We start from the raw sequence: 288,358 nt of genomic DNA, 5'->3' as shown, positions 1-288,358 counted from the left end.
GAGAACTTGCCAAAATCCTATTCAGAAACCTGGAAGCTGTCAATAAGTCTAGTGGGGTTTGAAGTGACATATGGTTCTGAGTAAAATCAGTAGGACACGAAGCTTTTGAGCCCAGAAATAATAAGGAGTAAATTTACACTCCACTCTTTCTCTCCTCGCTTGGAAGTGTCTCAGAGGACATTAATTACACTCTCCAAAGGTTCACAAGCTTGGAGAGTTTGCTGGCAAAGCGTATTTTCCCAGCACCTCACTGCTATAGATTAAAGCAAAGCATGAAGAGGAGTACAAATATGGGATACTGAATGTCTGATGCTTTAAAGTTGATAATGTATGAGGTAACCTTCTTACCCTGCCCAACACATTTAACACTGCAAATGCTTAGAAATGGTACCATGCAGCTGTCACTGTTTCATACACACACACACAGAGAAATTAAACATTTGCCATGACATAACATACAGTTACCATGGATATTTCTCTGTTCTTAGCATGTTGGGAAGAAAAAAAGGAAACGAAAAAGAGCAAAAAAATCTCCATTATCAAATGCACAGCAAGCCTGACTAAGTGTGGACTCTGCAGTGACAGCCACCATACTGGCTACCAGAAAAACAAACCACCCAATCACAGATCTACTTATAGGACAGTCATTTCTCCAGAGAAACTTAAAAGTCTTTTGCATTTATAGACAAATATACACCATTGTATACAAACCAGTGACAGTTACTACACTCCAACGTGTCACCCTGTCTTCTGCAGCAATTTCCCTGGGTGTCACTCTTCTGCATTAACCATGCAATGCACTGCTCTGCCCTGCCAAGCTGAGATCCTTTGCCACAGCAGAGGATTCTCCAAGAGACAGATAACTCCTGTGGTCTACCAGAGTGTCAAAGTGGGGCTAAAAATATATTTTGTTACAGTGGAAACCTGAAATCAGAAGACAATATTAAACAAAAATCTAAATTTAACCAAAAGCAAATCTGGAAGAGATTCTCAGTAGCGTTTTTCTTCCACATCATTAAACAAAACAGACAAAAATGTTGTTGAAAGAAAGGTTGTTGCTTTGGAAACCCAAACTGTATATTGGTGACTTGAGGAGGTGGGAGAAGATGCTTGTCTTTTAAAATCACTTTTTCACGGTCTGTTCCATAAAAGGTACGGTCTGATTATGGTAGCAGTCCATTTCTTGGAGCACAGAAATTTTTCCAAGGCTGCTTTCCACCCTTAGTCAAATCAGACTCTCTGAAATTAAATACCAGCTTTTTGGACAAAGACTCCCATAGATGATGGAATTTGCCTTTGTGATATCAAAGCTGCTAATAGCTTTAGAATGAAAATCCCCTAGCAGCAAGTTCTGGACTCATTCTAAAATATATACAATGTATCCATCCACACAGTATCCTGCTGTAATTATTCCTAGCCTATCAATTGAGATAAAACAATACCAAGTAAACTGTAGCATAGAAAAATAATGGTACCTGCTCTGTTTCACAGAACTCAACAGTAGAAGAGGAAATCATCGCTTGCCTTCCAAGCTATCTGTCTGGCACTGTACCATCCTGCTTCTCCTTGACAGTTTTCAAAAGATTTCTATATGAAAAAATAAAAAACGAACTTTAAGGGCATTCATGCATATCTTTCACACCTAGCAGCAGTAGCTAAAGTAACTTTAAATGTGAATTCAAGCAATTGTCTTGACAGTGCTTTCAATAACAGAAAGCACAATTAATCAATCCATAACTCTGAGGTGGTGGCATGGTAGGACCAGGACTCCATAAAGAGAAGGACACTCTGTCTTCCTAATTTTCTCTCTAGGTTCATCCAGATCTCCAGGGAGTACTGTCTGCTACTCATAAACATACTGCACATTCCACAAGCATAATGACTCCCACTAGACCCAACCTGTTCCTCAAACAATGACTTAGAGGCAAATTTCTGTAAGGAACTTGTGTGTTAGTGTTCCCTTTTTACTCTTGCAAGACATACTACTGCAGTATCTGTACTAGTTGATCACTATGAAGTGTTGTCATAAATTATTTAAGGAACAATTGTCCAAATAATTATTTGTGAATGCACATTTGCCTGCTAATTTGTAGTAAGTAGTCTCCTACAGAAAGCTTCAAGGCCATTACTGTAACAGTGTAGTCCTGCAATATCTTATACTGTTTTGTTTCACCATAGCCCTGACAAATACAATAAAACTAGATTTTTTTTTTTTAATGTTTCATACTTTCAAGCAAATCGTGGATAGATATCCAGCTGCATAAGAAACATCAGAGTATTTCCAGGCACACAAACTACCTTAAAAAGAACCATTTTGGACAGCAGCCTCTCCTATTATAGAAGAAAAATAACCAATTCACTGAAGCTGTGAACAACCAGTCAAAGTAGGGGTTTCAGCAGACTAATTAGAGAGATGCATTAAAAGCTCTAATGGTCAGAGTCACTTGAAGTTAATGAAAGATTTTCCTAGAACAAAATATGTAATATTGTACTATATTATTCAGTTCCAAATATTTGATGAGCCTCCACTCACTTCCTCCACTCTATACCATCTAGAAGTTGCCAGCTGCTGTGGCATTACTGAGAGCTCTCATGGAACAAAAAAAAATAAATGTCTCAGAGAACATGAGTGTTACACTCATGATGACAGCAGTGTTGGTATGACCCAACTGTTCCCTCATTTTCTATTTATTAATTGGAGTAAATTGTAAGTATAAACAGTGATGTAAATTCAGTCTTTCCATATCTCTGGAGAGTTTATCATCCTTAAATGATATACCTCTAGGCATAAAAAGATGTGATAGAATGCTCTGATTATTTCCAAAATTGTGTGTCCTGGTTTAGGCCCATCAGGGAACAAAGGCCACGATTAGCCTCGAGTACCGAAGAGACTGAGGATTGCTCGAGGGCAGGGAGAGCTTAATTGCCGCTTAAGGTTCAGGACAAAACAGACCAGGCTACTCGGTTTGGGGAAGAAAATAGAAAATAATTTAATGCAAAATCAACCAAAACATAACCAAAATGAAACAACCCAGAGTAATACATCAATGGAGAGTCCAACCAGCCTTTTTAAGAACACCTTCTTGCCACCCCTACCCTCTTCCCGGGTTCAGAGCCCTGATCCCGGTGTTTTTACCTTGCCCCCCCCTGAACGGTTCGGGGGGGCAGGCAGTGGGGGGTTCAGTCAGTCGGTTTCCGAGAGCTTCTGCCGTTTGTCCCTCCTCAGGACGGGTGAACTCCACACCAGTCCTCCCTGCAAGTCCGTGGGGTAACTCACAAGCATGGCAGACTTGCACGGGCTGCTCCGATGCCCACTTATGCCAAAGGCTGCAGCTCCTCTCTGCCTCTCGTGTGGGGCTGCTCTGCGGCGCACAGGCTCTCCAACACGGCCTGGGCCATGGCCATCTCCCCACACAGTCCCCCGCCCGTCCGGGCTCACCCACACGGAGCTGTTGGTGGCTCTCAGTCTTGCCACGAATCTCCATAGGTTTCAGGGGCACAGCTTGTATTCTCGCCACGGCTTGCAGAAGGGTCTCCGGTCTACTGCTTCTCGTTCCTTCCTCCCTCTCTGGCTGAAGGGTCCGCGTGGTGGCCTCCATCTTGTATCACTCTCCACCTCCCGACTCACATTTCAAATTCCCGTCCCCTAAATAGTGATCGCAGAGGCGCCAGATTGGCCCAGCCGGGCCGGAGGTGGGTCTGAACCTAGGAGCCGGGGGAGGGTCTTCACTGCAACCCGCTCCCCCTGTTACCAAGCCAAAAGCTGCTCCTGGCCAAACCAGGACATTGTGCTATTTCATATGGCATGATATGCACCCCATTACTAACGAAAACAAAAAGCATACTTGCATTTCTTGAACCAATTTGTTGAGCAGAGGGGTCACTGCATCCCAGACTCTATTCTCAAAGAACCCTCAAATAGGAAAAAATATGTCCATGCAGCACAGATAAGATACTAGGTTTCACTAAGATACTAGTGTCTTAGGTGGCACTCTGAAAGGTAGCCCTGCCCTTACTTGGACTCCACTGAATACTTGGCTCATTCACAAGTGGAGGAGCTTCAAGAAAAGCCAGTAAGAACATCCTAGAGTATCCTATGGAGTGAAGAGTTGCAAGGCTTGGAAAATAGTTGTTTTCAAAATCTCTCAGACAAATGAGTGATTTAAATGTGTCCCACATGCTGGATAAACAAAAAGAAAAAAAAGATGCAAACCACTGAGCTAGCAAATGAACACAGAGTTAGCCACATCATACAGCAATCCTAACTACCTAACAGTCAAAATTAGCCAATTTAGCACTCGATATCGTAACATACAAACCTTCTGTCTATATTCAAGCTGATAAGTCTAAAAAACCTTCTTGTTTTTAAAGAAAAATAAAAGTACAGTTCTCCAGGTAAATCTTTATAGAAGCTTGTAGATAAGTAAGTTCTATTTTTAAGAAGCATCTTAGACAAATGATGCTGTGTTTGAAACATAAGTTTAATACTGAATTCTTTGGGTTTTCCAAAGATAACTAAAGTAGCTTTTGTAACCACACTCTACCTGCTTTGAAGTACCTGCTCCTACTCTGCAGCCAACTGACTCTTGTCTATTTACACTTTTAAGTCAGGCAGGGACTGCTGCTGACTGGAAAGATGTATGTCTCAGGACTCAGCTGGGCCTAAAGGCATTCCTTTGATGCAGACCATAATATGTTTATAGAAAGGAAAAAGGCTGTGTTTTTTAGCAGCTAGACCAAGTTTGAATAAACAGACACTATTTCTGGCAATAAATACACAAGAGAACATGCAATACTCTCTTTCATCTACGTCACCTAACAAAATAGGACTGTTTTGACAGGTAATTTCTAATCAAGAGGATAATCTGGGCAGTGTATTGCAGCTAACACTGGTGAACAACATTTTATTAAATTCATATACTGGTGAATTGTCAGCAGTTATTTTAGCCTGCCTGTAGTGCAGCTTTCAGAATTATTGATTATAAAATTTTAATATAATGCTTGGAAACATTCACTGGCATTTCAAGAATACCATATGATTGATTTAGAACTTATCTGTCCCCCAGATACAAGTCCTTACTGTTTGATATTCTCCTCTCCCTTTTCAGCTCAGCTGGTTACTGCATAAAAAATTGCTTGGAATTTAACCTTACTCAGAATCCATAGGTTTTGCTAGCCTCTATGATATTGCCCATTACTGAAACTCTGCACTTCTCAACAGCTTCATATTACTCTCTAGGTTTACCTCACTTTTACCTCATTTGATGCTGTTATGCTGGCTCCCTTTCCCTGAGCTCCATGTAACATGAAAACTCAAATGTAATCAAGTTTTCTCACAAGTAAATACAACCAAACCTGAAATTATGATACCTTGTCACCCCACTGTCCTCATAAATAGTCCATGTCCATTTGCTTTCAACAGATATAACTTTTGGATAAAATCTCACCTTCCAAAAAAAAAAAATTGGTCTGTGCAAATTAGATGCAAAACTCAAAGGCTTTTAAAAAACCCAAACCAAGCAAACCAACAAAACCAAAGAAAGCAATGATAAAACAAAAAAAGCACACTAAAACCCCTCAAACAATAAAAGTAAAACATATTCACCCCTTCCACCCCCCGCCACAGTGCATTATCCATCTCTTGAATACTGCCTGACTTTGTTGACATTTTTTTCCCAAGACTGAAATTCTGCCTTGGACATTGATTTCCTCCACCCATAGCAACTTGATTCTTGTGATTCTTTGTACTTTGTCTCACTCCAGCTACTACATCGAACCACAGTATGGACAGAGTCAGCTTGTGCATCCTTGCAGGAGACATATGGCTGCATCATGTATCACTTGGTGGTGTGTAAATAGACATCCTGAAATCACCCCCAAATAAACAGAAGCTTGATCTCACTCATGTGAAATAACACCTGGCTCTGGACCAGGCTCTGGGCATCAGTTTCATCCCAACAAGTTTCAGGCACTTAACTCATACACTTTAGGAAACCTGGAGAGAGCAAGAAAGTTTGGGACATTCTCAGGGTAGTCCATCCCTGTCAAAACCATAGTCCTCCTAGAAGCACCAGAGCTTCTAAGTGTCTAAGTACCACCGTTATTTAATAATGATGTAAAACCTTCTTGACATGGTTTAACTTAAAAAACACAAACATAAACCAAACACCACACACACCTCTACACTCCCCCATCCTAAACACACAAAAAGCCCCCAACAAACTAAAAGCATAAGCAGTTGTACTACTGGCATGTTTAAAGTCCAAAGAGAGATTCAGGACAAATTTAAGGTAGAAGAAACAGCTCTCTGCTGTCTCACACATCCCTAAAACTGCTGATAAACCACAGGAGGAAGAAAAGTAACCCTCATTTTGCAACAGGAGCTGCAGCCAGACAGCTCCCCTGTGTTGGCTCTACCCAGCAACATGTTTCTGAGAGACCTCCAATAAGTTCATTCTTTATTTCTACTTTACCTTCAAAAACATAACAATGCTCAAACTTTGAAACTCAGCTTAACTCTAGCCACCACAAAGGTCCTGGTGCAATTCCCATCTTGCAAAAAATAAACAAAAGGTCAAGTTTCATAAAGGAAATTTTACAAGAGCAGTTTTAAAAGTAAGAGAAAATGCAAACTGGGAATTCGAAAAAAAAAAAAAAGGTCAATAGAAAAAATTCTCAGCCCAGTCTCTGCTCACTCTGTTTCAGAGAGTTATTTGCTTCAGGTTTGTTGCTAGTGCAGACTCTCCTCATACAGTGTGATGGTGTTGGAGGCCAAGCTGTTAGTGGAAGAGTGAATCATTGCATCTAGCTCAACCACACTATGTTAATAGTGGACAGGGCCAAAGTCTGGGGATGGGAGGGATCCAGGCACCACCTACTAGAGGTTTGGCTTGATGTCTAAGGAGGGAGAGCTCCTAAGAGGGAGCTCCTATTCACTAGCTCCAAGAAAACTTGCTCCTGTGTGGCCTGTATACCTAGGGAGAGCTTACAGTACATCTCGCTAAACCAGAAACAAGTGAGCCCCTAGGCCAAGGAAAGCAACCTCTGCAATTCAGGAGAGATGTCTGTACCCTTTTGTGTCTATCAGCTGTGAAGAAGCCCTGTACAATGCCCAGGCCTGGAATATGCTCTTATAAGGGCCTTTTACCTAACACTTGCCCTGGAGGATTGAAAGGCAAAGCCACAAGGCAAGTACATGATATTTTCCCAGTAGAACAAAGCTGTACAGAGACAGCCACGATTTGCAGAAGATTAAATCTCGTTTGTTGCCTCTCAGTCTCCTTCAGAAACAACATATTGTCCAGCAATGATTTCTTAACTGTGATAATTATCAGCAATGACAGGCTATTAAGGGCTTAAAACTGACTAGGAGAAGCAATACAAATAAGATCTAAGCACAAGATAGACTATATTCAGCATTCATGGGTATTCTCCTGGCCCTGCCATTACCTTGATTTCCTGCTGTCCATATCATAGGTATTCTAGTACCATGTCAACAGCTGGAGCCAGAGCAAAAATGTAGTCTCAGTGGGGCTATAGAGAGGTGGAGCAAGAGACATGAAAATGACTAGACTTCTGGCCTTTCAAAACAGAGCAGGGGCTACTCTCAGCAATCCCTTTGGCCATAAGGATTTCCAGGACTGAAAGCATCTGCAGTGCTAACTCCCAGCAGCGAGATCACCTTTCATCTGGTCACTCTGGCTAAAGAAACATGTTCCTACATTATTGATAGTTGCAGTCTGGGCTGCTGTGAAATCCCTTGGAGGAAATTCAGATATACATATTTATTCCCTTCTCATCATGTCATGTTTTACAGGCCTTAAAAGTAGTTTTGGATTCCACATTCCTCATCTTTCAGTCACAAAGTTGGAAAGCACTCTAGCAAATAAACTCAATGAAAAAGAATCACTCTTGCTTCCAGTCAACAAGTCACAGAATGCAATTACTTTGTACATGAGTTTCCTATTTCCCGCTACAAAAAGGAGAGACAAAGGGTTGGGCTCAAATGTAGACTACACGACAACAAATTCTCTTCTCCTCTACATCATCCAAGACAAGGAGAAGAACTGTTCTACAAGAAAAGATGGCAATCGGAGCTCTGTGTACTTTGGTGGAGTCAAGTCAATAGCAGCTGGGTTATGAGGCTCAATAATAAGATATACTGCCTGTAAGCCAGAATTGACACTAGACCACTCACCAAGACAGTGAAACATCTGGTCCCAAAGCCCACTTCTTCCTGAAGACAGTGCAAATATCCCCTCCTGGGAAGACAGACTGCCAAGTGACAATATCAGCCAGCTAGGATTAGCTTTCACTCTGTCCCAAAAGTTACGCTGTTTTCCAAAAGTGCTTAGAGAGATACAATACACAGCCTTATAAAGCTAGAAGATATAAAACTATTAGACAAATGAAAAGCTTGCTAGACCCATAACGAGACCTCTGCAGAAGCTGCCAGCACTACCTCTGCAGACTTAGTACAGGCTGAAACATAAGCCACAATGACTAGATCTGACACAGGGCCTGCCCTTTAAATGTGTGTTTGGATCAGGAGCTTGTCTCAGAGCTGCTAGGAGCACTTTGCCATCTTCCCTGTACAGAAGTCCTCCACAAGAATTAATTCTGTTGTCTCTCCACACAATCATTAAGAACATGGAACTGAGGTGCCATTCCCAAAGATTCTCAGGTGACTAAGCTAGCATGGCTAATGACTTTTTAATATCTTTTTATGCCTTCAGGAAAAGCAGAATAAGTAATGTAGTATTTTGTTTTCCAGTTCCATAATCCCATTCGTTTTTTTCTCATTTCAGATTCCCTCTGGAGTAGCTCTCCAATTGGGCTTATTTTGTATTTGTTGAAATTTATATCCATCTATTGCCCTAGTAACAGAATTGAAAGTCAGGAAGCATAATATCTTTCTGTTTCTGAGAAGTCATTTCTTTCTGGCTAACCTGGTCTCTCTGACCCAGAAGAAACTGTAACATCATCGAATTAATTTTCCTCAAAAAAAAAAAAAAAAAAAAAGCAAGCCTAAAATGAAATAAGCCACGGGGAACTATGTGGAATAGGAATAATAGCAGACTGGTATGTTCATTTTATGTAACTACTTCTGCTTTTTTATGGGCCAAATAAATTATTCTATTCTTTCAGTTCTCGTGGCTTGTTAAACATTAGAGGCGTTATTATAGTTGCAGGTAGAAGAATCTTACTCTGGTACTATTTGAACTTTCTCTTTTTTTTCTTTTTTTTTTTTTTGAAGAGAATGTATCTGTGCTTAGATAGACTTACTATTAAGTATAAAACAAAATCAGCCAAATATAAACTGCAAAAGAATTACAGTCAGATGAATTGCAGGAGGTAAACGTGTTTTATAGAAAGTAATACACGCGCTATCATTCAGACCAGAGACTACATTAGAGGAATTAGAGACAGATTATTGTTCATTAGGATTCTGTACTGAGACTCTTATGAACTTTTAAGCAGGCCTGATCACAGCATTAAAACCTCCTCCTTAGATCAGCTTAAAAAGTAAGTACTAGGACACAGTTACCTAACATGCTTTGTGTTCAGGCCTATGTTTCAGGTGTCTTGCAACTTACTACTGAAAGAATCAAGGTGAAAATTGGCATCTGACTATTTTACCACCTAATTAGAATGCTGAATTTACCACAACAGGAAATGATATGTTTTTCTTACTCCTGTGGTAGAGCAGACACATCTTAATCAGGTACAGTAGTAAAGCAACCCATGCTGTCCCAGGGGCAGGCTGGTGGGAAAAAATATAAAGCTGCACATGCATGTGGAAGACGGTGGAATTTCTAATTTCTCTTTGAAATGGCACTCTACACTAAAGCAAGCCAACAAGAGAAGATGTCCACTGGGCAATTACGCTCTTATAAAGTTGAAAAGATTCATTATATTCCTTTCCTTACATTTTTTCCATCCTTCCAGGACATACATGCTGAACCTACTTATGGAACAGGTGTTTATTTCTCAGCACTTAACAATCCATTCTTGTGAGGCTGATCTCCTTGATTAGCCTAATAACCTTCTATGACAAGATGATGCACTTAGTGAATGAGGGAAAGGCTGTGGATGTGGTCTTCCTGGACTTTAGTAAAGCTTTTGACACACTCTCCCACAACATCTTCCTGGAGAAAATGGCTGCCCATGACTTGGATGGCTGTACTCTGGATTCAGTGGAAAACTGTCTGGATGGCCAGACCCAGAAAGTCATAGTGAACAGAACTAAAATCAGTTAGTGTTCAGTCACCTCCCCAGGGCCCGGTATTGAGGCCTGTTCCGTTTAATATCTTTATCAACATGAGTTCACCCTCAGTAAGTTTGCAGCTGACTCCAAGGTGGGCAGGAGTGCTGATCTGCTTGAGGGCAGGAGGGCTCTTCAGAGGAATCTGCATGGGCTGAGGTGATGGGCCAAGGCAAATTGCATGAGGTTCCACAAGGCCAAGTGCCAGATCCTGCACTTGGGCCATAACAACCGCATGCAACGGGTGCTGAGGAGATGCTGAGGGAAATGGTTTAGTGGTGGGCTTGGCAGTATGAGGTTAGTGGTTGGATTCGATCTTAAAGGTCTTTTTCCAACCAAAATGATTCTATGGTTCTATGATTCTACAATAGGACATTTTGTTCCTTCCATAGTGTCCCATAGCTAGCTTCAGAAGGAAGCACTATTGGGCACATCAGCCTAGAGACTATACAGCTCATATGTCTATTATTAGGACTTGCAAGCACAGCTGTAATAGACAAGTAAGATCTTTACCAGCAGAAGAGAAATTACCTCAGGAGTAGCAACTTACACAGAGCTAAATCATAAATTTGTAGTGTATTGCTACAAATCAGCACCAGTGCATCCCTCTCCAGCATAGCCACAGGAGTAATCTGTTAGTGTGCTGGCATTCTCCATGCCAGGAGTTTCCAACATTATCTCCTGTAACTAGAAAAGTGTGTTAGACTCATCCTCCGTCCACTTCAAACTTTATGCTGCAACATGCCAAATCACCTGTCCCTGTCTTTCCAAATACATGATACTTTTTTCTTCTTTTTTTCCTCTCAATGAATGACTTTCCCTTTAGACACCAGCTGCTGATCTTCTGTCCTGTCTGAGAGCCAGAGACTAGCCTGGCTCTGGGATGCTCCAAACTAGGTGTTGCCACCTTGCACATGGGTCCAGACAAAGGCAAGGTTGTGCTAGATGAAGGAAAATAGCTCCTGTCTCCTGATATGTTTTTCGTATGTCTTCATGTCTCCTGATATCTCCTGATATGTTTTTCAAGCAGCTTGTTCCTTTCTCTGTGCAAACACAGGCTGATAGCCTGTCTTTCTGTCTCATCTTCAGCATTTCAGGCAGAGGTTTTGGATTGCAAGCAGTAACTGTCTACTGATAGCTCAGGCTTCTAGAGGTGATGTGTAAGAGGTGGTATTACTGATACTCCAGATAAAGGTAGTTCACACAACATTTCCTAGTACTCGGTTCCATTCTTCTTTCAAAAAATTATCTTCCATGTTGTGGACATCCCCCCTCCCCCGAAATCCATCTGACTGCTACTTAAGCTCTCTATAAGCAGACACAGAATACATATTTCAAAGTTCACCCTCAAAAAGTAAATGCTTATAGGTCTCCTAACACCTGATTTCTCAATGGTCATTCCCACAGAGAGAAAATTATGGCCTTCTACTCTTCCTACTGTGTTAATATTCTCTCAAGCTGAAAATGTCTGCTAAATGCCCTTCAAGAACCAGCCAAAAATTCAGAAATATGATTCTCCTTCTGGTTGTGGTATCAGCACTTCTGCTGGTGTATTGGGGGTTTAAAGATGGGATTGCAGGGGATTTCTACATGACCTGAAAGAAAGTCCCCTTCAGCCCCTTGCCCCTGTCTGATACACTTCTATAAGAAAAAGAACATATCCTATTTTGGAAGCTAAATTCTTCTCTCCTAGCTTTCACAAGGACCAGATCTGGCTTGCTCCACCCTTGAAAAAGCTAAGCTTGTATAATGCTGCTTGCCAGCCATCCTACCAAAATAGCTTAATGTTCCACTTCAGGCTTCCTGTACAGCCAAAGCAGTATCTCCAAGAATTCCTGGTCAACAGATTTTTTTTTTTTAATCTTATGGTGACAAGTCAGAAAGCTTTATACCAGAGGATTTATAAAGCAAGCTAGCCTTAATTGGCCTTAACACAAATGCTAAATGGGTGTAAAAGCTGTTGTATCAGCAGTTCTTTATTATACTCCTTTTGTAAACTATCACACAAGAGATAAATTAAGGCCATGTCAGATTCACATTCCAGAAACTTCTACTTCCCATCGTAAAGTTGGAAGACAACAGCATCCCTGATCATTGTAGAAAATAATGTCACTTGTAAGTACAATATTAAATTGTTCCATATTTAAAATATTTCACTTCAAGTGCACTGAAGATAGTTATCTGTTCTGTTTGCTTAGATTAATTTTCTGAGCAAGTACTTACAATGTGGTTGTGCCACAGCTCTCCTCTATTTGACTCCAGACCTTGTTTTTATGATGTGGTTGGCTTTCAAGTACACTTACCCTTAAACATGTTATAGAAAGATCGATACCAATTAGATGATTCTGTACTAAGAACCACTCCCTAAACAATCCTGTATATTCTAATCTTGTGATTCAGTGTAATTATGTAATGCATGTTCAGTGATGAATACACTGATAGGCTGACATTAAAGCCAAGTTGGAGCTATTCTAGTCTATAGCATAATGATCACATGTCCAGTAATAAAATTAATGCAGCTTTTTGGAGTTGTACCCTCAAACTCTGAAAGTACTCCACAGATCACCTCTACCATACAGAAGAAATGCTGCAAGGGGAGGAAGAGATGCTGTAGTATTCCTCACGAAAACTGTGGTTTGCTGCTTTTTTCCATTTTCCTCTTTTTTCTTTCAAAAAACTTCCATCTGCCTCCTGCAGAGCTTGCTACAGCATCCCTGTGTGTAAATAGCATGCTCCTCTATAATTAGCTTCCTCCTCTGTGACTTAATCAGTGATATTGTAAACCAGACACTGAGATAATTTGATCAGCTCAGTGGCAGTGAATTGTAGCATGACTAAAAAGTCCAGGCTGTAACTATAAGAGAAGCATCTGCTTGAGGGGAAGGGTGATCTAGCCGTTAGGTTCAGAGAATGTGACTTCATTTAAATTCAATAGCTAATCCTAGTACCTATTCCTCACAGACAATTCTACTCACTAGAGTGAAGAGGCACACAAGCTTTCTCTGCCTCTATGATATTCAGTTATTCTTAGCTACTCCATGCATTGCTTATGTAGAAGATAGCTATGTCTGTCCCAGCAGAGATCATAGTCCCATGATCAAACATTTTCCAATGAGGTAAATATGGATGTCAGAGATCTTAATGCAGGAAAAAACAAAATGGTGTATTTCTCCTAGCAGTACCAGTGGATTGGAAGAGACGGGAAGGTATCAAGAGAAGCCAGATAAACCCACTAAAGAAAAACAAAATATTACAGTAGCACCACTGGATTTTGTACAGCACATGAACTGCAGGAGACCCCTTTGTAGGACATCTAGGTCAAGGTAGGCAAAGGCATGCCTTTGCTGTGCATAAGTGTCACAGTCTTCAAAGAACTCTCCTCTCAACTGTTTTTTGGTGGTGCAAAGCCAGGAATCCAGCAGATGACCAGGCGTGGAAAAAAAAAATACTGTGTTTCTTCTGTTTTAGAGTAGATTCATGCTCCAGGACTCAGAGAAGGTCTCTGGTTGCTTTGGCCTTATCAGCACCTTGATAATCCCAAGACTGCTTGGGTAACTGTTGGCTGTGTTGGTACAGACGAATTGCACTCTGTGATCTGCTAATGAGTCCTCCAGTTGGATTGTGTACTTAAATATTTGAGAGTTGCTTACATGATTTATCTTTCCCCCTACCCAAGTAAACCTGGTTTCAGAAGATCGAACACGCCATTAGGAGCAACTTGCCAGTGCATCAACATCATGTCATTGCTTCTGTGTGTGCTAACTCTGGATTTGCAGGTATACGCCTGCAGGTGGTAACATGAACAAGCTTGCTTGCCCCATGCTGCCAACTACTTCATAGCATTTAATGACAAAGTTCTTATTCAGTTCTCTCACTCAATAACAAAATTCCTGCTTTCCTGTAGGTCACCTGGGTGTGAATTTCAAACCGAAGAAGGAAGATCTGTGTGTTTCTTTCCAAGGAATTTTCCAGTGAAATACCAAGATACTTCCAGGAGTAGCAAAGGATGAGCTGGATGAGAAGAAATTAATATGTACTCTGTAGACAATACAAGAACAGATAGGAAGCCAAGTCATGAAGAGAAAGTAGATTTGTGTCACCACTTTAGGAAGTCAGTGGAGAGATTCTCTGGCTGCAGTCAGAAAAAAAAAATATGCATAGGCATCTGATGTGACAGAGTGCTGTCCCAGCATAAGGGTGAAACACTCTCGGGCAGCATAGAAGATGATGGGTAAATTCAATACTTCCTCTTCAGAGATTTAATTGTGCCTCCATGGATCCATACAATACAGCTCTCTCTTCTTACCTTACCAACAAGCTGAACTGAAAACATATCATGCCCTTAAAGGGGGCTGTTTTGTTCAAAGATTTGTTCTTTCCTCCTGGCAGCAAAACAAAGAGTGTAGGTTGGATTCAGACTGTTGGAATTGCTGTTGACTTAATGTAATGACACAAACAGGCTGCTCCCAGTGCACTGGGATTGGGGGAGGTGCTCACAGCCTGCTTTAAAGGCCAGAAAGAACTGTGGGGTGATAAATATTGTTTGCCCATGTATGTGTGCATAGGTAGGGATGTATGTGTGCAGAAGACACACATAGACCTCATCATTTATCTAAGAAATGCTGCTGCAAGGATGTAGGGCTGGACTCTGTTTCTCCCTGAAAATGTTCTTCCCAAGGACTCCAAGCTACTGTTAAGCAGAGAGGAGCAGAAGAGAATGAGGGAGCCTCAGCAAGCAGAATTGCAGCATGATATGCAGTCCCCCGTGGCTTGCAAAACAAACTAGATAAATCTAGTATTTCAATACCCACAGTATCTCCAGGAACAGGCATCTTGCCCAGTGTGACAGGATTTTTCTTTAGTTTAGGTTCTTGTCCTGAAAAATCTCTTCTTCTCTGTACTTGTTTTGTACAAAGGCAAGACAGTAGATTCTGTGCACTGCTCCTTTACCACAATATGAGTATGTTGTTGCAGAGCTCTGAAAAAGCATGAAGGAAGTTCAAAGCAGAAGGGCTACTGAGAAATAGTGAGCCTGCCACTCCTAAATCACTTGGAAGCCACTGGGAAGACTGCCCAGCCTTAATACAGACCCTAAATGCTCAGAGGAGTTTGTCACTGAAAGAAGTACGTCTGCAATGGGATACTGTGCTGGTGCATCTCCACTGTATAAAATACCAGTCAAAATGACAACCCAGCCCACTGTCCTGATGGAAAAGGAAAAAAGGAAAACTGAACCTGGCCTCTTCCTTGCCTATTACTTGTCAAACAAATTAGAGCCTGTGCAGCATACTTATGCATTGGGATTTCTGGAGATGGTAAAGCTTACCCTTGTCGTAAGTCAATTTCAACAGCAGCACCCCACCAGTGAGCTTGCATATAAGCTAAGTACTGTCCCAAGGAAGTACTTTTACTTATGGATGTTATGAGGAAGCATTTAGGAGCTGTCACCAGCAGAAGGATCTAATTTTGAGTCTTTAAAGGACTCTTGAAATGTGTTATACATATGCTACACCTTAAACTATTTGCCATAAAGCTGTTTCATAGCTCTGAATCTCGCAGTTAGAAGTATTTGCTTGGACACATCTGACACCATTGCTAGAATACTGCATGCAGCCATTTTTGCATTTCTGAAAAGTTACTGGAAAGTTGGAAAAGAAGCAGAATTCTGTGATTTGAGAGTGAAAAAAAATCCCAACCTTGCATCAAGAGGTTTAATTAGTGTATTCTGCTTAAATTACCAAAATAAGAACAAAAAGGTGACTTAAGAATAAAACAGCTTAACATGGATAACGTTCTGAGTACTGAAGACACATTTAACTAGTAGAGAAAGATATAAAAGGGCAACAGCTGAGAGCAGAAGGGGGATAGATTTAAATGGAAGAGAACAGCTTTTAACAGTGAAATAACTTAATTATTGCAATAAAATATTGAGGCAGGTGTGGAGTCACATCATTAAATGAATTTAGATCAAAGCGACATCTCTTTCTGAGGAAAGGGAATATTATTTCCAGTACAAGAGTACTACATATTGTTTTAAGGTCTTGTGATACATTGGAGTCCAGACGAGAGGACCTACCAACATGTTCTGAAGTCAAAATGTCTGCACTGAGGATCCTTGCTAATCTCAGCATGGTACAATCACATATCTACAAGGCAGAAGGCTGAGTTTCAGCTGAAACAATTTCTTCATTTCTCTTGGGACAATAACTTATATCATTACTTTGCCAAAGGCATCAAGTACCACAAATGAAACCCTTCTTCAATTTAGAATTGCGTGTTTTGGAGTCTAACTGCCTCAGGTTCTTTCAGAAAACACTAGCCTGAGTGATTGGAGTCCGTTGACAGGGCAAGTCCCACAGTAAGGCCTTACCCTGAAGCTGAGCTCCTTGTCTGGCAAGTCACTCCTCATAGTCACATCATTCTGTAGTGCCACAACTTCTGCTTCATGGCAGGGGATCTGTTTCCTTTAAGTGCACAAAGATAGTTAATTTTGGCAGGTAACCATCTTCTCTGCCTAAATTCCAATGTGTCATGGCTCCAGTGTGAGGTGAACTTAAACAACAGATTCATGTGCTGTTCAACAGCTATTGCACCATATTCGTTTCAACAAGAAATTCACATGCAGTGTGGGATGCAAGTGCTTTATGTACCACACTACATTTTTATCACATACCACTCAGCCTAATCCAGTATCAGCAAAACAAATTTTGCAATATTTTCCCCTATATCCAGTGTTTGGATATTGAATTTGGATCATCCCTAAAGACGATCTCTAAATGATTGCAGCAGAAAACATAATTAGGTTCATATTTTAGAGTAGCATTAAATCATCTGTATGTACTTAAAACTTCAGCTAGGCTTAAATACTTTTCTGAATAAATACTGATGGATAAATCAGATCTGCAATGAATCTGTCTTTTGGATTGCTACGCCCTTGGCACATGAGCACTCTGGTCTCAATCTGTAAGCACTACTGGCTGTGTTCAAGTGCTAGATCTTTTTTCCACTGCCTGTGCAAGGAAGGGTAAGTCCCGCTGGCTGTCTTTAGTGTAATAGAAAATATTGAGTAGAGTTTCACCACAAATTGAAATCCTTGACAGGAGTTTGGCACCCAAGCATTAAAAAAAATTCTCCTGGAGGCTGATTTGTAGCATCCTGATAGGCATCCAAGATGCTTCCAAATAATGAACAACACAGGACAAATACTTCCACATCAGTCCAATTAATGACATATGCAGATGAGACTGAAGTTTAACTTTGTATTAGATTCATCAAGCAAGAGCTGTCCAGCCATTCCATAGCTAAGTCATTTTAAAGACAGTATCCTTCTCCAGTGCTGCTTGCTGCAGAAAATGCTGCAAATGTGTTCTGCTTTACTTTTTCCCTAAAGGCTTGCAACAAATAAAGCAAGATAAACCTTACCCTATAATCATAGGAAAATTCAGTTTGGAAGATACCTCAAGAGACCATTTATTGCTCATATGATTCCCCTGTAACTAAGATTTCACTGTAGTAGCAAACAAAGATATGTGTTCTATTTGTCTGAGCAAACCTGGGTCAAATCGTGGTTTTACTATGATCTAGTAGAACGGCCTTGAGTCAGGTACCAGGAGACTGTTGTTTCAGGACTCAATAGTGCTGCTGTGCAGCTTTGTGTAACCCTATCTTCTCTTTATCTTTTTTGTTGCCTAATTGCACAGCAAGGTCCTGGAGAAAGAAGCTCTTAGTTTCAGGGTATTTGTGCTGTGTACAGCCTGATGTGGCTCTGATTTCAGCCAGGGTTTGTGGATGTAAATGTAATGAAAACTTAGCATGATAGTGAAGTGATAGCAGCATTACATGGAGTCTGCAGCAGATACAGGAACTGAAAGCTGATTCCCTGATGCTTAGCTTACACTTAATCAATGTTATCACCTGTGAAATTTGCCTATTTCCATCAATAAAATATCAAGATCCCCACAACAGTTCACTCATTACTCAATCTCTCTTTTTACACAACTCATATCAGGTGTCTGAGGTGACAATTCTTTAAAGATCCTGGTTATTGTTTTTTTCTAATTCTTGATTTTCTAAAAAAAATTTTATTTTTTTCTTCATTGTGAAGTTGAAAGGCATCAGCTTACATCTCTGGAAAGAACTACTCCAAATTATTTCTTTGAAACACTTTCTCACAATGGGACTTATCTTACTATTGAAGTTTATTTAAAATGCAGCAGGTTAATGATTCACTGAGTTATTACACAAAAACCCCACTGACTTCACACAGCAGTGAGATCTCCAGCTAATGCTTATGCTATACCTCCTACCTTTCCGTGTATCAGGATGTTAAGCCAGAAAATGAACAGAAAGCTGCAAGCTAGATTCAGAAGCCGTGAATTGGTGTCTTACCTGACATCCCAGGACCGATATTCCTCTGCTTTACATCATGATAAGGTCATTCAGACACACAGAAGATATTCCCATCCAGAGAATACTTTTTAGTGGAGTTAGATTATGTATTTTTCAAAAAGAGCTTTTTTATTATGCTAATAATCAGCATGTCTCATCCTAGGGAGAGTGGGGGTTACGTAGCCAGAGAGAAAAAAAAAAAAAAAAAAGTTCAATTAAATGACCATTATTGTGCCTTCTGGCCTTAGTTAATTTTTAAAATTTCCTGGCACATACAATATCACTTTGAGATTTTAAAAAGTATGGTTTGGCATGCAGACACAAGCCAGGTCTCTCAAACAGAAAGAAGGAACTTTAGACTAATATATTGTGATATAATTTAGTAACTTAAATTGCTACATATTTTTCCACTTATTCAATTAGAAGTAGCACTCTGGAGACATGGGGAAAAGACAGCTAAAACCAATAATTGTGCTTTTACTTCTAAGGATGCTGCATTTTTTCCCAACGCATTTAGATGTTCAATTTAAAAAAAATTGTTTCAGCTGCCAATAGGAAAATCTATGGGACCAACTTGTCATGGTATGTTAGTATACTGTATATTTCTGCTAACCATCTGGCTGCTTTCAGTGTTTTTGCCACTCAGGGAGAATGTCACAATAAATTTCAACAAATACTATGCACGTTCGATTGGGAAAATAAATGATATTTCAATATTATCCACTGTAGAAGAGTTTCAAGTTCACCAGACCCTTCAAGTTGTTGCTTTTAGACTGGATTTTTTTTGGTGGTGGTGGTGTTTTTTTCTTGCAGCCTATTTGGAGACTGAGGGTCCAGTTAGTAATCCTGCAGACACTTGTTCAGCTGCATAGGGCAAGATACACAGAGACTAAATCATCCCTTCTGGAGTCAGGACTGGTTAGGCAAGCTCACAAGCATCAACGCCAGAGCACAAGCCATAGCCTAGGACTGCAGTCTCATTTCCCACTCAGAGCTTAAACAAGGGTAAGGACATACAAGATTTATATCAATCAACACTAGGGCTTCTAATCCTATATTTGAGAGCTGGTTTGCACTTACTGAAGATTTAGTGTAAAAAACACAGGACCTCTTAACACTTAACTCCCCAAAGTTCCTCCCACAAGAACTCATATATTCAGTCATGAAGGGTGTTTCTTTATAGCTATTTGGACTTTTAAGGGATAGATATTGAGGTTTTGGTAAGTGCTGTTTCAGTTTTTTTATTTTTGAGTTAGCAAGACAGAGGTTTTTCTCAACAAAAAGAACTCTGAAAAAAATCAGTAGAATCTCAATAATCTTTTAATGGGTTTTAAAGTTCAAGTAATAAGTATTTTAACAGTACTTCTAATTAGTTAACGCAGTCATCTAGTCTTACAAATAGAATGTATGGAAAATTTCTACTCAAGTTGAATGTTAACAGATGGGACTTTACAAGCACTCAGAATTTATCTAATCCTCCTATTTGACTAAACTGGAGTATTATCACTTGCTTCAGGAAGAACAGGTTTGGGCCAATTTTAAAATTCCTTTGCTATTACTACTAAGTAATAACTACCAGATTTGAACAAAGTCGCACAGTCTTATTTCCAAGACAGCATGATAAGCACTGATTTTTTAAATAACAATTATACTCAGTCCATCCTAACATTTTATAACAGCCACATTAAGCTGGACTGAATTGCTATTCAAGCCAGTAAAAGATCTTACAATACAATCTTTTGAACCTTGGCTCAAGAGCCATGTGGATGACATTGAAGCAATACAGAGAATGTGTTTAGAAGCACTTAAAATCTGACTGCTTGTCCTTTAGATTACAAATGCAGGTTCATTTGTGGAGGTATACTAACTTTACAAGTGTAACAGCAAATATTATCAGCCTGACTTCAGGTATGTTAGCAACTCCATTCCTTCTGCATGTTTGGAGTCTTATACAATACAAAATGTCTCTTAGCAACTGAAAAGACATTTTCTGATAAGACGTACAAATCACTTCCACTATCAAAAGACCTTGTGCACAAAGATTCACATAACCTGATAATCCTCAGTATTCAGAAAAAGTTGTATAATAATTTGTACTAACTAGGGAATTGATTCTCCTGTATTACTCATGAGTAATGTGCTTGGCAAGTTACAAACTGCACTTTATCTGTAAATTTAATTTTTCATGGAAGGCTGTAATCAGTAGTCCTCTTAAAGTGCTGTTATTTCAATGGAAAGTGCTCCAAGCACACACAGTTAGGCATTTCATCTTCAGATAGCACTATAGGAGAGGTATGATCGTTATTGTACCTGCAATGTCCTCCACAGATTAACTATTAGCTGCATCCCACATGTGCTACAAAATAGAAATATTAACTCATTACAAAAATAAAGGAATCTGAAAGAGCTATGCATTTGTTCTGCCAGTCTATTGTGTGTTGTATGATGGACAGGGCTGGTTGGACTTGCTGTAATTCTTTTTGGCGAAAAGATGGAAGGTGTCAGAAGTTATTTTTATACAATAGCCTCTGTAGAAGCCTGCCCTGGAGAAGTTAGCAGCAGCCTGAAATAGCTCTGCTCTTGATGTTAACATGGCATAAACATTTGGGTTTCAAGTTTTAGAGATAAGCAAAATCTGGACAACAGGCTCTTTTCAAGACCTTTCTAAAGTGTGTCCTTTCTATTGCTTCTTTTGAAAGCCAAGCCCAATATTCCATGACTTGTGGCTGTTGCCACAAGCTCACTGGGCTAGCAAAGGTCTTTCCTGGAAGCTTCAGCTTACTGCTCAGCCTCCTGAGGACACATGGCCAGCACTCCACAGAACTGACTTTCAGACTTTCAAGAACTGCTCAGTGCTTTGAATAACAACAGAAATGTACAGTTACAGCTAAGATATGCCTAGATCTGAACATGTCTCTCTCCATATTCACAGATTTCAGACATTCAGTCAGGCCTTCCAAGAGCTTAGGTCTCTCCACCCTATGTACCTTCTGCTCCTCATGCAGAAATGTGAGTATTTCTCTCCGTAAGCCACATTCAATCTCCCTAATTTGAATTCTGTAGGATGCAAGTTTATTTTGCTGGCCTCTGGGAATGCAGACATTATCTGATCTGTTTTATCTTGTTGAATCAGTTAGCAAATGCAAACCGGTGATCCCATCATGGGTCTCCTATTCATGTCTCCACACTAAGATCCAAAGATCTCTCATTGAGGAATACTTTTTGGCTTCAACATGCATTTTTTTCCCTTTTGTTGCTGCCATGCAGATCCATCCATCCTCCTAAACATGTCTATTAAGCAACAGGCACCTATTACAAGAATATCCTTTGCCTGCATACACACAAGTTTGTGGTCCATAGACAGGACTAAGGATGGAGAACATTGCCTAGAAGTCTTGACAGCTGCCAGCTTTGTACAAGCAAAACACCTCAGTTCACATTATTTCCATTATCATAGTTTCTTACTGCACAAAACAAACAAGTCTTGGTTGCTTGTCCATTTAGCAATGTTACATCAAAAAGAATGGACCAGTGAAAAGAATAGAATAATACCCCAATGAAACAAAGCATTTATTCTACTGTGGAGCAATATGGTATCAAGATTTTAGCAGCACTGATTTAGTGATGCAAATTATTAGTAGCTCTGCACAACTGCTTATTCAAGGAAATGACATTATCTGTATGCATTTAATTTTGCTGGTATTTAGAACAGACTTAGTTCTTTCTGAAAATTTCAGCCAAAATTTAAGATGTGATGCTGCTCCAGAACATATAAGTTCTATATGTGCAGGAAGTTATACATCCCTCGTGAGTTTAGATCATCCTTAGACAGGAGAACTGGATCTGTAATTTGAAGTTTGTGCTTCCTATGTATAGCTAAATATATTAAACTCATCTTCCATTACTTCTGGTGTATTTTCTGGGCTTTCCAGTCTGTCATTTATCAGTGTTTCAGCCACACCTGAAACAAATACTGACATTTAACAATTAAGATGTCTGAACAATCCTGTAATCCTGCAAAGTCCATCAATTACCATTTTACTTACAAATAAGTTTCAGAAAAGCACTGGTATGAAGAAGATGCAATTTCCAAGTTTGCTGCACTTTGGTATCTTTCAAACTGATTTCTATTCCCTGAGCATTACATATATGTGTATAAATGTGTATATATAAAAAAACAATGTTTGGCAGTTGCAAGGAGTACAAGGCTCTTGTACTAACCAATGAGCATACCAATGTGCGTTATAAAAGATGAAATTCATAATAGGTACAGCAGTGCAGAGTTATTTTCTTTTTCAAGGAAATTTTCCATAAAGTAAGAATTGTTTCCTTTTATTATGCAGACACATTACTTATCATACTGGAAAAAATTGAAAAAGAATAGATTTGACCTTAGAAAGGAACACGATAAATTAGAGTTGCTTTTAAGAATTCAAATTAGATTTGAAAACTGGTTAGTTTGAGCCAGGCAGGGTGATCTTCTAAAGAACAGGTAAGATGATGCTAGCAAGCTAGATATTTGGCTGTTAAATTCTACAGAAGGTTCTTTTTGCTTTCTCCTGTTTTTTTCTCCTGGTTTCGTCTACTCATAAGGAAACTGGTAAGTTATATCTTGTCACTGTTTAAACTAGAGGGAGGTAGTGCAGTCACCATCCCTAGATATATTTACAAGATGCATAGCTGAGGGACACGGTTTAGTTTAGTGATGGGCCTGGCAGTGTGAAGTTAATGGTTGGACTGGATGATCTTAAAAGTCTATTCCAACCATAATGATTCTATGATTCTAGAGAAAGCTTTTTTTTTTTTTTTTGAAAGGACTTCCTCTTAGAGGTTTTGTCTTTGCTCACTGAAACTCTCACAGACACTGAACTGAGGATCTCTGAGGTTTTCTAAAGGCCATAGAAGCTAAAGGTTTATTTTCTGACAAACTAGTAAGGCAGAGCAAAGAATGCAGCTAAATTTGTAGGAGTGACAGAGAAACACCAAGGAGAAAAGCTTGTCATTCATTGTGAGCACCTAGTGTGAGACAGTAATGTCTCTTACATAGTGGGCAGTGTTGTGGAGTGAACACCTCCTGTGAAAAGGCATCCTCCATAGGCCAGCCCTCACCTAAATCCTTCCCAGCTGGACAAGAAGAACTGAGTGAGCTGGGTTCTCACAGACCAATCTTTCACCTAGCATCAGAGGAAAAATCCTGCAGTGCACAAAAAGAAATGGCAAATGCAAGCTGTTGCTTAAACTGCCTGTTTTGCTCACAAGTGTCTGAATCTGTCTCTGATTCTGACTTCTTGATTTGTTTTTCATCCCCCCACATTTAGCAGAGTAGAAGCATTCAAATGGGGTGAAAAGAAGGAATGAGAGTTAAAGATGAGGGGTGTTAATGGATCTGAAAATGAATAAAAGTATAACACAAAGAACTACAGCTGTAGCAGTTTCTCCTTCAAGAGGAATTTTCTGTCTGAAGTTCAGCTTGGTACTCTGAGCCTGTTTGGCAGCTGAGAGAAGAGACCTCACCTTGCAACTTTCTATTTTAAAGAGGCTGAAGTGTGGTAGGAGGAGCAGCTCTCTCTGAATCACCAATACAAATCAGTTCAACAAAATTATTTGGCTCGTTACAACTGGTACATTTTCAAGAGTGGCTCTTAGTTCTTTCTGTTGCTTGAGGAGGAGTGGATTAGCAGATGAGCAGCAGATTAGATCAGAAGTGCACGTGCAAACCTCAGACAATTTATTCTAAATGACTAAAGACAGATTCTTTGATTTGCTGTTACAAACAAAGTATTTAATGAAGTTTGACAACTTTGTTAAATGCAATAGCTGGATGTGACTTCAGGAGTGTCAACTTTGAGCTAGATCAAATCCACATCCCAGCTAAGCCTTTGCTATCTGCAGCGGTAGTCAGCACTGGATGCTTCAGGGGGAGATGTAAGCATCCTGCAAGCAAGTTGTCTATAAAGAAAGTTTTCTTCCATGTCTAAGTAGTTGTTGATTTAAATCTTAAAGTAACTTTATTTACTTAATCTTTTCCTTAACACTGATAACATCTGAATATCGAAACAAATGGTGCTTTTTCAAATGCTTCTACAGTATCTTCCATTGGCATCTTATGGTAGAGCTCTGCAGACTGGTAATGGGGAAAGTGTTTTATCAGTTCTGCATCTAGCATTTTTCATTTTCACATAGGCCCGTAGCCTTATTCAGAATGTGAACAATAAATCTCAGAGGAGGTGGTTTAGAATTATTCTCTATATAGCTGGGGTTTTTTATATAGTTGAAATTCTCACAATAAATATTGCTGCTTCTTTGGCATATTTTCTTAAATTAGTATTTACCAGATCTCTGGAGCTTTGTTGTTGGGGTTTTGTATCAATACTTATTTGAGAACCACACTTTTATGTTTAAAAACTATATAACTAGAACTTTGGAACATTCAAAGACAGAAGATAATCTCCTGTTTTAGAAGGCACACACTGTGGTAGCTGCTCCATACTGGCCTCATTATTTTTCAGTTACTTGGAATGTAAAGCACATATGGTTCCAGTTTAGCACTTGCCATTGATATCACTGTTATTGTGATTCAGTTCATGATTCAGACCACCAAAACCTTCCACAAAACTGTTCTAAACTGAAGATATTGAAAAACCATGGATACGTCTTTTAAGCACTTCATTATAAAGTAAAAAATGTTTTCCATTCCTCTTCAGGGACACAAAGAAAAGCTGAATGTCACAGGTGGTAAGGACCCCACATCCCAGGGTTGAAATTAAGTTATGGGAGTTACAATAAGTTCTGAACTTAGATTTACTAGGTGTCTCAGATATAATGCTGGTAGCAACCCATTAAAAGCTCCACTGTAATCCGACACTGTTAAGCACTCATAGCAACAATGCATGTCAATAGCACTGCTCTGTCTCAGCTAACCTGTGGCAGTGTGGTAGTATTTCCTCTTGCTTGGTATTCATCTATTCAGAAATATCTGCTTCTGAGGTGTCTAATACTCAAGAACACTCTCTGAAAGTGCATTGCCGATAAGTGATATGGGTCATATGGTTCTGTGTTAGTGGTAATTTCCATGCTTCCCATATTTTAGTGTGTGCTGTATATTTACAAGAAGTGCTTAATTATTATTGTGTTTTCACTAAATTAATCCTTATTTCTGTTTCAGAAAACTCTAAAGGACCACGAATCTAGCCTTACAAAGTCTCAAAAAGGAGAAAAAGAAGACAAATTTCTATAGAGTAGTGTACTGTAGCAGCACTGCGGGATGTTGCAGGAATAAAGGCAGCATTTTTTTCTAATGGGACATGACAGTGGTTGCTTCCCAATGTCATAGAGAGTCCACTGCTGTTTCTAAGCACATGGAATATTATTATACTCATCTCCACACTAGGATACTGTATTGCCCACCCAAGGTCTTAGACTAGAGCTATTTTGAAATAAAGTTAGATTTGAGCTTGGTGACTGGATCTAAGCAGCACAGCAAGACATTCCTTTGTCAGGCAAGGCGATAATCTTCAAATCGCTTTTATCTCACAGTATTTAAAGCTGTTTCCACTGTTAGTCTGAATCCTGCAGTAGGCAGGCAAACAGGGAAAATATAGGCTAGATGTTTAAAAACACACAACAGTGGAACTCACAGCCTGAAATGGATCTCTGCTGTATTCCATACAGGACTAGCACTGCCAGAGCTGGATGCATGGCAAATGCTCATTTCAGAATGAGTGTAAACATGCTTTTGTAGGTAGGATGTTTGCCACCTGTCTTAAGAAATAGGGTGTGACCATCTGTCTCCAATATGCACATGTTCATAAGTCTGTATGAGTTTCAGTCAAGTATCTGACCACTGAGTCCCAAAATGAAGGGCTAACTACTGATTTGGAAAATTCCATTTTTAGAGGCTTTGGAAAATCTGAAGCTGATTTATGCTCTGAGGTGTTGGGTGACTACAGAGCAGGCAAGCAGAAAGGTCTTTGTGTTTAAGGCATAAGACTTTTGCTTTTAGTGGTGGCCGGTGGCAAACTCAGTCCAGAGGTTAATGGATGAAGCACAACTAATGAAGCCTTGCACTAGTTTTTATCCTAGCTCTCAGGCTTTTAAATTCAGTCAGCCTTTGCTGTTATGCTTTTTCCCACCTCTTTTAAAAGTTGAGAGCACTTCAAAATTCTTCAGCAGTGAAATGTGGTGCTCAAGGAAAGAAATCCTGATGCAGTTCTCACTCTAATAGCATGTAAGGGACACATTGAAAGCCCCCTAGGCACGGTAACCACACTAAGTCCCAGAATTCAACTGTCAAAATTCAGCCTAGCTCAGACAGATAGGCTTCCCTGATGGCAAACAAAATGTCAAGGAAAGAGGGATGGTTTCCTAGCCAACACTGTTCACTAAGCCAATGTTTACCTGGAGCCTTTCTGACTCTTTAGAAGAGCGCCTTACCCAGATCCAAATGCAGTCAAGCTCTATTCTCCAAGATTTTCCCCAGCTTGTTCATTATACCCAAAGCAACATCCTCTAACACGGTGAAAACAGTCCAACCTCCCCAAAACTCACACACACACACTCCCCACCAGAGAAAATGCCAGAGAAGCCTTGAGTTAAAATGTTTCTGTTAGTGCTCACTGCTCAAAGGGAGGACCTACATAGGTATTCACACACTTTCCTGAGCAGGGATGGTTTCTCTTAATCAGTTGTCTCATCGTGCTGCTTCTTTCAGCAGTGCCTTTGATTTTTGTCTTTTGGTTTTGACTAACCCAAACTAAACCAAACCAAACCAAACCAAACCAAACTGGCAGTTTTTCTACATTGAACAAAAGCAGGATCTTCCATAACAGGGCTCCAACCTTGCTGTAAAAAAACACCCAAAAACCAAAAAAACCATAAACCAGAAGTGACTGAAATGGAAAGTAAAGACTTAAGACCATTTTCAAGATGACATCTTTGAGCACGAGAATCTTGTTCCCACCTCCTGATAGCGAGACTGATGATTTATCTAAGCAAATTATGAATCGCTGATATCTTTTTGTTGTACCAGTGTGTAATTATTTCTTAGTCAAAGCAGCTTCCTGTATCTGTTCATGGACTTTTGGACACATTTCTATACCTCTGAAGGCAAATAGACACCAAGAAATGACATAAGTGTGTCCAATAACATACTGCTTTTCACAATAGTCATGACAAGGGAATTATACGTTGTTACTCCGCTTTTTTTTGGCCACAATGTCTTTTAACTACTTACTGTTTATTTAAAAAAACAATAATCCTCAATTTTAAAGATTCACAGAGCAAATAAGATGACTTGTTTTTCTGAAGAGAAAATTGCCCTGCAGATGTAGATGGTCATGCAACCAGTCTGGGGTGACAGCTGGTATTTAAATGGAAAATTAATTCTTCTCAGTCTGTCAAAGCAGGGACTTCATCTTCCAAAGGAAGTGTGAGATTGCTTAAGACCCTGTAGATCATGAAGTCACTGACAGGAAGATGAAATCAGTGAGGTGAAACTGGAACTCATCTTTCCCCATGAAAGCTACAGCTCGCTTGCCATGCTCCCACATGTCTAGGAGGTGCTCGGTGAAATAGCAGAGACTAATGCTTATATAACAATGGTGACAGTCCAACAAATGCAAAGAAGGCTGTCTAACTGTACAATACACGTAGCTCCTCCTCAATCTCACCCTGGAATGGGGCTGTTCAGAGCCCCAACTGCTCCTTGCTGTGTGATGTCACCAGTAACTTATTTCACTCCAGAGCACAGTTTATGTTCTGCTAGTGTGCTATCAGGGGGGCTACTCAGTGAGTGCTCCCCATTGGGTGCCTAGGAAAATCAAAAACATTATGTGCACTTTGTTGTGCATCCCATTTTCAACTGTACTGCCTTTCCTGGCCTGCTCCTGCCCAGTGAGGACAACTTCATATATAGCTACTGCACAGCATAGCAGAAGCACCCCGGAATAAATCCTCAGCAGTAGTCAGGGAGGGCCATTATGCTGTATGTACCAAAAAAAAAGATTTAAAAAAAAAAATCTTGGCCCATGTATATTTGTGATACTATGCTCAGGTTCCCTATTTGAGGAGTGTTTTGATAACTGAGGCAAAACAAAGAGAAATAGCAACATAGGTATTACTTACACAGTTTGTTTTGTTTCAGAAAGAATTAAAAGCAGAAATATTCCAAAAGATGTGTTGTGACAGCCTTTAGCTGAAGTATATCAATTTTGTTCCATGTATTTCAAGAGCTGCCTAAATACATATATGATCATCCTCAAATCATTAGCCTTTACATTTCTACTGTACAGATAAACCTCCACTGATGTTGTCTCCATCCACTCACAGACCCAAAACATAGAAAACCACTAAATCAACCAAAGCAGAGATGACCATAAGGTTCAGAGCAAATCTGGGCAAGCCCTTAAGACTAATCTGCAGCTAAATTGACAGGATTCAGACAAGAAGAACCTAGCAGAGCTGGGAACCAAGCACTAGGCACACATATATTGAGGCATGTATGCTAACACTAGTTTACACCGGGCTTCCCCTTTGGTATATTTCCCAGTTTAGTTTGTTTTCAGGCTCTGTGCTTTGCCGCAGTGAGATTTTAACCAGGAGAAGAGGCTAGGAGCATATACGCGCACACACATATACAGGAGCACACAGGTGAACACATATGATTTGGAAACACAATAGCACATAGCTTTCACTTGTCAAAGGCATATCATAGACTATGCCACAAGCTACTGCCAAACTGATGATCTGGATGCAGATCATGAGCCCTGACTGCAGATGTTAGCAGTACACCATTTCTAAAAGATGCATAATCTGATTAAATATGAAATGCAGTGATATTGTCAAAACCCATTAATCAGTCTTTCAAGACACATTAACGTAGGCTTTGCTGACAGCTGTGATGATTATACTGTCTCTGCAGGTCCTGTTGCTCAAAGTTACCCATTGGATCTCAAAGAATAAAAGATACTCAGTGAGCAGAATATACTTAAGTGCACCATACAGATATTTCTATCATGAAAAGTGTTTGTATTACTTGTATTCCTGCAGCTTTCTCTGGGTTTTTATCTGATTTCTTTGTAACTCTCCAGATCTGTGCGCTGTGCAAAGAGAGTGATAATTTGTCCAAAGAAAAAAAAAAGACTCAGAATCAAACTGCAAGTTTGGCCGGTCCATGTATTAAAATACAGCTCCATAGAGCATAGTCTACAATCTCCTTATGTAATGGTACAGGCACTTGAAGCAGACAGAATAATGGCCCAAACACTTTGCAGCTGCAGAGTGCATTGCATAGAAAGGAGTCCCCATGATTAGGGCCTAAATATGATAGGTAGAGCTTCAGACCCTGTGATTAGGCTAACAAGCCTTGAACTTTAAGATTCTTCAAGTATCTGTTGACATTCACGGCAAATGTTGGTGACTGGATCCTCTCAATAATTAACCAGTAAAAACCCCAGCTTTGGTTCTTACCACTGCAGAGCACTTGCTGTGCCCTCCTGTACTTCAGTCTGACGATACTCCTCCAGAAGAAAGAGCTTTCCAGAGTTTCTACAGGTTGTACCTTGTTCCTCTCCAGATACTACTGCTTTTCAGAACCACTCTTTTGGCTATACATATATATATATATATATATATATATATATATATATATATGTATATAGCTACACAAGTCTTGCACAGAAATACTAGGGTAGTTACTATGTCGATTCATCAAGTTTTAGTAAACACCATCTGCTTGCATCCTTTTCCTGCTGTTCCACCATGTTGGGATTGACCCTGCTGCCTCTGGTAGTGAGGCAGGACACTCCAAGCTCCTGCTTCACAACAAGGACCATTAAAGAGAGAAGCATAGCAAGTAGAGGACTTCACAGGGCTGCTACATGAACCAAGACGGCCTCTCCATTAACAGAGGCATCCAAATATCTGGCTTCTTGGCCTGTGAAATAAACTGCATGCATTCCTTTACTTTATCTAAGTGGATCCAAAAGCAACAAGCTGTGAATCAGTCTTACATCCATGGAAGTTTCCTTTATTCTAGCCTCCTATGTCCTTAATGCATCTACTACTATAGACGATCCATTGTTAAAGTTTTCTGTCCATTTATGCACAACCAGAATTGATTTCTACATCTCATTTTAGCTTTTTCTCAGCTTCATTTATTTGATTCCAGCCTTGTTATAGGGCTTCCTAGAACTCTGTACTTTGGCTTCAGTGTATGAGAAACAGCAGTTATCAGGGCCAGCAGACATGAAACAAACAGTAGACAGCTTTTGATAAAAGTTGAAGGAACAGATCCAACTGCTTGGCACAATAGGCACATATCCATTTACCATTCAAGAATTTGGCCATGAAAAGCTGCCCAAGGAAGAGTAATGACTCGTTTACAGAAATGACCAACTGTGGTGCTGAGGAAAGGGTAATAAAGGTCAGCATCTTCTCACAAGGTAAAAAAAGTTTCAGTATATTTAACCGTAACAAAGTCTATTGGCTACCAGTAAGTTACCATACCAGACTTCCCCAGAAAGATGATGCCAAATGAAAAAGCACAGAAGGATAAGGCTAGCTTGTACCAGGTCACAGCAAGGACTAATGTGTCATGTCAGGCAGTGGTCAAACATGGATATCTGCAAACAGAAGAGGTTAAATCTGGAGAGGAAAGCTTTTACTTCCTGGCTCACTTGGTTATCATTTACCCCATGCCAGAGGCAATGGCTCTTTAAGAGCCTACAATGCCTTTTTATTACATTAATTTTGTCCAGTCACACTTTGAGCTCCTATAAGCTTTCAGCACGTGCAGCATCCTGCGGCATGAACATCAACAGCTTATCTACCTGTTGTGTGACAGATTATCTCTTTTAACTCATCCTGCACACCTATTAGCCACCTACTAGGTTACCACAATGCCATGTAGCTCTTTTGCTAGAAGTAGCAACATGCTAGCCCTATTTCTATTCAACGTACTATTCATGACTGTGGACCTGTCATATCTTCCATCATTTTTATCATCATTATTGAGACATTGCTCAGTTTTGGAAAACACTCCATCTGTTTTGGCACTGTTACTTCTACTGTACTTTTCTCCTTCCTCACACCTCAGCCATCTCGTCAATTTAGGCCTCCATTCTGCAATTTACAGGATTAAATAGAGGATAAATTAGAAGTCTGACAGCTTCAGAAGGGATCCAGATTGGTACAGCAGTCCATTGTGTATTGTTGATCAAAGGAATACAGTTTATACTGAAACGCTTCAAAGCAGGGATTTTTACTATGTATTTGCACAGTACTTGTCTCAGTGGGGCCTTGCCTTATCTAGGACTCATGGGTGTTATTTAAACAAATAATGAATAAATAGCTCAAACAGGTAAAATGGTACTTAGGCATTTAAGGAGAATAAACATTTGTAGTTGCAGACCTTCAAGTATGCTAAAACTAGCATTAGGATGGTGATTAGTGAAGGAAAAGAAACAAGTATATTTTGAAAAATGACATGGAAGTGGCTTTTGGTATTGAGAGATGTCAGCAAAACCAGAGTAATACCTGCATATAAATACAGATATGCACATAACTGGCACACACGCATATCAGCAAATAGCAGCATATGAGGACAGTGGTATTTTGCACCATCTTTCTACACTGTGTGTTGATGCAAGACTGTGAAGAGTTGAGGGAGGCAGCGCTATGCAGCAGTGTCAGAAGCAGGCTGGAGAGGCTTTTCTTAGGTAGACACTGATGCATTGAGAAGTTACTGAGGACCAACAACAGTCCCATTAGTCCTATGGATTTAGGAGGGGTCACTGAAGTGAAAAATCACAGAATCTTAAGGGACCTTGAAGGGACCTTGAAGGATCATCTAGTCCAACTCCTCTGGCAGAGCAGGACCATCTAGAGTAGGTCACACAGGAACTTGTCTACGTGGGTTTGGAATGTTCAGAGAGAAGGAGACTCCACAACCCATCTGGGCAGCCTGTTCCAGTGCTCTGTTACCCTCACGGTTAATAAGTTTTTCCTTATATTTTTTCAGAACTTCTTATGTTCCACCTTTTACTCATTGCCCCTTGTCCTATCATTGGCCATCATTGAGAAGAGCCTGGCTCCATCTTCCTAACCTCCACCCTTTATGTATTTGTAAACATTAATGAGGTCACCCCTGTCTCCTCCAAGCTAAAGAGCCCCAGCTCCCTCAGCCTTTCCTTATAAGGGAGATGCTTGACTCCATCATCTTTGTGTCCCTGTGCTGAACTCTCTCCAGCATCTCCCTGTCCTTCTGAGGGGCCCAGAACTGGACAGAACATTCCAGACACGGTCTCACGAGGGCAGAGTAGAGGGTGAGGAGAACCTCTCTTGACCTACTAACCACACATAACAAACTTTGCTGTATAAAAGCCTAGCAATATTCACTTTATACCAAACTCATTGTTATCTAAGCTTCTTTTTGCCTATGTGATCAGAAGCAGCATTCTGGACTGTGGCATAAAATTATTATAGAAACTGTTTCTTGACACACTACAGCCCGAAGAATTCATAACATCACCTCCTTGGTAGACATCCCTAATGGTATTCCACAAAAATCAGGCTGAAATCCATGTGACCGAGCAACTAGAAGCATAATAAAGTCACTGAATATGAAAAAAAAATGGAACAGAAATATAACGATTTACAAAAATGAGGGTTTAGAGGTTTTTTTCCACTCAGAAGTGTTGAGTTTTTCTGTTGTATGGCCATGTTTCATGGGAATTGTTCTCAGAGGTTTTTTTTAAAAAAAATCCCTTCTCATCTTACGTCCTTGCCAGTCGTCTCTGCCAGCAGGTTTTCTGCTACATCCCCTATACGCTCTGGTATTGGTAAATGCAGATATAGCAGTTTCTACACCTAATGTTATGTCTGATACAGAACATCCCACATCACTGGTAAAGCAAGCTTTTCATCTCCTCAAAGCAATGGGCTCTACAGTCTAGATTTCTGGTCAGAAATACATGTTACAAATAATTTTGTAAAGGTAAAGCCAGTACAAAAAAACCAAAGTTAATGAAATAACAAAAGACAATCAGTCTTAAGTAGAAAGCAAGGCCTCAAAATCAGTACAAGTGCATTCTAAAAGCTCAAATAAACAATTCAGTGGGTAGTCTCTAGAATATTACTTAACAATACTACATGGGTGGAGATTTAAGCAGAAGTGTCAACCTATTATGACAAAGTAGTAACGGTACAATTCTTTGTAGATAGAATTGGCCTTTCAGTGAATGACTGGACCAGAAACAGAGGGCTAGTGCAGAAGATATCTCCTTTTAGCTATCCACTCAGAAAGACCAAGAATACTGGGAAGAAAAACATTTATTCCACTTTAAACTACTAGGTAAAATAAATCCACTATTTTTTGTTACCATTACATTCTGTAGCAAGTAAGCACTTGAAAATGGTGACCTGTATGACAATAATCTGAAACAAGCCTAACAAATCACAACTATAGTCACTCCCACATACTACAAATGTTTAGATGCTCTTTTCATTTACACTGACTGACATTTCTCACTGTTGAAGCATAAAGCAACTGCTCTCTCTGTCACAGGACCTAGGAGTAACTGTCACATGAGGAGTCACGCTTGTGTTTCCAAACACATTCATATCTTCTAATAAAAACACAGATTCCTAAAGTCCTTATTACACTTACATAAAAATATAATCTTCTAACAGTTATCACTCACCTAGAGTTATTGCCTCAAGTCTGCCTCCCAGTCTCCTGAACTGGGCTACAGAGTTTGGTCTCTCTTTCTTGAGGAGCTACTGGCTATTAGGAAAAACACGCAGGGCTGGTTAAGCAAGCAGTGAGCTCTACCCTGTCCCTCCAGAAGAGAGTATTTGAGTATTGCAGACTCAAATTCAATCCCAGAGTCTGCACAATTGAAAATCAAGACTGATTCATGATGAACCACACAAACCCATAATGCTCAGAGAAGTGTAAGGACTTCTTATCATCACTCCACAAGTTTCTGCTTGGCTTTCTGCCTTCAGAGCTTCAACTTATTTTCACCATCAACAGCAGCAGCTGCTAAATACCTCGCCTTGGAGGGCTGGAAGCAGCAGCCTCTAAACATGGGAGATAAGTTCCCTGTTGTGCTCTACCAGTGTCATCTGGACAGAGGAGGACCCAACAGGGGCAGTGGGAGTCAGATTTAGGCCTTGCACAGAGCCTGTTTGGGTTAATGGAGCTGAACATGCTACTACAGAGCAAAACACTACACACGTGCCAGTACAAAATGCTGGCAAATATATTAGAAACCATCTTCCCAACCTGGGAAGGATGGAGAATTGTTGGGTTTGGCTAGGGGAGATAAAGCATTGTGATCTGTGTGTGCACATACTGTTTCATTGGAAACTCTAAGTTTATTAAAGGAAACAAGCAACACACTGTGGCAAGCAGTTAACAGCACTGATACCTGTCACCCTACAGAGGCCTGAAGATTCCCTTTTCAATGCATTGCTATTTAACAGTACACTTTACCTTTTCTAGAAAAGGAAAAGCAATGTCCTGGAGTTGGTTTTGTACAGGCCCATATATAATCCAGTCTAAGCCCCTCAACATGCTGTCACACAGCTCTTATGTACAGCTACAGCAACTAATACTTAACACAGGGATATTTTCTCTTGAGCTTTTGCAGGAGTTGCATAGAGACTTAAGGCTGCTACCTCATCTGCAGCAGTATAAGGGGATGGAATGAGAATATCATAGATAGATACAAACACCTTCTTCTAGAGAGTATTTCTTGACTGCCTTGACTTGTATGATACTTGCAACATATTTCATGAGAGTATTTCAAGTTGTTGAACACATAAACATTCATACGTTACATTTAAAGCTACTGGTACAACACAAGATTGCTTATGGTTAAGTCTAAGTTATATGCTTGGCTAAAATCAGAGTGAGAGCACTCATCTGGAGACTGGAACTCTCCTGAACAAGAGTTTGCAGAAGCTCATGGTACTGTTTTACTTCTAAGTAGAGCCTGACACCATGAAAACCACTGTGCATGAAGTTTTAGTGAGAAACACTGATGATCAGTGAAACTGAGAATACTGAGCTGTCTATGCATAGAGAGCTTCATATAGAAACGTTCTACATGTAAGCAATTACCAGGCATTTGTTACAATCTGTAAAGTTAGTTCAGGAATTTTGAGCTTTCTGATCTCCATCCCAAGTCAAAAGTCAGTAAGAATTACTGCAAGACTAGCACTCTTTCAGACTGAATCGTGTTCTAACAATGCCTTTATGATTAACCAATGCGTGGTTATTCAAAGGAATTTTTGACGATGGTTCAATATCAAGGAATCCTCAAATATCTTCACTGTTCTATGAGCACAAAACCCTCCCACTGAATAAGGTAGGGACACCTTATGGTGTTGGAACGCTGACTTTGTCCTGACATTATTGGCATGCCATTGTGGTCTTGTAAAGGAATGGAAGAAACATCTATTTGTGAGCCCTCTTGCCTTGCTCCTACCTCTGTGCAGAGATCACCAAAAGTACTACTTTCTTGAAAAGAGAGGCATAACTGCAGCAAGGCTTAGGATAACAGCACTGTGAATAGCACAGCTTGAGAGCGAGCCAAGACAGACTCAGAGCCTGACAGCCTGTTCTCAAGCATTCTTGACAGCCCAGATGTCTGAAGGAGAAGATCATGGTAAAGAGAATATAGGCAAAACAGTGGTAACACCATCTCCTGACTCTTCCTGTCATGGAAGAGTCATCTCATTATGCTAACAGCTTCTGAGGCATCCTGAAAAAGTGAGGTGGTTTTGTCTTCTTTTTCAATAGCAGACATTTAATGTACTTATATACACAGTTCCAAGAGCTGAATGTAACCATCCTTTTATAATATGGACAAATATCCAGGCTCGCAATGTCTTTTGCAAAACACATCGAAAAAGTTCAGCCTGCAAGCCGGAATGCTGGCACCATGGGCAGGGATCATCTCGTCAATACAATAACCCATACCCAACTGAAGGATGACTCAAGCACTCGTTACTTTGGGGGCAGCTTACCCAGTTGCAAGGTGACTCATTCAAGGAGGGCAGAGCGAAATAACCCCCTCATGGGCCTCAGGCTCTAAAGCAAGCCTTTAGCAGCTGCATCCAGTCTGATACAGCTCACAAGCCAAAAAAGAAGTCACTGGCTTTGGTCATTTGATTTTCATTCATCCTCCCGGAAGCTCAATAGTCTCTGCTCAAACAGCAAGGATCAAAGAAGCCAAGGTACATGCCAGGTAGCTTCATCTTTTCTTATAGAGACAGTAAGTTCCCAAATAGAAGCCAGAAACTTCATGGAGGTGAGAACTTTTATTCACTTGCTAACATTCATTATGCTCTAACACAGGAAGGATTGGCAGAGGTGCAGGAAGCCATGTTACACTTAACAGATCTGTTCTGGCTTGCACCTCAACAAAAAACCTTTTCCACAGCAGAAGGGTGCTGAAAGCTTCAGCAACTTCAAGACAGAGCAATGCGACCAAGGCAATAGTTTCTTCCCATACAAAGAAATACTGACAGGATTAAAGCATTCTGCAAATCCCTGCATCTCAGAGAGGAGAACAAGAAAACCCTGGAATAGTTAAGTTGGCCTGTTTATATAGCAAAACCCACTGGAAACATTATTCTGACTATTTTAAACAAAAATCCTGCTCTGGGATCAATTTGCAACAAGCTGAAGAGGAGGAAAGGTGCTGCCATAGTCACATGAGTACAAAATAGCACAGAGCTGCTATTTCTCCACGTGTCTTACTGAACTGTGTATGAGATCTGACAGTGGCTGCCCATCAAATCCCAGGATTTAGGCTCATTTTTATGAAAGCATTTTATTGGCTGGATTGGAACATACTTAAACAAAACATTTCAGGAAATCAGAGCAAACCATACTGATGCACAGCATGAGAAAAATGATTCTATTATTATTCATACCATACCAAGTTGAATGCAAGTAAGGTTTATAACAGGAATTATCTTTCAAATATCAAATTCAATGCATAATTGTCACAGAAAAACAAATACCCCACACACCATAATTCCCCCATGTGTGACGGTTAAAATCTGCTTAAAGGAAGGGCAAGATTTGGAGAAAAGTATGTGCCAGGTGTTGGCATTGGGAGAGTACGGTTCCTGGAATAACATTACATAAGCAGAAGAATTATTCATAGCAGTAAACACAGTCAGAATTTTTATTACTCTGGAATTTGCTGAAACACAGAGCTTGTGGAGGAGAAGGCAGGCTATTGATGTGTGTGATAATAGTTGGGAACATTGTCTGTGTTTCAGAGACAACATGCTGTCCCTTTCAATAGCATCAGCTCGGTAGCTCCATGTAATCACTCTAGTTTAAAATTAGAACAGGAGGCTGTGGCCAGAGAGTTTTAACACTTCTGCAGCACTTAAACAGTCAACATTTTGGGGAAAAAATGATCAGGTGATCCATAGTGCATACACTTTGCTAGCTGTCAGGAGGTTAATGGTGTGCCTCAAGCACAAGGCTAAATTAGGATGTGAACACCTTAATCTACAGTTGCAAATAGTGACAGCAATGGCACTTCATCAACTATTTTTGCAGTCTTTTTTGGTGCATATCTCCCTGATTTCTCAAGCCAATGCCACCAGCCCTCCCTCATCTCCACATAAATTAGCTAAATGACCTCTTGTAGCGTGCTTGAAATGAAAATCGTAATCCGAAGGAGAAAATAGCTGTTCTAAATGTTTGCAGAGAATAGAGAGAGTGTTGAAGATTGCAAGATTTCCTGTAATACAAAGCCTTCAGAAAATCATGTGTAAAAAATTAGTCTTATCTGATATTCAGAGCCAAGAAAGGAATAATCTTCTCTCTAAAATGCGGATCCCTTCTTTCTGTTTGCATTTACCATTTTTAGGTCCATAATGCATTAACAACCTATGGATCTTGTTTAAGAAAAAATATTTTTTGAGCAGAGATGTAATTTATCAGTATTTGTTACATGCATCTTATAGCACAGATTCTGTGCCATGCTGCTAAAGAAAACTGATGGACTCTGTTTTCGGGACTCAGAAGTGGCCACCATAGATATATTGACATTGTGTTCTTAAAAGCTTTGCAGCAGGAACACACTAAACAAAGCTGAATGGTAGAAACAGTTTCAATATGCCACTGGCACTGTTTGGTGGGGAGGAGAGGTACTAAAATCAGAAAATGGGAATGAAAATATTGGCCAAAAATATAATAATAGCAATTGTCTGATTTGTTACACATACCCTTAAAAAGATTGAAGACAGCAAGAGAAACAAGAAACAGTGAGCTGACTTGGGAGTGAGTTATTTCCTCCAGAGTAACTGCCTCTGAAGACATACTCTGAAGATATGAAGATGTTTTAGCTAAACAGGGAAGTTCATCATAACCTTGTCACAGGTCCCATCAGGCATGGAGGAGAGGGGAATATCACAACCCAAGATGCCACTGGCCTCTTCCACTGCCAGGGCAGAGGACCAGTTCATGTTGGCCCATTTGTCCATGTTGAATTACCTTAAAGTCCGTGGCAGCTCAGTCCAGCCTGCTTAGGTCCCCCCAACACGGCAGCCTTGCCCTCAAATCAGAGGTCATCTGCAAACTTGACACCGCTGTGCTTCATTCCCTCTTCCTGGTGATGGGCTGAGGAGTATAACAGCACACATCCCTGAGCAGACCACACAGTACTCCCCTGTCACCAGCCTCTGGGTAGCTTATAAGGCATGAACCACAATCCATCTCAGATTTATAAGTTTGAAAGCAATGTTGAAGGAGCAACACTAGACTTCAAGCCTTTGATAGATACACCATTAGGAAACTTTAATGAAAATGTCACTTCACTCACACATGTTGACAACTGAGAAGATATGCCAGTGCTGACAAGAGCCCTGTTACTCATAGCAGGAGCAAGCTGCCATCTCAACTTCACCCATGAGGCCAAAGCTAAAAAAAAATCTTTGGTGATCTTACTAAGGTCAATCCTAAGTGTCTGTATTTGTAGAAAGGTAAAGAATAAAGGAGAGAAACAAAGGGGAAAGTAGTCCTTCTATCCTACTACACTTCCATCTTCACAGTTAAGATATGCATCATCTGCACACCAAACCTGTCAACGTGTTATCAGGAAGTCTCACAATAATGTTATCCCAGCTGTGATGGAAACTTAGAAAACTCAAGATTCATTAGTCACCAGATCTTTTACGAGAGCAGAAAGACATCTTCAGGCAATAGCATGATGTGGGGGGATTGTTATTAAGAAGAAAAAAATAATGAAGGAAGGTTGGGGAATACATGTCCACTGTTTCAGGGCAAATTATTTCATTGTTCTCCAGCCAAAGATCTGACTCTTAAAGAGTCAATGACAGAGTTGAGGCAGAAAAGCAAGAATGCAGTTTATTCACTAATAAGAAAGCAAGATATTTGCACATCATCTGATTACTTAGTATGAAAGGACACTTCAAGCAGACACCCTGCACCACCTGAAGAGCAAGACTGAGGTCCCAGCTGCTCTGCCTCTTATACTCAATTAGTTCACTTACAGACAAGATTATTGCACACCTTATTGCAGCAGCTGAAACATCTGAGAAACACTCTGGGTACCTCTCCAAGTTAAACACACAAGCAGAAGAATTACTTATAGAAGATTACAGAGTCTGAATTAAAAATGAGCATCCACTCCAATTCCTCAATAACTACAAAATATTTAGAAGTCTAGTAAATTGAAAAAAACAACACAAACAAAAAAAAAGACATTTGCTTCAGCAAGTAGCAGCTTTGCCTTTGTATTTATTTCTGCTTCCTCAAGAGCAAGGGAGGCTACAGAGCAGGCTGCATGGACACTGGGTTTCTCTCCAGCCAAAAGATGGAAATCTTCTTTAGAGGGATGTAATGGACCCTGATTTCTCTTAAAATTCATGAAAAAGACACTCTACACACTGGCAAAGCCATACAAGTTGTCCAAACTGAGCCTAGAATCTGTTCTTCCTCTTTGGCAGAAACACTTTTGCAGCTGTTAACACAGTTAAACACACAACTTCAGTGTTGTCACAGAGAACTAAATCCTGAAGATTTAGGCTGCATTATTTTTGAGGCTTGAGAAATTTATGCTGTAAAACACATAGTATAACCATTCGCATATTTATGTACTGTGAAGTGCCCCTGTAATCCTCTTATGTAATTTTATTCAAACTGTGTTAAGCTTAATCCTTAGCCAAGTGATAAGACCAGAGACAATGAAGAAAGGAAAACACGCATGTACTCAGGCTCACCTTTGTTCAGAAAGGCTGTTAGTACAAGGTGGTTAAGCATGTACTTACAATTATGCCTGAAGTTTCCCTTCAAATAATGCTTTTTTTAGATTGGAATGAAATCAAACAAGAAAAAAAACCCCTTAAACAGTATTCTTCTCCTGAGATCCTAAGAGTAGTATGACCCAGGAAAGATTAAAGTCTTCTACAAAGTAAAACTTTCTATTGTAAATTCAGAGTATATCCTCCAAAAAAAAAAAAAAATCATTGCTAAGATACTCTCCCTTTTTACACACTTGCCACAGGGCTATTTGCTAACAGCTTTTGCACTGAGGTCCTCTGACTCATAGCAGCTCAACTTAGATGACCCTGACCTCAGCCTTCCCTTATTTTCAGTAAGCATTCAGTCAGTGTACCCAGATCCCCAGATTCCACACAGGCTTCTGAATGTACTGTTCTGTACAGCCATCAATGCTGCCCTCTAATTTCAACACAAGCCTCAGAAGGACCCTCAGAAAGACCCATGTCATCACTGCCCTAGAGCCTGCTGAGATGCCTCAAGACTCATCAGAACCTTACTAGCTTCACACAGATGCAGCAAAAGGGTGATATTCCAGAGAGATTGAAGTTCCAAGTCAGCCTAAGCAGCAAGGAGTGCTATATCCAATGTTTCCCAGTGTAACAGTGAGGGACTTATTTACATCAGTTATTCAGAGCGCAAACCACTGGCAAACATTCCATAGAAGGCTTGATGAGTGTTTTAGCTGCAGGAAAAATTCTCTTTGGTGATTCCAGACCAGCAAGCAGACGATGTAAAGAGATAACTTTCATTATTACAACAGAATGTTTTTTCATAGCAGTTGTTACCCCATTTGGAAAATACTGCTTGATATCCTGTAATCCCTCTGCATCTGTCATTTCAGTTTATTAGTTCCCCGAGTATATTCAAAGCTGTAAATGGAGACACTGAGCTGTCTGGGTTTCAAATTGAAGATAGAACCCAACTGACAAAATACCATGTAGCTGTTTCAGTTTAATAATCCCACATGGACAGATGATGCATCTACTATTCTTTCAGAAGCTTATTTCCCAATGCAGATGGTAAAGTCTATTCTTTGAGGGTCAGAATTAAAGACAATGGAAAGTACCATGTAATTCATCAAGGAAAAATAGCTATTACTGGTACCTGGAAGGTAATATCAATTGTCAATACAAACCACCCTACATTTTATGACAGCAAGCATTTTCCAAAATCTTCCTAAGCACCTAAACTTTAAAAGTAATCTCATTTCAGACACTGCACAAAGGAAGCAAACAAGTACAGTTAAATATAACCACAAATGCTTTCCAGACTATGTAAACCAAACAAGCAAATGCTCCACATGAAAAGCATTATCTCTCCTTCAAATCTCAAGTGTCCCAGTACCCAAAGTGAGACTTGTGCACCGTGTCTGCCAAAACCCAGAAGAAAAATGAAGAACTGAACATGCCGAAGCTTTCCCAGCCCAGGAAAACAAACACTTTCCTGATCCAGCCTTCACGAGGACCCAGTATGGGTGAAGTGGTACCTATGTCCTCCTGTGAAGGGTCCTGACATCCGTACTGAAGCCTGAGAAGAGGACATATTGCCCGGGGCTCGCTGATACAAGGTATAAATCAAGCAATGCCACTGATCTAATAGCTGCAGCAGGAAAGAACACAGGTACCTCTATGGTATCTCTACAGCATGCCAAACAGAGCATATGTAAAAATTGGCTAATGGTCTAAACCCAGAAAAAGATTATCCCAGTGTGTCTTAGAATAAGTTCACAATATTTATTACTTTGGAAATTATTAATTCATACAGCTGGTGTACTTTGTTTTTACTGGGAAGAAAATGTGTTTAAATTTAACCCTCACGTTAAAATATACTTGCTAAATGTAGCACTAGTGCATTGTTGAAGACAAATTAATTTAAACGTGAGTCTGATTCTATAAAACATCAGGATCACCCTTCCAAAACAAAAAAATACTTTGAAGACATTTAGGTCTTTAAAAATAAAATTAGTTAGTGACTTAAAACATCTCCTCTTGGTCACAATGAAACGCAATTCCCTGGTTCAGCTGCACTTCCATTATTAATGCACCTGGAAAACATGCACAATCCAAATGAAGTTCCACTTTTTGGTATTCACCTCATCTACAGAGCTGGCTCAGTTTTACCTGGAGGCATTTGCAGTCTTAAGAAGGGACATAGTGAGCTAAAAAGAGGTATGACCTACTCATGGAAGCAAACTGTGATTATCAAAGGGAAAGCCACGGGGCATTCATCATTAAAAACTGAATTAACAAGACATTCTGTGAATTTTATTTGAGAGAGGATTTAAAAGGGATGCTCTGGGTACAGGAGCTCAATAAATACATTGAAGTGTCACGGTAAACCTTCTAAAGCACATCCTGACATTGCTTTAGTAGTACACATTGGCACAGTAGCACACCAAGGCAGGCATGTAGCACTTGACAGTAAAGAACAGTCAGTATGACACAAGATGAGGTTTTAAAATCTTCCAAAAAGCCTGGACCTTGGCCAGTTGACCCAGGTAAACCAAACACTGCTTTGAGCAGCAGGCCAGTGAGATCCCCCTTACAGGTTACCATCAGGCATACCTGCCTTTAACTGTGTCCCAGGGAGCTCAGTTTAGACAATAGGCCAAGACTTTGTGAAGTCTCAACAGGGCAAGGTTGAGGCATCAACACGAGTTTTCCCTTAAATTACAGCATTCATCTGAATACTCATTTCCACATTTTCCCACAGCAGGTGTAGTTTAGAGTCTGTCAGCTTGTTTGCAGATTCCTTGTACAATCGGTTTTCATTTTTTTTCCCCCCAAAGTCAATACACTCCACACAGACCTTTATTACTAGAAGGCATGATGTTTATTCTAAATCCTCTGTAGAGGGACATATGCTATCAGTATCATTGAGCAACTCCCCACTGCAGTCATTAAGAAATTCTGCTCAGAAAAATCAGTGCCAAAACCAATCCTATGATTATTGAGACTTTGTTTTATGTGTCGTGTTATCACTTTTAAATGAATCCTGGCAGTCATCCTTAGAAAAATTAATGAAATATTAAATAAAGGAGAAAAAGATGACAAAATACTCAGTCAAAAGGCTGGTAAGGACAAATATTGTACTACAATATTAGATGTAGAATCTTGATAATTTCGCAAAATAACTTTGCTGTAAGCCTGGCTTACAGCCTTGTGGGATTTGTCTGCATAATTTGATTATTTATTGTAGAAGCAGCCAAAAAAAGCAAAGGGATACCACTATCAGAAAAGAAAGACTGCATAAATCTGGCCAGAGGGAGGACATTCAACATCATGCAAAAGCCCTCAAGCATATCTTTACCACTAAAAGGAAACAGACTAACTCTCCTAAATCCTTTAAGCACTTGAGCAACCTTACCTATTAGGTGTAAAAAAGCCTATCAAAGAGCAGAAGCTTTGCCAACATGTCCAACCCCACTAACTATAAAAAAAAAAAAAAAAGAAAATCCATTTTTACTAGCTAAGAAGCCCCCCTCACCTCTCCAAGCTCTAATGGACTTGTGATTAATTGCACCAAAGTGGATCTGGACTAGTCCTTTCAATGCAACACTATTGATTTACTTTTGCAGCACAAGTAGCCCACCATATTTTGACATTGAAATATGATCTCTTTTAATGACACTCTCTCTTAGTAATATCTTCCAGCTTTCTCTGTTGTTTGTTCTGGGATTTAGATTTAATTTGGGTGCTGTTATGTTGCATATACTTTTACAGAGCACAATGATTCTTGCAATTAATTACAATAATGAGATTATGGCTAAAAGACTCACAGAACGCTGATTACATAGTTAATTATTGGTTGTTGTTTGTAGCATTTTATTGAATATACACTCCAGGTTGGTCTCTCCCCTTTCCTTTTTTTGGTCTTTCTTGCCTGAGTTCTAATAGGTAATTGAATAAATGATTAGTGGGAAAGTAGATTACATGAATCATATTTAACCCCTTGGCATTTAGACAGGAATCCAGAGTACTATAATGTGAGGAATATAAGAAACCAATTTCTTTGGGATTTTCATTGTAGCAATTACAGGCTGAAAATAGTTTTAAATCAGACATTAGTTCAAAATTGGCAAATAGGCTGGACCTGACATAAGGAGCCTCTCTACAGGAGCAAAAGATGTTAGAATAGCTGCCTGCCAGCAAGGACAGGACTGATCAACCTGCAAAGGGGCTAGCCAGGAGGGCTTGACCAGCAGGGCTTGACCAGGTAGCCTAGTATGGCCAAGCCTAGAGTCAAACGGCTGACCATGGAAAGAAACATTTCCCTTTAGGGCCTAGGATGGAAGCAAAAGATCAGGTCATCCTTCCCCTGCCCTCAATAAGCTCCTGTGAAACCATTCAGTCAAGCCAAAGCCCCATCTGTCTTCAGGGCCAAATCACACCACAGACAACAACACACCACCACCACGAGCTGGAGAACCAACTGCTACAGTCAAATTCCAGGTTGACCAAAAGTCACACATCAAAATACCATTGACTCAAACTGGTTTGCTTTCAACAGACTACAAACAGAGGCACAAAGCCATGAAGATGAGCACTTTGTGTGTGCATGTTAGGATACAGTCTAATTAAGAGAGCTCCTACTGACTTCAACTTCAGTACTGTAGAGAGTCGGACATGCAGATCCCCAGTAGGCATACAGAAAATGAGGAATCTCTATTCAGACCAGTGAAGCAAAAGTCCTTTCACCTGTCTGAGCCCCAGAGAAAGTCCATTCTGTATCTCAACACAAGTAGGGATCTCTTGGCAAAACCCAGTCAGTATTTACATAATTGATCAAATTTCATATGCAAAAATTGGCAAATTGAAGTTTCTGGGCAGTCTGAACTACTGCCTTCTTGGAAAAGCAGAGCACTCTTCCCCAGTTATTTGGTTTGTTTCTTTCCTCAAGTCTGATGACCTTTTTCAACTGTTTCAGTTTTAACTAGCAGAAAAGAATGATCAAGGAAAGCTAGCACAGTATATTTTCAGCTTCTAATATTGCCAACCAGATGAAACCAGATCATGAGGGACTGATAGGTTACATTTTTCCTGGGGACTAAGGTAACTAAAATAAAAGCTCTATTATCAGAAAAAAAAAGTTATTTTAGTTTCCAACTATTCTGTAAAAGAAACATCAGGCCATGACAAACTTCTAATTCTCACACAATGACTGTCATATAATTTTTTTCCTCCAATAATGTAATCTAGCATTCCCAGTAAAACAAGATGCACAAGACCAGATACAACATTTGAGTTTACTCCTGTAGTTGCAGGTAGTTTCAACATTGCTATGTCATGTAGAAGCAGCATCTTTCCCTGTAAAAAGATACCTTTTTCCTGTCCCTAATCCCAGAATAGGCCCATCTCAGGTCTGAAGATGCAGAATTTTCTCCCAAGACTTTACCCTGAGAAAAAAAACCCAAACATGTCACTATCCTGGAAGCAACAAGATCATCTCAAGACATCACTTTATCACTCTTGTTTCTACCTCATGTAGTCCTAGAACCACAACTTACCATGCAAAACCAGATGTAAGCATTTAAATAATTATTTCCCTGCCTCAGGAAGTACATGGGTGCAGACATTTCTAAAACTCTCCTGAAAAGTGCACAACCTGCTTGTGCTCAGCTTGCTGGGAGAAATCAGGCTTTTACATATTTGCTTCACTGGTGAAATCTTTTTAAAGTCACATTTCAGCCCCAAGTGCTGGGATGTAGACTATCTTGCTGAAACGTCAGCCTCCATAGGTGAGATGGAAATAAGCATAGCTTCGAAAGGATGTAGACCCAAAGAATTCAGTGGCATGCCTTTGACACAAGCTGCTATTTTACTGTCATATGACAGATTGCCAAATTCACTCAGATAAGTTATGTGCATTAACATCCATCAGAACCTGGCTATCCTGTAATCTGCATTATTCTGACATTGCATCAAGCCACCCAGATTACAGTAGATGTCATACCAGCCTATTCTGAATACATTCTCACATTGATTTAATGAACGATGATGAATTATCTTGCCTCCACCTACTACCAAAGACACAATCCTCCATAGATAATTCTTGCAAGACAGACCTATTCACTCATGGAAGAATAGATTAAGCTATCATATGCCCAAGGCACATAACTTTCTCACTCTCCTCCTGCATTTCTTCAGCTGTCAGCTCACTAGTTTTCCAATGGAACACAGATATCTTACAATTTATTTTCAGAAGGAAAAGAAATCTAGTAGGGAGAAAAGTAGGCAAGATTTCTCCACCCACCATCAAAATGAAACATTGCCAACTGACTACAATAGCCATACATTTGAGGAAAGTTACATGTTGGACAAAATTTTCTTCTACACAGCATGACCATAAATAATTAACATATATAGTGGCTAAGAACAAAATTATGAGTCCTTGGTTAGAAACCGACTTTGCAAGAATCCCATTCAAATCATGGGGTAGGGAGGTCACAATCTGTTCTGACTATATCATATGTTATAGATGCTTCCAATATGCTTAAGACAAGAAGTTGCTACTAACACAAGCTTTTTTGTAAGCTTCATAAGCTGGTTGTCTTGGAGTAAAATCAAAGTCTAATGCTGTTGGCTTGTGTGAGCAGGCTCAGCAGCAAAGCTACTTAAGATGCTCTTTGTTAACTCATGTACAGCATCTAACATTTCCTTAAGATTTCAAGGGATTGGGATCTATATTGCAGGAGAAAAAAACTAGGAAGATTTTTATTTTATTAACAAGTTATGTCCTGCAATTACACTTATAGTCCACCCTGTGGCAGCCCTCAGTCTGCTGACAGCTCCTCTAAACTCTAACAGCCATTTATCTTGCACTCCTGAAAAGCAGTTTTTTGCATACAAGGCTTAAATGCCTTTGTCACTGTTTAAGCCCAGCTGGCAACAAAGTACTGCTCAGTCACTCCTGCCACACACCACCACCTTCCATAGGATGGCTGAGGCCTCAGTGAGACAGAAAGAGAAAAGATAACCAAGGGCCTTGTGGATCCAGGCAAGGGCAGGGAAGGCTCACTGTCAATACAGTTCTGCGCAAAACAGACTCAACAACTCGATTTAGAGAAGAAAACAAAATCAGTGTAATGTACTACCAACTAGAAACAGAAAAACAAAGCAAAATCAGAGCAGGACAATGGGAAAAATACAACCAGCCCTTTAAGATCTCCTTCACCCACCTCTCCCTTCTGCCCCATCCCAGCTCCCTGCTCCAGATATCTCTACCTCGTCCCCTTCAGCAGTGCAGGGGACAGGGAATGAGGGATGTGGTCAGTCCCTCACAGATGGTCTTTGCCACTCCTCCCTCCTCTTCCTAAGAGAAGGACTCCTCTTTACATTCTTCCCCTGCTCTAACACAGGATCCCTCTCATGGGATACAGCCTTTTATGAAACTCTCTGCTGTGAGTAATTTCCTGGGTCTACTCTGCAGCAGCACAATCCCATGCACATTCTGCTCCAACGCCGCCTCCCCACAGAGCCACGGTCCCCCTGGGCACACGTGGGGTCCTCCACTAGCTGCCGGCAGAGCTCAGCTCCACTGCTGCCCTCTGTGGGTTGCAGGGGAGGAGCACAGCTCGTCCTCTCTTCCCTCACTGACCTTGAGGTCCACATCCAACTCTTCCCACTACCTCCCAGAAAGAATAACCCTCCTCTTTGGGCTGCTTCTTGAAAAATGATCACAGAAGTGCCGAGTTGGCTGAGCTCCAGAGGTTGGTCTGACTTACAGCTGGGGGAAGTTTTCAGCAACTTCTTACAGGAGCCACTATTACAGCACCTACTCTGTTACTAGAAATGGTTCTGTACAAACCCATCACAGTCTTTTAGAGTTCCCACCTGACAGCTAGACCGCTGCAGTTTAACTTACTTATATGACCAAGATCTGAATGAACTGCACAGCAAGATGGAATTCAGTTTAAGTAGTATTGTTCTGAAGTTTCTAACAGTTCCTTATTTCATGCAAAACCTTCTTGCCAACTGCAAGGGAAACTACTGCTGCTTTGCAGAAGGGAGAAGCAAGATTAAGTATTGGAGTAACCCATCTCTGGCCTTCCATTCATACAACAGATTTCAAGAGGGTAATTTTTAAAAAACTCAATATCTTCCTGAAATTTCACAGCACAAACACAAAATTCATAAATATACTGGTGCCACAAAACAAAGCCTGAACTCCAGGTAGCATAAGTGCTCTTGCATTCTCACAATAGAACCAAGGAGCTCAATATCAGTCTGCACACCTTCCCAAAAGTCATCTCAGCCAGGCACCACAAGTTATTTCTCAACATGTCATTAATTCACAAAATAGAGCTCACAGTGACCCACTCAGTGAGGGAAAGGTTGTTGTCTATCTAGATATAGTCTTTGACAATGCTTCCCACAGCATTCTCCTGGAGAAACTGGCTGCTCATGGCTTAGACAGGCATGCTCAAGAGAAGAGTAAAAATCTGTCTGGATAGCCAAGACCGAAGAGCACTGGTGAATGGAGTTAAATCCAGTTGGTGGGCAGTTCCAGTTGTGTTCCCCAGGGATCAGTGTTGGAGCCTGTTCTTTTTAACATATTTATCAATGATCTGGATGAGCCCCAGTAAAGCTGCAGATGACCTTAAGGTGAGCAGGAGCATTGTTTTGCTTGAGTGTAGGAAGACACTTCAGAGAGACCTGGACAGGCTGGAGTGATGGGCCGAAGCCAATTGTCTGAAGTTCAACAAGGCCAAGTGCTGGCCTTGCCACAACAATCCCAAGCATCGCTACAGGCTTGGGGCAGAGTGGCTGAAAAGCTGCCCAGCAAAAAAGGACCTGGGGGTGTTAATCAACAGTCAACTGAACATGAACCAACAGTATGCCTAGGTGGCCAAGAAGTGCAATGGCACCCTGGCTTATATCACAAATAGTGTGGTCAGCAGGACCAAGGAAGTGTCCCCCTGTACTCTGCTGGTGAGGCCATACCTCAAGTACTGTGTTCAGTTTTCAGCCCATCACTACAAGAGACACATTGATGTGCTAGAGCATATCCAAAGAAGGGCAATGAAGCTGGTGAAGTGTCAAAAGCACAAGTCTTATGAGGAGCAGGTGAGGGAACTGAGGTTGTTTAGCTTGGAAAAGAGGAGGCATGAAGGGAGACATGATAGCTCCCTTCATAGCCTGAAAGGTGCAGGACAAGAGAAAGTGGCCTTAGGTTGTGCCAGGGGAGTTTTAGATTGGATATTAGGAAAAAATTCTTCTGTAAAAGGGTTATCAAAACATGGGCACAGGCTACCAGGGAATTGAGTCATCATCCCTGGAGGTATTTAAAAGACATGTAAATGTTATGCCCAAGGACAGGGTTTGGTGGTAGACACGGTAGTACTGGATTAACAGTTGAACTTGATTTTAAAGGCTTTTCCTAATATAAGCAATTCCACAGTTCCTGATGCAAGTGCTGATATGATAGTTTGAGACAACCATTAGAACTTATTACCTTAATAATGGACAGACGTTAAGTTGTATATTTTAAACATGATTTAATACTTCATTATCATGAGGAAACAAGTTTTGTCATAACTTCACTCTTCTTCATATTGACCACTGTCATAGCTTTGCAAGGAGCCACTTTTCCTTGATAACAGGGGAACAGGCCCTGTAAAGAGTTCCGGAGTTTACCTCAGCTCTTGGGTTCAGACCCACCTCTAGCCCAGCTGGGCCAATCTGATGCCTCTGCCATCACTATTTAATGACAGGAATTTGAAATGCTTGGGAGGAGGTGTAGGAGTGGTACAAGACGGAGGCAACCATGCGGATCCTGCAGTCAAGAGTGGGGGTCTAGTACATCAGGTTGTTCCTTCCTAGATGCAGGACTCTGCACTTGCTCTTGTTGAATGTTAATGTTCATTAAATATTTGCCTTTGAGTCACATTTGCCATGTTAATTTGTAGCACAGTCCATTATAAATGATAGTATCTAACTTTACTCCAACTAAGCTGCAGCTTTTTTTCTTTAAATCACAGGAAGCAAGCAATTTAAATCACAGGAAGCAAGCAATTCTGGAATTGGATCAAGAGCTGTCAGCTCTGTAGCGGGCATTTAAGCAAGTGGTGCCTTCAGGGTGCATGCTATCACTAGTGCCAAAGATACCTTATTTAAGCAGTAATCGCTGATCAAAAGTTGCCTCTTGAACAAATAGCTCAGAGAAACTAAGACAATATTCACATTCCAGTCTCTTCTGCAAGAGATTAGAAATGCAAGAATTTCCACAGAAAGGACTGTCAGCCTCCCACTTCTGAAACAGCTTTTGAGTAAACCAAAGGCCAGTCATTTGCTATCGTTATGAGCTTAGTTCCTGCATGCTCTCCATACCTATCAACTGCTAAACACAGCATATTAGGGGCTAGGCTTACTGTTGCCAGTGAGGTTCAAAATAACTTTTAACCCACCATATCTAGAAATCTCTCCAGACAAAACAAATTGCATTTAACTTCATCAGGAAAAAGACATCTTGACTTCTGCTTAAGATGTTTCACGGCAAGCATATGGGTTTCCATGTGGAAAACTGCATAGGTATTTGTGTCAATCATTAGAATGTCAATTCACTGGACTGAGAAACCAATGTTTACCTCGGGCAAGTCGCTTAAGCCAAGGCCAACCTTGTCTCACTTCACCAAGAAGTATTGTACAGTTATCACTAGCTCTGCTATTTTCCCTAAGCTGGAATATATAGTTTTGGGAAAATCCAAGAGCACTCTTGTCATCCAAGATGAAAGTAACAGAATATTTTGCCCTGAAGACAGACTGCAAAGTGCTACAGAAGCAAGAGAAAAATCAGAAGCTTGACAGGAGGAAATATTTGCAACTATTTCTTTTTATGAAGAACCCTATACATCACAGACACGATGACAGCAACTTCTGTTTCTCTTGGCCACAAAGCAAGGAACCTAATACTACCCAAAATGAGCCAGCAATGTGCCCTCGTGGCCAAGAAGGCCAATGGCATTCTGGGATGCATCAAGAAGAGTCTGGACAGCAAGTTGAGGGAGGTTCTTCTCCCCCTCTACTCTGCCCTGGTGAGGCCTCATCTGGAGTATTGTGTCCAGTTCTGGGCTCCCCAGCTCAAGAGAGACAGGGAACTGCTGGAGAGAGTCCAGCAGAATCATAGAATGGTCGGGGTTGGAAGGGTCCTTTAGAGATCTAGTCCAACTCCCCTGCAGAAGCAGGTTCACCTAGATCAGGTCACATAGGAACATGTCCAGGAGGGTCTTGAAGACCTCCAAGGAAGGAAACTCCACAACCCCTCTGGGCAGCCTGTGCCAGTGCTCCTCATCCTCAGTGAAATAGTTTTTCTTATATTTCAGTGGAACTTTTTGTGTTCCAGCTTCATCCCATTACCCCTTGTCCTGTTGCTAGCTACTATAGAAAAAAGGGTTGTCCCAATCTCCTGACACCCACTCCTTAGATATTTATAAATGTTAATAAGATCTCCCCTCAATCTCCTCTTCTCCAGACTAAACAGCCCCAGTTCCCGCAGCCTTTCCTCATATGAAAGATGTTCCAATCCCCTGATCATCTTGGTGACCCTGTGCTGGACTCTCTCCAGCACTTCCCTGTCCCTCTTGAGCTCAGGAGTAGCTCAGGAAGAAAGAGCTACAATACTACTTTTTTCAGGGATAAACCAGGAAGAGAGAAGAGTCTTCCTAGAAAAAGGATAAAGTCTCTTCAGCTCTCAACTGAGAATCCTTATTCTCTACATGATGTTTTAAACATGCTCTAGTAACAGAAGAACAGAGCTCACTCACACAACTGAGAAGCCCCAAGCTGCTCACAAACATGAGCTGCTCATGGAAAAAGCACAGATATTTAGTTCACAGAAAATAAACTAAAAGACTTAATAAGATGACTGTCACCAAGCAGAGACCTCTTGTAAAGGTCTCCCCATTGCCTAAAACCAACAACATATATGAGCCACAGCTCATAAGTATCTGTAGGCTTTCAAACATCTAGCTCACTACCAGTTTGTTTTTAATAAAGCAAACAAACCATTTTCACCACAAATCAAAGCTACAGCATGTCTCTCATAACTCCTTACCACACAGTTCAACTACTACTCACAAGCAAAATCCTTGTGACATGCAACCTCTATAACCAATTGTGTCTAATTGCTGCTTGGTCACAGCTGGGGAAGGTCTCAGACACTATTCCTTGGATGCTTAATGGAGACTCTTGTTTAATCCTTGTGAAAGAGTTGTGGAGTAGAAGAGAGTTTGTTGCTATTTTTGTATTTAGTGTTGGGTTAGATAATGTTTATTAGTTTCTTCAATGTGTTGAAGAAAGTGCTGGTTCAATTTGAAGTCTTTCAATTTTGTTTTAATTTATTAGTAATAGGATTTTAATTTATTGATTGATTTTTTCTTTTTGTTTATCTTGTGTTAGTTTGTAATGTGGAAGATTGAAGCTGTTTGGTGTTTCTCGTAGAAAAGGTGTTACAGGCATATGGTTCATCTAGCATTGTGGTTTCATGGACACATTCCAGAGGTATATTATGTTATTAATGGTTATCCATCTTCCTTTATAGAGGATAAAGGACTACTTTTAATTATGGCTTATAATACCTCTAATATTTTGAGCTGTTTTACTTCCCCTTTTTAACTTTTTACTCATTCCTGCAAGAAGCTTACAGCAGATATTGATAACTTATTAACCATTTACATGGGTAAGCTCTAGACAACAATTTGGTATAAAATCAGGGGTTTTAAATTACATTTGTGGTTACAAAAAGTACTGAAGGGAGTTCATGTTCAGGTAATAGCTTCCTGCTCTATAACATACTTGATGTATACATGTCCTTCAATTTCTATTTTGACTAGTGTAGTAGGATGAAAAAAGCTTTCAGTAGCTACTGGTACATGTGGTTCCTTAGTTACGATGTTTCTGGTTCTTTTATATTTTAACAGTAAATAGGATTCTTTTGGAGTGCAGAAGTGAGGAGGACTGAGACTGTCAGACAGCTCTTGGTTGACTCCTTTATTCAGGAATCCCTCATCTGGTAGAGTAAAAATGATGATGCTCAGCCAAATGCTGTATCTCTAACCTGACGTGTCAGTGCAATGTGACTTCCAGTTTGCTGGCAGCCTATCTTGCTCAGAGTTGCTGTAAACAGTGATGCTGGTATTTTTATTGGCTAATTTTACAAGCTGGCATCTGCTGTCAGCAGCTTCGTGTAAACACACTGCTGCCCCAGCATCTGTTCTGCTGTATATTGCCCTTACCCTAGCATTTGCATGGAGCTGGGGAGGGAGTGATAAAGCTCTCTTATGAAAGGAGGTATGTGTTGAAAAACAGGAGCTGAATAAGGGGCTCAAACCTTCTCCTGGGATTGAATTCCTAGAAATGGACTACTTGAATCAATTCAAGGACATTGTTTTCTAAATGGCTTTGCCTCCACTTAGAGTCCAACCCTGCTTGGTGTGTGAAGTCTGAAAATGTGACAGTGATCAGAACAGCGGACTTCTGTATACAACGGATTTTTTTTTGTGAATAAAACTGGACTGAGGTGACAGGACTGAGTTGCAGGCCAAATGTAATTAAGCTAAGATAGATCTTGTGGAAGCTGGATGTAAAGTAGAGGGGTACAAGTATCAGGAGAGAACAGATTCCAGTCAAAGCAGGGACTGTTGTGCAAGGAGCTAGATATATGCATGGAGAGAAACCTTTCATGTCAATGGCAGAGCTAAAGGATAACTATGATCTGCAGTTTGCCAATGGATTATCAAGCTATCTACATACAGCTAAATACCAGAGCAAATCAGTGGCAAACCTACATGAAATCTGGCTTGGTTTACTGTGAGGACAAAGAATAGAATCAGGCAAAAAAACCCAAATTGTTGCATTCAATGCAGTATGTTATGAGGTATTACCATCTTTATGTGACCTCATGGTCTCCTACTACTTCTAGTGTAAACATAATTGACACTACAGAAAGAAGTGGTGAGTGCTTGTTGTGGGTGACTCGCTGCTAAGGGGCACTGAGAGACCCATCTGTGGGAAGGTAGGGAGTCACTAGAGGCTTGCTGCCTGCCAGGAGCCAAGGTCAGGGATGCAGGCTACTACCCCTTACTTGCGTTCCATGTAGGTATGAATATGATGACATGAGGCATGACATCTCCAGGATCCAGAAGGATTTTAAAACCTTGGGTAAGCAGGTTAAAGGTAGAGGGGCTCAGGTTATTTTCTCCTCTATCCTGTTCCCTAGAGATAAAGGAGTCTGCAATGGAAAAATCAGCCAAGTGAACTCCTGGCTGAGAGGCTGGTGCCGGCAGGAAGGCTTTGGGTTCTTTGACAATGGATCCTTCCTTGGAGACTAGAACTTGATAGGATAGGATGGGATTCATCTTTCCCATAAGTGAACTGGAATATTTGGGAGTAGGCTAGCAAATTTAATAAAGAGGTCTTTAAACTAAGGGACTTGGGGGGTGGGGGGAGAAGCAACATAGAACAAGCTGTCCCCTCTAGCTGGGAAACAGGGCAGGACAGGGAATGCAATGATAAATGCCCCTCATCTGCACACTGTGCTGAGATGCAGAAGGCTGACCACCCTGAGGAAGAGCCAAACTGGGAAGGATCCTCCTGCATCTGTCCAGGGAAACCTGTGTGTTTGAGTAAGCCCCTGCGCTGCCTCTACACCAATGCACTCAGCCTGGGGAATAAGCAGGAGGAACTGGAGATGTGGGTGTGGATGCGGAGTTACGACCTCATTGCAGTCACAGAGACGTGGTGGGACAGCTGCCATGACTGGAGCACAGCCATGGAGGGCTATGTATTGTTCAGGGAAGACAGACTGACAAGGCGTGGAGGTGGAGTTGTTCTCTATGTGAGGGAGCAATTAATGTGTACTGAACTGTGCCTGGGTGGGGATGAGGAGCGGGTAGAGTGCTTATGGGTAAAAATTAATGGCCAGGGCAAAGCAGGTGATATTGTTGTAGGAGTTTGATCCCACCTGATCAGGAGGAGGATGTGGATGAGGCCTTCTACAAACAGCTGAGAGCTGCCTCATGATCATAGTCCCTGGTCCTCATGGGGGACTTCAACCACCCTGATATTTGCTGGGATAGCCACACAGCCACGCACACGCAGTCCAGGAGGTTCCTACAGATTGTTGACGACAATTTCCTGTTGTAGGTGATCAAGGAACCAACAAGGAGGGGTGCGCTGCTGGATTTGGTACTGACAAATAAGGAGGGCCTGGCTGGGGATTTGAAGGTTGGAGGCAACCTCAGCTGCAGCAACCACGAGATGGTAGAGTTCAAGATCCTATGTGGAAGAGGCAGAACACAAAGCAGGACCGTGACCCTGGATTTCAGGTGAGCCAACTTTGGCCTCTTCAAAGATCTACTTGGACGAATCTCTTGGGATATGATTCTAGAAGACAGAAGTGCCCATGAGAGCTGGTCAATCTTCAAGCACCACTTCCTCCAAGCCCAGGATCAGTGTGTCCCAAAGTGCAAGAAAGGAGGAAAAGGAGGCAGGAGGCCTCCATAGATGAGCAAGGATCTGCTGGGACAACTCAGGCAGAAAGCAGCCATCTATGAGAGGTGGAAACAGAGGCTGGCTTCTTGGGAAGAGTATAGGAACATTGCCAGGGCATGCAGGGGTGCAACTAGGAAGGCTAGAGCCCTTCTAGAATTAAATGTATCCAGGGATGTTAAGGACAGTAATAAGGCATTTTTCAAGTACATCAGCAGCAGAAGGATGATGTGTGCCTGCTTTCTTTGCTTCAGTCTTTACAGTCAAGGCTGGCCCTTGGGAAGCCCTGTCCAGCAAGGATAATAGTAGGGCCAGGACAGCAGAGGACTTGCCCTGGGTGTAAGAGGAAGAGGTTAAAGACTTGTTGGCCAAGCTTAAGGCTCAAAAGTCTCTAGGTCCTGATGGGATGCATCCTAGAGTCCTGAGGGAGCTGGCTGATGTGATTGCTAGGCCTCTCTACATCATTTTTGAACAATCATGGAGGACAGGTGAGGTGCCTGAGGACTGGAGAAAGACCAATGTCACGACAGTCTTCAAAAAGGGCAGGAAGGACGACCCAGGAAACTACAGGCCGGTCAGCCTCACCTCCATCCCTGGAAAGGTGATGGAACAACTAATCCTGAATGTTATGACTGAACATATAAAGGAAAAGATGGTTATCAGGGGGAGTCAACATGGCTTCACCAAGGGGGAATTCTGTTTGATCAACCTGATATCCTTCTATGAGTGCATAACTGGGTGGCTAGATGAGGGGAGAACAGCAGATGTCATCTACCTTGACTTCAGCAAGGCTTTTGACATTGTATCCCATAACATGTCATCAGACAGCTCAAGCAGGGTGGCTTGGATGAGTGGACAGTAAGGTGAATAGAGAGCTGGCTGAATGACAGAGGCCAGAGAGTGGTGATCAATGGCACAGACTTGAGTTGGAGGCCTGTGGCCAGTGGAGTTCCACAGAGATCGGTTCTGGGGCCAGTCTTGTTCAACATCTTCATCCTATATAAGGGGACAGTGTACCCTCAGCAAGTTGGCTGATGACACCAAACTGGGAGGACTGGCTGATTCCCCAGAAGGCTGTGCTGTCATTCAGCGGGATCTCGACCGGCTTGCAAGTTGAACCTCATGAGGTTCAACAAGGACAAGTGCAGAGTCCTGCATCTGGGAAGGAACAACCCCATGCACCAGTACAGGCTGGGGGTCAAACTGCTGAAGAGCAGCTCTGCAGAGAGAGACCTGGGAGTCCTGATTGATAATAAGTTAAATATGAGCCAGCAATGTGCCCTTGTGGCCAAGAAGGCCAATGGCATCCTGGGATGCATCAAGAAGAGTGTGGCCAGCAGGTGGAAGGAGGTTCTTCTTCCCCTCTACTCTGCCCTGGTGAGGCCTCATCTGGAGTACTGTGTCCAGTTCAGAGCTCCTCAGCTCAAGAGAGACAGGGAACTTCTAGAGAGAGTCCAGCGCAGGGCCACCAAGATGATCAGGGGACTGCAACATCTTTCATATGAGGAAAGGCTGCGGGAACTGGGGCTGTTTAGTCTAGAGAAGAGGAGATTGAGGGGAGATCTTATTAACATTTATAAATATCTAAAGGGTGGGTATCTGGAGGTTGTGACATCTCTGTTTTTTTATAATAGCTAGCAACAGGACAAGGGGATGAAGCTGGAACACAAAAAGTTCCACTTAAATATAAGAAAAAACTATTTTACTGTGAGGGTGAGGGATCAGTTTAACAGGCTGCCCAGAGGGGTTGTGGAGTCTCCTTTCTTGGAGATCTTCAGGACCCACTTGAACATGTGCAACCTGATCTAGGTGACCCTGCTTCTGCAGAGGAGTTGGACTAGATGATCTCTAAAGGACCCTTCCAACCCCTACCATTCTAGGATTTTTCCTGTGCTTGTCACAAACATCTTTCCTTCCAGTAGAGGATTGATGGTTGTTTCAGATAGGGATGACAGAGAAAGAAATTACAGAAGTTGTCCTTGTATTTGTACTGTGAGATGTTGAAGATTTTTGGTTTTAGTTCGTGTACGGTCTTGGATCAGTTCTAAGAAAAAGGTCAATTGCAGATCGGGGAGATGTATTACTTCACAAACATGGCCTAGGAAGTAGCAGTCTCTTCTCCCATGTTCAACTGTGCCCAAGCGAGATCTTACAGCTTGTAAATTTTTTTCACTCTGTATGTTTTTTGTCCTCCAGTGTCAGTGGAGTATGACACCCAAACACTGAGAAAGTAGCCACTAATATAAAACTAATCTAAAAATAAACTAAGCCTGTTCTTTTCTCCTGGAGGTGTAGGCATACCTGCAGTAGCCTCATCTCCATGGATGCTGACATGATGTAAATATGCTCCCACTTTCCAGCTTAGAGGCTAATTGGAGCCAGAACAGGTACCCTAATATGTAGGTGCCCAATTCCTGGAGTGGTGGCTTTGAAAAGGGTTAATAGGATGGGGTTTGCTGTTAACAAAATGAAGAGAGTTTGGTATACAGGAAATTAATTCACAAGACCCACCAGCAACAAACCAGTAGAGAACAGAAGTGTCAACCAGTCCCCTATGCAATGATTAGCCCTTTGTACAGCATTTTAGTAAACATTCATATTTATTGTAATGTTTGTGCTGGCCAGTGGGTAATAGTTGGTGCAAATCCCTGTATCTCTCCTGGGTGCCTGTCTGTAGCTCTGGTGTACTCATATTTTCTGTCTAATTGCCTTTTGATTAGGGTACTTGTCCAGAAAGGAAGGAACGTTGAATTGATGCTTCACTCAAAACACAGAAGAAGCTTATTTAGTGTTGAAATGTTTATTTGGAATGGAAGAATTATGAATGAATCAGTCCAAAAAGATGAAGCAGGTAAATGACTAGTCAACTAGTTAGAGCAAGGTAGAGGTAGATATGGATACTGTGTTGTCAAAGAGCCATACTAAGGGCGAATTTTCAGTAAATCTTTATGTAAATAGCCTGATAATGACTTCTGTTCAACTTGCTTATTTTATTATTCCCTTCCCTATGTAGCTTCACTGACTAAAGGAGCTATGCAATCAGTGCAACTGTAATGGTTTTATTAAAGTTTAAATGTTTATCCCAGGCTCAGTATTTCCTGAACTAAATGTCTTTGGGTGACTATTGCACTCTGGGTAAAATGTCTGTTATATGCCCTAGACCAGAGATCCATTATAAGTTCACATTATGAAGTATTCTGCTCTAGGCTATAGCTGTAATCTGATTGCCACTCCTTTCTTGACTTGCTGTGCATTGGCCCCCATCTCCTTCACCTTCTGATTGAATGAAATTGTAATCACCTACTCTTCTGTTTAGCTGGAGGCAGAATTAAAGGCAGAAAACAGAGGCAGCCAGAAGTGTCTGGGAGTGCATACGCGGGAAGGCAGAGCCTACCAAAGGGTGAATTGTGTGGAGATTAAGCAAATGTGCCAGAGCCCAGAAAACCTTGTAAGAGACAGAAGGGGGAATAAAGTTTAGAGAGTAAGGAGGAAAAGCTATAAAAGGAGAAATAACCTGTAATGAGCAGCCAGTTCTCATTTATAGCCATGTCATGATGCATGGTGTGTTTACACCCCCGTACTGTCTAGTACACTAGTAATACTTCAGTGAAATCTGTGAGGAATACAAGCATGGTCTCTGAGCAAGCGGAGATGAGGCTAGAAAAGCCAATGTCCAAGTGCAACTGCATCTGACAAAATGTGTTAAAGGTAAAGAGAATGGCTTCTATGAGGAGATGGATGCAAGTAATCATGGCCAATGGCATGATTAAAAGGCAGTCCTGCTTGAAAGAGAAGGAAAAGGGTGTCTTGCAAGGGAAGAGGAGGACTCAGAAGTAGAGTGAGGTGAAGAAAGGCACAGCAGCAGTTGCAAGTGTTGGACTGGGCTTGTCTGGTTCCTAGGATACTGCTTGGGTTGTTAAACAACACTGATAATGTACAGTAGTGCAAAAATACTATTGGGATAGTCATGGTGCAAGAGCCAAGCTGGATGGTGATCCCCTTTGGCCACATCTCAGGTTATGCTGACCATTTAAAGCACACGTCTTTGTTAACAGGACCTTCACTTCATTTGGGACCCTGTCATTCAGCATTGAGTAACGGGATACTCTCAGCTGAGGAATAGCTTCCTCAGCATCAGCTGGGGCATCTGTGCTGGAAGCAAAAAATATCAGCATACCTGAGTCTTGGAGCTTGATTTCAGTATCACCTAATTGCTCCAGCTCTTCTGGTATGGGAAGAACAGTTTTCCCTAGTAATGAGCCTAGAAGGCTTATCCCTTTATCATAGCTACCCCTTCAATTTGGGAAGTTTGTGTATAAAAGGTGAGTGAAGGACTTTTTGCCTTTTCTCTCCTTTTTTTTTTTCTTCACTCTTTTGAGTAGTATTTTGGAACTCTTAAATGTGATAGGGGAAGCAACACTGAAAGCTGAGTGGCAGTGGGAAACACATGGATTGTATGTCACCAGGTAATGTTTGTGCTAGAATTTGTCACGTGAGGTTGTCTGTCCCAGAAAGCTGTCCCAGGCCCTTGTAATTCTGTTTGAAAATCACTTAACAAAGCATATGCGAAAAAAAAAAAATATACTTGCTGAAGCACTTCTCTGAGTAGACACTGAAGTTTTGCAAGCTAAGTATTTCTGAGTTTGCAACAGACCTATCTAAAGGCACAACTCAAACATTGCAAAGGAAGGAGGGAAATAAATATGTTCCTGCATTTCAAAACCAGTTGCAATTAGCTGATGGAAAAGACTCAAAGACTATAGCTGTGATCCAGATGTCATCTACCAAGAACATAAATGAATGTGTTGGCAGCTGAAATTGATAAGCATTTGCAAGTATTTGAGATATGAAATGACTGACAATGATGTGATTTATTTAGGAAATCATTAGCAGTAGGTTGAGTCCGTATCAAACAGCTCTGCTTGGAGGAGTGAGGCAAAATGAAATGGATTTGCTTTCATCAAACAAGAGGATAACAGACACAGTTGGCCTCAGTGTTGAACAGAGGGCAATAGCTCGAGTTAACGAAACTAGTCAGCCTATAATCAAAGAAATACGGGATGACCATACAGACTGCCCTTAGAAATTAAAGAAGGCATTCTTGACCTTATGAAACATAATTCAGACAGGAACTGAGTTCTGGACAGTACAGTATGCAGGAGATTAAGGTACTTCACTATTAAATTATGTATTAATATGGTGATTTTCATAATTATATCCATTATTGTTTTTACCTTAAAAGAATGTGCATTTAATGAGTGAAGTGCTGAATGTGAACCCCTGAACTACAGCACTGTCCACATTTGCTAGAGTAGATCCTGATCCAAAATGACATGTTGGAAAAGGAAAAGTGAGAATGAAAAGTAAATACATGCTCTAATAGCTTTTGAGCTTGATTCAGGTCTGCCACACACCTTCTGTGTGACCTTGAGCAAGTTACTCAAGGGCTAGGTTTTTACAAAGCACTCTGGTACTTGTAAATGTACCCAAGTCACTTGCCAAAGCTTGTGCGGTGTCTACTTAAACTCACGACCAAATGTCTTGAGGAGATAAGCCAGTTCCTCTTAATATCTGCTGATTCTTACTCTGATGCAAGAATAAGATAATTTCATTAATATTTTAAGAACATTGTCCCTGATCTAGAGGAGGCATAATCAATTCAGTAATTTTTATCTCGATCCTCAACATCTCCTTTGCTCCTGTCTGTCTGTAGGGGAGCAGTAATGCTCCTCTTCCTCACAGAGGTGAGTTATTGGGAAGACTGATTCACGAGGGTGAGGTGCTGAGCTACTGCAGTTACTAGACGTTTGTAAATAGCTTACAATGAGAAATGTTGAAGTGAGTCCATTATTAAATTTATACAGGGCTAACAATGTAATCAAATTAGCCTTTGCACTTTCTCCCATGCTCCACTTTCTGTGTTACTAAAAATCTCCATAAATCTCTGCAAAGCTATTTCTTTAATGTTCTCCTCTGCTGTGATGCAAAGAAATGCCTCAATACTTGCTAAGTAGTGGGTGCATGACAAGTACTGCCAGCTGTAACTGCTGCTGTGTTTGGTGTTCACAAATGTGTGCTTCCATGTCTGACCCGGATTATTTTGCTGATCAGTCTAAACCAGACTGACATGTGAAGTTATGTACATTGAGCCCTCTGGACCACAGATCATACCTCTGCTTGCAGATGGACAGTGGGCTTTTAACATCTGGGATCTGGCCAGTGCAGGGCTGTGAGAGGGGGGAGTAGTGACACAGCATTTGCAAACAGGAGTGTGAGCTGCCAGGTCATGGGCCTTGGGGAGAACTGCTATCAGGACCAAGGGCTGGTGATGAAGTGCTCCAAAATAAAATGCCAGGCTGAAATGTCATGCTTTCTCTAAGCCTTTTCTGAGTGAAACAAATATTCACATGTTTTTCTCCCATGGATTTTCATGGCTTTGGATCTAATTTCAGTCTGTAAATGAACTGAGCAGATTTTCCTAAGCGCACAGTTGCCAGTGGCTCCTCTGTTTTGTGGGGGTGGCAAAAGACAAATCGGTGCCGAGACCGTACAAGTGGCTGGCTTCTGAACTTGCACAGACAATACTTTATTTACCACTTGCTCATTTTTCTCCATGCAAATACTGGTTCATTGGTTAATGTCTTTCTCTGTATGAAGATTTCAGCTGTGACAGAGGGGCACAATCATTGATATACCTCGTTCAGCCAAGGGATGGCCCACCTGCACTTGATGTTTAACTTTCTTGTCCCCACTGGCTTTTGGTACAGATTTTGCTGTTGTCTGCTGTGGCTCTGAGTTTTGATTTCCATAGTCCTGCTACACAGGCTGCTGTGGTGGCTTGTTGAGCACAGTCATTTTGTGTTAAAATTGTGGTTGCATCCATCATACAAATCCAAATATATCTACTATGCAAAGCTGCTTAGCTGCTCCTAGATTGCTTTTGCTTTTAATATGCATTTAGTTTTTGAGTAGAAGGTAATTCTTCTCTTTCAAAGGGCTTGTGGGGAAAAAACAAAACCTGATTACCAAAGTTCATGACGATGTTCCTTAAAGGTCACATCTTCCTTGACTCTTTTGAAAGAAAAAGACTTTTCAAAGGAAAATGGAAATGCTTATATGCCTAACTAATTAAAGTTTGTTACATTACAGTAGGGCGTCTATTCCATTAATGCAATGAAGACATGGCTTTAGAGGGACTGTTTACAGTTAAAGTATGAAATAAAATATTTTCTCAGATGGTGAGCCTGTTGAACACGGAGATGCAATAAGTATTATGCCCTTACACTTCAGTAGAACAATAATGACACAGTGAATGGATGTAGTGGGCAGTTTTTGGTTCCTGAAATAATCTGAAAGATAGATTCGCTTCAAGTGTTCAAGTGTATTCCGTTGATGACAGGATAAACAGCACACTAACAAAATGAATTGGCAATGCAAAATTAAAAGCCAGTCCGAACACAGCAATTATATGAAGAGAACTATGTCAACGGCAGAGGAATTAAATTTGGAAAAATTAGGTTTTGCATATCTAAGTGAAATAATCTGAAATATGCTAACTCAAAATCTGTCTGGTGTAATAAATACCTTAAAATATGTGTAATAGTTGGCAGCAAATTAGATATGAAGTGGCAAGTTATACAGAGAAAAGTTGTCATTTCAGTTTCAGACACTATATGCAATAGCATTCTAGAGAGAGTTGCTTATTATGGCTTTAGTATGATTACACTTCTGGGACAAACTGTTATGAGGGAGATGTTGGGAAAACTGGAGGGAGCTTGGACTGTAACAGTATTACTAACACTCTATAGGAATGACTCATAAGAACAAGATGTAAAGGATGAAATACAGACCTTAGCTGAGTGATGATTAAAAGGGAATACTGTTTGCATAGGTGAAAAGGCAAAATGAATTAATGAGATACAGGAAGAAAAATCTGAAACTAACACAAAATATAAGCTGAGTATGAGGAGAAATGGCATGAACCTGAGACAGTTTAGGTTCCTGAATAGTTTGTGACCCAGACCTTGTGATTTTTACAGTGAATTTGCTCAAAGCAATAAAAGATATACTCTTTAGTGAGAGATGGGAAGGGATCCCATCAGACTGCCCAGCTTCTCTCTGATTATCTATCAAGGCTACCAGGGATACTGCAGCACTCTGTTAAAATTTGTCCTCTCCTTAAAAGCCCACTGGGTGCGCTGATGAGGCAAAAGGGAAGAGAGAATTGCCTGCTGCAGATTACTAAGAGCACTGGTGGCAAAACCAGGAGGACAGTTGTAGAAGACTGAGCCCCTACCAAATCAGACCCACTGGACGATGCATAAAGTTGCAATACCCTTCCATTTGGGGATAAGGCTTTTATAAAGTTGCATTTTATTTTAATTTTTTTTTTTTTTATCAGAGCTCAATAGTGTCCTGGGATATGAGGTTGGGACACTCCTGTGCCACAACCAGAGTGGAGGACCAATCAAATGCCTTGGAATGAAAGGTAGTTTCCTGCAGGGGGAAGAAAAAAAAAGGCAGTTAGGATGAAACCTAGAGCATGGTGGTTACTCTTAAATAGCTTATGAATCACATGAAGCTCATCACAGTGTTTCCTAGAAAATTAAGATGTCACTAACATATCATCTGAAATGCCTCTAAATTACAAGCCTGGCAGTCCCAACAGCAGTCAATGATTGTCAAACACCAGCCGAAAACAGGAGCAAACAGTTTCATATGAGATTGTCTAGCTACAGCAGTCTTGCCCCCTGGCTAGTGGAGGCTCCCATTCAAGCTTGGCATTTTATTTGTCCTTTCCCATCTGATCCTTTTTACTATGCTAATAACAAGTTGCTGTTTCTGATGATGTTTTCCTGCATTGCCTTGATTTCTGGGTGGCAAAACGAATCACTGCTGCCACAGATGGCAAATTCCTAGAAATGAGTGTTGCATGTGGCGGGGCTGGGGTTGCATGTTCTCAGCTGTGATTTATGTCAGCTGAAGATCTGTCCATGGAGTTTCATGCATTGGTGCTAGTAACGCCTTTTGAATTATGGACTAGCAGGATATTTGAATATTGAAGGTCTGGTGTACTGCTGTAAACAGATGCATGCCATGCTTTTTGTTTGGCTGGCAATTGTATTAATGTACCACCGTTGTAAAGCAAAGCCCCTTCCCTGTCCTCCTGGTGGCAGTAAAAATGTTGAATAGCTAGAGGTAGAAAATCCTCTTGCAAAAGGAGCTAACGTTTTTGAAAATAACATGCATGTACAACTCAGGACTATATTGATACTTTGTCAGTAGCTGAGGCTTGTGCAAGGGCACAGAGAAACACCCTGTCTAGCTACTTATGGATAGAACATGAGCAATGGTGGTGTAGAGAGCTGTGTTATAACTGTTATTGGCAGTTCCCTGGTTAAAACCCCCAAGAATTAAATTTCTCATACTCACGGGATTTATTTTTTTCCTAAAAAGATGAAGCAGGTGAAAAACAGGGCTTTGAGGGGTAAAAATTCTCAGTCAAAACTTCTCTGAATCTAATTGCCAGTACTGGATACAAAGCTGGGTTCTGCTGGTGATCTGGGTAAAATACACCGGAAAATCATCTTTCCATTGGCTCCATTAGAGAGTTTCTGGAATTTTTGCTTTCCTGGCTGCGGTGAGTGTTCCCCTCAAGCTTGCCCGCCCTCTGAAATCGCCGCTTTCCGGGCTCTGGGGACTGGAGGGTGACACGACACGACACGACACATATGCGTTTTTGAGTGACGTGTGGCTGTTGCGAGGGGCAGCGGGGCTCCCTGGGGCCAGAGAGATACCTTGCAGTAAGCGGGCTGCTCCTTGCTCTACCCTTCGGGCGGTGTGGCCCGGGGGGCGGCAGGGCCTCCTGCAGCGCGGCTATTGTAGGCGCGGTCCCACTGCGCCCCAGGACGCCCTGACGCGTCCTGAAGCGCAGCGGGTACCCTTCTTTCCGCGGGATGGCGACGGCGGCGGCGGGTCCGCCCCGTCGGGGGCGTCTCCGCGGCGGCGCGGGGCCGCCTCCCCCATCCCCGCCTCCCGGCTTCCCAGTCGCGTTGGCGGCTGGACGGGAACGGAGCCGCGCCGCGCTGCCAGCCCGCCCCGTCCCGAGTCGACCCGAGCGGGCAGCGCCGGGGGCAGCCGCCGCCCCATGCGCTGAGGGGCGGCGGGATGGGGCCGCGGGGCGCCGGCAGCTGGGCTGGGCGCGCCGGGGCGCCGGCTCCCGGTCGGACGTGCCTCCTGCCGTTGCTGCTGTGCGTCGCGCTCCAGAGCCTGCTGGCCAGCTCCGGCAGCGAGGGTGAGCGGGGACGGGGCGGCCGAGCTGTCGGGACAGCGTCCGCCGAGGAGAGCGGCTTCCCGGCCGCGCGCTGCCTCAGGCTCACCTGACTCGGTTTTGGGGGAGGCTCTGCCCCGCGGGGAGGCGGGTGCCGCGCGAGGGAAGCGGGCGACGCTGGTACTGGGGCTGGGGGAGAGTCCCGGGGAAGGGGTCGGTAGCCCTGCCTCGGGGCTCGGGCGGGCTCGCACGGGTGGGTTTGGCCATTTTGGGTTTTGGTGGGTTTTTTTTAATTTTTTTTTCGAGGAAGGGGGGTGGTGGTGGTGTTACATAGGTGCTTCTGTACAGGGGCATTTTCACGAGTGCGTTCGCACGGCTGTGTTTCCTGGCGGTTCGCAGCGGGGTAGAGTTGCAAGCAAGGTGCATTAGCGCGGGTGGGCTTGCTGGGCTTTGCCGGGGGCGGGTCGCACGGCGGTAGCTGCGAGGCTTTGCACCGAGTAGTGTGGGTGGGGCGGGGGTAGTACGGGGGGTGGGCGCGGAGCTCGGCGGGGCCGGGGTCTCCCGCGGGGAGCCCTGCGAGCACTGGCCGCAGTGCGCTTACTTCGCGGCTGAAAAACGGGTAAAAACGGAGGGGAAGCCGCGGAGGTGCCGGTGTTTAACCCGCAGCGGAGCGCGGCCGCAGGGAACGGATTTTTCTACACGTTTAATCTCTGTGAGGCCAGTAGCCAAAAACATCTGCTCAGGCTTCTTGTCTAGCAGGGTGCTTTCAAACCGGGATGTTGTGGTGGTGTGTTCCCCCCCCCCCCCCCCCCCCCCGTATACGTGATGTGGGCACTGCTTGTGGCTCTTTTATTATTATTTTTGTGTCCGCGGGCAGGCTGTAATGTGAAGGTGATGGGTGGAGAAGTTCAGCGCCTGAAGGGGATGCCGGCAGCTCGTAGCAGACTGCCGGCGTGATGCACCGTAATTATTTGTGAAACTCCTTTAGAGGGAGGAGGAGGAGGTGTGCAGGGATTGGTGAAAGAAAACCGTTCCAGAATTTTAAAGATGTGGCCTAAGGTAAACAGCTAACTGTAATTTATTTTGGAGAGCAAGAATAATGTTCAATTGTAGTTGGTTTGGGGGTTTTTGTTGTTGTTTTGTGTTTGTGATGTGTTTTGGTTTTTTTTTAAACAAAAAAAATACAGAGGAAGGAGAAAATACTGTTTCTCTGTGTGAAGGTATCAAATGTTCAGGCAATGCATTGGTTTGGAGGATGATGGAAATGGCTTTGCCTTGGTTAGATAATGGTGGGCCCAATCCTTCTGTCCCCACACGATTTCAGATGACTTCATTCGTGGGAGTGATGCTGGTGAGGCTCTGTGGCTGCTTTTGAAGTTCTTTCGCTGTTCCTCGCCTGCCTCCTGAGAGGCACGCTGTCCTGCCAGCTCTGGTCTGCGCTGACACGGTGCCCAGAGACGGGCAGATACCCTGAGTTCTGTCTCGCTCATCCTTGCTGGTTCCTGGAAAATTTGTGTAGCACTGACGGAGTCAGCTGGACCATTCGCGATAGAGGCGTCTATGCAGGAACGGACAGCTGTAGAATAGGACTTTTACGTGATAGGAAACAGTGCTGGAAAGGAACGAAGCTGCCCCGCAAATAGGTTTAGTGGCATCGTTACAGGGAGGTTGCAGGGGAGTATTACAGTAATGACGAGCAGTGTGAGCGCTGTCTTCAGGGTGTCTGTTCCCCCTTGCTTCTCTGATTGCTGCTCTCTAATTTCTGTCTCTTCAGTAAATGCAAAACTAAAAGACTGCTGGTAGGAGGGGTTTTACTCTGGACCTGAGCTTATTCAATAACTGCTGTCCTTTGCACTAGGAGATTTATTTGTAAACAAGCGTTATTTGACAAGTGCCTCTCACAGCATGTCTCCTTTGCCAATTACTGCTGAACAGCTCTGCTTCTGGGAACAGCTCACTGCAGTACGTGAAGCCTAATGCATGAGAAACCTCAGAAACCTGAAGTCCGCCTGCCTAACCCTGTGCTGCTGACACTTGTCACTGGTTTGGGTTTGAGGAGTTCAGTTTGGCTACTTCTGGGCTCTGATGAGAGAGATCCTCCCCTGGCGTTAGTTGGCATATTCAGCTGGTTGGGAACTTTACTTTTGCTTGGATGGAGGTAGCCATCTTAGAACTATGAATAATATTCTCAAAAGTTGGTGGCATTGGATTTTCTGGGTTTTGTTTTTTATTAATTCTCATCCTACTCAACATAATTAAACAATTGGCCAGTACCCTGTACTGTGTAGGTATATAACGTGTGTAGTTGCATAGAGGATAGCAAATTCTCATTGTTGCTCTTTAACCCCACATTACACATTTTTTGTTTCTCTAAATCTTACTGTAATACACAGTGACTTTGTAGGATAAGATATATGCAGTTAACAATTCACAGTGCATGACTTTCTGTTTTACCCTATAGTGGAAGGACACTTAGGGGAAAATGCTTTAAAAGTGTAGGTTAAGATTTGGAGAGGGAGGGAAAAAAAGTAAATTCAGTGCTTGGGTTCTTTAGTGTGGAAATAGAATCATAGCTTTATGCAAGGGCAACTGAGTTTCAGAAGCTTCCCTTATTTTGATAGGGAAATATTGAATGCCCAGCCTGTATTGTAAAACCTTCTCACTTTAATAGATATCTTCAGTTACAGATCAAAGATATACATTGGGAAAAGTGATTTGATTTCCCCCCTACTCCAGATCTTCCTGCAATAGGGAAATAAACCAGATTTTTACTTCACTCACATTTTCACAGTTTATACATTAAAACAAAACATGTAGTGAGGGACGAAGGATCAATGCTATTTCATATGTTTTGAAGTATTGCTTAGCCTTTTTATTATCTCTTTAGCAGAGATAATAGTTCAATGATTAGAACCAGAGATTTCCTTCTTTCCTTTGACTACTTTTATAAATTAAAAAATTATTCACAAGGAAATATTCCAAAAAGTACAACAAAAGTGGTGTTATGCAATTTTGAAGTACTTGTCCTTCAGAAGTGCATTGGTACTTTAGGATTCTTTCCCTGTGATACTGGGATGTGAGGGGTAACCTTGTAGTATGTGACTGATGCTTTTTTAAACTAAAGGAGGTTTAGAAAGCCGTTTTACGTATTTCTCTTTTAAGTACTTGGGTTTGGGAAGTGGCTTATAAAAATTATTTATATAAAACACAGAATGAAGGAATTCCTTCATCCTTAAAGATCCATGTCCACCTGAAACTTCATGATTTGTTATACATCACCTGTGGATTTGGATTGGTTTACAGATGTCATTTGGATGTCACCCAGATGACCTTAAAAAGTGTAATGTGCACAAATTAATAAAAGAATTGAGTGTGTTACATCTGATGGCTCATAATGAAGCAACTCCTCAATGTACTCATATAATTGTTATTAAATTATATTAAAGTATATTTCATTTTAGGGCTTTTCAGCAGAATAAGTGCTGATGAGGCACTGCTCTAACAACAAAGCATTTTGTTAAGCAAATCAAAACAAACACAGTTTGAAGTAATGCCGTTGACTTAGAAAATTTTGTAATGTTTGGTATTTGTTTTAAGACCAGAAGGATGTTCTTTAGTTACAAACTTCTGCGTTTGGTCCTTTAATTTTTCCAGTTTTTTTTAAGCTCTCTTTATCTTGATGTATCATTTTTAATTTGAATGAATGAATAAAAGAGTACAATTAAATGGGTGGGTCTGGTTGCAGGCAAAAATAAAGGGAGGTTGCAATCTGGAGACTATTCATGTCAGAGCTTGGAATGAACCTACCTGTTCTTAGTGTGTTGACTTGCATGTGTGTCTTTTCATACTGCCCTATAATTTTTGCATGTGTGTCTTTTCATACTGCCCTATAATTTCTGTGTCATGGCACAGTGGATAAATGCATATTTAGATGTAACATCACAATGTTTATCTTTAATCAGTGAATGAAGTCTTTTTCAAGGAGGTTTTTTGTGTATTTACTACAAGCAGGTATGAAACTAGTCACAATTTTCATATCAACGTATTTCAATTAGTGTAATGCTTTGTGTAAAAATACACCCAGTCAGAACATTTTTCTTATTAAAAGGTTGATGTCAGTAGCTTGACTTTGTGTGTCTTCCATTGACATAGCTATTGCATTTTGTGTAATTCTGTAGGTATTCAGTACTTGCTAGCATGCATATACCTTGTACATGCAGAGCAGTTAAGTTTGGACACATTTTGGTCTGCTCACAGTGCTTTATAGGTAGGCTTTGAGGAGTTAACGGCTTGTTATTTTGTGCATCGAAATGGTTCCCTGTGGAACCAAAATGGTGGAAACTGAAACCGTGGAACTGTGGTTTCCATGATAGCAGAGCATAGCCTCAGTGCCATGTGTTTGTTTTACTCGCAGGAGTAATCCCATTGACTTTTAAATTTACTGGAGTGGAATTACTAGTATGAGGAAGGACAGTTCATGTCTAATGATAATTTTGGGATCAGTCTAATGTGTGATATATGGTTTTTCAAGAGATTTAGAATGACTCAATCATAGCTTTAAAATGGAAACTACTATCCTTTTGACAATAAACAACATTTGAAGTGCAGCACTTTTAAGTATATGACTAAAAGCATTGCTGCCTAATGACGACATATTTTAAAGAGGGAAATAAACAATAACAAAGATTGACTCCAAGATAGCACCTGTTTCCTTTTGAAGTTTTCTTAAAAATTATAATAAATAATGGGAAACAGGCAAACTGTCTTAAACAGAACGACTGACAGACCATCTGCTTATAGTATTGTAAATGTTGACACCATAATTTGATGTATATAGCAGCTATTTGCACATCACTTTACAGCTGGGTAAACTGGCAAGTATTGTATAGTTAGTGGGCTCCTCTGACAGCTTCCCTGTCCATCATTGACCTTTCCACCATTACCTCACATTTTAGCTCCAGTGTATGGACCATCTCCATGTCTGCACTTCTCTTCCTGTTAAATAAGTAAACAAAGTCTCTCCCATAAAGAAATATTTATTCTTTGCACCAAAATGCAATGTGTTTTGCAGCAGGCTTTGTCAGGGAATGTGTGAGCAGGATTTTGTAAAATCTGGCAGAATTTGGAGAATCAGGACAATTTATTATGTAGTGCTGTACTCTCTGATATTACCTGTTTCACGCTTTATTGTTCCAAGGATTTCAATGCTACTTCTGTAAGTGTGCTTAGTGCAAGGCCCTTGACTCAGGAAAGTCCAGCCTCAGCTGAGCAGTGGTGTTGGACCCTGTTGGCTTTAGGGTCTTGAGCATAAGTAGAGTTGTTAGTTCCATCCCCAGTCTTTCTGACTTGAAGCTGTGTTTTTAGTGGTCTGTTCCTCTTAAGTTTGCGGGTATGTATATTCTTGAATTGAGACAAGCTTGAAGCATTGCTCAGGGATGCCAGGGAAGTAAGACCCTGCACCAAAACAAAACCAAACCAAACTTTTTCGGCAATTTAAAAAAATATTCTCACTCTTTAGGAAATGGATCTAAATCTATCTGTGGATCAAGGGCAAAATGAGATATTAAAAAAAAACCCTTTAAGCACACATGATCACTTTTTAGAAGCACTGAATTTCTTAGCTGCTCACTTCTGTGGAGGAAAGAGTGCAACTTTTCAGCAGATGCTTGGCCTACTGTCCATTAAAAAGGTTTTTTAAAGAAAAGAATTGTGTACTTATAGTAAAACATGTAAACACAGAACTGAAATATCTTTCTTGCTGACTGTAAGTGCTGGTGAGAGATGGGGCCTCATTTCAACCCAGATGGACTTGAGCTAGGCATTTTTCTGTGCTCAGAGAATGTTGCAGAAATACTGTGATAATGATAGCATTGAAATGAACATTTTTTAAATATATAACTTACTCTTTACTAAACTCATTTCTTTGATCTCTGCTGTAAAATTGCAATGTATTTGAAAAGCTAGCAAAGAGTTCTTTTTTCCCTTTGAAAATACATTTTATTTTTCAGATGTTTGTGGCACAGGCAGAACAGAGAGATGGGTTGTTCTCTGTTCAGATTTTGCCTGTCCCTTGGTCTTCTCTGTGACTGGTTGGACCTACAGGTTTTCCCGAGGTAAAAGTGTTTGTTGCCCCAGTTACTTTCAGACAGCTGTACTGGCAAATTTGAGCACTGGCTTTCAGTAGCTTAAGTCTCTCTAGGGATTTGTTACCCTTTCAGTTGTCTCTTTGACCTATTATATCTCTTACAGTCTTGGTTTTGGTATTTGCTGTGGCTTTGGTCAGTGCAGGAACTAAGCCTCTCCAAAGGTTTAATGCGCTTATCCTCTTGGAGAGAGAAAGCAATTATCCCTGTCTTCTGCCAGGAAGCTAGTCAAAAGGGGACAGGTGGGAGGAGATGTGAACATTACCATTCACAGCAATACTGAGTTTAGGAGGTGATGAGTGGCCCTTTGCAAAGGTCCAGTGCCCTGTTTCCTCCTGTGGACAAAGGTGCTGGGACCTGCAGGCTGCCCTGGGCTGTGGTATGAGCACAGCCTTTCTGCTGTGCAAAGAAGACTTAAAGATGCTTTGGGCCAGAATAATTGCATTGGGAACATTCAGTCTGTGCTGTGGCAGTGTCACCGGGGGTTGTAGTGGTTAGGAGAACTTTGACCAGGTAGAACTGCTCAGATGACTGCTAGCTGGAAGGATAAGGTAACGTAGAATGTAGCAGATCAGGGAATACCTATGTGAGCTGGCTTGTCAGCTCTGAGGCAGAAGGTGACTGCTGCCATTTGTCCTCTTCCTGGGTAACTCCTGAGCATCTGTGAGGTTTTAGCTGGTGTGCTTCTGAGCAAACTGCCTTGGGAGTGTTCATGGAGAGGAAAGAGTCACCTGCAGAAGTTGAGATTTTGTAGTTTTAGGTAGCTGTATAGCAGGTATTGAGTCCCCCTCTGAGAGAGGATAGGACCCTGGTCTTGCAGGCTTTTATGCCAGCTACTTCATTTTGGTGCACAGGGACTGTGCTGAAGTGTCTTGCCAAGGTATTAACTCCTGAGTTCTCTGACCTGGATCGCTTAATGTTGGAAAGAGATCAGAAGAACTAGTTTTGACTTTTTCATTCTCTGAGGGAAAAGAGAAACATCTGGGAGGAAGTTAATTATTCAGCATCAGTTATGTGCATTTCATGATGTTTTGGGGTGGACTTGTATCACTCCTTTGACTGTTTTTGAATGTCCCAAACCGATGAAGCCACTTAGGAAAATTATCTGGCTTTTTAAGTTAATTTCTTAAAAAAACCCACCCATTTTGGTTTATCAATCTTTGCATTACTAATGTTCATATGCAGGTTCTTAAAATGTGTTGGCAATATGCTGTTCCCATTAGCAACCTCCATCTTCTCTCAACAGAAATAAAAGGGATAAACTGTCAGCTCTCCTGAAAAGCCGATAGATCATCTTAAACATTTTTTTTGGCTCCTGAATACCATCTAAGCACTGTGTCAACTACTTCCCCCCCCCACTTGAGTGAACACAGTAGCAGCAGAGTAGTCATTATTGTCGACAGGAAGGTTTTATTGGTGCTGGACACTGGGGTCTTGCAAGTCCGCTGATGGTGAAAGCTGACAGCCTTGACAGCTCTGGATGAGTCTGTGCCAAGTTTCTTCCCCTTTGTTGGCTTTAGTTATATGCTTAACAGAACTTGATCTCCATGTCTTTTAGCAATGGAGACCATATTACTTTTTGTCAGTATTGCTCTGATTTAGGGAAGAAGGTGAGATTTCACCTCAGCACTGCCAGCAGGTATTTTGATTGCACTAGGAAGCGGTTGGGCTTTTAGGGCTTGACTTTATGTGTGTGCTTATTAAGGTGCTTCCTTTAAGTGAGGTCTTGAAGAAACTGTCTGTCTCCTTCAGTGGCTTGCAGATGCCTTGGCAGTGGTCAGAAACCCTGGGTCTACAGGCAGCACTGGGATTTTATTTCTGTACACAGGTTGATTGTCAGGTTTCTGGTTGCAGGTGCTGATTGTATCTTGCCTTCAGTGGAAGGTTCTTTTTCATTCTTAGTGGCAGAGTGATACTTGCCCAGATGGTTTCCCCAAAAGATTTTTGCAGCAGCCGGTTCAGAGATCTGTGTCAGTACAGTGTTGATTCCAGTGGTTCTTATGAGTGGGGCTGGAAGAGGTTTGCTGACTTTTGTTGCAGTGAACAAATTCTTTTCAATTGAATGGTGATTTTGGTGGGAATGGGAGTGTTCGCCATTAAAAAAAAATCAAAAGCAAACCCTACTGGAGTTAAGTTTCTAAGTACACTGATGTTGAGCTAATAATCTCCTGACCACTTCTGCTTTTAAGTTATGTATGGTGAGAAGAACAAGTGACCGCCTCTTGTCTTGAGTACAAGTCCTTGTAAGGAAAGAACCTACAGTTTCCTGTTTGTTCTAGTGGGTCCAGTTATTGAACTGAGTTTTGTGTCCCATTCCCTGGTGCTATGGCTAGTGCTGTGCCTGCTGGGAAAAGGTGCAGCCAACCCAAAGAGCTTTGTCAAAAGGCAATATCACACCCCTCATAAACAGTGTGTTCAAACAAATTACAGACCTAATGCAGAAATTACTGGGTAAAATTCTCTGGCTGATGTTAGGATTGCAGTTGTCCATCTGGCCTTAAAAACCTGTGAATTTGTGATGCAGATCCTAGCATTTTGGCTCTTGCTTTAAAAGGGAATCATGAGAAAACTTGGAGCAAAATGAAGCCAATGTAATAAAATATAAATCTGCACTTAATATTAGTTTGTGAGTTCATTAAGTAGTGTATATTTTCTTCCTCCAGTGAGCTATAAATAATAGGTACTGCTACAGCTTGCAGCTCGTTTCCACTGATGGAATTGTTTCAGAGGTTCTTGCCTGTGTTTATTTTGTCCCAACTCAATGTGGCTAATTAATTCAAAACATCTGCTCCCTGATGACTTTGATTTCTTTCAAGAGTTTTGTTTGTTTGTTTTTTTCCTTTCTTGGATTGTTTTTTACTATCACTTATTGGAGCACTTTGGATTTATACTTTTTGAAGAAATACTTGGCACAATAAGGAAAACAGTTGGAAAATGAATGGCAACAATACTGCAATAAAACAAGTGAAGATTTATGAAGAAAACTCTGACTCATGATGATGAAGAGTCTTTTGTAGTCAGTGTGTCTTGGTAGTGCTATGAACTCCAGGAGTGCAGGAGGAGGGATGAGGAGGTATACTGTGTAAGGAGAAGTCAGCTTTGTTAATGACAATGTATGTAGTGTCTATACCCCCTGCCTTGGGCATGTGGAAAGAGGAGGAAGGCAGAGGCAAAACTTGGTGCAAAGCCTGTGATGCTGTTTAGGAGACCTCCTTGTGAGAGTTTGGTGCAAAGTGCTGCCGTCCCATCTTCTTGTGCACCTTGACCCCCATCCAGCAGAGCCTTTCATCTCACGATTAACAGTGTGTGGATATTCCCATGAGAAGTTTCTCACAAGTATTTTAAATGTTGCTGTTGCCACAAGCTGCGAGTCAGAGCTGGGGCTACCTTGATGTAGCTCTGACCATTCCATGGGTGTATGCTGTAATGCAGAATACTGTGCAGAATGGGCCAGGAACTGCAGGAGAAACCTGGAGGGGGATGTAGGAGCACTTGTTTCACATCTTTTTTAATACAGGAGTTCATATTCAGGCTACCCAAAACAATGCTCAAATTAATGTATTAAAGCAGAGTTTTACTTCACTTGTTTAAAACAAAGCATTTCTTTTCAAGTGTTATTGTTTAGAAATGTGTTACTTTAGAAATTATGCAATATTTTGAAATATTTAGGCAGGCTTTAGTGAAGGTTTCTTGACTCCTGTTTTCTTTGTGATGAGAACTGTTTTTACAGGGTTTTGATTTGACCAAAGAGAATGTTCTTTTCCTCATGTTTAGGTGTATTTCAGTGAAGGGAAAAAAACCCTGAAACATATGTCTTTACAGTTTCATGTCATAAGCTCCATCACCTTTTGCTTTCCTGGCTATTTTGCCTGTTCTACAGTGATTTGTCAGAATAAGCTTTGGTAGACCATGTCCTGTGCTAAACCTGAGCTTGCAAATGGTGCTGGTGAAGAGCAGGACTACTCTGGTGTATAAGGATTTGTTGGAAATCATCTCAAAGACCATGGTAACCCAGAAGAGTTCAAACTTTCTTGTATGCTTGCAGAGACTTTGCCCTGGTGTGAACAAAGAAGGATTTTCTGGAAGATCCTTAGATACTGAAATAACAGGAGGACCTATGTCTGGTAGGATCAGAAGTACTAATTGTTATAGTCTGTTGGTGAGGGTTTTTTGGCTTTTTTTTTTCTTTTTTCTTTTTTTTTTTTTATGTGAAATTGGAGTGAAGAAAATGAAACTGTTCCTTCTCCAGACCAGTGCCAGAGTAGCCATCCTGCCTCAGTGGTGTGACCAAAAAAGATCCATTGGTGGCTTCTACTTCAGACATTGTACCATCGTGACACACCTGCCCTGCTTTCACTTGGGCAAGCTAATACTGCCACATGTCACTGATTTAGGTGGCTGTGTCAGATGGGGTGCTCAGCTGTGAGGGCAGCAATGTTTGTTTAGGTTAATGCTGAATGCCATCAGCCCTGGCATTTTGTGTGTATCCTTCCAGCCACAATCGCTATGTAGCCACAGTGAAGCTGCTAATGCTGGCTATATGAATGTGACTGGGACATTTGGGTAAAAAACCCCACATATTCAGGCTCCCTGTCAGAGATTTCTGAGTGAAGAAAACACTGTTAATTCACTAGTTAGAGTTCAGGGCAAAGGTTTAGATCACTTCTGATTTTATTCTAATGTGATTGCTCACCTGTAGTAACCAGCTTGTCTGAGAGCAAGAGTGTATGCAAATTCCCCAGGCTATTATTCTGTATTAAAATAAAAAAAAGGCTGTGGTATGACTTTAGACTTAATCATCATTTATCCTACCCCGAAGGCATGGAAGTTAATGATGATATAGATCTGTGTGGTTTTGTGTTCCCCTTGACTGAGCATTAGAAATAATTAGGGCTTGTGGGATGGATGCACTGATGGTGGAGATGAGCAGAAAACGTTTTTGAATGTCTGTATGTGCCTCTTCAAAGTTTGCTGGCAAAAGTACAGGTGCTAAGTGTGTGCTTATAGTCTCTGAGGTTTCTTGCTTATTCCTTGAGACATAGCTGGGGAGGAAGGAAGTGGGAACAAATGAATTCTGTTATTTTGGAGGCTTTTAAGATTGTGGGCCAAGCAGAGTTTTTAGAGAATTCTTCAGTGAGGCAAGCCCTTTTGCATCCCAAGTGCTGCTGAGTACAGCTCTGGGTTATGCCTGTGGAGTATGTACAGTGTTGGTGCTAGTCTAGGAGTCGCAAGCTCTAGACCTTTTGAAGTATGGCACTAGCCTTTTGAAGCTGGCACTGGACCTTTTGAAGTATGGAAGCCTCAGTCACATAGTCAGAGGTTTTCCTGAGTTGGGTCCTTCAGTTACCTAAGTGTTTGAGTAAATTGGTTTAGAAATCTATGACCAAATGCATACTGAAGGTCAACAGAGGTTGAATGTGGTGACTGGGTGTGCTGCTCTGGAGAAGACCTCTGGTCTCTTTCTCTGTCTTACTGTGGATTGAACCAAAAACTATTTCCAAGGTTTCTTATTGCGGTGTAAAAAGTGCATCATGTCTTCCCAAGTAGTGATCTGGTGAGTTAGAGAGGCATCTGTTCGAGATAGTGGCAGCCCTTCTATAATGTGTCTCCTAAAATGGTGTCCACTTTGTTGAAGGTACTCATCAAACCTGCTGTTTGCCTGCTGTTTTGCCCCCTGCTATTTCCCCAATCTGGCCAATCAGCATTTTTTTTATTAAAGCCATTTCAGCAAAATTAATGTCCCTGCGAGGCTGGAGAGTGGTGGGAAGAGTGGTGATGCCAAGCTTCTGTGGGCTTATGTGGCAGGTCTGTGTGCTGGTGGCCTCTCCAGCACTATGGGATGGAACAGCTGCTTGCAAAAATGTCTCAGAGGGGTTGGTAGCGCTGTCACCCTGCTTGAGCTGCTCCTGCAGCTGGGCCATTGGAGAGGCCACCCCTTCAGAGAGCAGAAACTGGAGCTGTGGTCTGGTTCAAGGCTGAATCAGGTTGGAACCTGGCAATCATGCCTATAAAGGACAGATGTTCTGGGAAGGGTGCTGATGGGGAAGATGCAGATGCCTTATATCTAGATGGAGCAATGGTAATTTGGGTTTATACCAGAATTTGGGAGATTCTCAAAGCAAAAAATTTTGTTTCTTTCAAGCAGTTTAGAATATCCACCTGATGAATGGAGCAGGTTGCTTAGAGCAGACTGATGTAGTGCAGTGTTTCAGAGGATACATCGTGATACACTTCCTCAGCAGAAGCTCATGGGAGAGTCCACTGTGCCTTGTTAGCCATTCAGAGCTCTCTGAGCTGTGCTAGAAGCCCCTCCAGTCTCCAGACCACCACAACACAGGGGCAGCTTCAAGTCACTTACTGCTTTTTATCTTCCCAGCATATGAATTTTGGGTTATTGTGTGGTACTTGTTAAAAAGCGTATCCTGTCCTCTCCTATTTGTTTTTCTTTATGCAGAATTCTACTAAAATAAGGGAGGAATTGAGTCTTTTCTGACTGGGGATTTAGTATTCAGCTCTGCTGGCTGACTCACTGGTAGGCAAATTCCCACTGACTTGAGTTAGAGTTGAATAGATTGTATTATCTTTTCATATGCGGAAAATTATTTTTAAATTGAAGTTAATAACAGCAATTTAAAAATTGTCATTGATAGAAAGATAATACAATATTTAGTTGTATCATGTTCTTTTTATGATCTGATGTTCAAATAAAAGTAATTTTTCTGCCTTTTCCTTAATTAGCATGTTATGAAGAAGTTTGTGGCATCAAACATGCCATCTAATTATATTCATTATTAGCATCTCCAGGACAAGTTTTAATTATGTTGTACAGTGTAGATCAATACTTGTTTTGCATCCATTGCAACTTAAGAGAGGAATATACTGTTCTGCACAGTTTAATTACAGTGATTGTAATTGAAGGAATTTGAGTAAACCTGCCATTTTGACAACTGTACTCTCTGGCTTTTTGAAATGGTACCGAGTTATAATATGGGACCTGTTACTTATGTCAGTCCTATTTTGAAGAATATTTTAAGATCACTCCTTCTATCCCATTAAAAAATGCAATTTGATTCAGGAGTACTTGGATAGTAGTGCTTCACTTCAGCCAAAGCAGGAGAAATTAATGAGCAGTTTCCCTGAAGACTTCAGGAGGGGAAATGCTGCCATCACTGAGTGACATATCTAGTGGTAGATGGTAGCAATGCAACTGTGGAGTGGAACCTAATTGTATGTTTACTTACTGTGAATATAGTTCACTGTAGTCTCCAAGTATTGCTTCCACCAAATGTCTCATAGTTCAGTAGCATTGCCAGCTCCCAACTGTTTTCTCTTTTGGCAGAGGAAGGCAATCCAAGCATGAAAACGCTGAGCTACCAAATGTTTTTGCACAACATCATGAAAATATACTTGAGCAGACGGAACATCTATATGCCTTATGATAGTGTTCTGCATTAATAGTTCCATACATTGTGAAAATATGCTAAGGTAGTCTACTCGTATTTTTGTATTTTGGGTTGTTTTGCTTACAAGGGACTACTACAGTCAGCCTTCAGTACAGTAAAATGATTAAGGCAAAATTGACTCAGAGAACTTTTTTCAAACTAAATCTATTGTTTTCATTTGTTTTTTAAATGTTTTTTAAGATTTTGAAGGAGCGTGCCTTTTAGTGTATAGGGTACATCTGGGTTTTCCCACTATGTATCTGACCATAGTGTAATCTTGATAGCTGAGATAGTAGGTTGACAGCATTTTTAATTTTGTCTGCAATGCCCTGCAGCAGGGTCACCTGGGCTGTTGTAACAGAGGGTCTGTATGCCTCATAGGTATTTGCACTGGTATATTTGTCTGTGCAGAGACCACAAATCAGCCTGATATGGGTACTAGGGGTAAGGGTTATGGTACTTGCATCCTTTATACTTATGCATGCAACCTGTTTCTTTCTCTTCTCTAGCAACCCTCATGGTTGCACTTCTAAAAGAATGAGTACAACTCAAGCTTGTTCTTGGGCTAGACCATCATGGCCTGCAAAATCTTGAGAGTCCAATTGTGAAAACTTAAAGTGGGATTTTTAAAGACAACGGAGGGTGGAGATCCAGGAAAATCTCTTCCTTTTCAGGAAGTACATTACTTTTTGTAAGTACAAAACCTGAGGTATTGTGCAGAAAGATATAATGAAGGAAGCAAGTGTAATAGAAAGAGAAGGAACTGTGCTTTTAAAGAGAGTTCTTCCTAGGCTGAGAATTTGAATGACAGCTGTTGACTCAGAGACTACTTTTTAACTGCAAGTTTTAGAGCCCTGGGTAAAAGACGTGAAAGCTCAGCACTAGAATCTGCTTTAATTTTTCTTAGCTGAGTTAAATGTGTGTGTGCATTTAATTACTTCACACTTTTAATGCAAGATTTCTGGTAATATGAGAGGAAGAATGTTATAAGCTTAGGAACGACTGTTTTACTGTTTAATGTAAATTGTTGATTGCTTATGTGGCTTAAGCTACTCTGAATTTTTGTGGAAAAAATAAGATCCCTTGGATATCTTTTAATGAAATTCTCAAAGACTTGGAGAAAATGTGGGAAAAGGAGAAAAGCATAAACTCCTGAAAACAGTAATATTTATATAAAATACTTCAAAAAATGAATTCATGGTAACTAGGAAACACTGCATGTTGTTTCTTGTTTCATTTTTGTCTTAAAGGCCTGATTTTGCTAAAAACATCTGCCACCTTAGAAGAAATGTTTATATAGATGTGTATGGATGTTTGTGAGTGTATGTGTAAACCTATATACTGTGTGTCTTATATACACATATAAACACTATGTGCTTTATGTGTTTATTCCCTGCAAAAGATCAGATCCTAAGAACATAAAGGATCAGTTGTTTTTCTGCTTTACTAAAATCCAACTTATTTGGTAAATTATAAACAGCCTTTTAACCATAGCTTGAGATTTTTACTAAAGTTTTTAATCCATCAGTTTTCCTGAACAGTTTTTTTCTCTTACTTTCAGTGAATTTACTGGACTCACGCACAGTAATGGGAGATCTAGGATGGATAGCCTACCCAAAAAACGGGGTAAGTATCTGTTGTTGTTTGCTTTCTGTCTCTCTAATTATACTAATCATTTCCATTTGGAAAGTAGACCACTGGGTTTAAAAACTCCCTGGAGTGATTTGTTGGCAATGGAGGGGAAAAAAAAAAAACCCCAACCAAACAAGCTGTAGATGGAAAAATGGAGCAGTGTGGCTAAGGGATTGATTTATTTATACAGTAGAGCCAGCCACAAGTATTAAAAAAAAAAAAATGAGTCACCCCCCTCACTCCTCCCCTCACCAAGAAAATCCATGAAGTTATTTAATTTTTTAAAAAAAATCTAGTTTCCTGCTCTTCTTCAGCTTTTGGAGTAAATGTACAGCACAATTTTCTGGAAGCTTTTTTTTCTGAAACACAGGACATTACTGTTAGCTTTAAATGGTATGGGCTGTTCAGAAATACTTCTCAGGCTCACAATAAAATTATGGGAACCGATAACACTAGAACAGGAGCTGAGTTTTAAGCACCTTGAAGAATCCCCTACCATTACCTAAACTGAGAACTGAAAGAATTTGGCCTCTGGATTTGATACCCAAAATAAGTGCTGGAATTGAGATGCATTAATACCTTACAGTGTGTCCTCTTGTCCTGACTGCATCATATGTGCAGTCACTGCTGTGACTTTTGGTCTTTGGTTTGACTGGGGTTATACTGTAATAGAACTTTGGTACTGACTGGAAAGGGAGTGTTTCTGTCAGATTCGGGGAGCCATGTGCACCATGTAAGGTGAGAAAGTATCTATTCTGGTTTAGGCCCATGTAGGAACAAAGGACTACAAGTAACCTTAATGACCAAGGGCCTTTAGAACCCCATAAGTACAGGGAGGGCTCACTGGCCACTTAAGGTTCCAGGCAAAGCAGACAAGATTATTCAACTTGGGGAACAAAACAAAGGTTAATTTAATCCACCACCAATCAAAACCATAACAAACAGAAAACATCAAAGTGATGATGAAGAGAAAAAACAGCCCTTTAAGACCACCTTCCCCCCTCCCCTGTTCCTGGGCTCAGGGCCCAGGTCCCAGTGTCTTTACCTCCTCCCCGCAGTTGCACAGTGGGGCAGGGAATGGGGGTTTCAGTCCTTTCCTGATGGCTCCTGCATCTTGTCTCTCTTTAGGGCAGATGGGCTCCTCGCCAGACCTCCCTGCTCCAGAGCAGGGTCACCTGGGCTGCCCTGCACAGGCCACTCCATCCTGTGTTCATTCTGAGGGCTGCAGCTCCTTTCTGCCTCCTGTGTGGACGTCTGTGGCCCACAGGCTCTCCAGCATGGCCTGCGCCATGGTCGCTTCCTCACACAGTCTCCTGCCTGTCCGGATGCACTTGCCTGGAGCTGCTGGTGGCTCTCAGTCCTGTCATTGCCCTCCATGGGTTGCAGGAGCACAGCCTGTGTTCTCACCACGGGTTACAGAGGGGTTTCCAGTCTGTCACTCCTCCTTCCTTTTTCTCTGACTGTGGGATCTGCATGGTTGCCTCCATCTTGCCACACTCTTCTAGGTCCTCTTCTGCTGCAGGTTTCCCTCCTTAAATAATGGTGGCAGAGGCATCAGATTGGCTCAGGCAGTTTGGAAGTGAGTCCACCTCAGAGCTGGGGAATGTTTTGACAACTGCTTACTGGGACCAACTCTGCAGCCCTCTCCCCAAGCAAAAAGTGGCTCCACGCAAACCCATGGCAGCATCTAAAGACACAAATGCTGCATGACTGAGCCCTCCAACAGAGCAGCTCTCTCTTGGAATGTGTTATTCCAGAGTTTAGTCACCAGCTGAAACGAGCTGCTGAATTTTCTTGGACTCCAGTTGGATTGTCATAAAAATGGGGGCAATGTTTATGTAAAATGAAGCCAGCCCTGCATATACATATATATTACACACTGAATTAAAATCTTGCTTTCTGTATATTTTGCATGGATGGAAGGTTGTAGAAGTGTTAGCCTCACTCAGAGAAGCTGCATGTTTGTAGGCACTGGTTATGGCAAGGATGCAAAAGCTACATTGGGAGCTGAATTTATCTTTAACTCAGTTCAGGATTTAATCCTGTTGCAGTCAGAGTCAATCACAATATTTTTTAATCTATTGATTTAAAGCCTAGAACTAAACTTGCTCCCTTGTATATGTGGACATCAGAATAACCAGTACCAGATGAGCTGGCAGAGCCGTGTGATGGTACTGTGGCATGCCATAGAGATCCCAACATTGCTTTCTTAAAATGTTTTTCCTTTCTGAACACCTCTTGGTATTTTTCCTATGGTGTAAAGCACATTTGCTGTATATCCCAATATCCTTCCAGGAATGTCAGTAGAAAAATACTGGGCCTGAGGAGTTCAGAAGACTTCTGAGTCTACATGTGTAGATGAGTAAATGAAAAGCTAAATATCCTATGCGTAATCCTCAGTTGTGTCTTTTCATTATTTAGAGAGACATTTCTATATTTACAAGTTCAGTTTCCAAACAGGACCTGGAAGTGCATTCATGAATGCCATACTAATGATTACTGGCCCAATGGGGAGAATTTTTATCTTGACTTAAACTTCCACAAAGTAAGGCATTTGTGGTTTTTTTTTTTAATTTCCAGAAATCTTCTCTTAATCTCTTTGTTTTCATGGGACATCATAAAAAACATGAAACTAGTCAATTGTCTCTTTCTTGGCCTAATAGATTTGCAGTATTTTCTAAGTACTGATAAAAAGTCTTTCCAGACTTAATGTTCTGACTGCCTTTACCTCCTCTGTGGTCAGCTATGCTGCAGTCATACTGGTTGCTAATTTTTTTTAAACTATCTACTTTGTATTTTAAGTAACTCTCACTTCAGGATTTGAATTTGGAAAAGGAAGGAGCTTTAATTGACATCAGAGATATGCAAGCTGTTTTTTGAGATATACAAATTTGTTATCTTGGGATGTAGTCATAGGGAAAATATTGGAAGGTCAACAATATATGGGAGGGAGACTGCCCCCCCCCCCCCTCCCCCCCCATAGTCAGTAGACAGATGAGGCTTACAGGTGGACTTGTTTCATGTCTGTAATTCCAAGTAAGGCCTTGCGGCTACTTTAGTCCTCACAAGATTGGATCATGGACCACCGCCACCTTATCTTGTGAGGTTTTAGGAGAAGAGAGAGAAGCACTTTAGGGTTGCCTTGCAGGGGTTTGTCTAGCCTAGGTGCTTATTACAGATTTTAGTAGTGTCTGGTATCCGTGCAGCCTTGCTGGCCTTCATTTCCCCTGTGCACATAGAAGGTAAGAAAAATCCTTCTCTTCCTTCACAGGGAGTATTGAGGGACTAGTGGAAATGTGACTGAAGTATGCTGTGGCCAAGCAGGAGTGGAAACAATGTCTTCTGGCATGAAGAACTGGCTGTTTTGGTGGACAAGGTGCTTTCTTCTTTCTGCGGCTTTGCTCTGATGGGTTAACGAAACGTGATAATGTAGCTTCCTGGCTGACACAGGAGGCCTTCCCTGGCTGTGTGAGCTCAGCAGCTTGCAGCATTTGTACAATCGGCTCTTAAACCTGCAGTTACATTCGTCAGAGCATGAGCAAAGTCTTAGGAGGTCCATGTGGCCATGGAGTTCAGACAAGGGGCTTGTTCCCTGCTAGTGAAGTGTGGTCAACACATGCTAAAGGGACAGTTTGGACTTTGCTATGCAGTAACATTAAGTTTACCTTAACCTGAAGGAGGCTATTGGAGTTTCCAGAGGCTATACAGGAAAAGTCTGGTCCCTCTTGTGTAGTAGGAAGCTCTCCAAACACATCAACAAAACCACTGAGGTTGTACAGCAAGTCTGCAAAGGTTTTACCTCTGGACTGATTCCGGGGGTGCTGCTTAGGATTACCCAAACTGGGCGCATCAGAGGTTTAGGTGTGCTTTATATGGATGTGATAAGAGCTAGTTCCAATCTACAGAAACTGCCTGTGCCTGGCTAAGTATAAATTGCCTTAGCACTTAGCACGTGCTAAGCATACATTTTTATCATATGGAAGCTCACAGATGTAGGAAAAATGGTAAGTTCTGTAAGAGGAATAGCTGGGTCAGGTCAGGCAGTGTTTGTAGTCTGTATTGCCTCCTCTCCTCCCTCAATTTGGCAGGAGGCTCTGCATGATGCATTTTGACTCCCTGCAAAGCCATAGCAGGGAGAAAAGCTACAAAGAGCTCCCTGTAAACCTGTGCTATTTAGTCTTCTTTGGTCTGGACAAGTAAAAACAACCACTTTTAACAATATCCAGATAATTGCAAAAGTTGCTGATTAAAATAAATGCTGTCTTTTAGCGTGCTTGATTTTTTTCAGTGATTATGTCTGATTTTTGTTTCTGTGGCTATAACAACAGTGATTTACTTGTTCCAGACCTTCCCTCTTTTCAGGCTTTAATTGAAAACTTTTTTTATTAATAGTTTAGAAATACTCCCTGTCCAAATAGGAGTGCCACACACCTGCCTTGCTTTTGTATAATGGATCCTCTCTTATCTCCTTCATGTTCCATTGATTTCCTTGACCTTCCTGTAGCACAGAACAGGAAAACCTCTGTGGTCCTTGGGATACTGGCTATGTGCTGTGGCTCATTGCACAGCTCCATGTGCCAGGACATTTTTTTAATCTCAGACGGGAAAATAAACATGTACTAAGGAACCTGGTCTGGTGGAGATGTTAATAATTCTTTATTCATTGCATTCATTGCAGAAGATGAGAGAAGGAGGTGACTTGTACACATGAACAGCAAGAGGAAAAGCAGTTGCCCCTGCTTTTGGTGGCTAATAAGGCCAAATATCAGAAGTCAGAGAATAAATTCAGCAAGTTAATTCTGCAAGTTTTTTCTCATTTATGTAGCATGTTGGTGGGTTTGATTTTTTTTTTTTAAACAATTTTTTTTGTGAGTAGCATTTTTGTCTCATTCCTTTGAGGACAGGTACCCTAGGGTGCCTCTTTGAAGTTAAAAATAACAGCGGTTTAGATTACTCAGCATGGTTTGTGAATAGAGATACATGTTGCTCTCTGTTGATCTTAGTTGAGATAAAGATTTTTATAAAGGAATCCTGGATTGGAGGCAGTGTTTTGCCCTCAGGGACAGAAACAAAATACAGGAGGAGGGATAGGAGGTAGTGAAAGGAGAAGGAGGATTCTTGGCACCATTGAGCTGTGTGATGTAACTATGATTATAATTGGCATTTTCAGGGCAGTACTTTTGGCAGCCTGTGGTCTGGCTTGTTGTTTTATTTTGTGTTTTGTTTTGTATTTTTTTTTGTTTTTCAAATGCTGCTGCTCATCTGTGACCAGTGTAGGAGAGTAATCAGGGGCCCCAACTGACACCTAACTACCACACAGCCCCTTGCTCAGTCCCCCGTGGTGTAATGGGGAGAGACTCAGAATTCTGAGTAAAAGTGAGAAAACTCATGGGTTTGAAATGAAGACAGTTTAATAGGTAAAGCAAGTGTCACACATATAAGCAAAGAATTCATTCACCGCTTCCCATGGGCAGGCAGATGTTCAGCCACCTCCAGGAAAACACAGCTCCATTGCATGTAATGGCTACTTGGGAAGACAAATGCCATAATTTTGAATGTTCTCCTCTTTCTTGTTCATTCCCCGAGCTTTATTTGCTGAGCAAGACACCATGTGGTCTGGGATATCCCTTGGGTCACTTGGGATCAGTTGTCCCAGCTGTGTCCCCTCCCAGCGTCTTGTGCCCCCCTAGCCCACTTGCTGGTGAGGTGGGGCTGGGAAGCAGAAGAGACCTTCATTCTGTCTAACCACTGCTCAGCAGTAATGAAAAAATCTCTCATTTTTCGACACTGTTTCCAGCATAAATCAAAGTCCTAGCAGTGGTCCAAGGCTGGAAAAGACTTTTAGGATCATTGAGTCCAACTGTTAGTCTAACACTGCCAAGTCTGCCACTAAACCATGTCCCTAAATGCCACATGTATGTGTCTCTTAAGTACCTCCAGGGTTGGAGACTCAAACTCTTCCCTGGGCAGCCTGTGCCAATGCCCGATGCTTTTAGTGAAGAACTTTCTCCTAATACCCAATCTAATTCTCCTTGGTGCAACTTGAGGCCATTTCTTCTTCTTCTTCCTGTTACTTGTTATGTGGGAGAAGAAAGTAACAACTACTTTGCCACAGCCTCCTTTCAGATAGGTCAGTGATCAGGTTTCCCTTCAGCCTCCTCCAGGCTAAACATACCCAGTTCCTTCAGCTGCTCCTCATGAAGCCTTTTCTCCAGACTTTTCACCAGCTTTGGTGCTTGTCTCTGGAAACGCTCCAGCACCTCAATATCCTTCTTGTAGTGAGGGCCTCAGAACTGGACGCAGCACTCCAAGTGTGGCCTCACCAGTACTGAGTACAGGGGGAATGATTACCTCCTTCATCCTGCTGACCACACTATTTCTTGATACAAACCAGGATGCCATTGGCCTTCTTGGCCACCTGGGCACACTGCTGGCTCATGTTCAGCTGGTTGTCAATTAATACCCCCAGGTTCTTTTCTGTAGGACAGCTTTCCAGACACTCTGCCCCAGGCCTGTAGGATTGCATGGGGTGGTTGTGGCCCAAGTGCAGGACCCAGCACTTGGCCTTGTTGAACCTTCTACAGTTGGCCTTGGCCCATCATTCCTGCCTGTCCAGATATGTAAAATTCCGTCTTCTGTTACTGTTCTTTAGGTACTTCCATGGTCATTTTTGCTCATATCCTATGGAGCTGTAATGTTGCTGCATTTGTTTCATGACACTTGAATATATGAGTCAAAATCTAAAGAAGACAGCTGTGAAATGGAGAGATGTCTTGTGTGGAAAGGCTGATGTGGCTGGGTGTAGCATAGAGTATTGGACTGGCCCACAACAACCTTGAGGGATGCAGAGAAGAAAGGAATAACCTCTTACTCAGGTTTGCAACAAGGACAAGAAAAACAGAATTTCTTTCAACTAAGCTGAGTCAGGTTAAATTTGATGGAAGGTAGTTTCTACTGATGCATCTTTGGGGTGGAAGTGGGGTTTCTTTCACAGGAGGTCTCTGACAGCAAGTCAGACCATTGTCTCTGTTACTCTGGACAATTGGAGTTCATCTCTTCTGGAGGAACAATCCAGGTGAACTATTTTGGCCTTTTCCAGCCCTACATCTGAAGCTCTGCTCTCTGAAAGCTTGTCCTGAGTGTCTAGGGTGAGATCTGTTTTTGTTTCTCTATCTTTTTATCTTGTCCTCCTTAAAAACCACATGACTGTTACTCATTCAACACTCTGTATTCAAGATCCATTCCTCTGATACCTGCACGATATTAGCTGCAGTGTGTAGCTTCTTTTGAACACGAGTACCTTAGGCTAGACAACAGTTTTATTGAATAGCCTCACTGTTTTATTAGTCCTTTCTCCTGTCTTCTGTCTCAAGTTAAATCTTCTCACTCCATTTGAGAATGCTCTTAAACTTGTTTTCCTGGACTCTCAGCTTTCATTTGTACCCTGTTGACATGAATCAAACCTTTATTTGAGAGTAGCATCTGACACTATATACGTCTTATTAAAGGAGATCTAAAATGCTTAGAGTATTCTAAGGTACTGTAAAATAATACTAGTAAGATTAAGAATAAAGCAAATCTATATCTTGACTAGAACCGTATTACTGGAATAATATATTTCTATCTTGATCTTGAAAATCCACCACAGAAAGAAATGAAGGCTGATCCTTCAGCATATAACTTTGTAAATACAGTTGTCAGCATTAGGTTCCTCCATACAGGCTCATTGGGAAACAATAGTCTCCTTTCATGCTAAAAAGTCTTTTTTTTCTCTAGTGTCTAGGAATTATGTTTGTGGATAAAAGAGCTTTGAAGAGCTTTATCTCCTAAAACCATTGTTTTCTCTGTTACTTTTGTGCCAATGTTAGAAGTACTGGTATCCAATAGTAGTAACTGTACAATTAAAATCTGTAAATGTAGTCCTGTGGTGGAGACTGTGAAACTTTGCAGAATAAAATATTACCATTACAAAATGCATATGCAACAGCCCAGGGTTTATAAAACTTGCATTAGGTTTTTATAGCTTACATTGATGAATTTTTGCAGTGTATTACTTACTACTTCATATGGTAAATATATGTATCAGTGAGTTACTTGTCATATAATTGCGTAATCCTTTTCTAAGGCTTAAAATGCATTGGCCTTACTCCTGCCTCATTTGGTGGTATATATTTTTCTTCAGGTTAATGGCTTTTTCGGGTAACTAAATCAAGGATGCAGTCCTATTTGCTTTTCTTCTCACGTTGCTTATTCAGGAAAGCCAGCTCACAAAACATGAAATAAAATGTATACTAACTTCAGAAAGAGAAACACATAGTAGGTTTGTCTAGAAGAAAAAAACTTTAAATATAAAATTCCTGAAGATGGAAGCTACTGTTTTGTCCTCATGAACAGCTGCTGTCCTGTGTATTGCACAATGAATGAAGACAGTAGAAATAGAGGATTTCTTTCAAGACTTATCACCTAGCTTAAAATTAGTAAGGGGAGCTTTTTGATTGACTGCTGTCTTACTGCAAAGTCCTGATATGTGGCTGCTCAAGAAGTAGTTCAGCAGCTGAACATCTAGGACTGTTAGAACAAACTTTGATCCATTTTTCAAGTTATTAGTGGGACTAGTTCAGAATTTTCAGGGACTGAAATGTGCTCTGTTAGCTTGTCCTCATCACAAAACCAGGGTGTTTTTCAGTTGCTGAAAGCTCTGTGCATATATGAAAGGGGAGACTGGGATGGGGTTTTTGACTATTAAAAGAAAATGCTAGTATTTTAGTTGGAAACTCTTTTCCTCAAAATATTTTGGTTTTATAGTCTTAATTTGTCCTAAGATGCCTTCATTTTAGGAGAAAAAGCATGCTGAGCTATGTTATTTAGTGTGTTTGACTAAAGCAGGCGGTAATCACTAGGTCTGTCAGTTTTAATATTGAAAATACTGTAGCAAAAGAGATCAGAGATTAAGTGCCAGGAATACACATGGATGCAATTACATGCTTTCAGGGCTTGTGTGTTTAGTCTTCTCCAAAGAAAAGTGGTAGCTCCTCTCACCAGCTTTTAGGCTCTTCCCTGTATGAATGATGAAGCGCTGATGAAGGGAATGTGGGTGACGCCCAGCTATCAGTCATCTCTACACTACCACTGTGACATTGTATGCTGCCAAGCCTTTGTGATCGATTGTCTGGACCCTGTGCGCTGAACAGTGAGTATAAAAGAATTGCAGAACATGATTTGACTGCTGTTTCCTCTGCCTGGTCAGATGGTTTGATGGGAAAAAAAACCACCCAAAGACCCTGCTGTCCTGTGAGCTGTGAGCATTTAGAGGAGAGAGCAATCATTTCTTCCATGTGTAATGGGAAATTACTGTTCCTTATTTGTGTTTCACAATGGTTTACTGAAAACTCATCAGTGACGTAGCAGTGATTTACAGTTAAGAGTGACTGACGTTTGCATGTTAGTTTGATCCTCACCTTACCTGGGTGATCTTAGTAAGGCGTAATTTATGGATGAGCTGCAGATACCTTGGGGGGGACGGGGAGCAGGCAGGATTAGGCCTTGGGGATTTGGTAGGAAGCAAGAACTCCCAACATAGTGTTGATGGAGAACAACAAGGAATTGCCTGCTGAGCTCTGGGGCAGCTCCCAGAGGGATGGGATGGAGATGACAAGGAGTTAAGATTGTTGATGGCTTTCTAAAAACTGTGTCTGCTAGACCAGTCTGAAACAATTCCAGCACTGTTCTTGATTTGCTCCTTTTGCCACTTTCCAAGAGCCAAGATATGTTCTTGCCAAAATGCTCTGAGATGCATTTAACTTGTGTGTTCTCACTTATTTCTCTTTTGTGTTTGTTACTTCAGTGAGTACCAGGCCACTGCTGTGATTATATTAAATTCTTGATTTAATGAATTAAGAGTAGGGAAAAAAATCAAATTATTTTAAGCTGATGTGTTAAAATTCTTAGAAAAATTATCCGTTCCTAAAGCCTGAATTCACTTTGAGACCGTGTGTCTTATTGATTTTGGTGTGTATGACCTGCCTATATATTGAAACACAGAGAATAGTGTCCTGTAGATCTGTTACTGTGCTGAAATAAGATAAACAAGAGGCATGTAAAGACGTGTGCTTTCTATGCATAATTACCCTCTTTGGGATGCTTTCTTTCAGTATCAAAGATGAGATCTTTTGGCTCTGAAACAGGGGAAGGACCGAGCCTTTTTGCAGGAAAAAAATCTCATTTGACTTCAGCAGAAATATTTTTCAGCAGCTAACCTGGCCTTCATCTTCAAAGATCTTCCTATAACAGTAATAATTCTTCCCATAATATTGACAGTCCATAATGCTGTACAGAAGATACAGTTGGCAGAAAAAGGTAGTGCAGAGTATTTCTTAATGTGACTTGAGATGTTGGTGTACACTGTTAATCCATTTGCAGTTCTGTTCCAGTTATGAGGAAGAGCTCCAGGCTCGGCGTCATTCTGGTTCAAGTCAGCTCCTCCCCTGCCATGCCTTTGGCTCTGTTTCAGTTTTAGGTATTTCAGTTCCTCTCTGATGCAGATGTGCCACTTCTAGGGGAAAGTCCTGCTAAGATGATATCCCCAAGACCCAACTGAACCCAGCAAGTTACCAAATTGGGTGAGAAAATTGCCCATTTTTGAAAAGGAGGATTTAGACTTGCTCTTTTTTCCTCCAGCCACTTAGGAAAACTAGCACTTCCTGCCTGTGCTGGCAGCCTTTTTCACAGAGACCTCATTTTTTTTTAAATGTAATATTTTTGGTGGGGTAGGGGTGTCATCTTTGCATATTCAACCTACAAACTCCAGTTACAGCACTGATATTGCGATTCTCCTGGTTTCCTACTGTAGCCTGGTGGCCATTCTGAAGTTTGTCACTTGAAGTTGAGGGCCATCAGAATAACTTCTGCTCTGTACTCAGCACTGCTTGCTCCTGGTTTGGTCAACAGTAAAGGCAGGCAGAAATGTGGCCTTTGGTGGTCTTGTTCAGACACCTTGGGGATGTTCAGTTTTGGTTTATTTTACCTTTCTTTTCTTCAGAAATTGGAAAGAGACCCACTTGAGAGTTTTGTCTTGGTTTCAGACTTCTGAAGTGCTTGACTGGGCAGCTATTGGAGCTCCTTGCATGCCAATTTTAAGCACTGTTACAAATTGTAGGGCATGTGTTGTCTGTTTTAGTTGATTGCAATACAAATGTATGGCAAGCCTGTAAATTGTAGCCACTGTTGTGATTACAAATCATTACATTGATACGAGATTATTCGGTTTATCACAAATCCTTCTAGACTACACTATTAAAGTCATAACCACAAGTATAATCCTGTGAGATAAAGTCACTTCATTACACAGTCTCCTTCTGCTTTACTGTTTGCTTTACTTTGATGCCAGATGGAATAACTGGGTGTTCCTGTGTAGTTAATTTTGATGGCAGCATACATGCTTTTTGTGTCTCTGCTAATTCTGGAGTTTATTTTGTGTCCTTAAAAATATGGATATCAATTGATAACAGTAGTTGGGCAAAGCCCTGATGATTTCAGTTGTAGTGCTGTGAAAATTGACCAAAATATTGTAAAGTTTTAGAAAAGACTTGCTAGTTATGTCAGTCACTATGGATGTCAGATGATCAGAAAATAAATGAGTTGCTTTCATTGATACATAGCATGAATACATACATTGATGCATACTGTGAGCAAGTTGGTGTCTCCCTGCAAGGGCTGTGGCTGCAGTTGTTCTGCTGCAGAATTACAGTGAGGCTGCTGAACAGGAACAAAATGAATAGCTCACTTGGCAACAGATTTTGGACAAATTAAAACGTTTTTGCCCAGTTTCAGTTATCTGTCTCCTTTCATGTGTGGTACTTTTCCTGATGTTAGGTGTCATGATGCTTGCAGTGTGAAAGAGACCACAGTGAGCTAAGGAGTGGCTTGTGCCCATCGGCCAGAGCCCAGTGACTCAGTGTATTGGAGTAATTCTGATAAATACTCAGAGTGAGATAATCAAAACCTGTCAGGGGATTTGGTTGTTGTCCTACTTATTAATTTTAATGATAACTGAATATCAGTGCCAATTACACAGACTGTAAGCTCGACTTCCCTAGTCTTGTAGATTCTGTTTCAAAATGCTGCTTATTCAGAGTTTGGTGTCTTTAATTCAGAGGAGTGGTCTTGGTGTGGACAGGCAGGACAGGCAGGAGCTACAGTGTCCTTTGGAGTTGCAGTTACTAAGTCTGGCAGAGCCTGTTTCTGAGAGGCGTATAAGTGTATTGAACTGGCAAATGTCTTTAGTCCCCAGGGGATTTGGTTATGATGCTGCCTGTATAATGTTTGTAAAAGGCTTTTGCTGTGAAGGTGTTGGAGAGAATGCAGAGAATCTTAAGCAGCCCTTGCTCTGTGTTTGCAAAGCTGTTTTGTTTGATGCCACTAGCCCAGGTGAGCCTTTTGGACCCCTCTCTTCCCTGTCTCTTTGGGTCCAGCGTGAGTTTTTCTCCATGCAAGGTTAGCTCCTCCGATGCTAACCTGGGGTGTTTTCCCCCAGCACTGCTGTTTGCAGAGGTTGACCTCACTGAAGCTGGATGTACAGAAGTCCCTGTGCATCTCTCCAGGTGTCGTGGAGGGTGTTTGGCAGAAGGCAGAATCTGTGTTGTGCTTTTTTAGTATGATGGGCTTTTCCCAAATTAATTCCCTGGGATGTCTGTTCCTGCTGAAAGACCATATAGTGTCCCCACTGATCAAGGATGAAGCAAGCAACTGAGAACCAAAAGGGGTGCTAGGGTTAGTGTCCTGTGCTTTCTTGAACTGACATTGAGCCTAAGTTAGCATTGGCTTGATTGTTGACTTAAAAAACCACTATCTATCTCCTTCAGTTTTTCTAACCTTTGTTTTGTCTGTTCAAAAATAAAGCAACAAAGAGTGAAAACATTTCTTTTTCACACAGAATGCTGCTGTGACCAAAGCTATTACTTGGCAGATTTCCTTTTTCCTATGCTCTGCACAGTTTTAAATGTGAGAACCGAACTAGTTTTCTCCCATATTACAGTAAATAGATAAGTAATCAAAATCATATTAGGAAGGAAAGTTGGGCAACTCCCTACTGTTCAAATATGTTAATTGCAAATCATGGACATTCTAGACATGGTATTTCTTACTGACTTATGGTTTCCTTGCTGGTGGAGCAAAGCAATCAATTGAAAAAAGCACAATATCACAGTATTTGCTACTTCTTGTTATTTAAAAAAAAAAAAAAAAAAAAGAATGTGTGAGCTGAAGGGTAATGGTGATGTAGTTTCATAGGATTTAAGGCCAGCGGGTCTATTAACATGATGTTGTTGAATCTCCTGTGGTAAATGCAGTGTAGAAACTCATTCAGAAGTCCTTGCAGCAGGTGTGTAACCTTGATTTGACCTACACTGCATCTTCTGAAGTGGGATTTCTTCTTTGATGTAGTCTTCCTCTTAGGATGTGTCCACCATATCCCTTTGTAGCTTGTGCCAACAGGAAACTGTCCTTGTTACAAGAAAAAATAATCTTTCTAACTTGAACTCATCAAACTTGAGTTCTCAGTCAGTGGATTTTGCTATGACCCTTCTTACTAACTTTATGATCATATACTAGTCATGTCTCTTTCTCCTGCTACCACTCTGTTTCAGGCAACTACAGGCAACAAGCAAGTTAGCCACATCTCAGCCTTTTGTCAAAACTTTTGGACAGATTTTTGTCCTGTAAAGTAGGTTTTTTTATCGTAGTAGCTGTGGACTCTCTTTTCTGGGACCTCTACAGTTTCTTCTAGCTGGAGTATTGGCATTTGAAATGAAAATGGCTTTCTGAAAGTAGTCTTAGCAAAGCATTACATTATCTTTTTGTTTGCTCTTTGAGGCAAATGGATCACAAGGAGAACTAAGTCATTCTTGTGATGAAAGCCAAGTAGAAGTGAAGGGGGAATCTTAGGGGAATGCTCAGCCTGGATGCTGTGGCAAGGAGGAGTTGGGGTGTAGTGCCAGATGTATGCATGTATAGTTGTGTGCTAGAGCTGTGCTGAAGCTTCTGCCATCACTTGACCTGGGTACTTGGTTATTTGGCCAGGGTGGTCCATGGGAGGTGGTTTTGCTGGTATATGAATGCATCATGTACATCGTTTCTGGTGGGAAGACAGGTTCCTGTAACAGAGGAAGATATAACCCTGCAGCCTCTCTATAGTGATTTTACCTGGGCCAGATTTTTGGTAGCAGGGTTGGCGCTACAGGGCTGGCTTCTTTAAACAAAGATCTGCCAGAAGCTTCCCCTGTAGCTGACAGGGCTAATGCTAGTCAGTTCTAAGATGGATTCCACAGCTAACCCAGGCCTGGCCAGTTATTGATTGAGGTGATGGCTCTGTGAATAACATATTGGAGAAGGGGAAGAAGTTGCTGGGCTGGTGCTGAAGTGCAACTGCAACAGGGAGTAAGAATGTGAAGATGTCTCTGCAGACACCAAGGTCAGTGGAGAAGGAGAGGGAGAAGCGTGCTTAGGCCTTGAAAGAAAGACTCCCCTGTGACCTGTGGTGAGGACCATGGTGAGGCAGCTGTGCCCCTGCAGTCCATGGAGGCCACTGAGGAGCAGAGATCCACTCACAGCCTGTGGAGGACCCCATGCCAAGGCGGGTGGATGCCTGAAGGAGGCTGTGTGGCTCTGTGGGAAACTTACCCTGGAGCAAGTTCCTGGCAGTACCTGGGAGCCCCGGGAGGAGAGAGGAGCCCAGGGCAGGCTTGCTGTCAGGACTTCTGACCCTGTGAGGGACTTAGGCTGGAGCAGTCGGTACCTCAAGGACTGTTCTCCTAGTAGATGACCCACGTTGTGGCAGGATGTGAGGAGCTGCCCCTGGGGGAGGCCCTATGCCAGAGCAGTTTGTAAGGAACTGTATCCCATGGGAAGACCCCATGTTGGAGGAGGACTGTCTCCTGTGGGAGGGACCCAACACTGTAGCAGTGGGAACTGTGATGAGGCCTCCCCTTGAGAAGAAGCAGCAGCAAAGTTGATCTGTAATGAGGTGACTGCAGCCCCCATCCTCTGCACTGCTGGGAGGGGAAGGAAGGAGATTCCTGGGAAGAGGGAGAGGCAAGGAGAGGTGTTTTAAGATTTGATTTTATTTCTTATCTCCCTGTTGTGATGGTTCATTTAATAAACTATTTGCTCTCCAAGTTCAGTTTATTTGGTCTGTGATGCTAATTACTGAGTGATCTGCCTGTTCTTACCTTGACTCACAGACCTCTTGTTATATTTCTCCCCTTTTCAGTTTAGGAGAGGGAGTGATATTATGACTTGGTGGGTATATGGCACCCACCACACTCTTAAAACTCTAGGAAAGGTAGGATTTAGTCATCAGCCATTTTCAGTCATTCAGCATCAACCTTAGTGCAAGTAAAGGCTTCCCACTTGCAAAGCCAGATACCTTGCAGCATTTCAGGACTCTGCAGAGAAGACTGCACTGAAATCACCTGTGTGCTTAGGTGGTCTATCTCCAACTGCTTCAGTCCACAGAAATATAAAAATTCCCCTTGTATATGTATGAGTGGTAAGATTTTTTGAGTCTAGTCTTATGTCACTTGCACCACATATAGAAATGCAACAACAGGTATTTGTGCTGTTCCCTCTAAATATCTTAGTAAGAAATTTCTTTTGCTGCTACATGTTTTAAATTTCTTTGTGCACAATAATTTCTGGATGAGAGAACACACTATTATAAAGTTTTAAATCCTATGCACTATGGGAACAGCTTTTCAACATCAGAATGCCATTCTTACAGCTGTCCAGTTGTCAGAATGTGTTTTGGCAAGAATTATGTCAAAGAGCCATGTAACCTATGGAAGTGTTGTTTCCTATACTAATTAGTTTTTCCTCCAAGAATTGAACTTTTATTTTTAAAATGCGTTCATTCATCCTTTTCCTTTCAAACTTCAACACTTTGTGAAACACACATCCAGTTTCATTGAAGCTGAAGGAAAAATATGGAACGGGGATTGATTTCATAGTATAACTGACAATTATGAAACTGGGTTTGTAATTTCATGTTTGTGTGGTCAGTCCATTTTGTAGTGTGAGTGTAAGGCCTAGAATAGGGATGGATAAATAATCATCTATAGTTTCTGTGCTGAACAGTGCTTTTCTTGGGGTCTTTTTAAGGCTTTTAAACTTTTTTTAAACTTTTTAAGGCCACTGATATGGATTATTTTTCCTATCAGTAAAATGGTAAGGGAGAAGCAGCACTGAAAGGAAATACCAAAAGCTGGAGCTGTGCAGGATGGCAGACCACAGTGTTTGGGGTGGCCAAACCCAATGGATCCATTGCCATGTGGGATGGACAGTCTGTCTGTGCACTTCTCAACTTCCCACTTTAACCTTGACTCTTACGCTGCTTGAGGAGGGCTTAGTTGATGGCAATCTCTTTTCTGCTAAAGAAACATAGTCCCTTGCCATCTCTGTCCTTTTAGTTACTCCTACTCTTCTGCTCCGACTTCTAACTCACTGTTATTCCCAGTATACCCTGAATTAGAGAATAACAGTAGTAAGAGTATGTTGCCTAATTGATCAGGCAGTAATCAGCACTAACAATTAATCAACTGATTCATTTTCTTTCACCTTTTTTTGATAGTTTTTCCTTTGAGGAACTGCACGTCCTCAGCATTTCTGTGTTCTTCCCCTCTGTGCCTTAGGGACTTGGGCCAGGAGGAGGTCATTATTAAAACCTCTTGAGAGAAACAGATAAGAACCTTTAATGTATCTTTTATTCAGTTTCTACTGTCCCACACGGAACAGTAGCGTTGGTAGCTTTAAGCTGTCTTACTTAGGTGGCAGATACATTATGGGCTAGGCTGCCTGAGCAGACATTGTTCTCTGAAACTTCTCCAGGTCCCCTTAAGGGCCTTTAAGAGGTTTCAAATGATGGAGATTTGACTCCTGTGGTAATTTCTTCCCTATGATTGGTTACACTCCCACTTGGAATAACTAAGTTATCTTGCCATCTCTTCAAAAGTTTAATTTCAATTCCTTAATGTCTTGTTGGTTAGATGAAATGCAATCTAATAACAGAAATTTTCTCTTCGTGTAGGTATTGAGATATTAGCATCAAGTTAACACATGACTTTTACCCCTTGTTAGGTAAACAACTTGAGATTTTTTTTTCAGTTTCTTCTAAAAAATTCAGCAGCTTCCCTAGACTTTGCATTATCACAGTTGGTTGCTGAAGCAGCATTTATTTTTGCACTTCAGACATCACAGTGTAGTATTTAGCACATGATTGTATTTGCTTTCCTAGCTATGCCATGTTGATGTTCAGTTGGTTATTTGGTGGCTGTCAGATGCCAGAAGAGAGCATGGAGTAGCAAGAGGTTGCAGGTGAGGAAAAGAACTTGATAAAGTATGGAATCTCTCCAGAAGTGTTTCTTTTCTGAGATGGTTAGGGATATAGGACATCCATCCTAAACAAATGAGGACGTCCCCATATCTTCAGCTCCAGATTGAAAGAGACATTGAGTTCCAGGTTGCATCTCTATCTGACGGATTTACATCCTTGTAATTCTGATGCCATTCAAATAGTAACATAAGCCTGATGTGGTGGGAATTTAATCCCATAGAATAAAAAGTAACTAAAAGTTTCATTATGTTGTGGAACAAGCATAACAATCATCCATATGTATAATTTATTACCTGTAGTGGGTAAGTACTTAACAACAGTCGTAAACTGATTCTGTTCATTAATTTTTAGATCTTAGCATACCGATTCAGATCTTAACTGAAAGTGAATATACAATCAATGTGAGGCTTTTTAAGCTGGTTTAATAATGTAGGCCTGCCGGGGATCTTTAATTAAATAATTATTCTGTGTTCAATCAGGATAGATTGCTTCACTATAGGGATTGCAAGCAAGAACATGCAAAATCCTCCCTGAACTGATCGTGTTTTAGCTGCTTACTGTAATCCTGTGTAAGCGATAGACTTTGTCGCACAAATTAGTGAAAGCAACACAAAAGCCTGGACAAAATTATAGTCAGGTATTAAAAATGTAATGCCTAATTCTGAGGTGATCAAAGAAAAGCATGCTAAAACCCAGTTTGGTGGTGCTCTGAACAAAACTACAGCTATCTGATAAATGGGAGAAGTGGACTTTCTAGAGGGTTCTGCGTCGGCAAGTTGTTTTGGTGACAGTTGTATGGTGCTTAGCATGTAGGAAATCAGAAAATCTGTGGTTTAGTTTTCTAACTCATAACCTCATGTATTCAAGAGGTGGCAAATGGAGCTGTTGGGAGGAGGTGCAATAAATTTCATGGTGCATGTGTCTGCATGTGTTCCTATAAGAGGGTCGTGCAGGCAGAGCAGCCTTCTCATTTCTTCTGAGTGTATTGGAAATGCAAAAAATCTGTTTGGTGTGGGGGCTGCTGCTTGTAGCATTGCACAATGCTGACTTCAGATGGCCCCTGCTGCTGCAGCATGTCATTAATGCAGCTCACAGTGGCTGGACTTGAGAGGACTTCAGTGTTTATTAGGGGAATATAATCATTTAAGCCTGAATAAGCTTCAAAGCTCTAATGTGGCTGTTTGGCCAACAGAAATGAGATGTAAATTTGTGCTGAATAGCCACTGATTACAGAACGATGATTAATGCAAGATTTAAAATTGATTTATGGGTGCAGTTGTCAAGGCCTAAGCCATGAATGTAATATTATCTCTATGAAAAGCTTTGGGTAGATTAGAGATCAGGGAGCAGGAGCAAAATAATGTATTTGCTGGAGGGTCTGAGATGGCATATGGGCCATCTATAGTAAAATTTGGTGCATGCCTGAGAGGTTAGGCTGTGCCAGCACAGCACATGGATAATTTTATCACTTTGCCTGAAATAATAGAAAAACAGGAAATTTGATCTGTTTTATTTTCATTAAGTGCACATTTTGATCAAGTGTTTTTTTCTGTTTTACTAGAAACTGTTAAAAAATATTTCTTGTTTTCAGGAAATTATATATAGCTGATGACAATGATAGATTAAGGACTTTATTTTTTTAAATTCTCACTATTGTTTTCATTGAAAATAAATCAAATGCTTTGTGTTATGGTACTAAACAGCTAAAAGCCCAAAATATTTTTTATTGATTATTTAAATATTAGGACCACAAGTAATATGGAAAACTTCCATTCTATCTGCTTTTTAAAATTATTCTGGTGAACCTTTTTGTATCACCAAACGATGAATGATGTGAACAGTATCTTAGAAGCTTGATTTATAACCAAGCATTTGGTTATAAACCTAAAATGTATGTCATTCTGTAGGTCTTTCCTGAAAATCTGGTGCTGTCAGTCTTCCAGTGTTAAACTGTGTAGTGTCAACATTGTTTGTTATGGCATTTGTTAAATTGTTCTGCAATGAGTGTTACATTATGCAGTGAAAAAGGATTTAATGGTATTGTGTTTCTTCATTGCCGCTTTCATGCTCATCTCTGTCTTTACCCTCAATTGCTGGACTGCAGTTGGAAATGGATAGTCTAATTCATATGCATAGAGAATTTCAAACCTTTTTAAAAATGAGGGGAGGAAGATGGGGTTCGCAAATAACCCCTTGCTTTGTTCTGAGATGGGGTCAGAGAGGTCTCTGATTAGGCATGCTGTTGAGGGGCTGATGCTCCTTTTTATTTCAGTTACGCTAACCTCCAGCTGGGTTCTCCTTCCATTTGGATTCTGGTCCTGACATTTTTCATTGATCATGCAAATGATCAAAGTCTGAGCAAAAGTTAATTTTAACTTTTTCCCCCATTGCATTTTGGTGTGCAGCACTGAAAAATGTAGGTGACTTTGTCCTGATATTTCGTCATTTTTCAACAGCTTGAATTGTGCAAGTCTCTAAAAAGATAATATATTTCATCATAACCATGTATGGCAAATAATTTTAAGATTTTAATCATAGAACGGTAGGGGTTGGAAAGGACCTCTAGAGATCATCTAGTCCAATCTCCATGCTAAAACAGGTTCACCTTGATCTGATCACAGAGGAACACATCCAGGCAGGTTTTGAAAACCTACAGGGAAGGAGATTCCACACCCTCCGTGGCATCCTGTGCCAGGACTCCCTCACACCCTCAGGAAAAAAGTTCCTCTTCGTGTTCAAGTGGAACTTCCTGTGTTCCACTTTGTGTCTATCACCCCTTGTCCTGTCATTGGATGCTACAGAAAGAAACACCCCATCCTCGACACCCACCTTTTAGTATTTATAATCATGATAAGGTCCTTTCTCAATCTTCTCCTGGCTAAATGACCCCAAGTCTTGCAGCCTTTTCTCCAAAAAGAGATGTTTCAGTTCCTTGATCATCTTGGTAGCTGTCCACTGGATGGTCTTAATTACTCTTCTTTCTTTCAAGCTTGCTTGGGTGGCACTTGGTTTTGCGAATTACTGATTGTGTTTTGAGATGCTGTCTCAACTTTAGAGAAATCTGCATTGTTTCTCCTCTTTCTAGTGCAGAGCAATCCAGGAATTGTCAGAACTTTTGCGTTGTTATTGGACCAAGGGAGTTTTACTGAGAAGTCTCCTGCATAGCCTGCTGCAGAAATAGAAAGCATGGCAGCAAACTTTGCATGCATATTTTAAATACAAAAATATTGAGAAATTGTTCAGGTAGCAAATTCAAATGTTTAAACAATAGGAGCTGGTTAAATTCTCCATGTAACTGTTAAGTGACTCTAATACGTCCTTCATATTTAGCATTTCTTGAGAGGAGCAGTCATGCTTAGACTCTCAGTTTCAGTACGAGTCTTCCCTGAGTTCTCTCAGCTTCAAGCAGTGTGACTGTGTGAGGACCTTGACATTGTTTTGTGGAGGAGGGTGATTTCTGGCAGTCTTGATTGTGCACAGGACTTTGAAAGCTTGACATGGGTGGAATCACATTGAACCAAATCACTGTAAAATACTGAAATATCTACCCAGATGCTTAAATTCTTTCCTCTAAAACCTGCTTTTTTTTTTTTTCTAAGCTGATTGCTGCTGCTGAGTTGTTCTAAGTGCTAGAATGTGTACTTGGCAGCAGTGGAACTGGGATGGAGCATGACAATACTGTGAACATTCAGCCAGCTCATTTCCAGCGTAGTTCTGTTTTACAGTGGAGAGGAAACATTAATCATTCTCTCTTCACTAATCCTTGCCTTGCATCACAGTACAAAGCAGTGCATAATACCTTGGCCTGGAGTAAAATTGAGCCTTGTTAAATTTTGATACAGCAGTGAGTAGCCTTTAACATGGGGTAAGGCCCTTTTCCTTCTCTTAATACCTTTGCTGCCCACATGTTGAAAGAGGTCATTCATAGGCACCTGCTGGGCTATTCCTTTAACATTGCTACAGTGAGAATTTGCTCTGCAAGGGGTTTTTTTGGGGGAAGGAAGTGCAAGTAGAAGGACTTAAGTCTGCTTTCTGCCAGGCATTTAGACCTGGGATAGCAAGGAATAGGTGAGTGGTTAATACAGAGATGGAAAATAAAGTTCACTAGTCAGATGTGTTATGTCTCAAAAAGATGCTTTAAACTGCCAGTTCATACCTCTTTGCAATTTACTTCCTCCACTTATATTTTAGTTTATGAAAGATGATCCTTAGCTTCTGCCTGGAAAGTCTCCTTCAGTGAGTTAGGAAACTCACAGTCACTTCAGGTAGTTAACTTCAGGATATTCTGAAGCTGTGTGTTAACTGGACTCTGCAGCTTGGTAGCTGGAGTGACATTGTAAGAAACAGCAGAAAACGTCAATCCAGTAGTAAAATGAGAAGTGTAACCCAACATTTGTGGTATTCTTATCTGTTTTTATTTATTTTCCTAGTTGGACTAACTACCAGAAAAGTTCTTTCTTTGGAAACTCAGCTTTTAAATTTAATTTAATTAGACTAGATTTCTGCCTGAGTAGGAAGATTAATCAAATCCTCTCTATCCTTTGTGTCTGTTATCCATTATGTTTTTTGCTTGACTGGTAACTGCTGTCAGTAGGAATACATGTCTGATATATAAATGTCTCAGTTGTAAAATTACCATCCAAGTGAGACTTGAGCCTTGGGTGGGGGGAGTAACAGATGTATGTAAATGATAAGATCCTGGGCAGTTACAACTGCTTCTGGGCTGAATGTTGTTGTGAGCTCACTGTACTCTCCTTTTCATACTGGCTCTTGCCTTTACAATGAACTTCAAAACTCCAGAACACAGGCTGAGGTTGTGTAGGAGTCCCTTCACCTTTTACATTGTAAAAGGGGATGTTGGTTTTGGAAAATAAAAGTTTGTACAAGTAATATGTTTGGTTTTGTTGGGTTTTTTAGTAGCTGAAATTAAAAAAGTATGTTTGACTTTGAAATAACTAGTTCAGGTTACTCTAGAACAGTTTTCGTATTAATTTCTTTTTCTGACCTCTACTGTTTTGTTTAAATTCAGAAAGAGAAAAATGGTAAATATGGTTTGGGAGTCTGTCAGAATCAGTATTTTCTCCTTTATTGAGCTGTTGTTGCATTTTTTTGGTCGCTGACTCTCCTTTCCTAGCTTGTTTCAAGTATAGGAATTGCTTTAGTTGCCTGATTATTTTTTTTTTTCCATATTTGTGATTTACTGGAAAAAGATGGTTCTGGTTGGTGTCCTTACACTGTCTGGTTGATGCAGGAGGGTGAATGCCATGGGGCTGTCCCAATGAGCAAACATGATGTCCTGAATCAGAATTTGATCTTTAACTCTGAGTTGTCACACTGGCACAAATGCTTAAAAAATATTGCCTAAGAGCTCTGTTTAAAACAGGATCCAGTGATCCAACAGTGGTGGAAGAAAGCTGGACAAAGCCATTTTGCCCTCTGTTCTGTCTGGATACGGCATGTACTGGTTACCATTTATCATGCAGACCTTGAGCTGCTTGCTGTGTCTCTATTTTGCTCCTGGTGCTGCTTCTCCACTGGGAAGAACAGATGTGCAGGTATGAGAGGTTTGGGTCATTGTCCTTCACTATGAGAGGGTGCCAGGCTTCCTGTGTGCTCCATCAGGTGTTGGTGGACTCTGCCACGATTGTTAGGTCACGTAGGTTATGTATATACCTCTTGCCAATGTCAGAGTTCAAAACACAATTGTGTTGTTCCTGCCAGTCCTAAGGTGAGCATCACTTTAAAGGGGGGGTACAAATAAGGTGACTTTTGGCTACTTTCTATTTTGTGTTCTTGAACTTTGAGCAAGCAATCCCTTTTTTTCATTTAATGACAACTGAAACACCCCCAGCAAAAGCTCCTTTAATCATATGACTCCAGAGCTGAAAATCTGAGCAATGCTATGCATTGCATGCAGGGTGTGTTGATAAAACTGGCAATGTAGATGGCAGGCTTTGAAATAGTTGAGTTTTGGGACTGGCATGTCTGTAAGTAGTGTTTTGCAACAGGCAAGATGGTGACACAGCCTTATTTTACAGCAAGCACAGCCCTGCAAAACCTTCTGCAGTGCAGAAAAAAAAGATACATAGTGCTTTGCCTGGCTTTCACTAGAGATTTAGCCTTATGTGACCTCACTGAAGTCACTGAAACTGTGCTGAGGGAGCCTGCTGCTTCTTTGCTTTAACTTACAATAGCAGGTGGAAAGCTGTCAGGCAGATTAAAAAAAAAACCCAAAAAACAAACTCAAGTTTTTGGGTTTTGTGATGGGAGGAGAGCAGCAAAGGGAGAGAAGGAGCAGGCTGCGAGATAAACTTGAGTAGCAGGAAGGAACGTGTGTGTTGGAGCTGAGCTCTGGAGGCTGTTGATTGGCAGCCAGGTCTTAACATCAGCTGCATAAAAGGAAATCAAAGAGACTGCCTAAATATTACCAGGATGAAAGGCAGGATAAATAGCACAGAGCTGAACGCCAGGTTGGTCTGCTCTTCTGGAAGGGCGGCAGGTATCCCCTGTTAACTTGGCATAGGAATTGCAGAGCCCTACACTGTGCTTTCCTCTGCACCAGCGTTTTGACAGCAGGATTTGACAGCAGGATTTTGGGGTAAAATTACTCTTCTCTGTCTGTACACAAAGCATGTGGATTATCTGATACATCCACACATTCAAAGATTGGGATCTGAGGTCTGTGCTAGGCTTGCCTTTCTCCAAAAGAAAAAAAGGCAGAAATGCATAAATCCTCTTCCAGTTTTGCATCTTGGTGCAAGCAGATACCTGAATTAACATGCATACGTTCTGCAGTGCTCCAGGTGGTATGGTGGAAAATGAAAGGGGAGAGGATGAGACTTCTTGTAGCCAGGAAGCCTGTGACAAAGGTAGTGGAAACAGAGGCAGCTTGCATGGTCATTGGACAGAGGGGGTCCTGCTAGGAAGGTTCCAGGTAAGTCTTAGAAAGACCTCTGCTTAATGCTCTTAAGCTCCCTTTCCCTCTTAAGACTCCTAGGACTTTGCTAAATGCCTAATTTATCTTTCAGCAGTGCTAGGACATGTAGAATTATAAAGAGGCTTGAAATAACGACACCACCTTTAGTGGCTCCAAGAGAGAGTGAGTGAGTTACCACGGACCAGTAACAAAAATTCTCCTTGCAAAAAAAACCCCAATCCCAAACCAAATAAACAAAAGCTCTGACAGTTTCAGACCTATTTCAGTCTTTGTTTTTTGGAGCAGCAGCCTTTCACTGTGCTATGTTATCAAATTGCAGTCCTGGAATCCCAGAGATTAGAAATGAGACTGAACAGCTGGTGAATGTCTTCAAAAATCGTCCGTTTAACCCAAGGCTGCTCCACTGAATGGTTTTTTAGCTCTTATATTTTTAGTTAGATGTGTGATTTCTTTGGCCTTTTTATAGGCATATAGCCTGCCTGAATTGCATGCTTCATATTGATGGAGCAGAGTGTAGTCTTTAGCTTCTGTTATCTCACCAGCAGAAGTGTACTGGAAATTCCTAATTCAGAAATAGGTCTTCTATAAATGATTTAACATCAGGCTATTGAAATGCATTTGTGTTTTCCTTCTTAAGGCTATTAAAGATGTAGAAAAAACATTTAGCACCAAATTAATGGCTGCATTTTTGTTTTAATCCTGCAGATGGGGTTGATTTATATCTCAAAAATATGTGCTGCATAGAGGAATTATAATATTACACAATTTTTCAGTTGTACTATTTTTTTCACACCAATATTTTCAGCGAGATGCTGTCTCTGTAATGTGCTGAATTTTCTCCTTCATTAATCGCAAGGCGCTGCATTTCATCCTGTAGTTTGTATTCTTTTGTTGGTTGAAATACTTGTTGGAGGTCTATAGGGATTAGGAAACTGGGAACAGGCAGAAGGTGCAGGGGTTCTTACCTCTGTCCCCTTCTCTTGGAGGGATGTTTTAGGCTGCCTGCAATGTCTGAGGGAGGCTGAAGAGAAAGAAATGGTGCGATCCTACATGCAGATAGGAGAGGAGAAGACTGTGGGATTAAATGGCAGCAGAGACTTTGCACAACAGTGGCTGATCGGATAAAATCTGGAGTTTCCCTTGAGTATTATACAGAGATAAGCAGCCTTAGCTCATTAGCACCTCCCTTTCCTCTTGCTCTCTGATGATTGCTTTAGTTTTGATGACAGGTGGTGACTGGCAGGACTTACTCTGATCCCAGGTGCCGCGCTGCAAATGCAGCATATCCTGAAGCCTGAGATGTTAAGTCATGTGCCATTTCTTGCAGCCAACGATAAGACTCTAGCTCAGTTGATGTATTTTTGGTTTGACTTTGCTCCTCATGATGTTTAGTATTCTTGGTGAGTGAAAGTAACTACTAGAATCACTGGAATTAGTTTTTGACAATTATACTCACTCCCACTAACATAGCTCCTGGAGCAGCAATGGAAACTTCAGGATTCTGGAGAGCATGGTGGCTGAGTCTGTGAAAATTCATCAGTATTAAGAAATGATGTTTTTTGATATGCCTTAAAGTTACATCATTAATGATATTACTGTAACATTGCAGTCATGGCAAACATCAGTTCTCTGGCAGAAATAAATAAGATGCTCCCAAAATGTTGTCTGGAGTGACACTGTATACCTTATGAACATCCATACACATCCTCACTTGCTAAAAGTGATCTGAGCAATTTCCAGCCCTCAAATCAGCTGGATGATGTGTGTGATTGAGTGATCCTCTCACCTCCAGACAAATAAAAACCAAAGGTTTAAAGTCATTAAGGCATTTTCTGGGCTATATAGAGTTGTGCTCATCAGTCCCCCAAGCTGATTCAACAGGGGCCTCTGTCTGAGTCAGGCAAAGTGGAGGGATACCCTCCTGTTTCATCAAATAGAGAATTACCACTGTGATAAAATTGAGACTTTGTATTTAGTGTCATGTGACCTGATCTAGATGAACCTGCTTCTGCAGGGGAGCTGGACTAGATGATCTCTAAAGGTCCCTTCCAACCCCTACCATTCTATGAGTCTATGGTAACTAAATCCACTTGGAAGCATATATGTGCAGCATATTTAGCACTGAAGTAAACCACAGTAGTGGAAGAGTGGTACTTTTCCATTATTCAATTTCATGTCTCTAAACACATCCTATTAACTGGAACATAGAGAATCTAGCTTCATATTTGTGCTATGTTGCATATTTTTCTTTTATGTTTGCTAAATGGCTCTACTCTTCATAATTGTCACTTGCCTCTCCTCAAAGTTAGGCATGAATCCTGCACAGATCTGTCTAGATTTCGAGGCAGGAGTGTCTCCAGCTGACTGTGGCACTACCAGGAAGGGCAAAGTGAAAAGTACATGTTAATGACAGTAGGATCATGGTCTGTTTTAAGGCCAAAGACATAAAAGGGTTTAGAAATAAAAGTCCTGGTAACCTCAGGGTAGGTTCCTCACTTGAAAGACTGGTGATATGTGTGAACTCTGCTTTGTGTTGGGTATGTCTTGCTAAAATTGCAGAAGTCCCCACTTGCACATCTCAGGCCAGGGAGAGGAAATGCTGTTTTTTTTCTGCTGCTAGTATTTATCACTCGTCTTGGACTGTAGCATCAGGTTATGTTTTCATGACATTTGTTGCTACTATTTTAATTTTAAATTTAAAAGCAGTATTCCCCTGAAAAAATGTTATCATTTTGTTGACTCTGAGTCTCTTCCCTGCCAGCTCTGCAGTAATGGCTTCTGGGTGGAGAAGGCTCTCAACTTTGTCTTAGGCTGTATTTCCAATTGAAAAATATAGCCTTTGGCCTTAGAAGTTATGCTTGGAATATAGCTATTACCTTGTAAAAGAGCACCTTTAAATTATGCTCTGTGCATTTGCTTTGTGTTGTGTTTTCAGCTGTGACTAGATCTGTGTAGCTGTGGTATGCAGAGGATGGAAGAGGCTTTGGGAATTAAGCGCTTATAAACGTGCAGTTCAGAAGTAGAACAAATTTGAAACCATTGCTGGTTCTCTTGAGTTCTTTGCCGTACTTACATGGGTTAATCTAAGCTCTTAATGTAACACTACAGTTGTCAAAAGCAAGGGGGCAATACTAGTGTTGTGTCTCTATTGTAGGCACTTTTATGGTGCTGTTGGCTGCAGTGTGCCTGATCAGGAAAAAGCATTTCTTCCAAGTTAGGCACTTCAGAGGACAGCTGAAATAACATGGAAAAACAGTTCCCACAGTTCCCACAGACAACTGGCTTGCTTTTTAGAGGGGGAGAATAACATGGAGAAATGTGATCGTTGTCATTGTGTTGGGAAGTGATTTGAGGATATGGTAGAAAAGAGTCTGGGGGAGGAGAGACAGACAGACTGTAACTAGCTTTTTTCTCCTGTGTGGATGTACTGGAGAACAGCAACTCATGGGCGCATCTGCTTTTATTTTGTGGACAAACACAGCAATATGTTTTCCCACTCCTGAAATTTCTGAAAAAAAAGATTTTAACTAGTATACTTTCATATTTTAGAGAGTCTTTTATCTGACTTTTATCAGGAATGTATCAAGCCACCAGTATTGAAAACTTTGTCATTTAAAATGTTTTTTCCCCCCTAGAAGTCTTCCTCTGAAGCCCAAGGTGTGCTTAGATGGAAAGCTAACATTTTGCAGGCACTGTAAGTTTTTTTAAAAAGTAATACTTTTCCTTTCTATACAGTGGGAAGAAATTGGTGAGGTGGATGAAAACTACGCTCCAATACACACATACCAAGTGTGCAAGGTAATGGAACAAAATCAGAACAACTGGCTTCTGACCAGCTGGATCTCTAATGAAGGGGCAACCCGCATCTTCATTGAGCTCAAATTTACCCTGAGAGACTGTAACAGCCTTCCAGGAGGACTTGGGACTTGCAAAGAGACTTTTAACATGTATTACTTTGAATCAGATGATGAAGATGGGAGGAACATCAAAGAAAACCAGTACATCAAGATTGATACCATTGCTGCTGATGAGAGCTTCACAGAGTTAGACCTCGGTGACAGGGTTATGAAGCTAAACACAGAAGTTAGAGACGTTGGGCCGCTAACGAAGAAAGGGTTTTACCTGGCTTTCCAGGACGTGGGCGCCTGCATCGCCCTGGTCTCCGTGCGTGTGTACTACAAGAAATGCTCATCAGTGATCCGCAACCTGGCGCGCTTCCCTGACACCATCACAGGCGCAGATTCCTCGCAGCTGCTAGAGGTGTCAGGCGTCTGTGTCAACCACTCTGTGACCGATGAACCGCCCAAGATGCACTGCAGTGCTGAAGGGGAGTGGCTGGTGCCCATTGGGAAGTGCTTGTGCAAGGCGGGGTATGAGGAGAAGAACAACACCTGCCAAGGTAAGGGTTTTCAGGGAGAGTGCTATGCTGAGGCTGTTAAGGTGATGGCGTGGCCTTCTCTTCCATTTCCTTTATGCCTGGTTGAATTGACAGTGGTGAGTTGGGTTCAGACTTCCATTGAGGTCCTTTCAGTTACCATGATGGCATGAAGAGAGGGCTTGGCTGGGTGTAGCGGGACTTGACACCTATGTACAAGTCCTCTGTCCACAAGCCCTTACAGGGCTGTGGACAAGGAGAATCTGATGCACTACTATTACCTTTGAAGCACTCTGCTGTTGGGTCTATGAGATGTTATGTTGCTTAAAGTCTTAACGTCCTTCTTCCTCAATACAAGTGCTTCCTTACAAATTTTAGAAGCTTGATTTCTTTTTTTTCTGATTTGTGCCAGGGAATGTTTGAAGCTAACCTCCCAATGCAAGATGCATTTTGGTTTTGTATTTATAGGAGTGTATTTCTCTCTCTTTATCACTCTGGGGGAGGGCTGGGTGGAAATTTGTTGTGAGTGGATTGATTTGTCTCTCTGGTAAATAGTTTAGTGTAAAGCTGCTCAGCTGTTCAGAGTTAAACCTAAACCCCAGTGATAAAAATGCTTCCATATGTGCTGAAGTCTACACACAAGTAGCTGGCTGAGGTTCCTGAGTTGCTGGTCAGCATAGATCTCCTGAATCACCAGGGACCTTATGCAAGATATCTAGGGTATCTGAAGCCCAAGACCTTAAAAAAGAAGACTTGTAGAGAAGTCCAACATATGCTAAGAGTGTATAATCTCATTTTATGGTTTCCTCTGTTACATGGCTGTTTGAGATTTGCCCTTCCATTGGAAATATGTAACAGGTTGTTTAAAACTGATTTGAACATAGAAGGGGGAAAAGATACTTCAATGAAGTTTGCTTTTTTGCAAAGTTATTATAAGTTGGACTGAGTCCCATCTTAATTGCCTCGTGCCTGCAGCCACTTAGTAAGAGATAACCTGTGGGGAAGGCAGGGAAATTCTGCTCCAACTGACGTTAGTGTTGCATTTTCTGTTCACCTCACTCCAGACACTTGTTATTGGTGTTTGTAGTGTTGGTGCAAAGGATAGATCAGTGCATATCCAAAGCAAACTGTGGCCTTGATTACGTGCTGTGCCGTTGAAGATTTTGTAGTTCAAACCTCTTCAAGAGTTGACTTGGAGAGAAAATGTAGGTGTGTTTGGTTTTAGAGAAACCTCTAGTAAAGAGCATGTACAGTGTGCTTTTGGACCAATCTTTTTTTCTGCAGATGTAGTAAATACAGCAAAATCTGACTTGATTTTGCTTTTCTTATGGCAATAAAGATACTTCTTCCATTGAGGGAGGATGAAGAGTTCTGTTCAATACTGCACAAGGGGAGCTAAGATCAAAGATCAACGTTAGCTGAAGCTGAGGAAATCTAGCTTGTCATAGATGAGGAATGTGGGTCAGATAGGTCAGAAAGGACCTGCTTCATTATTGCTAAAAATACCGTGTTCCAAAAAAACATGCACTGGTGGGGTGATATGTCTAGACACTGACTTCAGTCACCTGTAAGAATTTTTGGAGGGAATGGCCTCTGTTAGTCACCTATCAAATCATGCCCTCCCATAGTGCATGAACATGGGAGTATGCTGCGTGAGCATGGGAGCGTGGACTATGTGAAAAAACAGACACACACACAACCCCCCCCCCCCGCCAACCCCCCTCCCCCCCAAGAAAAAAAAAGTGTACTGGTTTAAACTAGAAACCTGACACCATCTTTGAAGAGCATGCTGTGTCTGTTGAGTGACTGGATCTCTGGGAGTGCTGATAGTGATCTTGGGGAGTGCTCTCAGAAGTCCTTAGAGATTTGAGATTCTGCTTTCCATTTTGGGATGTGGATTGTTTATTTAAATTTGTCTTTCTTAGTCAATTGAAAGGACAGCATCTGGCCCCACAGTTCACAACTGTGTTGGGTAGGACTGTGATCATAGTTTGGAAGTGTAAAAGTGCTATGTAGAGAGGCACCCTTGCCATTCTGTTGTAAGGCATACCTTCATTAAACCACTCTTGTACCTCACCTCCAGCCTGCAGGAGTTTATCACCTCAGTTGTTCTAGAGCTGTTAAAGCCCCTAATTGTTGATTGTAGGAAAGCCCTAAATTCCATCACCAAATCGATGGGATGCTGAGATCCAGATACCTATGGCAAAGTCTGTTTGAGGGCCCTGTTTGGATGTCCTGTGTTTAACCCAAGTCATGGTGCCTAACATTCCCTGCTGATTGGCTCTGAGATGTTCAGTAGTAGGAGACGCTCAGCCTTAGGCTATGCAGGAGTTCTGTGGTCAGTGTGCATGGAGTTCATGCTGATGTCCTGTGTGAGTGAAATGCCTTCTGGGTTTGGTATTGTGAAGTTCATGAGGATGAGATTTTTTTTTCTATGACAGTAAAGATAAACTTTGCAGCTCATAAGCAGAATGAGTGACTAGAAGAAAGGCCCTATGTGCTTGCAAATGCTTTCCTGCACTCCCCTGCCCCCCACCTGACTGGTGTTTAGGAAATGCATTCCGTGCTTCTGACTGACATAATGATGATCTTGGCACTCTGCAGTGTAGCTTTGACAAACACCTAAATAACTTCTGACCTTTGGTTTGTAAATCACTTGGGTGCATCCTGCAAGCAGTCTGCATGCTTGCTTTCACTTAGGCATAAGCAGGTTATTAGTGACCACGCTTCAGGAAACAATTTCAACCCAGAAGAGCCTGGCTTTGTTTATTAAAATTTCTCCTGTAAAGATGACATTTTCCAAGCTCTAGTATCATGTCTGGACAGAGCAGACTGCAGTCTCTTATTAGAGGTGATGTAAATCCCAGTTACCCTCACAAACATAAGGGAACTATTGAAATCTCTTCTGCCTACGAGTCATTAATTGGCAACGATGTTCTGAATTCATCATTTTGTCAGCAGGATTCCTGTTTGAAGAAGGCACTAACAGTAACAGCTGAGCAGTTTCTCTCACTGGGCACACTGAGGTTGTAAATATGACTTGGTCTAGTCGCCTTGTACAATGTGCTTGCTCTTTCAGTTAATACAGTCAGGTAGGTAGTAGTTACTGTAAAGAATCCAAACTACTTGGATTTTTACACCTCCTTTGGTAGCACAGCCCATTTATCAGCAACTGCTACAGGACAATGAGAAGTAAACTGACTGTTTTGGGACATATTTATAAAGGACTGATGTTAAGGTTCATTATTCACAAGAATAAATTGCTGTACTAGTTAATAAAAGAAAGGAAAGCCATTGCTCTGTGAATTTGTTCTGGTTTCCAGAGTGGTGATTTGGTGCTAATGGTTATTGGCTTTGCCTCGGTTCAGCTGGTGCTGTCTGAATGAGTCCTTGTGGAAAATGCCCAGTTTCAAGTCTGTTTAGCCAAACTCTCCTACTGCTGGTCTCCTCTTTAGCAGGCAGTACTTAATCAAATTTTAGGAACAGATCCTAACATATTACAAAATTTGATGAAGTGTCACTGAAGTCTCTCTCTCTACCCACTTAGAGATTTGTCCAAGCAATTTCTCATCTTCCTTAGTTTATCCTTGTGTTCTTCCTACACTGGTGTAGGTGAGTTTTATTGTAACTTCAATTTCAGTTAATTACTGTATGCAGCAAGGCTCACCATTGGGGTTTGTGTGGGAAATGAATAAAAAGTCACCGTGAAAAGGGCACCTTCTAGTACTTCTCTTTGTATTCATCCTCATCATCACCCACTAAGTTCTTGGTTAGAAGCAAGAAGTGCTTATTTTTATGCTTTTAAAAGCTCTGGAGCCCCTGCTACTGGAAAGGAGCAGATGTTGACACGTAAAGCTCGTGCGACCCAACTACACTTGCATTGATGAGGTCCTGCTAGTGATTAGGGGCTGCAGAGTGGTAACCATGGGACATAATTGATTTTCAGAGCCTGGTATTTTGTCAGTTGCTTTTAGAACTGAATCACAAATTAATTGAATATTTGAGTTTAAAAAACTGCACTAAATGAGAACCAAGCTGAAAAACGCAAGTAATGAGTTCTGTAGGTCACGAGACTCTCCTTTCCAAGAATTAGGGCCTGCTGCTACTTGAAGAGACATCAAAAGGAGAACACCTGGTTTTAGTCAGCTACAAGATATGGGCAAAATTACAGGTGTTATAAGTGGATAAAATAATGGAGGAAAACTCAGTGAAATCTTTCTTCACCTTTGCTGACTTCTGAGGAAGTCTTTTGAAACTGAGGGCTGGAGGAAGGATGATTTTCTGATTTTTAGAAAGGAATTACTGCCAGAGGAAATACTGGGATTTTTTTTTTTAAAATAGAACTACTCTAGAATGTTCCAGCTCTTTTGCTACCTTAAATATTGATGCTTGTTTGATTTTTCTTCCCTTAACTTTGCTGAACATCTCTCAATGCATTTACAAAACAGTATTTATTTTTGCTGATTTTTCATTATTTATGTAGAGATTCATCCAAGCTCTCATGGCAAGAGAAGAAATGAGAGGTTCTTAGCAAAAACAAAGGCTGCAGAGCCACCTCGTGTTATGAGCTCTTTTATTCTGGGTATAATTCAAACTAGTTGACATAGGACCAGAAGTTTACTTGCTGAATCGGTTCTCAGGTGAGTTTGTTGCTGGCTTATAGGGGGCGATCAGTGCAGCAGTGCAATCAGTGCAGATGTTTGAAGGCACTTTCCCAGAGCAGTGATTGGAAGGATATTCAGAGGCAACTGTGTGTTTGCAGCTATGTAAGAGCTGGCAGGCAGAAGTAGTGACCCTTAGCTGGTGGATCACAGAAGGCACCATCTGTGGAGGATTGAGAGGCAACTAAGGGCTTGCAAAGGCAGTGATGGCAGAGCCACACTCAATGACTGTCATGTTTCTATGTCTGCAAAGCAGCTATCCCAGAGGCCTGGCTCGTGAATGAAAAACATAGCTGATATCACAGTAAAATCTCTGTATTTTTAACAAATTACAAAATGTGTGTGGTTTCCCCAGGTGACACGGTGCTGCAGCTCACCTTCTTTGCCTTCTTTGTCCCCATACTTCTAGGATATTGAAATCTGTTGCTGCACAGGTAACCTTATCTTGGAACTTGGCCTTTTACTCCAAAGCAGACAGTGTTTCTGGTTTTGCATCTAATGTAGGTGCAGGAGGGGGTTCAAACCCCTCTACAACTTTCTTGTCTACCTCTCCACCTCAGGTTAGCTGAATTCTTGCTCTAAAATCCTTGTTATGGATGCTATAAATAGTATACCATTAAATCTTGCCTGTCTTGTGGGATACTTCCCAGCTAGGACTCAGGTGAATAAGGCAGGTGTGGTTTTACCCTTGTGGTGGAGTGGAAAGAAAGCAAAGTCCAGGGATATATATAAAAAAATCTTTTTAATTGTTCTACTGGGAGGTGATTACATGGCAAGAAAAACATTAATGGAAGTATTCAGTATATGGAGAATACTGAATTTGGAAATACAGTTGCCCCTCCAGGGATTTCATTGCCCATCATTCATACTTCTCGTGCATTTTTCTGATTAAAACCAAATTAGCTGGGAGTATAGTGTGGTAGGTATTTATATAATTATGAGCTGAAGTGCCTAGTTAATTTTAATTAGGCACAAAACCAACCAGTGTCAGAATAGCTGAATTTTTGGCTATACAATGTGTGTTATCTTTTCAAATGTAAAGAAAATCACTTGAATGTTACATTTCATCAAAAAGCAATTGTCACTGGAGGGGATTGGGTTTTATTCTGTGAGAGGGAGGGTTTGTGTGTATGTTTAAGTGTTTTCTTCTGCAGCTGAAATAATTGACAAGCTGAACAATGTTTTCCACAGATCAAAAATGTATTGCAACAGGATTGACTAAATATTACTCTCTTCTATATTTTGCATGTGTATTTGCCTGCATTACGGGATGCATGATATCCTTGCCTGTGCAATACATTGTGCTTTGCTAATGAGTTGTAACCTTCTGCACTACCTTGTATGCTCATAACTTCAGTCATCTTTCTTTATTCTGCAGCGATGCTTTTAGGCTACTAATTTGAGCAACTTCAGCTTACTGTTCCTTGCAGTGTGGCTACTGTGCAGTAGGACAGTTAAGGAGTACTTTATTTCCCCCACAAAGAATAGATTGAACAGCGCAAATAAAATAAGGTTTGGAAATGGCTTTGAAAGTGTAAACTCTGAAGGTCATGTTTATTTCTTAGCCATAGAGATTTTGGAATGGATCTTAGGGTATCCCTTTTACCCTGGTCCTAGATAACTGATATGTACTTGAATACTTTGGTTTTAGCATTCTTGAATATAGGATATCCGTTGGTAGCTTAGGGAATTGCTTAAACTAAGGGGCAGGAGAGGTGTTGCAGGAGGAGTCTTACCCCTGTTGCCCCCTACCCCTTTGATTGCCACCTTCAGCTTTGAATTGCTTGGAAACAGCCTGCTTATTAATTGTGGATTTTAGCAATGATTAGGGACTCTGGAGAAATACTAAGGATAAAGTATATAAGTGCTGTTTGGCAATGCAGTGAATTTAATGGCCTTGATTTAAGATATGGCTGTCCCCAGCTGCCCACTCTGTCCCAGTGCTGGTGGCTGCTGCTGGCTCTGCAGTACTGGGTAGTCTGCCCATGAGCTGATGTGACTGATCAAGAGCTTGTCTTGATGCCCTGGCCTGGGGGCAAACAAGACATATGCACTGTCTTATCCATAGGTGGTGATCTTCAGCATAAAATCGGCTGCAGCCTCTCGAACTGCCAAGGGTCTGACAGAGTTTGTTTGTCAGAGCCCACTTTTCACCTGATTTATGTGGAGTGTTAAAATGAAGTTGTCCTGTTATGTTTTGTTCATAATTCACGTTCTCAATTTTCTGTTTCTCATTTAGAAACACTTAGCAGTAGTTAATGATATGTTGACATTTCAGTAATAAACTTTAATCTCTGTGTGCTTTACGTCTTGAACATTTTAACTTGCTTTAGGTTAACATTGATGTTGAAATCCAGACTACACAGAAGGAGGCTACAATTGTGTCTTGTATGAACAGATTTGCAGCTTTCTTTTTGTTTGATTTCTTTAGTTGGATAAACTTGTGTCCCATATAAGGCAAGCATTCAGTAGACTGCAATAAGAGCAAAGAGACTGCAACACAGATGTCTGCAAAAAGAGATGAATCCGCTCTTCATGTAAACAGAGATACCCACTTATTTTGCTGGAAGTTTGCTCGTTTTCTGTGACTGAGAAGTTAATATAAACATGCTATCCATGAACAACACATGGTTAAGGTTGGATTGAGTATTGATGTACTTCCATATTTATATTGCCCTCAGGGTGACTACGTGGTTTTTAATACTGAAATGAACTTGAAGAGCAAGGATAGGTGTTATATAAAAAACAAACCCCAAACAGAGTAAAGAATAAATGACAGAAGAGATAATGTTAGACTTGTGAGTGTCCCTTAGTATTTCCATATATCTGTCATGTCTTTATAAATTTGTGTCCTTAAAAAAAAATTAAAAAAAAGAAATTGAAGAACTGGAATTTTAATTGACAACTTTCTTCTCACTGTAAATGGTAGGACTGAGGATATCACCACCACCCCACCTTAGTGCCCCAAGCACTAAGAGCTGTAGCTCAGTGGCATCATCAGGACAAATTCACTGGTGTCTGAGAAGTGGAACAAGGGTGCCCCTGCCTGCATGTTTCCCCGTGCTGCCCAAAGTTGCATTCCTGGAAGCAGTGTAGGTGGAAGAGGATACACATCAGCAGAACATGTTCATCTGCATCTTTAGTACAACACCTTTGTATAGCCCACGTGGTGGCAATGGTGGTGGACTCAGCTCTCATGGTAGGTTTTCATGGCCAGTATGGCACAGGAGGCAGTGCTCGCTTCACGTGTGACCCATTCTTGCAGTGAGACCTGGTGGTATATCCTGAGCCAAGTTCTCAATGGTAGGCTTTGAGTGGCTTGTGAGTAGTTTTGCTGGCACTTCAAATAAGCCTCTTTCAGCATGAGGTAAGAAGTAGTTAATACTATTAAACTATTTCCAGGACACACAAAAGACTTTTCTCTGTTGGATCATGAAAGATCTATTTTATGAAGTAGGTCAGAGTCACTGTTGCCCGTTTAACAAATGATGGCCTTGGGCCAGAGGCCGAGTTATTCAGTTCTGGCCAGAGGCACCAAGGCTTTGAATGTCAGTGCTCTGCTTGATCCCACGTGCTTTTTTTGTGCTCTTAAGCTAATATAAAACCCTTGTAAGATCATTCATCTCTAGGTGGATTCACTAGGAAATGACAAGAAACTTGCCATTCCTCTAGAGCTGGAATTTTAACTGAAGTAATTGTTGCAAAAGACTTGCTTTTGTACCTCAACTAGATGCCTCCCTTCAAAAACACATTGGCCATGAGGTGCATTTTCTGGACAGGACTCTCATGTCAAGTGAAGCCTCTGCCTACTGTTGGAAGCTATGCCGAGGAGTCCATCTCTGCCTGAAGTGCCTTTCAGTGCCAAAGCCTCAGCGTTTGAGTACCAGACTTTCTGCATATAGATAAAAAAGCATCCTCTGCCACAGCAGGCTCTCCAGCCCTTCTGCATGTCTGTGACTAGTATTACCTGAATAAAATGAAACTGCCTAGGGAGCCAACATAATCCTTATGGAACTCTGGAGTCATGGTTGCCATCCACTGAGTGAAATGACTGCCTTCTGTGTGATCGTAAGGGTCACTCTGCTGCGGGACTAATTCCCCAAATAACATGTTAGAGGTCTTACACTGACTTGGACAGTCTGTCACGCCACCGATGGCAGAGGTCAACGTGTTACCTTTGAAAGCTGCCTGGAAAGGAAGCTTTTTAATTACTGCAGAGCCAAAGGAAAAGCTGCTCCTTATGAGCGTGGGGAATGTGCTAATTTGATATTTGGCAGAAGCAGCCTGTGGGTTGCAGCTTCCCAGCTCTGAGACATTCTGCAGCTAGCATGTAACCCAGGCACTGAGAGCCAGGACTGTGGACTTTGTTACTGCTGAGACTCTGTGCAGGTTTGAGAAGTGCCAGCTATGATAGGATCTTGGGAGAGGAGCCAGTGTTTTATTAGTATAAATCCAAGGCAATTGGTCATGTTAATTACTGGAAGAAATCCACAGCAGGGAGGAAAGGGTTCAAGATGATGAGGAGTTGCCATGGTTGATTGCCAAGGTCCACGGATACGGTGTGATCCTGTGCTAGTGGGATTTCCTGCATTGCGATAGTTGACTCACAGCACATTATTATCTCTCCAGGAAGAAACCTCTAGAGCAAGTGTCTGCAGAGTAAATTTGAGATAAAAATGGCTAAAGATTTAGAGAGTACTGTGGCAAAACCAGTTATGGGACCCTCCAGTACCAAGTCAGATGTTGCTCAGGGCTTTTGTATGCATATGAGTGTGCTTATAAGGGGTAGGTACAAATAATGGGATTTCACTCTTCCTATACTACCTGATTTTGTGGGTGTGTTTTGCCCAAGCACTTGTGCTCTTTCTGACCCAGAGCAGGTTATCAGCAACAGACTCATCCTGGAAGTGAAATGCATGAAAATAGCTACAGTCCTTTGCAGAAAATGGCAGGTGACTGTCTTGCAAAATAATTTTTCTTTCTCTGCCTTCTACCCAGAGTCCTCAGTCAGGTTCAGATAAAAGCATTTCTCCCTTTCCTGTGCACAAGGCTGGCCTGTATTATTTATTTATTTGTAAGCTTTTTTCTTTTTGAAGGGCTTTTACATTATTTTTCTTTGCTCTCACAGTTCAAGCATGATTTAATATGTCAAAACTAGTTTGCTTAGCTGGCCTTGATTATCTTGCATACTTCCACTAAAACAGGACAGTCATCCTTCCAGGCATGCTGCTGCCCAGATAAATGAAGTGTCATGGCAGCTAAGACCTGATCTCATGTTGTGACAGCAATAGCATCCTCCAAAAAAGCCAGCAGCAGGGAGTATAGACTGGGTAGTGCCTGCAGACACAGCTTGGGTCAGAGCAGCGTGGGCCCACACTGGCAGATGCAGAGACAAGCTTATGTTGGAGAGACTTAATCGATCATTCATGTGCAAAGGCATTTTGTTTCAGATTGAGAGTCCAGCTGGTACCAGAGAAAGGAACAAACTGTCCTGTTTGGTGCCTGCACTGACAACCCAGGTAGAAATTGCTCTTGGAGGCCTTGCTGCAGGGTAGTGCTGCCATTCTAAGACATCTGTGTGTACATTTCCTGTCAGAAGTGAGTTGCAGAGTGAAGTTGTAGTTGGTGGGGTTTTTATTGATTTTGTTGGAGGGAGATGATAATCCTTTATAATATATTCTTAACAACTGAATAGCTTCCTGGCTGAGATATTAAGTGTTACACTGTTGCCAGCAGAGCACAACCTATAGGATAGAAATTCAGTTCATAATAATTGACGTAACTCAGCAAGCGGTCTGAGCCTGGTCATCTGCAAGCCTCCCAAATATTGGAGAATTTCTGCCTTTTGGGGTTGTCTTTTTTTTCTTGTCTCATGTGGGGGGACACATCCACTTGTTTCTACCCAGTGCTTCCTTTAAAAAGAGCAAAAAAGCAGTTTTGAATCACTTCTCAATCTTGTTACAGTTTAAAATAGCATGGCAGCTCTTTGAGTCTGCCTGTGGGACTTGATGCAGCATAGGAAGCCTTTCCTAAGCTGCTGCTACTATGGTGCGATGTGCTCAACTGACTCTTGCTCTGCACTCAGCATCCTCATCTTTGAAACTCTTGCTTCCTGGCTGTCTCAATAGCACAACACTCAGCACTCAGACATCTCCTGGTGCATTTTTGCTGGTATGCTGCATGGGTTTCTCACTCTCTGGTGTGTGGGATGGCTACCAGCTGGAAATCTAGTGCTTGGGGACAAGTGAAATGATTATGTGAGTCTTTTATTGACTGAACTCTGAGCATGGCTAATGGCATTGACGAGCTGTATCATCCTGATGGTGAAGGCGGCAAGTCACACACTGCCTCTGTGTGTGTGTGTTAAATGCACTGGTAGGTGGGGGCCAGTGCTTGCTACCAGACCGTGCCCTTCCTGTCGGGTACTGTTTGGCTTGGTGGCCTTCCAGCAATTCCCAGGCAGAAGAGTGCTTGGAGAGAGCGAAAAATTCTGCTTTTTTCCTGGGTTTTTGAGGTTTTGTTTTCAAGATAAGGCTGTGCTATATCAGACCTTGGTATATAAGACAGCTGGCCAATGTTAGCTGAAAACTTGGTCCCATAATGCTGTAAACTTACAGCTGAAACTTATCATAGAATGGTAGGGGTTGGAAGGGACCTAGAGATCATCTAGTCCAGCCCCCTGCAGAAGCAAGTTCACCTAGATGAGGTCACACAGGAACGTGTCCAGGCAGGTCTTGAAGACCTCCAAGGATGGAGACTTCACAACCTCCCTGGGAAACCTGTGCCAGGGCTCCCTCACCATCACAGTAAAATAGTTCTTTCTTATCAGCTCTTACAAAAGGTGTTTATCAAGATGCTTTTACTTGGTGCCTTCTCTGTCTTCAGGCATGCCTGGATGTGCAAATAGTTTGTGTGTGCTCTGCACATGACTAAGAAGAGAATCGTTAGGGTTGGAAAAGGCCTTTAAGATCACTGAGTACAACCAGTCACTTCACATTTCCAAGCCCATCCTGTAGTACTTCATCTACACATCTTTTGAATATCTTTAGGGATGGTGACTCCACTACCTCCCAGGACAGCCTGTTCCAATGCTGTTCCAACCCCCTCAGTGAAAAATTTCTTAATTTTACAGAAAAAAGCAAGACCAGCCCAAACTAGAGTCAATGTTTTCACACATAAAAGCATTAACTTAAAGTTCCAGTATTAATATTCAGTGAGCTAGTTTTGTTTTGCCCATGTGATCAGAGAGAAACTGAGGCTGTGCAATAGTCATACTGCAGTTGTGCTCTAAGGACATCCGAGTCTGCAGAGCCACAGTGGTATTTAGTTGTAGGCACATTGTCACTGCCCATGTGCTGCTGGCAGATGCGTGAGGACCAGTGAAAAGCTAAGCTAGACCATTTCTGGCTGTGGAGACCCTTCTGTGTTTTGAATTGTGTACGGGTATACAAACAGCATGGGCTGTGAATACAGAGAAAGATAAGTATTCTTTCTGAAAGTTTATTGAGCAAAGGCTTCTGGTTTAACAAATCCAAGTTTTATGTGTTCCAAAGACTGATTTTCAGATGCCATTGGAAAAAGTGTCGGGCCACATTCAAATTAGCCTTATTGTTCCATAATATCTTACTGGAGTACAAGGTTAATTAGTACTGTAGGCAGTATGCATTATTCATCAAAGCAGTCAGGCTTTTCTTCTATTGGATTGTTGTATGCTGCAAATGTTTTCCCTTCCAATAACAAATCCTTGCTATATTATTTTCATATTTAATCCTGTCAAATTGTATTCGCAATATATAAATCATGTGGGTACGCTGATGCTTGTGAAGAAGATTTCAGGTGTCAAAAACTGCTACAGCTTTGATGCTGAACTCCTGGCTTGCTTGGACATAGGCCTCCAGGATCAGTCAAAACATTATCAATGCCCATCTTAAGCGCAACCCAAACTAAGGATAGCACAAGTGATTTCACTAGTACTGTGTTTTACATCAGTAGTGTTTTTAGTGTCAGTTATCAGCAGAATCTTGTTGCAGGCGTGAAGTGCTAAGGTCATGTTGCTATAAATATCTCCATTCGCTCCCCGTGGGTTGTAGCTGGAGAAGACTCTTTCTTTGCATGGCTCCTTCAAGCACGAGGGCTAAATAGGAGGTGCTTTTGGCTACCTGCCAGTACCAGGGGCCCTGCCCTGCTCCAGGATCGCACCCGGGCTGCAGCTGCAAGAAGGAGATATACTGGCTGACTGGTTTGCACAAGGTCCAGTGAGTGGTGGCTTTCACTTTCAAAGCCTGTTTGTGTTGCAGAGGATTTGGCCTGTATTTCTTACTTCAAGAAACTAGCACTACCTTGTCCTCAGCCAGTAATGGAGTCCACTAGAGAAGCATTATGGAGGAGGAGCTACACAGTGCGGTGATTCGTCTGCTGCTTCCTTTCCCTAAAGGCAAGGCACTTTGACCCTGCTTGCCTGCCTTGTCCAACATTCAGGGGGCTGAGTCACTCCCATATCCTGACATTACTGTGCTGCAGGTGCCTATAGCTTGCAGAGCAGCACTTGAAAAACACAATGGACTGTAGTGACTGCTTGCTGACACAGTGCCTACTTAAAGAATAGTATTAATCTGAAAGATTTTTGGGACGTCCTTCACTGCTGCTTTCTGGCTCTGACACTTCACCCTGGATGACTTCAGGAGTTTTCCAGTCTTCTGTCAGCTGCGCACACATATATTAAGTGTGTAGATAGCTATTAGGAGGGAAAACGGAGACACAAAGGGCTGGATGGTTCACTGAAGGTCCCAGAAACCAATGTTGATGCAATTGGGAGGCTCAGGTTTCCTACTTCTTCAATGCTTGCATCAAGATCATTAGCAAAGATATGCACTTGCTTTCTAACATGAGATGATGTGACTTTCTTGCACAGCTGGACATGCCTTGCAAAGTGATGCTGTGCTGTAAGGGCCTGGGGGAGTAACTTGCACTGACATGGCTGGAGGATAAATATGGCACAGTTTTACCTTAAATAGTCAGTGGCAACAAATCCACTGTGATATGCCATTGCCTCAGTGAGGAATGCTCAGGGTTCCTTTGTGTTCAAAAAGACAACTAAATATTTTCCAGCAACCTTGACTCACTTCCCTTCTGCCCCTCTTGTATTGTATGTATATTGTTTTCCTTTGGAGTTTCCCTTTAGGAGGAACAGAGCACTCAGTTTAGGTGACTGATTTGCTGCTTGCCTCCTCCTGTCTGGGACAGAGGGGAGTTTCAAATTCATGATTTGATGCAGAACACATTGTTGATTTTGTGTAAGGTGATAGAAATTGAACACATGTTTTGAAAGTGAGTTACCCTGGTGTGACTGAGACTTTCTGGGGCAGTTTTGAAACAGCTTTTCAGGAAGAACAGACAGATGGGTAAATGCCCAAATTACAGTTAGTTATCAAACCACTGGCAAATGTCTCTGATCCTTCATTTAAGTGCTGCTGTGATATAAACAAATGAACGGTAACAGGAATTGTAAAGAGTTGATGATGACTATTGTTCTTTTCCCCTGATTATTACCCACTGCTTTAAAACAAGTAGCTGAGATGCCTTTCAGGAGACCTTTGCTCTTGCACAAAACTGTGTTTATAGAATGATTTGAATTGCTCCAGGTTAAAACAGAAGGATATACACACAATGTTTGCTTAAAAGTTGATTATAGGCAGCAGAATAATAAATAAATTGTACCTAAAATATAATTATGTAAATCACCAGAAGTGAAATGGCTTTGTCAGCTTTAGTCTTTAAGAGTCTCATCAATAACTTATGAGCTTCAATAAATGCACAGTGCTTGTGTGCCGCTTTGTTGCACACTGTTACGACATAAAGGCAATTTTTTTTTTAAAGCATTCCCGGGGACAAAAAAAAATCACGGCAATCGGGAGTGTGAATTTAGTGTTATGGTGTAAATCAATGTGGTTGAAAATATTAATGAGAGAAAATCTTCTGCAATGTTGCATCCATAGATCTCTATAATAGCTGGTGGGGGCAAAGACTAGACTGTGTGGCTGATGAATAATAAAAGAGCTTTGCTCGCTCTGCTCCCTTCCCTTCTCTTAGGTTTACATGACATGAAGCACTATTTGGAGCAAGTAACGTAGTGTTCAGTCTGAACTGGAATATAATAAAAGCCATTGTTGTTCCAGAGGAAAGTTCAATTTCTGCTGTGTTTTGATATTTGAAGTATTTGGCCTATAGGTCTGTTGAGTCTGAAGGTGAGGAAAAACTATTAATTGCCACAACTGTTTGGCATCATGAGTGGAGAAAGAGACATAAAATTGGAAGGTAGACATAGAAGGATAAAAAAAGCCCGTCATTTTTTATTTCGACTCATAGATAATCTCAGCTACTTGAGAATTTATCTCTGTTTCAGATGTGTTTAAGACGACAAATAGCGCATATACCTGATGGCCCTGCCCGAGAAAAGGGTGCGGTTGAGGCACCACACACTAGGCCAGCTGTTGATGTGATATTTGGCAGGCATTGTGGGGACTCTGTGGTGTCTTTTCCTTGTACTTTCATCCCATAAATATTTTATATCTACTTATTAAAGAAGGATCTGGTGCGAGGTGGGCCTGACCTTTTATTTCCTGAATATGATCCCATAAACTCAGATTTCTCCTGTTTGTTTTTTTCAGTGTTAGATTTTGGACTCTGATTTGTACTTATTTTTTCTTCCTAGGGGCAATAGGAGATTAAAGTCTCCTAGATGCTTTAAAAGTTATCATGTTTAGAAATGTTTTCACTCTTCTCTTCTTGGAGAAGAAGATTCAGATTCTACTTTAAATTGGTAGTTTATGTTTTGTAAAAGTCAATAAAGGAAATGTATGATTTCCTGGGCTTTAAAACAGTAACACCATAACGTTAGTAACACAAACATGTGACTAACATGGCCTTTCCAAAGCCAAGCAAGTTTTGCAATGGATGATGAAGAGCAAAGGGCTGAGCAGTCAGTCTCAGCTATACTGCTTGTGTACTTGCCTTCTTGAGCTTGAATGCCCAGGGTTTTTGTCACAGGATCAAGTATCTGTTGTACATAGGTGATGTCATAATCCTTATCTTGATGGTGAGGAAGGAAAGAAAAGAAAGGAAATGCCAAAATCATGTATCATTCAGTGGAAAATCAGGCTTCCCAATCTTGTACTGTACTTGCTAAACCACATGTCCATGCAGATACGGTAACTGTTATTCGTTCTCATTAGTAAGTGTAGGTGTGTATCTGCATTTTAGCTGATTTTAGGTGACTTGCTGCCATGACGATATTTCAGATGATGTGATTTATAATTTACAGTTGAGGATTTCTTCCATATACCTAGGCCTGGATTTCAACTATAGTTCAATGAAACATTTTGTATTGCATGTTCTCACAGTCCACTGGATATTCTCTGCTAGGTTAGGAAAGCTAGAGACAGGAGAACATCATCAGTGTATCAGCATTTTATGTCTAATGTCTTAAACTATTGAGGGAATTGGAGAGACTTAAAATGTTACAGGCATTCTGTTACAGAGTACTTGGTATTACTAAACTATCTGTATCTTCCTTTCTAGAAAAGGCTGGAATAAATATTTTCTTTTACACCGATTCACTAAAAAGGATGATTTGCAGCCTTTTCTCTTTTACTGAAGCACCAGATTCTAAATACATGTTTCAACATTTGCTTTAAAATATCTTGCTACCATGGATAGTGTTTCTACATATTTAATTATCTCCTGAAAAGAGAGTGAAAGTGGATCAGTGCCTTACAGAGCAATATGCCTCTGTGCTGCATCTTGTGGCAACAGGACTAGATCTCTTCCTCTCAAGTGAAAATGAAAACAAAAGCTCTTACTGTCTTCATGCAAAGCTGGCAATCTACTGGTTAGACAAAACCACTCAGCTTCTACAGTGAAAAGATTAGCAAGCCAAAACATACAAATGCAAAGTTTCCAATAAATGATGATTAATTAGTGCACAGAATTGAAGCCTACTGTGAGCTTCTAGTCCCTGCAGTTGAACGACTTTGTAATGTAATACTGTCAGGATATTTTGTTGTACACAGAAAGTCAGGGGAATAGTAAAATATCTGTTCTAGAATTCCCATGTGAGGGTAAATTTCTTGAATTTATCAAGCTTGCTTTGATGCCTCTGGAAATTTTCCCCAAAATGATGACTAGTTCTTTAATTACACTTAGATAGAGCTGTGTTGTTGGTGGTGTTTGAAACTACAGATTGAATTTAGTAATGTAAATGTCATTAATCTAGTGAAATAAAAATGTCGAGTTTTTTAATAAGGTCTCAATTTAATGTTTTTAAATGCTCTGAGGAGATTTAATGTTAAACCACCTGATATAAATCTCCTTGGCTGCTCTGTAATTGTCTCTCTCAAGCACGTACCTCTCCCTTCAAGGGAACTTGCCTCACACTAATTCCAAAGCTGTTTGCTACTCACATGAATTTGATGGACTCTCACTTTTATTGCTAAAAGTTGTTAACATCAGAGATGACCGGGCAATTGAAGTGGCAAAGTTCTATATATAGTAGTAATTGTCCTGTATTTTTTGTAGATTACAACAGGAAAACCCAGTCTTTCTGTTATACACTAGAGGCCTAGAGCCTGTCCAAAAGAGTCTGCAGGCTTGAGTCTTGCTGTCTTACCATATAAGTGAGTCTTTTGCCCCCTATTTTGGGAGATTTGCCTGTGTAACAGACCGTGCCTTGCTTTTGGGTCTTGTAAATGGAGGTGTATCAATACCACTACTTGATCTTGCCGATTGCAAGCATTGGGAGATGGGAGTTTTGTAGCTACATCAGTGTGGTGCATTGAGGTTTCACACAGTGCTAAATGGAGTAGAAATATGCCATTGTTTTCATGATTACATTTGTTTATTCCTAAATAAGCTCCTGTCTTTTTTCCTGTGGCATTTTGGTTTCCCCTCTGTTTTTTTTTGCCAAGTGTATTTTTTATAATTAATCATCAAATTGATATGTTTCAGATGAGGAAGGGCCAGCATTACTTGAGTTATGTTTTTATTTTTATGTATTTGTGTGTGTGTGTGTGTTATGAAAAATTTCAAGTTGTCATTCCTTCTTATGGAAATCTTGCTGGCTTCTTCATTAAGCTTCACATAAGCTTCATTTAAGCTTCTGTTCATTCAAGTTGTGTGGACATCATTTATACTCGAGTGGGTATCATTTATATATGGACATCATTTATACTCAAAGTGCAAAGTGAGTCCAAGTGAGCTCCCATCCATGTTTAGTTCCTTTTATGGGAGAGTTGAGAAGACCTTGCCCCAGGTCAGAATGGAGCTGTATGGATGTCAGTGAGTGTATTTACCATCCTGATAGTAAATATTGTGGTTGAAAGGCAGTGGTATTCACAGGGGAGCTGAATCACTGCAGTCATTTTAGAGCAACAAAGAGTGGAAACAGTACCAGCTTTGAAGATGAATCGATGCTGTGGTGATTAAAAAGATATATATTTCCCATGTTCCACGTAGGAGTCGACATTGTTTTCCCTGGGGATTTTTGTCAGTCTGTAAATAAAAGATGCTGATGGTTTCCTTGGGGAGCAGCATAAGGTCTGAGAACATCGTTTGCCATCAGATACTCCTCATTAGGCAGTGACTGGCATAGGGGAAGGTGGAAAGGGTGCCGAGCTTTGGCACTTTTCTTCTCTCAGACTGAGTCACCTTTTCACTCTTTGGGGCTTGGTTTCCCACTGTCTAGCTGAGATGAAGGAATATCTGTGGATCAGCCTCCCCAGGCATTTGTGGGAGTGGAGGGTAGAAGGTTCCTTGGTGACTCAATGCTGTATGAAGTTAGAAACATCCAAATACTGTGTCTCTTGGTGCGGGGCAAGGGAGGCTGTGTATTTGCAAGCAAAGGGCTGGCGGGGGCACAGATGCTCCTGGGTACTATGTTGCAGTTAACGAGCACTGCTGCTTTTCTTCCATTGATATATGAGCAGCTTGGCAAGCAGGCCAGGGAAGATGAGGGGCAGCTCATGAGTCCAGTTGCTGTCCTGCTCTTTAATTATTACTGTTTTCAAATCCCTTTTAGTATTCACAGTTCAATTTATATTCTAATTGGCTCTTTTAATAATCAAAAGATAGAGATTACAAAAGTGTCGGGGTGTGCATTCTGCTGGCAGTGCCACTGCATAGCTGTGATAAATTATCTGTGGCAAGTGTTCTGTTGCCTTGTGGCACTTAGCCTCTGTCAGCCAGCATGTTTTCTGCTGGATCTGGGGACCTCCAGTGTGAAAGCTAGTGTGGGAACGAGAAAAGCTGAAAGGAGAGTGGCTACTGAGCACTGTGGTACTGCTGGAGCAGGAGGATGCAGAGGCACAGAGAGGGAGATGCTGCTTCAGGGAAGGAAGGTTTCTGCTGCTGAGAATGGTGGTAGAGGAGTGTGGAGATGATGAAGTTCTTTTCCCAGACATTAGGTGAGGAGCTCAGCACCAAGTGCATGGTTGAAGTGAATTATGCACAACTCCTCCTAAGGTACAAAAGTAGGATTCTTTGTTTTCACCTCCTGCCTTGGCTTCCTGTGCCACGTCCTGCTCCTGTCCCCCAGGAGACCTAAGGTGGAGCAACATCCGGCTTCCTCGGTACACCTGGTTCATCTCATTTTGCTGGAAATGCTCCAAATACAACTATAATTATCAAGTACATATCTGCTCTCATTCATAGAATCATAGAATGGTAGGGATTGGAAAAGACCATTAGAGATCATCTAGTCCAACCTCCCTGCAGAAGCAGGTTCACCTAGATCAGGTCACATAGGAACATGTCCAGACGGGTCTTGAAGACCTCTAAGAAAGGAGCCTCCACAACCCCTCTGGGCAGCTTGTTCCACTGCTCCATCACCCTCACAGTGAAATAGTTTTTTCTTATGTTTAAGTGGAACTTTTTGTGTTCCAGCCTCATCCCATTACCCCTTGTCCTGTCGCTAGCTACTATAGAAAAAAGGGATGTCCCAACCTCCTGACACCCACCCTTTAGATATTTGTAAATGTTAATAAGATCTCCAACTCATCCTCTGGTATCTTGTGCTGGGCCCTGATTTTCCCTGCAAACCCCCTCACTCATTCTTCGTGCTTCAGCTTCCCCTCTCCCTCTTCCCCACTGCTGCTGGATGTGGGAGAGGCTTCCTCCTGCACCCCACAGTGCTTCTCGTGCTCTTTCAAGCCCATTGGTGAGGAAGCTTTTCTGTGATATCCGTGTTGGGAAGTGGCAATATACCTGGATGGAGGTTTTCTTCTGCCCTGGCATGCTGGTTTACAGTGTCCCAGGGTCCCTTACAAGTGGAATCATTATCTTTTGGAGGGGAACACAAGCAATTTTACTCTGATGTAGCAGTATGTACAGGAATGAAATTGCGTTTCTCATCCAGATGTCATCCCAGGTAGCTTATATGGGTGGAGTGGCAGGACTCAGCATCTGGGCTCCCATTACCAACGGAGTGGGTGGGACTGGAGAAAATCTCAGCCTCTCTGCTGGGAAAGATGTGTGTAGCAAGATGAGCATCAGGGGATGATGGAGGAAGGACACAGCTACACTTAGGTGAGCGATGGCTTTATATTATAAAGCATATGAGTTTGCTTTTCCAGAGCTTTCTCACAGGTGCACATGAGAGTGAGGAGTGTGGATCTGAGCCATTGGGGATGCCACGTCCTCTGCTTTTTACACGAAGATGGCATTTGCAGTTTTTAATGATTACTAGTTTGCTTCTAAAACACTTATTTTTTTTTGCAGACTATCACAGAGCTGGTAAACCTTTTTCTGTGGAGTTGATTTACAATGTTTGTCCTGCTTATCTGGAGTGGAAAAGTATCCATTTGGCTGTTTGGAAAAGTCAGTCATTTTGGAGGAAGCTATTTTTGTTGGTGCCTTAGCTTCAAGAAATATTGCCAAATTTCTTGTGAGATGCTAAGAAACTTTTTCCTTCCTGGGTGTTTTTTCTTTTACTGATAACTTGTCAGTCACCAAGGCCAGCCCTTTTAGAGAGAAATCAGACATACTGTGCATCCATATTTTTTTAATTAATTCTTTCACATCATTGGCAAGAGATATTCACCAGTAAAGAAATATGCAAACCTTCTTTGAACTCTTTACAGTAATAAAATTGGTAAGAGAGCCTTGAAATAGAAACTGTTTTCTTGATTTCTTGGTAAGTTTGTGGAAAGTGAGGAGGAGGTTATCTAATTTGTTAACAGGGCTTGGAAAACTCTCTTGGGAGATGCTGCTGTCCATTATGACTGTGTGTCTGTGCAGAAGTCAGAGTCTTGAAAAATAACCATATGAACCATATGAATTATATTGAAAACAACAGTCCTGATACTATTTTGAATAACAATACTGAGGGATCTTTACTGGAGGTGAAATAAGATATGAAATGATAGAATGGGTGTTGAAAACCAGGAGGTAGGTAAGTGTAGTGCATGACTACTTAAAAATATCTTCTAATTTATCTTTTCCGCAGGCTCCGGTGATCAGAATTTTCCAGTCTGTTTTGAAAGCAGTAATTTTATTTTTTCTTTTTTTTCGTGGAATGTAATGAACTGAATACAAGCTGATTTGTTTCAAGAAAGCTTCTACTCTGTTAACTAAGGACATAAAGAATTCATGCTGAAAGTGTTATGAGTCCGAGTTGTGTATAGCTCACAGTTTTTACATTAACCCATCCTTTGGCTTTATCCTTTTTCTCAGTAAAGGGATGTTGGTGGGAGGGGAAGATGTTTGCTTCTAAAAATATATGATCCTTAATGGAACAAAATCAATAAATTATTACAAAGCAATATTTGTTAAAGGTAGCCAATAAACACAGAGTTCTGTGGGTTTTCCCATCTCTCCCTGGAGGCAGGTAGACCTAGTGAGTGACTGGTGCAGGGCTGGCGTGTGGGTTGAGGAGCCAAAAGGGACGTGTCTCAGCAGCATCCATGCTTTGGGAAAAGTGTGACTCAAGATGTGGGGTTAGACCTAATAATACAGGCTCATCTTGGGAAAGAGAAACTTTCAGACTACATGCATCGCTTTGGTTTCTGGAAGAAAATGTGGAAATCTCTGAGGTTTTCTTTCACCTAACCCTTTTGTGCTGGTTGTTTCACAGAACAAAATTTATGAAATGGGATGAGTTTTGGAGGTATGTATTAATTTCCAGTTGATAGACCCAAGTTTGTCACAAGCCAAGAGTGACCAGATGCAATTACCATATGGTAGCCATATATAAACAGTTATGACAGTATGGGGGGGAAAAAAGAGGGACAAGCAAGGAAATAGAGTATTTTGACTGTGTATTGTCTCCTCTTGCAGTTATCAATATCACAGTATTGTAACTGTTATGCATGCAGAAGCTTTGCAGTTTTCTTGAAAATCATGAATTTTGAATCCTGTTTATTTGTTGATTTCTTTGATTTGCCTCACAGATTTGGAGCCTTTAGTTTTAATTTACAAGCTTTGCTTGGCAAATGTGAAGCCTGCAAACCTAATTACATAAAGAAGGACGGAGGTTGTGGTTCCAATGGGTCATTTAATGTAAAATACCGAATATGATGAAAATAAGAGACCTCACAAGAGTGGGAGGAAAATATAAACATATCTTTTGCAACTGATACTGATTACTCTGTGATCCAGTTGAGGAGCTTTCTCCAGGAATAACTGGCTTTAGAGTTTTTGACTTGAGTTTGCTGCTAGGTAAGACGAGGGTAGTATAATAAAACCCGTTTGACTTTAACATTTCAGTGCTTTGCATCTAATGTGTTTTTTGTCAGAGGGCTGAACAACTGTACTCATCTGAAGATCAGCCTTGCTGTCTGCATTGGTAATAGTCTCTGAGAGGACTTGAAATAATAGAAGTGTGTTTTTGGAAGATATACTGCTTTTACTTAGGCTATAACAATTCTCTATTGGAGACAAGCAAATGTTGATCCCTAGCACTGCCATTGTGACACTTTTCTTTCCCAGCAAATTAAGACATTACCCATAGTGTAGTAAATTATTTAAGATCAATACACTTGTCAACTTCTTATCTTGTCCAGTAGGCTGAAGATGAAAAATTATACAGCATGTTTCCAAATGAAGTGTTGCATACATGATAAACAGTCATTAATTTGTTCCTCTCAGATTATATCATACATAATAATAGGGGTGTTTGTTTCCATGCAGGTCCCAGGAGTCAGATAGTGCTGCCTCATGAAAATCACAGATTTTTTTTACCAGGGCCAGATAGTTAGGCATGAAGGAGAAACTAAAGCAGATGTGTTAGTGGGAATATGCCGTGTTGCAAGGCTGGTGTAGGCAAAGTGGGTACTCAGAAGTCATAGAGAGGTTTGATGCTGATACTTTGTTTTTGTCTTTACCTTACTGACAGTATCAAATGACTAAGGTGCAGAAGCAAATGTTTAGCTTTAAAAACAGCTAATTTTGAGTTACATTTATGCAGCTATGCAGTCACTAGATGTGTCTACCTGAAACTCTCAATTCAGTCCAGGTTAGGAGCTGCTCATCAAAAGCTGAAAGCTGCCTCCTAGTCGTAGTGCTACTATGTTACACTTAAGATCAATGTTTGTGTTAATCTGCAGGCAGCCAGTGTACCTTTTTGTATCATATGTGGCATATATCTTGTATACTTTAACTAGGTTAGCCATGTTTTAGAATTGTTGTTCTGTTTCCTACGAATGATAATGCTGAACATTTCATTATTTTGGGGCGTGATGGGCATGTGCAGATTATAACAGTCTTGCATGGCCTTTCATGCAGTAGCTGCAAGTCTTGACATAACTGTAGTTTTTCATTTGTAGCTGTAACTCCTCCTTGAGCCATGTTATGTAAATATTTGAGCATCTTCCTCACTTCTTACCAAGTTCAGCTTTGAGATTTTTTTATACTGGGATGGAGGTGGTTTCTGATCCACTGTCTCAAACTTCACCTATGGCAAACCCTGGAGATACAGACTATTGAAGATACCTGTAGCAAGAATCTCTTCCCACACTGTCTGTATGGTGGTGCACTGCAGCTGATGTGCAGCTGCAGGCACCTCACCAGCTTGAAACTATGTCACTCATCACATTCTTTCCTTTGGTGGAGAGTTATTTGTAAACAGTAGGCTCACAACCTACCTGAAATCCTGAAGAGGCTGATGCAGGCTGGATGCAGTTCTCAACTGGCAAAGGTGAGTGTGTGAAAGAAATATTAAACAAAGCTTTTGGCACTGGTGCATCCTTGATTGCCAAAACAATCTGTTTGTATATACCGAAAGCTTTTTAGGTAGTAAAAATTATCTGAAAATGTCTAGGTAAAAAATGCTTTAAAATGCGAATTTCTTATGATGAGGAAACACTTGTTATGATTAAAGCAGTTATACCAGTTGAAAACATTTGTGACTTTGACCTTTATCTCTGAACTCAGTTTACTGTGCAGTGTGTTTCAAATGCCTAATTCTTTGCATCTTACACTATAAAGGGTACTGGATGCCCCAGTAGTCTTGGATGCTACCCAAATATGCCTTAGACTGTTTTGAGACTGGTCATCATGTAACCTAGAGAGATCTCCTGCAGTAGATTCTGAGATTCTACTAAGAGGAGCTCAGCAGCTTTTGCTGAAGCATCCTACTGCAATGAAGGAGAATGAGAAGCATTCTATACTTGCTGATGCACAGAAAGACTGTGAGGTAATGAGGAACTATGCTTGTGTCATGGGCAGCATCAAGGACCATGGTGTCTGTAGGAATTGGCATTTCTAACCAGAAGATGCTTCTGACCACTTCTACGCCGTAGGCCTTCCTAGCTGTTCCTCTGCTGCTCCAAGTAATTTGGAACAGTCCTGTGCTGGTTTTCATGATTTTACTCAAAAGATAAAGCTGATAATTGTGTTTAAATTGATCACACAGTTATTGGGGAATGGTGGTTACTGTTTTTCATCTTCTCACGTTCACAGTCGCAGGATCTGTGTTTCTGTGATGACTTCCTGTAGCCCTGAGAGTTCATCTGGGATGTATCAGTGGATCTGTGAAGGAAGGATTTAACAATTTTGAGTGCTCTTTCAATGCCATTGGAAGGGGTTTTCTTGATAGCTCTACTGTTGGCCACTCTGTTCCAGGTTAACCCCTTATTTTGGGTGATGAAGCCTCCCAAGCAGATGATGTGCTTTTTGTTTTCGGTGGGGTTGCAGGGAAGTGGTCTTCTGAGTCCTTCCCCAACCTTTCCTTTCAAGTAGATGCTTGAAGTTTTTACGATTAAAGTAGTTGGGAGTTGGTATGTTGGAAGTGGATAGTGGTTGTGTTGCTGGCTGTCAGCAATAACCTCATCCATTTACTCTGAGCTTGCCTTACTATGTGTGAGTGCAAAACCTGATCTATTAAGTTTGTCTGTCTTTAGCTAATTCAGCCATCTTTATGAAACATAGTCTAATTCCAGTAACGTATTTTTGCTTTCACTTGGGGTTTTTGAGTGTTTCTGTTCAGAAGAAAAGGCAAAAAGAGGAGATGGGGAGAATCTGGAAGCTGAACTGTGGTTGCAACCCAAACTGGAGAGGTAAGTTTTGAGGAGGTATTTTTAGGATGAGACTGGATAGTCTCAAGTGACTCATTCAGAAACGGGTGGAAATCTACCTTCATTAACTTTTTAAGTATTTTTTATTGGAATTTAAGGACTGTAGGGAGAATACATGAGAATGAAATAGTGACTGGTATGATGGAAGTTAAGGAGGTTTTGTAAAGGAACTTTTATAAATCAAAAGAAGCTAATTACACATGAATAAAGCAAGAATATTATTTTACTTGTTGAACCACTTTATTTTGATTACTGTGGCTGGATTTATTTCACTACAGTAGTGTTTTTAAGCTCACATGAGTACAGCCTTATGGAAGTGTTACAGCGATCACCCATTTTAGGTAGGACATCTACTTTCTGGCAATACTACTGACAGTACTGAAAACAATTCTTTCATCGTGCATAAAAAGCATGCTTGTTCTAGGAGTTTAGTGTGGAAATTGTTTGCCTTACTTCAGTGCTAGCAACGCAACTATAAATTGTGTTCAGAAAAGATGAACTTGAAATATCCTTAGTTTTACCTCTTTTTGCACATTCAGTGTGCTCTATTACTTTTTCTTTCCCCAAAACTCTGTTTTAAGGAAATGATTTATGAGTTTCAAGGAACAGTCATAGATTTCACTATATTCTTCTGCTCCCTATGTTCATATTTTCTATTACAATGCTCGAAGCACTTTAGGATATTATAATATTTTTCATGTTGTAGTTAGTTTCTTCCTGGGTAGATGTGGCATTTTTCTGCTCTTTGGTATAATAATTCTGTGTCTTTCTGAAAGTGAAATGCAGTGATTTGTGGTGTCTTGAGAAGGAAATGAAGCCTTATATCTGTTCATATATTTGTCTTTAAATTGGAGAGACATGGATTTGACAGATGTACTACTTGGTGGATAAGAAATTTGCTGGATGGTCACACTCAAAGAATTCCAGTCAGCAGCTTGATATTCAAGGGGAGAGCAGTGACAAGGGGCATTCCTCAGGAGTCAGTAAAGGAAGATGCACAGTCTGATTTCTGGGGATTGAACAGGAAGTGCATGTAAATCTGAGCAACACATTGCGGTGTCCATTGCAGTGTCCACAAAGAATACTGACTGGGGTATTTAAAGCAGTGTTGCTGAAGTTGGGTAGATCTCCCTTTTTCTGCCTGTTTCCCACCTTTTTGTCAGTTCAGCCTGTTTTTACTGTCTTCTGGGGCAAAGTATACCAAATGGCACAGAGATTTCCTAAGCTTATATGGGTCATATTGGTACTGCCATATTACACATAACAGTATGCTTGGCACTTGGTTTTTGCATACCCATCTGTTTGCCTTTACTAATGCTTGCTATCAGCTGAGAGTCCAAGAGCATTTCTGCCCTTATCCTGGACATTTGCAGCCATTAAAGTATTAACGAGAAGAATGGGAGGCAAATGAGCAGTTGGAAAATGAGGTTTGCAATTAGTAGTAGGTGAATCAACCAAGACTGGAATTTGCTGAAGCTCCTGGGAGGTGATCAGACCTGCTGTCACGCAGTTACTCCCCATGCAGCAGCACACAAACACCAGAGTGCAGCATGGGCAGCCCGGGTGGCTGATAATTATTGAAAATGAACAGCCTGTGAAATCACTGTGAAAGCACTTTGTTGTGGAAAGGCTGTGGAGAGATCCGAGGGCAGCTGTTGGGATGAGGCATCACAGATGCTTCTTTAGAAATGAGTGATTTGCTGCTGAAGAGCAGCTTGACTTGTTTGGTAGAGTGTGCCCCCTGTGCTACCCGAACAGGAAAATCCACTGTGCTGGCTGCTTGTGTTGTAGCAGGATGGGGTTGACCAGTTAAGTGCTTCCCTTGGAGTTTTTACAATAGGACTTTCAAATTCTGCCCAGCATTGCCAGATTAGTGAGTTTATAGCACTGCTTACTACATAACAGAAAGCCACATTGCCATGCTTTTATTCACTATCTGTCTGGCCTGTAAATACTTAGAATATTTATCGATCAAAACTAGGGGAGAAAAAAGGAAGGATTTGATTTTTTTTCAGATTCTGATGCAGTCAAGAAATTTGTCCTGGTTCAATAATTTAGAAAGGATATACAGAGACACAAAAGCAGTACTTTGCAACTGGATGTTTCATGATTCCATAATAAAGCCTGAGCTGAGCTGGGATTCAAACACTCTTTTCCCTGATACAAGTAGTTATCCTCTTGAGATGCTCAAGTTTGAGAGTTCAAGATCTACAGCTTCTTCAGGAGGGAAAGTGGAGGGAGAGGTGCTGGTCTCCTTTCTCTGGTGACCAGTAATAGAACCCAAGTGTGTCAGGGTAAATTAAAACTGAACATTAAGAAAAATTTCTTCACTGAGAGGGTGATTGATCATTGGAACAGGCTTCTCAGGGGAACGGTCATGGCACCAAGCATGTCAGAGTTCACAGAGCATCTGGATGATGCTCTTAGTTTAGGTAGTCCTGTGAGGAGCAGGGAGTTGGAAGGATCCCATCCAACTCAAGGTATCCTATTTGCCTTGAGGCAAATATGTTAGCAGCAGATCTAACTCCCACATCTCATCAAGCTCACTGCAGACTGACTTTTGGAATGCACATGTTTTCTTCTGGGTTCATATGCTGCTGAATGTGTTTATGTTCCAGCCCAGAGCTTGGTGATGGAGTAGATGTCTGTGCTGACCTGAGCTATGGCTGTATTGCCAGACTGTGATGCAGGTGTATTTTGAAGTCTGTTGACATATGTAGTCAGATCCAAAAAACAGATGAAAAAAATCTACAAACAGATTCAGATTCGAGGGCTGAAATCCCAAATCCCTTCCTCATGCTGTCTCCATACGGCAGTATCATACTCTTGAGGTACTAGACCTTGTTAGATAGCTCTGACTTGAACTGAAGAAAGTGCAGAGTTATTCCTGCATGGAGCAATTTTGTTACATTATTCTGCTGTGGAGACACAAGGGCTGACCACTAACAACAGCAGATGAAGCTCCTTATATAAAAATGGGAATGTGCTTTTGCTGCCCAGACTCCTCATGATGCACAGGCGAGAGTGGGATGCTCTTCATAGCTAAAGAGTTCACCTCCTCGATGGGAGGGTGAGAAGTGTTACTTTGAGGACATGAATGAAGGTTTTTGGGTTCTCTAATTGTATTTCTGTCCTTAATATGTTAGGATTTCTTATCTACTTAAACTTGACTGGTTATGTTAGATATGTTCTGTACTGTCGGTGTACACGAGTTAAATAGCAAGTCCCTCCAAATTGAAGGACTGTGGGAATTGCTAGAATTGTGGGTAGTTGTAATATCTTTTAAAGCAGATCTGCTGTATCAGTCCTGACCTTTTGCTCTTTTAGTTATTTGGAAATTACTTTTTTGGCTGTCTCATAACTGTGCAGGAGCCATCAAATGTATTTCCTTCATTTTTGCCTGTTCTTGGAAAAAATTTGCATCAGTAAAAACACATGGCAGGTAAGTAATACCTTTAGGTATTTGCAACCAGCCAGTGCCATAGAAAGTCTACAGCTGAGCTGTTGGATGGAAGAATTGCTTGCTTTTTTTTTTTTTTTTTAAAAAAAAAGATAAAAGAAAGTGTTTCACCTTTTACAGAATTCTTTCTCATTTATTTAGGTAATCTGTTTTGGGGGGGGGGGGGGGGACTGTAACCCCTGCTATCTTCATGCTGCTTGTGATTTATTTTCTAGTTAAGTATCATGCTGGCATCACACAGGACATTTATGGTTCTGAACTGAGATGCCTTCCTCTCTGCTTGGCAGTAATGCCCTATCAACTCCAAGTGGCAGTTAATGCCGTTTTCCCAAAATGACTTCTGCAAAAACAAAGTGTAATTGGAAAGTAGTTGCTCATTACAGTGATTTATGTTGTCAGTGACAGATTTGTTATTTAACTCTAAAACATTTTATTGATGTCTTTGGAAAGCGTGTACGTGACCTAAGTAAAAATGTTAAACTTATTAATCATGGTAAGTTTTCTCTGCTGGGTTTACTATATACATGAATTATGTAGCTTGTAAAATAGACTGTTTATTATTCTAAGAAAATACAGTGCTGTACTACAGGCAGCACATAGTTTTAATTTTATTAGTGTTAAAAATAAAATGTTCGATAGATAAAAAGGTTAAGTGCAAGTTACTTTTTTTATAGAGTTCCTCTGAAGATAAAGATGGTGCATTTACAGTGGATAGTATTGTTGTCATTAATTTCCAAAAACTTAGCTTTTTATTAAGTTGCAATTGAAAGGAGAATCATCTCTTTCCCCCCCAAACCCCAGGGGTGATGGATTGCAACAATTTAGGCCTATCTTTGCCTTATAGATTCCAAAAATTCTGCAAATTTAGTATCTCTAATATAAGAAAGTAGCCTTTATTAGGTATTGGATTCCTTTAAATTTCCAGTGGAAAGCAATATGACTAAATAATGCTAGCTTGCTTCTTTGCTGCAAGAGCAATAACTTTCAAGGTTGGTTTTGAAAGCATAAATGCCAGCCTCAGCTGAGCTGTGATGTTTCTCACAGAAACGGAGAGAGTTGGTGAAAAAGATCTGGAATATTTCTGTAGAAGAAAAGTATGAAAAGAAGAGGTTGTTCAGCTCTGCTCATGACGAGTCACTTGAGATGCAACAAACGAGCAAAAGGATGCTACAGATCCTGGGAGTAAGAGTGGCCATGTCCTAGAGGAGGGACCTGAAGAACAAAGTCTTCCTCTTGTCTCTGCTGTCCAAGATAATTTTGAGCTATGTGCAAAGAGAAGTCAAGTCAAGTTGAAATCAATTTTCCCTTCAATTGGAGCGCTTTCAGGGACTAATGGCAAAAGATGGGCCACCAAGATGATCAAGGGTATAGAACATATTTCATACGAGGAAAGACTGCAGGAACTGGGGCTGTTTAGTCTTGAGAAGAGGAGATTTAGGGGAGATCTTATGAACATTTATAAATATCTAAAATGTGGGTATCAGGAGGTTGGGACATCCCTTTTTTCTGTAGTAGATAGTAACAGGACAAGGGGTAATGGGATGAAGCTGGAAACATAAAGTTCCACTTAAACATAAGAAAAACCTATTTCACTGTGAGAGTGACGGAGCAGTGGCACAGGCTGCCCAGGAGGGTTGTGGAGTCTCCTTTCTTGGAGGTCTTCAAGACCCACCTGGACATGTTCCTATGTGACCTCATCTAGAGGAACCTGCTTCTGCAGGGGGTTTGGGCTAGATGATCTCTAAAGATCCCTTCCAACCTCTGCCGTTCTATGATTCTATGAAAAGATGAGCTCAACCCAATTCATTTTGTAGGTAGCAGTGCTTTGTACAAGTGTGTCCTTTGCAATTCATCCTCTTTGTGATAGGAAGAGACGCAAGGGCTGTGCTGCAAGTGAGGGCTCTATCAAGGCAGGCACCTTGACTGAAATGAGGGTTAAAATTTAAAACACAGGTGGTGAAAGCATCAGACCTCTCCTTGAAGCAAGCAACCTGGGAACAGAAAACTTGTCTGCTTGCCAAAACTGGCCAGGCAGAATAATGGGGGCTTTAGCAGAAATCCTGCTGTAAAAAAAAAATAAAGTTCGTGATGATGATTAAAAGTAAACCCCATGGTTACAGAATTGCAGTATTTTTTCAGGCAGTAAGGACTGCTCCCCATACTTCTCTTGCAAGAGGAATGAATGTCCCACCACACCAGTGTCAGATTTCTTTGATTTCTGTGTCTGAGAACAACCAGAAACTTTGGTGTAATCAAATTGGTATTTATTACTCACCTGTTTATGTGCTTCATTGCTGGAACACCTGAGCAGTTAATATACAAGACTGTCCACATCCTTTTTCTTCTACCAGTCCTGCAAGTGATAAAAAGATACTTTGATTTGGGTCTTGAAGGCTTATGTGTGTTAATATCCTGTTGAATAAAAATGCAGCTCTATAGAACCTTTTCTAATTTCCTTCCATTTGTAATGCCCAAGATACTCATTATATGATCTCATTTTACCACCTTACTTGAATTTTTATTTTATTCATAACAAAAACATAGGATAACCAGAAAAGATGATGATCAAATACAAGACTGGCAACAGATAAAGAACTTTGTAACATGAAATAGGAAATTTCATGCTATTATTATTCAATCACACTGGAAGCATGTAGGGTGAGTTGGTCAGGAGAAAGAGAAATAAAAAAGATATGGGAAGAACACTGGGCTTGGAAGGGACTCTTCTACCTGAAAAAGAATCTGAATCATGTGATTGTCCCCAAAACAGCAAAATAGCTGAGAGTAATGAACCTTACCGAAATTTCTCCTCACTATGAAAGTCCTTTATCCTGTTTCTTAACTGGGATAACGGATGAATAAACCTTGTGCTTTTTAACAAGCAAATGCTTGAGAAATTTGGCCTGTTGGCTTCCTGTTCTGCTGCAATTTGGGAGAGCAGGGTTATTACTGGGTTCACACACTGCCTCATCCCATTCCTCGCCCATAAATAATGTTCACAATGGGATGTGCAGGGCTTGCATATGAAACAGTCAGCTCATACTTGGTCCAGACAGGTGCTAGTCTGTGATGTCACTGAGCTGCAGGAAGCCAAACTGTGTCCCAGCTTGAACATCAACACTGGGATAGACTTGGAGCAGGGCATGGTTATTTTTTATCTAGGGGAAAGCTATGCATGGCTGGTGAAGTAAAATATCTAGGCTTTCCACCATACTGCAATTTGTGCATTGCACAGCCATGATATGAAATAGAGAGAGACAGTCTCCAAATTCCTGCTTCTTTCAGAGTTGCAGTATGATCTGTAAGCACAAACCTGATGGAGCTAGGTAGCAGCAAGAAAGACCGCAATGTGTTACTACTCACATATCTGTGTGTCTGATGATACTTGCAGAGTCTTTTGACCGGAGATTTTTAAGCCTTGATCCCAAAGTCTACGTTTTAAGCAGTAATCATTAAAATTAAAAGGTTTCAGTTTTTAAAAATGGATTTGTCTTATTTGTTTGATTCATAGCCGTTGCTCATGATGTCAGAAGTGAGTTTATTGATGGCTGTTGTGGTTTCTGGCATTTAATATTAGCCATCTTATGGCTGAGGAAGTGTTTTTTTCCTGTTGTCTTCCTGGCTGTAACGTGTCTTTGGGGGTTTTACCCCATCAGGGGCTCTCCAAAACTGATGCTCCCACCTCTGTAAGGCTCCTTGATGTTGTGTCATCAGCAGCGTGTGGTCCTGTCTTGCTTGCCTTGGTTTGAACAAGCCCTTGCCCATGTGTGCCTCTTTGGTAGGGCCATTGAACTCAAGCGGTAGGCACAAAGCACAGTGGTAGTGGAAGGACATAGAAGTGGATGCTTTTCACTGACTATTTGACATACTGTAATCCACTTCTGTACTTTAGTAGTTCATTTCATTAGCTTGGCACTCCCTGTCTAAATATAAAAAATATATGCTGAAAAATCGATTACTGTCACTTGTCAGTGTGCCTCATTTACCCTGCCTCAAATGCCTGGGGATAATTGGCAACAATGGAAAAGTTAGCAGCCTGACTGTCAGCAAGGTTGTGAAGGCAAAAAAACAGGGTCTACTATCATGACATTGGCATATCAACTTTGTAGGCATTTTGAAGCTGGGTTTGGAGAAGTGGGACCCATTGTAATTTTTTTTTTTTTCCTCAGAAAAGCCTCCCTTTTCTGAATTGCTGTCTGGGACAAACCATACTTTTTTATTAACTCTGTAAAACTCCTGTAAACAACTTTCTGTGAAAGTTGGTTCAAAGAACTGGAAGTGCTACTCGGGTAAAAGCCTTCTTGGAGCTTGTAGCACTAAAATAACTCTACATGTATAAATATTGAAGTTGATTCTGCAGCTTGTGCTTGTGTTGATACTTGGATGGAGTCTTAGGAAGATAGAGTATATAAAGTTTTCCTGAGGGAAGGTGAACTCTGTGAGCCTATGCTGCTTGGGAAACACTGAAGGGCTGATTGTACTGCTTCTCTAGTCAGAGGTGTGTCTTTAGGAATAACTCCACGCAGAGATTAGAAACTCTCTAGGTTGCCTTGTATTTTAGTCCTCTTCATCTATAGTATTTTCAGACTCTGCATATTGATTTTTTTTTTCTTCTTTTAGTGATGTTAAGAATAATAACCAAAATGAAAACCTTAGTGCTGGGCATTACTGCTGCTTTGATATGTTTTTTATTCCTGGTTTAATCAGCAGTAAATCTCAGGGTGTCAATGGGTGGTCCTCTGTATCATCAGTTAATGCAACTCTGTGGACCAAACCTTGACGTCTTATAGTTTAAAGTGTATTACTTGATGGAGCAACTTGGGGTTTTGCCCTGTCATTTTGAATTCTATAATACTATTTAATGTGATGTTAACTTTCAACAGGGATATGACTAAACACTGGGAACAAAATTTTTTGACATTTATCTGTTGTTCATTATGGTCAATGTGTAGTTTGGCATTCTTAAGTAACATTGTATCTATTACTGATAATGTGCTTGGAACATAATGAGCTGTCAAAAGACTATAGCAATGGAAAGGTCAAATAATCACTTAAAAATGGTTAAAAATAATTCTCAAAGATGTTGGGCTACTGCTTCACTGGATTTAGTTAAAATGTTTAAAGAACCTTCCCCCCCCAGTTCCCTTAGTTCTGTTTTCCTGAGATAAATACCACAGAAATAGATAACACAGAGGAAGGGAAAAAACCCTCTCATGTTTTAGCATCATTTTAGAGAAATAAAACTAAGCACCTTGACTTGACAGGGAGACACTCTCTGAACATATTTTGCAAACGTGTTTGTGTCTCATTCCAAATTAATTACTAATTGCCTTTTATGTGATGTGTTGAAATTAGCTCTTTCTTCCTTCATCATAGCATGAGACATCTTTGCCTCCCACTTCTTAAGGAGGTCAGGGCTTTGGCCTCCTCTGGAATCCCAAATGAGGTTTGTCAGTCAAGCATAGCAAAATATAATCTCATCCAGAGAAAAAGAAGAAAACAGACTAGAAAATGATCTGATTTTCCGATTTCATGGCCAAGGTTACCCTGGGAAGTGCTGAAAGTGGCATTTAAAGCCCGTAACTAAGATGGCATGCCAAACTAAGCACTAATAACAGAGCAACCGTGTGGAAAGATATCGCTTTAACAATTTTACAGTTGCTAAGTGTGAAAACTGTAGTGTGGGCAAGCTTCTAGAATCTGTGGCATTTGGTTCAAAGAGCTGGAATTGATGCTCAGCAAGAAAACAATCTTGGCCCCTGTAACTCTTGAACACCAGTGAGGTCAGTTCCTGCTTTTGTTGTTCAAAGCTGAACAGCTTCATTAAAGAGACTTTTTTTTTTTTTTTTTTTCCCTCTTGGAGAATAAAAAATCTGACAACACCATAACGAAAGGAGTTGGTGGCTTGGTAAGAGAGTATTATCAATGTCATCTTTTGCCATGCAGACCTAAAAAAAGTATTAGGTGGCTGTAGTTAAAAGATGATGTGATGCGTTTCTGCTTATTGTAGGTGCCTCTCAGACCCATATGCTTCAGAAGTATGTGTGCGCACTCCTCTCCCTTGACTTATGCCTGTACACAGCTTTACTCAAATACCTCCCTGATGCAATACATTAGGTATAATGCGTACACGTCTCTGGATTGGGAACTGTGAGATGAGGAGGATCAGGGAAGAGATTGTCCCTCTGTACTCATCACTAGTGAAGTTGCAACTTGAATACTGTGTTCAATTTTGGCCCCTCACTGCAAAAAGGACATTGAGGTGCTAGAGTGTGTCCAAAGATGGACAGTGAAGCTGGTGAAGGGTCTGGAGCACAAGTCTTATGAGGAGTGGCTGAGGGAGCTGGGGATGTTTGGCCTGGCAAAGAGGCCGCAGCAGAGCTGCAGGTTGATGAGCTGTCTCTACAAGGCACTAGGCGACAAATTTCTGTCAATAGTAGGTAGGTGCCCAGAAGTCATGGTTACAGTAGTCCTCTCTGTGAACACGGGAGATTTCTGAGATGATACCTCCTCCTGTCTGATCCAGTATCAGCATCTTTGCAGCTGAGGTCATTTGAATGCATAAATAAGTCTACAGGGATCAAGCTTTAGGTAGCTGTTAGTTAAGGTTGAAGCTCCTGATCAGCTGACATTAGTGAGAAATTACCCCTGTTGCTCTTGGCTTAGGAGTGGGTGTTTTAAGCCTTATCTGTTTGATACCATATTTATAAAGTGTCATTGAAAAGAGTTTGTCCTGGCCTGTATTCACAGCTAGTGAATTCTTCAAGACCAGTGTAATTTTTGCCATAGATTTCCCCCCACACACACACTGTATTTCTACCAATTTAAGCCTTACAGATCTTCCGTGTGTCTTTTTGTCCTAGTTGGTTTTAACTCTCTCTTCTTTAAAGTAAAGATTCCTGTGTGATAGCACTAGAGAGACAAAATGTGTCGGTAGTTGGCTGGGCTACAGTAAGCTACTTTTGCACAAATTTCTTCTCTCACTGCATATTGAATGTCAGCATGTCATGTTTGCAGAACCAGAAGTCTAAAGCAGCTTATATTTAACGTTTTTTCCAGAGAGGCTGGAGCTTGACATGGTCATGCAGAGTAATGAGCTCTTGTCTTTCAAGTACAGCCCAAGATGATGTCTTGGGAGCCCATGCCCTGGACATATTGTGCCATGGGCTGCCTGATGCAGGGAACAAAGATTTGGGCGGGTAAAACCCTTGCACAGTAGGTGGGAGTGAACAGATGCTCCAGCATAGGCTTCTGCAGTAGCTGCTCAGGTTGGCAGCAAGCCCTCAGAGCTGGCAGGCTTGGCTTAAAGATCTTGAGTTAATATTTCTCATTTGATTTTAGAATAAAAGCTTAGAAAGCATCAGAGGACTTGCCTTGTTTTCCTGATAGTCCTTGTCTTACATAAGCACTAAGCCATATAATCCTGCCCATTAACTCATTTTAACATCTTTACTCTTATCACCTGCTTCAAATAAGCTGGAGGTCTGATTTAACCTCACTCTGAAGCAAACAGATGAACTCTAGTCTTCCCCTGTATGCAGTACTCCTGGTGACGTGAAAGAAGATCAAGGGAAATGCTGATTCAGTTCTTTCTGTAGATCCTTGTACTATCAAGCTCTCTGCTTTGGAAGAATTATGAACCATGTGTTGCCCCTGCCAGCGTGCCAAAAAGATGACTTTTGTGGTGAAATTGTGCATTTGCAGTGCTTAAGCTGCTGCTCTCAGGGCCTGTGCTACCTGCTTGAAAATGGAGAAAATAAAGCAGATCCACAATATGTCTTTGCAGCCCAACCCTGTCAGCTCCTCCAGGTGTGCTGAGCACATTGGGAAGGCTGGAGGAGACTGAAAAAAGCTGTTTCCATTTAGGGAGCAGTCTGAGCACCTTTTGACTTTAGGAGCAGCCGCATCCTGCTGCCAGCAGCTGTGATGTGGCAAGACATTGGGGCATGGCTGGGCTTTTTGAGGTTGGGTTTGGTTTTACTTCAAAGCACAATGGAATTGAATGTGTTTGCAATCAGGCTATATTGTAGTTGTAATCTGTGGCAATTATGGACTTTGTCAGATTCTCCATATTTATCTCCTTAAACAAAAAAAAAATTGTTTAGAGCTGTTTCAGTCTAAAGATGCTAGAAAGGCTGTTGTTTCAATCAATTTGGCTTCAGAAAAATGTTGGCTGCTTAGGTACTTAACACATCCACTGACAAGATTTTTTTTGATGCCCAGAATGCACAATATATATTTACCTACATAACTCTCATTTGCAACACATTTTGAGAAATTTAACCCTTCATTCACATGCTTTACTGAATCATTTGTGTTCCTCACAGCCAGAGGTATTTGGACTACTACCTGTCTACCTCCTACATGGGCAGGTGTGACCTCATGCATTTAAAGTGACACATGGGAGATATTTCTGGATTTGTTACTAATACAGAGCAAGAATTGTTTACTTTTATGTCTAACCTTTTTGAGTCAAGGGAAAGAGAGTTGGGGATGGTATCACCATACAGAGTGATTCAATCTGTCATGTGCCTGAGACCGAGATGTCACTGCTGGCTGGTTGATGGTATCTCTGCGGGTGGCAGAGGCAGCTGTTAAAGGCTAATGTATGTTAACTTGTGCTTTTATATCTTTATCCACCTTCCAAACCCTAACGGAGAGTGAAATGGGGGAGCAAGTAACTGGAGCAGGAAGAGGCTTGTGAAACAGCCTTGGAAGAAATCAGAATGGACTGGGTTCAGTCCTTGACTGAGCTGGAGAAGACTAAAGGATGCTGTTTCTGTAAGACATCATTTCACTGTTGGTTTTCTGACAGAGGATTTGAGAAAAAATGAAGTTGTTCACGCTGCCTACTTCCTTCTTCTCCAGTACAGAAGCAGCACAGCCCTTTCTAAGTTTCTGGACTTGTGTTTACAACCAGGCAAGTTCTAAGCAGTCTCTTCTTCTGAACTGGTGGCTAATCCACAAAATGATGAGCTCTCTTTCTTTTAAAAAACCTTCAAATAATGAAGCATTAACTCCTAAACCATCTAGGGAAGCAGCATCTGGTGTGTCTATTAAGCCATATGCACTCAAATTCAATATAACAACAGAAAAAGACAGGATGAACATTAATTAAGAAATCCACTGATAATAAGAACTGACTTCACTGTAGAAACAATCTGTACTTGAAATCTAGTTTGATCTTTTTTTAAAATGGAAGAAAAGAGGAAAAAGCAAGACCTAATTGGCAAAAGCTGAACTTTGAATATTTTAAAAATAAGGATATTTTAAGGAACAGATTGCAGTCTATTTCTAGATAAATACTACTATGAAGTCTTTCATTTATGCAACAGTACTTTTTAGCTCAAGACCTGGTACCCAAGTATTATTACCTCTTGGAGATTTTTTTTCTGGGGAGCATCCTCTTCCTTCATCAGCAAGAGCACTGCTTGCTCTTTTCCTGTAAATTACTCGCATGACAAGGAAGTGTTGTAAAAAACACCAAAAGAAACCACAAAAAACCACTCAAAAGGTCCCAAAACATTTGAGTCATGGGAGAACATGTGTTTAGGTATGTATGTGTGTATATATATATCAAACTATATACATTATCGAATCACAGAATGGTAAGGGTTGGAAGGGACCTTTAGAGATCATCTAGTCCAACCCTCGTGCAGAAGCAGGTTCCTCTAGATCAGGTCGCACTGGAATATATCCAGGTGGGTCTTGAAGACCTCCAAGGAAGGAGACTCCACACCCTCCCTGGATAGCCTGTACCACTGCTCCCTCACCCTCACAGTGAAATAGTTTTGTCTTGTATTTAAATGGAACTTATTCTGTTCCAGCTTCATCCCATTACCCCTTGTCCTGTTGTTGGATACCACAGAAAAAAGGGATGCCCCAAAGTCCTGGCACCCACCATTTAGATATTTATAAATATTAATAAGATCCCCCTCAATCTCCTCTTTTCCAGACTAAATAGCCCCAGTTCCCTCTGTCTTTCCTCGTATGAAAGATTTTCCAGTCCCCTGATGATCTTGGTGGCCCTGTACTGGACTCTTTCAAGTTCCCTGTCCCTTTTGAGCTGAGGAACCCGGAACTGGACACAGTACTCCAGATGAAGCCTCACCAGGGCAGAATAGAGGGGGAACAGAACCTCCCTTGACCTACTGGCCACACTCTTCTTGATGCATCCCAGAATACCATTGGCCTTCTTGGCCACGAGGGCACATTGCTGCCTCATGGTTAGCTTATCATCAATCAGGACTCCCAGGTCTCTCTCTGCAGAGCTACTCTCCAGCAGGTCAATCCCCAGCCTGTACTGGTGCATGGGGTTGTTCCTTCCCAAATGGAGGACTCTGCATTTTTCCTTGTCAAACCTCATGAGGTTCTTCTCTGCCCAACTCTCAAGCTGGTCAAGATCCCACTGAATGACAGCACAGCCTTCTGGGGAATCAGCCAGTCCTCCCAGTTTGGTGACATCAGACAACTTGCTGAGGGTACATTCTTTCCCATCATCCAGGTCATTGATGAAGATGTTGATTAAGACTGGCCCCAGAACTGATCCCTGTGGAACTCCACAGGCCACAGGCCTCCAACTTGATTCTGTGCCATTGATCACCCACCCTCTGGGCTCTGTCATTCAGCCAGCTCTCGATCCACCTCACTGTCCACTCATCGAAGCCACACTGCTTGAGCTTCCTGATGAGGGTGTTATGGGAAACAGTGTCAAAAGCCTTGCTGAAGTCAAGGTAGATGACATCTGCTGCTCTCCCCTCATCTAGCCAGCCAATTATGCCCTCGTAGAAGGCTATCAGGTTGGTCAAACAGGATTTCCCTTTGGTGAATCCATGTTGACTCCCCCTGGTAGCCATCTTTTCCTTTATATGTTTAGTGATAACATTCAGGATTAGTTGTTCCATCATCTTTTCAGGGATGGAGGTGAGACTGACCAGCCTGTAATTTCCTGCATTGTCCTTCTTGCCCTTTTTGAAGACTGGAGTGACATTGGCCTTTCTCCAGTCCTCAGGCACCTTGCCTGTCCTCCATGATTGTTGAACAATGTTGGAGAGCAGCTTAAGCAATGACATGAGCCAGCATCCTCAGCACTTGGATGCATCCCATCAAGACCTATTGACTTATGAGCATTAAACTCATAGTCAAGTGCTTAGGGGATGACATTTGAGTAATGTTTCATAACTAGTTCAGAAGATAGATACATAGATAGACTGATAAACAGATATTGTGCAGTGGTGCTCTGAAGTGATAATGTAGGTTTGGTACTGTGGATGCAGGAGAGAGATTTCAGACCTGAAATCAAGACCTGGTACAGGATTCCTGTACTGGAGTATATCCTGTTCTCCTGCCCATGTTTGCAGGCTCAACTGACAGGAAACCTCCCTGGCCTAAGAAAGCAAAATCCACAGTCTCAATTGAGATTACCTTGACTATTGAAGGGAATCAGTTTCATGAGTAGACATTAACAGACTTGCATAAAAATAATAAATTTTTCCCTGATATCTTTGCTGTGGTTTGATGTCCAGTTGTCGCAGAATCAGTTGGAGGATGCTGTAGTGGTTTTGATGAAAAAATTTAGTTTATGCATTGTAAGCTATTTTGATGGTTTGATTTTTGTTCAGCTCTTGCCTCACACTCCCTTCTGATCTGTTCCCCAGGGGAATTTTGACCAGAAGCCCCGGATGCTGCTATGCAGTCATGTTACTCTATGAGAAGAATGCCTCTAAATGTTTTGAGAGTACAGTGCTTATTGCTGTGGACATTGTTATTAGAGTGGCTACAAAGTGTTTTCCATGAACGTTTCTGAATGAGATGAAAAACTTTTCAAATTCTTCTAATAAATTCAGCTGAGATTACCTTTTGTGGAGTGAAAGTATCTGGATTTTGAACAACCAGTAGAAGTTATTTAAATGCATTAATTATCTAGCGATTCTTAGGGGAAAGATAATTTAGAAAAAGTTATTTTCAATGAAAAGTTTTGAACAACCATAATTATAGGTGCGTCTCAGTACTTTAGTGTAAAAGAATCCATGATGATGAGTAATGGGAGTGTGTCCGAGTTTCCCCAGTGCCTAAGGCTCTTCTTGTCAAAATAAACTCATGGTTCTAGTAACAGTTTAGTGAAAGTCTAGCTTAGATGTGTTAGAAACAATTTATATGGAATCAGAATACAGAATCACAGAATAGCAGGGGTTGGAAGGGACTGCTAGAGATCATCTAGTCCAACCCCTTCTAAAGCAGATCAGGTTCACCTTGATCAGCTCGCACTGGAACATGTCCAGGCAGGTTTTGAAAGCATCCGGAGGAGACTCCAGACCCTCTCTGGGCAGCCTGTGCCAGGACTCCCTCACCCTCACAGTAAAAAAGGTTTTCCTTATGTTTAACTTTTTGTGTTCCAGGTTATGCCTGTTATCCCTAGTCCTGTCACTGAAGACAATAGAAAAAAAATGCTGCCCCATCGTCTTGATGTGCACCTTTTAAATACATGTAATTATTAATGAGATTTCCCCCCTCAGTCTCCTCTTCTCCAGACTGAACAGTCCCAGATCCCGCAGCCTTTCCTCCTAAGAAAGATGTTCCTGATCATCTGATGATCTTGGTGGCCTTGCACTAGATTCCAGCAGTTCCCTGTCCCTCTTGAGCTGGGGAGCCCAAAACTGGACACAGCACTCCAGATGAGGCCTCAGGTGTCATTATTTGACATAAAGCCATTTCTGGTAAGGGGGAAGGGGCTGTAAAGATGGCTCCTGTAAGAAGTTGCTCAAAACTCTCCCCAGCAATGAGCCAGACCCACTTCTGGGGCAGAGCCAATTGGGTACCTCCACAATCACTTTTTAAGAAGAAGCTGGAAGAGGAGGCTTCTTCCTGTTTCTTTTTTCTTCTGTCCCATATTCTTTTCCGGCTGGTGGTGATGCAAGGAGTGGAAAGATAGAGAGAAGCAACCATGTGGACTCCAAGGTCAGTGAAGGAGGAGAGGAGGAGATGTGCTGGAGCAGACACTCTTCTGCATCCTGTGGAGAGGACTGGTGAAGCTGAGATTTGTTTGCATTTTGTTAAAGACCCCATATCAGGGGCAGTGACCCATTTTTCTAAAGACCCTATGCTGGGGGCAGTGACTATGGCCAGAGGAGGCTGTGTCCCATGGGAGGGACCCAATATTCACTGAAACTGTAACTGTGGGGAAGAATCCACGCCAGAGGTATTCACTAAGGACTGCATCCCATGTGAGGGACCCTGTATCGGCAGAAGCCATAGCTGCTGGGAAGAAGCCACATCAGAGTTCATTAAGGACTATATCCCGTGGGAGGGACCTTGTATCAGAGCAGGGGAAGAATGCCAGGAGACATCCTCATCTGAGAAAAGAGAAGCAGCAGAGCCCATGTGTGAGAGACTGACCACATCCCCCATTCCCTACCCACCCCGAGCCATTGAAGAGGGGAGGAGCTAGAGGTATTGGGAGCAGTGAGCTGGGCCCAGAAAGAAAGGAGGGATGGGGGAGGGAGATCTTAAAGTGCTGGTTGTAATTTTCTCATCATCCTACTACCTTTTTGCTTTTTGTTCTGTTCTGTTTCTTGTAGGTAGTAGAATAACTTTCCTTACTCTCCTCTCCAAGTCAAGTACTGGAGTCTGTTTCGCTCAGCACCGTAATTAGCAGTGAGCCCTCTCTGCCCTTGTCTTAATCCACAACCACCTTGGTTATCTTTTTTCCTCCCATGTTGCTTGGGCCTCCACCATCCTAATGAGGGTAGGAGTGAATGAGGGGCAGTGAGCAAGAGACTGTCGTGATGCCTCATTGGTGGCTGGGCAAAACCTTGACACCAGGGCGGAGTAAAGGGGGAACAGAACCTCCCTTGACCTGCTGGCCACACTCTTCTTGATGCATTCTAGAATGGCATTGGCTTTCTTGGCTTTGAGGGCCTTTTCCCCATGTGGAGAGTTCCTCTGTGTTAAGCAAGTTCGTTTTTAGCTTGCACTTCTTCACTAAAAAGTTGTCAATCTGAGTTTCTTGTTATACCAAAGCCAGGAACATGAAGTGGGAGATAAAACCTTCTCCTCTTCCAGCACAACCAGATCCAGAAAGCTGGAACTAATGTCTTGTTGGGAAAGGAGTGGTATCTGTTGTGTTTATTTGAACATGTGCATGTATACTAATATATACCTGAATGTATACAAACCTGTATGTTTGTGTAGGTATTCTGATTTTTAAAGGAAGGAATGCTGAAGATAAATAGAACTCTGTTTTGGGTTGGGTTTTTTTTTCTCTTCCGTGGAACTAGTCCAGTCTGTTTTAGTTAACGCATATCTGTGTTACAAGGCCATAAGTCTAAAAGCAATGTTAGTGCTTTGTGGAATCAGCATAATACATTCAGTAGTAATTGGAACCTCGACTGCCACACAAGTCCTATACTCCAAAACACAAAAGAAAAAAAAACAAGAGAGAAAATTAATAATAACAGTAACAATTAAAAAAAAATAGTCTGCGGGAAAATACTTCAGCAGAACTCTTTTAGATCCCAGTGATACAGGATGTGCATTTCTGGTGTTTCAAAGGAAGCAGGTTTTCCATCCAAGAACAGAGAGTGATTGCTGCTTTCATGTTCATGGGCACAGTAGCTAGTGCCCTTTCAGATACAAACTGTTAAAATACAGCATCCCAGATACCAATAGCCTCCAGGTTACGATGGTAAGTGGAATATCCAAGTCCTCAGGCTCATAGATGTGCAGAATGCATGAAAGCTCCAGCTTGCCTTGAGACATGAGCATGTCTGCTTGCTCTTGGAAGGTAAATTTGTTTATCTCAGAAGCGGAGTTGTCTTGTAGAACAACATACATTAATGACCGGGAGGTCTGACCTACTCAGTACGACTCTGTGCATGTGTGATACGAAAATAGTCTATATGTTGGCATTCAGACTGGAAGCTGAACTAGATAGAATCAGAGAATAATTAGGATTGGAAGGGACCTTAAAGATCACCTAGTTCAAACCCTCTTGCTGGGACACCTTCCTCTAGACCAGGTTGCTCTAAACCCCATCCAACCTGGCCTTGAACATTGCCAGAGATGGGACAGCCACAGCCTCTCTGAGCAACCTGTTCCAGTGCCTGATCAACATCATAGGGAAGGATTTCTTCCTATTATCTAAATGTAAGCCATTACCCCCTGTACTGTCTCAACATGCCCTTCTACTAAGTCACACTCTAGCTTTCTTGTAGTCCCCCTTTAGGCACTGGAAGGCTGCTCGATGTTCTGCCTGGAACCTTCAGGCTGGACAGCTCCAACTTTCTCACACTGTCCTCATAGGAGAGGTGCTCCATCCCTCTGATCATCTTCATATCCCTCTTCTGGACCTGCTCCAACATCTCCATGTCCTTATGTTGGGGCCCCAGAGCTGGATGCAGTTCTGAAGGTGGGATCTCATGAGAGCAAAGGAGGAGAATCGCCTCCCTTCACCTGCTGGCCACACTTCCTTTGGTGCAGCCTAAGATACAGTTGACCTCCTGGGCTGCAAGCACACTTTGCTGGCTCATATTCAGATTTCAAGCCATCGGAACTTCCAAGTCCTTCTCTTCAGGGCTACCCTCAATCCATTCTCCACCCAAACCTGTGTTTGTGGTGAGGTTTCCCCAACCCATGTGCAAGACCTTGCATTTGGCCTTGTTGAACTACATGAGGTTTGCAGGGGCCCACCTCTCAGGACTGTTATGGTCCCTCTGGATGCATCCCTGCCTTCTGTGAGTCAACTGCACCACACAGCTCAGTGTCATCAACAAATGTGCTGGGTGTGCACTCGGTCCCACTGTCCACATTGCTGACAGAGATGTTGAACAGCACCAGTCCTAATAGCAACCCCTGAGGAACACCACTCCTCATTGGTCTCCAATTGGACACTGAGCCATTGATCACAACTGAGTGCAACTATCCAGTCAACTCCTTATCTAGCAAATGGCTCCATCTGTCAAATCCACGTTTCTCCAAATTAGAGACAAGGATGTCATGGGGGAGAGTATCAAGTGCTTTGCACAAGTCCAGGTAGATGGTGTCAATCACTTTATCCACCAACAATGTAACCCCAATGTAGAAGGCCACCAATGTTGTCAGGCACAATTTGCCCTTAGTGAAGCCATGTTGACTGTCAACAATCACCTCCTTATTTTTTACATGCCTTTAGCATAGTTTCTAGGAGAATCTGCTTTGTGATCTTGCCAGGTGCATGGGTGAGACTGACTGTCCTGTAGTTCTCCAAATTTTCCTTTTTTTCCTTTTTTAGAAATCAGGGTTATGTTTCCAATTTCTCATCAGTGAGGATGTTGCTAGACTGCCATAACTTCTCAAATGTGATAGCTGGTGGCTTAGACACTTTATCCATCACTTCAATCAGGACATGGAGATGTATCTCATCAGGTCTCACAGACTTGTGCACCCTCAGGTACCTTAGATGGTCTCAAACCTGATCTTCTCCTATCGTGGGTGGTTCTTAATTCTTCCAATCCCTGCAAATCCTATGATCTAAGTAGCTGAATCTCTGGCTTGAGACAGCTAGCCAAAACCAGAGCTTTTGTGTTGTTGGCTTTGTCGTGTGATTTGTGCTCCCATCTCTCCTTGATATGCAGTTGTTGATAAGTGTAGCCCTTCCAGGTCCTGTCATGGAAGGGTGAAAAGGAATCTGCAGGTGTTGTTTTGTACCTGGCATTATTGTTTCGAGCAAAACCATCCAGTGAACCCAAAATGACTGCTTCTCAGCTGTTGTTGGCAGCAGCTGTGGCTTTGCCAACTTAGTAGCGTCTCCAGATGTTGTGAGTCACTAAGTTACAGATTGACATGTCAGTGTTGATTGTCACAGTTGTCATTATTAATCTTTCAGATGTTGTGATTTTGATTTCTCCAAGTGTCCTGTTGCACGTTACTCCCCAGACATTAAGACTAGGAAGTTTTGGAAGAGTTTTGGCTTTGTTTCTGGTGATAGACTTGGGTGTAGTACAATGAGAAGGTAGCCTTCCTGTATGGTAGAGAAATACACTCCTAGCAGCGTGTCTGAGTTGCTGGTGATAAATCACTGCATGATTTGCCCCTGCCTGAAAGGCTTACCTATTAGTCAGGTAAGTGGATTTGCCTTGACAACGTCCAGCAAATTCAACTGTTGGTTTTAAACTCTGTGAAGCAAATCTGTGCATCTACAGGAGGACTCTCCTGCTTCATTCACCTAGAAGCAAGGTTGAAAGGTATTAAAAAAGGTCAGAAAGGCATTTGATGTCTGTGGCACAAACACAGGCAAGTCTTCGTCTTGGAGGAGGGAGGATCTTCCGGTAATGGGATTTAGGAAATTTCTCTCCTCTTTAAGACCTTGTTAGATGATGTGATTGCCTTGCCACCTAGTAACAGACCAATAACTTTTGATGGCTGTCACTCAGCAAGGGAAGTGAATGAAGTTAGATGATGGTGATAAATTGCTTGCCATGTTGGCTTCAGAAGGGGTTAGGATAGGGCAATTGTCTGCCTGAAGCAATGCAGAGCAGGTGCACTTGGACCTTTGATCAGTAATGGGAAGTGCATTATACAAGACTTAATCTGTGCATGTGAAAACGAGTGCTGCAAGGTATTGTGGAGTTATTATTGTCATAAAATCTTTAAAGAGCAGGGGAAAAAAACACGTAGTAGGCAGAAATATATTAATTTCTCTGGCAAGGTCAGTATGGTTCCAGAGAGTAGCACTGCCATATTAACTGACGTTCCAAGTTCCTGGCCCTACATTTCCTTCTCCCTGTATTTTTTTTCATTTCAATTTTCTCTCTGTAAAGCTCCTTTTGCCATCTTCAGCAAATGCCCCATGCTCCCTTTGCATCATTACTTTCATTCCCACTTTCTGCAGTCACTCCTTGCCTGTGTGAGTACTAGAGCTGACTTTTGTCCTGGTCACATGAAGGGAGAGGGTGCTGGGCAGTGTTGCTCAGGATGGGGTGATGCTGCAGGGGAAAATATTTAGGAAAGAGTATGCCTCTAGGGATGTAAAGTGCACATAGTGGAGCAAAGCTCATCAGGGATGGTCAAAAAAAATAGTGCAACTGTGTAAAGGAAATCCATCCAGACCTTTCCAAAGGGATTGGAAAAGGGCTGGAGCTGGAGGATTAGCTAAGCCTTTCCTGATTAGAGCTCTCTTATAGATAGGATTTTGTTTGCTTCCCTGGTTTTGTCGTTTGTCAAGGCCAAAAGCAGATGCTTCCCCAGATGCCCAGTTGCTGGGATATTGCAAGTGGAGTCTTTAATCTACATCTGTGGATCACACTAGGGGTGAGCTGAGCAAATGCTCTCCTTGCTTTGGATGATGTCTGTAATGCAAAGGACATAAATGTTCATTTATTTTCAGTTCAGTTTTGAGCACAGTTAATCTCTCATCAAACAAAAATGACAGTGCAAGTCTTAAACCAGCGAATCTTCTTCCAGACTTTCATGCTGACTCCTTAGAACTAGCAACTCAGTTGTGTGCATTGCTGTGGAGCTTTGCAGGACCATTTAATTTTGGTTTCCTAACTAAATCCTTGTTGATTGTTTTGAATTTTTAGAGTGAGATTTCCAAGAGAAGCAAACTAGTATTAGATTTCTATAAGTGAAATGCATAGAGTAAAACCTATGTCCCTTTGAAGCTAATGTTGAGCCTTTGTTCATTCCTCTTTTTTGGGGAAGGGCTTATTAAACCCTTAATGGTGGCTAGGAACTGACAGAGTACAGGACAAAAATCGCACGCTCATTTCTTGTCTGTCAGACTTTTCAGGCTGGTAGTGGGAGTGATTTGGATTTGAGTTGCCAAATCAATAAAGATTGGGCTTTTAAATGCATTTAGGTGTTTCAAGACTGGACATGCAGGACTTCTGAAAACCCAGTTCTGGCTTTCACTCAGCACTTTGCTGTTAATGACTGTCTTCAAAGGATGCTAAGTATTTGTTAAATTCGTGCCTTCTTGGTTTTATAGGCCAGATATTGCCATTTTCCCTCTAGGAGAGAGCAAGCTCTGGTAGCAGCTGATCAACAGCCCCTTGCTGAATCCAGAGTGACTCAGAAAAATTTGCAGTACTTGGTTATGGGAAAAAAAAATAAATGCCAGCCAGTGGAGTTCCGCGGGGATCGGTTCTGGGGCCAGTCTTGCTCAACATCTTCATCAACGACCTGGATGAGAGGACAGAGTGTACCCTCAGCAAGTTGGTTGATGATACCAAGCTGGGAGGACTGGCTGATTCCCCAGAAGGCTGTGCTGCCATTCAGCAGGATCTCGACCGACTTGAGAGTTGAGCAGAGAGGAACCTCATGAGGTTCAACAAGGACAAGTGCAGAAGTGAAGGAACAACTCCATGCACCAGTACAGGCTGTTTAGTCTTGAGGAGATTGAGGGGAGATCTTATTAACATTTACAAATATCTAAAGGGTGGGTGTCAGGAGGTTGGGACATCCCTTTTTTCTATAGTAGAAAAGGGGTAATGGGATGAAGCTGAAACACAAAAAGTTCCAATTAAACATAAGAAAAAACTATTTCACTGTGAGGATGAGGGAGCCCTGGCACAGGCTGCCCAGAGGGGTTGTGGAGTCTCCTTCCTTGGAGGTCTTCAAGACCCGCCTGGACATGTTCCTGTGTGACCTCATCTAGGTAAACCTGCTTCTGCATTGGGGTTGGACTAGATGATCTCTAACGGTCCCTTCCAACCCCTACCATTCTATGATTCTATGATTAAGCAGTATACTTTATTAAATTTGAATTTCTAGTGTGGGATGAAAAACATCTTTCATCATAAAGGGTGTACTTTATGAACCAATTGTCTGTGATAGTGGTTGATGAAGGCTTTATAGAGAACATATGCTTGAGAATTTAGCTTGGGCAAAGACACAGCTGTGAAATTTCTGGCTAGCAGCAGAAATTTCCTCATGTTTATCTTTTCATGAAGTCTTTACAGCAACATTTACCTACCTTTGTACCTCAGCAGCAAATACTTGGATAGAAGGGAGATGACAAATACAATTCTCCCCTCCCCAGGTTACTCTTAAAGTATTGATTGCTTGTAAAGCTAGAGGTAAATAATGGAGATGCTGAAAACAAAAGGGGAATGCCAGAAGGGAGTCTGTGCGTGGTGAGGAGTTGGGCTGAATGCACCCGTAGCTCAAAAGTAATCACACTGCCATATGACCACAGGTCCTGATTACAAATGTTGGCACTTCACAGCAAAACCAAAAGGATTTTGTATGCGTATGCCTCACCCACAGTCCCTCATTTTCTCAGTTAATCTGAGTGCCAAAGGGTTGGATGCTGTTTTTGAGGCTCACCCAGAGGCTTTGGGGTACAGGGACTCTGGGATAACGGGGGACTGTGGGCACAGAAGCCTGTACTGCAGTTACTGCCACGTGTCTCTTGAGATGTACCTTGTGATACAGTAACACAATTAAACAATCAAGATTTAAAAAATACTTTTGTTTCTGAATCACAAATGGCAGTGAATTATTTTAGAGCAGGTGTTGTTATGGTGTGAGAAGAGCTGGCTGAAGAGACAGCATGAAATCTTCCTGTGCATATAGACCGGCACCATTTCTCATGCATATGGATGAAAAGATAGGAACTATTTGTATTTTCCCCAGTAGGCTCTATGGATGTCTGACATATTATTGCAAGTCTTCCAGCAAAATAACAAAGAAAACAATAGTTTTCCTCCGTGGTCTCATCAACTCTCTCTAAGAGTTCTGGCTTGGTATTAACAAGTAAACAATGTTTGCTTCTGCTAGATACACTTATGCTACAGAGATAAAATAAAATTACCAGGAAGAGAAGGTTTCATAAATGAGTTACTGTTGTGGGTTTGTTTTTTTTCCTTTTTGAAAATACCCAAACTAAATGATGCCAACTGCAAGGAACAAGGGGAGAAGTCACTGAAAGAGGGGTGATTGGATATATATTTATTGCATTTGTAGGAGTGCATTGTTGCTGATTCAATGAAATAAGAAAATTGTTTAGGCTTGCCTGAATGAGCATTACTTTATCTAATCAATCTTTTCTAAATTGGTCCTAATGTACTTCTATAAATACATTATTTCCAAACCCCAGGTTGTGTGGGCAGCATCAATTCTACTCTGCTGTGGCATCAAAATATGCCTACCCTTTTATTCCATGTTGGAATAAAACATATACTCCCCCCACCCCCTGAAAGAGGAGTTAGGAAATTAGTTTGGAAGGATAATGGATAACGTGTGGCTGAGTGGGATGGGTTACATAGTGGTGAGGTACCACCTTCTGGGCAGGCAGGCTGCTGAGTGCAAGCCTGGGTTGCTATGCATGTAGGGCTGATTTTGCTGACCTTCTGGTAGCCTTCACATGTTCTTCAGGCCAAGAGGACTTCAACGTCCTTGTGCCCGTGAGGTCTGTTGAGTGAGTTGCTTTTCCAGGGGCCAAGGGAAGCCAAAGGGCTTTGACATTTACATACTGAGATAACTCTGTGGCTTTGGGCTCTTGAGATTTTTGCCAGGCTCAGTTTTGGGATTTTAGACGATAACCTCCAAAATGTGACCCAGAAGGCTTATTTAATGTTGTAAAAGAAGGATATGCTCCCAGAGCTTAGCATAACTTCAGGCAAATGAGCTGCAGTGGCATTGATTGGTACGGGGAAGGGAAGAGGCACAGTCAAACTCTTGAAAGGAGCCACGTGGACTTTCCCCTGAGGAGCTGGGATCAGGGCAAAGCTCTTCTTGTGCTAGTGGGCAAGGAAGTTTCTGGATAAACAAATAAAGGAGGGTTTGAGCATCAGCTAATAGTTTATACCTTGCGAGCAGAGCATTGAACTTCTTGCTTCTACCAGAAATTAAGCTGAGACTGTTGTCTTAAATGCATGAAGTGGTTGTAATTGCATTATTATTAAGCTGAAGTAATATATCTAAAGGTCTTGATGAACATATCATGAAAAAACTAAGTAGCGTTACAGGGATGGGAAGCAATAAACTATGGATTCATGCAAAAAAACCCAAACAACCTTAACAACCCTTGTCAGTTTTGCCTTTGATAAGCAGTTAATTTAGCTCTGAATTGGCAGAATTCCCTGTAGTTTGTTTAGGGAATTTCTATGTAATGCTGTGAACATCAGAGTAATATTTGGTTATCTGAGACAACTGACAAGTGTTGGAGCATGACAGCTATTGGGAAAGCAAATTCCAAAGACACGTTAAATCTGAATATATTGTAGTGTAAGGGCTGCAATAAGTATGTATTATGGCAGAACAAAAAGCAGAATTGTAGAGTCTCTCTCCATGTTGACAGGTGAGATAAGGCATTGGGGGCAGATACTTAAGGTGAAGCAGCATGCTGGGCACCTTGCAAAGGCCCTTGTTTTGCACTGACTATGGCTTGGCCCCTTGGGAAACCCTTGAGGATTCTAAGTGCACTCCCAGGGCACATCTTCAGGTTAAGTTTCATCCCCCCACAAATCCACTTTACACAGTTGGTGTCATGTGCGAAGGGATAGTAAGTTGGGAAAATTGAGAGATTCACTTAAAAAATACAGTCCTGAAGCAAACACTCAGTCTAAGTGCATTCACATTGTACTTTGCAGCATTTGCTTTCTTTACACTTGGGTTATTTAAGCAACGATATGTTTTGGCACCAAAATATGGTACAGTCAGTAACTTTCCTAACCCTGTACTTGTAAACAGATATCTTCCCTCCCCCATCAAACTATAACTCTTCACTGTGCTATGAAATAAAAGCACTGTTACAGGACTGTGATTTGCTGATCTTGTTGTGAGCATATGGTTCAACTAGCCACCAAGTCCATCCAAAGGGAACAGAAATATATGCACTGCAAAGAGAGGCAATGAAAGCAGCCCAAAATCTGTTTTTTCTCATCTAAGAAGTGTTTAGGAGACCTTTGTTGTCCTTTCTGTGACATCCTAATGTTGGGATGGAGGTATACTAATGAGACAATATGAAGAGTACAAGTGATTTTATGTATTCTTTCTAAATATATTATGTGGGGGAAGCTGTGTGGACTGACATGTGGGGTTTTTTTGACAATAACCATGATTTTGGTTCACAACTAGCACTCTAGCAGGTGCTTCCTGCCCCACTGCAAGACCTTGAGAGGTTGTGTCCTAGGAGTGTGCAAGCAGTCACATTTGATGCTCAGCATTTGGAGAGTAGCCCCAGGTAAGATCATAGGTGATGAGGTAGCTTTGTGCTTAGCAGCTCACCATGGTTGGGGAGCTGAGCTATGAGAAACTGTAAGTTAAGACAAAACTAAGTTTATAACTTGGAAAATGCTGCTGAGGAGCTGAAGACTATTCATTTTAGGTTTTAAAATGTCTGTGCAGTTGTGAAATAGGATGTGAGATCCTGCATGAGTTGCTAGGTAAGGTCTGTTAGGGGCAAACTGACATGTTGGGGAGTGGAAGGTATTACACTGGAGGACTTTGCAGAAGAGCAGGCTTAAGAAATCTGACAACAAACCATATTTGATCCTTGCAAGAAGATCATGAAGTTTAATGCATAGCCTTCTGCAAAAGCAAGAATGTCATCATTTATAACCTTTTAAGCAGCAATCTCATTGAAGGGAAGTAACAGATAGCAATCTGGTTATTTATTTATTTGACGTACTATAAAAAATATGAGAACTAGTTTCTACATTTGTTTGTCTTCAGAATGACATACAGCTCTCCAAGTAAGCCACACATAAGTTTCCTAGACTGTGGCGGTATATTTTGGGTTTTTTAAGAGCTATCAGGTAAATCCAGAGACTAGCAGATAATGTACTCAGCTTGAAAATGACAAGTATGGAGATATGAAAGCCATTCCTTTTCCCGCTGTTGAAATGGGAAGATTAGTGGAAATGTCATGGCTTAGAAATCATGAAGCAATGTTTCCCTAATCAGGCATCAGACTAAATTGCCAGAATACAGTATCTTTGTATTTATTTCTTTTATATGAAAAGACAATCTAAAGGCATGCTGAAACAGGTGTTACAAATATATATAGAAACTGTGCTATATATGTTCTGCATTATAAGACTTATCTCCTAATTATGTCAGTGACAAGCTACTACAAAATAGCTCAGCATACAGCTTGGTAGATAGTTGCCATTGCATGTTGTGCAGGAAGGGCCTTCCAAAACACTGTGCTGCTTGCTTCCCATTTGCATTGACTGGAGATACAGCCTCTGTACATCTGGCCCTGCTGCGTCCTTGGGCTCTGCAGCAAGTAGCCGGGTAATGGTGTACTTTGCTTCAAAATAGGTCTTGGTAGTGCCTGCAAGTCACCTGTTCAAGTGGTGGCATCTGGGTGGACATGTCCATATTGTTTCTCTTGTTCCTGGGAGGTGTATCTATGCTAGAAAATGACAGATTTAGGAAGAATTGGGAGTAGAATTTGCATAAGCATGTATGATACATACAAATACATGCATGCATACACACACACACACGTCCTGCTGCTCCTTGGCTGAAGGTTTCTGCCTCTTCAGGTCAGGACACTACTTGGAATGAATGAATTGGCAAAAACTGTAACAGATTATTTAAACTAATGAGTTTGCTTCACTGAAACAGATGAGGGAGAGATCACTCCAACTGCTTTGCTGGCAGACCTGGAGAGACAGTTACTTCTAATTAGGAGAGCGTTTGGGGCAGATAAACTCTTCCCCCACTGGGACCAGGTACAGGAAAGGAAATGTGTGCCCTCAGCTCTTCCTGGGGTGGGACAATCTTTGAGATTCCTTGTTCAGCGAAGGGAGGAGGCTGGAAAGTAGCTCTAGTTACTTCTGAAGGTACTCTGAGCAGTGAGGGGAAGATGCTCCCTGATAAAGGGAGTTCACAAGGTAAGCAAGAGATGAGGGACATAAAGAAGAAATAGGGCAACACTTGATAACAGAGGATACCTCCCTGGCAACCTTGTAATGGGAACCCCATGGGCCAGTAAGTATGCCAAAAAATATTATGTGCTATTTTGAGGTAACATTGCCCTTTTTTACCTGGCATGGACAAAATTAATGTTCTCTGGTCTGGGCTGGGATTGATAGCTTTGCAGGATATTAGTACTTTGCTGATTACAGTGCTGTGGTGGTAGGAGACTTCTCTGTTGCTACTAGAAAGCTGATGGCTTATGCTTGTGCCTGCATATGTATTAGCAAGGGTTATTAATTTCTTTTGGATGCGGAACTACAATTAGTGTTCCTTGTCTTTTTCCTAACTGAAAATGGCTTTTTAAGTATGTGAGAATCAAGAATTTTTTTTGTTTGTTTTTTTGTTTGGTTTTTTGTTTGGTTTTTGTTTTGGTGATACCTGGGTCCTTTCCCGAGACAGTCATTCACATGATCATCTGTCATTAAGCACAGCGGGCAGGAGGTTAATTGTAATTGCACGGTCTCCTGGACTATTGTGTGATTTGATGCAGTTTCTCTGCTGTGTCAGGTCCAACAGTATATTATTTGAAAGCGTTAGTGCCAGGTTGCTCTTTAAATCTGCCAGGGAACTGAGGAAAAAGTGATTTAAGCCTTCGATTTACTGCTCTCTTCTTGCTGTCTGCTTCAGGCCACTTTACTAGCGATAGCAGAATGTGAGTGGAATTAAAATACAGAATTTTAAAATAAAATAAAACCAAAAGTAGCAACTGAGAAGGTGGAACCCTTCATCTTGGTAACTTAATACCATGTATCGTTGTTGACAACTCTGTATGTAAATCACTAATTATTCTGAACTTTTCAGTTCACCTCCAGGAAATCCAGACTTCAACATTAAAAGCTAGCTATAAGGAATGAAAGCCTGACACCGATTCCCCACAGGTTTTATTAAACTGCAGAGAAAACCCAAGGTTTTTTGCATCATGAATAACAGTGATAGAGGGGTCAGCAATTTACCTACATCAGTGGAGATTACTGGATTTGGGGCCATAGTTGCAAGCACTTTACAGGTTCAGTAATATGTATTTTCTACCTCGCTGGAGCAGCAGGGGAAGGAGGGCACAACTGACTTTGTTTGGCTGAGATCTTCTTTCATCACTTTATGCCAGAGGTGATGTCTAGGAGTGCTTTGAAGGTGCACAGCTCATCAGAGATGTGTATCTTGGATGGATTTTGACACAGACTTTATCCTAGCCTTTCTCTTTTTTTGTGATGGCAGGTCATTTGCAGACCTGCCTGGTCACTGAGGCTGTATTTGGTGGCTTTGACACTGTCTGATCTGGCTCTAAGGCTTGCAGTTTGCTAGCTGTCCCAGACTGAGCTGTAGATTACTTGGTCTGCACACGATGGTGGCACGTAACCCCCATAGCCATGGCATGGCCAGCTCTCTTGTCCATTTGAACAGCACTTGCATGGTTCTTTGTGACCTGGGAGGTGTCTGGGTGTAGGATGAGGGCTGTGACTTCCTTGTGGGTTTTGGACCAGGATAACTGTATGTTGGGATGCATGGCTCTTGAAGGGAGAGGGCAGGAAGAAGATGCCTCTCGGAAGATTGGTGTAGATGTGGGGTGGGCAGGTATTGTGCATCCTGGAGGAGGCAGAGGCAAGCCTTTGCTGCCTCAGAATGCACAACCAGATAGTAGCATGGCTGATACTGTGTGAAGGCCCTGCCTGTAGCATATGCTGAAAGGTAAGGTCTGGTTAAAACCCCACTACTTAACACCTTTGTCCTGGATTTTAACTCAAGTTATACATACATTTTTTGCTTTTAAACACCTCTTGAAGACATTCTTGCAGAGATGCAGGGACTGCAGGGATGATTAGAATCTTTTTGTTGCCATCATTCACCAGCCAGTTACCGCAAATATCCAAACTCTGATTACTATCTTGTTTAAATGCTATATTTGTTTTATGTTATTTCATCTTCATAGCTCATTCTTACTCTGTTTCATTTTAACTCATTTGTATATTTCTGATACCAAGTTTTTTGCAGGGAGAGACAAGCTGAAGACTTCTATGTTCAGGGCTCCATAAGCAGAGCATGTTCCTGCATTATTGCTGGAAGAGAGCTTCACTTTCTGCTTCTTTCTTCAGGATGGAAAAGGGCAGCCCTAGAAAGCAAAACTTCCTATTTAGATTTCTCAAATCTAATTTCTCATGAGCAATGGAGAGCTTTTTTTTTTTTTTCCCCCTTCTCTCTCCTTTTAAAAAAATAAGAAGATCAGTGAAAAATCTTCCTATGGATGAGTGTACAGTGATCCTGATGCCTTCTCTAATGCTGTCTTCTTTCTCCTCTGCCTTCTGTTTATATTATTCTTGGCCACCTTTCCCAAAGGAGCTATTGATTAAAGGATGCAAATCACCTCAGATCCTACATATCAAGCTGCTCTTATTTTCAAGTTTCTTGGTATGTGAAGAGCATCCATTTTTGCGCTACAGTGCAGCTTTACACAGATACCTGGTCTCTCTAGCTCCTTTCTTTTCCCTTATTTTTTTCTCCTCTCCTTTGCCCTTCCATTCTGCTAAATGGACATCTTGTCAAATCCTGTTTGCACAGACTGACAGCTATAGAGGTCTTGGAGAAAAAGCCAGATCCCTACACATATACCCTAACAAACAGAATCAAAATGTCAAGGCACAAGTGAAATATATCATTGTGTTTCCCTGTCATATTTTGCTATTATCACCTGGATAAATTGACAGAGGAACACCTGCAGCAAGTTAACCTATTTTTATTAGCACTTGTTTCACGTATTTATATTTGGTTATGAATATAGGGATTGCTGGGGAGAAAGCTTTCAATTATTTCCTGGCAGGATGAAATAGAGGCCCCCTCTTCTTCATGCTGAAAGACAGTCAGAGCAGCAAAGTCGCTTTCAAATAGCACAGCAATTAATAAAGAAAGAAAAAATAATTTCACAGTCTGTTGTTAAATTAGCAATTCTTCAGAGTGTCTGGATTTCCTGGCAGAATTAATATGCACTCTAAAGCCTTGGGCAGCCTCAGTGCATATCATTTACCCGGCAGCTGTAAGAGCAAAATGCAGAGCCGAGGTGAGGTCCTTGATTGCAAGGGAAATGCTGGAATTATCTGTCTTAGTAGTCATTCAGCAACTTTGTTCACAAATAAGCAAGAAACATTTGGATTTGGATGACATCCCTCCTCCTTTCAAGACAAAAGTAGCAGAATCAGTGGCTGGAAAGTGATGTGTTAAATAACACGAGGAAAAAGAATAGGCAGGGAGCAACATACATTTGAGCAGGGAGGAGAAATGGTACCAAAAAAGTTCAATAAATTTCCCTTGTATTGAAGGGGAATATTTTATAGCAGCTTTCTGCAAATTGAATGCATCTACATAAATAATGTAGCAACACATTTAATTGCAACTATTTATTTTTTAATTTGGCTGGATGGTGAGACAATTTCTGTGTGGAATAATGAACGTTGTGGTTTTGCCACTTGTGCAACTTTCAGAAATATTAATTGTGAATGGCATTTGGGCTAAGTGTGAGGGCCTCAGAAATTGTTCTCTGGTATATCTGAAAAAAAACCCAACTTTCATATGGAGTGGATGCTTGATATTGGGGAGGCCAAGAGGCGACGGGGGGAAAACATTACTGGTCCCTGCTTGAGTTGGCAAACTCCCATTTGGTATTTCAGTGCAAAGTATACTACTTCAAATAAAAGAAAAAATGCTATGTTTTTTACACTTACCTTCTGCTGGTGGAGCTGGTTTGTGTTTGCGTTTTCAGGCTTTCTTCTCAAACACGCTAGAAACCTCTTTTCTCTCTCTGTGCTTTTTTATTTTATTTGTTTCATGACAAGACTGATTCTTCAAATTTTCCTGCACTCTCCAGCTTTCAGGGCTGCTGAGAGGACAAGCGGCATCCTCCCATGCCAGCCTCACCCGCTGGGCATCACAGGATAGATGCCACAATACCTGACAGGGCTTTGAAAATAAGGTGTAGATGAGGAGCTGTGGGATGGCAAACTGTTGGGGATGATTGTGTACAAGACATAAAATGAGCAGGTTGCAGTCTTTTCTTGCAAGGCATAGGTATGCCAAACTCGGGGTGCAATGCTCTTGTGCCTGCACCAGCTGCTCCTCATTCTTCCCTCTTGTTGTCTTTCAGTCTTCCCTTGAACAACTCAAACGTGATTTGTTCAAACGTGAATGATTTTGTAATGCAGAAGAGTTAGATTTTTTTTCCCAAACCACCTTAGGAAGACTCTTGAAGTTGATGTGATGCAAGGGTGCAGAGATGCAGCAGAAATGACAAATAAAGATAGTGCTGGGTTTCCAGGGCACATGGGCATGTGAAGGCAACGCTTATTTGTTTGGATGTAGCTGGAGACACCACTAAGCTGCATGTGAGCAACACTATCCCCTTAATAATAGTTTGAGAATTAAATCTCCATAAATCAAGCTTTGGCAGCTCAAAACATTAAATAAAAAGCTTGTTTGAGAACTGCTAGTGTTGCTGCTGCAAAGTGTGCCTCAGGCTAGTGCTTTATGATGTGGGGAAATGGATATGGTGGGAAGGAGGTTGTGGTAAGGCTTTGTGTAGCAAGAAAGAAGGCAAATGCTGCTTCACTTTACTTTTTTACTTTACATATGAATTTCTGAGGCAGCTGCATATGTCAAACAAACAGCCGTTTGGGGAGCAAGAGCAAAGGCCGTGAGAAGAGGCAGTGGACAGGGATGCTAGCAGGACGTCTCTCGAGCAAGATGTGTTCATCTTAGAAAAGTACCGTTTATAGTCTGACAAAAAATATCTTTTTGGGACATAACTACATGTTCTTTTCTCTGGGATTTTGATGTTTTTCTGTCTCATCTCATCTGGAGTCACAGCAGTTCTAGCTAGTTGATGAAAAGGATGGTCCAAAAGCTGTGAGATCACCTGTCCAAATATTATTAAGATTGGCTCCAAAATTGGGACATTTCAAGTGTCAAGTTCTGTTGGTTTATCTTGGGTGTGAGCATCTTTCTTCATATGCATCAAGTTTTCCTCCAGAGATGGGAGTGATTGTAAATTCACTTGTTGCAGGGCTGCAGGACTAGAGCTCAGAGAAAAGCTCCCATTGTTGTCAAGCCAGCATGGGAAGAAGTGGCAATGCCAATGCCTCCAGTTGCCCTTTGTTGAGCTTATTCCTAAAGAGGAGCTGTTTGATTGAGTCACTTGGCAAGGCAGATGAGCTGTGAAGTGTTGTAGCCTTCATCTGACCCAAAGGAGTAGTTCAGTCAACCTAACAAATAATGTCAGTATTTTTCTTCTGATTAATTAAACTGAAATCACATAGTGTTTTATTTGGGATGTGTGGAGCTTGCTCAGCTTTCCCTGGTAAATTTCTCAAGGCATTAAAACTTGCCACGTCCTCCTTGTACATACCTTTTGATTTGTTGCCTCCTAACCAAAGCCAAAGTATCCCACTGAATGCAGATCAAGGCAGAATTTAGCTTGGTGAGACCTGCATCTGTAAATCCAACCACTGTGCTCCAATGCAAAAACTGACAAGTTTCTGTGGAAGGAGGCATGACTGAAGGGAGATGTTCCCCATGAGAAGACACATCTGTGTTTCCTTCTGCATGCCTCTAAGCCACCTGCTTGCTGCAGAATTGCTAGCATTACCTATGTCTTAAATTGCAAAAAGACCCACCACTTCCCTGGAGTCACTTTTATGCACATAAACCCATTTAGAACACTTAGTCCAGGCAACTCTGGATAAATCCTTCCTATGTTTTTCTGGTTGTAAGGACTGTAAAAGATCCATCTCCATCACCCTCTGATGGAATTTGAATAGATGTGTCTGGAGTGACATATGTTCAGCCATAAATTACAGAAGAACAATTCTAAATTAAATTGTCTGCAGCCAGTCCTATCAAATCTACTTCCTGAGACAGATGATCATAAAACTAGAAGCAAATAAGCCCTTAAACATTTGAGGCAGGGTATGATAGGATCCTTTGGTTTGGGTGTTATCATCACTGTAGGTTGGTGGGATGCTGTCTACTTTGGACCAAAATAGTTGGCAGAAGAAAGCCTGATTTTATGCCACCTAGAAATCTTGTCCACACAAATGAAGTTGCACAAGGTAAAGCCAACCAGAAGGATGTATTATAAACATTTTTACTTCTCTTTACTATCTATATATACAGTCTACTAGTTTAGTCTAAAACCTTGAAATGTTGATAAATTAAACACACGCCATAAATTATCAAAATAAATCCTCCCAAAAGTCATATTTCTTAACCACAGTGGGTTACAATTGTCCGAACCACAGCATAATTAGAGAATCTCTCTTTCTTTGCTGGCTGGGGTCCAGATCCCTATGGCAGATTGAACCAAAAGACTAAACCCCTCTTGTTCTAGTGTTGTGCCAGCAAACATGTGGCTTTGAAGATCCCTATTTTCCAGGAGAATTGGCCGCCTGGTCCTTGAATTGCTATCATTCATGTACCCAGACAGGCATAGGGGGGTTGACTGCATCATTTTCAAGTTAGATCCAGTTGTCCTGTTGCCATTAGGGATATGCTTGTTATTGCTATTCAGTCAACGCTGCTGTTGAACTCAAGGGAGTTCTGCGGCTTGTCCATCAATCCTCCCCTCGCTTAGCACGCAATGCAGCTTGAATGTTTAAGTTACCATTTGTATAACAAAAGATAACCCAGTGTGAGCATCTCTTTTTGTGCAGAAACCCTGGAAACAGACTCTTGGATTATGTGTGGAGCCAGGCATCTCAAGTTATGTTTACGAATGTGCAGAAGCAAACATCTCTGCTACCTTCTTAAATAGCATTTTTGCCTTAGGTGCAGCATTGTAAATCATAGCTTCTTCTGTTTAAGGGAGTAAAATGATTTCAGTTTGTCTTCATTGGAAAAAAAAAAGCGACAGTAATTTAAGCACATCTTTGCCCCACACCTCAGAGAATGTAAAAAAGATGCATAGATAGATTTTTATAGACGTAGAGATTTATGGAGGTTGATACTGTGTATTTATAATAGGCAGAGAGGCTATAGCAACGGAATGTGGACTCTTTTTTTTGTTGTAAGCCAGATAGTTGAGGCTTAGTGAGACCAACTTGGATCTCTCCCATGTAACTAGAGAGGATGGAGGACCCAGGGTAAGAGCTGAAGGAGCCTCTGTACATGCTTGCAAGAACATGCAGCTGCTGGTCACAGAAATTATGATTTTACTAGGAAATAACACTTTATCCCAAGCAGTGCTTTCTCTAGCAATGTACCAGTTTCTCCCAGGATTTTTTTTTTAAAAGTTTGGAAAAAAACGCACAAAATCAAAGCATGTCCAACTTGCCCTGCCATCAACACAGCTGAGAACTCAGAGAGCTGAATGCACTTGAAAAATCTTCCTTTTCCCCTAAAAGCATTTATTTTCCATAGCTTGCTTTCTTTCTGTGAAGTGAAACCCAAATGATATGCAAGTTTGCATATATGCTAGGATAAATCTCCTTCCCTGCTCTTTCATCATGCTGCTGTGAGTTTAAGCTTAACTCATTGATTGTTTCAAAATCTTCTTTGAGCAAAGTTGGGATGTACAGATATATAGCCCATTAAGATCTTAATGTTATCTTGAGTGTTTTCACATGCATAGTGTTCTAAGTATTTTTATGGCTTGCAAATGTATCTGACTTGTGAAATTGATTAATTTTTTGGAGTAATTTCACGTGCTGAAGTTTTACACTGTTTAGAAGGAACACATTAATGCCATTAATAACAACTGATTCTTAGTTTTCTAGCAACTACAGACATGTCATAAATTCCCATGAGACAGTTTAGCGAGTCACATGTTAGAAAAAGTGGTTATTTCAAAGGAAGGAACTGAAAGTACTAATTTATTTCTATTCTAGTTTTCAAGATTATTTTGGTGTTCAGAGCTAGAGCTGGTTTGAATATGGAGCAGAGGTAATTCAGCCTGAGTTAGTGTGGAGTTGGACAAAACAACATCTAAAGACACAATGGGAAGAACTATTTTTTAACCTTTTTTCCTTTTAAGAGTATTTTTCACCAGAGATGCATGGCTCAGTTTACATCCAAGGTAGGGGACAAGTCTCTCTTTTCAAGGTGCAAAGCTCTCAATGGCCTACTTACCCAGCAAGCTCCAGGAGCCCATTTAATAAAAGGACCTTTGTCAGGTCTTGGGCTGTAGCATTGGGTGCTGGAGTTGCCAAAAGGATTCAAGCAAACCAGCAGCTTCAAATTACAGTGTTTTATTAGTGGGCATTTATTTGAGTCCCTTTAAATCCCCATTGCAGGAAGCAACATAGCACTGTCACAGATAGAGACCAACCAAAAAAGAGATATAATCAGGGTATTTTACACATTTTTTTGATAGCTTTATAGCTTTGGCAGCAATTTCCGTGTTGGCCTGCAGTTCAAGGAGAGCTGTTAAAGAGAGCAGGATTAGCTCTTGGGAGCTTGCTTGTAAATTCTGCAGGAGGATGCGCTTGCTTGTAAATTCTGCAGGAGGATGCTTGTTGGTGGGTTGCTGTAGTTCTTAAAATACTTTTTAAAAGAGTGTGCAGATCATCTGTTTACATTGGTTGGGAGACATGAAGACAGTCCACTGTGGTTTTTATTTTGGGTTTTTTTTTTTCTTGTACGTAAAAGTGCATGTCAGGAGCACAAGCTGAGGCTTTGAACCACTCAGGAGTTTAATTGATTCCACATTGTAAAGACTGTACCTTGCTAAACCCTTCTTTTACGTATCGGATGCATCTAAGAGGCAGCATCCCCCTCTTCTCAGTGCTTCAAGGCCTGGCAACTCTGGAGGCAAGAACAAGGTTTTTTTTATCTGTAGCTTATTTTTGCTCAAATCCTCCAATTCTCAAGGCATATTCGGTGCGCCAGAGTGATGTGCTAATGAAGGCAGAGTTGATGAGCTATGGAGATGCTCTTTTTTCTGCTGAACACACAGACACACAACACATCCTGCTTGTGTTTCAGACAAGATCTGACACGGTATGTATTATGGGGCTGTCAGTGGGGCAGAGTTTTATGCTGCGGTTGCTTCTGAAAGTTGAGATGATTTGAACTGTGTACCCCTGAAGAAGTTTGCAGCCTGAAAAGGCAAATGAGACTAACAGATAAAAAGGAATAGCAAAGAGAGTTTGCAGTTTAGGGAGGAAACCTCTGTTTTAGATGGGTAACCTGGCATCTTTATCCTCATTAACTTTTGTCTCAGCTTTTTTTATGGATTAGTGGCACTGCCTTGTGAGTTATACTTGTGGTTTCTGATTACTATGGAGACTAATTTGGTGCTCTGCAAGGGAAGCAGTGTCATTCCTGTTTGAGATTTTTTTCCCTGGAATATATGAAAGGTCGCTTTGCTGATCCTAAGCACTTAAGTATTGTGAGCTTATCCTCTCGGCATCACAAGAGCATGAAAGTAGTAATAGGTTGGCCTTTTTTTATATCTTCTGAGGTTTCGAGGCTTACAGGGTCATGCTTTACAGCTTTTCACTTGCCAGGGGCAAAACTAAAATTGCCATTATTATTAGTCAGGTGATTTTACCAAAACATACATGCTTGTAGATCCAGAGAGCTTTGGATGTGGTCCTTGCTTCCAGTGCTTGTTGCCTGAGGGTCGATGTGCATCGAAGGAGTGGGGCAGCCAGAGAGGACAGGAGCCCTGCTCATTGGATGCAGCCTTCAGCTGAAGCTCAGGGATGGTTGCAGGGACACAACTGTAAATCATTTGATGTAAGACTTGCAGAAAATAATCTGTCAAGTAGTCCCAGCTGTTTGATCTTACTGTCTTATTCTGGCTGCTTTCTTTCACCTCGTCACTGGTACTAACTGTCTGTAGTACTGGTAGAGCCCATAGAGTTCAGCATGTCATTTGAAGAGGCCAGTTTTTTCATTGTAAGAAGACTGCTGATTAATCCTCCATCCACCCATGCCAGCGTACCTCTTGTGAGCTCCCATCTGCAAGTCACGAAGCCAGCTTCTAACCTTATTGGTGCCAGTTTAAGGGATCAGCTCACACCATTGCTGTCCCAAGAGGCTACTGTCCTTCACTGCAGCCATCTCTCTCCGACCTGACCTGAAGCATGCAAGCAAGAGGCTGCACAGACATTAATGCTCCATGCCTGCAACATTTTGTGGTTGCTACTAAAAATAGAGTGAAATTAATTTACTAATAATGGATGTGCTACTAACAGAAACATATCCCACTTGTACCTAACACCAGCAGGTCGTTTATGGCATATTTGCTATGTCTAAAAATACTCTTTTTTTATTTTCCAGCAACCTATTTAATTTAAAGAGAATTTTCACACATCAGTGGCTGTTAATCAGTTAAAGAGCTATCAATTTTAATATAGGAAGAAAGAAGCAAATCTCATCAACAGCTGAAAACTTCATTTCTTTTCAGCTGACTTGTAGCAGATTATGAGGAGTCTTAGGCTCATCTTATTTGTCCTCCTTTTCCCACTCCCTTGAAAAGAGAGATAGTACCATTATGTGCATGACTGTACTATGCTATCTAGTTCTACATATCCTTTCAAGAGCTGTTGAATTAGAAATACTGAGATAAAAATATAAGAAGACTAAAATAAGATTTAATTAGAAATTAAACCCCAGACACCCATGTTATTTTAAATAATATACTGCATAAATACTGCATGAAGAGATTGTGAGGTTGACTGTCAGAAGAGGAATGGTAAGACAGGGACCAAAACTCAAGGTACGTGCAAAGTAGGCTATTCATGGCCCTGTTCTACTCTGAATACAATTTCCAAAATATCTGAGACATGGCCACTGGTGATGGCAAATGCCACGTTACCAACCCTTGCTTCTGGTTGCTGAGGTCACCCAAAACTGGGCCCAGCTGGCTACCGTGATACCTGCTCTTCACTGTGGAGGCATATGATGTTCCTGGGTCAGCTGTCATCTAACAGCATACATTTTGTCAAAGCATTCCTGTTTATTATAGAGGATTTCTACTTGAACCATCTTACCAGTTCTCCTCTCCTTTGTGTCATGTACAAAGCAAACACAGGAAAGGGTACAGAGAAAGGCATTATAAGAAATGCTAGTTATGCCTGAAACATCTGTGCATCTACAGATGCTTCCGCTCCTGAGTGTGGTAACGCAAGCATGGTTCCCATCTGAGTGGTCCCCAAGCTGCTGGTCACCCCTGAACGGCTCAGGGGGACAGGGAATGGGGATTTCAGACCTTTCCTGATGGTTCTTGCCTTGCCTCAGAGCAGGTGTACTTCCCACTGGTCCTCACACACTGGGCAGCCCTGCACAGGCACCTCCAACATGCACTCATCCCAAAGGCTGCAGCTCTTCTCTGGCTCTTGTGTGGGTCTACTCTGCGGCCCGCAGGCTCTCCAGCATAGCCTGCACCATGGCCACCTCTTCACATAGTCTCCTGCTCATCCAGGTGCACTCACACAGAGCTGCTGGTGGCTCTCAGTCCTGCCATTACCCTTTATGGGTTGCAGAGGTACAGCCTGCATTCTTGCCACGGGTTGCAGAGGCATCTCTGGTCCAGTGCTCCTCCTTCCTTTCTCTTTCTCTGACACTTCCTCTTCTGCTGCAGATTTCCCTCCTTAAATAGTGTTGCCAGAGGTGCCAGATTGGCCTGGCTGGGCTGGAGGCGGGCCCACCTCAGAGATGAGGGATGTTTTGAGAACTGCTTACTGGGACCAGCACTGCAGCCCCCTCCCCTGTCACCAAGCAAAAAGCATCTCCAGACAAACTCATGGCAACAGTGCCAGGGGAACCTTGCAAATCCCCCTACTCTGTTGTCTCCGAAGGATCTGCTGCAGGAGTGTGGATTTGGCATGCCACCACCTGCTGTGGCATTTCTTCCACCAATTTTCTGTCCTCTCTTTTTTTGCATATCCTGAACTCTTTCTTTTTAACCAACACAAGAGTATTTCACTTAGATATGACAGCACACTGCTCTGTTGCTGTGAGAGTCTCACGTTGAAGTCCTCAGTGTAATTTAATGCTTTTGAATGTTCCTCTCTATACCTTTTAGATAGACAAGGGACTTGCCTGACCCATGGGAACCTGCAGATTATAGAAAAAATTGCTCCAGTTCAGTTTTATTTCACATCCCTCATTAAAACATGGGTTATTGGCATTGTACATCTGTTGGCTCCATACTTATTCATAAAAACCAAACGTTCCCTTTGAGCTGAGCTACATATCATATCATCATTAACAAGCGGCACCTTGTTGAAAATCTATCAGGGAAAACCGAGTTATTTTGCATTTTCTGCTTTGCACTAAATAGAAGCTCAGTAAACTCCTGTGCTGTAATGATTTTCTGTCTGTCTTGATGGGACATAATGAGAAAAATTCAAGTTCTTTTTTGAAGACTAATTACATCAAGTACATGGTAGACATGGGATGCCCTCATTATATATTGCATAGTTTTGAGCCTTTATTTCCCTGTCTCTATTTTCTATGTGTGCCAAAGATTTTGATTTGGCTTTGAAATACAAATTGTAGACTAGAGAGGAGCAGTTTGATGGTCTCTCCCAGAAGACTCTCCAGAGTCTTTGCTGTAGGTAGGGCAGTAGTTGAAGGTTGCTGTAAAATAAATACTCTGTGTTAGAAATTGAGGTATAAAGTGACATAAAGCATGAGGGCAGCTCATGGCACATCTGCTTAAAAGCCATCAAGAATAAATTCAGCCCTAGGTCTGTTCACTCATCTTGATGTATGGACAGAAAGCAAGTGAACTGCATCCTGTGGTCCTCACAGTCTGGTTATGGAGCACTAGTTGAATGATAAAGAATTTCAGAAATTGATAAATCTCTCCAGTCCTACTAGTTCTTTTTTACCTATCTTGTGGGAAGGCAAGGGAGCTGGGGAAAGGTGTAGGAGGTGTGCAGTTTGTGCAGGTTGGCAGGGGTGCTGTAGATGAGCATCCTGGGTAGTATAGAGATGTTGCAGATGCATTGATAAGGACCTGGCAACCTGTTGTGGGCTTGGGGTTGCGTGGCACTTGCTGTGGGAGCTTTGTGATCTGGGCAACACTGAAGATGAGTCCTGAGAGAAGTCTACTGGATGCCTTTGAATCATATCCCTTTTCTTAGAATCATAGATTAGTGATCTTTATCAGCAAAGACTTAACTGGGTGGCTCTAGGAGTTAGGAATTGATGTGCAAGCACCTCACCTTTGGTGGAGAAGCTAGTATGTAAAAGAGAAGGCGTCAAGAGACTTTCTTTGGTATTGCAGGAGGCAGAGCCAACTTTAGAGGCTGTTATCCTAGTTAGTCCATCAGAGGAAAATGGATCACTAGTAAAAATCTATACTTTATCTACAGTGAAGATGAATTCTGTCATCGCTGGCTGAATTTTAGCATATGGCTTCCATGCTATGATTGTCTGGGATGTTCCTGGTGGGATAGTATTAATGCTTTTGCTGTGAGCTCATTTTCTGTGCAAGCTAATTACAACCGGAGAAGTTTGAATGCAGATAGAAGGGCTCTGAGATTTTCAGGGAACATCTGTAACTCTGATAGCAGATAGTTAGCATCACACTGGGCAGAATTATATTAGAGAATCTCCGAAGGAAAAAAAGTAGCAGCACTTTGGAACTGCTTTAAAAGTCTCCATGTCTCTGCTCTTTAAGACAAACAGAAAATCGAATTTTCCTCTTTTTGCTGACAGTGGGTTTGTAATTCTACATATAACAGTGCAATTACAGGGCCAGCTGTATTTTTTTTTTCCTAAAGGCAGGGTGGATATATGTGACTGTCACTGCTTCTGGCTGAGCCTATGCAGGCAGGTGAAGAGCAGAGCACTTTGCTTAGGTGAAGGAGTGCTTGTTTCAGGAAGATGGAAACAAGATATGAGTATATTCACTTCAAATTATTTAGAAAAAAAGAAAAAAAAAAGAGGAGAAATCCCAAGCTACCCTTAGCCATATATTTCTGAGAACAAAAAAGAGCACTTGTATCAAGTCTTCATGCCTTGATATGCATGGATACTGGAGCAGGAAGGAGTATCTTGTATGGTGAGTGGGCTTGATTCAAGCTATACCCAGAGCAGTCTATCTTTATATGGAGCACTTTAAAATTCATCACAGGATTGCAGGGGAAAAGACCCTAGGGAAGTAGCCTTATCACAGTGTTTTAAAGCTGTCAATCTTGAGATCCCCTCCATCACACCATGTTGCTATTTATTTTCTGAGACTTTGATTTCTGGGTGTAGAACATCTTAAATGAGAACCATGAGCTGTATTTTACGTGTTTTTCTAAGACTGAGTGAAAAAAAACCCCAAAACTCTAAACACAATGTTTTCTAAAGCAGAGCCGAAAAGATGTTACCTCTAAAGCATTCATCAAGGAAAACAAATACCTAGCAAAGGCAGATGCTAGGGGAAAAAAAGTAATAGCTTCTCATTTTTTTTTTCATGCAGATGTTTAAGTATGCTGTCTGTTAATGCCATAGACTGTTTTAAAATAGCTTGTGAGTATTTGTTTTCTAGCTGAAGATCTGTTGTAGGGGTTTTTTTTCTAAAGGAAATGTGAACGGATTAATTTTTTGATGGGAGAGCTTAGCCTGTGGTTCTTCTTTTCACAGTATGCAGACCTGGGTTCTTCAAAGCTTCACCCCACAGTCCATCCTGCAGCAAATGTCCCCCTCACAGCTACACGCTTGATGAAGCATCCACATCTTGCCTGTGTGAAGAACACTATTTTAGGAAGGAATCAGACCCACCTACAATGGCCTGTACAAGTAAGCATGTGCTTATAGGGTTGTTTTTAATCCTTTTGAGCTGTTCCTGTACTGTGACTAGACATTATGATCCTAATTAATGTGCTTTTACAGGCTCTGGGCTGGAGTCTGAACTAGTCTCGACACATTTGTAATGTCCCTGGCATTGTTCACCATACCCCTGGTTACACAAGAACAGGCTTTTTGAAGCCTTCTGCTTCAAAAACTGTCATTAGACCCAGGCAGCATGTTTTGTAGTGAGCAGATGCTCCATCTCTTGCCATCCACTCCAGTCATGGGCAGGCTCAGCTGGCAGTGTGGTATGTGGGTGGCTGCACCAGTGTGTGCATGGGTGCTGCTGTTAGGGCACATGGAGCAGGAGCCATGGGCATTGCTTCTCGGCAACAGGCATGGGGAGAGTCTGTGTGGGCCTGCTTAGTGTCATCTCTCAGCTTGTGTTTGGTAAACAGACAGGAAGAGAGCCTTACCTCTCTAATCTGCCTGGAGATGGTCATTCTTCTGAGTAGCCTCAAAACTTTGTGATAGAAGCTGCTTCCCCAAACCCACAGCAAAACCAGAGCTTATCCTCATCGTGTAGGAGGATGGTAGCATAACAAGCAGACTAGGATATTGGGAGTCTAGGGTCGAGTCAGTGGAATCCGAATCATCAGTTTTGCTTTTTGACTCCCATCTAAGAACTATCTTGTCAGCCGCAACTTCAAAAGTTTCTTGATCAGTTTACATTTCAGGTACTTAGGGCCACAACTTGCATGCCCCAGCTAGTCCCACTGAATGTAGCACAGACTAGGGTTTTTGCTGAGCTGGGTTTGTCATGCTCCCAGTGTGATTTTTGCGGTGCAAAAGTGGTTGAAAAGGACCAAAGAGGAGCTGAATTACTGGGGCAGGAGCAGATAAGGCTTCCAAGGAACTGAAGCAATGGAGAAAAAAGTAGATTTTTGAGTCCATGCACACTCAGAGCTACTGGGCAGTGGCACACAGTGATGTCTATACTGTTGCATTGCACTAAGGGGGCATGGTAGTAGCCTTTTGTGAATACAGATGTCCTTTCTAGCTTCCCAAGTTTGCACTTCAAAAAGAGAAAAGAAAAAGTCTGTTCCCATTGGAGAGACTGTCTCGCAAAGGAAATAGCACTTGGCAGGTCTCTGCTTGCCCGCAGGAGGTACTTGGAGCAGAATCAGGGCCCTTGAACTTTGTGTTTGCTTTTTACCAGCCAAAGGAGCATGAAGCACGTGGCTGTTGGAAGGTGCACTGCAGGGAAAAAGAAAGCCCTAGGCAGCATGGCAGTAGCTGGTGCTGTCAGATCAAAGGGGCCTTGTGGGGTGAGTCATGCAAGCACTTCTCAGTTTATTAAACAGATGTGCCAATGTCTTTTGGAGTTGTAGCTAGAGTGGGTTACAGCATGAAAAGCTTTGATACCAGGGCTTCTTGATGTCCATTTTGCCCCTTGGCCTGACTTAAAAAAACATAAATGAGAGATGATGAGCTCCAACATGGTATTGGGAAATGGGAAGAGGAGTACTCTCAGCTCTGGAACCACATATGAAATCAGCATCTCTGTGGAGGCAGAATTGACAGAGACTGACACAGTGTTACTGCCAGTGCCATTTGCCTGTTGCAGGTGTTTCTCCTCATCCCTTCTCTGGATGGAGATCCAGTCTGCATAGGACAGGATTTCCAGAGAGGCAGAAGCAAGCTTGGTGACGTGATGACATGTTAAAAGGAAGTGAACTTCGAGTGCCTATCTCCCTCAGGGTTATGGTGCAGTTTGAGTCCTGTAGGTAAAGGCTGTAATTTCTGATTCTGCAAATACCACGGGATTTTATTTTTATGTTTGTTTGGAATTTTTATGCTTATTTGTTTTCATTTTCTTAAAAAGATTGTTTGAGTGGTTTTGCTTCAGGATTTTGTTCTGTTTTGAAAGCTTACTTATAGTAAGTTAGTTTCAAGCACAGACGTGGTGCCTGGAGCTGTATTAGGATATGGACTGACAGGGTGCTGAGGGCTTCTGGGGCAGATCAGAGATTTGGTACCAACCAAGGCACTGCTCAGCTTCTCTTGTCCTCTGCAAAAAGCAGTTGAGGATGTTGTATCATCTCTGCTGGCATCCATGCTTACTGCTTCAAAAGCAAAGTGGGTCATCTGAGCCTTCTCCATGTGCTTAGTCACTCTCACTTGCCCTATGCATCCTTCCCTGAGATATTGTCCTAATCCAGCCATATTTGTGCTGAAAGTGATGAGGAGGGCCTGTGGGCTACCCCAGCTCAGCCGCAGGGTGGTAAATTTTGGCAGAGCCAGTAAAGGGTAGGTAGTGACACTAACACTTTAAACCAGTCCAGTTAGATGTGGAAGAGAACATCTCACTGTGAATTGAAACACAAGTGAGACAGACTTGAGTCATGACCGTAGGAAAAATATTTCAAGTGTTTAATATGTTTTTATTATTTATTACCACAGAAGTTAATAGTAGTCGTAGGACTACCTCAACTTGAACTCTAGTTAATTTTAGATAATGTATCAGTGTCTATTTTCAGGTATACACCTGCAAAGTCCTGTTGCCAGTTGGTCTAGCTATAAAAGTCACATTTTCCTAATTGAAAGCAAGTGCTTTTCTTTCCCAAGCTGCATGAGTCTCCTCACCACCTCTGGCATCACTAAAGAAAACTAAATGATGCACCAGTGTAAACTACTTAGTTAAGTACAGTGGGGCAGGAAATACATTTTTATTTAATTTTATTCTTTTTTTTCTATTACTTAAGTAAGTCATCTAAGTAGTGTTTGGTAATTTTCAAATAAATAGTGTTGTGATGCAGTCTGAAATAATTGTTGCCTTCAGATAAAAAAAAAAATGGTCCTGATAGGAATTTGAGATTTCTCTTAATATTATTATGTATCTTCCTGGAAATAATTGTGCTTCGTTTCTTCTTAAGTAAGTAATCCTATCTTCCATACCTTGCACAATGTCTCTTAAAAATAAAAACATAATTGCAACCTTTTTTTTTCCTCACTCATCTCTGACACGAAACTGTATTCCTCTTCAGAGCATACTGGGGAAATATTTTTAATAGTATGACACAAGACAAACTGAAGATTTTATAGCATTTAGTGCAAAATTCTGCTCACAAAAAAGTTTACAATATCTTTGTCTTCATAAAATATTTGCCTCTCAACAGTAAATTGTCATGGAGGAGGAGTGAATCTTACCTGCTTAGGGTATAAAGTAGCAAATGGAAAAAAAAATCCAGTAAACTAATGCCTTTGTCCTTGACAAAAGAAGGCTGGAAATTAAAACAGAGCTTGCTAGCAGACCTAGGGCCCCCCTCCTGAAGGTAAAACACCGTTTTGTTCTCCCAGCTGTGATTTATCAAAGTTTTACCCAAGTACGGCTTCAGGATTCTTCAAGTAGGTCTTATTAGATATGTGTAGACTACTAAAGACCTTTCTCTGAGCCCCCGTGAGAATGCTAATTTTGTAGGTTATGAAGTCCCACTAGCTTCAAAGCACTTCCACTGAAGTTGATGTTTTTAAGCCTTCAAGAAGAGCAGCTCATTCTTTTGTAGAAAGCAAGTAAAAACCTCTGGTGACTTTACTAAAGTAATAATTCATCCTGGGTTAAAGACACATTGTCCAGTGTTTCTCATGCCCGAGTTCTTTGGTTTTTTTCCTAGAGTATTGGTAGCAGTAAAAGGGCCTTCGTCCAGTGGAAGAAAAAAATACAGCAATTTAACTGGTAAAAAAAAGTAACTAAAAAAACCCCGAGTGCAATATCTGTAACTCCACACACCTCCAGTGATGAATTTCCTAGGTTCCAGTATATCAATATGACAGTGCAGAACATAGTCCTGACTTGGGCTGTACCTTGGTGTTATTAGCTAAATAACACTGGCTCCCCACAGCAGCTTGCTCCCCATTCATAGTGATCTGAAGTGAGCACGGAACAAAAAAAAGTTGACCTGCCACTCCCTAAACTGTCTCCCCTTTTGTCTTCAACTGCTTTTCCTCTTGGAACTAAAAACCAATGTCAGGATTTTTTATTTCGTCTGTCATCAGGTTTTACATTGAATCAGAACAGCTTGAGTAAAAATCATGACAGTGGTTTATCAGGTGTTAGCAATTTTATAGACTTAAAAAGGGGAACAGGAAAGGAAAACAGAGGAAAACGCTTCTGGTTTATAAGATAATTTCATTTTTGCAACACTGCCTGTTTTAAATAACGAGTCAAGTTTAATTACCACAACAAAACACGACGATGACAGCCTAAGACAGGCTGTTAAATGTGTATGGATTTCTAGCTGGTGAGGCTACTTGTTGGGCCCTTCTCAAGGAACTGCTTGTGGATTTTGACAGCTTCATTCAAATTGAAGTGAAGAATGTGTTGCCTTCCCTCCACTACCTCCCTTGGAATAATCCCAGTCTTTGCTCTATAGCTTCTGGTAGTGCCATGACTAAAATCTGTCCCAGCTTGCTTTGATAAATTTCTCCTTTCTTCTTTGTTCATTAGCATTCACTAAGTATATAACGTGTATGTCTTGCATGAGATTCCTGCTTATCCTTTTCAGGGTGTACCTGCAGCTTGTCCTTCATCTCTAACACAAGCCTGTTAAAAAACAAAAACCTTGCAGCACCTTCTGCAAGTAAGCAGTCTTGAAGGAGTCTCCAGGTGGGCTTTGCTTGCCCAAACATGGCCTTTCCCAGCAGAACAGCTCACCTTTTGCAGTAGCTCCTCCTTGGACAGCATTACCAGTGCCACACTGGCATCCTGAGCTGGCAGGTTTGGCAAAATAAGGAGGCACAGCGTGGCAACCCAACCATGCTAGAGCTTGGCAGGCACCAAGAAGGCTGCCCTAGAGCAGCTGGAATCAGCCGTGGTTCCAGTGGCCCGTGAAGATCACCATCTGCTTTGGGCTATACGGAGTGTCTCATTCAGGTGTGATTTGGATGCCCAAGGTTAGGTTTCACTGTTGCCAAACAGCTGACGAGGCAGGACGGGTGCATGCAGAGGAGAGATTTGGTGACTGAGTTGAGTACCTAGTAGCAGGAGCACCTAGGTGTATCTCTTTTTTGTAGGACCTAGGGCTAGTAACGTAGGGGCAGTGGGATGAGGAGGTGGAATCTTGAAGCTGACAGTGACTGGAGTACAGAACAGACTTGCAGCTCTTGTCCCAGGAAGAAGAAAGAGACCACCAGAGGCAATTCCCTGGGGTGGAGTACTCCTCCTGTTGTGTTTAAGCCAGCCACCTCGTATCTTGTCCTTCTGTGCAGGTGGCTGCATCCGAAAACAGACCTCTTGAGGTGAGGTTGGAGTGCCCAAACAAGTCCCCATTTTCCCAGTACTTTGGGTGCTGCTGCAAATGGTCCTCTTGTACTTTTTGGCACACGAGCATCTCCTTTCAGCTTAGAGAGTAGTAGAGAGCAGGATGACTGATAATACTGTTTTTACCATGTGTTTTTCTTACTTTACAAACCAGGACCCCCCTCTGCTCCTCGGAGTGCCATCTCAAATGTTAACGAGACTAGTGTCTTTCTGGAATGGATTCCCCCTGCTGATACTGGTGGAAGGAAAGATATGTCTTATTTTATTGCATGCAAGAAGTGCAACTCACACTCAGGTCTGTGTGAGGCTTGTGACGGTCATGTCAGGTACCTCCCCCAACAAACCGGCCTGAAAAACACCTCTGTCATGATGGTGGATCTACTTGCTCATACAAACTATACCTTTGAAATTGAGGCAGTGAATGGAGTTTCCGACCAGAACCCTGGAGCTCGACAGTTTGTGTCTGTAAATGTAACCACAAACCAGGCAGGTAAGTGGATCTTCAACCTGGGGAAATGTCTGGGGTGGGAGCCTGAGCCAGTTAGACCCAGTGCAGACCTCCCTTTGAAATGGGTAGAAGATCCTGTCATGGAGGACAGGACTTGGGGCCTCTTCATATATGTATGTGTGGGTCATTGTGTCTCATAGGTTATAATTACTGCAGTCTTGTACATGTTTCCTTCCAGCAGGACACAGGATTTGTGTGGCTTTTTTTCTCCTACACTAAGTGACTCAGAGATCTCTCCACTTCTTTTGCACTTTGGTATATCCACTCAATAAACTAGAAAAACAGTTGCCTCTATTCTTGGGAAAGGGAAATTTCTAAGTGTTCATGCCAATAGTTAAAACGTCCTGGCTTTGCAAACAGTTAGCCTAGGAAAATTATTTTGAATGACTTTAGGAAATTTATTCCATCTTCGGCACTATGATGCTAAAGTGACCAGACTCAGGCTGGTGGGATATGGTACATTGTCATTGCTTCTCCAATAACGTAGGGCTAAGATATCATTGCATACTGTGTCCTTCTTGGCTTTGCAGAAGTCATGTAGACTGGTTTGTTCCTTTGTCCAGGGCTCTGGTCTGTCTGCCTGCCCTTTGCCCAGAGGTTGAAAAGGGCTGTCCCCTTAGACACAGACAGGGAGTTGCTGTTATCCCCTGACATTTGGAAGTGTGATGGGAGCCAAAAACACTATTACATCTGCTTCCTTGCACAACAACAAACTAGGCACATCATATAGCTTCTGAAAGCCCTGGAGACCTTTCTGTCCTTCTCTAGTCACTCATGCTCAGTGTTTTAGGATCTCTCCCTTTGCCTACCTGGCTTGCCTCCTATCATTTAATTCAGAGCTCCACAGTGGCACTTGGCCACCGTAGAGTTCTTCCAGGAATATGAACTACTGGTATTTGAGACTGTGAGGACCATGCTGCCAGGTTGCTGGAGTCACCCCTTCTCCTTTCCAACAAGGCTTCACTGGGAAAGCCAGTGCGGTAAGGAATGTAACAGCTAGACGGAAACTGGCAGATTCTCACCACTGAACAGAAAAATGCTAGCTGGTGCAGAGCTGCATTTCATTCCTGCTGTCCAGGTACAGATGTGTGGGCTTGGCAGTCAGCAGCAAGAGAGGGCGACTGCATTGCACTTCATCAAATACCCTCCTGGTAATTAGACTGGATTGTTGAACTGTTGGACAAATCGTCCAGATATGTCTAAAAGAAAATAAAAGCAGGCTGGGGTTGCTGCTGATGTATGTTGCAGGAAATCATCTGGAGAAACATCAGTGCATGGCATTATGACACCTGTTAAAGGCACCTGTTTAATGCAGGACAGTGGGCATCACAGTCTTTACACTATTTACTATTTTCCCAATGTGAAGGCTGCTGCCAGTAACTTTGTTGTTGGAAAAGTGTATCTTGCTGTTAGTGGGTTTGCATTAGTATTTCATTGCTCTCATCGGATCTTCCCTGATGTGCAAAGTTAAATCCACATAAACCTCAGTAAATGTAGCTGCACAAGAGGAGATGATACATTGCTGATCAGTGCAGTCTGTGAGGAAATGGTCCTGTGTGAATTATGTGGCAAACTCCCCATAGTTGCAGCAGGATTTATCCACGTAGCTGCCTTCCTGTTCATCAGGCCAAGAATAACCTCTTTGCACAGTTATCACCTCCAGCATTATCCTGTTGTAGGACATGATAGATGTGTGATGAAGGCAGCTCATGCTAAGGACAAATGGGTGAATGCAGCTTCTGGTTGAGTCTCACTCTTTCACCTGGTGGAGCTGCAATCAAGGGAGGTGCTAATGGATCAAGACACGAGTGTTTGATTCACTGTGTGATGTTGAAAATGCTCGACAGGCGTTTGAATCAAACCTCTGTCCTAAGCAAGGAGCAGTCCGTGTATTTTGTTGTCTCTCTGACTGGTCAGGAGAAAAACTGGGCCTATCTGCTGTAGCTGTGGCACTGAGTGTGCTTCCCCATAGTGTGCTTGTTGTGCACTCCCAGGGGTGATGATCTTTTTTTCTATTCCAGAAATAAAGCAACCATAGAGAGGGACTTTGCAAATCAGACTAGCTGACAAGTGTAGATATCTTGTTTTCTTAAGGTACCTCCAAAACATGTCCTTTGAGGCAAGTTATGGAGGTGTGTAGGTGGAGTGGTCCATGCCTGGACATGCCCAAAGATGCTGAGTATCTCTGAAAAAACCTCACCTTCAGCTATCTTCTCTCAAATAAGAGCAGGCAGGACACTGCCTTGCTCAGGGAGTCTCAACTCACTCATCCCCTTGAAATTGCCACCAAGAGATGCACCTCTGGGGCCTCATCTTTTCCCTTATATAGGGTTTCTACTGGAATGATTGTACTTTCATGAAGGCTGGTGTCATAAAGTTGAGTCACTAGAAGCAGTGACACAAGGCCAACTGCAGCAGTAGGAGAACAAGTTCAAGAGCTGCTGGTGGTAGAAAATGAAAAAAGTTGCATGCTGCCAGGATCTGTTTTGTTGGCTTGGCTTTTGTCCATCACAAATAGACCATGCTAATTTCAGGACTGCAGAGAATGCACAGGCAATGGGGTACCGGGCTCAGCATCTCTTCTGTGCATGGGAGCTTTTGGCAGCAGGAGCTATCTCTGGTTTGGGCTCTCAAAGTGATTGCTTCCTGAAAATAACATGGTTTTCTCCGAAATAATCTATCCCAATTCCTCTCTTCCCGATTTAAAACAATGAGGAAAAGAATTGGCACCAGCAATCAGTCTGGCATTTTCAGACTGATGTAATTTTCCTCTGAACTTTTGAAATCAGATTTGGAAATACAGTAAGGAAGCAGTAATGTTTTGTGCATAAGAGGAGGCAGATCAGCTAATGGCAACTGGTGACCCCAACATGCTTCTGCTACCCCAGTCTCTGGGGACCTGACTACTTAGGATGGAACTGGTCCACATGGGACTTAGGGGCCCTAGGGTCGGGACACAGGACTAGTTTGCTTATAACCCTGTTGCAATCCCCAAACCTCTGTTGTTTCTGTGGGATTTTACTGATGCTTTCTGATGGAAAATATGTATCTAGAAAGGATGAGCGACACCACAGACCAAGGGAGGTGGAAAGCTCACTGCCCTCCATCATGACTGCCCTAGAGCTTCTGCAGGCAAACAGAGGACATTACTCCCTTCACAAGCACGAGAGTTGGACAAAGAATGGTTCTCCCCATGGGATTGCTGCTAAACACTTGCCCAAGGGACTTCCCAGCACAGATGGCAGGGAGCCATCTGTGATGTACTCTCACAGTACATTAAAAAGCGTGCCTCATACAAGTGGACTGGAGCCCAGTAAATAATACATAAGTGGCAATGATGGGATTGAGCTAGCCGTCCTTTTTTGTTTGTGGCTTTGCTCAAGTTTTCCTATTTTTGAAACTGCCACCTATTCAGCTGATTTCCAGAGAGCAGCCTGTGTGCACTGCTAGTACTGAAGTTTGCTTTTCAAGTGACAATGGTGTGACTTTTTTTTTCTCAGTGATTTCACCAGGCTGGATGATTAAGTAATGCTGTCACTCTAGACAGAGATGTGCCTCTCCCTTGAGGTCTTTCATCTTATCTGCCCTGTATACAGAAGCACCTACCATGACGTCTTGGTCAGAGACGTGTGTCTCGTAATGGGTCTGTAGGGAACAAGCAGTTGTGATTCATGGCTGTCTGCACGTGCATTGTATCATCGTGGGAGCACACCAGGAAGATGCACTGTTTAAAATCTTTCTAGATTTGAAACTTGCCAAGAGTATTCACTTTAAGCAAGCTTAAACAGACAAGCAATTCTCTTAGCTTTTTGTTTGCAGAATCTCTGGTACTGTGCATGGCTTAAGGCACGGAACTGGCTTGGAGGTGGGGGGTGTGAAAATGGGATAGTTCTGCTGCCATCTCAAATGCCACAGACTCCTTTGTACTTAAAGACCTTATCTCTGTGTGTTTTCAGATATACCCCCTCCCTATCTTGTGTTTGAAAAGTCAGAAGCCAGCATTCAGTTCCCTTCTGTGACCTGTATGATATTTTTAAGTCTTTTTGAGTCTTTTGAGGGAGAATGGGAAGCAATATCCAGACTTGCTTGCTAACAGAGGAGGAATTAGTGTGTATAATGCCTCAAGGAGTCTGCATGCCTGAGGGCAAACCAAAGATACAAGTTGCATCCTATGCTGCAGTAAGGCTATTTAAGCAAAGGTGTTGGAGGACGGGACCTGGCAACCTATGAGGCATAGCTATGTTGTTGCATGATCAAAAAAAACATTACATGCTTGGAGCACCTGGAAAGCCCTTGGAGCAGGGACGTGTGCAGAAAGCCATGATTCTTACTCTAATTGTGCAGGCTGGGATGCTCTAGTGGGGGAAACAAGGGAGAAAGTGTTTGTCTTAGCACTCAGGATGTACCAGTCTTTGAAAAGCAATCAAGGGCAATTCAGAAAGGGAAACCTGCCACATAGAGCTTGTTACAGTCTTAGGTCAGCAGCTGTGTGCTCTTGAAACTGGACTGCAGTCCTGCAGTCTGGGAAGAAAAGATCAAAAATCAAAGCAAGAAAATGACCATGCTAGGAAGCATGTTTTCAGAGATTGCTTTTGGGAATGGACAGGTTTGAGTCCCATAGGGTTCAGGGTCTGATTCTTGCAGCTTTCAAGTTGCACAGTGTGGTTTGAGTTGGGGAGGAAGGGAGCTTGCTTATTTCCTTTAGGAATCCCAAAAACTTTCTAAGAGCGTCCTCCAGTAGATGCAACATGTTGCATGCATCTCACATGCAAAGCAAGGCTGGTTTTGCACCGTTCAACCAGAGCTACTGGCCTGCAAATCCTAGGCAGATGCTTATTTTCTGAAAACTCCTTTTCCAAAGCCAGAACGTCAAGCAGAGCTTGCCTGTAAACACACACTGTAACAGTACTTGTTCCGCTGAACTGCATCATCTTCCCAGCAATGGTCAGTAGTGGCTACGATAGAAGGGCTGTGAGAATGAGACAGACACGTACTGAAACTTCCTTAGAGCACTCTTCAGACTCTGGGGATAACCTCTTTGTTCTTTATAGCTCTTAATGGGTTTTTCTCCCATGAATTTGTCTAATCATTTTATGAACTCTGAGAATATTTTAGCAGCTGCAGGCAATCCTATATGAATTTGGTATGTCTGGTAGTTTAAGTTTTGCATTGGATTCACGTTGGTCAGAGAGGAGCTATTAGTGGCATAAATAGAGGGTTTAAGACTTGCAATTGCCCATCATTTGTAAATTACTGCCATTTAGAGATGCGACACTACCTTCCAGTGTGTTAATACAGGTATATTGCAGCATTTAATCTAGAATTATGTACTCTTAAAAGAAAAATGTAGTCTTCTGTACCAGGATGGGCAAATATAGGGGTATTTTAATAAGCAGAGGTAAACTAGTAATGCCTCAAAAACCATAATCTCCATTTAAACCTGAGAGCACTGTAGCAAGTGGCAGCATGGCTATGCCTTGCAGTAGGATCCTTTTGCTGGCTGTGAACATCCTTTGTGTCAAGGGAGATGTGAAAATGAGTATCAAGCTTCCAGTGAGAGTTCAGGCAGGAAGATAGAATAATTCCATTTGTGAAGTTTCATGCATATGCTGGTAATATGCTGGTATATTGCTTTGTTTTTGAAGCGTGGTCACATGTAATCAAAGAATGCAATCGTAGGTAGTTAAAAAACAAACATGCTGTCAGAGCAATGACAGACCTGAAAGCCAGTGTTTTACAAAAGGTTTATTATTTGGATTTTTTTTTGTGATGCCCACATTTATTCTGAATGCAAAATCTTCATCCCTTGTCCTACTCCAGAGTTGTGAGTTTACCCCAGCCCAGATGGCCAGGTGTCTGCTACCAAAGGAATTAAGGAATTATGGAGCTGAATATTTTACTGGTTTATTTATACATCCCCAGTTAATATTGCAACTTTTGCATGGTTTGTTATAAGTCTTTTTCTTGTACATGGAGTATTAGAAATACATGCTTAACGACTAAGTATGTGAGATGACCCTGTTGTTGATATGGGAGGACGTTAAAAGGTGAAATAAAAAGCATTTTCCCACATCTACAGACAGATCTTTTAATTTCTACATGAAATTATAATGTCTCATTTATAGATGAAAATAAAAATAGTAAGAAATAGTCATCCTCATCCACTCTTCTCCTGAAAAAGGGAAAGAGAAGGGCTCTGAAGTTCTTGTGACAAGACTGAACCACTGATATCTGTTGTATGTTGTGCAATAGGGTGCAGGTTTTACCATCTCCCAGTGGCAGCGAGACAAATATCTTTATGGTAAAGCAATTAGTCTCCTTCAAAGCATTGTACTTGAGAGGCAGTCACCTGAGCTATGAAAAGCAAATACCGGGTTACACCTGAGGAAAAATTTACCCATGGACTGCACCAAGATGGTACCATGCAGCTGGGTGCAAGGGAGGAAGAGCTGCCCAAAAGCTGCCGAGGCAGCAACACCGACACTGATGGCTCCGTAACATCCTGATGTTGCTGGGATCACCACCAGCAACGCAGCCTCAGGCTTGGGGTAAAGGAGCAGAGATTGGGCAGCCCAAATCTATATTTTTATAGTTCTATGAGGAGTAAATATTGGTGTTTTCCAAAATGCATAGAGCAGACTGTGGTGCAGTTAGGTGTGGTGAGAGCTTCACAAGGTCAGAGCAGTAAGAAATTTCTTTTTTTGCAGAACACCACTGACGTTACTTTGCAAGAGTGATAGTCCTCGTTTAAAATTTGATTTCCCATTTTGCTGGCATATTTTTAAAGGATTGCCAAGTAATCTAAATCTAATCACCTTTAAACAGTCTTTGGGGCCAAGAAGTTCTCTTTGTATTGTGCTGAGCGTAGTACTTGACAGAGAGCAAAAGAGAAGCATCTAAAATGGTTTCACTGCCCAGATGACATCAATGTATAGATTTAATTTTTTTCCCCATTAATGCAACTTCTGAATTTTGCTGCTAATAAAACCATATTCAGCTCTTGAATCTCAGTCTGCAAGCTGATAATTCCTTTGTCTGATATGTTATTTATCTGATTTTAGCATTAAAAGCAGTTTTACATTTTTAACACTCTGTGTAGATAACACTTCTGAAAGTGCTGTTAGGACACAAGGATTCAAAAATAGCCAAAAAAGAATGTAAAAATATTTCCAGTGCTGTTAGAGGAACAGCAAGGGACCCATAGGCATTTAATAAACATCCCTTTTGCTCTCTGACTGCAGCTTTTTTACCTTACTGTGTAAGTTCTTTACAATAAATCTCCCTCAAAAGTTAAATATAATGGTGGAAGAGCCAGAGTAGTTTGAAATTTTTGCTTTTCAGCAGTTGTACATTGAATGAGCTGTGCTATAGAAACACTGCTTAGAGTAAAGCAACTTCATAGGGAATTTCACCTTTCCCATGTAACTCTCATGCTGGTAATACAAGTTGGAATGAGCATGAAGGTGTAAGCATGCACATAGCAGCGTGTGTCTGACCGTGCAGGACATATGTCAGGCAGAAGACAGAGGTTACTGATTCTTTTTTTCAGAAGATACCTCTAACAGCTCTGTAAAGCTCACACGGTTCAGATACCTTTAACTCTTGCTGTCCTCCAACCAGATGGCATGCTAGCCTGACCCATGTTCAAAGAAGACGATGGCTCTTTGTGCTACATGGCCACGCAACAGTTCTTTGGCCCTATTTTCCTCCTGCTTGCTTTCTTTTGCCTTGAGATCAACCTCTCCGTGGTGTTCAGTTTGTAATTCATCTGTTTATTTGCTTATATGGCCAGATGTTTTTCCCCTCAGTTGCCAATTCACTTGGTGGTTGCACCTACAGAGCAGCTGGCTTTTCCATCTTGGGAATGATTTTGTTGTGTCCATACTGAGCTCCAGCTTACTGTGTACATGAGTTACAGGTTCCAAATTAGTATTTTGCAGTATCTGAAATGCCTTTCTCCCCTGGATTACCTGTTACTGGAGAGACATATCTCAGTGAGACTTGGAAGGTTTATCCATATCTTCTGCTGTGGTTGCTATTACAGGGCACTTCTACAGCAAACACCTTGCTTGTTCCTGAAATGATACTTCCGGCACTTGTATTTCTTGCAATGAGTTAATGTAATATCAGTAATAGATTTGCTTTATCGCAGCTTACTGCCCTTCTTCTCCTTACTGGGAGTAGGAGTTGGAGATAGGGGAGCTCTAGCTTGAAGAGAAAAGAATATTGCCAAAGGTGAGAGACAGAGGAGCAATAAAACTGTACTTCTTCCATGGTACCTGGGCCCAAAGTTCAGTTGCATGCAAATACCACAAAAAAGCTCGAGAGTTGGAAGACTTAAATTAAAATGCACTTCAGATCTGTACATGTGCGGATGTGGAGGCATGCTTTCTGCATCTGCTGGTCCTGAAGGAACAGGCCTGATCAAAGCAAGTAACTAACGGGATTTCTGGCTAGATCAGAACAACAGAAATCACCAGAAGGAAAGCATCATTATTTATTTTCTTTCCTGCATCCTTGGGCTTGATAACTTTTAAGAATAGGAGGTGTGATGAAAAGACCCTGTACAAATCGATGCAGGACACCCTCTGGCTGAGGACTGTTGTGCTGAGTGCAGTGAGCTGGGGCAATGCAGTTCCCTTTGCTGAGAGGTGCTGAGTGTGCCGCCCTCGTCCTCTGAACAGTTTGATTTAGGCAAGCTTTGGGGAGAGCTCTGCTCCATGGAAATCGATTAGGAAATTTGAAACTCTATTATGCGTTTGACAAAATCCACCCTGTGGGGTTTAGCCCAGGGGTGGTGAGCAAATGAAGGAGTAAAGGGACCTTTTGCTCCCGGCCCCTTAGTTCTTTAGGGCCTTTGGCAGAGAGAGATGAAGATGCCTCAAAAGCAAATGTACAGAAATAGGTGGAAAATGCCAGCACAGGACACCGGTACCCACTCACTGCCTTCCCAGGAATATACATTGTAATTGTCTACTGTGCTTCTGCATCTTCCGGTGCAAAACTTGTGCATCTTTGCCCTGTGCCCCTGAATGAGATGAAAGGAAGCAATGTTGAATCAGGTAAAAGCAGAAAACTGGGCTTGTCTGTCCTCCTTTGGTTTGCAAGGGTCTATAGGACTCTGTGCAGTTCCGTCATAGGCTCTTCCCGGCTTTTTGCAATCTGCCTAATCCACCTCAATCCAAGGAGAGAAAGTGGTGCTCAGCCAAGTAGGTTATTAATCGTGCTGTCTCCTGAGTTGTCTTTCACACAGTTCAGTGTTAGTGTGGCTTGTTACAGGAGACTGATCTGCACCACACCATTATCCTGTCATTTCTGGGACTCTGCCTTCCCCATGATGGGTTCCTGCCTTGGCCCATTAAACCACACAGCTCCGTGGTTCTGTGTTGTTCTCCAGAGGGGTGGCACAAGAGTGTGAAATCACTCGCTGACCTTGCTGGAGACTCACAGCATGAGCCTCTAAATGCCTGGTAGTGCAAGGACAGTTTCCACAGAGAGGTGCTTTCACCCAGTTCAGTAAACTGGAAGGCTGTCACTGCAGAAATGACTGGGTTGTTTAATGTATCATACATCTCTTTGTACCAAGTGTGATTAGGTCTCTGCACAAAGATGAAGAGGAGCTGGAGGATGACTGGTTAAGGATGCACATGATGGCACAGACCCATCTCTGCCTTTCCTAAAACTGCAGACAGCAACTAGCAAACCTGGGTGTGCGTGAAGGACAAAATTGCCCTGTGCTGTCCATAGAGGTGATGTACCAAACCCTCTGCTATGTGTTGGCTGAGACTTCAAGGAGGACTTCTGCCAGAGTCAGATAGCCTTGCAGGGCTTCAAGGGCTATTTGCAACCCCTGCAGAACATCTCTGTAAAAGAAAACAAATTGCTGTAAAGTAGTCAAGCAGTTGATAAGTATTGCTTGGCTCAAATAACAATCCTGCATCTGTCAGGGCGTCACACTGTTCCTTGTCTTCTGATGTTAGCCAATGAATGATGATTGCTGTTTTAAATTCAGCTTGTACAGTGTCCAATTCTTCATTTAGGACAAAATATGAAAGGAAAATACATGATCGTTATGCAAATGAATGCAATAAATAAAGGCAAACTGGCTCAGCTTTCTTGTATCCAACCCCAATGGATACAGCATCATTGGAAGGGGTGCCTAATGTGAGTAAATTGCTATTTCTTTGCCTACAACTTATGCGCTGCCTTTCATCTGGGAGGTTTTTCAAGCATCTTATTTGTTGGTAGGAAAACCGAGTTACAGAGGTGTGGTGTGGCCAGCTAGAGGACACACACCAAAGCTGGGAGTCTGCTGCTCCTTTACCCCTACTGAGCCCTTTCCATAGGGCTGGAGCCCTGAGCTGAACTGGAAATACTTTCTAACTTGTTAGCCAAACTGTCTTTAAGAGCAGACAAAAGAGGCTGGTGAGAGTCCACCAGAAATGGGCTGGCAAGTGGGTTGCTGGGTCTTGAGTTCTTTGGGGATTTTTTCTGAATTGGTAGTACTGTGATTTCACTGTAGCACAAAAAATAGAAATGTCAGTCAATAGTGTATTTATCCAAAAACATTTAGTGTATGAAGCAAAATTTAGCATGCTGGATTGCTAGGGGAGAAGTGTGGGGTTTGTTTGCTCCAAACCTTCGTTGCAATAGTGACAGTTCCCTCTTTTATACCATCAGTCAAGAAAGATGATCTTTGATCTACGTCCAGCTGAGTGCAAAGTATTTTCTACAGTTTGACTGGTGAGCTGTGCTTTGTTGCTAAAAATGGAGCTGTTAATAATGTGGCGGTATCTGTTTCAAGTGATTGCAAATTCCAGTGCACAGGTGATCAAATGTAACTAAAATCCCAGTCCTTTTGATTCTCTATCCAGCAGGAGAACAATTGTTACCTCTTCAGTAAATATGTTAGGTTTTATTTGGCCTTTGGCAGTAATAGGTTTTAGAGTGGCTTGGAAACAATTCGTTGATGAGAATCCAAAAAAAAAAATCACTTAACAAAATCAAGGGATAGCAGTAATGAAGTGCTAAAGACAATGACACCTTGCTTTATCCTCTTGAGGGTTTAGCAAGGATTTCAACAGCTTCTCCCGGTTTCTCTGCCTCTCTTAACTTTTGAACCTGGGTGATGAGATGGCATCTGCCAGGGGCTGACTAGGGGACTGCCTCCCAGCCAGAGTGTGAGGCAGCCCTTCCCTGGGATGCTGCAATTTGGGGTCATGCAGCCCTCTGCTTCCTGGTCCCCATGGCTGAGCCCCAGGCAGGTGCCTGAGAGGCTGCACCAGTGGTTAGATGGGAGACTATCCAAATATCTGAAGTGTGGGGCTGATGGGTCTCCTGTCTCCATGTGTCCAGCTCTAGCTACTCTGCCTCATAGAACTAATGGGAGATGGGACACTCATATGACTCCTAAACCATCTGACAGTGGAAGGTCTGTGTCCTTTTCCATAGCAGGAGAGATTCAGTGCCACATGTAGAGCAGTGCTCTGGCATGCACAGCAGCCACCTTCTCCCTTTGCCAGGCAGGTACTTGAAAATTTAGAGATGCCTGAAGTCAGATGGTTTTATAGCTGCTGTTTGGCTGAATCCAAAAGTTTTCTTCTGTGAGAGAAGCAGTGGCAATTTTTCACAGACCAAATGAAGCCACCTATTGGGTTAACTGAGCTTCCTTTGGGCCCCTACACAACTTTTGGGGAACAAAGGAATCTTTGAAGTACCTTGGAATGTCATTGTTATTGTCTCAGTCATTTACCCTGAATGGGTATTTTTTTTCAGTCATGGGTATGAATAAACTCTAGATTGCAGGAAATAATCCTTCTTAAAGGAGAGTTAAAAGTACTGTCTTGTAATGTAAGATAGAAGGAGGTGAGAAAAGGGAAACTTGGTGCTGAGCTGTCCTTAGGACTGTTCCATCTCTTCTGAAAGCACTGGATTTTGTTCAGCCATTAGAAACAGAATAAATCAGATGCAAGGAAAGGAGATGATGACAGGGTGATACATGTATCAGAGAAGGGAGGCAGTGTCCTAGGGAAAGCACATAATGTGGATGACTTTTAATTATGTGGAAGGTGGGAAGATTGACTTCCTCATCTTGAGCAGGGTGTATGAGAAGATACATTAGTCTATATCCTATGGAGGTTGATGAGGTGTTCTCAAAGATGTTAGTAGTTACTTGGAGGAAAAAAGGTGCTCTCACTGGCAGTATTTATGAGAGCTTTAATTACATTTCACAGAATGAGTTCCAATTAGAAGGCAAGGGGGGAAAAAAGAGGAAAGGAGATGTACAGCACGTGTTAAAAACAGAGTGATAAATCTACAGCTAAGGATAATAGTAAACAAGGTAGCTGTACATCATGGCATCATTTGCACACTTCTATTTTTAGGTGTTTATTCCGTTTCTTCCCTCACCATCACACGCAAAATGCTCAAAAAGGGGTCAGACACAGGCCTCCGTTACTCATCTTCCAAGATGGAAGGCAAAGATCATTTGCAATTGCTGCGGTACAAGGCTATTACTTTTTTTCTTTGCCAAATTATTAACTGTGTCATAGTACAGCATTCCAGAAAAGGCAGACAGAGACACATTGCAACATTTGTCTCTGTGCTCGTGCGAACAGTGGAAAAATATTGCTATCGTTAGTGTATCCTTTCACATTGTGTTTAGTGCTGCAGGTCCCCACACTTAAAATCATAGAATGGTTTGGATTGGGTTTAAATCATACTTGTTACAGTCTCACCTAACCAGTTTCTTACCCAGATGACCATGATGTCTGTTTATTTTAGTGTCAGGAAGTAACACTGAAAGGGGTGATGTATAAATTGCTCAGCATTGGATTAATTCTCTTCCCACTGTAGTCAACCAGGGCCTTTTGCATTTACTTCACTGCAAGGATGGTAACTCTGTGTCTGGGAAGCTTTAGCACGAGTCTCTCGTTGTATCCCTCTTACATGCCTTGGAAAGAAACTTTTCTGTACGCTTTACTTGTGGTATTAACTGGATTTTGCCAGTATCTCTGCAGGTGATGCAGGTAAGAGATGTGTTTTGCCTAATGGCATCGGCATGAGGCACAGGGAATACTTTGGATATTGTTAATTAAAGTAAAGGTAAGTCTGCAAACATTCATGACAAATACTGACATTCTAGTTGAAGAATAGCAGGAATTAGCTAGTGATATTGCTTTCATTTCAGATAATATCATTCCTCCCACAGATTAATAAAAGGGCTAACAATGTTTCTTAATAGTGGTGAAATGGCTGCAAGGAAACCCAGGCAGTACTTGAGAATTTTTGCTCTTCCATAATTTCAGATCATACTTGGGGAGTTATAATAGATCAAAGGAGGGAACTCCCATATTCTTCTGCAATGTCAAAACCAAAGTCCTGGTTTGTTTTAAAATAGTAATGTCAGTACTGAGATATGATGGAGTATAATTGCAAAGCTCTTATTTGGTAATTAGTATCTTGCAGACATCTTGTTGCTATTAAGAAACAGGCATAATTGCACATAGGATGTTTATATTTATCATGGGAACTGGCACTTCAAACCATTAGGAACTACCTGTAGCTTTGCTGTGTGCTGCACATAGGATTAATCTAGGAGACTTAAAAACTTGTCCGAGAGGTGCTCCCGTCATCTGAGTGGCTGTATTGTCAAGTGATAGGACACACCAGATGGTTCCCATGGCCCTGCTACAGTAGTATTGTGGGTCTGTGATATTTCTACATTTCCAGAGGTTTTCCTGTTGCTAGCTGCGGCATTCGCCACCACCTGTTTTATATGCACGCAGAAATGAAAAAAAAAAGAAAGAGTGAGTGCCAGGAGGGAGTAGTGATCATCTCCATTTGAGCTCTGTTGTGCAGGCTGTTTCTGCGTACCAGCTTTGGAGGAGAGAAAGCTGGACTCCTGGGAGCTGCTGGGAAGAGGCTTGCCTTATGAAACAACCGCAAACATATGTCATAGGTGCAGGGCTCTGCAGCCTTATATGAAAAAAATGTCATTGGGGGTTAAACCTGTTCTCTTTCAGCCCATCAAAGAAAGTATAGATATAAGCAGCTTATTGCAGAAATAGGCAAGACTAGAAATTCTGTCTAGTAATAAGTCAGAACAACTTGTTAAGGGAAGAGGACTTTCAGTAAAATATCATCATTAGCAGCTCAGCACTTGGAGCTTTTTCATTAAATGTGTTTGAGAAGGGATGGACAAAGAGGATCTCGTGGGACAGTTTCAGCCACAGACCTAAAGCTACTGCCAAAGGTGGGATTGTGTGTGCTTCTGCAGAACATGTTAAATGTTAACCTCACGGTGTTTTGTGAGGGACTTGGGCATCCTTCCCATACATTTTACAGGTTACAAGAGATGGTAAAGTGGTTTTTCCCAAGGTCACCCAGCAGGGTGGGCTGGGCAGAGACCAGAAGTCGCCAGGGTCTGGTGGCACTGTGCTTCACTGGCATAAAGGTTGAGCCATAAAGTTTACTTAGTTTCTTTCTCTCTTCCCCTTCTCCTCCACATCTCTTGACTACTTTTCAGTGCTCTGTACAGGGTTAGGGATTAAATCTTGGTGTATGTCTTAGTCCTTCCTGATAAAGACTACTGAACAGTACAAGACCATAGTTAGCATTTCTTCCAAAATGGGAGTAATTTTTTCCTGGATTAATCTCTAGCTGACCATAGGTCCATGTAGCGTTCTGTTTCATTCATTGGTTTGGCAATTGCAGTACCTGGTGGGATATGTTATGTTTCCCTTTCCCTTACTAGATTAAATTCTTGTCTTAGTTGTATGGAGGCTACTTCTGATGAAACTGGTGAGTAGTCTCTCATGCAGACAAATGAAGGGTATGGCCTGATGCCTCAGATTTGATCTTACCACTTTTTCCTCTGTGTGTATTCACAGATGCTGCTTATTTTTTTGTTTGTGCTCTAGAAGTTTTGTCTCTAAGCATATAAATCTTTCACCAGGGTGTTGCGAAAGCAAGATTCTGTGGTGCATGAAAGTATAATCATTTTGATTTTAATTCTTGTCGTGGTTTTGCCCAGCCGGAGCAAAGGGGAAAAAAAACCCGCGACTCCTCCCTCTCCCCCTCCTGGCGGAATGCGGAGGGAATCGGAGAAGGAAAAAGAAAAGTAAAAGAGCCCGCGTAAGTTGAAATAAGAACAATTTACTAGGGAAAACTGATGAGGAACAACTATAACAAAGACAAGGGGATATTACAAAGAAAACTGGTGAGTGATGCAGTTGCTCACCACCCGGGACCCGACCTAAGCGACCGCTCCGGACCGGTGACAGAGAAACCGTGACCCCGGAAGAGCTTCTTCCGGCTAGCCCCCTACCTAAATATTGGACATGACGTTAGGATGGTATCGAACACCTGCTGGCCAGCCTGGGTCAGCTGTTCAGGCTATACCCTTTCCTGGTTCCTCACGGAACCAGCTCAAACCAGGACAATTCTTTTAATGACATAGTGTCTTGCAAAACTTCTTTTTTCCCTACCATTTTCTGAAAATCCCTTTGCCAAGGTCATTTAATATGTAGTTGCACTATATGATTTGATGTGTCTTACTGAGGAAAAGGTGAAGCAGAGAGCATCAGATTTATTATTGGGTCAGTGACTGAGATTTTTTTTTTTTTTTTTAATTCCCAGAGCTTTATCGTAGTGACCGTCCTGAGTCTTGTCAGTAAAGAGATGATCTTGAGAATATCACTGTGATGATAATATACTGCTGTGTTAGACAAGATTCATGGTCGAGAGAGGATATGGTATCTAATGGCCCTTTTAAATGTCACATCCAGGCTTTAAAGGCCACAGCCTCAGAATAAACAAAAGAGAAGGCAGCTAGCTCCAGGAGCTTTCAAATGAGCAGCACCTCACTGATACCAGTGGGAATTTGCAGCAGATACAAGACTAAGCAGCCACTGGAAACCAAGCAAAGGTGATAGCGCTGTCTTTCTTGAGATACAAGGTAAGATGTGCCTGTGTGGTCAGCATGCCTTTCATTTAGCAAGAGAAGAAACTAAGTCATGCAAAGTTCTCATCAGAGCAGTGCGTGAGAGGTAGACAGGCATTAATGACTTGAATAGTTTTTCTTGGAGTACAATAAAAAAAGTGGTTGTGTGCCACCTAAAATAATATGTGTCTCCACAAGCATTTGCTTGGCAGCTGTATGACTGTATGGGATTTTTTTTCTAAGCTATGTAACATTTTGAATGGATAATAGCACTCAGAAAAATGTATTTCCACTTTTCTCAGGTGTATTCATCAGTAGTTTGCAAAGCTGAATTCTGTATACTGTAGTGCTGTATAGTATAAAAATGCATGTGGACAGTTCACACTGATGAGATGTGATAGTTCAGTATCTGCAGGCTTTTTAAAATCAAGCTGCTTTTCATAGACTGATAAGCATTGCCAAATTGCTTGGAAATTCACTGACAACCTTCAAAGGACATTCAGCTTTAAAAAGCATACTTGAAGCGTACATACTTACTAAAGGCTTTTCTTGATATTTTTTCTGGGTGACTCATGGTAGTGTGCATGTGTGTACATCTGTATTTAAAAGTGGCCTTTTCTATTTGGTTTTTCAGGTTCTCAGTAAGTAATTGTTGTATTGATTTTTTTTTTTTTTTTGGATACTCTTTTTGCCAGTACTAATTTCTAGAACAAAGTTCAATTATCTCTTGAAATGTTTGTTTGGGTTTTTTTTTAAACTAAGTATATTCACTTTTTGAAATTGTGCCCTTCCTTTACCCAAGCAGATAGCACTACTAGATATATGGGTTTGGAATTAAGAAGACAGGGCAAGATGGGCAGTACTCCAGCAAGCCACAGGATGGTGGAATTTGGCAATCTGCCTCCAGAGGTGAATCATTATTGATCTAAAGGAAGATGAAAACTCAGTGATGTTTTGTGAGAGGGCTAAATTATATCTTGCATACTTAAAATCTAGGTATATTGATTTAAAATATATTTTCTTGGTTTACCTGCTGCTTACAAATGCAAGTTAAATGGGCATAAAACATGTTCTGATTGAGTCCAGTGTATCTGTGCAGAGTTTTAACTAAGCCATTTTAAATACTGCTGCTTTTTTTTTTTTTTTCCCTTTTGTTAACTGTGTAGCTCTCAGTACTTCTGATTTTTAGGGGGGTAGGGAGACAATCTAGAAGCAGTTGGAATACTTTACAGTAATTGAATCCTGATGCAAACTCAAGTCTTTGTTATTCTTGCATTCACTGCAGTGACCTTGATAATGTGAGTGTCTCACCTTTTCTATTCCATGGAAGGTGGTGCTGTAAAAATGGGATCAATTATGTGCATTGCAAGGATCCCATTTTCAATACCACTGAATTAAAACCAGTTAGAGCTAGTTAATGGCTTTTCTCCTTGTGTAGAAGTGAGAGAAATAAACAAAGAATAAAAGCTGAATTGCTTGAGAGGAGGTAATCTCTGTTTTGTTTTTGGTATAGATTAGGGATGATCAATTGTCCTGTCAGAAGGCGGAGAAGCTAATATACCCCAGAATCTACACGTAGTTATTTAATCATCCTGCCTGATGCATAGCGTTCATCATTCACGTTTTTTAATGCCACTTACTGTTATCATCTCACATTTATGCAGGGTACATTTAAAGAGAGCAAAGTCATCCCGATAGGCAATGTCCTGGGGAACAGAACAGTGGAGAAACCTGTAGGGTTCAATTTCTGACTCTTCAGTCTAAGTAGCTTGAGCTGTGGCCCCATGCAAGCTGTTGCACACATCTGATCTTGAGATGACGACCCTGTGAGTGACTCAAGCTATCAACTGAACGAAAACCTTAATTAAATCACACCTGTTGTGGGTGGGTAGTCCTCAGTGGTCCTATAAACTGCTTTTTTCCAAAAGCCAATGGGAGATGACATCTGTCAACAGCTGATAGTTGTGCAGAAAGCTCTGGTATCCACCCCACTCTGCCACCTGCCTCATTTGGACTACTTTCAGCTGTCTTCAAGGTGCAATTTCAGCCAGCTACTGGATGAGGTGAGCACTTGCAGCATAAAGATTGCTCAAGGGGGAAGCATAAACATGCAAGGTAATGCCAAACAGGGAAGTGTTTTATGTATTGCATGTATAAAGACATGCATATACATATTTTATTTCCTCGCGAAACTTTTTGGTGGTCTAGTCTACACACTGAAAACAGATGAAAGTGAGAGACGTGGAAGGAGTAGGGTACTTGCTTAGGTCTATCCAAGATATCCCCTGGTCCAAGTTGGAGAATAGAGTGAAGAAACTCCTCCGACAGAGGGACTCCCAGTGACTGATCATGTTGAAATCTCCTTTTCTCTTCTAGCAGTTACAAAGCTGAGAGGAGATGGTTGATCAAAATGAGGAGACTTGCCAAAACCAAATTTCGGTGGTCATGAACCAAAAGAACAATCTGAATGCAGTGAGACTTGTCTTGCCTCCATATTTCAATAATGTGGTCTTGGGAATGATGGATGAAATGATGTTACCAAAGCCTCAAGATATACTTGAGAGTGGAGCTTCACAAATGCTCACTCTGAGGCAGAAGTTGCTTGATTTCTATTAAGCCTCTTACTAGCCATATCCAGGAATAATAAAGCCATTGTTTTTGTTTCACAGCCAGGAGGTGGATGGATCTCTCTTCAGAGAGCATCACAATCAGAAATGCAAGCCAAAAAGTTAGGAAATTCCTGCTCTGCTGTACTGTGTGGATATATGTCACTCAATTTTTAATCAGTCATAACCACAAAGCAGTGAAAAGTACTATTTTGGGAGAACCAGCCACCAACCAGTGTAGATTGAGTTCAGCAGCATGTTACAGACAGGAACCTGTTCAACCATGGTTCTGATGCTGAGAAGAAGCTAAAGACATGTACATTTATGCATCACACACACAGCTGCAATTTAAAACATCTGAAATCTAGACTGGGACCGGTTAGTTCTGGATGGCAATCCTACCCTCAGATGCTCGGCCTCTTTTCCTGTCCCTGTAACATTGTCCTGACCTCCAGAACCCACGGTAACCCAGCTGGGTTAGGCAAGTACTTAGGACATACCATGACAGGAGTAGAAGGAAAAAGAAGACTGGAGAGTTCCTGTGAGATCCGTAAATTGTGTTTTCGTGTCAAAAACATTTTGAGGTATTCTTGAGTTTGTCTTCAAATCGTTTTCAACATCTTCAGAAAACAACTGGAATGGGAAAAGCCTACCATATTTTCATAGAATCATAGAATGGTAGGGGTTGGAAGGGACCTTTAGAGATCATCTAGTCCAACCCTCGTGCAGAAGCAGGTTCCTCTAGATCAGGTCGCACAGGAACATGTCGAGGTGGGTCTCGAAGACCTCCAAGGAAGGAGACTCCACAACCCCTCTGGGCAGCCTGTGCCACTGCTCCCTCACCCTCACAGTGAAATAATTTTTTCTTATATTTAAGTGGAACTTTTTGTGTTCCAGCTTCATCCCATTACCCTTTGTCCTGTTGCTAGCTACAACAGAAAAAACGGATGTCCCAGCCTCCTGACACCCACCCTTTAGATATTTGTAAATGTTAATAAGATTCCCCATCAGTCTCTTCTTTTCTAGACTAAACAGCCCCAGTTCCTGCAGCCTTTCCTTGTATGAAAGATGTTCCAGTCCCTTGATCATCTTGGTGGTCCTGCGCTGGACACTCCAGCACTTCTCTGTCCCTCTTTAGCTGAGGAACCCAGAACTGGACACAGGACTCCAGATGAGGCCTCACCAGGGCAGAGTAGAGGGGGAGTAGAACCTCCCTTGACCTGCTGGTCACACTCATCTTGATGCATCCCAGGATGCCATTGGCCTTCTTGGCCACGAGGGCACATTGCTGACTCATATTTAGTTTATTATCAATCAGGACTCCCAGGTCTCTCTCTGCAGAGCTGCTCTTCAGCAGTTCAACACCCAGCCTGTACTGGTGCATGGGATTGTTCCTGCCCAGATGCAGGACTCTGAGGTTGAACCTCATGAGTTTCTTCTCTGTCCAACTCTCAAGCCAGTCAGGATCCTGCTGGATGGCAGCACAGTCTTCTGGGGAATCAGCCAGTCCTCCCATTTTGCTGTCAGCAGCCAAGTCTGTCCCCTCATCCAGGTCCTTGATGAAGATGCTGAACAAGACTGGCCCCAGAACCGATCCCTGTGGAACTCCACTGGCCACAGGCCTCCAACTCGACTCTGTGCCATTGATCACCACCCTCTGGGCTGTCATTCAGCCAGCTCTCAATCCACCTCACTGTCCACTCATCCAATCCATACTGCCTGAGCTTTCTGATGATGGTTTTCTTAGAAGAGAGTCTGAATTTGCTTCCTGCATGAAAGTAAGGCCTCTCCAGGGTGGGAAAGTCAAGAGCCAGCTGCATTTATCCCATTCAAAACACTGATGTTCATCCCCAGCTTTGTGTTGCTCAGTCGTGATCTCTGCAGTTTCACCTCAGCAAAACAGTTTCACATAGTGCTCATCTTAAAGCACACAGCAAGTGCTTCTGCTTGTAAACCAGTTGGAGAGAGTTACTAAGTTATGAAAATAAGCCTTTAATTCAAATTTCCCTGTATTTTTCCTTTTCATCACTCACGTAGGGTTTTTGTTCCATGTTTGAGCTCAATGTGGTCTTTGTTGCCAAGTTGCTTCTGATTTAAATAGAAGACGGCTGCCAGGAGTAATGCTTGCAGGTATTCCTTCTTTTCTTTATTTGCTTTACAGCAGTGCCCGCAGGCCAAAGCAAAGATTGTGCTGGCAGCATCTGAATAGTTACATCCTGCTCCTGAAGTCAAAATAGATAAAGGAATTATCATATCTTTATTGCACGGAGAACAGCAGGGAAGATGAAGAGACTTGCCCATGGTCATGCTATGAGTCTCTGGCAGAGACAGAAAGTAAAGTATTATTTCCTCTGGTCTGATGCTTTTATCCCAGTGCCATCCTTTTGTGCAACTAGCGACTTTCAACAATTTGGATTTTGCCTTAATGTCTCCTGGCACAAATGTGCAGGCTGGTAAATGGCACGAAATGTATGTCTCCCAGATCTCTGCTTTTCAACATCCTTTTCATTTTTATCACTCACTTTACGATGCCCAGCTGCTTTTGTAAAGCTGTGTGTCTGGAAGGATCTCAGGATGTGCTCATCTAACCTGCTTTAAAACCTCCAAAGATACAGATGCCACAGGTTCACTTGGTGATTTTCCCCACTGCTTCATTATTTTTGTCCTTAAAAAGCTGTTTCTAAATTTAATTCTGTGCTTATCTTGCTCGAGAGACAGCAGCCTTTTACTTATCTGGAGACTCATGTTCCCTTTCATTCTCTTTTTTTTTTCCCAGGCCTGAACAGCTCTGCCTCTTTCAGTCTCTGTTCATAGCTTTCTCAACTTGCACTTGTTCTCCAATTCCCTCTTGTATTCCTTCAAAATGCACTGTGTTTTTCCCAACATTTGAAATGAGGCACAGTACGGAGCCACCAGCTCCCTCAAGCACTTTCCTTTTCTCTCCAAGGACCTGATGAATGAACTTCTCTACCTTCTGGGAAGCCCTGGATCGAAGCTGCAGCTCTTCTTCCTCTTTCCAAAGGGACATTTCATGTCCCTATGTTTTATACTGCAAAGGCTGCCCCTTGGGAAGCTGAAGGAACCCAAAATTCCCCTTGGTAATATCAAGAGATGTTTTCCCAAGCACCTGTAGTGCACTTTGATCTGTGCAGAATTTGCTAGTTATCTTCATTTCAGTGCTTGGAAGCTGAGATTTTAGGGCAGACAGTATCCATGATCACACTAAAGTGCCAAAAAGCTGGGCAGGATGTCTGGGTTGTCAGCAAGGATAATATCTATTAGATTTTGTCTCCATTTTTCTGCCATTTCCCTTAAAAGCAGTGATAGCCTGGGCAGCATTTGCTCTGATATAGAAAAGCGACTGTCAGTCTGAAACCAAGAAGAGGATGGGAATAGGTTTATAGATCACAAGTATATATAACCACAGGTGTATAAACCTTATCATTTCAGCTCTAGCTGCTTTGAGGTTTTACTTTTCTAGATTGTTGTAATATAATGTGTGTGATTTTTTTTTTAAGAAGAAGAAGAATTTTATTTCAAGCCTTCTGGTCTTCATTAGGGAACTATGGCCAGCTCAGGGACCTGTCAAAGATGATGGGCACATGCTTTTCTCCCACTGATGAATCAGATGTGAGAAAAGAGTGGTGGTAGTAGGAGGGGACAAATATCCTGGGAAATTCAAAACTAGCTACCACAGGAGTTAAGGAATTTGCCCATTCTTCACTCTGGCATGCTGCACCTCTTCAGTAGCTCTTCCTCAAGTAGAAACACAAGGAATTTATGTGGCTGCCTCTGATTTCACTGGAGTATTTAGTAATTTGGCTTTAATATTAGAATTCATCAGCAAGACGGATTGGTGTATCATACAGAGTGGCAGGCTTGGCAGAGAAGGAAATTTCCCACGCAGTTTAAAAAAGATCTGTGAGTTTACTCAGTTCAGAGTTTGATAGCTGCTCAAAGAAGGATGCAGCAAGTCTTGTGTGAAGAAAGGAGCCATTCTAGGACTTAAGAAGATGAGGTATAGTAGGGAGCAGGAACACGCACATTTTATGTCTTTCATGCAGTAGCTATGGGGTTTTTTTGTTTGTTTGTTTTTGTTGGTATGTGGGTTTTAAAAGGAAGCTTTTGCTTAAATGCAAATAAGATATTAGGTTACAATGATAGCAGAGGCACTGGTAAGTGTGCTGGAAGCTAACCTGATAAATGCACTCAATAACGAGGATTCTACTGCAAAATGCTGAGCCCTGTGGCTATGATCCATCAAAATGCTGACAGCAGTGGTAGTACTCATGCGCTTAAAGTTAAGCATTTTGCCAAAGTGCGTCGACGGATCAGAGGTAAAATCCTTACCTCTTTGATAGGAGTGAATTTATAATAGCAGTTTTGTGAGTCAATGGTATTTATTCTTAGGTTTCACAACTAAACCACTAATGGAATATAGGGAAATTAAACCTCTTCTGTGGCATGAAGGAATCTGGCTCTGGTCTTAACCGCAAAGTGTTCCCCAGCTTTGAGAAAAATTTAGTATCTTGATTTCCAAGGGCCCTAGAAAAAAGCAGTATCAGTTTTTGCAATTCTGTTTGGATCTGCACCCTATAGGAAGATATTCCTTCACACCTCTCTTCCCTACTCCAACAACCCTTTGTCTCAAGTACACCTCAGCCTCTAGTACAAGCACCTGTTGATGGACAGCAGAGCACCTTTTTCCCTGGGCCCAGGCAAACAGTGACAACCTAATGTCTCCCTGTCCCTTCCTGGGATTAGGATAAATTACAGCTCAACAGGAACAATCTGTGCAGGACTCAGGGCTTGATGCTGCAGTAAGTACAAATGTGTGTATGCTAAGCCTGGCAATTGGAAAGAAGTTCCCCAAACAGTGAATTATGGCTATGACCAGTCTTGCTGGGCCAGTTGCAAGGTTTTGTTTGTTTGTTTGTTTAAACAATCTGTATCTTTATGAAGGAGATTTTTCACCATAGTGACTGTGACTCTGGCTTTGAAGTCCCTGCAAAATACAGGTGAGTGTTGGCAAGCATTCAGATTTCAAAGGCAAAAAATTACCTCAGCTGACGTTAGAGAGCATGGTGCCTTTTATAGCCTTTGTTATATAGATAGTCCTTAAAATTCTCATACACCATTTTTCCTGATAAGATGTTAAATGTGTTTGGGAGGTGAGGAAGCTAGAGGTAATACTTCCTCTCTCTCAAGATGAGTGTGCTCAGTAGTCTACAGTTGTCTATGATGAGTCTTCTCAGAAGTCATAAAGGAAACAAAAATAACAGAGTATAGAGGATTTCTCAAAACTGGAGCGCCAGGACATTTCTGATTTCTCTACATCCCAACAGTGGGCATTTCCAGTGGTGACTCTGGCTGTTGCCTGACTCACGCTATCTGGAGATAAACTACCACTATTGCCATTATTCTCATTTACAACTTTTTAGATTGCTGGGGAGGGGTGTTTCTTATCACCTACAATTTTCTTTTGTGGTATCTGGTCATGTTTTCCTAAAGCCCCGTGCCTGCAAGTCGTGTGAATCTGCAGGCAACTTCTGCTCTTTAAGAGGACAAGACTTGCATTTGTGATTGCCAGGAACCCAAATTCATGTCTGGGCACCTCTGTACACAGAAGTCAATAGCAAGAATCCAGTTTAATTTTTGAAAGTTTTGCCCAGCATTCTGTGGTGTTTGGATATATGATAGAGTCCATTAAATATTCTGTCTCTGGTGTACATGGGGTGATGCACACATCAAGAGTAACAAAATAGTTTTGTGCTGAAGGCTCTATAGGTTAGTGCCCAGATTTTTTGGAGTCTTTAGGCTCTGGCAGTAGTCCTGTCGCAGTTGCTACAAATGATAGTTGTGTCACAGGATAACTTAATTATGTTACATGTTTTAAAAGCTGTTTGACAAAGCCAGGGATTTTTTTAAAAAACATTTGCACAATCAGCTACAGGGTATATAGAAAGGAGTGCCAGAGGTGAGATGTTGGTATACCTGCCTGGCTTGCCTCCACAAAGGTGGATGCTTCAGTGAGTCTTAGTGTTTTGTGTATGACACAGCTTGCATTGATTGCATCCACTGTCCTTTGAGGAATATATGTTGAACCCTGTTCTCTTACTGTTAACACCATATTTTGCTTAAAAGACTGCATGCAAATGTTTTAAAGCTATGCATCTTGTTGTTTCCATAACTTCTGCACCAACTATCAGTAATCACTCTTAATAATGAAGTATATTTTATAGATATGTTTTTATAACACAAGTTAATGAGGATGGGAGTGGGGATTTTGTATATGCAGGAAGATTGCTCTCTTGCTATTTGTTTTTGGGTTTTTTTGAATAGTTTTCTAGGGGTAGCTAGATATCATGAAGTGTTCACCAAATGATTTGTGTCAAGAAGCAATAGGTCCTTAGTTGGTGGGTCAGCTGATGTTAGCTAGCTGCTGTTAAACAGAAGATATTTTGTTTCCCTTGCTTTTTTCCTGTGCTGTCTCTCTCCTTTCAGCCTCCTCCAGGAGATGCTCTGAGACAAGTTGGCCTTGAATTAGGTGAATTTAGGGTGCATGAACCTTTCCTTTCCCCATGTTACAGTAATGCGGCAGAATTACAGCAAGAACAGGGTTTTGGGGTACAGTATGTCTGGAAGCCTTAGATCACACTGGTGCATTGCAGTCTCAGTCTCAACCAGACATATCTTCTGTTACACAGATTAGAAGTTAGGAGACTACACAGATTAGAACGTAGAAGATTAGAAATCCTGTTATACTGCTATTACACAGATTAGAAGTAAGAGCTTAACTGTTATCCCTATGCTAATGGAAATTGCATGCAAGATCACTTCTCTTATCTCTCTAAATGTGAGTAGAAATTGAAGCTTTTTTCTGCTTTGTGTCTTCTAACCATGAGCACTTCTATAGTGGGGCTGCTAGTAAAAGCATCATCAGGTTAGTAACGTCTACAAAACTACAACACACATCCTGCTCTCTTTGTGTTTAACAAGGATACTTCTCTAGTGTCTTAGGTCCAAGTGTTACAAATCTGGAGAGAAATTATCAGAGAAAAGCATTGTCGAAGAACAAACAGGCTCTCCAAGAGAATTGGGCAACAATTTGAGTTTCACCTTGTGTTGTGGTTTTGCCTAGCCAGCAATGAAGCACCATGACAGTCTCTTACTCCCATCCACCTCCACTCTCCTTAGGACAGTGGAGGCCTCAGCAAGATGGGAGGAAAAAAAAAGATAATGGAGGGCCTTGTGGATTGAGACAAGGGCAGGGAGGGCTCACTGCCAATTAACAGTTCCAGGCAAAACAGACTCCACTACTTGACTTAGAGGTCTTAATAGGAAAGTTTATTCTACTGCCTACAAGAAACAGAACAGACAAAAAGCAAAAACAGGGGAGGATGATGAGAGAAATACAACCAGCACTATAAGATCTCCCTCCCCCATCCCTCCTTTAGTCCCAGGCCCAGCTCACTGCTCCAGATATCTCTACTTCCTCCCCCCTCAACGGCTCAGGGGGAGTACAAAGTACAAACAAATCTCTGCTTCTCCATGCAGATGAGTCTCTGCTCCAGCACACCTCCTCCTCTCTTTCCTTGCTGACCTCAGGTCCTCATGGTCGCTTCTCTCTCTCTCTCAACGCCTTGCACCACCAGCCGAAAAAGAACAAGAAGAGCCCTCCTCTTTCGACTTTTAAGAAGTGATCATGGAGGTACCTAATTGGCTTAGTCCCAGAAGGGGGTCTGACTCAGAGCTAGGGAGAGTTTCAAGCAATTTCTACAGGAGCCATCTTTACAGCCCCTTCCCTATTGCCAGAAACGGCTCCATGTCAAACCATAACACTTTGCACAAAGCCAACCCTATGTCTGACTGGGAAGGAGCAAGGTCTGGGCAGCATTGACTGTGACTAGCTTGGGCTTCAAGTCATGTTGTACTGTCAAGCTCAGGGAGCAGCATATAATCTTTCAGGGACTTGAGTGGAAACCAGCTGAAACATTGCCTTTCTTCATGTGAGATAAATCTGTTTGCATCAGTTAGCCCTGGACTCATGTTACAAGAGTGGGGCCCTGCCTTCTGTTGGGGCCTCTGAGTTGCTTGAATCAGGTTCCTCTCTCTTGTGTGCCATCTTTTGTTTCAAGGTGCACATCAAGATGTCTCAGGTTTCGGTGGCATTTGAAATGGAGATGGATAGCAGAGACTAAATTAGTCTGAGACCTGCGTTTACCTCAGGTGTTTGCCTTGGGAGGTGGAAGATGTAAAGTATATATTCATCACCAAGGAAATTTGGAGATCGTGTTCTCATTTTGCTATTTGATGTGTGAAAAAGATAAGACCAACATGAAGTCCCCATCTACTCGAGATACCTTAAAAAATCAGTCAAAAGAAGATGGTGTGAGCTGAGTTTTTGGATTGGTCTTGTATTTGGTAAGATGTTTGGATTTAATCCTGGGACTAATTTACCCCCTTGCAAGGCCTGTGCATCATTGAAATCCCATGTATCCCATCTCAGATAGAGATAAAAGTCATTTAATGCTACAGAGTCAAAAGACCTTTAATTCCCTGGACTCCATTTTCAGAAGCACTTAGAATCACCTGCAAGTTCAAGTCCAGCTTGTTTGCCTAACTAGCCAGACATGGTTTGCATTGCATATGTCATCAGGGTACAAGAGTTTTGAAACTCACTATGAGGCAAACCGGGGTACACTTTTGCAGCTTGAAAATCAACTTAGGAATTAAACGCTAAGGTGTATTATCTGCATTAAAAGTACCTTTAGGGGAGCCATTGGGTGTTGGGCTTTTCTAAAATTATATAAAAGTATATAATTAATATACAGAAATGCAAAGAGATATAACAATGAAGTCTCTGATTTTTTTTTTTTATTTCCTTCTCAAAGCAGTGTTTCTGTTTTAACTAATACATGTATCATGTTTAAAATGAATCTCCTGCTTGAAGCCTCCTGCAGTTTCACATGCCTTTGGTGTGACTCTGTCAATCAGGCAGGTCTTGCTCCAAATTCTGGAGTCACCAAAGGCCTGAGAAAAAAAATTAATAATTATTTAATTGGAAACTGAGTGAAAAAATGCAGTGTGCCTGGCTTTTGAAGTGGAACCAGAATTACTTTTCTTAACTCTTCCAATACAGATTTCATTTTCTTCAATTAAACCTGGTTTTATAAGTGCATTATTGATAGGATAACTATTTGGTTAAATGTTGTGATGATGCAAGTGATGCTTCTGCAAGGATGTAAAAAAGCAAAGAATGCATGTACAAACACACACACAGGCAACATAATTCAACCAGCAAGGCTGACTCAAAGCCACACTTCATTTGCAAGCTACTTCCTTATATATGCTGCTTCTGCCCATGTGATCACACAGGGCTCAATTGATTATTATTCAAACTAAGGAAGTATTCGACTGCTCCAAGTCATAGAATCATAGAATGGTAGGGTTGGAAGGGACCTTTAGAGATCATCTAGTCCAACCCCCCTGCAGAAGCAGGTCTACCTAGATCAGGTTGCATAGGAAAATGTCCAGGCAGATCTTGAAGACCTCCAAGGAAGGAGACTCCACAACCCCTCTGGGCAGCCTGTGCCACTGCTCTGTCACCCTCACAGTGAAATAGTTTTTCTTACATTTAAGTGGAACTATTTGTGTTCCAGCTTCATCCCATTACCCTTTGTCCTGTTGCTAGCTACAACAGAAAAAAAGGATGTCCCAACCTCCTGGCACCTACCCTTTAGATATTTATAAATGTTAATAAGATTCCCCATCAGTCTCTTCTTTTCTAGACTAAACAGCCCCACTTCCCGCAGCCTTTCCTTGTATGAAAGATGTTCCAGTCCCTTGATCATCTTGGTGGTCCTGCGCTGAACTCTCCAGCACTTCTCTGTCCCTCTTGAGCTGAGGAACCCAGAACTGGACACAGTACTCCAGATGAGGCCTCACCAGGGCAGAGTAGAGGGGAAGAAGAACCTCCCTTGACCTGCTGGACACACTCTTCTTGATGCATCCCAGGATGCCATTGGCCTTCTTGGCCACGAGGGCACATTGCTGACTCATATTTAGTTTATTATCAGTCAGGACTCCCAGGTCTCTCTCTCTGCAGAGCTGCTCTTCAGCAGGTCAATCCCCAGCCTGTACTGGTGCATGGGGTTGTTCCTGCCCAGATGCAGGACTCTGCACTTGCTCTTGTTGAACCTCATGAGGTTCCTCTCTGCCCAACTCTCAAGCTGGTCAGGATCCTGCTGGATGGCAGCACAGCCTTCTGGGGAATCAGCCAGTCCTCCCAGTTTGGTGTCAGCAGGCAGCTTGCTGAGGGTACACTCTGTCCCCTCATCCAGGTCATTGATGAAGATGTTGAACAAGACTGGCCCCAGAACTGATCCCTGTGGAACTCCACTGGCCACAGGCCTCCAACTCGACTCTGTGCCATTGATCAGCACCCTCTAGGCTCTGTCATTCAGCCAGCTCTCGATCCACCTCACTGTCCACTCATCTAAGCCACACTACTTCAGCTTTCTTGATGAGGATGTTATGGGAGACATTGTCAAAAGCCTTGCTGAAGTCAAGGTAGATGACATCCCCTGCTCTCCCCTCATCTAGCCAGCTGGTTAGAAGGCTATCAGGCTGGTCAAACAGGATTTCCCTTTGGTGAAGCCATGTTGACTCCCTCTGATAACCCATCTTTTCCATCGTATGTTTAGTGACAACATTGAAGATGAGTTGTTCCATTACCTTTCCAGGGATGGAGGTGAGGCTGATCAGCCTGTAGTTTCCTGGGTCATCCTTCCTGCCCTTTTTGAAGATAGGAGTGCCATTGGCCTTTCTCCAGTCCTCAGGCACCTCACCTGTCCTTAATTATTGTTCAACAATGTTGGAGAGCAGCTTGGCAATCATATCAGCCAGCTCCCTCTGCACTCTAGGATGCATCCCCTCAGGACCCATTGACTTATGAGCCTTAAGCTTGGCCAACAAGTCTTTAACCGCTTCCTCTTCCACCCAGGGCAACTCCTCTGCTGTCCAGGCCATCCTACTATCCTTGTTGGACTGGATTTCCCAAGGGCTGGCCTTCGTTGTAAAGACTGAAGTAAAGAAGACATCCAGTATTTTGGCCTTCTCTACATCCTCATCACCAGGGCACCCTCTGTGTTCATCAGTGGGCCCACATTCACTCACGTCTTCCTTCTGCTGCTGATGTACTTGAAAAATGCCTTACTACTGTCCTTCCCTGGCTAAATTTAATTCTAGCCTTCCTAGTTGCACCCCTGCATGCCCTGGCAATGTTCCTATACTCTTCCCAAGAAACCAGCCTCTGTTTCCACCTCTCATAGATGGCTGCTTTCTGCCTGAGTTGTCCCAGCAGATCCTTGCTCATCCATGGAGGCTTCCTACCTCCTTTTCCTCCTTTCTTGTTCATTGGGACACACTGATCCTGGGCTGGGAGGAAGTGGTGCTTGAAGATTGACCAGCTCTCATGGGCACTTCTGTCTTCTAGAATCATATCCCAAGAGATTCGTCCAAGTAGATCTTTGAAGAGGCCAAAGTCGGCTCGCCTGAAATCCAGGGTCATGGTCCCTGGATGGTTTTGTTTGGAAACAAATCCAGGGTTTGTTTCCTGCCTCTTCCACACAGGATCTTGAACTCTACCATCTCATGGTAGCTGCAGCCAAGGTTGCCTCCAACCTTCACATGCCCAACCAGGCCCTCCTTATTTATCAGTACTAGGTCCAAGCAGCGCACCCCTCCTTGTTGGTTCCTCGATCACCTGCGACAGGAAATTGTCGTCAACAATCTGTACAAACCTCCTGGACTGCGTGTGCTTGGCTGTGTGGCTATCCCAGCAAATAATCAGGGTGGTTGAGGTCCCCCATGAGGACCAGGGACTGTGATTGTGAGGCAGCTCTCAGCTGTTTGTAGAAGGTCTCACCCACTTCCTCCTCCTGATCAGGTGGTCTGTAGCAAACTCCTACAACAATATCACTTGCCTTTCCCTGCCCATTAATTTTTACCCATAAGCACTCTACCCGGGCACAATTCTGTACACATTAATTGCTCCCTCACATAGAGAGCAACTCCACACCTTGTCAGTCTGTCTTTCCTGAACAATATGTAGCCCACCATGGCTGTGCCCCAGTAATGGGAGCTGTCCCACCACATCATATTCATATCCACAGTTATATGATGGCAGGTGAAGGTATTGATTTACCACAAGCATCAATTTGACTTTTAAATCTTCTGGCATCAATTTAGACTGCAAAAGAAATGTGACTTCACATGGAAGGAGGAACCTCAAGGGAGGTGTTAGATCCCAAACTTTTGTACATACAGGAATGTCATCACAGTAAAAGAAACTGTGAATCCATGAAAAACACATGAAAATCCATAGTGTAGATGTCTATAAAAGATAATGTCTGTAGCTATAAGTATCTATGTCATAGATACCTGTAACAGCAGTCAGGAGAGATGATAGCAGCAGGATCTTTGATGCCATGGTTTTCTTTGGAAAGGGACCTGAAGCCCAGGTACCTGTAGAGCCAAAGGAAGGAAGGGTGCCAGCTCCTTTGCTGATGTAAATAAGCATATCCTTCTGAGCTACTCTAGGTCACTCCAAGTAAGGATCTAACCTAAAAGAAGCTAAAACTGGTTGAAGATCCTAGGCTTGGTGTTTCCACTGGGGATGAAGGGTGGGATTAGTTTGGGCGTTTTTATCAGAAGTGGAAAACTTCAGTGGCTGTGGAGCTAAAGATGAGACAGGGAGCCATTAGCTGTTGTTTCTGCCAGAGTGAAAAATACCGAGGCAAAAGTAATTGGACTGGAGAGATCATTAGATAGACCATGAGATGTAGAAACTAGATTATTTGTTTCATCTTGGTGCAGTGGTCATTCACCTGATAACATTAGTTTCCCTTAAAATATAATTAACATTTTATTCCACTAAGCATCATTGTATCTTGGATGTTAGTGGGTCACAGCACAATATGTTGTGAGTACTGGATTTGGAGCCTAGATGGCTAATTCAGTGCTAATGTAATTATCAAAGGTTGCAGAGGAAGAATGTCCTAAAAGGTCTGTTCTTCTTGAAATGATCTATCATTATTCAGATGTGATTAATGATGCATATTTTGCAGAAACTTTTTTTATTTGGTGTGTCGCCTTGGTCTTCTTAAGAAATGTTACAACAAAAAAAGGTAGAATCAGATTTCTGCGCTTCTGTTTGCTTCCTGATTAATTTTGGTCTCAGGAAAACAAAATGTACGTTAGCAATTTCACACCTTGTTACATCTTCTGTTTGCTTTCATCACACGCATGGCTGTTTCCACGAATAGCAGACATAAACATAAATGATGTAGTATCTCTCTTTGATTTTGAGCATCTTGCTGAGAGATTAATGTGTATGTGCAGATTATTTGGTAAGCAAGATGTGAACAATTCATGATATAGGTCCACCCTTTGTAGTGTCAAGGCCAGGATTTGAACAAGGCTTCTGCCTGCTTGCGTGAGGAACGTGGGAGATTACAGCTTTATATATCTTTGACTCTTAAGTGAATTTATTTTTTTTACATGTTGTACTCCAAATGGAAGTGCTCTGTGGCTTGACTTCTTTCTTGTTAAAAGGATGCTGCCGTTGCAGAAGCAGTGACCTTTGAAACGCAAGTCACAAGTAATCCTTTTATTTTCCTGAGATCATATAGCACAGTATCCAGTTGCAGGCTTTTAAGATGGAATGATTGCAGACTTTGTCTGCTTGCCTAGATTGGATTACATTTTGTTTGACAAAGAAAACTCTAAAATACTTATACCTTCCTTCCTTCAATTCAGATCATCGTAATCTCCATGCATTGAGGATGCAGAGCAGTTGCCATATCATCTCAGCACCGCTGGGATTTATTGAATTTACTTAATTGGCCTTTATCTCATGGTTACACATTAACGCTTCTTTTGAAGGAGATTCAAAAAGGATACAGTTACTCCTTTTTCTAATTTATTCTGAGATTTGGGTTACTCATTTTCTTATCTTGCTTCCTTTTCCTGGTAGAGCAGAGTATTCTGCAGAGCCATGATTGAAAGTGTTAGGGAGTTGCATGGCAAGAGATTTAACTAGCCAAGCTTTTTACACGTTGCTTTTGAAGAGGATGCTCTGGTTTAGGGGAGTTGGGGAGTATATGGGCACTCTCAGATGGCTGGTGGTGCATTTTGTGTTGCACTGTGCTATGCACATGAAAGAGAGCTAAACTGCTCTGAACCTCCCAGGAAAAGATTTTGCAGCAGAGTACAGGAACACCTGCATCGTTCTCTTGTTCTTAAAGCATTTTTGAGCTTTAGTCCTATAAATGCTTCAGGAACCCTCAATAAAGTGGATGAAAAGTCCATTATTTAGTCAGGTGACCTTAAAACTGAGAATTCCGTATTTTTTCCCTTCCTGAGAGGTGTTTGATACTGAGGAGGGCTGATGTATCCCCTTGTTCTCAAGTTTGCTTTTGCTAGTAGGAGTTTTAAAAGTTTTAATTCTCAGCTCTGACTTTCTCCATCTTGCCAAACCTCTCCTGTCAGCTCTCCAAGCCTGGGGTGAGTGTTGCAGGGATTTGGCGGCACTGGAAAACAGTCTTAGAGGGGCACAGGTCTCTTTTTCTGAGTACTTTGGTGTCTCCATCCCCTGTGTACAGCATTTGAGTGGTTCATGTTGAGAAGCAATTGGTATCATCTATTTAGCTAGGGTTGTAGAGGCCCCTGTTATTTGGCACCACCACCTCAGTGAGACTTGTTTTCTGATGCCTCTGAAAACCATGTAGCTCCCTTTGCATTAGAAGGGAAGTTCATCCTACTTTAATGGAGTTCATTACTTGTTATTTCTTCTCTGGGCTAATATATCTGACACAAATGCATGGAATGTGTATCTCACATGTACCAGGTTAGTAGTTTGAGTCTAGGTTGTCATTTGCCTTCATGTAGCCCAAAAAATTGTGGAGGACATCAGCTGACGGTAAGGGGACTTTTGTGGATGAAAAATTTTTGGTGATCACTGTATGGTCCCTAATAACGCGGTTATCATTCAACTCAAGGTGGTTTTTACTTGCTTGGTCGAGCAGTTGAGAGCACAGTGGTGGATGTATAGCTAAAAAGTGAGCGTTGGCTGTGAGAAGAACTGGTGCTGAAAAGATACTCAGAGGTGATAGCTTGCTTTAAAAGTGAAGGCTTGCTGCTATCCTTCAGTCCAGGCATAACTGTCTGTAGCTTTTCCCGTACTCCTTTTTCCTGAAGATCAGACCTGGCAAAATTATTTTGTTTATTGTCTTTATTTTACTTAATGAGTTGGGGTTGGGTTTTTTATTGTTATGATAATTAGCTGGTCCTGCTTAAAAGAAAAGTCTCTCTTTTGTAGTAGTAGTACCTTCAAATACATTTTTGGAAGCTAAAATGTGGTCTTCTGATACTACTCTTTGCACTAAGTTCCCCATATGGCCACAAGGGCCTTTGCCATGGTCTCTCCGACGCCCTTGTAAATCCATACTGGGAGCTGGCCAGTCCAAAGGGTGAGACAAAGGCCCTCAGCCAGGCTTGGGCTGTTTTTTCCACTGGAGAAGCTACTCTTGGCCCTGTGAGTTAGAGACTACAGTCCTATCTCCTTTTCACTATTATTTCCTAATCTCTGTCATGAAATACCTAGGGTGTTAGAGTTGCATTGCCCTTAGCAACTTATACTAGGGAGCTGGCAGGGATGGTAACAACCACAACTTGAAAAGTATCTGTATATACCAGGCTGAAAACAAAGGATCAAGCCTGTTTCTGATGCACATGTGGGCTGCAAAGGGCAGATAACCTTTCAGGACTGCATCTTAAAATAATAAGCAGCGCTGGTATAGCTGCTTTCATGCTGTGGCTTCTCCAAGCACGCTGCAAACTTCCAAACTATGATTACCATTCAAATCTTTACAATTGCCATTTGCAAGGAATTAGCATCACTGTGTGAACTGTAACACTCCAGTGATATTTATGGAGAGTGATTGAATTGTAAAGGTTGTAATGGCCTTGCTACCCTGATCCTTGGTTCTGGAAGGAAGGAGATGAAAGATAGCTAGGTTTTAACTACTACACAAGCCAAAAAATAAACCACTTAGTCTAAGGTCTTCCGAAAAATACATACTTACAAAGCAGATGAATGAAAGCAGTGTGTGACCATTCCATAATTCTGATAATGTAGCCCCCTGACACATTCAAAAAGGCAAGATGTAGGATTGGTGTGTTTGAAAAGTGCTTGAAAAGACAGGTTTGATGTATAAACTATTGATAGTAGTTCATGTTGTTGCTTTGACACTGCTCTGATCCTCAGCTGCCGGAAATCTGTGCGAGTTATTAACAATGGGTAGATACCAGCAAGGTGCAAACAGGCACAACTGATGAACAGTAGCTAAGGATCACCTTGCGTTTGAGGATGCGTGGACAAGTTGGACTTCAGCAGGGACAGACCATGTTACTAACCATGGATTTTGTCTGTTCTGTTCTTCTCCTGTCTTGCAGCACCTTCTCCAGTCAGTAGTGTGAAAAAAGGGAAGATAACTAAAAATAGCATCTCCCTTTCCTGGCAGGAGCCAGATCGACCCAACGGCATCATCCTGGAATATGAAATCAAATATTTTGAAAAGGTGTGATGGACTGATTGCTGATCATCCCAAGTACCTTCTCTTTTACTGTCCTTTTAGTTACAATTATTTGAGTCATGGAAGGGAGTAGAGCGATTTTATGCATAAATCAATGTCAGATTGATTTTGCAGTAAATGATTAGGAAGACTTGAAATGAAAGTGTTGTTTTCCATTAGTGTGCTACTTCACTTGAACAAATACATTAAATTTACGTGTCAGATACCTCTCCACCCTTATCACATTAAGAAAGATCCTGCTCATTTGTTAAAAATAGGAGGGGTTGGAGATTGAGCTTCTATCTCCTCCCGGAAACATCAGACTATCCCTTGCCATTGGTATTTCAATTTCTCATTTGATTTTGCATCCATATTGTAAGGAGAGGAGAAAGGTTTCACCAAGGCATTCCGCCTGCTCTGATTTGAAGACAGACATAGTGGCTTAAAAGCTTACTTGAGTTTTCCAGCTGTTGCTCTCTGTCTAATGGAAAACACTCTCTCTTCCTAAAAAACTTACCTCTCCTAGTCTTAATTCCAATTGGCAACATGTTCTCTTCCTGCAAAATTAATGCATTTTAAATCCAAACAGTAAGGAATATGTTTTGTCTAAATGGCATATTTTGAGCCATGTAGCTCTTTTGAGCCATCTTTGGACATTTTAGATTTCTAAAAATTGGGTTTGCAAGAGTTGACCGAGTAGCAGTTTCTTGCTTTAGTGGGGAATGTAAAGTGTTCTTTTTTCTTCTTTAACAACCAAGCTTTCTACATGAAAACAAGAGGAAAATAAAGAAATTGAGGTCACAATTCACTTTTGGGGAGGAATTGAATTTCTTTTTGAAGGAAGGTCTTCCAGTAGTTCAGTCTGTGACCCAGGTTGAAACCACTGAATGTAGATCAGGACTGAGTCATACTCCTCTTCTTTCACTGCTCGTGGGGGGGACCTGCTTAAGCAGCCTGAGCAAACAAGTGGAAGGATTTTGGAAATCTTGTGCATCAGGACAGAATTAACAGTATTTTTGCAAAGGAGGGATCTTGGGCAAGGGCACACCATCCACAAATGGCTTAAATAGGGATGATGATTTCTAAAACATTACAGCACAAAGAAGGAATCAGGATATGCTATTGCTGGAAATAATCCATTACTGTTTCTTTTATTAACTTGTTTAAATGGCTACTGTGGTGCATTGAATCCTTACTGTAGAGTAGCCTGGGAAGATTAGCCTCTAGAAACCTTGATAACAAGCAACAATTAAAGCAAGAAAATCCATATATTTATTCATTTTACCTAGTTTGTTTCCAAACAAACCACAGGGAGGTGGGGCTTAAAACTTTGTGATTCAGAACTAGTCTCAAATGGCTTCAGTAAATAGTTCTTTAAGTGCAAGTCCTTCACAGGGTGGTAGCTACAGCCAGTCCGAGTTTATGCTGTCTTGATTTATTTCTTTCATACTGATAGTGAAGCTTAATGTTTTCTGTAGGAAAGCTCAAGTACTTAAATGTTCCCAGAAGCCCACAGTGTATTAAAAGCCTAATTGGGCTGACATGCAAGCAAAATTGTGACCTAATATTTACTTAATGCTTTTTAACCAGTCATGGAATTAGATGTGGTATGTTATCCTCAATCTTTTTTGTTTATTGCTACTGTATTTTATATTTCAATTTTCAGCCCTTAATAAGAGAAAATTTGCAGTGTTCGTTTCCAAGGGATGAGAATGATCTATATTAAATGTTTTGCAAAATTGAGTTTTGTCAGATCTCATTCCTTTACGAGAAAATCTGTAATTCTACATTTGGGCATTCTTAGGGCCTTATCCAGGTGTATTACTGGTTATGGAAAGTTACCTGAGAGATAAATCAGTTTGAATCCTAAGAGCTATGCAGAAATCTTGATAGGGAATTACTAAGAGCTCCTGTTTACCTCATAATAATTTGGATCTGAGAGGATATCATGAATAAAAAGCAGTTTTCAAGTTTGTAGACCTTAATTTATGAGCTCTTGTCTAGATTATGTGTTTCAGTAAATAATTCTAAGAGTAATTACCAAGCATTTGAGTGAAATTTTAATCAGAGAACTGAAACTCTTTTACATTAGAAACTGATGTAAATGAAGATTTATTTCAGCAATTTCTCATCAAGTTCGTTACTTCAGAAGAACAACACAAAATTAGGTATTTTCATAGAGTTTTGAATTACTATTCCTTTCCCAAGCTCTAATTTGTGGTTCTAGAAATGTCAGCATAAAGTTATTCATTGTACAATACATTATTCTCTTTTAGGCCTAATTACGTTACTGGGAAGTTCTGGTATAAATTAAAATCCCTCTCTAAGACGATGGGTCTTCTTCCCTCTGCCCCGTGCCTTAGGATTGATCTTTGTAGCATGAACCTTTTCATTGCCCTAGGCCATGTAGCTCCCGAGTGATGGATAGATGCTCATACTGCAGATGCTGGTGTGGTCCCCATGTTGTTATTTTTGGGTGGAAAGCCCCTCTTTTTCATACCTCCTAGAGCCATTAATTATAAAGGGAAAATCAAATTTTGCATTTTGTACTGCAGAAAGAGCCTTCAGAAAGATGGGGGTTTGGGGAAGAGAGTCTCAAAAAACGCATATTTCAGCCATCCCTTGTAACATTGCTGTCGGGGTTGTTAAGGGTCTGTCTTCTCTGAGAGACATTATTTGTGTATATGAACTTTATGTTGTATTTTTGTGGGGGGGTGGCTTGGGAAAAGGACCAGGAGACGAGTTACACCATCATCAAATCTAAAGAGACGACGATTACGGCGGATGGCTTGAAACCAGACTCGGCGTACGTATTCCAAATCCGAGCCCGCACCGCAGCTGGCTACGGTGGCTTCAGTCGAAGATTTGAGTTTGAAACCAGCCCTATGTGTAAGTCCTTTTTGTTACCATCAGCCCGTACAGAACAGTTGCCAGTAATGAGTCAGGGGATCAGTACCTTTGCAGAGAGCTCCTCCTTGTCCTGGCCTCACCTCTTGACTTCAGAAACATCAGGCATGTCGTGACAGTCAACTGGACAGGCTAACACGTCTGTCCTTGTATTCATGTACTGAGGCAGGAGAGGAAGTCATGTGCTCTTCAGGCTCCAGAGATTCATATTGTTCCCTGCTTAGAAAAATTTTATGACAACTGATGCAAAACCCGACAGGGACTCCCCTCTTAATGGCTGTCTGCAGAGGATGCTGAGCTCTCTTAAATAACTTCATCTGGGGAAAAATCCCTGAAATGGTGCCTCTCTGTAAGGGGAAGAATTGAACCAATATTAACATCTTTTGGTGTAAGCTCCTGTCAAGTTGAAAGATGGTTTCTGTTGGCTGCCAATGCCACAGCCTTAAGGAAAGGAATTTGACTTGTGATCAGAAATGGGAAAAATGTGCACTGCAGGTGCAGGACTTTTGCTCAGCCTGTTACAAATTTGTGAGGCTTGATTTTTTTTTTTTTTTTTTTTTAATGAATCTAATTGTGTAGGTCTGGATTCTGGTACAGCTTCTGTGGCAGGGTGAGCTCCTGAGGCATGGAGAGGCTCAGCTGCTCTTTCCCCTGTGTTCAGGCACAGCTGTGAGGAGATTCTTTTTGTATCGATTACCAATTTTTTTCAGAGGTGTCAAAGATAATTTTCTCCCTCAGATAATATGTCCCATCTTTTTTGGTTTGTACAACTGTCATTTATTAAATTTTTATAACGTTTGCATGGAAGACAAATTTTGTGGTGGAAATATCTCTGTTCATTCCTGTGGGAAAGAGCCTATTTTCTGTAAGTTCACCTTGGAAATTTAAATTCATCAATACTTTGATTACTGTTAATTCAGTTCATTTAAAATTCATCATCTTTGAGGAGAGAATGCCAAATTGTCTTTTCAGTGCATGCCACCTTTGAGGCCATAATAGATTTTAAAGGAATCATTATACATGTGCAGATGTAACTGTGGGGCCAGTGATGGAACTAATATAGTGCAAATTGCATCACAATGCAAACATTAATGCAATAAGAATGCTCTATTTTATGTATTTCTTATTGTATTAACCATTATCATGCCCCATAAATAGCAACAAAATCACATTATGCCAAAAACTATTCTATATTATACTAAAGAAATTTTACTTGCAGTTGGAAAGTTTCTAATTTAAAGTTGTTTGCGTAATAGTGTTCCAGACTACTAATAAATAATACATGACATATATGCACATTTGATCCAGTACCATCAAAACTGGCAATAAAGCCCATTGTGTAAATATTTGTGTTAAGCAGGATTTTTTTGATTTATTGCTATCATGTAGCAGACCCCTTTAGTCATGTAGTCCCAGCTGCATCCCAATCTTGTTATCATTTTAGAAGGCAGAGGAGTAGGTACTTCCCTGATACTAAGAAGCTGCTGGTGTGGTCGAAGGAATACCTATGGCATAGTCCCCAGTCTGGGAGCTGGGAACCATTCTGTTGGACTTGAGGTCTGGCCGAAGCAAGTCTTAACCTTCTTCAGTTTAAAGGCTTGGTAGAACTGAAATAAAACATAGGCTTCTGGAACTTCCAAAATGCATCTGTCTTTGACACTTAAAGCCTTTTAAAAAGCAGTTGTTTTTTTTTTTTTTCCAAGGCCCTATATTAATGCTGACTGCTTTCCTGCACATCTCTGGGAATCTGAAAGCAAGTACAGATTGAAATCTCACTGCTGCACCAGAGTTCATCTCTGAACCTCTTGTTAGAGCCAAAGCAAATTATTTTGATTCAAGCAGAAATGAAAACTTTTCAGTGTCTGTTGTGAGAATCAGAAACAGCTTCCAAAATCATTTGGACTGAATGACGGGTTTTGTTTCCAGTTCACAAGGTTTCATTAAAGTTATATGTAAGGCACTTGGAGGGAATATGAAACAACAGCCTGAGAAATGCAGTGGGAGAAAAGCTGTAACCTGTTTTGGACTGTCCTCTTTTTCCAGATGTTAGTGGTTGATTATGTACTGCTGCCTGCATGTGCAATTCAGCAAAGAATTGTGATGCAGCCAGGGCTCCATTTTTCAGTGGAAGCTGTTACTGATTGTATCCACTTGCCACTGTCTTCCTTTCCAAATGCCACCAAGCTTGCCTAGCACTGATAAAACTAACCTTGCCAGAAGCTGTTCTTCAGCTGCATCGGTGAGCTAAGCCAGCTAGTCAGATTGGTGAGAGTGAGAACATGTCACCAAGTTGAGGAGGAGTAATGCAGTTTCTCCCCAGCTTTAAAGGGCAGCAAGGTCCTAGCTCAGCTTATGAGTTTGGGTGTTTTAGCTGCCATAGATCATGGCAGGATTGATCTAATTTTCCCATCCCTCGAGCTGTGTGAAAAACCACCAGTCATGGCTTAATGTTCTCCTTTAAATGTTTTACTTTTTAATTATTTTGTCAAGAAAGCAATAAAACATCATCTTAAGGAGCCTCCATAAATTTGTGAGGCTAATAAAATCTCTGGATGATAGCACAGGTTTGGAGCAGTTAATGTTAAATATTTAACGTCTCATGGCCAATCCTCCTGAAATCCTTTACATTGCTGTAGCTGGTGAGCAACAGAGCGCTCCTGGACATAGAGCTACGTCAAACCCATTGCAGATCGATGCTTAATGCCATACCCTTTTGTCTTTCTTCTCTTTTAGCAATTAATATGGAGCTATATTCAGTTATTTTATGTCTTCCGTAACGTTAATCCTGTGCTAAGGACCACTTTTTACTTCAATTGTTTAGTTAAAGGCTTCTTCAGTGTGCAATTGATTCCTGCTGCTCCCCAGAGTGGGTGAAGCTCCATCCGGAGCTGGCACAAGAGTAGGAGCTGTAGCAAGGTTTTTCCTCAGCAGCAGCACCTGTGCCAGGGAGTTAGTTTTGCCAGATTTGTACCTTGGGCTGGTTAAATATATACAGCTAAACAAGCTGACAGCAGAGAGGACAGAGTGAGGAGGCTTTGCTTTCTTCTTAGGGAACTCCACATACAAACCTGTGGGGAGAGACAGGCTCCTTGCCCTGCAATGCAAAGCAGATAAAGGAGACACAAGTGGTGTTAGCATTTCCATTTTACAGGCTGCAGGAGCTTGCTCACCTGCACTCACTTGATCTGTGGCAAAACCCAGTTTGCTCAGGATAGCTTTCCTGACCTTTCTGCTGGCATCTTTATCACAGGTCTCATTTCCTGCCTTTTGACAAGAAGGTTCTTTTCAAGGCATGAGTTGGGAGTGTTCTGCTTCCATTGGCCAATAAAAAGACCAACCAGTATCTGTGTCTAGCAAATTCCTGTTTTACAGAGGGCACGTTCTGGCCATGTGATAGAGATGCCACAAGGAGTTAGTTTCTAATTGTTTATAGATTCTTGAAGCAGAGGTAATACTGTTTATCTCGGACATCTTGTTTGTCTCCTAACCAGTAGCATTCCAGAAATGTTCTTTCTGCAAATGGAGATCTGTTAGGTTTTCATCTTTTATCTCTGTGATTTCTAATGCAGCTAACCCAGGAAGACAAACTTTAGTTTGCAAACTCAAAGACTGCCTTCTGCAACACTTCGGTTTCTGAATTCAGTGATGAGATGTGATTTTGTTGGGGTTTTGGCTTGGTTTTTGCATGTGTTTTTGGTTTCTTTCCACCCATTTCCTTTCCAAACTAGAAACAGACAGTAAAGGGGGGAAACAAACGGTAAAAGAAGAAACAGACTGGTAAGACTTGAAACCTCACTGGCAGCCTCACTAGAAAGACTCATGTGAGTGCTGACTGTCATTTTGACCTTAATCTCCATTTTCTGTTTCTCATCTCAGCAGTAGCTGCATCCAGTGACCAGAGCCAGATTCCTATAATTGTTGTGTCTGTAACAGTGGGAGTCATTCTGCTGGCCGTTGTTATTGGTTTCCTTCTCAGCGGAAGGTAAGAGAAGAAGCTGTGTATTTATACTCCTCCAACTTTTGTAATAACTTTTATCTGACTGGCTGATTAGCACGATTTAGGCAACAGCAGCATGTGAATGAAGCTGTTGAGCAGTAGCACTGGAAAACAGCACGAGAGTGGGCTGATTGATCTGTTTGGACAGGCACGAATAGCAAAGGCTCACTCACAGATGCAGCTCACTTCCCAATGATTTTCATCTCAGTATAGGCTGGTCCTGGTTATGCGGCTTGATTCTCACAGGAGTATTTTCACATTCCTTTAAAAATAAGCAGAACATGTTTTTACAGGTAAAATATCCTGAAGCCCATATGTTTGCACTTGCAATGCACTTTAGTCACAGAGAAAAGCTGACTTCAGGAAAACACACAAAAAAAGAGAAGAAAGCCATCTGAATGGACAAAACACCCTGTTTTGGTCAGGTCTGGATTTCATTTTTTCTGTGTAGGACACTAATATGTTCCTCACACGCTAGTAAATTATACAGAGAACTTCCCACATGGAGGGAGACACTCAGCCTCAAACCGTCAGGCGATCTCATTGACTTCTCATGTGCTTAAACATAGGCAAGTGATGAAAGCCTGGGTTATAGCATCTTTGAAAAGCCTAATGGAAGTTGATGGAACTTGTTGGTGAACAAGAGATTGTGGTATTGGGGGAAAATCTGGCTTGTATCAGCATTAGTTTGTACTGTACCACTAAATCTGTGTAGCAGCCAGCACACAGGCACCATTTTTAATACACTGCATGTGTATTAGTACATTTTTTTTTTTAATGACAGTAGTCAAAATGACAGCATCCTTCATACAGAGAAGCTTGAGGTGCATTGATGGATAAGGCTGAGTTTCTTTTCAGTGCGAAGTAAACATTTATGCATCTAGAGTACCAATCTGCCCACTATGCCTTTCATGATGCAGATCTGTCTTAAGCTCGGGTGTAGCAAGGTGGCTGAAAGTTACAGGATATTGTTAAGGGTTGAGAGTGCTTACAAGATACCCTCAGAGGAGCCGCACTGATACAGAACTTATTGGCTGAGAGTCTTATTTCCAAGAGGAGGCAGGGTATCGGTCTGCACACACAGTGCAGAGAAAGCCAGCCAGGCTGAGCAGGTCTGTCCCCAGGCATAAGGCATCCACGGAAGGACACAGTTGTTTCCTGTCTTAAGAGGTAAGTGTCCTGCCAGACTCATATCCAGTCAAGGTCAGAGACTGACAGTCTCTTCCAGCTCAGGCATTTGAGCTCCTGTTGTCTGCTTTGAGTGGCTTGTTGGGCTTAAAAACAGGAAAGTAAGTGTTCCTGTCTGCATGAGAAGCTTGCAGCAGCAGTGTGGGGAGGTGAATGGCTGCAGGACATTCACACCAAGGGCTATAGGAAAGCTGTAGCCAAAAAGATTTGGCTCTGAATGCTGTAGGTAGGGTTTCAAGTCTCTTCTTAAAGGCTGAACGTTTTGAGTCAAACTCATCCTCAAACAGAGCAGGGGGACGTGGACCTTAGACTCCCCCAGCCTGGATGCGCGTTTTGGTTGATGCAAACGGGAGGATGGGTGCATGTCTCTAGGCAAGCTGCAGGTGTAGCCTGACACCTCTGCAAGGAGGAGTCTGGGGGGGTAAGTTGCAGGTGGAGCAACATACATCCCTCTGTGACCATAAAGAATCACAAATGTGTGGCAACCAGTAGCCATTGTTCTTCCCACATTTGCTGGTGAGCGCTCGGGACCCCTTTGGGGAGGACATGCCCTTGTAGGTCTGCTTCTTGCTGCTGTCCTCTCTGGTTCAAGCAAGCAGTTGCAAAGCCTAAGCCATTTGTCAGCAGTTCTCGTTAGTTATGTCTTTCTGTCCCTTCCCCTAATGGGCTTTCTAGGATGTCCTTCCTCTTGGCATGTTTATAAAAGCCCTTGTCTCCTTTGATTAGAGTTTTATTGCCACATCTGTGACTGTCCTAATCCTCCTACCTTGTACTCACCCTTCTCTCTGTGGACCCCAGGGCAACTACAGGTTCCATGAAGCTTCTCTGTGGTGCCACACTGGATTTATGGGAAAGGGCAGGCACAGGGAGCTGGGCTCTTGGTCCATTTTTACCTTTTCAACCCTTCCCCTGAACTGGGATGAGCTTATCCCCCCAGCTGGAAGTGGTGAAGAAACCTTCAGAGCCAAAGTTTCGTCCATCGTTAAGAGAACTGGCTTCAAAACCACAGGACTTTGTGGCTGTTCTGAGTTTCTGTGAATTTTAAAGCCCATCTAGTGTGTTGAGTGACTCGTGAGAACAGAAAAATAAACCCCAGAAGCCCAGAGAGCTGACAACCAATTTGAAATTAAACAAAGCAAAACAAATAAAAAAAAAAAATCACTCTTTTTTGGAAGAAGCAGAGATGCTGCTGAAATGTGTCACTCATGTTGCTTTGCCATGGATATGATTTTGAGACAATTTTTGGAGTGTCCCCGCTCCCCTGCTGTGACACTGCAGGGACAATAAACACATTCCAAGTCATGGGATAATCCCTCTCTGAAGCTGTTAACCTGTTTTTGTTAGACTCTCTCTTCTGTCTTTGGAGTGATTATGTTGTTCCAGTGCTTGGTTTCAGGGAGTTGCATTTCCTTTCCTAAATCTTTCCTGTACTTACTTTTAGAGAAAGAGACATTTTGAATTCCAGGAGTTGCTCCATCTGGAATCACCACTGCTTTCCACGCCAAGCAAGTGATGCAAAGCCCAGGCTCTGTCTTTTCTGCAGATGTAGGAGAGCAGGTACTGCACAGCAGCAAAGCTGAGGAAGAAAAGCCCTCTTGCTCTGAAGCACCAAGGATATGTGCTAGCCAGCTCCTGAAAACAGGTTCCTCATTGCTGTCTCTGTGCTGCTTCCAGGCTCCTCAGGAGGCTCTGGACATGTCAGACTTAGGATATTCCTCCCTAGGATGATGCTACATGGCATCTGTTTGTGCCTGTTGTCCCAAGTGCTGGGCTGAACTGAGCAGGGGCTTGAGAACAGTCCTGCAGTGAGAAGGGGATGTTGATCTTCTCTCAGCACCTCAGAAAGTAGATTCCCAGTTGCAGGGCTCAGGAATTTTCTGAGCTTTAAAGGCTTTTTATTTTCTGCTGAGTCCCTGGAGGCAAACATTTCCACACCTCTTCCCCTATGTGGGGTTTGGTTTTTTTTTCTTTCAAGTATCTGCAGTTTTCTCACTTCTTTTGAACCAACAGCTTGGCATTTCCCATTGGCAGCTGGCCCTAAACCAAAGGTCAGCTGCACGGTAATCACGGTGGCATTTCCACATGCCAGCGTCCATCTGTGGAAATGCACTTTGGGTTTGAAGCTGGAGGTTCCTGGGAATTTGAAACTAAATGTGCTTTGCCCTAAACAATTCAGCTGCATTTCAGAGCTGATTTACTTGCAGATGTTCCAGAAAACTCTTACTGTAAATAATATGCATCCTCTGACCAAGGTCATAAATGCCAAGCAAATTAGCTGATCACTTTTTTAAAGTTATCTCGCTCTTTGCATCAAGGACACATTAATAATATAACAATCAGGATTACAAATCAAAGTGATTCCCTAAATCAGACTGTAGTTGTCTCAGCAGAAAAAAAAAAAAAGAGAAGTGGATTGAAAATCTATTATTAAACCAACTACAAGTGTTGAATTAAAAAACATGGAGTTGTTATTTTCTTTGTTTTGGTAGGATTATGTATTCTTCTCGAAAGTGCAGTGTTCTTTACTGATAGAGTGAGGCTGTAAATTTTGCTTTCCTAGCAATGCTTGAATTAGATGCTGCTTGACATCACTGTTCCTGACTGAAGACTGTATTCATCTAAAATCATTGTAGACTTTTGTTTCACAGTCTGTGTCAAACAATGCCAGACACAAATGCACTCGGTCTTGCAAGGTGTAAAAAAGATGCCATAGTCATCCTTGTGGCATCAGCCCCCTTCTTCTGCAAACTTATATGGGAAGCTGGGTTTGCGTTAGCCTAGGAAGGAGATCCACTGCTCTAGGGCAGTTCGCCTTCCTTTTTCCATCAAACCAAGCCCGATCTCCACAACTGAGGTGTCTTAGGGTGAGCATTAAGAGACTGCTGGTCCTAATGGTCCCTCTGGTCCCCCCAGCATTTGAACTTTGTTGCAGTGAGCAAAGGCATGAGCTTTTTACAAAGTAAAATGGGGATGCTATTAGGTCAATGCTGTGCATGTTTGCAAAAGCTGCTCAAAATAACAAGTGTACTATGCATCTGCATTTATAGCCAGCTACCCATTATGGATGACCTTTCCATCTCAACCGATCTTCCAAAGAACTGGAGGGAGCTTTTTATAGAACTTAGGTAAAAAAAACAGTTTTGAAGCAACAGAAAACTGCCCCTAGCCCTGTGTCATGCATATATAGAAAGTCTTTTTCTAGCTCTCAAAAGACAAAGCAAAGGCAAATCTTTCCACTTGGGTATTGGAAATTAGAGGCTTCTGCACCAGAGTATCCATCCTTGACCTTAGCTGATTTAGACTTTTAAATATCAGCCCCTGTGGTGGCAGAGGGCTACTTTCTGGACACAAATATGTGCATCTTGTTAAGAAATGACTTTCAAAGAGTAGAGAGGGTGAAAGGATTGTGGTGTATATCCCAGGTCCTAAGCAAACGTCTGCAACCTTCCCTCAATGTGGAAGGTCAAAACGGATGAATTTTTACATACACACCACCCCACACCCACCCCTGCCATCCTATTTTCCAAGATATGTCAGGACTTAAAATAGTTTTGCTTTTCCGTAGGAAATGGGAGACAGTTTGTAAATAATGTTTTTCATAGAGAGAATTTTTCCAGTGTGAGTCACAATTTTTGTTAATTGTGACTTTTTAAGGGATTTTTATCTCTACATGCTTGTCTGCTCTTCCTTCTTCCTACAGGACATTGTCTCCTGTGATTTATAGCCACTTTATGATGCTGCCTGCTGCCAAATGTTCCCCGCAGTTCACCTGACAAGAGGAAGGATTTTGTTGGAGAAGCTGTTGCTGTGCCAAGTCAAAATTCTCATCCACTGAGAGCAGGCAGGGTCTGGTCCAACTTCTGCTCAGGTCAAGGTTTTTCCTACCTCGGTCATATCAACAAAGTTTTTGCTCTTTGGCAGTATATTTTCCCAGAGAGGAGCATTAATTGAAACATAAGGAAAAACTATTTTACTGTGAGGGTGACGGAGCAGTGGAACAGGCTGCCCAGAGGGGTTGTGGAGCCTCCTGCTCTGGAGGTCTTCAAGACCCACCTGGACACGTTCCTGTGTGACCTGATCTAGGTGGACCTGCTTGTGCAGGGTCTTGGATTACATGATCTCTAAAGGTCCCTTCCAACCCCTATCATTCTATGATTCTATGATTAATGGCATTGTTATACAGGATCTCTTGGAAAAAAAAAGTGCTCTAGTGCACCCTTCTGCACAGGGTGATACGTTTCCAGGGCCGGTGTGGAAATCATTTCGTATTTCTAGCATCCTGCCTAGATCAGCTTGGCAAGTTTGCCTGCTCCAACACCTTTTAAAATTTTTTTTTTACTCTAAACATTTTCTGGCTTGGTACTTGTGTAAACACAGTGTCCTTCACAAACCAGTCTGATGTGCTGCATTTTTGAGAAGGTTTTGGGGACCTAGGTGTATCTGTCTATGGATAACTTTGTCCCAGACTGGAGGTGAGAGTCTGCCAAACTGTAATTAAGCTCCAAGCCCATGAGATGTTGCCCTTGAAAGTATCATTTCTGAGTAATTCTGGTAGCAGTCAAAGGAATGGGGCAGAAGGATCATCATGAGCAGATAAGTGGCCAGCATAAACTTTGTCTGAGCTGGGGAAATGTGGGGCAGTGCAGCTGTCAGTGACAAAAGCTCCTTGCCTTCAATCAGGTGATATGTTTGATGGCATTGTACAAGTCTTTTTTCCACTTCAAGAAGGAAACTGGACTGCCCTTCAAACTAAAAGCACAGCTTGACTTCAGTGGTAGTAACTCCAGCCTCCTGCTGAGCACCAGTGAAAGCACCATACGTAGTATTTTAAAGAGGGGTTTTACAGTGTCTTCTCTTGGCAGTGAATATAGTGCCTTCTGTTGGCTGCGGAGTGGGTAGAGGATGAAGAGCAAAATCAGACTGTCATCTCTCTGCACATCTGAATATGTGAATGTTTCACCTTGCTTTGGATGCTAGAAACTGTGTGACCTCTGGCAGGGGCACACCACGTTGGCAGTGCTTGGCCTCTTACCTCGAAAAATTATTATCTGTACTTTCTTACGGCTTAGACATAGCAAAATATAATGACAGAGATCTTTCCAAATGTTCTGCTAGAAGCATTGCTTTCCTTCCCCACAGGGATTGCAAAGATATCGCCTGCTTATTCTCAAACAGCAGAGAGACGTGCTTTAACATGTGAACTAGGTATAGCTCAGCAGGAAGAGGAGATGACTCCTTAAACATTCCTGTAGTTCTGGGCAAAGCAGGAATATATTCCTATCAACTTACAGTGTGTAATGCTGCTCCTCTGATGTCTGAAGCAAGTGTGTTGACTCACAAGGTGCTAGGTGTAGTGCTGGCCTCCTGACCTGGATGTGCAGGAAGCAATCATTGCCATCGCTCAGGGCTGTGTGAAGGATTAGAAGAATCTTCCCAGCACCCTCAAGTATTTCAGTCTCTTAATTGCAAGCCTCTGAAGAGCACACCATTAGAGCAACTTATTAAAAGCAACAAACAAGGCTTTCATTTATTATGACTCCCAGTCTTGTAACTCTCAAAAGCCGCAGCTATATATGGCAGAGCCTCTCTGAGATCTATCTAGCCACTAGAAATGTAGTTTAATTTCAGCTGCTCTCTGGGTCATCTGCAGAGTTATAGTAAAATAATTACATCGATTGCAGACACAGTTGTTGAGGCCCTTCATGAATATACATTTCATTAACAAAGCATGTAGCGCAGGGTTTGAAACGATGCCAAGGGTGTTGATAAGTCCTCTTAGCACAGGTTTATTAAAGTTTGCCCTCTGGACAGTTGGGTTTGCAAGCCACATAGGCTTTGCAGGGGTCACCTTTGCTAGAACTGGAGCAGTGTCAGCTTTATATGCCCAAGGCTACTGAAAACATTAGAGTCAGTCTGGCTGAGGAGCAGGGCAGAGCCAGCAGGCCACTGAGGTCCAGGAGGTGTCACAGGAGCTCCAGGCTCCTTTACGTTGTCTCTGCCCATCTGCAGCGCTTTGCTAGAAGGCAGGGCTCAAAGCAGAATGCACACCTTGTATCAAGGCAGCTTTGCTTCTAGAGATGCTGCCAACTCCACACCTCGTGTTGTCCCAGTAAAGGGGATTTAATGCTGCAAGTGTTTTCTCAGTAACCTTCACCATTATGTGGATGTGTCATCTGCTAACCTGCAGCTGATCTGAGGAGTTCCTGACTCCCCACTGGAGCTAGGGGCAGCCCCAACCAGTTCTCCTTGTAGTCTCTTGGTTGATTCAGTGAGACAGTAGGAGACTTTGCGGATAATTTTGATGTACACAGTGCTCTGTTCCACTCTGATTGCTCCCTGATTCAGGTCAGTTCGCTGGCTAAAGATCTTAAAACCCCAGAGACGTCCGGGTGTGTTTCATTGAGCAACAGTCTCTTACCTTGCCACAGCATTTGATCTTGTCTGGAAAGCATTTTCTTTCAGCTCCTCAGTTTCTAGAATGAGAGGGCCCTACATGGAGCGAGGAGATAGGGAAGCTGGCCCTCCAAGAAGCCAATCAGCACTCAAATGCAATTGCTATGAGGGCATAGCAGGTTAGCTGGAGTTTATCATCCAGTTTTATTTGCCTTGGGATTTTTATATTCTGAAGTTTATCTTAATGCAAGCACTCGTAAATCTTTCTTTGTCCTAACTGTTCAGACCAAGTTCTCCATTCACTTGCCTATCCAAGTGCACCTGGGCCTGGAAAGGGAATTTTGTTGTCTGCTAATCCAGTTTAGTTTGTTTCTAAGAGCTTCAGGTTTCTCCTGATGTTACACCTCAGAGTATTTTGATCCCAGTTGCACTGCATTGTGTGTGTAGGACTAAGGCTGCATTGAGGCATATTTCCCTTGCACTTGAGCATTTTTAATCTCTCTTTAAAGGAAGCAAGTGAGATCTGAAGTGCTCTGCATTCAATGCAGGGAACTGATTTTGTCTTCAAGCAGCCCAGTTGTTGATGAAGTGTTCAAAGAGTTTCTTTGTTTAAGAAAACAGAGAACTCTTTTCACTTTAAGGAAGTGGTTGCTTTTCAGGTTAATTGAACTGTTGTTGCAGAAACCACAACTTTGCATGCTGAGCTGTGTGGGAAGGACTGATGGCAGCAGCTATTAGAAAATGCCTGGGGGGAAAAGGGCTTCCTTGCTAAAATTGAAGCTAACTTGTCACAGCCACAGTGATATTCTGGAGACATACCGTTTCCCTGTACTCAAATCCTGCAAGGTTAAACCCAGAAAATGGCAAAATTGACTCAAAATATATAAAGCTTTGGTTCCCTTGCTGTGCTTTTGGGGTTTTGGACCTCCAGTATTAACTTGGATGAATAGAGAGGCTTAGTGAAGGCTAAGCTGTTTCCATATTAGTATGACTGCACAAGCTGAGACATTATGAAAATACAAAATATTGCCAATTATAGTAAAAACATATTGGCATCACTGCTCAAAAAATGTTAGCAAGTTGTTTTACTGATGCAAAACGTGCTTAGAGAGACATTCTTCACCAGTTCTAATTTGAGTAAGCACATAATCCAGTATATAATTCTGTAAATAATTGCATGCCTGAAGTTATTTTGCATCGTAATTTAAGGCAGTGCAGTTGCAGAATGTTAATTTTGTCTAAATAGGCTATTTTGATGTGTTTAGGCTTTGTAAGTTATACTTCATAAAAATCTGATGGGCACAGTTTTTTTTCCAAAAATGACACATTACGATGATTTAGGGAGAAATGATGAGTGAGATCTTCAGCTGACTTCAACTGGAGTATGTCCGCACTGCTAGGCTCCTGCTTGTATGTCGTACTGAGGTTCTTCCTGTTGTTCCTTTCTTTTTCAGGATGGAATACGTTAATAGATTTGGTAACAGAAAAATTTTCCATGCAAGTTCTCTGGCAAGGATAAAGGGCTGTCACTTAGGTGTAGCCAACCTCAGGCAAACCCATACTCTGATTAGACTTAGAGTAATGGCTCTACAGCCTTTAAAAGCAAGCTGTGGATGCACACAGTGCCTTTCAGCTCACCATATTTTGAGTTTCTTTAGGCTGAGTGCTCTCACATGACTCGTAAGGTCCTGCTTCTGCAGACACGTAATGTGTGTGCAAAGCACCACTGACACAGGGAGACCCAGAAGGGGCTGTGTGAGTTGAGCACATGCACAGGGGTCTGCAAAGCAGGGCTCAAATTCATCTGGGGGAGGGGAGGGTTGTAGCGAGGGTTAAAAGAAATTTTAACTGTACCAACACACTTGTGGAAAAAGTCACTTTGCCTGCTCCCAGGCAGGTGCTTAAGTTTAAGCACATGGGTGGCCCCATTAATCCTAAAAGTGATTCTTAAGTACAGGAAGCAAATGGTTAATGGCTTTGCAGGAACCAGATCTATACCTCTCCCTAAAGGCATTTTTCCCCAACAGTAGCACATGACATGGAATTGTTGCAGCCCAGGGTATTAAGGTTCAAATAATAATTGCAATAAGAAGGAAGAAGTGCATATAAACATGTTGCGAATGTATTTGCACCTTTTCAGGGCAGTGGGATTATTCCTTATCCTGGGCCTTTTTGTTTGCTTTTCAGTTGCTGCGATCATGGCTGTGGGTGGGCTTCTTCTCTGCGTGCTGTTGCCTATCCGAGCCTAACATGGTCAGTGTTCCCACCTGTGCTGGCTCCTATTTCATGTCCTCCCTCCGTGTTTTCTGTGCACAGTCTGCCTCTCCCTCCCTTTCTTGTATTGGCCTGGAAATCACTTTCTCATCCGATCTCTGCACCCAGCTTGTCTATCTCAACCACTGGAAATAGCATGACCTAAAGCAGAATGTGTCTCCAGAAAAACCAGGGATCCCAGGGGAAAAAAAAGCCTTGATATGTTATTCCGTGATCAATCTAGACATCACACCAGCAATGTCTTGTTTCATTAGAAAACATCACATGTGCTGGACACCTCATCAAATTATACTTCTTTTCACCAAAAAGGGCCAGGGGAGGTAATTGCCCCCAGAAAGGAGTCAGGGGCAGGCAAGAGAGGAAATATATTTAGTGACATGTATTGTGCATGTCAGTGAAACAAACAGTATGTCAGCAACATACATGCCAATGTATGGCGTACACAGTGATAACATGATACTGTTTGCCAATGATATGCTCCAGCCACGTTGGACATATCTTCGGGAGCATGGAGAGCTGCGTGTCCATGCTGCATGCTGCCCTTTCCTGCCACTGTCTGGGCTGCCTCACCAGTTTCTACTCTCTTGTACTCTCTCCCCTTTTCTAACTGATCAAAGGAAGGATGATTTTAATTTCTGTTGGTTTGATTGGACATGAGTTGGGCTGCTCAATGAAGGAAGTGTCTTTTAGGTCTCAATCAACTGTAATCTGTGCAAGCAGAGAGATCTTCCCAAGCCTCCTAGGAGACTCCTAAAACCACCATCCCTATCAGATAGCTGCTTGAGGCCACAGGAGTGTTGAGGTGTCCCATGTGCATTAGTAAACTGGGGAGGCTTTGCAGCATGCCAGGGCAAGAGGTGTGAAACTTTCCTAATGCGTTTTCTGCAGGTTACAGGGACTTTGTGTGATGGTAGCTGAGTCATGGTGCAGTCCTTGGCCATGGGTCACAGAAATCACCAAGGTGGACGATTTTTGGGTTGCTTAGTGCTGTATTTTGGCTGTAACAGTGGTCTGAACCAGGAAAGAGATTCCAAATGAAAATCCCAAAGGCCCAAAAGCAGAAGGACTTTTTGGTTTGTGATTTTTTTCTGTTGAAGTATTTTTAGATTGTTTTTTGTGTCTTTTGTATGCTGAAGAGCAACATTAGCAAGCAAGGATGTTCGGCTGAAAGTGTTTGGCTGCAAAATGTTGTTCTGGTCTTGTGCAGTTGGTCCTGCGAACCACCAGCTTAGCAATGATTGCACTTCTGTTGTGCCTGTGCCACTAGTGCACGAGCAGTCCCTTGCTGGGAGCCCTGCTTCCAGTGTCCTCAACAAGGCCTCCAACCAGAGAGTGGCAGCACTGGAAAATACTTCTCAGAGAAGAGTGGGAAAGGACTGAATGGCTAAGAAGAAGAGGCTCACATAGGGAAAACTTGGCTGACCCAGAAAACACCCTCTGCAAGTTTCCTCCAATCTGTGTAGAGACTAATGTCGCAGCAAGCTGGGAGAGGGAAATGGGAAAAGGGACTTCAAGGCATGGATGCCATCAGCTGTGTTATGTGAAGGCACGACAACGTCTTTAGAGAGATTTATGGAGATTGCTTCTGAGGGAGCTTCCTGCGAGAGGGGGAAACAGTACCCTGTTTAAGTTATTTTTAATTGTTCTGGCGGTGGTTTAGGAAAGAAGGGAGTCATTCAGTACTAAGGCAGGGAAAGACTAAAGTCTAAAAATACCACTGATGTAATAGAGAAACTTCCTTTGTAAGACGTCCAAGTTAATCAGAGGTCAAAGGCACAGTCACACGTATAGAAGGGAACAGCTGTGGCTGGAAAAGCAGCTGAGAACACAGTGAGTGAGAACCCGCCCTGGTTTCCGCTTGGGACAGTCATCTAGTGTATCTGAACTGAGCCAAAGATCTTAGCTTGTCATCTCAAAATCTTTTACTGCTCTTTTTCTCCAAATTGCAGGTCTTTGAGGGTAGATAGAGGAACTGAATGAGTCAGATTCCCAGCTTGCATGGGTTGCTTCAAGTTACCCCAGGTGAAAGTTTGGTCTAACACAATGAAAGTAACTCATTCTAGCAAAAAAAAGGGGGAAACAACTTCCAGTGTAAAAGCTGTTCATTTTACACCAGTCCTTTGACTCTTCCCTGGTTTTGTGATGCTGAATATATTCTAAGATTGCAAGCAGCAAAGACAAATGCTGAACATGGACAAGTGTCGTTAGAGGTAGACTTCTGCCCCTGGCTCTTAGTATTGATGTTGTTTATCCAGGATGAAACTATTTGCTGAACGAGTTATTGTCTCCACACATGAGATGAGGCAACAGGATCTTGGCCGCATAGAGGAATCCATGTTTGTTCCTCTGCGTGGAACACAGTCCTGCCCTGCAACACGTATGCAGCCCTTATTGCTTTAACATTTTAGTAGAAGCCTAAAATAAGCACTAACCTCTTGTAAATTACAGTCTTGTGATCCTCACAAACCTCTTGTAAAATAACAGCTCAAGATGGGTTGGATGCATTCCTCAAAGTTGATTTATTGTAAGAGTGTGCTTCTGTGAGGGTCTAACTTCAGAAAAACAAGTGGTGTTTTGTCTCTGTTTCAGAGAAGAGCACAGAGGTCATTTATCTATGATTTTAGAGATTAAATACATCTATAAATCTCTGCAGGACTGGAACGCTGCTTTGAGGCACAAGCCATTTGATAGTACTGACTGTGCCTAGCAAAGTGAGGTCCCTTTCTTCATCAGGGATGTCTAAATGCTGTCCCCATGTGCATTTCCAGTAATGCCTTGGCTGTGTACTGAAATGCTTTGGCCTACTCTCCCATATCATTCTGTAGGGCTTGGATGTCCGAGGTCCAGCTCCACAGTCTGTGTCCTGCCTGGGTTGTGACTACAGTGGTGGCCCCAGCTAGGGAGATGGAATTTCCTTCCCTTGTGCATCCTATGATTTTTGGAGATGCCTTGGGTGGTCGAGGGGCCACATGCCACACAGCAAGGGCAACCTGAAGCACAAGGTCAGACACAAAGTATTTCCATTGGCCCAGGGAGAGCAAGCATCTTCCTGCCTCATTTCTTGAACGATTTTTCTCCATGAATTGGCTTCTGCCGTGCAAGGCAGTGGGCATTGGTTTCCCAGCTGGATTCTTCATCTTTCTACCTGTCTGTTTTATATTTTATAAACCTATATAGGGATCATTTTACAACTTCACTTTTATAATCTGCCCATAAATATTTCACGATCTGCCTGCCAATCTGCAAGTACTTTTTAAATAAGACATGATGCCTTAAGAATATTTAAAGTCTCACTTTTTTTTTTCCCCTCTGATACTTTTATTGAAAAATATGAAGACATCTGCTTTCTAGATACAGAAACGGGGACAAATCCACAACAGGAGTAAATGAGTTGAGATTTAGGTGTGCTGCTGAATTACATTAAGTCTTTGGCTGAATGTCTCCAGCTCAGTCGGAGATGAAGTGAGTGTCAGGATTTTTATGCTTTTGCTGTATGTGACATAGGAAAGATATAGGAAATCTATGGTGTGCATAATGACAATGAACTAGAGAACGAGTCTTCCACTGGGAGGCTTTTGATTTGCTGCTTCTCCAATAAGAGCAAATGCACATGCACTAATATATTTCACAAATGAGCGGGAGCTTTTCCTTACCCCAAGACGTATTGCAAAGCCACAATATTTAGATACTTTTATTTGCCAGTACTGGGCACATAGCGTTAACCTGAAATAACAGCTTTTTATCAGATTTAGTTGGGGAAGAAGAGAGAAAAAACTGCTTGTGTGTGTTATTCTAAGCATCTGAAGGCCGAGAAGAGAAGAGGTGCCATTTAGGTGCAGTCAGCGTGTACATGGCTTGTTTCTTGGTGTAGTTTGACAAAGTGAGTATGTGAAGGGCACAAGTGATTGCAACAGGCAGGTTTTGCAGTAAGCTTTGTTAGAGACACCTATCTGTTGTTCAACAGTCACAGTCCACTGCTGCCAGCTCTCTTTGGCATGTCTTGTCAAGGCCTATGTTAACAATGCAGTGGAGATCCCAGAACCTGATTTCATATACTAATGTGACACACTGCTCTTTGCATTACCCAGCTCAAGAAAGGGGGACAGCTGGAGCCAACTGGTTTGCTTTGACCCTTTGAGTGTGTCTCTGGGTCGTGAAACATGGGCTGTTGTGCATCAAGCTGTACTTGGATCACTTTACGCAAGCAGTAGCATGGCCCTCATTTCTCTCTCCTCCCTCTTTATGGTTGAAGAATCAGGAGATATGCAGGTAGCAAAAAGGATAATGACAGAAAAGTTTATTTACAGGTCAAGTACTCCACACCTGAGGAAGAGATGGGAACATTTACTCTAAAAGGTGAACAGAAGAAATATGTGCATTTGGTACAAGGATGAATTGAAAAAATTGTGTATTTTTAAGGGAAAATGCCTCAATCCAGAAAATTAGTTCTGTGAAAAATTGAACTTTTGACAACTTGCAGCGGAAAAAAATTATGGTTGTCAGAAGTGAGAATTGATACTGATACTCACATCTGTAGTTTATATGCTTAAAAGTAGAGGCAGTGTGATGAAGGTGGAGAAGAATCCATTTACATGCAGGGACTATGAACACCAAAATGTGTTTTGAAACCTCCTGTTCTCTTGGGGTCATGGTACACCCCTGGTGCTTAGTTTTGGAGGCAATTAGGCAGGACTTCTGCTTGGGAAATGGCACTGCTGCTGCTAGAGCAAGGCGATGAGCACTGACATGTGGACGCCTGAGCCCATGTCTCCAGGCACGTCGTCGCCCTTGTAGGTTTCCCATTCGGAACGTGATGATCTCAGCTTGGTTGCTGCTGCTCAAATCGTACCCTGCATGGATAGCCTGGCTGTTTATCAAGTGTATCCCTGCCTACGTCTCCAGGCCACCTGTCAGCCTCCCCTATTGTTGTCTGCACCTTGTCTCAATTTATTACCCTGTGCTTGCACAGCCTTTGCAGTCGGTTTTTTCATCCTCTTCCCCCAGCACAGGTCTCCCCTTCTCCCCAAAGTGAGCTTGCATGCCTGCTCCCCTTCCCCAGTGTAACCCTAGGAGCTCATGTTGCTTTTGCCCTCCTCGATCCTCCAGTGTGGAGCTCTACTGGGGCCAGCTCAGCAGTGTCACATGCATGCAGTCATTTTGGGGCTTTTGTCTGTAATCATAAACACAGTGCCAAAATCCTGTAGCCAAAAGGCTGCTTGCCCTCTTGCATTCAGGCAGACCATCCCTGTAATAGGACTTCACGCTGAGGCCATTTTTCATGCAGATGCCTATTACTGCCTCCCCCAAACTGCAGTTTTGTTTCTGCTAATTGTGTGCTTCTTGCTGTGAGTGATGCTAGAGTGCTCACATCCCCCTATCTCAAAAATTAGGGGCAATCGGAAAGAAGACTCCTAAGTTTCTCAGCTTTGAGTGGCTTCAGTAACCTGAAGTTTTCTTTGAGATGTATGCTGACTGGCTTGCAGGTGTCTGTTGCGGGTTATCCACTCAACTGAGCAGTGTCCCTCCATGTCATGCCTGTGCAAATTGCTTTAAGGGCAATCCCGTTCCTCTATCCAGTTACCCTATCAGGACTTTGGAAAGACTGGCGTATGTATGTGCTTTGTACACATCTCATCCTGTATTTTTAAATGTGTATATGGGTATGCATATGGGAGTTCTCCTTGCCTATGCAAGTTATCCAGTGCCTTCCTACATGGTTGTTTAAGCGAAGCAGGTCTTAGAGATACCACCAATGCAGCCAATGCAGGTAATGCAATGGCATCACCTACAGAACCAGCATGGAAGAGTGAGGGTCAAGCCAGGGAAGAGCAGCCAAAGATTTACAGGAAGATGCCCTGGGATAGGTGCAACTCCCATAAGGCTGTGGTTGTAACTCCATGGTAGGATTCAGCAGCACCTTTGCACCACCTGGTGCTAACATGGGAGCAAGACAGGTCAGGAAGTGACTTTGTGCCCTCTTCCATCTTTATTGCTACTGGGCAGAAGGGATTGCATGAATGGTAGCTCCCCTGCAGAAAGACAGGTGTACAGGAAACCCCATCAGAGCCAGGAATACATAGTGAACACAGTGAAACAAGAGGTTTGGGGTTTTTGTTTCAGCCATTATTTTGCATGTGTATACGGTGTTGATATTTACACAAGGCTGTTTTCTAAAGTGTCAAAATTAAGAATCCTGTGCCAATATCCAGTAGATGAAGAGGAGCATGTGATATGTGCAACGTGGTGCCTGCCAAAGCTCTGCCATCCGGGAGATCTTACTTCTGTGATTCCAGTGTTTCATCCCATTCCCCTTCCATCATCTTTCCTGTTTCTTTTTTTTTTTTTTTTCTTCATAATAATACGTCTGAATTAGACGTATGGTAGAGTGGAGTTGTTCAGAAACAGCTGTGGGATTTGGAAACACGAGTCCAATTGAAAATCAGTGGGCCTTGGGCCCTGAATCCCGTTAGGGAAATTGCAAGTAGTTTGATGAGCTAAAACTGGGACAGCAGCAAGGCAGCTGCTAGAGAGGTTGGATTTGAGGCTGCTCTGTTTTTTTGTGCTTTGTGTGATGTGAAGTAAAGAGCAGAGTTCTGCCATACCAGAGACAAAAATACTCTTCTGATATTGTTTTTTTTCCAGGCGGTGTGGCTATAGCAAGGCTAAACAAGATCCAGAAGAAGAAAAGATGCATTTTCATAATGGCCACAGTGAGTAAAGATGGAACATGTAGATATGTGGTTTTGGCTCTCTGTGGTAATGAGAAATACAACCTCGAGGGTTTTTAAAAAAATAAATAAAAATCCTTTTTTTGTGGTAATTCACAAAAGAATTGTTTGTACTATTATTCAGTAACGTCACCACCTGTTACTGCTCTAAGCCTCATGGAGAACTTAATGTTTGAACAGTGCTTATATATGCCCAGTTGTTCACACCTGTACATTTGCAGCAGATATTCTCTTGGGAGCCATTTTATTCTTTTCCTCTGCCTTTACTGTGTGACTCAAGGTACTATTAATTTTGGCTGGTCAGCACATAACTACATTTTTGTGGTCTGGACGTGCCAGTCCAGAATATGTTTTAAACTCTTGCTCTTCCTCAGCCAGCCACAAGGGCCAATCCCACAGGTACTCTTTGCCTTGGCTGCCTCTGTGGAGGCATAAGGAATAACACCTACTTCTTGCTCCTAGGAAGCTTTCAGAAATGCCACGTTAATGCCCTTGTATACAAAAAAACCTCAGCAGTTATACCATCTCATGGTTACTGCCAATCCTTCTGTACATCCCAAGCTAGTATGTGAAAAGCCTTCCCTTGTCAAGTGCCTTGGGGTCTAGGGATGGGTAGCAGCAAGATGTCTTTTGGGGTGGAAAAGGTAAACGCGTCTTGAGTGAAAGTCAAATTTCCATTAGTGCTATGTAATGAAGGCAGCAGGAAGCAAATCAATTAAGAGCCACAGTGTAATGTAGCTGTCTTATTAGACTGATGAGCAATTCTTCATGTAAGTAGCCTTAATGATTGTCAAAACAAACTTATAATATGGATAATGAAAATACTCTTTCCCCTCTCAAGTCCTGAAGAAAAAGCCTGTTATTGATTGTACTGGTACAACTGACAGGCTTTTTACTGCATATATTTAGTTCATTTAAATCTCAGTAAGTCTGTCTGAAATATGTGACCAATTGATTAGCTAATATGTGTCTGGCAGGGCATAATTTATTGCAGCTCTCCATCAATCCCTATCCATCTGACTTGCTTTGCAAGTTGTTCCTTTAACATCTTGCTCTTTGTACTTTTTCTTCTGACATACCCTTTCCAGATCCAGAAAGGAACCCTTTTGCACCAGGCCCTGGAGCAGCCTGTTCTGCAGCACCACGAGTGATGCGTAGCTGCACATCGTTCCAACTGAGCACTGACACATATTTTCCAAACACCATCAAGCTGTACCTGTGTCACTTAGAAACTAAATACCATTTTGCCAGAATTATATTCATTTTTTTTTCTGGTAGAAAAATGTAGATTTCCCTGCTGCAGTGTTTTTCAGCAAAGCAGTGTACAAGGGTCAGGAGTTTGTGTTGTGTGTCTTCTATCATGCCACATGCCGTTAACACTCTCAATTTGTGTTTGCAGTTAAGCTGCCTGGAGTAAGGACCTACATTGACCCCCACACCTATGAGGACCCTAATCAGGCCGTCCATGAGTTTGCTAAGGAAATAGAAGCTTCATGCATAACCATTGAAAGAGTTATTGGAGCTGGTATGGAAATGCGTTTTGTGAGCCTTGGCAGTGTGGAGGGTTATCTGTTTTAACATGAGAGATCTGGGAAGGGCCATGAAATATTTATGCTGTTAGGTACCCTGCAGGTGATGGGGAGCGTGTTCCAGCTGAAGTTTGAGACAAACCTGTCACTGTCTATGGTTTTGAAATTCAGGGACTGAATTGAAAACAGCAGAAAACGGTCACTTTCAGACCAAGCTGAGTTATTTTGATGGATGCTAAGGGAAATGAGACACTTAATTTTCAGGTTCTTTTCACCATTTTAACCTTTTTCTCCTTCCCCACTGAGGTCAGTCTTGAAGTAAAAACTAAGGAGTCATCTGAGAGAGAAAAAAATGACAAAACAAAGTTCAAAACTTTTAACTTCTTTGTTTAAAAAAAAAGAAACTCTCTCTTTTTCTTTTCAGTGAAACTGTTTACTTAGAGTTGCATCCAACTCTAGGAATATTTTCTGTCCTCTGAAATTGTGGTTTTGGAAATAATTTACTGTCCACCAGAAGAAAAAAAAAAAAAAACCAACGAACCCCTAACCATTTGGGTTACTTTTTAAAAAGGGTGATCATAAAATTGGAAGAGGTTTATAGTCTATAAAAATACAGGTTGCTGTGAAAGACTAGCAGCATTCCATCCATGTAACTTACCAAAATAAGGTTGAGAAGCAAGTGACTTGTGTTTTACAGCTATCTACGCAGGGCAATGATACAGGATGTTACAGGATGCCCTCATGTCATAGACAAAAACATGAAATGAGGAGAAACCACAGTAGGGTGTAGAGCATAGCTCTTTAAATAAAAGAAAGCTGCATGATTCTTCCTAGTTTTCCTGTGCTTATGGGTTACTGGCTTATGATACACCGGCTCTTTGAGGTGGTGATCACTGTGATATTCAGCCTTCTGTGGTTTTGATCAGCTGTCTATAGGGCCTGCACTCCATGCTGCACGCATGGGTGTACCATACGTTCCTTCGATGTGTTACAATCCCATTCTTTCTGATTTTTCTCTGAAGGTGAATTTGGGGAAGTCTGCAGTGGGCGGCTGAAGCTGCAGGGGAAGCGGGAGTTTCCAGTGGCTATCAAAACCCTGAAGGTGGGCTACACAGAGAAACAGAGGCGAGATTTCTTGGGTGAAGCAAGCATCATGGGGCAGTTTGACCACCCCAACATCATCCACCTGGAAGGCGTTGTCACAAAAAGTAGGTACAAGTTGCTATGGATTGCTGCCCTTGAACTCTGGCTGATGGGAGAGATGGTTAGGAGAGGAAGGACAGAGCAACTAGTATTTTTACCGCACCTTTCATAATTTCTCAAAAACTAGTGAACTCTTCTTGCCCAAAAGGTCACACTTTACAGGTCCAGCCAGGAACAGGTTCCCCAACATTGTAAAGAGTGTTTGTGCCTGAAGGATTCCAATTTTCTTCCAACTAGAATGGATAGATAACAGCTAAAATTATAAAAAACCACATTAATTTCCTTGGCAAACCTTACCTCACCTAGGCACGAAGTGCATGAGTTGCCCCTCTTCAAAGGCCCAAAACTAAATGAGACAGAAATAGGAGATGATGTACCTGGCCAGCCTCGGGCAGTGGATGGGCGACAGAGACCACCGTAAGCCTGGGATGTCTGACTTCTGCCTGGCAAGGAATGCAGCCACACCTACTACCTGCAAAATGCAAGAGCATTTTGAACACAGCAATGCCAATCCACCCACTAGGTTTTTTGAGAAGGCTCACTTCTGACTCCTTGCTACATGAACCCGTGGGTGAGCAAAGATGTGCCAAGAAGCGGGAAGCGATTTCCTTGGCAGAGAAACAGGGAGGATTTTACTACCGAGACTCTGAAAAACAACCAACCAACCCACAACCCCTGATGATTTCCAGACATCATATTTTGAGAAACCACTGAAGCAAAGCCCAGAGGAGGGTAGTGCTGAGCCTTGTGACCACTCACATGGAATGTGAGCAAGGACAGGAGTTAGCTAAAGTTTTGCTTTCCAGATGCAAGGAAGAACAACAGGAGTGTAGCTGAAGATGACAGAACTGTGTAAAACCACAATTAAGGCAAGTTCCTGCTGGGATCTACTAGTGATGCTTGTGGTAATAGTTGCTCCTGGTGCTGGCATATAGATTATGAGAGGGATTGAGGACTTGTGGAAAATGCAAAATGGTTGGCCAAACATCCCAGCATGAGAGTTACTGAAGTCTGACTCCTCAGTTAGCAAAACAACCTTCCATAACTTTTCCAGCCCAGGTCTTCTCCAAATTACTATATACACTAAAGATAAAGGCAGAGGAAGGGAGAGCACATCCGAATGTACCCAACCTCTCTGGCTGTTGGTGCTGTGCTGAGGCTGTGGGAAAGGTGCAGAGTTGGTACTATTCTTCCATTTTAAAGCCTTGGAGGATCTACATTATTTGCATCAAGGATTTTTTTGTTGTTGTTGAAAATAACTAGTCCTTTATTTTAAGATGTATATTAAGTGTTTCAATAATTTTTTGCTAGCTGAAGAAGCACCAGCCTCGAAGTGTGAATGACTGTCTTCCCTTTTGACTTCATGACTGGTGATGTCAGAACTTAGCCACTGTCATTCAGATGCCAGCATCTGGGGCCACATGGCTGCTATAGTACCTTTTGGCATTCATCAGAGGCAGCGCCTCCAAAATTAGTGCTATTTTGCAATCAACAGCTTTTTCTTGCATTTTGCCTGGAAATGTCATCCCCTAAAACTTTTAAGAAAAGTAAGAAAAATAACCAAGGTAGATTTCTTCTAAGAACTGAACAGATGTCAAAATAGCTCGGGACCACCTTGCATAGTCCTTAATACATAAAAGCTCCCATTTCCAGCCCTGCAGGGATGTGGGGTAGTGGGCAGGAATCAAGTGACAATTACCCCTCCATAAAAGCTGCTACTGACCTGACTGCAGTCCTTCTGGCTGCTGAGGCCCCAGGGAATCGGTGGGAATCCCACTTTAGAGAGTACGTGTCTCCCTAAGGAGCTGCCTTTTAGGTAAAGTGGCCATCTGCTCCAGAGGCTGGGAGCTTTGTTTCTAAGTTGGACTTTGAATGAGTGAGGTTTGATTGCAAGGGTGTGCATGCACCCTCAAGCTCCTCATATGCTCCAGTGCAGTAAATGCTTGTTTACTGCACTCAGATTTTTTTTCCATCAGTCATCTAGAGGATCTTCCCAGCGTTTTTCTTGTATTTTAAGTGGAACAGATCAACTTTTATGAATCCCAAACTATGCTCATGTCTCAAAGTATTGTTTAACTTCTTTTTCCCTTCAGTGTTTTAGTAACTGGCCTATCATAGATTCAGATCTTTAGGGTAAAATGTCTTTGCTGCATCATAATTTACTTTAGAAGCAAATTAAGTTAAACAGAATTAGGCCATTTTTAATTCTGAATGAGAATATCTACACAGGGGCTTAATATAATTTAACTAATTTAGTTCAAATGCACACCTTAGTTAATTTGGATTAATCGTCTTCATTGTCCCCGTGTAGACAAGCCCTTAGCAATTTCTGCTTTACTAAGGTAATGGCAGCCCTGTTTTCATTTGCATCCCATTTTGTCGTGCTGGCAGTGTGTAGGTTGCGTTGGTACATTGGATATGAATGACACTTTGCACACGTCTTATGGCCCCTGCTGACATGGAGAGTCAGCCCCATGCTCCGAAAGAGATGATGGCTGCTTTTAATTTACTTTGTTAAAGTTACTCTATTTGTGTCTTTATTTCCATGCTCTTGGATACAGGGGTGATTTATTCCACAGCTACTGTCAACCTACAGCATTCAGATAATGAAACATAAGTGCCAGAAATCTTACGTTCTTTTCTCTGATGGCAACCAAATTTGGGCAGGAGTTTCCCAGGGTGGTAGCATAACAAGATGCAAGTCTCAGTGCAACAGTGCCTTGAAGGGTGAGAGATAAGGTACCCTGTGCTACAGTTAGGGGTTTCGTCTTTAGAAAAATTCTGAAAATTGTAGACATACCTAGGATTATCCTTCCCTGCATAGCCACTGACATGTTGGCCAACCTGTAGTGGCATCACTTGAGACCCATGTTTTGTGTAGATGGACGACTGTCATCCTTGGAGATGGGCCTGCTATTTTGTTTGGGACTCGGTGATATTTTTCACAGCCCCGAGGTGCATTTCTTATATAAAAAGTAATACTTTTGGCAAGCCTTGAGCTTAGGCAGCAGCTGTGATAGTAACTTAAAAGAATTGAAGCAGCACAGGTCCCTCACACAGCAAAGGTGTTTTGATTGACAAGTTCACAATTACCTTTATTAGGTAGATAATTAAGCAGTAAATGAGGCAAATAGTTAAGGTAATGGGAAAATGGGAAGATTATGATCAATGGAAATGGTGGAACATGCGCCGATTTTTAGGAGCATTTACCTTCACATGCATGTTATTACACACGGCAGCTCTCGTTGATCGTTTCTGTGAAAGACGTTTGTAATGCACTTTACAAACCATTGACAGCCCTTCTTTTCTCTATGCTTCATGCTAGCTAATGGAAATTGATTTAAATAAAAAATAATTTACATGTTCTTATAAGATTTCATTGAATTTACAAGGGCTGGAGCACACCGCATTAATTATTGCTATGTCATTGTGGCAAGCTAGCGAGAAATTAGATGTAAAAACTGAGTAAAACCTATATATAATTACCACTGAAATGACTTGGGTATGAAAATAATCAAATGGATTTGGAAAAACATTATTATTCCTATCAACAATAGGAGACCAGGTCTTTTGTTAAGAAGTTTTATTTTGATTTCCAGTCTCACTCATTCCAGGCTTAACTCACTTTTGTTCTGCAGCATAAATATTCTTTTCTTACTGCCAGATGTGTTTACAAGGGGAGTCACATGAGATTACTTGAATTACAAGGGATATAATCCCATCCTTTCCTAGTCTTGGTTTTTGTGGCTATGAAGCCCAGATAGATACTTCAGATTATCCTGGTTTGGTTTCTCCTTGTTACTTCAGGGTGTTGAAGCTGTAGGAAAGAGTCCAGAGAGGTTACTGTGTGCAATTTGGCATCTGCAAGCTTTCAGCTTTTTCACAGAAATGAAGAGAACATTGTTGTATAGGTTGCCATAGTTCAGCTTGCAACCTCTTCCTCAAACATCATTTAAACACTCTAGGACTTGGTACCCCACCCATAATATTGAATTGCTTTTTTGTCCTCTCACGCGTCTCTACATATATTCTGCAAAACCTTTTGTCATCTTGCTGGGACAGCAGTGTCTCGGTGTAGACTGACTGTTGCATGAATGTATATTCCCATTCAGATGCGTAATGAAAGGACGTTATTATTGTTCGTGTTTTTTAAACGAATTGCTAACAAGCTTATGCATTTCAATTTCTTTCCAGGCAAACCAGTAATGATAGTGACTGAATACATGGAGAATGGTTCTCTGGATACATTTTTAAAGGTAATACTTAGATCCTTCTTCCACAGGGATCTTAGTTAAAGTTTGGATTTTCTTGCAGATGGTTAATATCAATGAAAATGTTTCCCGGGTGCTGGTCCAGCTGTTGAAGCTGACTGGAGGCAGGAGCATCTCAGTTGTCTGATTTATATTTATACAACATCATGAAGAATCTGGTGCATGCACTGATACAAACAGATAAGAATAAATTGGAGAATATTATGTTTCTTTAAGAAGGCAGTCTGCTGCGTGGAAATGATTAATTTATCCTGTAGAATTTAATGGATTTCAAGAGCACTTCCACACTGCATCAATGGCAAACCCAAGACTTGTCAAGAGTTCTACCATGAAACGTAAAAGCTAGAGAGAGGAGAATAGGCGAAATGGTTAGAAATGCAGTGTGGAAACAATGGAAAGAGCCTCTACCCCTGAATGTTCATGCATGGACTTCTGCAGGTAAGATTTCCATGCAACTTGGTTCCATTCGTTTGGCTGACTTGGAAACAGCCCACCCCAGTGATTTTATCCATGTAACTACATGTGTACACTCCCAGTCACTGTCTCTTTTATCAGTCACCAGTGGAAATAGCTTGCTCCTTGATCTCCAGTTAAAAGAACTGGGTTTCTTTAGCTTTGTCTCTAGAGATCCAAATCCAAACAGTGAAACTCTGAAAAGCTTTGTGGTCAGAGTTTGAGAGTAATGAACTATTAATTTCCCTGGTTTTCTTCCCTGGAGACTTGCCTTTGCATTTTTATTCATGCATGTGCAATGCTGAAGGTGCAGAGACTCTCCAGCTGATCAGCTGTCTCCTTCCTTTGACAGAAAAACGATGGACAGTTCACGGTCATTCAGCTGGTTGGGATGCTGCGAGGCATTGCGTCAGGAATGAAGTACCTGTCTGACATGGGCTATGTACACAGAGATCTGGCTGCCAGGAATATCCTAATCAACAGCAACTTAGTCTGCAAGGTGTCGGACTTTGGCCTCTCCAGAGTCCTGGAGGATGACCCTGAAGCAGCATACACAACCAGAGTGAGTTATGAGGATACTGAACAGACTGAGCTCAAGAAAAATGTATTCCCTGCCACATAGCGGTGGTCAGGTTCTCTAGCAAAGAGGTTTCTACAGATCCAGAGCCTCTAAATTGTACACAGGGGTTGAGCCAGGTGGTACCAATTAATTGTTACCATACTAATTTTGCAAATGCCTGTAACTTTTCAGTGTGGAGGGACAAATAAGGCAGAAATTCACCAATAATTTTAAAGTTTGTGTCAAGTCAGATAGCAAATTTTGCAAAGGTGCTGTATTCCCTGCTCTGTTCTGTCATTTTTCATGAAAACCAAAGGGAAGAAAGAGCGAGTACAAGTTCTTTGCTTAGGTAGCCATGCAGAGATGTAAACCATGGTCTTCTGGACAATTTGACCCTTTTAAAACATTAGTAAGCATGTAATGCCTGTTGCAAGTGATGCACGTTGCCCTCAGCATTATTCTGCCAAGGGTCATTTCTCCCAGCCTGAGAAAATGCTGCTCCAGTCTCAGTGATCTGCCCCTTTCCATCCTTGATTCGTCCTTTCAGGGTATCAGGTGTCCCATCCCAGTATGAGGCCAGCTGGCCACAGCCCTGTGAAGAGGGACTGGACAGGACTCATCAACAGCAGCACAGGCTTGGAGAGAGCCTCCAGTATTTCTGGCAGTGACTGGCATGCCTGGGTGTGTCCTGTTAGTGTGTTTTTCCAAGCGTATTGTTTTATGGGTAGTGGGAGCTCTCTGGGTCGTGTTCTCAGTTCCTGTGGAGATGTGGGAAAGGCCTTTCAGCTCTTGGCAGTGGCAGCCTCGTGGCAGGACTCGATGCCTGGCCAGGCTGTGGCCTCCCACTGTGGCCCCCCCACAGGTTGGAGGGCCCTTGGCCAGCCTTGCTGCAGCTGCACTGAGCCACTGGGTGCTAATTGGCACTGCTGAGAATCTGACCCCCCACTTATGGCATGCGCCAATATGCCTGACAATAAATAATTACTGTAGGAAGGAACTTTTAAAAATGTGCTTTGAGAATGTGTTCCAAATTCTGCCTTTATTCAATAACAAACACTGTTAGGGATCATTCATGGAGATCTTCCAATATTTAGCTCAACACTGAGTGGAAGGGACTTCACAGTGAAATATGTTTTGATATAAATCAAGAGAGTCAACTCTTCAAACCCAATGAGAAATGTATTCCTTAATCCAAACTCCCCTTTCCCTCTTCTCTCACTTCTCAGAGCTGGTCTGAAGTTTTATTTCTAGAATGGTAGAGAGAGGAAAAGAAATCAGCAAAGCACATTTGACAGCTGTGGCATTATTTTCAGTCCCACAGCAGAGGCCAAGCAGGCTGGTCTTTGTACACATACAGGTTTTTGTGCCCGCTACGCAGATCTCTCTGCAGGATCTGCACCACACTGGAAAAAAAAAAAAAAAGTAGAAAAGGACATTACTTCCACAGCAATTAGCATGAAGCCTTCATTAGATCAAAGCCTTCCACAGCTTCAGAGCTGTCTATTCCTCCCCCACTCGCTCTCAGAAACAGAGGAACTGTATTCCCCTACCAACCCGTGCAACATAATTGAGATGTTGATCCTATACATGTCCCAGTATTCAAACAACAAACCTTCAGGACAGCCAATTAGTAGGCAGCCTACAAATGCTTATGGGCTGAGATAATGTGGAAAAGGGCCTCATGCTGTCAAACAGATTTACTTTAAAATTCAACGTCTCTTTCCAGAGAGAAAATAACATACCTTAGTGCTCTAAGAAGTCCTGTTTCATCCTCTTTTGCATGTTCTCTTCCCTCCTCTGCAATCTGTTCTTGGGGATTTTTTTCCTTTCCTTTTCTCTCCAGGGCGGGAAGATCCCCATCAGATGGACAGCACCTGAAGCCATTGCCTTCCGCAAGTTCACATCAGCCAGTGATGTCTGGAGTTATGGCATTGTGATGTGGGAGGTGATGTCCTACGGCGAGAGGCCTTACTGGGAAATGACAAACCAAGATGTAAGCACGTGCAAGAGCTGCTGTGTGATGGAGCTTTGAGGGCTCAGTGTTCATTCTGCAGTCAGAGAGGCAGGATGGGTACAAGAGCGGGAGGGCTGCTGTAAAAATGGCTTTGCTCCCCCATGACAGACAAAAATTAATCTCCCGTTTGATGCTCTTTTTTAGCAGCAGCAGCAGCTCAGAACAGGCTATGCAGAGGGAAATGTGTCTGCACAGAGGCAAGCCTGCTTCCCCAAGCAGACCGCTGGAGCTTCACTAATGCTGTTAGAGCTGAAGCCTGTCCCTTGTCTGCTTAATGACAAAGGTCTTCCAGGGAATAGATGCTGATAAACTGGCAGCATTTCAACTGTGTGTTCAAACCCCTGCTGCTACATAAAGCAAAAACTCAAGAGAGTCATGGTAAGGGCTTTGTTTCCCTGCACAAAAGCTGGGTGATTTGATCTAGTGACAGCAGTCCAGAGAGCTGCATCTCTATTGCTATTGCATTGCTGATCTCAAGAGCATAGTTTTGTTCCCGTTGTGAACATCACAGAATCACAGATAGGTAAGGGTTGCAAAGGACCTCTAAAGATCATCTAGTCCAACCCCCTGCTAAAGCAGGTCCACCTAGATAGGTCACACAGCAACATGTCCAGATGGGTTTTGAAAACCTCCAGAAAAGGAGACTCCACAATCTCCCTGGAAAGCCTGTGCCAAGGCTCCCTCACTGTTAAAGTAGTTTTTTCCTTAAGTTTAAGTGGAACTTCTTGCATTCTAGCTTTTGTCCATTATCTCTAATCGTATCACTGGACACTACAGAAAAAAGTGTTGCCCCGTCCTCTTGACAGACACATTTTAAATACTTGTAAGTATTAATAAGATATCCCCTCAGTCTCCTCTTCTCTAAACTAAACAGCCCCAGTTCCCACAGCCTTTCATTGTATGAAAGGTGTTCCAGTCCACTGATCATCTTGGTGTGGCCCTGCACTGGACTCTCTTCAGAAGTTCCGAGTCCCTCTTGAGCTGGGGAGCCCAGAACTGGAAACAGGATTCCAGGTGAGGCCTCACCAGGGCAGAGTAGAGGGGAAGAAGAACCTCCCTTGACCTGCTGGCCACACTCATCTTGATGCATCCCAGAATGCCATTGGCCTTCTTGGCCATGAGGGCACATTGCTGGCTCATGGTTAGTTTATTATCAATCAGGACTCCCAGGTCTCTCTCTGTAGAGCTGCTCTTCAGCAGGTCAGTCCCCAGCCTGTACTGGTGCAGGGTGTTGTTCCTGCCCAGGTGCAGGACCCTGCACTTGCTCTTATTGAACCTCTTGAGTTTCCTCTCTGCCCAACTCTCAAGCCAGTCGAGATCCCGCTGAATGGCAGCACAGTCTTCTGGGGAATCAGTCCTCCCAGTTTGGTGTCATCAGTGAACTTGCTGAGGGTACACTCTGTCCCCTCATCCAGGTCGTTGATAAAGATGTTGAACAAGACTGGCCCCAGAACTGATCCCTGTGGAACTCCACTGGCCACAGGCCACCAACTCAACTCTGTGCCATTGATCACCACCCTTTGGGCTCTGTCATTCAGCCAGCTCTTGATCCACCTCACTGTCCACTCATCCAGCCCACACTGCCTTAGCTTTCTGATGAGGATGTTGTGGGAGACAGTGTCAAAAGCCTTGCTGGCTATCAGGTTGGTCAAGCAGAATTTCACCTTTGTGAATCAATGTTGAGTCCCCATGATAACCATCTTTTCCTTCCCGTGTTTTGAGATGGCATCCAGGATGAGTTGTTCATCAGTTGTTAAGGAATGGAGGTGAGGCTGACTGGCCTGTAGTTCCTGGGTCATCCTTCCTGCCCTCTTTGAAGACTGGCGTGACCTTTCTCCGGTCCTCAGGCACCTCACCTGTCCTCCATGATCATTCAAAAATGATGGAATGCAGCTTAGCAATAACATCAGCCAGCTCTCTCAGCACTCATGAGTGGCATCCCATTAGGTCCCACATATTTATGGGTGTCTATCTTGCCCAACAGGTCTCTAACCTCATCCTCATCCACCAAGGGAAGGTATTCCATTCTCCAGACTATTCTACTATCCTCCAGGGACTAGGCTTCCCAAGGGTCAGCCTTGGCAGTGAATACTGAGGCAAAGAAGCCATTCAGTAGTTCCACCTTCTCTACATCCTCTGTCACTAGGACACCCTCCTCGTTCAACAGCAGGTCCAAATTCTCCCTTGTTTTGCTGCTGATGTATTTAAAAAATCCCTTCTTGTTTTCCATTACTTCCTTTGCCAGATTTAGTTCCAAAAAAGGCTTTGGTTTTCCTGGTTTTGTCACTGCATACTCTGGTGATGTTCCTATACTCTTCCCAAGCAACCAGGCCCTTTTTCCACCCCTCATAGATTTCTTTCTTCTCCTAGAGTAATTCCCATAGATCTTTTTCATCCATGTAAACCTCTTGCCTCCTTTTGCCGATATTCTGGATTTTCTGCTTGTGGGGACACGCTGATCCTGGGCTTGAAGATCAACCAGCTTTCTTGGGCACTCCTACCAGCTAGAATCCTATCCCATGAGACCCCTCCAAGCAAGACTTTGAAGAGGTCAAACTCAACTCGCCTGAAATCCAGGGTCGCAGTCCTGCTTGGTGCCCTGCTTCTTCCACACAGGATCTTGGACTCCACCATCACTGCAGCAAAGGTTGCCTACAACCTTCAAATCCCCAACCAGAAACTCTCTGTTTGCTAGCACAAGGTCCAGCAGCACACCTCTACTTGTTGGCTCCTCAGTCTGTGCTAATGGAAGCTCTCATGATTGGTTTGAGAGAGTTGTGTTCCCTTGCTTCTGGGCCCTAGTTCACCTTTGAGCCTTGGACCTCAAGGCAATCCTCTGAAGCATCTCCAGACAGGGAGATATCTGGGGACACTATCTCCCTCTTGAATGCAACTCTGATCCCAGGGTCCCTGAAGCAGCTCTGCCATGGAAGGGAAACTCACCACTCTGCATGCAGCAAATGGGGTTGTTCTTCATCCCTCCTACTTCCATCCCTGCCTCTCAGAGGCTGCTGCTGGCTGGGCAGAGCAAGCAGGTCTTTACTCTGTCATGGACTTCCTCAGATCACAATATCTGGTGTTTCATCCTTTTTTCTCTTTTATGAGTGGTGTCCCTGTCCCTGTGACTTTCTGCTGCTTCATTGTCAGCAAAAGCTCTGGCTGAGTGTTCTGTTTCACATATGGTTTGTCTGCAGGCCTTAGCCGTCAGTGGATGTTCCTATCTGTCAGGCCCTGCTTCCAGTCCAGGCATGGAAGCAAGGGGTACCTTTGAGACGGTCCTGCAGTGCCTCTTGCCAGGGAGATGAGCATGTTGTTTGGCCGAGATGCCTCACTGCTTCTGCACTGCTGAGGCTGTTATCTTTTCAGGGAGTTTGGCAAAGCAGCATATATCTGCACAGAGATTTGTCTCAATCAAATAGAGACTTTCTTCCATAGCCTGTGCAGAGAATGCAGCTAGTTCAGAGCCAAGCTTGTTTTGTTATGTTGAGCATTGTGACTCTTTTTAATGCTGATACACCAGCATAGCACAAATGTTGTTGAGTAAATGCCAGGCTACGATTCAGGCTGGTGCATGTGAAATAATGCTCCACGGTCAGGGGTGTCCCATGTCTGGATCATAATACTCTGAACAGCCACACTTTGCAGACCTGTTCCGAAAAGCCCAAATGCCTCCATGCACTGTGGGGCACAGGGTGAATTACACGCTTACTTGAGAAGATGTGCATGGGGGACTGGTTTCTTTGGTAGCAGAAAGCAGAGAACTGATGTGATGTTTAGGAGCATCAGTTGTTCCTATTCAGGCTTTGCTTGAGTTGCCTCTCTGCCTTATGTACAGGTAGTGAGTGCTTGAATGGTGGCAGCCTAGGAAACTTAATTCAGTGCTGTGGCATGTTTCTTGTGTGATTTATGGCTTCTTCCTCCATCTTCTGAAGGCCTTCTCTTTTTACCTCCCCTGCTTGTGTTGACAGAAGCATCCGTAGTGTGAGATACAGCATTGGCTTTCGTGCAGAGGACCAGAGAGCTATGCTCACATGAAGAAACAAGAGTTTCTTGTTGCGTGGCTTGCGATCAAAGCACATCATTTGCACATACAGTTGTTGAGGAACAAAATGATTCTCACCATGTTACAGCTATTTTGCTTTAAAGGAGTTATAGTGCTGCAGTGTAGGCGGCATTGTAACTGAAAGGCCACAAACCATGTTTTAAAATCGTGCAGGGTTCTGGATGGCCTTCTAAAACTACGATTTGACTCTACTACAAGATGAGGCTTAGATGCATGAATTGTTGAGAGGAATTTCATGGCCTGTGTTACACAGGTTGCTAAGCTAAATTATCATAGTTTTTGCTTTTGGTCTTCAGACTAGTGGTTTTACAAAAACACAGAAGAATAGGGAAAAAAATGCCTCCTTATAGGTGCAAATTCTAGCTCTTCAAGTCTTACAAAGCAGTACACACCAATGAATGGAACAGTGATTGCACTGTTATCTCATTTTCTAAGTATTGTGGTCACTACAAGTGACTCAGTCTTTGTTGCTTCATTCTTTTGCTCCTCTTGTTGCCAGATCCCCAAGGCACCTTCAGATGCAGGAGTGTATTTCAACATCCTAGCTCCTTGCAGCATTTTGATACTATTTACGTTGTATTGCCAGAATGAACGGCATCCTGTAAATTGAGTTAACACTATTGATTCTGATGTTACTGCCAGGAATATCAAACACACATAACCCCATTGCAGATGTAGTTCAGATATTCTGAGCTGGTGCCAAATGGTCTGCTGCCTGTCTTGCTACTATTTGCTTTCTGCTGCAGCTGGAGGATGATCCGTTATTGTTATAAATACAGATGTGGGCTCTGCAAATAACATTCTTGTGGCTGTACCACACTGAGATGTTTTTTTATCAGGCAACTGCAAATTGGGTTGAAGAACAGGCAGTGTAGATTGCATAGTTTGGTGGGGCTGATTTTTGACACTGCAAGCAAAAGCTAGGCCATAGAAGAGGCAGCTTTGCGAACACAGGTTGGGTGGAAAGCAGTGCAACTGCTCCACCGACAGATGAAATCTGAGATGGATGCGGAATTCCTGCAGGTCTTGTGGGCTTCATCTTCAGATGTGTGCCCTACACTTGGAGAAGATTGCAAAGGCTCACACCTGACTTCTCCACTACATACATCCCTATGGAGCTTGAGGTTCCAGCTACTGCTGCTCAGCCAGCCCAGCTCCTTTTTGGGACTCTTCCAGTTGACAAAAAGCCATGTGGTCAAGGGTGATTTGAAAGTTATCTATGTGGTCCTGAATTTCAGAGCCTTCTGAAGTGCAGTGCCAGCCTGACATGGCTCTTCCTCTGCTGCTCATATAGGGACTAAAGATCAAGGAAACAACTTCCATGCTAGCCACAGAGACTTTTGAAATGCAGGATGTTTTCAAGTCATGAGACAGTCCCTAGAATAAATGGCATCTGAGACGGTCCTTGGAGTCCAACAGCGAAGCACTGTGGTTTTCCAATAGCTGCTTCCAGCTCCTTTTGGTCAAGGAATCTTGGGAGTAGAGGGTGTGAAGATGGGCCACCGGGACTCTCTTTGCACAGTCACAGACCACAGACCCTTGTAGTTTGAAACACGAGCTGCATTCTCCTGAAAATTGTAATGATTCAAAATAGGAACTGCTGGAGCCCTGCTGTAAATCTTCCCCAAACTGGGGAAAACAAGTTGCTTTCCTCAGTTCTGACCTCATTTGTTCTGCCTTTCAAGAAGGTAGGCAGCACATGTGCGTACCACTTGTTTTAGATATAGAACCATAGATGGTTTATGTATGAAACTAGTGCAGCAACCCTTCCCTGGTTTTAATTTACATGCTCTTGGGCTGACATTTTAAATTCCTGGCAGAAATGTGGTCACACTAAGAAACGGCTAGACCTGGACAGTATTGAATGATATATGAGATGGTTGTTCTGCCTCTGCCTTGAATCCATCCATCAATTAGCATTCAAAGTCTCTTTTGAAATACAGTCAGACTTTTATTACAGTAATACAAATTTGTGGTCTAGCACATGCCTTTTCATTTAAAAAGAAGCCAACATCTGAATAAACAAAATGACTGCGCTTCAAGAAGATGCCAAAAAGCCCCATGGGCTGTTTTTTGTGGACTTGGGGTAGGCTCTGGTGCATAACCTACAGAGCTTAGCTGACCTGTGATCAAGTGCAGCCTGACAATCTGGCTTGCTTGTTGCAGTAGTGCCTTGGCTTTCTAGATTACTTTTGCAGTGGCCAAAAATCAAGTTATTTAGACTATCCCTCAGAAAATATGAAAGATAATGGTGTTTACTGGGTCTACCTCTTGTGTGCGGAGCAGCAGGGGTGGGCATATTGCCATTCCCAAAGTTTTGTGTTGAAGTCAGTTTACATTTGGGAAAAAAGGGAGAGGAAGAAAAGCAACCCATCAGCCTGGTGTTTTGTCTCCTGTAGGTGATTAAAGCCGTGGAGGAAGGCTATCGCCTGCCAAGTCCCATGGACTGCCCTGCTGCTCTGTACCAGCTAATGCTCGACTGCTGGCAGAAAGACCGCAACAGCCGGCCCAAGTTTGACGAAATTGTCAGCTTGTTGGACAAGCTCATCCGTAACCCAAGCAGCTTGAAGACATTGGTTAATGCATCAAGCAGGTAAAAACTCAGGCCAGAACTGTTTCTCAGTGAGATCCTTGTCTGAATACCCACCCCTGGGGTTGAATTACTGCTTATTATTTAGCTTGCACGCATCCGTGGGTGGATGTTTCTTCAGCTTCATTATGTCCAAGGGAGTTTTCCCAAATCAACTTTTTCTGTTGAAATTGGCAGACAGGAGAGCAATTCAGTTCCTTTATGAATACAGTGCTGCTTCCACAAAGAAAATTACTGTGGCCTGTCTTTCAGAAATGGGAGTTTCAGCAGTATTTATAGGTCTATGATAAAGCTACCTGTGCTTCACCCCAAGGTTAGTGAGGGCAGGACTTCAGTGCATGAAGTAGATAGTAAATGGTGCTCAAAGAATCTGCCTGTTGACTTCATCTTGGTAATGCAAATGAAGAGTGTCTCTTGGGGAAACTCTTAGGATGTGCAAAGCTCACGGATGTCCAAGTGCATTCTTCCACAGTTGTGCTTCCAGGTGTGCTAGCTGCCACCACCAGTTCTGACAGTGTTGGTAATCGCCAGAGGATGTCTGTGGTTCCCAAAGAACTGTACACAAACCATTTGCTAAAAAACACATTAAGTGAATACAGCAGATAGTGTGCAATTGAACGCTAATCTGAAAAGCTACAAGTAAGGTAAACTCAGTCAAGAAATAAAGCTGTGCTTGGGGAAATAAGAGATTAATACTTTTTTGTGAGCTTTAGTGTTGGGATCTCCACCATGCTGGAGCCTTGAAGAGGTTTTTTGTTTTCTCGATGTTAGCACACAAGTATTACTTCTGAGCCATCTGTGTTGCTAATCATTCAGTCCCTTTCAAGGTCATGAAGGAATAATGCATATAAATTGATACATTTTCACTGATGGCAGAAGAATTCCCCTGATCAACACGTGAAGAAGTCCTTCAGAAAGCCTTAATCTCAAAGGAGGAAAAAAATACAGGAAGGAGAGTGACGTAAGATGAGGTTAGACTGGTAGTGCAGACCAGAGGAGATGTACCCTTGTGAGTTTATACTCATCCATTGCTGCACCTTCCAAGTGAATCTTGCCCAACTGCACATGGCCCATCTCACAGCTGGACCTCACATCCCTGTGCTGGTGTGTCCCCTCTCATGGTATCTCATGCACTGGCAGGGAAGAAACGTGAAATTTCTGTTACTTCTTAAATACAGGATAGATCTGGTTCCTCAGGCTGTTTTACATGCAGTATTTACCATCAGAAGAAAAAAATTACTCTTGTTAGAAGTTGGGTGAAGTGTCAGTCCCAGCAAACCTGCAGGAAAGGCACAGAATGTGTGATACTTCTCTTTCATTTTCAGTTCAGAGCAGCCATCTTCCAGGCCTGTTATGTGGTGGTTCATGGCAGTCTTATATACCAAACTGTTACGCCACAAAAGAGGAAAACTGGTGGGAAACCATTTCCTTAAGCTGCTAAGCACTTTGCTAATGTTTTATTCCATGCACAGGTCCATGCAATTCCAAACCTCTCCTTTTCAGAGTTGTGATTTGGTATTTTTTATGTGGATGGAGCACCTGAACAGCCAGGCTTTGGGACTGTGTTTCTTATAATCAGAGATTTCTGTGCCGAGACCATAGTAGTTCCAAATGAATCATAATTTGAACATACAGCAGCTGTAAAGGATTTTTTTTTTTTGTATACGTAATGTATTCTTTATGGAAATTCTCATTACTGCGAATAAGGGAGGAAGTCAGTCTCCACATTACAGTGTGTGCATATGAGTAAGGTACCTCCTGACATTAGTGATGAAAATCCACTTCTCATTATGATTACTTAGGAGTTTTGAATTCCTCATATGTATAAAATGTTATGGGAAGCCATTATGTTCTTGGTACTGCAAGTATTCACATTTTATTGGACCCTTCAGCGTTGCTATTAAATAAACAAATAATACTAACGTGCTAGTAAAATATATGAAGAATCTTGAAGTGCTATAATAATATAATATCCCAGCTTTTCTTCCACTTGAAAGTCTTTTAAGTATAATTCTCATTGTCAATGGCTGACTCAGAAAAATGTTTTTTTGTTAACTTGTGGGTAATAATCTTTATGCAAGCCGTATGTGAGCTCGATGTCCTGGTTTACAAAGCAGGGGGCAAACCTAGTTTCTTTCCTAACTGACCTTGGACAAGCCCCCTTCACTCTCTGCGCATCCTTAGTAGAGTGGTAGACCTGCAGGCAGCATTGGTTGCTTGTGCCAGGTACCGTGGCAGGGTTTCTGCTGTGCTGAAGGGTTATTATCTGCCTGAATTGCTGCTTCTGTGCGTGGCATAACCGAGTGGGTAGCAATTGCAGCAGAGAGGTCTGTTGCAAGGGTGCAGGAGTCTGCCTCTGATTTCAGGGCCAGAGCGTGACTGGAGCATTGCTGCTCTCTGCAGGGCTGGCCAGATGCTGCCCGCAGCCAAAATCCCCACCTAGCTCTGTGGGAGAAGCCCCTGAGGTGTTAACAGCAGCAGCCTGCCACTGATGGCCACTGCTGGGAAATGTGATTTCAGCTTCCAGGCTCTGGGCTGCCCTAAGTTAATTACGAGCTTTAAAGGAGGAGGAGGAGGAAAGCAGAGCTCGAGGAGTGAAACCAAAGGCTTCGAAGTAAGAGTGACTGGCAGAGCCTGAAGGAAGAGGAGCTTGCTTGTGGGTGAGAGCTAACAGGGATAGATGCTAATCTTCTTCTGTGTGCTTGCAATGAGGACCGGAAATGGTAGGAAATAACTCAAAAGTAGGTGAAGTTACAGGTGAAGTGGTGTGTTTGATAGATTGCGTGTCAAGCCTGCTGGGAGGAGTTAGGCTGCAGCAATCACTGAAAACGCAATGAAAGAATCATCTTTACATGTAAAAACATGAGCAACTGAGTCACGTTGGGCTTGTCTTGATACTGATTCTGTTTGCTTCTTTACTTTTGCTTGTCTTTAGAATATCGAATCTGTTGGTAGAGCACAGTCCAGTCGGGAGCGGTGCCTACAGGTCAGTGGGCGAGTGGCTGGAAGCCATCAAAATGGGCCGATACACAGAGATCTTCATGGAGAACGGATACAGTTCAATGGATGCTGTGGCTCAGGTTACCCTAGAGTGAGTAGTGCCTGGATTCTTTTCACCTCATTTGATGGAATCGCAGAGGAGGGGGAAGACAAGCCATTCAAAAATACATAGGGATAAGGCTGCAAGAAGTGAAACCATTGCTTGTCTGTAGTCAGCAGTTTCTCTTTTAGTGTTTCTATCAATAGTAACAAGTGCAGGCAAGACTACAACTTACGGTCACTACACTGGCAGACAGTACTTTGTCTCCTTTTACTCTCAGAAATTCATGCTCTAGTTTGAGTAATTGCCAGGCTATCCTCCTGACATTAACAGCAGTTGATTATTTGGGATTGCTGACAGACAAAAAACCCCACCCTACTGATAAATGCCTGTTTGCTAGAGTGCCCGCTGAGGTACACTGGCTTTACACCAGATGAGCTGCTTTCGTGGTTGGTCTGGACATAAGTCAGTGGACAGTCAAGCCCAATAAGGCACAGAAATACTGTTCAACATTACCAGAAATAAACTTAGATACAGCTGATGCCAACAGAAGAGCATCAGCAAACCTGCAGCTCTAGGGGACAAGCTTCCTGACTAAGACTCTTCCTTCTGAATGTGCCCTTGGTTTTTGCATATGGGTACGACTGCAGTTGGTGTGTCAGCACTGAAATGATTTGGTAAAATGCCTTGGGGCTGCTGATTCGTTATGCTCCACCTTTAATTGCCTGTCTTGCTTGTGTTGCTACATCTGTAATTTCCTGCTGCCACTTAACTCGACCTGGCCTCAGAATTTGCCTTTCTAGATGGGTACATTTCCACTCGATTTACTGCAGGTGCTAAGGCAGAGTGGGAAGGATTATGCTTCTTGCTGCTTTGAAGAAGGTCTTGGCTCTTCTGACCACATGCAGATTGCCAGTGCACATACAGAAGCGGTACCAAGGGTTAGGAGTAAAACATGAAAAATCCCCGCAGCCCATAGAACCCCACAGCATTTCTCATGTCTGCACAGGGCTTCCTGTGGAGCTCACTGTGCAAGTTAGGAGGTCCTTTGCACATGATGCAGGTCGGTAACATTTCCATGGAGTTTAATTTTGCATTTCGTGCATGGAGAGAGTGCAGGAGCATATCTGCTCTCACTCAGATTTTATTTGCTCCACTCATGTCAACAATATTTGTCCATTACTCCTGGACTCATCCAGTCTCTCTTCTGGCATTCATGTGAAAACCCTGAGCTAGAGATGAAATCCTTTCTAGCAAACATCTAGGGAGTCAGGGCACATAGATTTCTACCTAGATCCTTTCTTGGGTGCCTGAGACTCTTAATGCAGTTTCCCAGCCTGGTCATGGATTACATGCCATGTTACTTTGGCTTTTAAAGGCTCCACAGTTCTTTACCTACTGATCTGACACTACAGTGCCCAGAACCACTGGGCTGCAGGGTTCCATTTAGACTGGTGGTCAACAAATGTTGACTAAGGAAGAGGTGATTAGAGTCTATGCATCAGGAAGACCTAGCCAGAGAGCAAGTGGGAAGAGGAAATGAGAAAAGAGAAAAGGTTTCCTATAGAGAAAAGGAAAAGGTTGAAGCATTCTGCTCTACCGTGCCATCTCAATCTTACAACCGGAGGAAGTTCTGATAAAAAATGCAGGTTGTCTAGAATACATCACAGACTTGTTGCATTTGACTGAATTAGTCACATCAAAGAAGAGAGTTGGGCTTCCGAAAAGCTTCTAGTTTGTTCCTCGTTAGAAGTTTATGCAATTTCACGAGCTCTAGAAGAAATTCTTAGAAGTTAAATGCTTTGGCTTGGTCAGGGAAAATGCTGAGTTCAAACCCAAATTAATGTTCATTTTTTATGGTAAATTAGAAGTCACTTAATCATACAGTTTTAAACAGTCTCAGCATCCCACCCCACTGACAAAACTATTCATAGCCTTCCATTTTCTAGAGTGCAGTATTTCAGGTTGAGAAATTATCTCTTTAATTTCACTTAAAAAATTAAATACTTCCCTATATTTACTCTTTGGTATTCCATAAATATCAAAAGTATCTCAGAAACTATTTTTCAGCTACCCAAAAAGTATTTCAAAATGTTTGGGTTTTTTTTTCCAGTTGACAGTCAAAAAATCTAATATCTGCACAGTTCTAAGGAGAAAAAAACAAGTTGGTTTTGAAATCTTTAAATAAGATTATAGCTGCCAGAGATGTTGTGACCGTCTATAGCACAGATGTCATCGTGCTCTGGTCTTTTACTGGCCCCAGTGGAGGCAACATGTCTGAGCTGCTCAACTTCAGCTTTCTTCCAGACTTCTACAGAAGCAGAGCAGTGCAGAGGAGCTGATGCCTGGGGACCTGGGTTTTGAGGCTTTTTTCTGGAGCTGAAAGGAGACATTTTATGAATCTGTCTTGCACCTCAATTGAAACTGGAACAAAAAAAGTTGAAACTATCTTCCAACTAGTTAGTTATCCATGCCAGCAGCTGCCCCGGACAAAGATCAAAAGTCAGGTTTGGTTCTCAAACAGCTCACCTCACACACCTTTGCATTGCAGTGGTGGCTTAGCAAGAGGGCTTGACCCCACTTGGATCTGTTTTGGGGGAAAACTGTGGAAGGTTCATTAAAATGTCAAGTAGCTGTCTAAATCAAGACCTCTGGCATCCCTCTCAAATATAGTAAAAAAAGTCAAAAGACCAGATTCTCATCTGTTAAAAAAGAAAAAACCATTATAAGTGGCTTAAGAGGAAAGATGTCCCATGTTTAAGACCTGAACCATGTGCTCAGGCTGATGTAAACTGGCAGATTGCCCTTAAAGTCAACAAACTAAGAGAGAGAAATGGCTTCTGGGTGGGCTCAGCTGAGGCTCTCAGGAGTTCTCTAAAAAATAAACGTCAGAATGGGCAAAGTTCTTTAAAGTTTAATATACCAGGGGTTTCGGTTTTTTGTAGGTTTTCATTTTTTCTCCATGTAAAAGGGAACAAGAAAACATTTTATACTTTGCGAAGGAGAATTCAGGTTAAATGTTCCTTGTCATTTTTAATAGAGGCAACTGTTCAGTATATTCCAGAGCTGGGACTTGGGGGGATCAGGTGAAAAGAAGATCTGAACATCTGAAAGTAGTTTGCTTTCCCCAAATGACATCAGTAAAACATTCTTTACAATTTAAGAGGTTGCCTTCAAATACCATCCGAAATCATCTGCCTCAAATTCAAACTGCACAGGGCAGAAATTAGCTAGAGAAAGGAGAACTGGATAATTACTGCCAGAACAAGCTAGGGGGGGGAGGAGGAGGAAAAAAAAAAAGCCAAAACTTCCCAAGATCAGCCATAATGCTGATGGGACTGGCAACTGTGGGTACCCAGCTGTGGCCTCTTTACAAGTCCTGGTTAAGGCGGTAGATGTTCAGCATTCCTTTTAGCTCCTCTTCCCCCAGCATGCAAAGCAAAATCACAGTTACTGCCCTGCTTCTTTGAAACTGATGGCTTTATGCCTTTATTCCAGATAAGAGTAGTAGTTAGTGACAAATTTCTGAAAGCAAAAGACTGAAAAGTTAACTGGTGAATATCACCCCAAGTCCTGAGCTCTGCCTGCTTAAGCAAAGACCTGAAAATGTATGTGTTCAAACAAAGAGTGATTTCTACATTTAGCTCTAATTCTTGCAAAGGGATGAATCACCTTGTGAAAAGTGGAGCCTCACTCTCCACCCCCTCTTTCCAACTGGATATCAGACTTGAAGGCAACATTTCCAGTGGACCAGACCTGCTCTTTAAACTTGTGGACCACCTAGTGACTTTGAGTGTGTCTGGAGCTTTTTCAATCCACTGCAAGAATAACTTTACCAGGACAATGCTCAAGAATAGATAGATCCATGACATGATTTTCAGTCTGGCCCTTGACTGGACCAATTACTATGTGGACTACATACTTTCACCTTTTGAAAGATCTGTACTCACTGAATCTCAGGACACCCTGATGTTTGTTGTTAGATGAAGAGCTCTGAATATTTGTAATAATATGTGCTGTGTTGCTTTGCATTGTATTTTTTTCCTTCTAAAATAAAATAAAATAAATTATTTATTAAAAGTTAACACTGGATGAAGAGCATTTAAGAGTTCACCTGCTCCAGATGCCTACTCTTAACCTGAAATCTTAGTCCCAAGATTGTGATACTGCGTCTGCTTCTGAACAAACCAATTCTCATCTCATAATTAAGTAGGATGGGAATAATGAATAAGAGCAGATGAACTCTTAAAAAATTTTTTTTAAGTCCTTATTTCATGCAAATTTCCCTAGCAAGTGGATTCCTCTCTCTTTACCATCTTTTGAAGATCCTTGAGGTGGTTCTTCTTTCCTCACATTCAAACTGACAGCTAACTCTCTGAGTAGTCCTAGTCTGCATGGGCTGTGCCTGTAGAGGTACATGAAGAAAAGTGGAGAAATCTGGCCCAAATGAGAGATGAAACACAAGGTATCTGTGGTAGTTTGATGACTGACAGTGACAGAGGTCTTTCAGGAACCTAACCTTTTTACTCACGTGACCAGACCACTGGTGGGGGGAGTTGTATTTTATGTGGCAGTCCAGTCTCAGTCTACACTGTGTTTGACAATCCGGTCCATGGGGTATAAGTAGTCCTGTTTGTAAATAAAATGTTTTAAATATATTTCTTAAAATGTGGAGACCATGAATGCAAGCCCTGCAAATGGAGGATATTGCAGGGAAGGGGATACTGTGTTGTCCCTGGCATGTTGCAGCCAGGCTCTTGTGCAAGGCAGGTGCTAAGAGAGTAAGGTGCATGCAGCTGTATACAGGCTCTTTGGGAAGAGCTCACACCATTTTTCCCCTTTATTTTGTTGGCTTTTTGGTCAACTTCTGTTAGCCACTTAGTACTGTGGTGGCAAGTGATTCAAATTCCTGCTTGTTTCCATTTTTCAGCCCAATGCAAATGAAAGATGAAGTAAAAAAAGGGAAACTTCTCCCTGAAATAAGAATAAAAGTTTTCTTGTTGCTGGGGGGATTCAAGTATTTTGAAGGAGGAAGAGCCCACAGCACATGAGTGGACATATGTCTATGGCCTCGGGGAGTGCCTGGCAAGCAAAGAAGCCAACACTGAGGGCTAGGTTGCTTGCATGGCAAGATTCAGCTAGGATCCTCATCCCAAGTGTCATTTGCCCCCCAGACTTTAGTAGTGCCTTGTCTTGCAGGGAATTGCACGTTTCTATTGCAAAGCCCCAGTAGATACTCACACACATCTCTTCGGTGGAGCTGAGCTGAAATTACCAATTGGCTGCAGTAACGTGGACAAGGCAGCTTGAGAAAAGTTGTTTTGCAGCCCTATGGCACAGATATTTTTTTTCTTGTCACAAAACCAGCTGGTTTGCACACCCGATTTTGTTTAAAATTGGCTTCTGCTTTATGCTATTTTAATTCCTTTAGCCTTGGATGCACGGGAGCGTGCAACATGCTGTAAGTCACACTTGGAAAATGGGAACTGGAGCTTCTGCATTCTCTACGTGCTCTTTGGAAAGTTTTGTTGCTGTCTTTGCAACGCCGAGGTGGCATTTGGATGAAGCTGATGAGTTTTTTGTACTAGGTGATGAGCATCTGGCTTAGGAGCTGTGGTCTTTCTGATCAGTCCTAGCAGAGTTGAAAGATGCCACAGCAGTGTTTTTTCCATCTCTCTGAGGAGTTTCCTCAGAGAAACTCTGGCTGGTGGCTCCACCTTTGAGAACACTTGGTATTAAAAAACAGTAGGCTGAATCCCCTGGTGAGCAGCTAATGGATTGAAACCAGAAACTCCTTTTTCTTCTTTCTCTCTTGTAAATCAATGAGGAGCTCCTCAAGGATATTGGGTTAAGGGGATACTATAAGGGAGGGGAAAAAAGAAAATAAAAAGTAGCGAGTAGAGGTTTTTTTATTAGTCTGCTTGGAGCTGCGTGTGGAATGCCAAGATGAACATGCCTTGCTCTTGGTTTCAGGCTGTTTTCTTCCTGTGTTACATGCAGGAGCATCAGAAGTGATACATCTGTGAAATATGTGGTGCTCAATTTTCAAAAGAGCTCGGCTTGCACTTTTAGATACCTGGAGAGGAAAAAATACAACAAAAAAGCTGGATTTTCAAAAGGTGCCAGCAGAGCAGCGCTCAGCAGGGGGAAGGAGGTGGATGTAGACTCTTTTATAAATCAGATCCTATACTGGGTTGTTTTTTGGGTGTGATTTTTTTTATCTTTGGTGTGAACTCCTGACTGTGCTGTGTACATAAAATAAATTGCGTGTAACAATAGCATTATTACATTTTCCTTCATTATTAAGATGGCTTGCTGAACTAGTTTCACAATTCAGTGGAGGCAGAATTGAAAGCATGTCCCCCTGAGAAGGCACAAGTCTTTTTCAGATGCTCCAGCCTTTTCTCTGTCAGGTACGGAGCATTGCTGATACGTCTCACTGACCTCCCTTGCTCCATGCCCCTTATGTTATGATTTCCCCCATGCATCGGAGAGATGCATCGCTGGAAAAGGGTACGATAATGAAATTAAGTGTTTGGCCTGGAGCAGAAAATCTGGTGCTATCCAATTCAAAAGGCTGAAAGTGTGACAATCCTTGGAGAACAACAGATCTAGCTTTTGGCTCCAACCGATTTACATGTTAGTGTAGCAGCCTTCACTCAGGATTGGTTTTTATTCAAAGCAGTGTTCATCTATGTAATTTTTGGACATAGATGGTCGTATTCATGCAGGAATCTGTTTCCAGAACGTGAAGCTGCTGAGAGAGGTACACCTCCATGGGTAGCTCACACAAACGTCATGTGAGAGTGTTTTGTGGTTTCCAAAAAGCACCTACATGTTTATAGGAGGTCATATCCTGGTGTCTTTTTTTCACAACGGAGAGCTTTCTCCCAAAAGATGAGGTTTGGGCAGCTTTGGGATTCATGCATGTACTGGGAAGAATGTAGAGCCCTACTTCAAAAACATCCTTTATTCAGTCCAGCCTGAAGGTAGAAAATTAGGGGCTGATATTTCTTTAGTCGAAGTCATCAGACAAAACAGCATGTCTTGTCCAAGTCGAACTGCTTCTCTAAGAGTTTCTATGTTTTGTGTTGGAATTACAGTTGCACTGTTTCTTCTGAGCTCTTATTCATACAATTTCTTTGTTAACCCTTCTTAGAAGGAAATCCTCTGCCCAAAACCCATGGCCCTAATTGGCTTTAGATATGTAATTGAACCTGATCACCCACTTCTGTCTTTGGATGGGGTAAAATCGGTCCCTGAAGGTGCCTTTTTCACACCATCAACATGAACCTTGGTGATTACCTTAATCTATGCAATTAAATTTTAGAGGGCTGAACATTTTGAGAAAACAATCATCCTAATCCTGTATTTCACGTAAACTAACTTATTTTGCAACTTTCCTGTACTGGCAGCCCAGTAGACAGACTCAACACAAATGCCTTTGGCTTGTAGAATTCACCTCTCCCCCCAAAAATAAAAATTGAATGTGGGTTTATGGGAAGATTTGCAAAGGCCCAGAGGGGAGTTGCACCACTAATTGCTGTTGACTTTAGCAGGTTGTCAGGGTGGTGGCTGTTCTCCAGGCTTTTGCCTTTCAGCTCTCTATAAGAATTGGCTCTAAGGTTGAAGTGTGTGTATCTTTGGCTTTGCCTAGTCTGAAGAGGAAGGAAGCATGGATTTACCTCACTCCTCACTGCTCATATCTGAGGTCAAATACCACCCTCTCCCAGGAGAAGAGGAAACTGCAAAGCAGGCTTTCTTACGTTCATTTCTCTTGGAAACAGGACTTTTCACGCTTAGGAGAGTCCTTGGCCAAAGGTGATGCTGACACTTTGCTGTCCAGCTTTTATCCTTGGCCAGCAAGGTGATCTCAGTCAAATGCCTCTCAGGCATTAAAACAATATTCTTTTCTAAATGGGGAGAGTTAAACTTGCCAGCTGCCCTTGGCTGTGGGAGCCACCAATGGTGAAAAGTAGGCGCTGGCGGCAGCATCAGTGCGCGCGCGTGTGCCTGAGCGGTCCCTGGAACCAACATCTGCTTTCTCCCACAGGGATTTGAGGCGGCTGGGAGTGACACTTGTTGGTCACCAGAAGAAGATAATGAACAGCCTTCAAGAGATGAAGGTCCAGTTGGTGAATGGGATGGTGCCATTGTAACTCGGTTTTAAAGTCGCTTCCTCAAGTGGGTCGGTCCTGCACTTTGTACACTAGGCCTGAGATTTATTTTGACTAAAAAAAAAAACACAAAGAAGAGATAAAAAGGGAAATTCAGTGGTTTCTATAACCGAAGGACTTTGGCCTCTGCCACGGTGTTTCTAAAGCAGTGTTTGACTAAAGATTTCCTCCTTTTCTTCCTATTTGTGTCCTCATTTTCATGAAGTAGATGTAAGATGCATGGAACATGGAAACAAATCTGCTGTACTTGAAGTTAACCGATCTCTTAAGCTTCAGCAACGACAACAGCAAGCCTTCCCACCACACGTTGTCTGTACATGGGATATATATATATATATAGCACCTTTATACACTGAATTACAGCAGCACATGGTCATACTTCCAAGGACTTCAGCAGAGGAGTGTTGCAGCCATTTGTGAGCTCCCAAAAGCTGCGGTGTACTGAAGTTTAACTTCGAGTCTTACTTGTCTACAGAAGTGTATTGAAGAGCAATATGATTAGATTATTTCTGGATAGCTATTTTGTTTTGTAAATTTAAAGAAAAGAAAAATAATGCTGTTACACAGCATTAAGTTATAAAGACTAGTGTATAAACAATGTTGCTTGCTCCATGGCAAATACAATACAGGGTGTATATTTATTTTCTTTCCTCCTCCCTCTGTGTTACCAAGTTCTTTCCTGTTTTTTCTTCTGGGAGGATAATACATGATGAAGATGTATATACTGTACAGTTTGCTACACATCAGGTACAAGATTGGGGCTCTTTCCTTGGTTTTGGGATTTTTCCTCCACTTTCACTTTGTTTTGTCTCCCTTTTGTGCTACCACTGTGCTTTGTATTTTTGCTGCTGTTTGGTTTGAGAAACATAGAAAGCCTTCAGAAGTTTTTACATATACAAGGTAGAAGGAGTCTGCTTAAACAAAAGACATTGCCCCCTCTTTCTTTTTACCATGTGCTGGGGACATCCAGAAAGAAATGTTAAAGACCTTGCTCTCAGTGGCCTCAAGTGACAGCATGGCATTGGTTTTCATGTGTCTGAGTCCTGCTCAAAGGTAGCATGGGATTGCCCCGCACCAGCATTTCAGCCCAATAGCCACAACCCAGTACAGTCCTCACCTCAGTTCCTGGAGCTCAGGGGAGAAAACGTAAGATGATTTTATCTGGAAGGAAGGGATGCTGTCCGAGGTTGTCTCTCTAGGCATTTTCAGTTTGGGTATGGACCTGGTCACTTTGTGGCAGAGTGCAGAGAGGAAGAAAGAACACAGTAGCCCAACATGATCACAGCAGTGGCATCCCCCTATATGGGCAAGAAAGTTCCATCTATCTGGGACTGGCTCGGGTGACCACTTGCTTGTAGCTGGTGTTCAGTGTGTCCATTAAAACTCACAGCTGCTGTTTTCAGTGGGAGCTGAGGGCAATACGATCCCTCAGAAATCTCACCAAGAAACAATTTGTCCTATCCTCTTTTTTTTTTTTCTTGTTTTAGATAGGAGTAATTGATTTCATATTTGTAGGTTAGGCTCTTTTTTTTTTGTGAAGGCTGTGGTAAAGTTAAGGATTTAGAAATGGTTCAGTGGGTGGGGAAGTGGTTGCTGTTTCTTTAGATATATCGCTACCTTAGAGGTTGGGCAGCATCTTGTAGCATTCTTCCTTAGTGATGACATCAACATTCTAACTTGTTGCAGCTCCCTTTGTCCCTGGCACTGCAGAGCCAAGCCCGTGGAGCTCCTCCAGAGCCAAGAGGTTGTCCCTTCACATCTTGTAGGAGTAGGTGCTGAATGCCACTTTCAGCCATTTCAAGGGTCTTTATTCCATTCCCCCAAGCCTTTGGATGAGATTTGGTACAAACAAAAGGTTTCTGAAGAAAAGAGAAAGGTCTAGGAGGAGAGGGTTGGGGTTTGGGGATTTTTTCCTAACAGCAAGGCTTGCTCCATTTCAGCAGGGCATCTTTGAAATGACCTTCTCCTCTACTACAGATTGCTATCAAGCTCCTCTGGAATCCAGAGAAATAGGAGGGAGAAGAGCTACAGTGAGGGCTGATGAATCTTGACAATGTGATTTCTCTTCCTGTTACTTCATTTTGGCAGTCACCAGATCACAAAAGGGGGAGGAGGGAATCAAGACATAACAATTTTGGCGCATGAACAGAATTTGTTATATAACAAATAAGATTATTAGAGCTGTCAGCAGAGCAGTCTTGGGATTGCCTGTGCCTCCCTGCCTGCAGTACTTGGAAAAATAACCCACAGGAAGAGAGAAACAAGTTGTTTGGTTGGGAGGAATGGCTCAGTTGCCACCCACAGCTATCAGCTGCACCGAGAGATGCTGTTAGCAAACGTGCAGTACTTTCTGCCTGTCATCTCCATTCATTCCTTACCAGTTGGCTCTGCAGGAAGAGAAGGGTTTGGTCTTTGTTTCTTTCACTGACTTTTAACACCTAAACCCTCTTTTCAACATTTGTAGGGTTTTACAGGTATATGTGGTATGGCTGGGATGCAAACCAGGTACTGGACTAACCTTCAGAATGATGAACTAGTGGAAAACAAACTGTTCTTAAGCCAGACTAAGTTTGTAAATAGGGCAGCTCTCCTTGGATCCTCCAGTAAATAAATAAATAACCTTTTCTATTTATTTCAAGAGCTGTTCTTGCTATAGATCTCTGTATAATAAGCTTTGTCTCAGAGCTAAAAATAAAATATTAAGTGGTGTTTCCATGAGGAGGGTCCAAAAGTTACAGCTTCTATGTCTGCAAGCAAATTCCACAGACCATGAAGGTTGCTATCCAAGGACAGCAAATACTCTGTGTTTTGAACATGATCGTATACGATGGGGTGATGAAGAAGGAGATGGCAAGAGCATTTTACTGGTTATGCTCCTTGTAAAGGCTGTAGGTGTATTTCCTGCCTACAGTAAGTCTGAGCACGTTGCTTTTCCAGCTTGCTGTTACGGCAATTGATCCAACAAAGACTTTTTCCCTCCGCCTCACAGTATATTTTGCTGCTGATTGCGAGGAAGGTATTTTAGGTGATCTGGGAAGGTGAAAAGTCTCTCTTTTTGATACAGGTTTTCTTTTGGGGAGAAGAAAGTGTCCCCAAGCATGGCTTGTGTAGGCTGACCCCTTTCATTCTGTATCTGCCATTTGGAATAATTACCTGAGCATTAAAAAGGAAGACTGATTTAAAAGGAGAAAAACAACAACAAAAAAAGACAGTTTGTTATTTGTTCCTTCTATATGTTAATGACAAGAAGAAAAAAAAAAAGTTTTTGTTTTGTTTATTCAGTGTTGAATACAATGTAGAAAGACCCAGTGGTTGAGAGACTGTGACTTCTTGGAGTGCTGTGGTCTTGAAATTAGTCGGTAGGGTGAATGTAAGATACTTCAGTAGCACTCTTAAGATTAAAGCTTAGTTTCCAATGCTTTATTGTAATTCCTTAGGGCAAGAGGTGTGAGAGCTCATGCTGCCAGAGCTGCAGCAGCCCTCTCAGCTCCTGGCATCAGCATTTTAACTCGTAGGAGGCTGTAGCTTTGCTCTATTCCTCCCCTCCCTGGCACCTCCTTGGATGCTCTCTGTGCATTTTGTTTGTGTACATGGGGTCTTTCTGTAGTGTAAGATATGAAATTTTCTATTTTTTCATAAAAATAAAAACCTTTGACTAAGCACCATCACGTTGTGGATCACACACACGCGTGCCCCGTGGCTTTCCATGAAGCATCAAGATTTCGCCTCTTGGAAAAGAAAGAAATTCTCTTTATTTTTTCTCTCCTAAACACAGACTTGTTGCTAATCTTGTGGTCTCTGGTGGAGAGAGGGGCCTCTTGTCCAAGGGAGATGTGTAGACTCCCATGTGAAGGCACTCTGCCATATTACAGGCTGTTACCTCTTTCATCTTTTTATTTTAGGAGGAAATAGTCTGGTTTGTGGGGCAAACCAGAGCAGCCCCTGGCCACACCATCCCCTCATCCCTCAGAAATACCATTTTTTTGTGACTTCATTTTCCCCCACAGTAGCTGATTTTCACTGATTATTTTTTGGAGTGGGGATCCCAGCAAACTCATGGCTGGCCAGAGTGCTCACCCCCATTCTCAACCCCATTCCTTCCCTGCCCACTGGATTTGGGGACAACCTCATGCTACAAAGGGGCAGGACCAGCCTTAAAGAGAGGTGAAAAAAGCCATGAGTGGGAAAGGCTGAAGGGCAAGGGGGAAAAAGTCTGGGAAGGGTCTAACAGAGGTGGTGGTAGACAGTCAGCAGTGTGCCCATGTGGCTAAGAAGGCCAATGGCATCCTGGCCTGGATCAGGAGGAGGGAGGTGATCATTCCCCTGTGCTTGGCTTTGGTGAAGCCGTACCTCGAATACTGTGTCCAGTTTTGGCCCCCTCTCTACCAGAAGGACATTGAGGTGCTGGAAAGGACCCAGAGGTGGGCTACCAAGCTAGGAAAAGTTTTGGAGCATGTCTCATGTGGAATGGCTGAGGAATCTGGGGCTGTTTAGCCTGGAGAAAAGAAGGCTCAGGGGAGACCTTATCGCTCTCTACAACTACCTGAAAGGAAGTTGTAATGAGGAGGGGTTCAGTCTGTTCTCCCTAGTAACAAGCAATAGAACAAGTTGCACCAGGGGAGGTTCAGGCTGCGTGTTAGGAGGAATTTCTGTACTGAACGGGTTGTCAGGCATTGAAACAGGCTGCCCAGGGGGATGGTGGAGTCACCATCCCTGGAGGTGTTTAAGAGATGGTTGGATGTTGCACTAAGGAAATGGTCTAGTGGTTGACAGGGCTGGGACAAAGGCTGGACTTGATTATCTCAAAGGTTTCTTCCAGCTGAAACAATTCTATGATTCTGTGAGGGTAAGGAAGCAGGATCTCCCAACATTGTCATAAGCCGTAGCAGAGGGTGGGCAGTATGCTCGTACCCGGGCCAGGAAAGGCACAGCGGGCTCAGGCAGCGGAAGAATGTTGCTTTGTAAGTTAGAGGGAGCACAGGTTAATTGGCTAGCATGTGGAGATTGTCAGCAACTTGGGTCAAATCTCTGTGGATCAACATGCTAGTCCCCATTGAAGTGGGGTTTTTTAGCCTGGGGTTGGCTGCTGCTGGACAGAGATGGGAAACAAAGCTGGGGAAGGGTCTAGAGCACAAGTCTGATGAGGAGTGGCTGAGGGAGCTGGGGATGTTTAGCCCAGAGAAGAGGAGGCTGAGGGAAGACATGATCGCTCTCTACAACTACCTGAGAGGGGGTTGTAGTGAGGTGGAGGTCAGTCTCTCTAGTAAAGAATGATAGAACAAGAGGAAATGGCCTCAAGTTGTGCCAGAGGAGGTTTAGATTGGACATTAGGAAGAACTTTTTCACCAAGAGCTTTATTCAGCATTGGAACAGGCTGCCCAGGGAGGTGGTAGTGTCACTGTATCTGGAGATATTTTTTAAAAAATGCATACATGAGGTGCTGAGGGATATGGTTTAGTTTAATGGGCCTGGTAGTGTTTGGACTCGATCAGCTTAAAGGTCTTTTCCAACCATAATGATTCTATGATTCTATGGACCATGGTGGCAACAGACACTGGCAGGGATCAGAGAGGCTCTGAGGACAGGGTTAAAAACAATATTGACTCCCTCCACACCAGCAGCATCCTTGATAGCTTCATGGAAGCAAAGAGCCTGCCAAAAGGAAAACACAAAAATGAGGAAACTTCTTTAAAGACGCTGATAGTGAAATAGCTTTTCAGGTGATGGAAAGACATTGGACTGCTGAGGCTGGGCTTGTGGAGAAAATGGGAACATCCACCTCCTCTAGCAGCTTCAACACAAAAAAGAAAGAAGACACGTGAAAATCTCAAGGAATAAGAGTGTTTAACAAGGTCTGCCTGATTTCAGAAATAGAAATAGGGAGGTTGCCCTCATCAAGACACATCCATGATAACAGCTGTCTCCTGTTCCTCAACCAACATGGATGGGAAAGAAAAAGGGATCAGGATGCAAATGGACAAAATTTGCTACTGCTACCAGTGAAGATGAGAGCTGGCTGCAAACTCCTCATTACATTCTGGTTTAAGTGAGAATTAAGGAATTGGGTAATTTCCTTATGCTCACCTTGGTTTGGGACCAGCCCTTACGCAAATCTCAAATCTAGGTTTGCTTATTGGTTTCTGCCACTGGGCTCGGTGTGAGAAGAGGCACTTGCACTCTGTGGCCACCAAATAATATTTATTTGCAAAACAGGTGCTTAAGCATGTGCCTGAGTGCCTGACTTCTTATTTTTTGGTGGTTCTTCACAGCCTATGGCTGTTCTTTACAATAAATGCACAGCTGCATCTCCAGTCATGAACACTAACTCTTGAGGATGCTTGACAAGCTATAAACAGAGTAATATTATTCCCCACATCACTCTTGTTTTCAGTAAACCTGAAACAAACTACAAAAGATGACCCCAGTGCTGGTGATGTTGCAGGGCAGCAAAACAACACCTCTGTCTAATTTTTGATATCCAGTAATCTAAAAACAGGGCTTGGGGTTCTCTGAAGGAACGCTCCCACCTCCCTCACTGTAGCAATCCCAGAGGATGCCGCTGCCCCAGGGCAGAGCAGCAGGGAGGCTGCTCCCCATCACCCCATGAAGCTAAGCTGCCATGCAGAAAGCGATGCAAGATTTATGAAGCTGTGGGGAGAATGAAGCAAGGGACACTTCATGTATTTTTCATGGGCTGAACTGCATAAATAGTGTGCAACACATAAACTGTGAACAGATACTTCCACAAAAAAAGGGACCATTGAGCAGAAGAGGAGAAAGAATGAGATAGATTTATTCAAGTCAACAGGGCCTGTTGAAAGTCACCTTCGAGTGCATTAAGAAGCAGCTGAAACAGCATGGCCTGATCCCGAGGCAATTAGTCTTTGCCAACATGAGGAGGGAACCAGACTCTCAGGACTGGAGAAGGGCACATGTTGTACCTGCTTGGTAAAATGGATCTGTGGGAGGGGAGAGGCTGCCTCACCCACAATGGACATGACGTGGGACTTAGGGAAATGGTAGGACTATTGCACTAGTCGCAGAAGGTAAACAGACATCAAGGCATTGCTGAAATAGCTCAAAACTGGGTAAGACAGGGGAAAAGAGGGAAAGCTCAATGGGGGCAGTGCTGCAAAGGTGGCATTCGTCATTGCAGTTCCCTCAGCAGGTGAACATGTGCTTCCAAGTGTACATTGTTAGTAGTGCTGACAGAACTCAAACCTCGTGTACATGAAGGTGGGTACCAAGGAAGCAATTCCAGGATGAGACTGTGTAGGAAACAGGAGCTGAAGCAGCGAGGCCAACAAAAGGTTGGCCTCATTTTGCACCCCTGCCTGAGAACAAACCAAGGTGTGCTTGCAGCTATTGCACTTCATAAGGCCTCTAGGGAAAGAGCCTGAAAGAAAGGCAGTGGGGGTGGGGGGACGTGATGCTCATCGAAGATACCCTAGACTTCCTGTTGGCATTTGGGGCAAGACCTTGGGTCCCACTGGATTTTAGTGATTGCAGACCATTGGATTACAGTGACCTTTGATAACCTGTTAATGTATGGTTAATTATATTCCCCCCCAAGAGGTCTATGAGTCAGCCATGGGGTAATACAAGGCACCCACACAGGTGATTCTCTTACCCCATCATTTCCTCACTGCCTGCTGGGGTCAGCTCAGCTATTCAGAGCATCAGCTATTAGTAATATTTGGCAAATAAAGTATAATACAAGAAAACAGGCTTTCTTACTCAAAACCTATTAGCAGCTCTAACCAGGGTCTTTTTCACTGCAAAACTCTTTGAGCTACCCCATAAGCGGCCATTGGATGTGTTTGTGCTGGTGAAGATGACTTATTTCTCTCAAAGCTCATTCTTTTAACTACAAAACCAAAAGGAAAAAAAAGTTTTCTGAGCTGAAAAAAAAGCAGCAACACTGCGAGATACGCTGCCAGACATTTTGGTTTGCTCCCAATAAAAGCCATATTTATTACAAGAAAATTGAAATCCTATCGATTTCTCTCCTCAAGCGCTGTGTTTCAAGCTTGACATTTAAACACAAAACTTTGGGCTCCAAAGTTTAATCATTTGTTCCTCAAGAAATACAGTGCGAGTGAAAGGGCATGCAAGGTAAAAACAGTGTTTCTTTGGGAAAAGAAAAAAAGTAGAAGATGGTAAGGAAATGATATGTTCATTTAAAAAATAAGATAGAGAACAACCTCTCTTATTCGGTGGGAAAATTGCTGCTGAGGACGGACGTGCTGCCATCCGTGACCATGAGACACGTGGGAGCTCAGCACCACTGGGCTTGCAAATGTCTTTCAAATAGTATAAAATCTGTGGCTGGAGCCAGATATTGGATATTGTAGGAGGGGGAAGGAGGCGTGTGTGTATGGATATGTATGCACATGCATGCAGAAGCACTGAGTGATAAACTCTTAATTAAGACAAGGGTTGGGGCATGACTGACGAATGGTGAATGGCAGCAAATAGCTCAGGAGTGAGATGGGATGTGGCTGAAAAGGGGCATTTTTGGGTCAGGTGAGGAGGATGAATGGAGATCATCAAGGTTTGGAACTGGCCCAGAATAAATTACCCTGGGGAAGTGGCTGGGATGGAAGGGAGGGATGCTGCAGTGGCCACAGAAGGAATAGGTGGTCTTGCTAGTGCTCAAGTCCCACCAAGATCCATCCCACTGGGCAGCCACTGAAGTGGGGAGGAGACTGAATGGGCATAAAGTGGCCAGGAATATGTATTTGGCAAGAAATTAGGAGAAATTAAGTAGAGAGGAGCCACAGGCACAGCTTTCATCCTGGCTTGGCTGCAGCTTTGGGGATCGAAAGCTGGGTTTAGCAGACCTAAAAGCCGATGCCTGCTGCCTGGGTGGGGAAGGAATATATCTCTGTCTTGGAAGCAGTGGCCTTTTAGGGTTCATTTTAGTGTTTTGTGTTGAAAAATCAGGTTTGGACAGCCAGGGTTTGTAAGCAGCTGGGTGTGCAGCAAGAACCAGCTTGCTGAGAACCTGCTAAAACCTAATTTTGGGTGATTTTAGGCCCTGAACACACCCAAGTCTGTCCTCCTCTTGGTCTGGCAAGGGGAGAGGGAAGCATGAGCAGTGCTTTCACCTCTTTGAAACCCAAAGTTTGAAGAACAGGGCTGTGCAGCCAAAAACACAAGTCATTTTTTCTTTTTTTTTTTTTTTTTGGTAGCAGCTATTACACCTATTCCAGCAAAAAACCCACAATAAAGCAAAATAAATAAATAAATGCATAAATTAAAGTATTCTGGATGAGGAAAGGCTGGTGGCTCTGGCAGAGGCAGAGTTGAGATGTACCTTGGGAGGGCAGTGCTGGAGGTGCAGTATCCCAAATCAATGTGAAGACTTGCTTCAGGGCACAGAAATCATCCCTGCCTAAACTTCACTCCTCTCCCAGCCCTAACTAAGAGCTGTGGGTCATTGCACTGCCCTCCCATTTTCTGCAGCAGCTGGACAGACTCTAAATCTTTGGCCCATGTGCTGTGCATCCCAGGGGGAGCTCCAGCCAGGGGCAAAGCCTTCACACACCATCCATCCCTCCCTAACACCCTGAAATTGTGTGATTTCTTTGTCAGGAAAGAAAATTAGCATTCAGGTGCTGCTGTTGGCATAATCAGAAGGGCAAAAGGCTGACAGTGATAGCTGCAAATCCAGGGCCCCGGTCAGAAATGGAATGGAGAAATAAATTCCGGCAAGAGAGCACGACTGGATCTGGACTGTAGCCACCGTGGGTATGGGGACAGAAAAGAGCCCTCTGCCTCCTGCTAGTATATGACCCACACTCCGCTCTGCTGATCCTCCTGGTTGCAGCTGATAAGCAGCTGATAAGCAGCAGAGGTTCTCCAGCAAGGGGAACATCCTTGTCATCAGTGGCTGAGAGCCCTGGGTAACACCCAGGGATGCTGCGAGTCCTCTTGGCACTGCATCCTAGCTGTTTAAAGCCAGACCTTTTCCTTCAAAAAGTCAGCTTATTATACGTGGGTGTTGGTGCTGGGGTGTGTGATGGAGTGGGGATTTAAGGGCCCCAGGGTTTTGCAAGCTGCTGGCTGAGGATGTACACACCCCAAAACCACTGAAAGGAGGGGGAAAAAAAGAGAGAAAGCCTGATGGCTTAAAGTGGATTCAGGTGTAAAAATAAGACTAAAGAACCCAGATGATCCTGGTGACTCCCCCCATCCCTGTACAGCTGAGTTTTAGGAAGGAAAGGACCTGGTTGTGGCCCTTTGCAAGCTTGGTGCTGAAGTGGAAGGCTGTGCAATGTGGCATGGCTCCCTTTGAATCCAGGCTCTCCTTGAGCCAAAAAAAAACCCCAACGCCACACAGACAAGAAAGGAAAAAGGCCTCTTTTCTTAGAGAAAAAAATACCAGAAAGCCAAGCAGTGAGCTGAAACACTTCCATCAGCGATAGCATCTGAATCCTGGAGATGACAGAATATGGTTATCTCAGTGTAAGCTCTTTTTTCAATGATACTAGTCACCTATTCAAGGAGAGGTGTCTTATTTTCTAAAGGAAAGAAGAAAAGGACAGTAGCTCTGCTCCAGGTTATTGCTTTTACACTGTGGAAAGACCTCACTGATGAAGCAGTGAGTTTGTAGAAGCTGATAACTTGGGAGTCAAATAGAAAATGGGGTTTTTTTTGGTTCTACTAGCCCTGTGATTTGGTTTGATTTTAGTTTTTTTTTTTAAGCTGACCATTGTCAAAGCTTCTTTATATTCCCCAGGAAGGGCACTGCAACCTCCCCAGCATTGTTAAGTGGCAGCTTGGAAAGAGGTTGTAAAAATACATGAGAACATTAAAATATACATAGAAGAAATATAAGGAAAATATTAAAATCATAATAGATACGAAATATGTATTAATGTATATGTATACCTAAAAAGCTTTACCAAATCAAAGTTAAAGCTCCATGGTCTCCTGTTTCCCCTGAAAAAGAGAAAGCAAAATAATCTCTCCCAGCCTGCTATGCCGAGGACTTACATTTGTATGTGTATCCAAGTGAGGCAGAAAGGGAGACGAACTTGTGTTAATAAGCAGCTACTCAATATGCCTTGATGAGTGAATGCATTCAGAGCCTATAGAGAGCAAAGTATTTGCCAAGGCGAGAATAGGAGATGATTCCCATCCTGTGAATTTGCCTAAATACAAAATAAACATGTCCTTTTTTTCCTGCATTCTCCCTTTTTCTAAAGCCCAGCTGTCTGTTAATACATATAATGATGGTCCTGCCCGGGACAAGACTGAATTCCCATTGATATGCAAAAATGATAAGTGAGAAACTTTAGATTTGGCCCAAATAACCGTTGTGCCCTTCTCCCAATTAAGGAAATTCCAGCTTGTCACATTTTTCCTTCTCAGTGCATACCAGATGTCCTAAAAAAAATAAAAGCAGGGGGGGGGGTGGGGGATGATTATTCCTCTGTCTGGAGCTAGAGCCATTGACAAGGAAGGATGCTCCTGGCAGCTCTGTACCGCTCTGCCTCCGCGTGGGAGCTTGGAGTGAGGGGAAGCAGGGGGGAATCACACGGCTGCATTCGTGCCGAACACTGGATGTCTTGTGACCCTATCACATTGGCCCTGTGAAAGGCAATGGCCACACCATGACAGGATGTATTTAGGGAGACCTGCAGATGTTCCTTGCGGCCGTGTCCCAAGTGGTGCTTGCGAAGGGAGTGAGTTGATGCTGTGTGGTCCAGACTTGAAGGGTGTAATCTGGCAATCAGAGACTATTGAGATATCTCTGAAAAGTAAAGCAGTGGCCCCCAAGAATCACAGGGCAAGCCTTGGGCCTTCCTCTGTCATAGAATTATAGAATCATAGGGTCAGAAGGGACCTTTAGAGATCATCTAGTCCAACGCCCCTGCTAAAGCAGGTCTACCTAGATCTGGTCACAGATCAGGTCATCTTACAGACAGCAGGAGAGAAGGGAGGATAAAGGGCTGAATCTGACAGCAAAGCAGCTGAGACCACTGAGAAAATTGGGTATTTGTGCAAAAATAGCTGCTGGGTGCTCTTTTTCAGGCGGACCGCTCAGTGCTTGCACACTGGTCAGTGCTGGCTCCCTGCCTTGAGCCACCCTCTGAGAGGCTGCAAAATGTTCACATTAAGGAAAGCAGAGGTTTAGGAAGCTCCTTTTAGGCTTCACCAAGCTGTTTTGGTTTTATAGAAGGCCATCTGGCAAGGTTAAGACACATTGTGTGGAGCAGAGAGAGGTGGGTAATCCTTTGCAGCAAAGCTTTGCTACAGCAAAAGTGCCAGCTACTACAGCAAATGCCAGAGTTCATCCCTGGGTGATGGAGATAGGGGATGATCTAATTTTGGGGCAAAATGGCTATGAACAGCTATATTGCTACTGAAAACCCAAACCCTCAGATTATTCCTTCTTTAGGAGGCTCAGGCCTGCAGGGTTATAGAGGGTGGTTGTGCAGGTTGTTTACAGTGGGTAAGTAATTTGTCAGCCTGGATACTTGTCCTGGGACTGTGTGCTTTTGAGAGAGGAAGTGATTTCAGAGGAAGGCAGCCAAATTTGAGTGGTTTTCTGTTTTCCCAATGAAGAGGAATGGTCAGGAGAGTATTTCTTCCCTACATTCTCAAGACGAATGGGGGCTTCACGGCGATGGGGCAGTAGCCGTCTGTTAAGAGACTGGGGAAATTGGGCTGGCAGGGATTTTACGCCAAGCCTCACAGCTGGTGCAGGTGCATTTCCAGCCATAAGAAGTAGTAACAGTCCCGGTGGAAACATTCAGCTGTGGTAAATGCAGACAGAAATCTATTATCCATGTGAATGCAATGTCAATATTTACAGAGGGAGGTCAAAGAAGAGAGCTCTGCTCAGGAAATATCAGCTCTGGAGAAAGAGGCATTAGCAGCATTTGCATTTGCACTAGAGCAATACCTGCAAGGCTGAGCAATATTGAGGAGGTTTTGTGACTTCCAGCCCTATTCACCCATCTGCTTGCACCATTGCACTATCTACCGCAGCAATTTTGGGCATGTCTGCATTGCCTGGAAGCAATAGTGGATTCTTCTTCCTCCTTGGGGGATGCCAGTGTGGATTCAGGTGGTCATCTGGCCATGATGGCTACAGAGACAGCTTTCCTTACCTGCTGTTGGAGGCTTTTACAAACAAAAGGGTGCAGAAGGAGATGAAAAATATGACAAAGAAAAGCATACAGAGTCCAAAAAAGCCCCTCGGATAGAGCCAAGTCAGAACCTGCCACTGAAAACCCTCCAGCAGGTGGTTGATGCTAGAGTATCCCTCATGTGGTGGCTTCCTAGAGCTCGAGGGGATGGGAGCTGGAAAAAAAGTTTTTTGCAAGACTGCATTTTGACTTTGCTTAGTCATGTGAAACACCAGCCTCATGTTTTTTACCTTGACTAGCTGAGGAAGTCTATACTATAAAAAGCATTAATTTACCTGCCAGGTATCAAAGCAAGAAATCAACAAATTCTCATTGCTTTTCCTGCAGGTCAGAGGCAGGATTGTGGGTTTAGATATAAGATTTCTGATTATTTTTCCCGCAGGCTTATTGTTTAGGGTGGAAAGTCCTCGAGATGGATTTAATCCCCACGGCTCAATGTTATTAGTAATTATTCTGGCTAGCACAGGAGTTCCCAGGCCCTCTTAATGGAGCAGCTTAATGAAAGGCTGCTTTATGTAAGCATGGAGGGTTCCTGCTTGGGAGCGTTTATAGCCATGGTGGGGGGCAGGCAGCAGGACCATCGGTAAGGGCACAGCCTCAGAAACAGCTTTTTGGTGCCATATCCTGCTGCCACTCACAGATGTTGCCTCATGGGAACAGTGGGATCAATCCCCAGGTGATGGTCTCAGGTGTGAGTGGGCAGGGGAACATAGACTATATCCAGCCCTGTGGCTGCTGGGCTGAGTGGGCGATCTGTCCCCAGGAACATTTGCCAGAAAATTCCCATGTGTTTGCCAAGTGTAACAAACACCTCTCACCAAAGAGTGAATTCCTTCCTCCAGCCTTGGGCTGACTTTTTGCCTGTAACACTGTTTATGCCTAGTTAAAGCTGCTGGCTCCAGCAGCCTGTGAGGATGCGGGATGTGCCAAGCTGTTATGTCCAAGCACATCCAGTGTTTGGCAGTTTATACATGGGCACGGCCAGAACAATGTGAAACTACCCTGCGAGACAGCGATGTAAATGGGCAACAGAAACCCCTTTCCACTTGCCTGTGTGCCACCCCACATTGGACTGGACCTAAATACAGGGGATTTGGTGAGCTGGAGGGGCTGACAGTAGGAAAAACCTCTGCCATAGCCCTGAGTTCAGGGGATGGGGCAGGCCAGTGAGGTGCAGGGTGCTTCACATCTCTGTCCCTTGTGCCGAGGGCAGCAAGGGACACCTCTCTCTATTGCATGGAAAAAGTAATTTTGGGTTTTCCAGTTCCCTCCAATTACCATATTTGGGGAGCTATTTTGGACATGATCTTTTACTGGACATTTAGCTCAAGTTTTATAAATAAAACAAAATTGGAAACAGTATCTGACAGGTTTATGTCACTTGTTATTTAAAGCCAGGTGACAGAGATTTATTCTGTATGGGATCTCGTGATTTTCTCTGCCTGCTGTGTCATTCAGCTGTAATTGAGTTGATATTAGTACCGATTAGGGAAAATAACACCATGTTGCTCACACCTGAGCACAGAGAAGGGCATCACCGTGGGACGGGTGTGTGTGTGTTTGTGCTGCAGACTCCCTGAAGCTAATAGAATACCCACTCTCGGTGACAGCCCAGCCCCACATGCAGTGTCCCTCATCTCCAGCGGGTCTGAAGGCGGCTGGCTTGTCTCCCATCTCGTCCCAGACCCCCTGGCAAGAGCAGTTTCTGTAGGTCTGTAACTCCCGCACCCGGCCGAACGCCTGCGCCCGCCCGCAGCCGCCAGGATGACGCGCCCCGTCGTGTTGCTTCACGGCCGCCAGGCGGCGCCACCGTGCGGGGCAGGTGCGCAACAGCCCCGCGCCTTCTAACACCGCCCCCCTGCGGTCGCTAGAGGGCGTCGCCGCGACGAGACCGGCGCGGGCGGGCGCACGGAGCGCGCGCAGCGGCGGCGTTGTTATGGCTCTGGAGCGTAGCACAGCGCAGGTCTCTCGCGACCGGGGTCCTGAGGCCAGTGTCGGGTCTGGGGCTGCTTCCCTGCCACGTCTGGGCTCCGCCCGCGCCTCGCCCCACCGCTCAGAGTGGAACGGACACGGCCGTGCTGCGGCGTTGGCGTTCCGCCGCGCCGAGCACTTACTGCAACCGGTATCTCGTCTCCGGGACGGTTGCGGCCGCGGCTGTCATGGTCTCGGCGCGATGCGCGGGAACTGGAGGCGACGCCGTTCCCTCTCCGCTGCAGGCGGCCTCGAGATCCGGAGACGGGACCGGATGAGGGAAACGCGGAAACTGGGACAAAATGAGGTGAACAGGCGCCTTCGGTGGGCGCTGCCAGTGCTCAGGCCCGTACCTGGCCCGCGAGCAGCTGCCGGGGGGGTGGTGCAGGTCCTGCCGCCCCCGCCCCGGCAGCCACGGAGGGCCGTTTGTTTCCCTCTTCCCCCGCCATAGTGTAGTTCCCCCTGGGACCAGCCGGGGTCCAGTGACCGTCGCAGCGGAGGTCGACACCATCCTTCGGGTTCCCCGCTCGAGCGGCAGCAGCTGCAGCGCGGCCTTCGGGGCTGCGGGTCCCCTGCACGTCCCGATTCCCACCACGGGTTAGCCCTTGCCCACAGCTCCCATCCCGGCTGCCAGCCGTGTTCGCTGGAGAGAAGGGGGTCTGGGAGTCTCCCGGGGCAGCTAGTGAGCCCTGCTGCCTCCAGGCTCCCTCCTCCCTGGGCAGGCACCGGCTGGTTTCTTCTCCCCAACTCTTTCCGGAGCAGCTGCTGGAGGGCAAACCCCACTGGCCTGGTGCTGGCTCTGCCGAAGCTGGAGAGAGCTCGAGCTGGTTAGTGTGGGGGCTGCTGTTGGGGGGAACTGGTTTCTGCTGGCCTTCAGTCCTTCAGCTCTGCCTGATGTCACTCTCACAGGCGATGCAGAAGGGCTGGAACTGGCAGCACTGGATGCTGCCACAGCAGAGCCTTGAAGCAGCTTTGGTTCCAGTGTGAAGCCCTCCTTTTACTGAAAACCCTTTTTCAGTGCAAAACATACCGCGGTGGGAGCAGAGGCTGTGCCAAGGCTCCACATTGGCTGCTGCAGCCCTGTCAGTGACATGATGAAGCAGCCTGGCTGGGCACAGGGAGTAACAGCTGAGCTGGTGCTGCCAGTGGGGGAGACAGAGGAGAAGTGGCTGTGCCCAAGTGTAGGGAAGGCTCATCCCGGCTGCTGGGCGAGGAGCATGGCCCTGAGGTGGTGGTCAAGCAGACCTGCAAGGTGGGAGCAGCTCTGCCAGCAAGGCATCTCCAGTGTACTGGAGGAGCTGAGTCCCTGCAGGGGTTGGGAAGGGTGGGCAAGGGCCATGGGTCATGTCCCCAGCAATGGGAGTGGGGTGATGGGGCCTGGCTAGAGCTCAGGAAGCAGTTTGCACTTGAGGCAATGTATGTCCCCTGATAGGGTTCCCTGTGGTGACCTTGGGAAGGAGGGGTCCTGGTGCCAGAAGGGCAGTGCTAGTAGGTAGCACTGAGGGACCCAAGTGCTGGTCGCTCAGGAGCTGAGGACCACAGGGCAGGTTCCCTCGGTGGCAGGAGACTGTGGACACGGGAGGCACCCCAAGGGGGCCTATGGTTCCCTTCCCCACAGCCCACCCTGAGCCAGGGTTGCTGCTGTCCATTCAGTAGAGCCATGGCTACAACACGCATTCCTGGAGGTGGGAGCAGGTGCTGTAAAGGTCCAGCCCCAGACCCTACTGGCCAGCCCCAGTCCAGGGCTGCTGGTCATTAGGCTGTGCAGCTGCTGCACAGGGCAAGTGGGTTCCAACCATGTCCTGGCTCTCACTCTCCCAAGGAAAAATGAGATGTTTCTCATGTCCTATCCCCATTTCCCCCCAC

The 288,358-nt window shown here is 42.3% G+C and overlaps 1 protein-coding gene across 8 annotated transcripts; it reads left to right on the top strand.

Moving 5' to 3' along the window:
- The first annotated feature begins 66,657 nt into the window (after window positions 1-66,657).
- Window positions 66,658-274,949, top strand: EPHA5 (EPH receptor A5). Of its 8 annotated transcripts, none has more exons than XM_061994328.1 (17): window positions 66,658-66,767; window positions 81,890-81,954; window positions 110,016-110,679; window positions 178,812-178,967; window positions 184,433-184,768; window positions 219,854-219,978; window positions 222,702-222,861; window positions 226,759-226,861; window positions 243,374-243,441; window positions 244,859-244,984; window positions 246,011-246,196; window positions 250,386-250,447; window positions 251,268-251,477; window positions 253,318-253,467; window positions 259,951-260,144; window positions 263,077-263,232; window positions 271,235-274,949. In XM_061994328.1, exons 2-17 carry the CDS (start codon window positions 81,916-81,918, stop codon window positions 271,338-271,340), a joined length of 2,841 nt encoding a protein of 946 aa, XP_061850312.1. In that variant the 5' UTR covers window positions 66,658-66,767; window positions 81,890-81,915; the 3' UTR covers window positions 271,341-274,949. The 8 variants fall into 8 exon arrangements, with proteins under 8 accessions (XP_061850312.1, XP_061850311.1, XP_061850307.1 ...); XM_061994327.1 differs by having other exon boundaries at window positions 226,756-226,861; XM_061994323.1 differs by lacking the exons at window positions 66,658-66,767; window positions 81,890-81,954 and adding an exon at window positions 85,250-85,336.
- The last annotated feature ends 13,409 nt before the right edge of the window (window positions 274,950-288,358 follow it).

This window comes from Colius striatus, chromosome 3, assembly GCF_028858725.1.
Source record: "Colius striatus isolate bColStr4 chromosome 3, bColStr4.1.hap1, whole genome shotgun sequence".
In the NCBI taxonomy this organism is placed as follows: Eukaryota; Metazoa; Chordata; class Aves; order Coliiformes; family Coliidae; genus Colius; species Colius striatus.
This window is presented reverse-complemented; position numbering and strand designations above follow the sequence as displayed.

Coding starts and splice junctions, on each gene's coding strand:
- EPHA5 (XM_061994322.1), top strand. CDS start 85,268: ATGCTGTGGCCAAGCAGGAGTGGAAACAATGTCTTCTGGCATGAAGAA. Junction 184,769..219,853: donor TGTAACCACAAACCAGGCAG/GTAAGTGGATCT, acceptor CCTGTCTTGCAG/CACCTTCTCCAGTCAGTAGT. Junction 222,862..226,755: donor GTTTGAAACCAGCCCTATGT/GTAAGTCCTTTT, acceptor TTCTCATCTCAG/CAGTAGCTGCATCCAGTGAC.